The following is a 232,774-nucleotide window of genomic DNA, read 5'->3' as shown; positions in this document are numbered from 1 at the left end:
TGTTAAATTCCAATTTGACGGATGAAATACGTTCGCTGGATCGATTGAGCAATAGCCCTCCCCCCGCCTCTTGGTTCAGCTTCCGCTTAGTCTGTGGTTCAGTCTCAGCCGCAGCGAAAGAAAAGGGGGCCTTTCCTATGGCTGGCGCGGGATACGCTCTGCCTTATTGAATGAAATACCTTTTCGCATGTTTTATCTTAAATTAGCAGCAGCAGCCTAAACAACATCCCATCAGAATTCAGTACATATGTAACAACAATAATAGCAAGAAGAACAATGAATTTGGGAAGGAGGCGCTGTTTTCTTGGCTGGCAAAGATAGAATAGCAAGAATAATAATAAATTTGGGAAGGAGGCGCTGCTTTCTTGGCTGGCAAAGATAGGAATCGCCACCTTCAAAACGCTGGTTTTTAGCTCCAGGTTTGGGATTGCGCGATCGGTGCAATTGACGAGCTGCGGGCTCGAAAGCGACGTCCTCTCTGATTTCTTCTAATAAGAGAGGGGCTCAGGGGCTCACGGTTGACGTTAGGCGATAGCGAGGGGCCGCTCTCTCTTCAGGAGTACCCCTTTCTCCCTTTTGTTATTACAAGACCGCCAAAATGCCAGCCGTAATTACTGGGGATGGGGATAGTGGTGTGGGTAGGCTGAAAGTCTGGCTAGAAATAAATATAACTAATAAATAAAATCAATAGCTCTGCAGAAGAGGGCACTGCAGCAGATGTAGCTTGCATGACAAGCCATGCCTCCTGAAATTCCATTTTTCTTCACAGCTCTTAAGGGTGCAAAAGCTTTGTCTCTTTTTGCATCAGGCCACCCAACATTTGAACACATGCCAATTATGTCAGCTAAAAGCTTGCTTTGTTCTTACAAGCCGAGAGTCTTAGGAGCTGACTTTCTGCGCATAATGCAATGACTGTACAACATATTTAGGAGTTCTTAATTCACAAATTATAATGAGAATGCAGTACTGGATCCAGCTACACTATCATTATCACAGTTTTGCAAGACATAATATTAGGGAAGCTATGTAAATGCTTAGCATTATCACCTCTTGAGTTAGTAGACTCCCTAGTATGTGAAATACCATTTTCTTTTGATGTCTCCTGATCTCACTGAGGCATCTTAGCTTGGTCATAGTGTTGAGCTGGGGCAATATTTTTACCTATCCGATAGTAATTGCTACTTCACATGCCTTTGCCTTGCAAGTACAAAAAACACAGAGCATGTTCATACAATGAATACCATATTAAAGAGAACTGGCTTGTTTGGTTTCTAACCATTAGCCAATATTGGGGTCATGTAATGTTACTACCAAGGATAGAGATATAGATCCTGAGCTTGAGTGAATTCAGATTGCATTCAACAGCTTTTAAGCAATTCATAGTACTAGAAAGTAACTTCTACTGATTTAAAGGGTTGCATCTGATAAGTCCTACTCAAAGTCTTACCCTATTATTATAGCCAAAGATGTCGTACCAATTTCACAACTCATCATTATTTTCTATTATATGTTTGACATTAAATGTGTTGAGCCAAGTATCTGAACAGGCTGTCACAGACCCAGATCCCATGTGAATCACAAGTAGTTTACCATCATCAAATTTAAACCAGGTTGATAGTTTCATGTAACAAAAGTCTATTTCTTTGTGAAAGCTGTTGCCAAACAGAAAATCAGGTTCTTTACTGTGTGCATTTAGGTATGTAGCATGTTCATGCAATCTCTTGGGAATTTAAATTAATGATCAAACCTTGATTTTCATACTGTGTACTTAAAAATTTATTTTTATTTCACAAATCTATGCTGTTGCTTAAGCAACGATTTCTTTAATTATGGCAAATCTGTGTTTTGCTATATGTTATGAAGTGTGCAAAGCTCCAATTATTACCGTAAGTCCTTATAATAGGAGAGAGAAAAGCTAGTCTCCATCCATGAATACATTGATACACTAGGGGGCAGCAAGTTTACCAGTTTACATACTTTCTGCACAAATTTTTAATTTCAGGGTTTTTTTAAAACGGTACACATCTGTTTCTCATTTGCAGCACATTTTCTGCACAAACATAACTTTGGTAAAAAGAATCCCCACATTTTCTCCTAAGTAATACACTTTGTACTAGAGGGAAGTGTGCGTCTCAACAACAGCGCAGATTGTGGGTGTGGGAGGATCACAAAGTTGTTTGGGGAGCCTGCCAAGCTTCCAATCTCGACATGTTATAAAAAGTTATGTTGCTTCGGGATCTCACCAACAAGGTGGTAATTGATTCAATGTACCTTTGTAGCCTCCAAATTTAAGGTGTTCATATATGTTCTCAAACACACCCTTCATCCAGGTTCTTTTTGCAGCTCCAACATGCCCCTACGGAATGGTATTCTGGATTACTCAGTGTTGTAGCCAATATTAGTACTACTCAGAGTAAACTAGGGATGGGGGACCTTTTTGGACCAGTGAACCAGATCCTTATCTGACCATAACCTGTGGGCCAGCTTTGACAGGTGGGTTGGACAACTCACTTGTCAATCACTTGGCATCATTATGTCAAGCGCCTGACAGCCAGTTGGCAACTGGGAACCGCAGAACAAGGGACTTTGCTAATCCTGTAGTGCCTAGCAGGTTGCATTGAAGTGGAGGGGGAAACCTGTTTTAGCAGAAATTTTAATGCAAACTGCTTGGTGCTCTCAGAAAAAGGTACACTCCCTTCATCCAACGTCTGAAGTACACCATGCTCCAGCAAGGAACAATCGGTCACTCACTTTACACTCCTGATTGTTACTTTGTAGCCACATTGATACCTGCCCCAGACCTGACATCTTATACATCAGGTGTGGGGCAGGTAGGCCTGGTTTAAGAAAAGCAGCCTAGCAGGCCAAATGGGGAGGTTTGCTGGGCCAGGTTTGGTTCACAGGTCAAAGCTTCCTTACTCCTGGAGTAAACCCATTGAAAAGAATGGACATGACTAACGGGTCCATTAATTTAATGGACTCTGCTCTGAGTATAACTTGGTTGGATACAACCCTCAGGCCTCAATATGGGTCCCCACTCTTTGGTTTATCACACGCCTTCCTGTGTTGTAGCTAATTTAGACCATTAATCCTTCTGGTATCAATTTATCTTGGTCTAGAAGAGATTCCACATTCTTCTGGCAATATAAAAACAACAATAATTAATACATTGCTCAGGCCAAGCTGTGGAATGAATTTGCTGGCCCATAAGGGAATTGCTTTGCTGTTGTAGTCTTTAGGCTGCCTAAGTTATAAATATGCAGCGCTTCCTTGCTAAGCACATGGGCAGAAATCTGGACACTTGATACTTAACCAAACATAGTTTCCATAGCAAGTGAACAGGCATGCTGTGTCATGACTTCTGCTTCAGCCACTCATAGGAAGATTTTATGCTCTGGACTCTGCTCATCACATAAAAGCCCTTCCACCGAGAATCTAAGCCTATGTGCCATTACTTGTAATAAATCTTATTATCTTCCTAAGGAAACATGTTTAGGATCAGGGTGAGGCACAGTCTTGTTCAGATTTGGAGAGGGATGGTGGAAGATAGAATAAGGTTGTCAACTGTCTTCCATCATGGTTACTTAACAGGTGCATGACATGTCAAAATTCATTATTAAGGTTTCCCAGGCAAAGCTTCACTTGCATCATTTTTACTACGGGGGGGGGGGGGGCGGCAGGGGAGAGAAATAAATAAAAACCTCTCAACTCTGCTGGTTGTATTTGCACACTTATAGACAGAAAGGTTAGCAACCCTTTTGCTGGCATATCTCATCTGCCTTTAACAGTGCATGATTGGCAGAAAATTCAGTAGATGATTCTTTGGCATAGTGATGCAGTGCAGGAAGGAAAGATTCGCCAGATGAATCTCTGCCAATTATGCAGCTCTTACAAATCAACCCAGCCACGCCAGGAAACACTCTGGTGACCTTAAGTGAGATAGAAAGAAAGCTTTGCAATTATATAAACAGGAGGCATGGCTGTGTGAGGAACAAGAGTGTTTAAAACTGGCAAATATTAGGGCAGATGGGTTAGAATAACTTTTGAGCCATTTTCAATCATATTATTCACAAAAGCTACAGTGAGACTTCAGGGTAATGTAACTGATGACCTCCAGAAAATTTACTTTTAGACTAAGGCATGTAACATTGGACTAAGGCTTCTACCTGTGCCTGCAAATGCAGATTATGTAGAAGGGGAAATTGTGCAGCTTGGTGCCACAGTGGTAGAAAAAGCAGAATCAACCCAAATTGTCTCTCATCTACAGCAGTTAAAGAGGCATATCAGCAGTGTCCCATATTTAACTTAGAAAGGGTCCAGAAATGACTCTGTTGGCACCTATCGTTCTTTTCTTCGCAGCATGCTGCAGAATCCAGTTTACTGACAAAATCTGTTAGCTGCTGTAATAAGGGAAACAGTTATTGAGCCCTAAGAGAGTGAAGTGTCAGCAAAGCGTCTTCCCCGCCTGGAGAATGCTGAGCCCCTCTTCTGTGCACCCAGCATAAGAATGTGGAAGGAGCAAGAGCTGTCAGTTATTCATTTAGCCCTGGGAACTGGAATGAATTACTGTCACACCTGCTTTGTCTTGTGGAATCAAAGCCCTGACTTCATCCCACAAAATGCAGCATGCTTCTATACTTGCCAGTGTTTTCAAGCAAACAAACAAAAATAATAGTAGATAATAATATAAATAATAAAAATAACCTCTCTGATTCCACCACAACTGCACTCAAAAGTCACCAGTGGGCTGTTGCAGTATTTGTTTTTATTCAGAACATGCTTTTATCTACAAGTTGTATTAAAAAGAAATGAATCTGTTTAGTTCTTGTTGTTCCAGCCAAATGAGTCAGATTAAGTGAAAGCCCTGCATGATAAGCTTCACATGCCATAATTCCTGTCCCTCCACAATGCTTAAAGATGCAGGATCCTCTTATTGGAAAAAAACACAAAACCTTATTCCTATAGAAGTGAGGAAGTTCAGGAAGAACACATAGCCAGGAGATCTGCTGTTTGGATTAATTTGTCCAGATACAGAGAAAGACATAATTATAAAGAAGAGAGAATTCTAGAAGGTGCAGCTTTTCTAAACTCTCACAACAAGTTAGGCCGGTCAAAATGTACTGCTCTGCTCCTTGTATTCAACATTCAACACACTCCGTATGCCAGCCTTTTCCAGAACTCCCATCTGCCGCAGCCAGCATGTGATGAGAGTTGTAGTACAAAACACCTGAAAGGCACCAGGTCAGCAAACATTGCTGTATATACCCTGTTGCAATTCATTTCACCTCATAAATATCAGTAGAGAGATGACATAATGTATGAGGAGTAGGGTTTGGGGAGGCTAAGGAAGAGAGAAAGGGATAAGCTTCCAGCTGAGTTTTGGAAAGGTGGAATGAAAGAGAAACAGGAATGTCATGCAAATCATGCAATCAGATGCAGAAATGGGCTGGGTGTCTATACATTTCCTAATTGCACAGAAGGGAAAATTTCAGCATGCTCAGACTTTCCTCCCTGCTACTTGACAAGTTGGTTTTTCCCCCAAAAGCTCTCCATGTACTTCATTATTTAAAAATACAGGTTTTTGTCATCCTTTGCATTGGGACACACAGTTAAATTCTGATTCCAAAGCTCTAAGAAATATTTAACTGCCATACAGAAATAAGTCAGCAGGTGTCTCTAAACCTGCTTCAAATTCTAAGGGTTGTGCAGCTGATTGATTTTCACAGACACGCAATGGCTTTCATCCCTTCTTTTCCCGAGCACATTATATGCACAATAATCTTTTTTCCTCATTGCCGTCACTGGAATTCCAGTTTGAATACATTTGTGCACACAACTGAAAGACTAACAGATTTATTGAGGCGTTTCACTGTCGCATTGCATTCATAGCACTTTGGGAAGTAGCTGCAGATCGGAAACCTTCCCTGCAGACGTGCAGCTACTAATGTTCCTCTGCAATGTATGGAAGGCCACAGGCCCTCTCAGGTGTTCAGATCAGCAAAAAGGCCTCCTTGGTAGTTCGATCGCTCTTGGAAGGTTGTGGGGGGACAGCCCAGGAAAGGGCATATTCCCTGAGGTAGCCCATTCCCTGGGATAGCTTCTAAGTTTCCTCTCCACAGAGCTGCATCTGGCAACATCTTTTTTTACCAAATGCCGAAGACATCCTGGCCTTTGACAGTTTAGATAGATAGATGTAGATTCCACAGATTTTGTGTTGCCATAACCTGCCCTGGAGCCTCATGGTGAAGGGCGGGTAAGACAGTCCATAAATAACTAAATAAATAAATAGACTGCCACAAACGGGACAGCGGATAAAAGCTGCTCTTTCATTTGCAGCAATGCCCTGCCATGAACCTCAATTAAAACAAAAAACCTCCCCATCCCACCATGAGGGATGTGCATGCCTCCTTTCCAACAATTTGGGTTTTCTCTTAAGGGGCAACTAGTGATCAGCTACTTGTGGTGACTTACAAATCTAGGAGGGCAAAGTCTTGTGTGCTGTTTTGGCCTAACCGGCTCTCCCCATGTACACCAAGCAAGTACCTTGGAAACCTCTGCAACATCAAAGCAGATTCTGACGTGGTTGGACACCTGCAGAAGGGAACATTTATATGAGCTTGTTCCTGCTGCAGTTGTTTATTTTCTGCCTCCTCCTACCCAATTCATTTTTGCACTTATCAATACAGCAGCCAGACCAAGGCAAGAATAGCATAACAGTAAGGGAGAAGTTGCTCCTGTTCCCTCTGGGAAAGGGAGCCTCTGGAAGGGGGTGGGGCGCATCCTTAAGTAAGCTCAAGATGAACACAGGCGGGGCATAAACAAATTGGAATTCAAAGCATATCCTCTCAGTGGATTTTTTAAATAGGATTACATGTGTAATTAATTAAGGAGGCAGGCCACTTAAAGCTCAATAGCATCTTGCAGACCCCTTGCGTGGAAGGGGCTTAGTGTTTTGGGACTGGGTTGATTTGCGTTTTGTGTACCTGCAATGAGAGAAAATGCACAGCATTCTCTTTTGAGATATTCTGCTCTTCCTTTTTGATGTTGGAATTTTGGGGATATTCCAAGATTCAGAGCAACATATAACGTATTATATAGTTAGAAATGACCCATCGATTTAAGTAGCTGCCTCTAAAAAAAGACATTTTGCCTCCATAATGTGAATTTAAAAGATTAGTCCAGCTTGGTGAGATCATTTCCCAGAAAGCTAGAAGGCTATTAATAATAATCCTGGTATTCCACCCCTACCTCGTTCAAAATCAATTGGTAGAGCCAGAGTCTGGATAGTTCCACCCGCCCTGGAAGCTTTTGCATATCCTAATTTCAGAAGGTTTGCTTTGCCATATTGCCCCTTAAGCAACTCTTTAAAAATACTGCAGAATTGATGAGTTGCTGACTCATACATATAACCACAAGGGAAATGCTTTTAGAGGCATGAAAATAAAAACATTTTGTCTAGCAGTTGTTGTCTTTGTTAGGGTAGGGATTTTTTTCCTCCACGTACTTCCACAGTGGAAATTAAAGCAGCTAAAATGTACCAAAAGTGATAAAGATAAAAGCAGTAAAACTTGCAGAGTCTTCTCACATGATCAGTTTAAACACACCCTGCTTCTGTTTGAGCCTTTATGCTAGGATAGCGGTAAGGAACCTGTGGCCCTCCAGATGTTGCCGAACTACGACTCCCATTGGTCAATGGGCAACATCTGGAGGGCCATAGGTTTCCCACTTCTGCGCTAGAAGCTGGTAGCTGCTGTCCCCTGGTTCAAATGCAAACTTTCCAGTTGCCAATCCAAATTTTGCCTCCTTTTCTTTGCCTTGCCAAAACCATTCTATACTCAGTAGTATGGAGGAATTTTTAGGGAACAGTGACGGCAATGTCAGTGATGGGGAAGACTGGAGCTGGGGGCTTGCTAGTGGGCACTCTGAGAAGTTGGGAGAGGAGCATGACTCAGCTAGCCACAATGCAGCTGCCAGCTAAGATTCTGTATAATTCTCACTTTTCTATGCCAACAGCACTATCTACCTTCCATGTGGAATAGATGGGTGGGGTGCAATCTTGCTGCAGGAGCTTATTCCAAAGTAAGGATACATAAAAACTGAGCCTTATCTATTAGAACTATATAAAACCACCACAAGAGCCCATATGTTGCTGGTTTTTTCTCTGAGACACAAAAAAGTCTTGGGCCATCTCTGATTTTAACGTCTCAGCTCCAAATGCTCCTTAGACCACAAGCAAGATTGCTGAGGATATATCTGGGCGAAGCATACACGCTGTAAATGAAAGTGCAACATTTAATTCCTTAATTGTACCTTCATTGCAATGTCATGCTGTTTTGATGTATGAACACTAAAAGCTTTTGTTTAAATGTACATTTAAAACGAATGAGTTTAATAATGTTCATGGATAGTAAGGGTTTTCCCCTGTTGCAAGTTAATGAGAGATGAAAACAGTAAGAAGGGTTTTAATTAACCAGATGGTTTTTTTTTATAAACACAATAAAAATGCTAGACTAAAAATGGCTTAACGGTAATCTCTCTTGTTTATATATACAATTTATTTACCATTTTGCATATCTATTTGCTTTTCATTGCAGTTTTTTCAAACTCCTCTTCTGATTTTTAACTTTCTTTTAAAAGAAGTAGGTCAGCTAGGAACTTAGGTTCAGAGGCTTCCAATATTAGGAGGTTAAGAATAAGAGTGTAAAAGCCGCCTGGTTCAGGCCAGTGGCCCATCTAGTCCAGGATTCTGTTCTCACAGTGGCCAGCCAGAGGCCTGTGGGAAACCTGCAAGCAGAACCTGAGTACAACAGCACTCTTCCTTCCTCTGACAGTAGAGATAGAGCGACTGATCTTATGCAATACCAGAAACTGCTCTTGAAATTCCCCTCAGAAAAACTCATGGATTCAGATAACTAGATGCACAGTTCTGTGGATCCTGGTCTTCTTTATGAAACCTTAATGTGTGTATTATACTACAACAAGGAGTTTAGATGATGCTGACATATAAAGGACATTTTTGCAACTTCAGTTACATCTCTCCAGCTTTTGTTCTGAAAAGTATAGCACTTTCCCCCTCAGAATGGTCAGTTATTGTATTCCTATTGGCCTCCATCACTAGTCTATGCCTCTCTACCCAGAAATCTCATTAAGTTCAATGGGACTTACTCACTTATTTTTGTTTGTTACATTTACACCAACATGTTCCATTTTAAAATGCCCAATGTGGGAATGAACAATAAAATTCACAATAGAAACTAACCAATCCACATAACGTAACAAGCAACATGATAAAACCATATAGAAATAGGGTAAGAGCAGATAAAGAATGGAAACAAAATGGCAGCCAGCAGAGAAGAACAAATCACCTCATTAGTCCTGTTTAAATGAAAAGGGACTTGCCTGTGCAGATAAACAAGTCCCCCTTCATCTGCCCATGTTATTAGAGAAGATGATCCTTTAGGTAATATTCCATCATTTTCAGTGAGACTTACTCCCAAGTAAGTATTCCGAGGATGGCAACCTTCATTGATTTTGCACAGCCTTTTATACAGAACTAGCGAATCTCCCTTAATGTGAGCTTGTTTCATTCACAGTCTTAAAACTCCCATCATATTACAGCAGGCTTGCCGTTAGGTGGAATTAATATGGTAAGTGGGCTTTTAAAGTGTAGGAATAGGACTTGAAGAGATTATGATGGCTTGCTGTGTACTACTGGTGAGAAACATGTTAATAAAGGAAGAGGAAGAGCGGGGGAGTGAAAGGAAAGGAAATGAGGTGCGAAAAGAAACGCACCATTTGTGTGCATTGGAAATGTATGCAAAGTAGCCTTTTACATTATGACTTGTATGTGTAAGTTATTCCTCTCAAGGTCGGTCAAAGATATGCATATATAGTCCTTGCATTGGATTAGTTTATAGCAAACTGCAGAGAGCAAAGCCTCACTCTATGCAGAGCAAGCATTGGTCACAAAGGCAGCTCTGCTTCTGTTACAGGGTCAGGGGGAGCTTCTTGGTATTCCCTTTTCATCACTGCTGTCTTTCTGCACAGACCTTCTGCCCTTTCTGCAGTCTTTATGCTCTTCAGCACAGTGAGGTTTAAGTATACCTGAAAGAGGAAGTGAGATGTATTCATTCAGAAGTCCTCTCTGTTCACACTGGATATTGGAATCAGGCCTTTTCCATCCCACCATAGACATGAATGGAGTTGAAATGGAAATATCCAACCATGCCTGCCCCCACTTTGACCATTTCCATTAACAGTTAATGGAGGAGGTTTATATTCTGTGTTATTTATATCAGATAAGTAAAATGGTAGTGCACTGTTGCTTTTTAAATAGCTGCAGTCTTCTGTACTGATATTTTTAGGGCATTATCCACCATGATTCCAACGTCTCTTCTTCTTTTTGAGTGACAGCAGTTATTTCACAATCTGACAGTGTGACACAGCAGCTGAAATTGTCTCTTCCAAGGGGCACTTGATAATACTTTTGTTTAGACACAAATGAATTTCAGAAATCATTCAACCGCACTGTCTATGGTTATTGGGATGTGTGTAAAGGGGATGCTCAGTGCACCATTCACACCATAGTGACGTGGACTATGAACGATATGGCATAAGAAGATTTATTTGAATCCATGCTTTCTTCATGCTGTTTGAGCTTGGGAGTTGTGAATAATCAACACACCGTGCTTTGTAGTGAACTGTTGAAAAAAGCTAGGGATGTGTGAAAATCTTTTAAGGGAAAAAGTGTACTTCACAGCAACAGGAGTCCCATGATAGAAAAGTGTAAAATTCAGCATACTGTTGTCATTCTAGGTTTTTTTGGGTTGTGTGTGTGTGTGTGTGTTTTTGAGCAAGGGAGACAGTACTTGCATTTCTACAGGAATCTTTTTGGCCTTTTCCTCGCGTATCTCCAACGTACAGAAGTTGCACAAACTAACACTGCAAACCTATGCATGCCTCCTCAGAAGTAAGTCCTGATTAGGACTGTTGTTTAAATGTTACTTTTTCTGTGGTGGCAAATTACACAATAGGCACAAGGTTATGGCCCTTCTAAGTTAATCACCCATTCATGCAGTCCTCACTTACAGAGATCTGGGCAGAGGATATTGTTACACGACACCCCAATTTCTGAGCAGTGCAAGATTCCAGGGGTATCAGGTACACTTAGCAGGGTCTGTGTTTCTTTTTGGACAATGAGGCACAGCAGAGACTATGACATCTTTATGATATATGGTTTATTTACACATACATACAACCTGAGCCTAGAGTACAGAGCATTCACATGCACCCCCACCCCATTTGCAAAACTGACACTTTTCTCTGTTGGTTACATCATTCCCCACTGCAAACCTGGAACTTCCCTCCTCCTCTCTGGCATCCTCCATTGCTAACTACCCAGAGTGTAGGGTGCAGGATGGGGCACATAGTCTTAGTCTTGCTGATGGCTTCTCTCTCTGTCTTTTGTTAGGACAATGACTTGGCCAGTCCAGTGATTTCCTCTTGATGGTTCTTTTTGATGGCCTGGAACAGAGTCAGCAGAGAGGCAGGCAGACAAAGAGCAAAATGGAAGGATTTTAGGATGCCTCTCTGTGTGAGCAATCCTCTCAGTAAGTTCCACTCAGCAGGGGTACCTCTTAACCTGGCAAATGATGGACAAGGGCTACCAATAAGGAACACACTGCAACCAAGTATAATCACAGCTGCCTTATTAGATCATTTAAATGGTTAACTGCTTATTGAAACATAACTGTTCTTCACTTTTGCAGAATGGTAATGGCAAACCAAATACAAACAATGCATTTTTTTTTACAGTGAAGCTTCTGAGTAGACATGTATACACATTTTGCAGTTAATTTTTAAGGTGCCATAAGATTCTCACTCCCACTGCCCAAATACACACAAACACACACACACACACACACACAGATAGAGATCTTTTAAAGGCAACACCAGTTGAAATGTCTTTGAATGCAGTTTTGTCTGGAGGAGCAGCCTCCCTCACTATTCCTGCAATAGGGCTACCTTCTTTCCTCCTGTGCATTTAACACTAGGACAACAGGCAGAAATTCAACAGGTAATCAGGAATAATAACGGGGAGAGGGAAGGAAATATTACTGCCTTAGAAGCTTCCCTGTACAGTGTGTGTCTTTAGGACGCAATCCCGCCCCCCCCTTTCCTAATTATTTTGAAATAATACTGCATTGCCTTCTTATGACCTTTGACCCCGGAAGGCGAGACCGGTGCGCTCAGCCTTCATCTCCAATCCGTAACTCCGTCCCCTCCCGCCCTCTTATTAATATTAATCAAGGAATGCAGCAGCCGTTTTGTGCACATACGTCATTACTAGAATACGGCTGGCCGACGCATGCGTACAACGCGCGGTGAGCTCATCGCCTCAGCTACACACTTTGCATCCCTTCGCCCCACGCCTTTCAGTATCGGATTCACGTCACCATAGAGATGTCCCCCCCCCCCGCTTGGTTCTATCTAGCCTTTGACGGACCTCTATGACTGTCGGCGGGAGCGTCGGCCAGGGAAGAGACTCGGGCAGCACATGCGTGATGGTCCCTAGAAGAGCCAGGAACAAGAGGCGCATGCTCACCGCATGCCCCTGTGCTTTGGTCTACGGCGCATGTGCAGCACCGCCCCCCCACTTCAGTCTTTCCTAGCGAGCGGCGAGTGCGCCTGCGCGCCGAGGTTCCATTCTTACCAAGCCCAAGCTGCAGCTTTATCGGCAACACAGGGGCGGAGAAGAGCATCAGCCATGCATTGCAGCAGCAGGAGCAGCAGCGGGGATTAGAGGCTTCTGCTGCTCCCATTCGTCTGAATGCCTCTTTTAGGACGTGCAGGAGTCCAAATATCTTTGCGCCCGCCTCCAGTGTCGGCGCCACAGCCTCCGCCGCCAGGTATTCCCACCCGCCCGCCCTTGCACTGTCATGTTGCCCGGGATCTGCCTGGGCAGGGGGCTTGGAGGGGGAGGGGAGCGAGGGCGAGGGCGGTGTGCGGGTGGGGAGCGCGAAGGGAGAGCATTGTCTGGAGCTGCAGAGCTGGCTGGATGGCGAGCGGGGATGATGAGCGAGCGGGATCCTCTGTAGGTGAAAGACTATGCCAGGGTGGGCGGGACAAAATTGCTTGGGCTTCGCATCTTGGCTCCTTTTTTTTATTTTTCAGAGGTCGCGCTTTCAGTCTTCTCCGCATGTAGGATAGGGGAAAGATCTCCAGCGCCGGCACAATGGACGAGCATGATAGTTGTGGAGGGGGGGGGGGACTCTTGTAAGAAAGTGACCTGCCAGAGGGATATCTCCCTCTGCCCTATTCCCATCTCTTTGAGATTTATATTCGAACAAAGCAAATTCGTAAGGATTAGTGCAGGGCGGGTACATCTATATAGGCTGGGAAGGGTGGATTGGGTGACCTATGGAGGAGCCTCTGAATTTCTCCATGTGTTTGTAATCTACATTGAGAGAAAGAAAGACCAGAGAAATGCAGCTTTTGTTTTATCCATACCTCTTCCTATTGTGCTTAAATGTGAGATTAAGGCAAGCCTGTGCTGCCATAGAAAAGGATGCATTTCTGTTTCCACCTTAGTCCTGGATATCTTTCCCTAACTGGCTCTTTGGAGATTTTTGTTTGTCGTTGTTTCAGTTTCTCTCTCCGAAATGCGTAGGTATCTTTGTCCTATTGTTGCAGCCTTTTTCTGTGTGTGCTAGGTATGTGGATTAATAAATGTGGTGTTAGCATTGATCGATGATTCCCAGTTTTATAAACATATGAAATGAAATGAAACTTCCTGATGGGCACAGCACAGGGGTCAATTCTCAGAGCGTTCATCTCAAAACTTGATCAATTCAGTTATATGGTTATCAGTAGTGCCTAAATGAAGATGTTGCAATAAAACAATTTGCAAAAAAAAGTTTAGTTTGGTGAGAAGAACATGGGGATGATTGTGTCTCTTATTGGGTCTCTGGTGTTTCTATCACAGAAACTACTTCCACTGTTTTGGAGCCTTTACAGATGATCTGCTTCACTTGCTATGCAATTGGGAGAACTATACCTCTCTCAGGAAGGTAGATGTTTGATCTCTCAGCTGGTGTGACTGTGTATATATGTAGCTTTTTATAGTTGTCAGTTTTGGCTTCCTTTTTTTTGTCTATCATCCTTGAGCCATAATGTTTCCAAAATAAGATCTCTTGACTGTTTCCACTCCCCCCCCCATCAACTATAGTAGTGAACACTGTGTCACAACTGTACAGTACAATATACAATAGCATCTGTTACATAGACCTTTTTTACATCTTTATGGATGAGAAAGATGGCTTCCCCTGCCATGCCATGCCAGTTTTGAAATGATTTTTGTTTCAACTCTGTAAGAGAATAAGTGCTTCTTCAAAGTACCACTCGGAACGATAAACACAAGAGATGCTACTGTCTTCCAATGTCATACTATTTAAATTAATCTAAGAACATTGTATTCCTTTTTCTTCAGTGCGTATAGCACCTTATTCTTTAAAAAGAACAAACCTGTGGTGGTGATGATGGAGTTCCTCTTGAGGCTTACAGCTACCTAGTTCCACAGCAGTTCTGGGTCAGCAAGGCTAGCCCGCTTCCCAGATAAAAGAGAGCCTCCCTTTCCCCTGCAGTTCATATGGATTGGATAGCTCATTATTGCTTTTGAACTTGTTCTTGCAGAAGTATCCTATAACCTGTTGACCATGCTTCTAGTTACAGGTAGGTAGCCGTGTTGGTCTGCCGTAGTCGAAACAAAACAAAACAAATAAAATAAAATAAAATAAATTCCTTCCAGTAGCACCTTAGAGACCAACTAAGTTAGTTATTGGTATGAGCTTTTGAAGTGTGCATGCACACAAAAGTTCATACCAATAACTAACTTAGTTGGTCTCTAAGGTGCTACTGGAAGGAATTTATTTTATTTTATTTTATTTTATATTTTATTTTATTTTATGTTTTGTTTTGTTTTGTTTTGTTTTGTTTTGTTTTGTTTTGTTGTTTTGTTGACCATGCTGGCAGAGGCTGATGGGAGTTGGTGTCCAACAACATCTGGAGGGCTACAGGTTCCCACTCCCTGCCCTAGTGGTACAATTCCAGGCACTTGTTTCCCTCTTCCCCCTCCCAGCCAGGCTTATCTGTGGGCCAGCCCTTGAAGAGAGAAAGGGGTGGGGGAATAACAGATGGGGTGCAAAGAGAGCTGTGGGAGTGTGAGGAGATAACTGATATGCAGAAGAAGGAGGAAACAGAAGGTTATGAATTAGGATGCAGAGAGAAGAGAGTGAGTGCATGCTAGACATGGTGCACAGAGGAGGAATCTGAGCAGCATGGGTTGTAGATAGCCCTGCAACGGAGGTGGAGAGAGAGAAGAGGTGAATAGAGAATGAATGGGTTGTAGTGTGTCACAAATAGTGTGTGTATGTAGCTGAAGCAATGATGCAGATTTCTTGCTATATTAGCAATGTAAAAGTGGCCCTCGGAGTGACTTGAGCCATGCTCCTCTGCCACAAAGCCTATAATGTGGCTGGGCACACATTGACTGATCATCTGTGTGTGGGAGAGGGTGGAGAGGTTGAAGACGCAGTGGTGGTCAGCCACCCTACAAGAAACACCCTCTACTCCTTTCATCCATGTTAACTGGGATGGGTGAATGAGGTTGTTATATATGGGCAGGAGGAATCTGGGAGACCCAAAGAGCCCTGCATTTCCCCTCCCCAAATATTTCAGGTGTTGGGGGCCAACCCGAGGGACCACTGTATTTCTGGCAGACCTCTCCTAATCATGTTTCCTCAGAACCAATGTACTTTGATTCAAGTAGGCTTTAGTGTCTGATATGTTTAAGATTGCTGTCTTAGGGGTTTGTTGTGGCAGAAGTGCTTTCCCCCTCTTATCTTTCTTTTCCTGCAGGAATTGAAGGTGGTAGGGTAGAGACTATTCTTCTCATAAGCACATGAAACATATGGAGTTAGACCCAGGATTCATCTAGCCCAGTGGTTCTCAATTGGTGGTCTGCGAACCCCAGGGGGTCCACTTAAACCACCCAGGGGATCCATGGCACCATTCACCTAACAAATACTATCACAGAGATACCAAAATTTTCAAAAGTAGGGGGTCTGCAGTAGTTAGCCAATTGGGAACCACCGATCTAGCCCATTATGGTCTGTCCTGGAGGTTGGGAATCTGTGACCTCCAGATGTTAGTGAACTCCAACTCCCATCAGTCCTCATCAGCATGGCCAATAGTCAAGAATAGATGGGAGTTATAGTCCACCACCATCTGGATCTTTTGCCCACAAGGCATGTTTATGTCACCGAACTGTGACCTGTCATCTTATTGTGGAACATGCATCGTGACCATGATCACGAGAATTTCCACTCAAAGCCCCCTTGATTGTTCAAATTTGGTTATATAGTGCTATATGAGCCATAATTGCTGCAGAGTGGGTCAAAGCCGTGTTGAGTAAGCTGTGGAGCCGGAACTAGTGCATTTGATGATTTGACACTTCTGAATGAATGTGTATCTTTGTGTTTCATGGAGAAGTCTGAAGGATGGAGGAAAGGCATGAGGTATGTTTACTCGAAACACATGGTGGGTTCAGGTGGCTCCAGCATTCCATGGCTCCTTGTTCCACACGATCCATTTTAGTTGGTGAATACTTAATTATGTATCTTTGAGTGATATATTTGCTTGGTTGTGTTCAAGTCAAGTTCTGGAATCTTTCATGAACCCTTTCTTGGCTCAAAATCTGTCTCAAATATTGCCTTTTTTGTTACAGTAAACTTGATTAATTGTATTGTGATGTTAGTGTAAAAAAAGACATCTAGCAAAGGTAGCTAACAAAAATAAACATTCTAAAACAAGTCCCATTCTAGCACATGTGGTAGAGATACTCTGGAAGAGTGTTCATAGTGGGGAGACAACTGGAAACACCCACCCTTGAGTTGCGGTTCAGCAGGGATTGGGAACCTATGGCCCTCCCCTCATCCCTATTCTATTAGCCATACTGACTGTAGCTGATGGGAGTTGGTTGTCCAGTGAGATCTGGAGCGCCATAAATTCTCCATCCATACTGTCAAGCATGTAAGCAAAGGTAATATGTTTTTATTCGCTATAAGTAATATTGGAACATAATCAATTTTTAAAAAATGTTACTTGTGATAGTCAACCCTTCCAGTTACTACAGTCATACCTTGGATACCAAACGCCTTGTGAGTTGAACGTTTTGGCTCCCGAACGCCGCAAACCCGGAAGTGAGTGTTCCGCCAATCAGAAGCTGCACCTTGGTTTCTGAACCTTTATGGAAGTCAAATGGACTTCTGGAATGGATTCTGTTGGACTTCCGAGGTACCACTATATTAGGCTTTTCAGTGTTTCTGTACCTTTGGTTGTCATACTGGTATTTCTCCTCAGATTGACAATATTACATTGAATTCATATGAATTTAATCTATTTTATATAGTATATCCAGTGTCCCACTAGCATTTATCAGGACTGATATGTAATGGAGACATAGTTCGTAATGCAGTAGGATCATCATGCGTGAAAGAAGTCAGTGGAGGGAGGGATGGGGAATATAAGGAATGAGCTGTCCTTCCTGGGAAGGACATATATAGGATGACGATGATCTCTAGAAGAGTAGCTAGCTTTCTGGTACAATCCTAGACCTGTATACTCAGAAGTAAGTCCTGTTGCATTCAGTGGGACTTACCGGTAAATGAGCATTGCAGACTGTGTCTGTTGCAGCACAAAGAACAAAAGAATCTTATGGTGACCTTTGAGGCAGGGATGAGGGGGACTGGACACCTACAAATGTTGGACTCCAGCTCCCATCAACTTCTGCCAGAATGGCAAAAAGTCTGTGATGAAGGGAACTGTAGTCCAGCCACAGATTCCCAATTCTTGCTTTAAAGGCTAACAAATTATTGTGGGATGAAGTTTCTAAGAGAGGAAGCCTACTATTTATATTCATTGATTTATTACATTTTAAGCAGTTCAGGGCAGTGTACACAGTCTATGTTTTCCCCTCCCTGCCACTTTATCTTCACAACAGCTATCCTACGATAAGGATAAGTGTGTGCAATCCTATACGTGTCTGCTCAGAAATAAGCTCTGCTGAGTTAAGGGGGAAATGCTTCTAGGTTCATAGTCTTAAGTGAGTGATTGGGCCACGGTGATCGCCAATTCAGGTCTGTCACGCCGTCCACTACATCATGACAGCTCCTACTTCATCCAATGCATGAGTTCATAGAAGATGACACCCAAGCGTGCTATGGGTTGGGTTATCTTATACCAAGTGAGATTTAAAAATGAAAAGTCAGTTCAGCCTCTGATGGTTCTGTGCAAAACACACACATAGACAAGATAAGCATAGTTGACCGTTTCATGGCGATTGTGATTTTGCTGATAACAGCACAGCTACAAAGATTGTATTAACACTTGTATGTAGTGGTTTAACCAGCTTACTGGCACGGGTTCTAATAGATGTACTAATTCATTCTAGATGTACTTCAAAAACTTTTGCTAAAATGGATAGCGAGCAATAATTTATCAATTCTCATTCTAAGGTAGGAAACTATTCCCATTTTACAAGTGGAGAAGCTGAGGCTGCAATGCTGTGCCTGCTTCCCTGGAGTGCAGTGGTGCTTGCTTTTGAATAAACACATATGCCAGAGCTGGGCCACATGGGACCCTACCTATGTTGTGGACTCCCAACCCTCATCAGCACCAACTAGCATGGCTTCCAGGTCGATCTGCACAGGAAGTGACAGTTGAACTCCTAGCATGGCCAATGATCAGGGATGACAGGGGTAGTAGTACAACAGCAACTGGATGGTACTATGTTGGCTACTCCTGGTATATAATATTAATATGCAAGACGTGCAGAACATCTTGTCCAAGGCCATGCAGTAAGTCCATGGGTGGTGTCATTTTGCCTACTACCTGAGGTGTGATTGGACCCTGGCCTGGTGCAGTCGGCCCCTCCCTAGCTATATATCTCATTGAGGGTGAAAGGCAACATAGCGAACCTTCAAATTTCTATTTGAAATGAAATGTGGGAACACTGTGCACCAACTCAAGGCCCTAGGGGTAGCACCCTGGTGTGTATAGTCTCCCTCTTCTAAATCTTTTACCCTGTCCATTGTTTTGTGCAACTTTTCAACAACAAAGGAAACTAACTTGGTTCATTACAGCAGAAATTGAACAGGCACTAAAATGCCTGGGTCTTTCTCACCGGCAAATGTGCATAGGAATTTTGCTGCAGTCCTGTGTACACTTTCCTGGAAGGTAAGGCCCATTGAACTCAGTGAGCTCTACTTGTGCGTAGATTGCTATGAGCTTGACTGTACATAAATATAGCGCATTTCAGGTGAATGGTTTTAGAGCTGGGGCACAAAATACAGTACAAGGCCTCTTTATACTCCAGGCTGCCTAAATAGGGCTTGAGACATAGATGAAATGGTTGAACATTAAAGCATATAGCTCAAATGCAGTGGACCAAAATAGACCTTTTTTTGCAAAGTGACCAGTAATACACTTTGAAAATGTGAGACAGTGAAGCAAAATCAGAACAGTGATGAGTAAGTACTCCAGAGCAAATGGAAAGGATTGTATGGAACAATCCTGGCCTAACTGTAGTGGCTGCCAGTTTATTTCTGGCCCAAGTGCTGATGCTGACCTGTAAATCCTTACATGGGTCAGGACCTCATTGCCTTAAGGACTGCCTCTCCCCATATGAACTGACCCTGACCTTGTGCTTGTCATCCAAGGCCCTTCTCTATGCCCCCCTTCCCCAAGCAGTTTGGAGGGTGACAACACAAGAACGGGCCTTTTCTGTGGTGGCTCCCTGTCTGTGGAACACTCTCCCTAGAGAGGCTCACCTGGTGCCATCATTACATGTCTTTAGGCACCAAGCGAAAACATTTCTCTTTACCCAGGCCTTTGGCCATTGAATAATCAATGGCCTGTTTAATGCGTGTGCAGCAGTGGGGCTGCTGTTATGATTATTTTATTATTATGTGTATTATTATGCTGTGCATTTGGGTTTTTTTGACATTTGCTTCATAAATTATGTTCTTAACAGGTCCATGCAGCGGGGGTGGGGGGCAGAAGCTGGGTGCGCTTGCCCCAGGCCTTGGAGGGCAAAGCTGGCCAAGGGGTTACCGCAAGGGGCTACCGCCAGGGGCTTGCTGGACTTACACTGGCATGCCACGAACAAGCCTGTGGGCCTCAGACAAACACAGCCCTGAGATCTTTGGATAGAGGGTGGTATATAAATTGAATGAATAAATAACAACAACAACAACAATTGTATGAAACAACATGCTTGTTATTGGGGTTGATAGCAGATTTTACTGTTGTAGAAATATCAAAAAGATCAACATTTTAAATGGTTATCTAGATGGACAGAATAATCACCTGTTCAAAGGAAAGCTATATTTCAGCCCCCTGTCCGTGCATTTAATGGTGAAGAATAGTAGCCTGGAGTCTTTCTCTCCTGTTCAGTGTTCCAGTCAGGTTCTTATGTGTTCATCTGTCACACTGGTATCTAAGGGTCTGCTTCGTTGCCAAGCACTTTTACGGTGTTGGGGGTATTTGTCTGTCTAGGAGACTAATATATGGACAGCCTGCAAAGTCATCTTTTAAACCTCTTAAATCTGCTGTTTACAAGGGAGTGATTGCCCAGTGGGGAGATTACACAGAAAGTTGCTAACTAATTCTCAGTTTTTAAAGTGGCAGGACCTTTGAGGCCTGCTTATAAGTCTTTGTCAAATTTGTGATAACCACAGCGCGGCCAGAGCTTATTTTTGTTTGTGACATTACTTAACGTGTATGGTAGTACTGGTAGTACTTTTTTCTTTTTCTTTTTGCTACCCAGGGTAGTAGTGACGCCTCATATTTTAGTAGAAAAAGCACTGGGTACAACTGTTGAACAATTAAATTAGCCGAGCCCAGCATACATTTTAGCAGTTTGTGTTATAATTGATCAATCTCTTTTTAAATTGTCATGAGGCATCACTGTGGTTATTTGCTCAAGTGCGCACAAATAATACAGGATGGCTGCTTAAGTCTTGGGAAGCCAGGAAGCTTGCCTGGAAAATGCTTGAGCAGTTTAAGTCCTGGAGAAGTCAGTTTTGATAGCCCTGCCTAAAGGGTTCCCTGAACTCTTGAAATATCGTATATACTCGAGTATAAACAACCGACCCGAATATAAGCCGAGGCACCTAATTTTAGAAAAAAAACCTGGGAAAACATATTGACTCGAGTATAAGCCGGTTCACCACACCACAAACCTGGTGGTGGCGGCAGCGGAGGAGGAAGAACAAGCAGCCGGAAAGGGCTCCTTTTGGGCTGCTTGTTCCTCCGCTACCGCCGCCGCTGATGGCGGCAAAGGCGGCGGAGGAGGAAGGAGCAGCCTGAATAGACTCCTTTCTCGCCGCTCGTCCCTCTGCCGCTGCCTCTGCCGCTAGCAACAGCAGGCACAGGAGCCCGGTTGGGAGAGGCACAGTGCAGTGCCTCTCCCAGCCGTGGCTCCTTTGCCTGCCCTTGTGAGAGGCGGGCGGCGGCGGAGGGACGAGCGGCGAGAAAGGGCTCCTTTCTCGCTGCTCGTCCCTCTGCTGCCGCCGCCTCACTCGAGGCTTATATTCGAGTATATATGGTAGTCTGCAGACATGTTTATAGGGATGTGTATATCAAGCAAGTGTTGCAATTGTAGTACAGTCTTCCTTGGATGACAAACGCCTTGCGACTTGAAAGTTTTGGCTCCCGAATGCTGCAAACCCGGAAGTGAGTGTTCCGGTTTGCGAATGTTCTTTGGAACCTGAACGTCTGGTGTGGTTTCCACGACCTCCGATTGGCCGCAGGAGCTTCCTGCAGCCACTCGGAAGCCGCGCCTTGGTTTCTGAACATTTGGAAGTTGAACGGACTTCCAGAATGGATTCTGTTCAACTTCTGAGGTACCGCTCTATTGGATTAGCTGATGTAGACTCCAAATTGGGAATAAGGGCAGCCCTTCGAGAAGCATGTATGCATGATGCAGTTTCCATCAGGTCTCCTCTTTATTCAGTGGAACTTTGCTGCTTTAAAAAACAAATTCTTAGCAAAGAGATGATGCAAGCGGAACTACACAGAGTATAACAAAGCAAAATGTAAAGTGGGGAAATATGCTAACAATAGGCCTGCTATGAGATCAGAAGACACTCTCTGAATGGCAGCATTATTGTTAGTTGATTTCTCTGGCCCCTTTTCCTCCTTCTTTGAATATAAATTGATATGCAAGTAAGTCATGCTTTGGAGTAAGCCTGCTGATTTGAGTAGGCCTACTCTGAGCCATGGCTTGCTTGGATATTGCTCATATACTCCACAAAATGTGAGCTTCCAGCAGCCCTCGGAGGATTGTTTTGAAAAACTGCCAGGTGCCATTGCTATCTCAAGCCTCTCTGGGAATTTCCAGGCTGCAACCTTGGTTTTCTCTGTGTGTTTTGAGAAGATGGTTGCTCTGGATTTTTCAGGCATTGCTTAGTTTCTAAAAAACAACAACCCAGAGGTACAGGAGCTCAGGATTGCCTTCTATTTTCTACATATGTGGGGATAGGCTATGGTTGCTGAATAATGAGGGGGAACTCTGCTTTCCTTGCTCTCAGCTACTTTATTATTTTAGTACCACTTCAAATAATTCAAGACAACGTTGTGGCTTAAATTAAAAACTAATTTTCTCACATACAGCCTTTTTTGGGGGGTGGGGGTGGCAATGTGAACTATGAAAATTTGTCTCTGCTGAGCTCCACCCAATGTCGTTTGCAGCATGGTAATACTTAGTTCCACTTGTTCACGCTAATCTATGGTGCAGATAATTAGGTGTCGGATATATGTTACAGATTTAAGCGCTACTGCAGCTGTGACACTAGCAACTAGGAAGTAATTACCATGCATGGAGCTATTTCAAGTCACTCACTCCTTGTGCATAAGGTATGCTCCTCCAATAGGTCTCATTTTGTAAAAATTCAATTATGTTGCGAAAAGCCATGCACCTTCCTTATGCAGATTTGCTTAGCTGAATAAATCCACACAGGTTGTAAAATTCTGCATTCATAATGCATAGTTGTAGGCTTGAAAACCATGGGGTGGGAATGGGCCTGTGGGAGCCTCAAGCTCATGCGTTCTCCCTTCTTCCCTCCTCTGGTGTGACCATGAGGAAGAGACAGGAAGAGTTAACTTCTCTTTTGGATTAACTGCAAATTCTTATATCCAAACTGACAAATTGTGGCTAACCCTAACTATGCTTTCGTTGAAATAAGGCAAACTAGAAACAATGGATTATGAAGCTAGGCTATTTCAACAAACCATTGTTGAGACTAACCACAGGATTAGGGATTGAACATCATGATGATAATAATTTTTTATTTATATCCTGCCCATCTGGCTGGGTTTCCCCAGCCACTCTGGGCGGCTCCTAACAGCATTAAAAGTGCAAGAAACCATCAAACATTAAAAACTTCCCTAAACAGGGCTGCCTTCAGATGTCTTCTAAAGAAAAGTCAGATAGTTGTTTATTTCTTTGACATCTGATGGAAGGGTGTTCCACAGGGCAGGTGCCACTACCAAGAAGGCCCTCTGCCTGGTTCCCTGTAACCTCACTTCTCTCAGTGAGGGAACTGCCAGAAGGCCCTTGGAGGTGGACCTCAGTGTCCGGGCTGAACGATGGGGATGGAGACACTCCTTCAGGTATACTGGGGCTGAGGCCATTTAGGGCTTTAAAGGTCAGCACCAACACTTTGAATTGTGCTCTGAAACGTACTGGAAGCCAGTGTAGGTCTTTCAGGTGTCATATGGTATCGGCAGCCACTCCCAGACACCAGTCTAGCTGATGCAGTTAGTAAAAAATGAAAGCGATCTCCTTGTAGCTGTGCTGGGAGAGGAGAGGGAAAGCTCATACAGGATCATTTCAGTAATGATAAACCATGGCTCATTATCATGTCTAAACACAGCCATTGATCTTGGTTGTACATCATGAATTAGCAATATATGCAAAAGCTGGAATGAGCCCAAGCGAAAACTCATATTCATGCGCTTCCTCCTCCAGTGCAACTGGGAAAAGGTAACATATAGACATTATGGCTGTCAGTGTCTACTAACTCGTCATGTTGGCTATATATGACCTCCATTATTGGAAATAGTATGCCTCTGAATACCAGTTTCCAGAGGGCATGAGCAGGAAGGTTATGTTGCCCTCAGGTCCTCCTTGTGGGCTCCCCATAGGCATCTGGTTTACCACAGTGGAACAGGGTGCTGTAGTAGATCGGCCTTTGGTCTGATCTGCCAGGGTTGTTACATTCGAAAGAAGCCAACTTCAAACCATAGTTTATGAAGCTGGTTGGTTTTATTTTAGGCCACAATCTCTGGTTCGTACAACAGTGACAAGCTTGAGATTATTTGAAAATGGAAATTATTGCTGGTGAAATCTTCCAGGCTGAGCAGAGGCAGGGATGAGAGAGTGCACAAGACTAAGCCTTCATTTGTGGTAGTTTTAACTTGTGCACAAAGTGCTAAAGCATAGTTTAGTGTTACATAGTTTAGTGCCACTGTGTCAGACTGTAAATAGGGGCAAAGATGTTGTGTTGAGTTTATGGGAGGAGAAAATACCTATGGGAAACATCAACGAAATGGCTTTGTTGAGCAGAAAAGCAGAGTCGTCCAGATGTGTTATTTGGAAGGCCACAGATCTGTCTTGGGAACCTTTCTAAAAAACAAAGCTTATGGACAAAGCTTTCTTTGAAACTTCTGACTTTTAAAGAAAAATAAAGAAGTAATCATAGAAGGCAAAGTATTAATACATTTGAAGACCCACCTGAGGTTCTACTTTATTCATTTTGTTTGGGCTTATTTCATAATCTGCCAAAATAACAGCAGTACTCCACTATAATTAAAATGGAGAATGTTGCAGAGGAACAATTGTGACATTTGATATCTATTTAAAATGTAAATGCTTTGTAGCAAGAGGCAGTTTTTAAAATCTCTGCGTAGCATTAAGGTGCAAATAATTTATTTTCCAAGAAGATTTGTCCTCTCCCAGGGATATAGTGTTTCCTATCGCTGTCTGGGGTGAGCACACGCATACTGGGGTGGGTGGGTGCGTGCGTGCTGGGAGTGAGTGGGATGTGCCTAAAGCAAAATTGGTAACCCCATAAATTTTGGGCAGTGGCAGCAAAAATAGAATAAAAAAAGGTAGGCATGGTGCTGGGGTTGGCAGAGAGGTTCAAACCTCTCAACCCACCACCCTAATAGGACTGCAAATGGCCTCATTCCTGCAAATTGGGATGGAGAGGGGGCAAGCAGCCCACCTTCCTAGCTGATCTGCATGGGACTATGTCCCTTGTGCATTTGAGAATGTGCAAGCATCCATGAATGTGAAGTGGTCACACCTGAAGGAGCGTCTCCACCTCCATCTTTCTACCCGGACACTGAGGTCCAGCACCGAGGGCCTTCTGGCGGTTCCCTCACTGTGAGAAGCTAAGTTACAGGGAACCAGGCAGAGGGCCTTCTCGGTAGTGGCGCCTCCCACCAGATGTCAAAGAGACCAACAACTACCAGACTTCTCGGTAGTGGCGCCTCCCACCAGATGTCAAAGAGAACAACAACTACCAGACTTTTAGAAGACATCTGAAGGCAGCCCTGTTTAGGGAAGCTTTTAATGTTTGATGTATTATAGTATTTTAATATTTTTTTGGAAGCCGCCCAGAGTGGCTGGGAAAGCCCAGCCAGTTGGGCGGGGTATAAATAATAAATCAATATTATTATTACCTGCTTTTGGCCACCGGAGGGTTGGCCAAGAGTGAGTGTGGCACTTATGCCGGAAAAAGTTGGCCATCCCCGTTACAGATTATTTTTTTGTACAGTGTATTGAACTTCCTGTTACCAAGTTCAGACAAAACTTGGATTCTGCCAGCTAAGTTTGCAAAGTTCTTTGTGGTCTTCATGACAGTTCCATGATGTAACCAGTTGTTGTTCCTGCTGCGACAGCAGGAAGCAGGATTTCAGTGCTAGCCAGCTGGCCCATCAAGTGCTGTCAGTTGGCTTCCATCAGATGTTGTTAAATTTTCCATGAAGTCAAGAATGCCTTGTCCGCATGCTTGGTTGCAGTCTGTGCTAGGGATGGAGAGTCCGCAAATTGGTTTGCTATAGATTCTGTCACAAGCATCCTTGCCCTGTCTGGTGGGTGTGACAATGAACATAACAGGGATGAACCCATTTTCCCAACTTGGAGCTTGGGGCTTGTCCCTACGATTGCACTTAGCTTTGGAAGAGTTCACAACCAAAATCCGTGAAATCCTGGTTAGCTGCCTGATTTTTATTTTTTTAATGGACTGTGGCAATAATATATGCCACAAATGCTTAGAACAGTGGGTCCTTGGACCACAACTCCCATCATCCCTGACCACTGGTCCTGCTAGCTAGGGATGATGGGAGTTGTAGTCCAACAACAACCAAGGACCCAAGTTTGAGAAACACTGGCTTAAGAGTCGACCATGAGCTGTCATAACTTTCTCTGTTTTGTTATTAAAACTACATATGGCTATTATCTGACTGGTCAGATGCCAACATTAGTGGGAAGGCAAAGTTGATAGACAGGCTCTTTGTCAGATATTGGAACCTGACTCCTGTGTCCTCAACTCTGCCCCCTGGAGCACACAGTCTGTTGCTTAAATAAAATGGCTGGGAAGAAAAATCTGGAGGTGTCTGCAGTTTATGGGTGGGATCTGTACCATTTTACATTGCACACAGTCAACATGCCTCTCTTCTGCAGGTCAGGAAGTAGTGAGTGGAGCTGAGGAGAGAACAATAGGGACCAATGGAAAATGGAGAAATATTGTTTTAATTGACTTTTCGGGGGGGGGGGGAAGGCTAAGTTATTTGTCTGGTTCTAATTCATATTGCTTCATATGAATTGCTAAACTTGAGATCGCAAGTCACATATTTTTTGGGTTTTGTTCTTGTTACAAAATTCTCTGTCTCTGATTTGCAATTGCTTATTACAGGGCTGGTGAACCCAGGTTCCTTGAGATGGTCTTGGGCTGGCATGGCCAGAAAAACAGGGGGCCTGGGCCTGGGAGTTGGAGTGCGGCAACAACTGTAGGGCCACAGGTTCTCCAGCCTTGTCCTAAAATGTTCCTTCCAGAAGGGGCAGCTGTGTTGGTTGGCCTGTTGTTGGAAAACAGCAAGTTGGGCCTCTTAAGGCTGGTGTGGTGGTTCCCAGTTGGCCATCCACAGACCCCAGGGTGTACCATTCGCACAATGAAAACTACCATAGAGATACCAACAATTTCAAAAGTTGGGGAGGGGTCCATAGCTTAGCTTTTAAAAAACAGGGGGTTCACAGTACTTGGCTAATTAGGAACTACTGGGCTAGTATATTCATTGTTGCGTAAGCTTTTGCCAGCGCACTTCATCAAATACATGAAGTGGGCAGATGTATAAGAAAACGGGTTGTGGGGTGTGTGTTTTAAACCGAGTGAGGTTTGAAAAACAGTGAGTGCCACTGATTTCAATGGGGTAGTTGTTTACTATATGTATATATTTCATGGTTTTATTATAACCCACTCTGGAAAAGCTTTTCCAGGGAATGGCAGGGTAGAAAAGACTTTTTAAAAAAGAAAAAAAAGTCCAGGAATGCAAGAGGAGCAGGTGTGCTCACAGTATCATGTGGAAGACTCTGTGCATCTGATAAAATGGGGTTTTATTTATTTATATATTATCCCACCGCACCCTCACAAAAGCGTGCCACAATAAATCTATTAAGTCTTGAAGGTACTGCAAGGGTACTGTTTTTAAGGGATTACTGCATGTCAAGAAGTATTCACCCAGCTCTGTAACCAGCCAAATTCATGCATGGGTGGAGCGGGTTTTCCACCAATTTGCCTGCGCCGCAGTAAAAACAACAAAGACTCCTGCGGTACCTTGTGGTGCCACAATAATCTGGTTGTTGTTTGTTGTTGCTGCTGCTGAGAGAGAGAGAGAGAGACACTTTCCTCACAAACTGTGACACGGTATGTCCAATAATAGCCCATCTGGCTTAGGGCTCATATCGTGGTTTTTAAGTGTAAGTTATTTCAGAGAAAAGTGTTAGGTAGGAAGGTCTGTGCTTCCAATCCTTGTTTCCAATTTTTGGCAGGCAAATGTTTTTGGGGATTGAAGCTCTTGGCAAACCTGGCTTGATCCTATTCTCTATGAAGTTTGACATTCTAAATAGAAGAGCCTGCCAATCAAACTTGATGCTTGTTTTACGCAAGGTCACAGCTGGGGTCGCCATGGGGAAAGGACTTTTGCATGTGCATGCTGAGTTCTTTTTCTTGCTTTCTTTTTTGAGTGGTTTGATGCTTTCCCTGCCATTCTCTGTGCTTTGGTCCAGGAAACCTATGCACTAAGCAGCTAATTATACCTTTATCAGTGCTACCCTTGGGGCTATTAAGTGTGCACTACAGTCCTTGAACTTCTGGTCTTTCTTGTTTGCTTCTTGGATTGTTTTTTTTTGGGGGGGGGACATTATGGAGGATTTGTAGAAAAAACAAAAAACACACCACCTCCAAAACCATTATGTACAATAGTTACGTTCATCAGTCTGCTTATTGTTGCTATGAAAATATTATTAAACTGATTAGGTGCATTAATGGGTGGTGCATGTGTTTCTTTGAGGGACATAGTGCCCAGCTCAGCTCTTTCCCAAATATTGGTGACTCCCCACTTATGTGGGGGTTATGTTCTGGGCCTCCAGGTGCATAAGTGAAGCATGTGTGAGTGGGGAGCCTGTTGCAGTACATACAGCTTTCTGCCCAACAGCTGTATGTTGAGCAGGCTAGCTTGATAGCAGTGAAATCTCCTGTGCGCCATTTTTTGAACACTTGGAGTCTTTGTTTCTGAATTTTTGGCTCACTGATGCCCTCTTCGGGCTCTGGGGAGGGTCTCCTTGTGAGCCACAAGGACTTTCCAGCTCTCTTCCTCCATTCCTGCTTAGAATTAGTTATTGATTTCTCGGTGCTGCGCGTATACGCCACCACGTATGAGTCAATCGTGAGCAAGTGGGGGACGGGTGCCAGTGGTAGAAAAGCCCATGGAAACTGAGCATCTTTGATGGTGACCTGTTTAGTAATAGGGCCCATCTGCACTATACATTTAAAGCAGTATCATAGCACTTTAAACTGTCATGGCTTCTGTGGGAATGTTGATATATTGATGATTAATATCTTTCCTAACTTGCACTAGCAAGTTTCTTCACATAGCAGAGTGCATTCCCCCTTTATGTAGCAGAAAACTGGTTGCAGACTTGTGTGAGCCTCTTAAGACAATAAACAGTTCAACCTGGCTTGCCCAGATTGAGATATGTTCTGTTATTCCTGGTAAGACCCCTTTGACCCCCTCCTTTAAAGAATAAAGACACAACAGTCTTATTCATAAGTAACAAAAAGTAGTTTTACTCATGATCAGGCAGAGCACAGTGTGATCCCTGAAGGCAGGCTTTAGGCTTAAAGTTACAAAAATGTACAAACAGGTTTAGCCCATATGGGAGATAACCTAGGGGTGAATCAGTACAGACCAGGTGAATCAGGAAGTTCGCAGGAGGAAAGAGAAGATCAAAGAGAGGGAGGTGGCTGCATGACTTGGCCTTTTACCAGGTCTGGAAAGGTCACGCCCACCTACCAGTCACATGCAAGGAAGGATGCTCCAGACCAGGTGTAACAGGAAGTTCAACTGGCTGGACCAAACACTTCCTTGCATGTCCACTCTAGCAAAACAAGGAATGTTGTATTTGACTGCTCCCAGTGGATTACATCCCACAGCTTCCCCCAAAGAATCATGGGAACTGTAGTATTTTTAAAGAATGAAAGAAAATGGACACAGTCCTGGGGTGGGGGGAGAGGTTTCAGCCTCCCAGCCCAGCACTCTGATGGGGATCCAGATTGCTCCCTCTCCAGTCATGAGATTTATTAATTGATGATCAGGGAACAGAGAGAGATCTTTGAGTATCATGTGAGAATGTGGGTGGTCATGTCCACTTTTGACTGTACCCATTGCTGGCCTGCAGCCCCTAGAGAGTTGGCGAAGGTTTTTTGCTATTGGGCCAAAAAATGGTTAGCCATCCCTGCTCAATGTAAAAAAGGAAGAAGCATCAGAAACACATACCCCCCGGCAACACAACTAGCATGCTATGTTAGATTTTTCTTAACCTGGAAAATAGCATGGCACCTTGCCATAAAATTTAAGGCCTACCTTTCCCACCCCCCTCTTTCTTTCTCGGAGCTACTGTCTCTTGTTGACAAAATTTCAGACTTAATGAAAGAGTCCTCAGATACAAAAGCTATTGTGTAAACAGAATAGGCGAAAGAAAATAACTGAAGCTGGAAGGCCAATGAGCTCAATACAAGGGTTGTACTCCAGTCCTGTCCTAAACAATGAGAGATTCTAGTTGAATCTCCTTTGGCTAGAGTCACTGAAACGGTCCCAAGCAGCCTTACTTGGAGAGCTCTTCAAAGAGCTCTTATTAATCAAGGATGCTTTAGGCCTAGATGTCCACAGTAAGGCTTTAAAGGACAAATGCAGAACAGTACCCGATATTGTCCCCCAGCTCCTGCCCCTGCTTCTTGGGGGAATCTTTGCAGAAGTGTTGCATAACCCATTGGCAGAGTGTCATGGCCGACTCTTGAAAATCTGACAAAATCTGATTGGCAAGGGGTAGCCAACATGGTGTATTCCCGGCTCCCATTAGCCCCAGCAAGCATAGCCAATGGGAAGGAATTACGTAGTCTGGCAACATCTGCAGGGCACAATGTTGACAACCCCTGGGATATAGCATTTATCTGCATCAGTTCATCTCCCCCCCCCCCCACCTGCAAGCATTCTCTGCTTCAAGAGGTTCCTCTGTTATAGGTTGTGCCACAGCCACTTAAAACCTACTCCTATAATCTACTTTGGTATTCTTAAGGTTCTTTGAATTCTCAGGAAGACAAACACTGCTGTGTTCAGCTAACAAATCACTGGATTCATGCAGCCTCCAGCTAATTCAGTACAAAGTCATAAAGGGATAGGAAGGATGGGAAAACCAGCCCAGTTGTTCTCCGGAAGCAGTGGATATAGATATTGGGGTGGTTTTCTCACATCGGCCCAACCATCCTGAACATACGTTCTTGTGAGAAATGAAGGGATAGCTCCCGGGGCAGTTTCTTCCTTGACACGAAGCCCTTGTTTGTGGTCTGGTGACCTGGATCAAAGGGATCCAGGTAGTTGGATGATGTAATACACAGGACAGCCTCATAATGTAAGGTGCAGGCCAAAATGAATGGTTAAGATATTTGAGGTCCAGCCGTTGACAGTAGGCTTCGAGATGCTCTTTTTGTTAATTTATAGTTGCGCAATTGTCTGTTGTCTTTTTAAAACAACAACAGTTTTTTATTGGTTTTATATAATTACAAAAGCACTGTCATTTGGCAGTAAACCGTCTTCAAAAGCAACTAAAATAATTATAGGTACTTTAAACTCAGTGAATAATAATAGTCAGGCATGCCATGTAAAGTCCATAAAGTACAGTCCAGAGTACAATACATAATGCGCTGACAAGCCAATATGATACTAACAAAATGACCCTCTTTCTGTTAAATGTAATAGGGTGGTCTTCTCAGTATACCTAACATAACACAAAATCAACAAAGGGATCCTCTATAAAAGTCTATATCATCCACATCCGTTGATTTGCCCGCATCTGGCATCGAGCATGCTCTTTCACATTACTTTATGTCACCAAATCATATCATGTACTAATAAATTTGTCTTCTGTGTTTTGACCTCCTATGACTCACATTTTTTAATGTCTGTTCTTCCATTATTGCTGTTTCCCAAACCATCTGTACCAGTAGGTAAGATTAGCATTTGAAGGATTCTTCCAGAAATGTGCCATAGCTGAACTTGCAGCGTGCAATAAATGACTACTTAAGTTAATATTGTGCAGATTCCTGTCTCTCTCTCAATAGTGTGTCTGTGTGTCTGTGTATATTTATGGTTGTCAGAGGATTTTGTCTATGGCAGGGGTGGGGAACCTGTGTCTTCTCCATATGATATTCGACTCCAGCTCCCATCATCCTTAACAATTGGACCTGCTGGCTAGGGCTGATGGGACTTGGAGTTTAACAGCAGCTGGAGTTTAACAAGTTATCCATCCCTGACCCATAGTGTTAATATCTAGGTAAGGGTGGCTGCGTTGAAGTTTTATCTAAGCCTGCTGTACAACCTTAATACAGTGAGTGAGACTGGCTGGGGCTGATGGGAGTTGTAGTCCAGATTTTCTGGAGGGCACCATGTTAGGGATGGGTGGCCTAATGGATGTGTTATGAGCCTCATTTTTTCTAATAAGAAAGCCCCTTACCCTTCAAGTTACATTTCCCGAACTCTTATAACCCACAAGTAACATCTGCATCATCCCTGTGTGGAGTACTGATACACTCACCCACCACCATTTTGATGTTTTTGCCCACTTGTCTAGTGCTCTGGGACTTCGTTTTGTGTCTTTGGATTCAGCAAGGGACGTTTGTGCAGAGTCGGTATTATTTAAAGAAACAGTCTTTTTTGTGAGCTAATTCTTTATGGAGAAGGGTATACATTATCTTTAAGTCCAGCCTCCCCGAACCTGGTGCGTTCCAGATACTTTGGACTGCAGCTCCCATCAGCTCTAGCCAGCATGGCCAATGGTCAGGGATGACAAGAGGTATAGTCCCAACACATTTGGAACTCACCAGGGCAGGGAAGGCTGTTTTGAATAGACAACCTACAGGCCCTGACTGCAGGAGGAGTTTTGTCATTTCACTGACGGTCGGGGCTCTTTATATTAAAAAAGGGAAAAGAGAACTGCAGCAATTATGACCTAGAAATACAGTCTGTGAGGAAAGACACTTTGCTGACACTCTGCTCTTCAGATAAAAGTCAATTAGGATGTATTATTGTACTGTATTGTTTTTGTACTGGGTGATGCCTGCAGGTTTGCCCTGATTGTTTACTTGGCAAGAGATGTGCTTTACAGCTGTCTGATTAACACGTGCCCCCCCCCCCCGCCGGCCGCCCATCTCTTTTGAACTGAGCTTGACCTGTTTTCCTTCAAGTATGCCCTACTTCCTATACATCCAGGAGCTTCAGATGTTATCATTAGGCAGCTTATTTTTCTTTACATTAAAAGGCACCTGCAAATAATAGTTTTTAGGATGTGGAGACTCTCTCCCCCCCCCCATTTTTTTAAAAAACCAATGCAAGTGGTACTTTTCTAGCCGCATAAGCAGGGCCACATGGGAGACTGAGGTGGAAGGGCTGTGGGGGTTGTGGGGGTGAAGCGAGGAGTGTGTGTCTGCCAGAATTAATGGAGAGAGAGAGAGAGAGAGAGCTGTATTGGAATATGTGTGAGCAAAGATTCATTTCATTATGGAGGGGGAAGGGAACATAGAGCCTGCAGCTGCTGGTAAAGTGATACAGAAGAGTTGGCAGCATTGTCACAAGGGGGGGGGGGAGCCTGCAGTATGTGCTTTCTCTGCCTCTCTTTAAAAGTCCTGTTTGAAAACACAGAAGTTTTTGAAGACACTGACACTTGGAGGAGGGACTGCATTTCTGTGTTAGGGGCAGAGAAGGAATGAAGTGTTCTGCTTTGCTTCAACCAACCTGTTCACTTGCTTGCATGGAATTCCTTTTCCCTATACCTGCCGGGCTGATGCTTTAATACAAGGCCGCATTAGAAACAGATGCATAATAATTATAATAATAATAAAAGTCATGCTTATAATTTATAATAATATATTAATTACCTGCCATTCACCCTAAGGTCCCAGGGCAGTTCACAGAATAAAATACAGGATAAAAACAAGTAAATAATTAAAACCAAACAGCAAAACAATAATCACCCCTTCGCACAGACACATTTTAAAGGCCTGGTTGAAGAGGAACATTTTTGCCTGGCACCTAAAATATATACAGTGGTACCTCGGGTTAAATACTTAATACGTTCCGGAGGTCCTTTCTTAACCTGAAACTGTTCTTAACCTGAAGCACCACTTTAGCTAATAGGGTCTCTCACTGCTGCTGCGCTGCCGGAGCACGATTTCTGTTCTCTTCCTGAAGCAAAGTTCTTAACTTGAGGTACTATTTCTGGGTTAGCAGAGTCTGTAACCTGAAGCGTATGTAACCTGAGGTACCACTGTATAATGAACCTCCATCTGGCATCAGTGGAGACCTTGCAGATACCAGATTTCTCAGGACACTTTGGCAATATGCATGACCACTATCTTTGGTAGCAGTTTTAAGGCTGCAGTTGTATACACCAAAGAGAGGGAACCTCTGGCCCCTGTCATTGCTGGACTCCATCTCCCATCATCCCTGACAGTTGGCCATGCTGGCTGGAGCTGAAGGGACTAAAGAGTCCAACAGCATCTGAAGGAACACAGGTTCCCCATTCCTAGTATACATACTAACCTGGGAATAAGTCCCATTGAAATCTGCGGGGTACACTTCTGAGTAACACTGTACAAGGCTGCATTCAAACATAGAGGTTATGTTGTGGTAATTCTTACATGAATAATTTTATTGGGATGCGGAGGCCAGGATATGGGTAGCGTTCTGGAGGACTGCATGTTGAAACTTCTGACAGTGCGTTATATTTCTCAAAGCAGCAACTAAAAAACATGAAGCTGGCTTCAGGGAGTCATCCAGACTTGCTTTCTCATCCAGACTTGCCCTGTGCTATCGCCAATATGCAAACCTTGCTGTCACTTGCTCTGTGTATCTGATGTGCGCACAGACAGAACAGGAGGCGACTGCTTCTGTGGTTCTTTCTCAAGCGTTTTTTCTCTTTCTTTTGGTCGTGTCTGATTTCAGCAGACAGCACCCATGGCAAAGTATCCGTCTCTTCATACAGTTGACAGCCAGAAATCCATATTATAATTTGTTGACTGCATTTTTGTTGTTGAACAAAATGTGGGTTTCTTTTTTGTTTGTCTACCTGGTTTTTTTTCCTTAGCAGTTGATGCCCCATAAAACAGGATTATCTCCTTTTTCTTTTCTTTTTTAATAAATATTTATTAACAATTTTTGAATACGATACAAAAAAACAACAACAATATAACATGTATCTTAACATAATTTCTTAACTTCTTTGGACTTCCTCACATCTCCCGCTCCTGCGTTCCTCACAAAAAAAAAAATTTGCCAGCAATTTATCACCTTGTTTCCAATCTTATTATCTAATTTTCCCATGTTGTTTCTCTAATTTTAGGTATCCTTTGTTCAAATCCTAAAAATTTAAATGTAATCTAATAATTATCCAAAAATTTATCTTTTCTTAAATCTCACTTATCTTCATAACACCATCTAACTTAGTGGTGCCAAATTATTTATGATCTAGCATCCTTCTTAACATTCATACAATTTACAATATTTTTGTAAATAAATCTTGAATTTCTTCCAGTCTTCTTCAACCTTCTCTTCAGGATTATCTCCTTTTTCTTCTTTGGGGCAGACTTCAGTGCTGTGTAAGACATGAGAATAGTTGCAAGGAATGGTTGCAAGGGAACAGATAGATAAATTACTACTTAAAAAAAAAAAAAAAAACCCACACACAACATGACAGCTTTAAGTATCTCAGCTGGGACTTTCTGCTGTTTGGCTGTTTGCTTTCTTCCTAGTTTGCCTCTAACCTTTCCCTCTTTTAAAATTTTCTTTCAGGATGGACTGCTGAACAGAGAAGCATCACAGACCTGGTCATACAGCACAGCTGGTCCGCTCCCAGCTTTATTTATCTATTACTAGTTATTTTGAATTGAACTTTTAATAACCTGCCAGCTGCTCTTCAGACACACATGGTGCATTGTTGCCATTCCCAGAATCACGTCTTTGAAATCCAGGCCCTTGGTAACCTTCATCGAACAAAGAGGCGACCTAGAGGAGACATCAGCAGGACTTTTCAAACCTGCTGCCCTCTAGCTTCTCCACTGGCTGTGCTGTTTTCCTAGCACAACATGGAGCCCACCATGGAGGGTTGCTTGGTCCAGGTTCTGCAGAAGGATGTTGGGAAGAGACTTCAGGTTGGCCAAGAACTGATAGACTATTTCTCAGATAAACAGAAATCTGCCGATCTGGAACATGATCAGACCATGCTGGATAAAATGGTTGATGGCCTTGCTACCTCGTGGGTAAATTCCAGCAATTATAAGGTAAGACTGATGTGCAGAGATGGGATTGCTAAGGTCAAATGTTGCTTCAACTCTGGCTGGTTCGTTCGCGCAAGCTTCTATCAACAGTTATGGAACAGAGACATCACTCTTCGCTTTATAGCTTGCAAATCCTCTTGATCCCGTGCATTTCTTGGTGATCTGTAGCCGATGTAACAGCAAGTTTGTAGTTTTGTGGCGTTTCATTTCTGAAAATGTATACAACCCACACTGCAGAACTCAAAATAAATTAAAAAGAAAAAATACCCCCCCACACACCTTTTACTGATGGAAATAAAAACAGGATCTTTATTACTGGGTTGGATCAGGGGCCTTGCTTGTAATGGTGAATATCTGCTGGATTTTCAAGCTCCTTTAGAGATACCCTGTTGCAACAATACTTGTACGAAAGTCAACTTGGAAAGGGCCTATGCATGAGGGCATAATTTAATAATGCAAGAAATACAGGAACATCAGCCCTGTGTCACATTCTCTCACCCCACCCCCTTCCATAATGTGCAGAATAACTTGCTGCGGTCCCTTTCCTGGTGTTATTACATGGTGGGGTTTTTAGACACTGCTTTAATTGTGCTACACTTTATGGAAGGGCCAGCTATTTTTAGTGGCAGCTTGGTATAATCATCCTAACCCAGCCTTCGCCAGCTTGGTGTCCCCCAGGTGTTTTGGATTACAACTCCCATCAGTTATATTGACTAGGGATGATGGGAGTTGTAGTCCAAAACATCTGGAGGGCACCAGGTTGGCAAAGGGTATTCTACCCTAATCAGCATTCTTCAAGGCCTTCTGCAGGTCTTTCCCATCCCTACAGCAGTTTATTTTAACTGGAAATATTGGGGCTTAGACCCAAGGCTTTCTGCCTTCAGAGCTTTCTGCCTTTTACCACTGAGCTATTACCCTATTTAATGTTGACTAAATACTTGAAATTCACAGCTGAATCTTCTTGAGTGCCAGTTTGTTTTATCTGAGATATTGTCTGAAATAGTTTCATTAGCAGGAGCCGTGGCCTGACTTCTGCACATCAGCAGTACAGTTCCAGGTCAAATGGGGTTCTAGATTGCATTTGTCTACATTTCACATACCCTACTTTCCCCCCATCAGAAGATGATGGTTATCTGGCCAAATGTTTAAGCCAGCCTTGCCCACGTTGGTGCCCTCTAAATGTTGTTGGATTCTAACTCCCATCAGCTTCTGCCAGTATGGTCAGTGGTCAAGGAATGATGGAAGTTGTAGTCTAGTGTTATCTGGAGAGAAAGTGGACATGGGGAAAGCTGCTGTGAATGGCTTTCAACATGGAGCTAACCAGTTAACATCATAAGCCCAAGAGTAGTTCAGAAAGAATATAACAGGTGGGAAAAAGTGTAACTTTGGGGCTGGTTGTTGTTCATTGTTACCTCAGTGGAGAGATAACAGGATGTGGATCTTTAAGTATTGGTCACTGCCATATGGGCCCTATATATAACTTCTTGGTTATCTAACTCCTGGTGGCAAGTGCTACAGTTGTTAGCAAATAGTTCACATGTGGGTAGTTTCAGTGAAGCCTTAAATAGTCATTATGAAGGGAGCATGATTTAGAGATGGTATCATAGTTAAAAGATATTCTGATAACAAAGAACATTGTAAGTAGCCCCTTTCTTCTATCATAAATTGGAAACGGGGGCTCTCCTCTCTTGAGTTGAGAAAATCTTTTGAGGATGTTCAACCCTGAAGGCTGAAGAGAGGTAGCCATAGACATCTCTCCATGTTTATCCTAATTTGTGACAGTGACAGAGGGTGTAAGGAATATCTGAAGCGGAGGAGGGTTAATACTGACTAATATTTGGATTCTGTGTTTAAATGATGCAAAATTAAAATAGTGGTGTTGTAGGAAACGAAATTGTTCCATTTGTGCAAGGACTTCCATTTGCACAGCAGTACTTCCCCCTGTTCTCCACCAAGGCAGATTTACAAGGAGTGTGGCAGGAGAGGAGAGGGAAGGGAAGTTCTGTTGCACAACCAGAAGTCTTTACTCAAATTGGATGGTTTCATTGGATACAACCTATACATTTTAGCTGCCCCAAATTACCTTGTGAAGCGGTCCTTAGAAGTGTATCACTATAAACTACAGTCGTATCTTGGATCCCAAACTCCTTGCGAGTCAAACGTTTTGGATCCCAAACGCCAAACTGAACGTCCGACACGGCTTCCAGTTGGCTTCCTGCAGCTAATCAGAAGCCGCACTTTGGTTTCCGAACGTTTTGGAAGTCGAACCGAGTTCTGGAACAGGTTCCGTTCGACAACCAAGGTACAACTGTGCTCTTAATTCAACACTTCTGATTAAGCTGGCGGGAAAGAGTGCATTAGACAGATACTGTTTGAAAGAGACTGGCAGGAAATGAAAAGCAACAGCTGATGATAAAACAGAGCTAGGAGAATTATTTCAAATTCCTTGGATTAATTGTAGCCTATCACACAGAGGGTGGTTGCGAGGACAAATGCAGAAGAGAAGAGAAAGCACTCTGAAATTTATAGTTCTACTGAATTTATTTCTAGAGCCAAACCTTTGAAAATATCACATACATAATTTGATAACAGCATTTTCTCCAAATCATATCTTTTCCCCTTCCCCCTTCATACATGCTCCTTATTATTTTTGTGCTTTGGTTATATCTGTAGAGACCTGGGATAAAAAGACTTTGGTTATGGCAATCCTAATTACCGTAACTTCTTTCCTCTTTGGCCTTCTCTGAAAGTATTCTGGTTGTTCACAGGCTCTGTCATTTTCTTTAGCTTGCCCCCTCATACCAGTCTTTGCTTGCCCTTTCCCATCACTTTCAACTTAGTAACATGCACCCTTTCTTTTTTTACACTACGTTCTCCCTTAACCACACCACAGTTGGGTCAGGGCTGTTCTGTGCCTGCACCTACCGATGCAGCTGGCGATACTGTGCTATAGTTGTGCATAAGCTATGCGCCGTTCCCCAAGATGGCTCTCACAGCCATGTTTTTCACTCCCTTGTGGCCTCATCTCATCATACTTTGGTAATGTAGGAATGCAGAGAGGATCTGGGACACGGGACAGAGAGGATCAAGTGGATAAATAGTAATAACAAATGCTCTTCCCTCTCTCCCCCCCCCCCCCAATTCTGGATTCTGATGATGAATTTGTTCTCTGCAACACGAGATGCTACTAATGCCCCATGAACGGAGGGGGTTGGCGGAGAACGTAAATACAGACAGAAGCAGATTTACATCTGCATTGTTTGTTATGGGGCATTGCTGGAGGTTTATTTTGCTTTGTATAATTGAGGGGTGGAACAGATGGCTTGAACTTAGTTTAAAGTGGGGTGTCTCTTAAAATTACTCGTCTGTAGCAATCATCATTCAGCTGCTTTAAGAAGCAGACATGCTTTCTGAAGCATGCTTCTTGTTCTGTTGAAGTTCAGTGGAGGAAAGGAAACATGGAATTAGCTTGATGATGATGATGATGATGATGATGATGATGATGATGTGAAATGGACAGTGTTAACGTGTTCTTCCACTAAAGCAAGCTATATGATCTATGAACTTGATGAGACTTAGGAAGGAAGGTGGAATCAATGTTGACAGCTGAATAGGACTTATTTGTTGTGTAAGTTTGAATGGATGCTCTCTTTTATAGCACTCCTTATTCCAAAGTATCACAATCTAATAGGACATGACAAAGGCCCACTACAATATTCCAGTTGCCCTTCAACTGGTCTCCAGTCTCAAAAGTCTTTTGCCAACAGTTGTAATATAAATAAATATAATTTATTTATGGTCTGCTAACAAGGGAAAAACAAGTTACAGAATATAAAACAAATAAGTTTGTTGAATGGCAGGGGGGAAGCATAACTGTTAATGTGAAATAGCTACATTTAGGTATTTTGCCCTGGGAATAAAAAATTGGAGCTCTCTGTCGGAACAATCAGAAGATTGGAGATCAATCAGTGAAAGTCTGTGTAATGGGGTAAATCAGATTTTCTCTAGTCCCTCCTGATACAAAACCAACAGGTGTGATTCCACTAATGTTTAGTAGTTTGTGGGTCAGATATGTTAATATGACCAACCAAACACAGCCACTGTGTTGGGCTGTGTTGCTTTTGTTTATATATGAATATTTTAATGAGTAAAAAAAAGAATGTTTGTCAATAATCAGGTTAGAAAGTCAAGGTTTGCCTTGTTGACTTAAGTTATTTTCACTTTTCCCACTTTTGTGGCATGAGTAAATCTTTGCATGGGGGAGACAGAGGTTAGGTCAGGTGAGAAGTTCCTGGCCAGCCTTAACCTTCTCTGCATTTGTGCTGCTTAGCTGTGTGTACAGACCTCTAAAGTAACACCTCTCTGAAGATGTTAGCACGGCTTTTTTGTTTTTGTGTGTCTGAATTTAGCACAGATGTGCCAGTGTGATTTGCATTTGCGGTGTCTTCTGCAGGGGCTCCTGACCTACATTTTTCCACGGCAAGCTTTTAAAGGTATAATGAGCAATGCTACATCAAATTTTGCGGCAAGAAAACTCAAAACCTTATTTGGGATGCATTTTGATGTTAATGTAGGTAGATTTGCACAAAGGTACTTCATTTCTTTCATTCAGTTCCCTTAACCTGTCAAATATTTGAGAAAGGGGGGGGGGAGAAGGAAGTGAGAGCCATGGAGTAGGGCAGCTAGTGTACAGGAGCGGCCCTTCCTACTGAAGACCTCTCCTCTCCTAGCTGACTTTATTTCCTGAACAGAAGAAGTGCAGGGCCAGCTTTCGCATGAAAATTATGCTTTTGGTAACAGATTCTCAAGTAGGCACCCTACTGGGTATGGAAGTCCTGTCATTTTGATAGCTTTTTTGCCTTGGGTGCAAAAATATCTAATGTTCGCCCACTTAATTTTATTTATTCATAAGAGTATTTCTAAACTGCCAACTCCCTCTCCCTCCCTCTCTCTTTTCTCCCCCCCCCCCATCATCTATCTATCTATCTATCTATCTAACGGCAAAACAGTAAGAGCGTTAAAGCTTTATAAAATCATAAAATGCAGAACAGATGACCATCACGGAACTAAATTGCAGTGGTACCTCGGGTTAAGTACTTAATTCGTTCCAGAGGTCCGTTCTTAACCTGAAACTGTTCTTAACCTGAAGCACCACTTTAGCTAATGGGGCCTCCTGCTGCCGGAGCCTGATTTCTGTTCTTATCCTGAAGCAAAGTTCTTAACCTGAAGCACTATTTCTGGGTTAGCGGAGTGTGTAACCTGAAGCGTATGTAACCTGAGGTACCACTGTAGTTCTCTGAAAATGCCTCACAAACAGGTGAGGCAATATCAAAATTGTAGGTGCTCGTCTGCTTTCAGTGGCAACAGTGTATTGGCACCACTACACCAAAAACATTAGCTTGCGTAGAAACTAGACAAATATTGGATGACTGCAGGACAATCAGGAGGGCTTCTCTAGATGATGGCTGCGGTCTGGCTGGTGTCTAAGTGACATGGCGGTCCTTCAGGTAACCTGGTCCTAAGCTGTTTATGGCTTTATACACCTTGAACATAGCTTAGTAAGGTACTGGGAGCCAAAAGCTGGACCACCCACCGCATTCAGCAGCACCTGCAGTTTTTGAACCAAACTGCTTCTAGTTTTCTGTGGTTTTGATTTGACTTCTGTGTTCCCTAATCCTTTTTCTGATGATGCTGTTGGTTTTGACTTGTCTGTTGCTTTGCTAGGTCTATGCTACCCAATATCTAGATATTTTCTGCAGGTACACGGGCCTTGCCAGAAAAATGAGTATCCCTGGGAGGGGGAAAGGCAAGCAAGTGGGGTTAATGTTGTTCCAATCCCCCTTCATTTGATTTCATTGATCTGAGCTGTAAAGCCGTTGCATTTCTGCGGTTGCTTATGGCAGGGAGTGGGTGTGAGGGAGAGTGAGGGTGGGAATGTTAACATTTGGTAGCTTTCAGATATTCATAATAGAGGAGCAGGGTGGTGGGCAGAATCATGCTTTTAATAATGAGCAGGCCAGACAACAGTATCTTTCAGCTCTTCTCAGTGGCTTGCCAGCATGTTATGAAATTCTAGCCTGTAGGCCACGTATTTCTGAGGGAAGGACAGGAAGGGAAAAAAGAGACCTTGTGTGGAAATATTTAGACCAAAATGTGACCCTTGTTTGCAGTTTTTAATTGGGGAGTGTGAAGAAAGAACACCTTTGAAAAACGTATTTTTAACCTTTGTTTTCTACAAGATGCAATGAGAAGTTCTGCAAGAAAAAGAAGGGTTTTTTTCCCTTTTCTTTTTGAGTTTTACTAATAGAGTTCACTTTCTCCAATGAAAGTGGATTTCAGCTTAGGCGAGCTGTTTTGAGAATATTTATTGCCTTCTGCATTCCTGCTAGTGACTTTGACCTGTATTGTGCTGTTTTGTCCAAAGCTGACATAAGTGCCTGGAAAAAAAATCCTGCCATCAAAACAAAATTGCTGGGGCTTGAGTTTGTTTGTTGTAAGTTTGCCAGATGAAATATGCTTTGTATATAAGTGTAGTGTTACTCCCTCACAATGCTAATCCGGCCTGTGAATTTTTTTAAAGCCAGCTTGGTTATCACCATTGCAATTCTTCTGTGAACTTTAATTCCTGTTTTGCAGAACTCAAGGACAATTGGTATGTGGGCAGCAGCATAAACATAGCCTTGCTGGGATAGACAGCAGGCCTGTCTAGCTTAGTAGATTGGTGTGCTATATACTAGTTTCCCCCTAACCTGGTGCCCTCCAGATGTGGTCTGATTATTTGAGCTACTGACCTTCTGAATTTTATAGCTATTTACAGCATGGAGATATAAATTATCAGAGATAATAAATAGATTATATGTGCATACATGGCTGGGGCTGAGTTAAAAATATGGTTTCCTTGGGGTTTTTTTTTAAAAAAAATAGAGTTTGAATGGATAATTTTACATTTACTTCTGCAAGTGTTGTTACTACTACTCTGAAATCCACTTTTGGATGAAGGTGCAGTTTTAGAAATTCAGATAGTAAAAATTCAATAGCAGATGACCAAATCAGCAATTATTCTTGTCAAACACAATGAGAGGCACCAAACAAGGTGGCTGGATAGGGATTTTAACAATAGGGGAAGGGAGCTATCATCATGTTATTTGTCAGGCTTAGGTGCTGATTTAATGAAAAATTAAGGAAACTTCTTAAATGATGTTGCAGAATCACATCTGCATGTTCTGAGAGTTCTGTCAGCACAGGAGTGGATATCCAGCACTTCTTGAGAGTTACCACATACAAGAGCCACCTAAAGCGGGATACAGTGGTACCTCGGATTACATATGCTTCAGGTTAAATACGCTTCAGGTTACACACTCCGCTAACCCAGAAATAGTACCTCAGATTAAGAACTTTGCTTCAGGATGAGAACAGAAATCGTGCTCTGGCAGCGCGGTGGCAGTGGGAGGCCCTATTAGCTAAAGTGGTGCTTCAGGTTAAGAACAGTTTCAGGTTAAGAACAGACCTCCAGAACGAATTAAGTACTTAACCTGAGGTACCACTGTATAAAGGATAGTTGGCTATGAATGTGGTTCTGGCATCTCGCATGTCTTACCTGTCTTGACACTGCTTGTTTTATATGAAACTGCTGTACTGCAAATTGGACTCCCCATAGCACGCATGGATCGTGTGGGCGAGTGAGTGGAATTAACTCTTGGAGAGAGAGACAGCGGGTGTGAATAGGACAGAGTGGTCAAAGGGTAACTGATCCCTGTTAGATGATCTTGAATATGTGTCCTATAAGAAGCGCATGGAATGTAGAAGGAATGGAACAAGAGAGGATGTGCTGTGCTGCATTTGACTCACAGCCATGCTTTGCTCTTTTTGTTTATATCCCCTTTCAGTGGCAGATAACAAGAGTTGCCTTGTAAATACTGTAGTATGTTCCGGTGGAGGCTGCCCAGCCTATTCTCTCTCTATTAAATCTATTATTTGATGTGTTGAATTTTATTTTTTGGTAATGCTATCTGTAACATTATCATTCACTGCCATCCCTGTTAATCGGAATCATTTACCTTTGAATCCCATTGTCTGCAGAACTAGTTCCAGGGTTGGAAAAGTCTGGTTTTTAAAGGGATAATTATGATAAATCTAATAGAGTTTCTTTCTGCCGTTGTCATAGAAATCAAAAGATAAGGGTTTCTTCTCCTTCTCTCAGTTTTGCTAATTGTTCCTTAATGGAAGACTTTGAATGACTACCTGTGTTGTGCAATACAGAAAAGATCTCATCCACATGTTCTGTTAGATAAGGAAGGATATTATTAAATATATATATTTACTGTATTTTTCGGCTCATAGGGCGCACTGGCCCATAGGACACTCCTAGTTTTTTTTTGGGGGGGGGGAAATAAAGGGGAAAAAATTATTTCCCCCTCAGGCGCGGGGGAAGCCCGAGCTTCCCCCGACCCCAGCCCCCAGAACAGGCAGCTCTCCACAAGCCGCACCCCCCCAGCGCGCCCCCAGGCTTCGGGGTGCAGGCAGCTCTCTGCAATCCGTGGGAGGGCTGCGCGAAGTCGTGCAGCCCTCCCACGGCTTGCGGATAGCTTCCTGAAGCCTGGAGAGCGAGAGGGGTTGGTGCGCACCGACCCCTCTCGCTCTCCAGGCTTCAGCGAAAGCCTGCATTCGCCCCATAGGACGCACACACATTTCCCCTTCATTTTTGGAGGGGAAAAGGTGCGTCCTATAGGGCGAAAAATATGGTGTATATATAGTGGCAGATTACCCTTTTTCAGAGTAATCAGTATTTATAATTATAGCAGCTGTTGGAACACCAAGAATATTGAGGTGATTGAGTGGACGAGACCAATACTGGGTCCAGTGGTCAGTGAGGGTGGTTTTTGCATGTGCTGTAGAGAGAAGTGAGGGGCAGATGGGGCTCCTCAATCTGGGAAGCTAGCCCTTCTAGGAGAAGGTAAACTTTGATCCTAAACTTCCTCTGCCTTGTGGGATATCTTTGGGAGAAGAAAAGGCTAAGGAGTAAACCCTACACAAATCCGGAGTGGAGTCCCTAAGATGGTTGGATGGTGCCTTGTACACCTCCTTCCAGCAACTCCTGCACCCAATCTGGTGCCAAATATACTGCTGTGCTTTCCTTTGGACTACACCCATGAGGCCGAGAAGGGGGTCTTGTCGTTTGGGCAACACAGGACCAGCCTTGCACCCCGGGTACTTCAGTACTGCTAACTCAGTGGTTTGACTTCACCCCCTGGAGACGCACTGCCCCTTGTGTCTCGAGTCAAATGGATGCCAACAACAGCAACCCCATGCCCTTTGGTTGCTGTTGAGAAGAATCGAACCAGTTTAATCCTGAGCAAGCCTTTTTCTTTGTTGCTCATGGGGCACAAACTTTGGGTGCTGCACGTCAAAGGAGGCTTTCTCCCATGGCTGCTTCAGGTGCCACTGGTGCCACAGGAAGGGTTGTCCCATTTTGTGGATAGCTTAGCCTCCTGCACTGCCCAAGTGCCTTTTCAATGGAGTACAGTGGTACCTTGGTTTACAAACTTAATCTGTAAATAGGAAGCAGTCCCAAGACCTGAAGCGTATTTGCTTCATTGAACAACTGACCAATCAACAGTAACCGGCCAACCCACCATTCAGCAATTAAAATCAATTACAAAATCCACAGATTTAACCGCAATAGCAGTAAGACAATGCACAACAACTGCAGATTAGATTAAGGAGAGCAGCAAGTAATAAAACAGGCTAAACAATCTGCTTCTCGAAGTACTGTATCTCCAAGGGGATAGAAATAAAGATGCCAAACATGCTCAAAAACTAATAAAGTGTGTTTCTCTCTCACCTGGACATCTAACCCCCGAATTCCCAAATCTTTACTCCTACCGAAGGAGTACCAACAAACTAGGCTTATACAGTGGTACCTCGGTTTAAGAACAGTCCAGTTTAAGAACGATTTGGTTTACAAACCCCGCAAAACCGGAAATAGTGTCTTGGTTTGAGAACTTTACCTCGGTCTAAGAACGGAATTTGAGTGGTGGAAGGGCACTGACGGTGGGAGGCCTCATTAGGGAAAGTGTGCCCCGGTTTAACAACGGTTTTGGTTTAAGAACGGACTTCCGGAACAGATTAAGTTCATAAACTGAGGTACCACTGTACAATGATTTGGCTTTCTTTGTTTGCATTTGCCCTGCCTACAGTGTTGGTTTAGATTACAGTTGAAAATGGTTTTTCAAATTGTAACTTAAAATGCTATTTCTGCTCATCTGAGCAGATGCTTAGGCAGCAAATATATTCTCAGTTGTTCTGACTTTGACCAAATATAGTTGAATGCAAAGGTCTTTTTAAGCATTAAAGGGAAACCAATTTATAAAAATAAGGTTGGCTGGGTACAATTGGGTACATGTTGTATACTGTAAGCTTGTCTATAGCATACAGTAGATTCTATATAGCTCAATACAGTTATTTTGGAGTGGCTCTGAATCTCCATCCTTTCTGCTTGGCCTTCAGTCCTCCCCCTTTAAACCTGCATGAAAGTGGCATGTTTCCAAGTGTTACAGAAAACCTTCTATTGTTATCAAGTACCATGTTCATATCTTTCAGCTTCCTGCTTTTCAGTACCAGGGGGGAAGGTCCTAGAACAGATAATTCAACAGTCGGTCTGTGAGCATTTAGAAAAGGATGCTGTGATTACTAAGACCAAGCATGTGTTTCTCAAAAATAAGTCATGCCAGACTAATCTGATTTTTTTTAAATGGAATTACAAACTTGGTGAATCAGGAAAATGCTGTGGACATAATGCATCTTGATTTCAGTAAGGCTTTTGACAAAGTCCCCCATGATACTCTCGCAAGGAAGCTGGTAAAATGTGGATTGAAGGAGGTAACTGTTGGGTTTGGTCAGTCAATCAGCTACAAACCCACCTAATTGGTACTCATTAATGGTTTGTCATCATCCTGGAGGAGCTGGATATGTTTAGCCTGGAAAAGAGGAGACTGAGGGGAGATATGATAGCCATCTTCAAATATATTGAGGGCTGTCACATGGAGGAGGGAGCATGCTTGTTTTCTTCTGCTCTGGAGGGTAGGAATTGAACCAATGGCTTCAAGTTGCAAGAAAGGAGATTCCAACTAAACATTTGGAAAAACTTTCTGACGGTAAGAGCTGTTCAGCAGTGGAAGAGACTCCCACGAGAGGTGGTGGACTCTCCTTCCTTGGAGGTTTTTTAGCAGAGGTTGGATGGCCATCTGTCATGGATGCTTTAGCTGAGATTCCTGCATTGCAGGGGGTTGGACTAGATGACTCTTGGGGTCCCTTCCAACTCTTAAGATTGTATGATTCTAAGAGTATAAATTTTCAGTTCATGCACCAAAAATTAATGAGCTTCTGTTGTTGCACTCCTCAGAGCAAAACCTGCCTTTAATCTTGCATATAAAGACTGCTTTTATAAAAATAAATTTCTTCTCACGCCTTTAATATTCAGAGCACACCTATAATGAAGTGTGCACTTGTCACAAACTTTATATGCGTTGCATGAACATTACATTTGAAAAGTGGAATCTGTATGGGTATGACTTGGCTGGTCTGATTGGATAGCCCAGGGATACTTTTCAAAAATATCCTTCAGATAAACGTGGCTCGCTACTAACAGTGGAATATTTCTACAAACAAACAACCATAATAAATGAGCCGTATCTTCCAGATTTGCAGCCCTCCTTTCCGAACCTTGTGATCTCTGGTTGCTGTAGGACTCCAACTCCCATCAGTCCCAGTCAGCATGGCTGAGTTGGCCAATCCATAGAGCCACCTCTTATTCATTAGCCGTGGCTATTGAACCTTGCAAGCTGGCAATGTGGTTGAGTGTCCCCAAATATAAACGTTTGCAGCACTGAAAAGCTACCTCAGACCAACTATCCTTCCTTCATTTGTGACTTAAGGAACATGGGAAGCTGCCTTTATTCCATTGGTTCAACTAGGTTTGTATTGACTGGTTGTAACTCTCCAGTGCATTAGACAAGGATCTTGCCCAAGCCTACCTGGAGATACCAGGGATTGAACCTGGGATTGTTTGCTTCCAAAGCTATGGCCCTTCCCTTTTTGTCCAATGTCAGAGTATCTGTTAGCCCACTATTGTCTACTCTGGCCTGGTGCATGCATCACACGAAACCATAGTTTAAAGCAAACTATGGTTTAATGTGAACGAGCAGCACACTGATGCATGTTGCCCAAAAGTTCGCAAGAGGCTTCTCCTTCCACTCCTGCTGCTGCCGTGCAGACAAAACAAGCCAGAGTCATGGGGAAATAAACCATGAGCCTGTTTGTTCACACTAAACCTATACTTGGTTCAAAACAGCAGCTTAATATGATGTGCCAACCAGGGACTGGAAGCAGCTGTGCAGGGTCTTAGGCAAAGGTTTTTCGCCCAATACTTGCTTTTTTCTGTAGATGCAAGAGATTGGATTTGGAACCTTCTGATTTAAAAGTATGATTTCTGCTACTGATTTCCGCATAAGGGAAAATAAAGGGAGGGAACTCAGTTCTTGAATGCCGGGAGTAATGAAACTCCCGACCTCAATATGCCATAAATCCTTTTTTTCCCTTTTGAAATGTTCTTGCAAAGTAAGCATTTGTTTACTGTATTAAAAAGCACACACCCTACAATTCTAACTATAAGAGACTGTTCACCTAGCTCCCATCACAAACAGACTTTCAAGTTTTTTTTACATCTTTGATGCTAGATCAAAAGAAAAGCAAGGAAAAAATGCTTTAAAAGGACAATGCTACTAAAAAATATATGATTATTGGTTTACAGGATATGTTATGTGTATATAGTGTGCAAATGTGCCTATGTTTTAGGTGGGGAAAGTAGACTTTTGCCATCAGATTACATGACTACTATCTAGGGATAGAATTTATAGAATTGGGGCTCAATCAGTTCTTAAAAGCCCATTGGATTGATGGCTAGATTGATCCTAAACAGTGGTCATATTGTGCTTTAGATTGCATATTAAAATGCTTTATAATACATAGTGCATGGAAGGTGCTTTGTACCTTCTCAGAGGCTCTCCTCTTTTTACTCTGCATGTTCTAACACTAAGCATTAAAATAGATTCAGGGGCCTTGAGCTGTGACTATCAAAGCAAGCCTGCTCCTATTGTGCTCCTGGGCCTATATAGATTAATGCACAACAGGGGTGTAGAAGAGGGACCTGAAACAAAATATTGCATTGCATCAGTCTCCTCCTGCCAGAAGTACTTCTGTTCAGAGTTCCAGCTACTCAGCCACGACATCCCTCAGGAATCTGTAAAAAAAGCTCAAGCAAAGTGGCTCTTCTCTCTCTGCTCTCTCCCATGGGTGTCCACAGGAAAGGAGGTAGTGGGAACAATAATCCTCAAATAAGCCATAATCCTCAAATACTCATTTTTTAAAAAAAGAAAAGACTATGTTTATAGCATTTGTAGAACCTGTGATATGAAACAAAGCATACAGGTACTATCCTCTTCTCTCTCTTTGGGTCTGCTGTCCCCTTTCAGTGTTTTCATTCCCCAACCCAAGAGAAGTTTCTTAAGATGCTCACACCCCACCAACTTTTCCTAGGTTTCTTTTTCAACTGCTAACCAACTTCCTTACTTTAAAGAATTTTGTTTCTAAATGCTGATTACTTCAACCAAGCATGTTTATACATCCCCCACCTCCCTGTTTTCTGTCTTTTCAGCACTCAAATCACCTGAGTTTGCTATTAGAGGGAGTGGTGATGATCGGGACTACTGGTTCTTTGACATACATGGCAACCTGCACTGACTATTCAGCTGCAGCAATGGGTTGCTTGATTACCATGTTCTTTATAAATGTGGTATTATACACACTTTGCACATTTATCCATGCCTGCATATCTTCTGACTAGACCTTTCCCATTAGTCTTAAGCTAAACTCTGAATTGCTGAATGAAATACCCTTTTGATTGTTTGGTGGTGGTGAGAAAAGTCCAATTGGATAACGTTTAAGAAGGGGCCCAGCAAGGGAAGGAATGGAGCCATGCCCATAATATTATATACAGTAAGCCCCCAGCCTACGTTCATTTAACTTGTGCACATTTAGCTTTATGCGCTTGGCAACTGAAAAAAATTAAAAAGGGGCCGGAATGGGGGCAGGCTTCTGGGAAAAAGGATTTTGGCAATCCCGCTTGCCATTGTACCCAATATGTTTCAACTATACACAATTTTGGCTTTAGGTGTGACTGTCTTTTAACTAGTACTCCTGCATTCAGTCTTATGCCTGCTTATGTGCATGTGTTCATGTGCTTAAACTGTGATTAGCCAGATGCTGCTCTTGTTGTTTTTCAGACTTACCCACAGATGCTTACTGTGTCCTGATCAATGAAAGGCACCCATCTCTCTTCCACCTCTTGTCTTCTCATCCCTCAGCTTAATGCAGAAGGTCAAGAAGGTTAAAAATAGACACAGTCAGATTGGAAACTGAAACCCGAGTATAGATTTATTAAAGCAGAGCAATGTGTGCCAAGGGAACAACCCAGCTTCTCATCTTGTCGTCTGTGTTGGGGGCTTTCCTTCTGCATAGTCACTGTATTGTACTAATGAGTGCATGCTTTATTTGTTGTCCACAACCCACACCCCTTTCCCTTGAAGCAAATTGGGCAAGCTTGGTCCATGGCCCAATTTCAAGTGGGTGACATGATGGTAAAGGTGGTAGTAGAAAAAGAGAGAAAAGAAGTTTGGGGTGAAGATAGAGGAGGGTGTGGGGTGGCTGGGTGGGAAAAGAGGGCAGGGTTCCTGCACTTTTAATGGTTTTGTATAGGAAAGGATTTCAGCAGTTGCCCACCTGGTTGACAGTTTCATCTAGGACACAACTATTAAAGGTGTCCTGCCCTCTTTCCCTACTCATCCATATTAATTAAGAGGCCTCTGGCCTTGCCAGCTGATGGTAGGCAGCCCCTGACAGATTACACCTGAGGGAATGTGGCCCTTAGCAGAGAAAAAGATCACCCAGCCCCATCTTATCCTGTACAGTGGTACCTCGGGTTAAGAACCACATTTGTTCTGGAGGTAACCTGAGGTACCACTTTAGCTAATGGGTCCTCCCGCTGCCGTTGTGCCGCCGCCACGCAATTTCTGTTCTCATCCTGAAGCAAAGTTCTTAACCTGAGATACTATTTCTGGGTTAGCAGAGTTTGTAACTTGAAGCATCTGTAACCTGAAGCATCTGTAACCCGAGGTACCACTGTATTCTACCACAGTATTTTGTAACTGATGAACATGTTGTTGTTGTTGTTGATTGCTTGGTATATTGAGCTACTGTTAGGTTGCTGTGCTGAATGTGGTGGCTCGGTTGTCAGTGGTTACTAATAGTGGCACAGCTAATGACAAGTGGCACAACCATAGCACCTCAGTACCCCTTATAAAGCCTGTGGGTGTAAACAGTTGCACAGTTATTCCCCTCCTCTGTATTGTACAGATATTGTGGTATCCCAAGCCATCTACTGGAAGGGCTCTGAGTCATCTCTGCGGGGTCAGGTAAATGAAGGGCGCGGCAAAATGCATTGGTCAGAGACAAGTTGAGGTCTGTTCCTAGAAGGAAGTCTGGACAGGTGAGCTTTGGAGAGAGAGGGAGTGAGCTGGGAAGGAAGACTTGGGGAACTGGTTTTTGAGGAACGAGAGTGGGAACAGAGCAGGGAAGAGGGTCTAGGTAGGAGCTGGACCTGGAGAAAGCCTATGCACTGCTGACAGGAGAGGGGAGTTGTACAGTATAAGGGCAGAAAAGGGCAAACAACTTTAATACTGCTGAGGCCCAAGGCTTTTTAAAAACATATTTTCTTACCAGGATGCAGTGACAGAAATAGCAGAGCCCCACCCTAGCACCCAGAAGGGCTGTGCTTGGAATTCATACGCGACTAATTTCACCTGACAGACGCTATTGTCAGTCGACAGAGAATTGAGAGAGCACTGTACAAAGGCCAAAACGAAGCTGTGGCGCACTTCAACTGAGTGTGCAAAAGACCCTAAGTTGGCTCAGTCGTCTATAGATGCCGAAACAATTCAGCCTGTGAGTTTGTGAATAAATATGTAACATGGCAAAAGTAATTTTAGTTGTTGGTTCCTTGAACATAAAAAACAACAACACCAAGGTTCAGAAATAATGACCGGGAGATCATAAATAGGCAACTAAGTCAAGTTTCAAGATTTGCATTGGTGCTGCGGGCTGTGCCAAGGCTTGGACAAACTGTAGAAGTAATAGTGAGGTTGGGAACGGGTCTCCCTTCTCGTCTCTATCTCGCTTGTGCACTGCTGCTTTTACTTGTTCCACCACAATGCTGCTCAGCAACAGTGCTTCTTGGCTTAAGTATGCTAGCCGCTGGAGGCTAAAAGGAGGATTGAGAACCAGAGCTGCATTCTAAACAAAGGGCAATGCTGATCTGGCTGCAAGTCTAGCTCTCCTACTGCTTATTGTAGCATTAGAAAAGGAATGTTCACTGGATGAGGACCTGTAGACTGCAGTAACTCTTAACAATAAGCATGCTCCAGAACTGCCGTTGGGCCAATACCGCTGGGATACTTTTCTCAGCTTCAAGCACTGCAATGTTTTGCTCTCAAATGCAGTTTGTCACATTTACTGGAATCAAATATGAGTAGAGTGACACACAATATGGTTGTCTCTTGAGAGCTTGAACGGCACAGCAGAAAGGCAGTGGCTCAGTGACATAGGCCTCAAATAAGTAGATATCTCCAAAATAGACATCTACAGTGGTGCCTCGCAAGACGAAATTAATCCGTTCCACAATTCTCTTCGTCTAGCGGTTTTTTCGTCTTGCGAAGCAAGCCCATTGACAGCTTAGCGGATTAGCGCTATTAGCGGTCTAGCGGCTTTTAGCGATCAGCTGAGAGGCGGCTTATCAGCGGAACAGCTGATAAGCGGCTTAGCGCTTAGGGAAAGGGCGGAAAAAAGCGGGGGGGGGGAAACGCGGGAACTCGCAAGATTTTTTCGTCTTGCGAAGCAACCCCATAGAGAAATTCGTTTAGCGAAGCGCCTCCGAAAACAGAAAACCCTTTCGTCTAGCGGGTTTTTCGTCTTGCGAGGCATTCGTCTTGCAGGGCACCACTGTAGTGTGGATTTCTGTCCTCTCCTGTCTTAGATTTAAAAGTCACATTGTTAGGGAATTTAATTGAGCTAATGACATTTCAGCTCCTACAGCTAAAATGTTCTCAAAACAGAGAGGCTTCAGGCTTTATAAAGAGAACTCCACTGACCAGTAAACAGTCAGTTGTATATCCCACTGGTATTGCTTACCCGCCCCCCCCATCCCAAATTACTCTCTGTGCACTTCAGTAAAGAATCAAGGGTGATGGAAGACCCTTGGATTTATTATAGCAGGAGTAGTCAACCTTTTTATACCTACCGCCCACTATTGCATCTTTCTTGATGGTAAAATTTCCTGACCGCCCACCAGTGCTTGATGGAAGAAGGATTCAGCTTGTGCTGTAGAACCCCCTACCGCCCCCCTAGAATCCTGAAACGCCCACTAGTGGGCGGTAAGGACCAGGCTGACAACCCCTGGCTTATAGTGTAGAAGGCACTCTTGTAGCACTTACTGACACTTCCTTCTTTTTTCTTTTTATAAATGATGTTTATTCCAATTTTAAAGGTTACAAAGAGAAACAAAAAAGAAAACAAAACCAATACTGACACTTCCTTCTAACGTTGGTGTTAATGGTTGAGACTCCAATCTTTCTATATATAATTGTGTCCGGCAATGTTTCCGAATTGGTTCACGTGCACGAACAAAAACTTCACAACAACGAACACTTCCACAATATGTGTTGGGGGAATATTGAGGTGAAGTGGGAGGCGATCCTTTTTATCACAGCCCGTTCCCAGATGCTCACGGCTTTGGATGTTCACTAATTGGAAGATAAGCTTAGAGGGCTGGGTAGATAGAAGAGGCCCAAGTATACTTGTTGATTAGACTTAATTGACAGCCTGCATTCCTGAAGTGGCCTTGATTTTAGGAATGTGGGAAACTGCCTTATAACAAGTCAGACCAAACATAGCTCCAAATTCTGACCAGTGACTTGCCTCCTCTATCAGGCAGGAGTCTTTCCTAGCCCTACTGGGACTTTGGGCATATGTGGCATCTGCCTTTCCACTAAAGCTGCAGCCCTCCCATGTCCTGTTTTTCCTCCATGTATACACCCTTGCTGTAATTCTCTTTGCCCCGCCTCCCCCAACCCGCCTGTAAGGCTGCAAAAAGGGGCCACTTAGCCCAGGTCCTTGATGCGAGTTGTAGTCCAAAACATCTGGAGAGAGGGTACTAGGTTCAGGAATTCTGACTTTCATTTCATGAGCTAGTAGCAATATTTAAAAATTGTCTTCAATTTTGAACAGTGTGTGAAATCAATGATATGTTATGCTAACCGCAAGTATTTTAGCCTTTTCATTCTGCACTGTTCGGTGGTAGATTTTTAAAAAGAATCTCAGGAGCCGAAAGATCAAGGCCCTGTCATAATAAGAAGATAAAGACACGACAGATCATTCAGGTGAATGTATGTTCTGTTTTATAGTGAGGAATAGCTAGATCAAGCTGCTTATTAGCCAGAATTCATTCTTCTGCTATTGCACAAATGTGGTTCCTGTTCTGATTATTATTTTTTTTAAGAGTTATCGCTGTAGTGGCAGCTGGTTTGTTACAAGGGCTGAAAATTCAAGACATAGCACATCTGACTTGCTTACATCAAATGATTTCTATCTAATCAAAAAGCCCTATATATGTTTCGCCCCCCTTTGTAAGTATATAGCTTGGATTTCTTTATGTGGCTTAAGGGGTAATTTATCTACAGATGCTTAATTTTAGAGCACCAAATACCGTATATGACGTACGTGTGTGTGTGTGTGAGAGAGAGAGAGAGAGAGAGAGAGAGAGAGAGAGAGTGTGTTATGGTTAACCCAATGTTGGCCATAGTTACACTAATGAACCTGCCTTTTGAACTGATACTTTTTGAGACTGCTGTGGACTCCGTTAGTGGCCTGTCAGTCTATTCTCGATCTTCACAAGTGAGCCAATGGTGCTGTATCACTCCTACCTCAGGTTTTGGAAGTAGCTGGATAATTGCTGTGATAGCCTGACCCCTTAGCTAATTTTAAATGCTGATTAGACAAGGAAATAGCTAAAAAGTCTTAGATGGCTTAACTGTGTCCCCATTGTCTGATCCTAGAAGCTGGGAGTGGGTTTGGGAATTTATCGTAATTGTTTTTATAATTAGACCCTGGTAGGTTCCGCTCCTGCTCTACTGAACTTGTGAAGCAGTTGGAAGCAATGGATACACTGTGAACTTTGTACAGTGGTGCCCCGCAAGACGAATGCCTCGCAAGACGGAAAACCCGCTAGACGAAAGGGTTTTCCGTTTTGGAGGCGCTTCGCAAAACGAATTTCCCTATGGGCTTGCTTCGCAAGATGAAAATGTCTTGCGAGTTCCTGCGGTTTTTTCCCCTCCCCCCCTTTCGAAACCGCTAAGCCGCTAAAAGCCGCTAAGCCGCTAATAGCGCTAATCCGCTAAGCCGTCAATGGGCTTGCTTCGCAAGACGAAAAAACCGCTAGACGAAGAGACTCGTGGAACAGATTCTTTTCATCTTGCGAGGCACCACTGTATTTTCCCCTGAAGGGTTCAGACACCTGCTTTGCATATTACACCAAGCCAAACACCATGGCTTGGTACAAATGTGGAGGCTTCTGGGGAGATTGTGCCAATGTCACTCCTTCCCAGCAAGCCATCGTTTAACCAAGTGTGTCATCTAAACTTGGGCTGTGAATTAGCTCTTTCCCTCAAACTCCCTGCAAATAGAAAGCTGCAGGAGACCATTTATCTCCATGCTGTGTTAGTTTTCCAATTGGAAAGGGTAGGCTTTTGTTTTTCATGTCAGAAGCCTCCCTCACCTGAAATCTGAAGTGCTGCTGTCTACTCAGCCAACTCATTCTGCTGCATGCATAGGCTAGGCTTTATCTAAAGGTCACCGTAGGGTTAAGTGCACCTATTTCCAGAATCTTGATATTTGCAAACATGTGAGATAAACGGTAGTTTGTTACTTCTCCAGCAGCGGCCCTTGATGCAACTTGAAACCTGCATGGCACCTAACAGAGCTTCTTTTGAATGTCTGCTGCCTCCTCCCCTATTCCACCTTAAGGCTGGGACCAAACGCAGACTGCAGGGTTTCACAGGCAGACAGCTTCCCCCAATGCACACTTTGTTTCTCATCTTCTAGCCCGGTGTTGAGGGACATTTATCAGTCTGAGAGCCATATTCCCCCATGGGCAACATTGGGGGGGGGGGCACGTATGCCAGTGGCAAACAGAGCCAAGGGCCAAAAGAGCAAAAGGTGTAGCTCCTAACCTTTCTGCAGCAGGCTGCATTCCAGCCACCTTCAAGCCACAGGTTTCCATCCACACGTATACACACACGATTCAGACAAGCAAGAGATATTATCACAGTTCACTCTTTTGTTACATTTTTGTTGGCTAGTATGGTCCTGCTCTGAGGGACATGGGTGGCGCCGTGGGTTAAACCACTGAGCCTAGGACTTGCTGATCAGAAGGTCGGTGGTTCGAATCCCTGCGATGGGGTGAACTCCTGTTGCTCGGTCCCTGCTCCTGCCAACCTAGCAGTTCAAAAGCACGTCAAAGTTCAAGTAGATAAGTAGGTACCGCTCTGGCGGGAAGGTAAACGGCGTTTCTGTGCGCTGCTCTGGTTCGCCAGAAGCGGCTTAGTCATGCTGGCCACATGACCCGAAAGCTGTACGCCGGCTCCCTTGGCCAGTAAAACAAGATGAGCGGCGCAACCCCAGAGTCGGCCATGACTGGACCTAATGGTCAGGAGTCCCTTTACCTTTTTATGGTACTGCTCTAATACAGTTCTTGAGCACCCCAAAAACTGCTACCTCTGCTTTTTGTGCCAATAGTGACTCACTTTCCTTTCTTAATTCTGCCCCGGGCTTTTCTTACTATATTTTTTTCATATCTCCCCTGAGCTTTTCCAAGTCTCTTCCCGCCCTCCTCTACCCACTTCATCATTACCAAAGCATGTTTTTGAATTTGCTTTTCGAAAAGAGTTCCAACTTTGAATTCCTGAGGGGATTTTTTTAATATATATATAAAGATGCGGCAGTGCTTTGGTTGCCTTTCTGCTTGAGACTAGTGTGGTTGCTCTTCCAGAATTTGACTTGAGATTTATTTATTATTATTTTGCAAAGATCCCTGTTCCCTTTTCAGCTGAGGTTGAAGTGGCTTTTCTACGCTCTTGAAAGAAAAACGGCCTTATTGTTGGTTGAAAATCTTAACTGAACATTCATTAGTTGAGGTACTATGAGCTGTCGATTTACCAAAGGTTGGCGATTGGATGATTGGAGATGTGTGAGGTGTTTCTCTTCATGGTAGCTCAACATATTGGGATGTTAATTTCCTTAGACTCAATTTGTTCATGGCTTCAAAATCTTGAGGACGAGGAGCGATTCCTTCCTTAAGCCCCTAGTAAACTTGAAAATTGAAAGAGGTAAATGCAGGAACAACCTGCATTTGTACAGAAATAGTGAAATAAGGAATGAAGCAGAAATAGATTTTTTAAAAACCCATATGCTGCTGGTGCTTATAAACAAAACAATCAATTATGATTGAAGATTATGTTTTGTTTTCGGTTTGCTTGGCCTCAAATCCTCCATATAGTTTTCCCCTTCTCCAGTCTTGTAAAAATGGGTCAGGTATTCAATTCCCCTTTCAGAAATGGGTAATTCTAGGCTGATGTTTGGCCATGGATGATAAATGTGTTGAAAATGACCATCGCTTCTTGCTAAAGCTGCGGAGTATTTTCCTGCTCTTGATAATGGAAGTGGATGAGCCTTCTTTACCCCTGAAGGAGGCAGAGTAGCCTGTATGGTTGAACCTAAAGATTAGATCAGTGCTTTGCAAGCCTAAAGTTTTCTCGTTTGCCAAACTGCTCTCTGCTGTGCAAAAGATAATTGCAATTAAATGAGGAAATGGTGCATCTTTTTCTGTCATGATTAAGCATTCCTCATGCTCATAACTCGAATTTGGCATTGATTTGCTAATTCTGACTCATAGACTAGTGTCCTCCAAATTGCAAACCTTGAACAGAACAAATGCACCCCATGTATGTAGGGAACACCAATAGTGCACATATTTACAAGAATAATTATAAATATTTGTTGTAGCAAAGGTGCTTTTTCTAACAAAAGATTTTCCAAGTGATCTCTAGCATCATCTAGTGGCAGCATTTGAAAACACAATAAAAACGAAAATGTGTACAGTACTGTTTTTTCTTTCTATAAGCAACTTTCTAACCATATGGCAAAATGTGAATAGTTCTACTATTAAGCTCTGGATGAAACTGACTGGGGTTCCACTATTGTTTACCAAACTTATAGTGCAAAAATAGTACTTGTGCAACATCCAAGCACCCCTGGGGTTTGTATCCCATGAGTTATAAATTCTTATTTTGCCATAAGACAGTAAAGGTTCCAAAAATTGCACCTCAATGGGGTAGAAACCCCAGGGATGCTCACGTGTTGTTTAGGTGTTAGCAGTACTACTCTCACTAGACGTTCATTGAGCAGTAGCGCAACCCCAAGATAAGGACGGTTAGCGAGCGAGCGCTGCGGCGATCTGGGCGGGTGGCCGGGAAACCTCTTGAGGTCATGGCGAGCGGTTGTGCGCGCGGCTGCGGCCAGTGCGTCGGCGCCCGCCTCGCTCGGATGCGGGGATGAGGCTTCCGCGGGGTCCCGGGTTCCGTTTTGCAAAGCAAGCCGCTCTTGAGGCCGGTGTTTGCGATTGCGGACTAATACCCACAGTGCATTGCAGCGCTGTTCATTTGCATAGAGGGCTGCGAAAGCGACACGGGCGGGGCGGGGTAGGGAAGAGTCGCCCTTCGCTTCCGCTCGTGGCGAACTGCCGGCGACGCCTCTTACAAAGGAGGATTTTAGCTGTTTTGCAGTTTTAGTGCAATCACATCGGCTGCTGAGAGTTTTGGGGTTAAAATAAAATAAAATAAAATGCTGCAGTCCACAAACATATTTCTTTGTGAAATCCCAGACGCATATTTACTCGGAGGTAGCAAAGCTAAATGGGCGTTTACTTGTAGATGCATAGGAGGAAAACACGCTGAATGCAGCCGGGACTTACTTTCGAGTAACACTGTGAAGGAATAGTCCGTAGATAAGTTTCCTGCTGCAAACACACAGAAGCCTCTACGGAGGCTGCATGAATTTGGGATCTGATGGTTTTCTCAGTTAAGTCGAAGGTTCATTCCAACCGGAGCAGACTTCTTGCGAGGGCTGCCTTTATAGTGACTTTCTAGCAATGTGATTTAACAATGAACGGTAATGCCGAGAACTCACTTTTATAGGTTGTTTCATATATGCAAGAGTTATTTGTTCTACCCTCTACTAACAGATGGTGTGTTAGAAAGAAGCCAGCACTGTCTCAATAAACTGCCTTCCCCCTGTTGAAACTGTTAGCAGCATGATATGTCTACTTGGATGTAAGTCCCATTGAGTCATGTGGGGCTTACTCCCAGGAAAGTGGGTGTGGGATGGCATTCTAAACAAGTATTTTGGTCTAGTACTTGCATTCTTTTTACTATTATTTACTCTTCTTAGCCACCTGCTAACCTCATCCTCTCTGTGACACACACCAAGTCAGTCACAAAATTAGAAACAAAATAACACATTAGATAGCGCATTAGATAAAAATACAAAACAACAACACAAAGACAAATGCAAGGCTCTACGAACACAGTCGGTAATATAGCTCCTTTAGTTACATAATAACTACTGTCTGTTGTTATAACAAGTAACAAGTGCCTTATGTCAATTTTGCAGATGGTAAGCAGCAGTTAAGAAATGGTGGTTTGCCAAGACCACCTTGTGAATTTATTAATTTAAGGTGAACTTTTCAATTTGGGGAGGGAGAGGCAGACATTGCCCTACACCAGGCTAAAAATGCATGGCTGTTAATTTACTACTTCTAAATGTTCAAAAGTAGTAGTGTGTAGCAATGCAGCAACAGAGAGCCCTATTGCATTGTGCTTAACTTTCATGTTCAGTTTGCATGCTTTATGTTTACCTCTCTCTCTCTCTCTCTCTCTCTCTCACTCAGGTTGTCCTGCTGGGCTTGGACATCTTATCTGCGCTGGTGTCACGGCTCCAAGATAGATTTAAAGCCCAAATTGGAACAGGTAAGGTCATTGGGACTAGCTGAGCCAAAAGATGTAGTATTTGATTGCATGCTATTCTGTAATATTCTGCTGATTGCAGTCACTTTTCTTAAATTGTTGCAACTATGAAGAAATAGCAGTTTGCAACAACTGTGATTGTGAAGTCTGGGACTTGTCTGTCTGCATGTATACACACCAGAGCATTTTCCTTTTGAGCCGCAGCTATATTGACAGGCTGTAAAGTGTTAACTGGAATCTGGATTCCAATTTATATATTTACTTCATAAAATTTATACACCACTTGAATGTATAATAATAATAATATTACTAATAATAAAGCCTCAAAACAGTTTACAAAAAGATTAAAACAACAAAATCAAGATTATTTTTTTGCAATACTTTAAAACATACAAAAAGTTAAGATAATAAAACAGATTAAAATTCACACTAGTATTTCTGAGCGTCTAGGCAGGCTTGCCTAAACAAGAATATTATTGGCAGATGCCAAATGAGCACAGTGAAGGCACCTGCTTGACAGGCAGGGAGTTCTAAAGTGTAGGTGCTGCCACACTGGACAATAGAGTTCTTACCAATGCAGAATGGGTATTATGTGGCACTTATACTAGTGCCAATTCTGCCAATCGAACCTGTCAAGTGGGTGTATATGGGTTCAGGCTATCTCATAGGTAAACTGGTCCAGGTTGTTAAGGGCTTTTTAATAATTGTAATAATAACACCTTGAACCTGGATCAGTAGCAGATTGGCAAGCAGTGCAGATCTCTGAGCACTGTATGTTATATTCTTTGCTCATTCTTTCTATAACATTTGTTGTGTGCCCTGGAGTTTAGAATCATTAGTTTGGTGATGTTCCTTTAGAAACTGCTTAAATTGGAAAGCCAATTTATCATTCTCCTGTTTCTAAGCTTATTTTCAGAACAAAAGGGACAAGAAGCTGGGTTTCTTGTTGTGGGGGCATTAAATGAAAGCTGGCTTCTCAGATTCTAAATTCTGCACCCAGTGTTGCATGTGGAAGTGTGGAAATGCACACGGGTAACACTGACCCATCATCAGTGGAGCAGATTATAGACAGGGGCATAATAAGGCCTTGCGGTCTGTGTAAGACCTGCTTTGAACATGACATGGACCGAGCGGAAAGCACTTACCCATGGCTGCTTCCCATGTGTATCTGGTTATATTTAAAGGCACTTGCTGGCCAATTCACAGGTTTACTTCAGCTGCTAATGTCCGATCATTATATGCAAATAGGCTAGCACATGTGACAAGTGCATGTCAATGTCACTGGGAAGTTGACATGGGTAAAGTCACAGCATGCGCATCTATTGATGAGAATGGTGTGGTAGCCTTGTCATTAGCCTGTTGTCCTTGGCAAGTGTCTGTTCCATTAATGTAAGTAGCTTGCCAGACCCACTATTTAAGACACCTTGAAATATGTGGGAAGGGTTGGCTTCTGTACTTCCAGCTCTGTCTTTCCATACCCCTCCCTTCCCCCCCCCCCAATCATCCTTGCTTTTTGCCCTTAGTACTACCGAGTTTAATTGACAGACTGGGGGATTCGAAAGACTCGGTCCGAGAGCAGGATCAGGCACTGCTGCTAAAAATCATGGAGCAAGCTGCTAGCCCTCAGGTGAGTTCCTGGAAATATTCAACTTCAGTATACAAGTAAGCAACTCCCGAGAAAAGAATCCGTTGGAGGTTTTGGTTTGTGATCATTTAGAAAATGCTGCTTTTCAAATAGGCTGAGTGCTACCTATCCATCATAGGCAGCATCCTGCAGACTGAATTGCAGTGGAATTGCAGTTGTGGTAGCAGCATTTTTGCTCGGCACCCAGGAGCAAAAGCTTTCAATGAACAGTCATGGCCTGCTGCTTCAGAAGTGCAATAGTTAATAATAAAGTTACTAGAGGGATTGGAATCCAGAATCTTCACAAAATCTGTATGCAGTTTAGGGAATACACCCAAACCTGTGAATTATTTTTAAACCACCGACCTGCCTGTTTTGTTGTGAAAAGCCTTGAAATAAATACATTGCTGCAATAGATTCTTTCCCCAATTGCTTTCAGCTATAAAGAATGTTAATCTTATAGACACTCATTTGGAAGCAAATCCCATTGAAACAAATTTAAAACTGATTTTTATTTTTATTTTACACTCAGTTGGGGGCTATAAATTCCAAATGGTTTTCCTGATTTGGGACCAAGAGGTTTCAGAACAGTTTTGTGGAAGCACCACGCAAAACAGGGGTGAATAAGTTCTGTGTAACCGGTGTGCAAGAAATCAGGTACAATGTTTTTGGGAAAACACTTGTTCCTCACAATTCACTCCTCAATGAAATTGTTTATAGAGGGCAGGTATATAATATTCTCTATCACATTCTGTTTGAACAACTGGCCATCTCTCTACTGAGGTAACACTTACTTCTGGAGTCTTTCAGCAGCAGCAGCAGCAGTAGTCACAGTTTGAGTATCCTAATTCAGTGTTTTTCAACCTTTTTTGGGCAAAGGCACACTTGTTTCATGAAAAAAATCACGAGGCACACCACCATTAGAAAATGTTTAATATTTTTTTCTTTAATGGCAAACAAAAACGTTGCGGACCATTCTCTGCTCAGTGAGGATCGATCCGCTGATCCCCGCTGAGCCGGCGGATGACAGCTCCGTCTCCGCACTGTGTGCGGAGAGGGAGATGTCAGAGCCCCGCTGCTCTCTATGGGGAATCGGATGAGAGTGGACCGCCTGAGTGAGTGAGTGAGTGGAATCGGATGAGAGTGGACCGCCTGAGTGAGTGAGCCCCACCCAGGACGGTTGGAAAATAGGGTGGACACAGTCCGGCACCCGCCTAGTGGGCGAAAATTTGACATTTTTTTTTAAAAAAAAAAACTTTCGAATTTTTCAATTTTTCCCATGGCACACCAGGCAACATCTGCGGTGCACTAGTTCAAAAACACTGTCCTAATTTAATTCCTTGGAAGGTTGATGGGGAGGAAAGACATGAATATTTACAGTAGTGTATTTTATAATAACGGTCAATGCACATGTTTTAATGGAGCACACCAGTCTCACTTTAAGGCCCCCTTCACTTGTTACATGTGTGAAGCACAGCTTAGATCTCTGGAGAGGTTCCCCTGCGCATAAGCAATCTCACAGTTTTTGGTGCACAGATATCAGGGGACTTGCCCTGTGGTGAGTGGAGCAGCTGCAGAGCCCCATTCTGTACCCCTTGCAGAGACAACCCCGCTTTGTTTTTGAAACCCTTGAAAGTAGCTGAGAGCTGTTAAACACATAAATACAATTTTTGGAGACAGCATTATCGCTCAGAGTTCAACGGATGCGTCACTCTTAAATGACCTACTAGAGCTGTCATCACTGATGCATCAGTGTTAAATTGGTGGGGAGTACAAAAATCAGTTTTAGGTTTGTTTCAGTAGATGCATCCTGTTTGAAACAAACAAAACACTAGCAATTCTTTTGGCATGGAAAGCTATTCTCTATTTAAACCAACTAAGAGAAAATGGTTACCAGACAACTGAGTGTTCCTGTTTACCTAATCTACCTAAAGGACTGTACTCACTGCATTTGAAATGCTTATTTTATGGGCAACCAAATGAGTTCTAGTCCTAATTGTCTTAACATACATTCAGCTCCCCTTTTGTGGGTAGATGTTCAGGAGAGGACTTTCTGGAGAATCACTGTGTGGTGGTTTTGCGTAGTTAGCTTCCTAAAGCAATATGAGAAGGGGCTAGGTTACCACTCGCCTAATAAAAAGGAGTTCTTGGAAAAACAAAAAATAACAGTTGACTAGTCCCACTCCCATCAGTGCCTGCTCAGATGCATGTGAATAGCAACCCACACAACCCCCTGACACTCTTCCTCAGACTTTACAAGACTCAGAATCACAAAACGAAAAACTGCAGCCTGTCTAGGTTAATCTTTCTCTTATTTTCTTGTTTCTCTGTGGCAGTACGTATGGGACAGGATTTTGGGAGGATTCAAACACAAGAATTTCCGGACTAGAGAAGGAATTTGCCTCTGCCTTATTGCAACACTCAATGCGTAAGTCGGAGCTTGTAGCATATTTTGCTGCCACGGGCTACTTTGGGAGAAAGGGCAAGATGATATTATTATTATTATTATTATTATTATTATTATTATTATTATTAATACCCCGCCCATCTTGTTGGGTTTCTCCAATTCACAATTTAATAATAATAAATAATAACAACAATATCCACATTCAAAATCATTTCAAAATACTTAGCACATATTTTGTTCTCTCCCTCCCCCTTCTCTTTGTGTCTTTAGATCTGGAGCTCAGAGTTTAACACTGAGCAAGATTGTGCCACATATATGTAATTTACTTGGAGATCCAAACAGCCAGGTGAGTCTGCAATGAAACAAATTTGATTAAATATATTCCCCCAGGAGAAAAAATGACTGTGGTGGATGGAGAAGATTTTCTTTTTCTTTTTCTTTTTTCAGATACAGCCTTTAAATTGCGTGCAATAAAATTGTCCAAGAAATGCTTGTGGTTGGCAGGTGTGTGGAATTGCAAGCTTTGAGATTTCTCATTCATTGATCTTGGAGCATGATGTCTACCCCTGTGCTGAAGTTGTTGTGCCAGTCTTGAACATGCTTATATAAATGAATATCTAATTGCCTTCAATGAGGGTTTGGTTTCATTTCTGCATGTGGTGTAATTTTGGCTTACGAATGGTGCATTTTGGGAGAAACTGCAGCTTCCTAATGTTTCTGCAGTGCCATAAAATGGCTGCATATAGTTTTATGGGGCAGTGAGAGAGATCTCAGCAGTGAGAGACAAGGGGACCATGATGTTACTAAGATAAATAATGGAACTCCATGCCAGGGACAGAATTGTGGAGTTTACTCAGTAATCAAGCCTCTAAAATGAACTCACTCAGTATACTATCTGCCTCCATATTCAGATGAGGTAGGTATGATTTTTGTCAACATGTATGGGAAGGATTTGAGTTGTTATGCTATAATAGGGTTGCCATATTTCAAACAGTGAAAATCCAGACAGAAAGGTTATTGAGGCTCCCCCCCCCCCCGGCCAACTCTTGCCCATAGAAGTGGCATAGTTCAGAGGTCTATGAATAGTTTAAAAATTGGCAGTGCTGGCAGTGCTGGTTTTCTGCCTCTGACAGAGGCAGCGGGGCAGATGGGGCACCTGTGGGAGCTTCTGCCGCCTGAGGCAGTGGCCTCACCCTGCCCATGCCCAATGGCTGGACCAGTTCTGCTAATAGTGCTCCCCCAGATGATCTCAGCGATTGGCTTGGGTCATATCTGGTCCTTAAGGTATCCTGGGCCTAAGTTGTTCAGGGTTTTGTACAGTAGTAAAAGAATATTAAACCTGACATGGTAGCATATCAAAAGCTCATTATACTTGAGATAACTTCAGGAATCGGTACCTGAATTTGCTAGGTTTCCTCTTCCCTCCCCATTCCCTTTTCCTTTGCTGTCCGGAACTATCCTATTTTTTTAAAGAAATCTTTATACAGCACTTAGAAGTTAAAAGGGAAAAACACAACTACTACTAACAACAAACACAATAATTAGGCATATATCCACGCTTTCACACCTACTAGCTAGTGGGCAGATGGTCAACAATGTTCCCCACCTTTTCTGGCTCTAACGGAAATGTATCTGAAACATGAGTTTCCTTGTTACCTCTCCTCTCACCGCTTCTGTGCCTGAATCCTAAGTTGTACCCTTAGGCTAATAGCAGTTCCCTAGAAATGATCTTATTACTTTCCTGCTACTGCCATATGAGAGCCATTTAGGTTGTGTATTTCCGGAAATAAACCACTTGGCTGAAATTAAATCAGTGTTGTACCAATTAAATACATAAGCACTTCTTTGAGCAAGGATTACAGCTGGCCTTTGCCAAGGGGGTTGGACTCAGTATCTTATCAGATCATAATCCATCACTTGCTGCCTGTTCTTGTTGTAGAGTTATAGCATCAAAGCTGCAGAGAATGGAATTTGCATCAGTATTGACCTCTGATGGTTGAAACAATTAAAATAGAAGGGGACCTTGATTTTCAATTGGTTCACTTTTGAGTTAAAGTCGCACTATGTTCCATGAAGGGCTTCTAATCAAGAAATTCAGGCGAAAAGTAGCCTTGGGTGTACTGAGCAGTTTCTTTGGATCCTGGCTATAGCATTTTATAAAACCCTTGCTTTGTGTCCGACACTGGCTATATTTAAAAGGCGACAAATTTAAATGGCCGGTCTTCTATTTTTAACTGCAGATAGTCTATTTTTAGCTAGATAGTACTTTAAAAAATGCCGTGGAGTCACTCCATGAAATATAACATGATTTTAATGACTGCTCTGGTCGTAAATTACACAGTGAGGAAATGAGAAGCATTGCAGAATTTCTCTTTAGTTCAGTTCAGCATCATTACACACGTCGCTGTTTCAAACTTGGCTTCCTTGGACTTGAAACATCATTGCTTTTTAGAACAGCTTTCTAGAAGATCTTATTTTTCCCTCTCTCCAGACTGTTTCACTTGCATCTTGTTGTGTTTTCTGTTCAGCCCAGCGGCAAAGGCTTCTTTTTGACCTTGCTTGTAATGGGAAAAAGAGATTTTCTTCAACTCCATAAAATACTCTGTGCTGCTCCTGCTCAGGAAATGAACTCTGCTGTGCTGTTGCAGGCACAGAATGGATGATTAGGAAGGTGAATCAGGGGAAGAGATGTAAATTTTTATTCCTAATTTATAAACAAATCAGACGTAACCTATATGCTCTATCATTTTTCCTTTTTTTTTTTTTACTGGTCCAGTCAAAGGATGGTCATTATATGTCTGATACAGGCTTAAAGCAGTTAGGCAGCAACTCTGAGGGTGCGGTTTTATATGTCATTGAAGTTTCCCCCCATTGATTCATTAGACTCCTTTTTTAGCCATTAGTCCAGCTGTTGGGTAGAATTCAGGAAGTGTTGATTAGACCCACTGACAGCAATAATTGGATTTAGGTGTTGTGATTGATGACAGTGTTATTTATATTAGCTGGCTATGCCTTGATCCAAGAGCACCTAGTATAATACTTCATAGATAATCCTGGTGAAGTTGTGGAAGTGTGGGCCTGACTAGGAGACCACTGGAAGTCTCATGTAAGCTGCTTCTCTCAAAAGAAGAGCTAGATGTAGTTAACAAACAGTAAAAATCCTTTATGTTTGTTTTCAGTTCTCTTTAGTGGAATTTAGTATAAACGTAGTGTGTTGATTAACAAACAGTAACAAACTGAATGGAAAAGGGGAAACATACACACACATATATATATTATACACACAGACACATATCCATATCTATTAAGATGAAAATAATACTGAAATACAGATAAAATATGAAATGTGAAAGGAAGTGTTGTGAGAGTGATGGAAGTCTATTACTATTATTTTGTAAAATAGCGTTTATTGTATTGAAATATACTTTTCCTTATTCTTTTACTGTCTACTTTTCTTTGCATTTTTTCCCTTTGCTTTTTTCTTTTTCTTTATATTATTCTTTATGTATGGCTTGTTATTGATGTCTTTACTTTGCAATAAAAATTCTTTTAAAATATAAAAAGGGGGGGACAGTAAAAATCCTTTACGTTTGTTTTCAATTCTCTTTAGTGGAGTTTAATATAAATGTAGTGTGTTGATTAACAAACAGTAACAAACGGTAGTGGCGCCCGCCCTGTGGAACGCCCTCCCATCAGATGTCAAAGAAATAAACAATTATCTGACATTTAGAAGACCTCTGAAGGCAGTTTTTAATGACTGAAGTTTTAATGTATTTTTAATCTTTTGTTGGAAGCCGCTCAGAGTGGCTGGGGAAACCCAGCCAGATGGGTGGTATAGAAATAAATTATTATTATTAGAGATAGAAATAAATTATTAGTAGTAGTAGTAGTAGTAATAGTAAAAATTGTTTACATATGTTTTCAGTTCTCTTTAGTGTAGTTTAATATAAATGTAGTGTGTTGATTAACAGAAGGGAAATCCCCACACACTTGCATAAGAATACAAGATCCAGCATTCTGATGCCACAGATGCCAAAAAGAACCCCTCAAGCAGGATATGAGCACAATACCACAAAGTCATGTTCCTCAGCAACTGATACTTGGAGGCATGCTGCCTTTGATATTAGAGGTAGTATATAGCCATCATGTCTAGCAACTGGTCTCCATAAACATTTTTGGAGAAAGATGAAAGAGAGTAAAGTCAACCAAGCACCGCATGTACTTGCTAATGATGCAGAGAGGAAACTCTGGCACACCTGGCTTTTAAAAATGTGCATGTATAACGGTCACCTGCCTCAGAGTCTGGAACGATGTAACTCTTTTTCCAGTACAGGACAGATAGGGTCCCTTCCTGGGCTATTTCCAGTGGTCTTCAAAATGGTGTTGCTCCCCAGTTATCACAGGATGCCCCCCTTGACACGAAAAGGACTATAGTCTCTTTATCTTCAGAGCTGCCTTTCTGCTTTGGGGCGACTTGATTTGCTGTTTGTTTGAAGAGTTAGAAGAGTGTCTCACAAAAGACTGAGAGGTTCATGTCCTCTCGCCGTCAGAAGTTGGTGGAATGCTTATGGCCAGTTGTAGGAGTCCAAGTTCCAGAACTCTGCCGATGAGCAGTTGTACTCTTAGGCAGTGGCAGTTGAAAAGGCATAGGTGAGTTATTTGGGCAGAGAGGAGGGTCCACAACCCTGCCTCCAGGTTCACTCCCTGAGTCTCTGGGCTGGCCAGGAGGCAGAGTCTTCTTTCTCCATGGTCTTCCCACACAGTGCTTCTCCTTTACCTGTTGTTGCCATGGAGATAGGGAGATCCCTGAGCCATGCTTGGTCAGGGGGGTAGAAGAGGAGCAATGTAGAAGAGCTGGCATGGGGGTAGGAAGGAAATATAGCTGGTGGGATGGATGTGGATTCGGCCTAGAGGGAGCAAGGAAGAATGGAGGATTGGTTTTCGAAATGCAATTTGCTGTGGAAAAGAAGGCTAGAGAAGGAGAGGTTAGATCTAGTAACACAATTTTTTCTTAACATTTTGTGTGCCTTGATTCATTTTGGATCTGAATCTGATCCTAAGATAGGGCTGTCCCTTTGAATGAGTGTTCATGCCTTTGAAAAAGAGTGTTCAGTGCTGGCCAAAAGCAAGCAGCCGTGTCAGTTTGTTACAACAAAATTAACATAAAATGAGCCTTTTTATTAAAAGCAACTGCTGCTCGCCGTGTGTTATACAAGCTTTCAAGTGGCACCAAACTCTTCCTTGAGCTGAAAATACTCGAGAACATCTTTTAAATGGATGGAGGGTGGGAATACATGCTTCGTCGTCAGGACTTGAACCTGCTGAATATGAGACCTAAGATACACCAGGAAGGGATTTAAACTGGTATGCCACACCACTGCCCTCTTGATATGGAAGAAAACCGGCTTCAGGGAGACCAGCAAGGAAGCCTTTTTAAACCAGTGGTTCAGAATATAACTGACTGGTCTCTGTACCAGTTTGCTAACTAGCCTTTGTAAACTGCTGCTGTTCCCTGTGATAGATTGCTTTTGCTTCTGACTTGCTTGGCCTTAATCCCACTCCCAATTTAAATGAATTGAGCCCTGGTGATTCTTCCTCTGTCTGCAAGAGGTGATGAGTTCGATCTACCTGTATGATTGAGAAGGATGCCAGCCAATCAAAGGATTGAGAAACTCCAGATTTTTTCTCTAGTGTGAGCCTTTAGGAGACTATCTAAATGGGGGTGGGTATGACGCCAGTGGCTCTCCGTTTGCTGTTGAATTGCAAGTCCCATCATCCCTGACCATTAGCTGTGTTGGATGAAGCTAATGACAGAATCTATCAACTTCTGGAGGGCCATAGGCTCTCGAACCCTGATCTTGCCATAATATGACTTTAGAAGCTTGTGCATCAGGCTCTGGGTGAACGTACCAGGTTGTGTTGGCATCTGTGTTGGTGGCCAGGTAAAATACATCAGGATGCTGTCATATGCTTACAGGGGGAAAAATGTGTGTTCCTGTTTATATTACTCAGCTGCCACAGTGGTGGCCTATTTTCTACCAGATTGCTTCCCTTGGGAAGTCCAGAGGGGTTTGTTTTCATAACTGTGTGAAAAGCTTTTGTTCTTAAAAATCTGAGGTCAAAATTAGACAAGGTCGTGGTCTCTGCTCCTCTCTTTTCCTTATGGATTAGTCATATTATTTCCCTGCTTTTCTGGCATCAGCCAGTGACATGGAACAGGTGCAGAGGAATGAAACAGGTAAGTCTGAGTGAACATTATTGGGGGAAAGGGGGGGATTTGACATGAGTCAGGTGTGTCCCTATATGTAATTCTGCCTAGACCTGGACAGCAATATTGACAGTTATATAACAGTATTATTATGTTATGGATTTATCTAATTATATGTGTAAAACTTTCCTCCTATTCTTTTCTTGGATCTTTAGGTTCGTGATGCAGCAATAAATAGCCTAGTAGAAATCTACAGACATGTAGGTGAACGTGTAAGGGCTGATCTCAGCAAAAAAGGATTGCCACAGTCTCGGTGAGTGAAGAGTTTCTGGTTTTGATGTTCTTATTTTTCAGCGCTCTTCAGTTTCTTCTGCTGCTAAACTCTGAGCATCCTTTGCTTCTCATCTGCTGAGTGTTATAACTGGCTGGACCTGATCCCTAGTGTTCAAAAGCCTTGAGCAAATCGGAAAGATTGTAGTTTGAGAATGATGTTGTTTTGTTCAGTTGACTATAATTTGTACATTACTTGTTTTGTCTGGTAGTCTGACAATCAGGATGAATAAAGAAAATCTCAGAATTATGATGTGGACTTGAAAATTGTGAGATTTGAAAAGTTAGCATCTTTGGGAACATTGTCAGCTGTGCTTAACTATAAGGACTGCACACCTGCTGTTTTAATAATTGAGAAAGCTAAGATTGTAGAATGTACTGAGCTTTTTCTGGAATAATGTAATTCACAGCTTGTGTGCCCTTCTGAGGTGTATCCTTTTTTCTTTTTCATTTAACACCTATATCTGACTAATGAAGGAAGAGTTTTTTCTTTCTTTCATTAAAATTAGCGGCACAAATATACTTTGGTTGATATCAGCGAACCTTTGCCAAAGTCTGCATTCTCAGTTGGAAGTTTTGCAATGTTGATTGTTCAGTTGTTTTATCTTCCCTCTTGCAAACCAGGTTGAACATCATTTTTACAAAATTCGATGAGGTCCAGAAATCAGGAACTATGATCCAGGGATCAGGTGGTGAGTAGAAATATTGCTTTTGCTTTCTTATAAGATGAAATCAGTCGTTTAGAAAAATTGTACCCTTTATCCAAACTTCAATAAGTTGTGGTTAAGACCTGTTTGAAATTAGTGGGATGAATGAATAACAAGTAAATGGGTTTGTGTTTTTATTTTGTGATTGATGTATCCTATTTTTTTATTGCCATTAAAAACAAAGCATGCAAGTTGCTTTCAGAACTACTGAAAAGGAAGATGGTGTATTTAAAAAAAGCATCACATTGGTTAGGCTGGGGCCAAAGGGGTTTGGAACAGAAGCCTGAGTGAATTTTCATTCTGAGATTAAAAGCTCTATATGAAAGCAACAAGACACTTTGTGTTAGCATTCATATACTGTATATTCCTATTCTGCAGCTGTAAAGTTATTGATTCAATATTCCTTTTATTTCATGTGTTGTTGTAGCCTTCAGCCAGCCTGGCATAGTAGCAGAGCTTGTTCTTTCAGTATCATATTATGAGGGGATGTGGCCAAATTCTAAAGTGAACACTGGAGAAGCTATGTTGCTAGTAGCCCATTGCTTTCGCCTGAGAGGAAGCTGGACATTGTTCAGAGGTCATCATACGGCTATGTCTGGAGCAGATCTTCCCAGCTTGTGCCTGTTTTCGGTGTAAAATGCAAACAAGCATTATATTGTACATAGTGTTGGTGTCTGATGCAGTCTTTGAATGTCAGTAGATTAGTGTATGATTTAACAATTAGTTTTTTGGGCAGCTGTCCATGTGGGTTGACAGTAACCAGCATCAAAGAGAATTTAATGCAGTCATCCGTGAAGTCCTTAGCTCCAATAATTTTATGTTAAAAACAGAAATATTGAATGCCTTCTAATAAATAGACTGGGTGTTCTGCAGATTTTGGGACCTTAATCTTTCATTTTCTCATATCTGCTGCTGATATTTGCCACAGTTTGTGCTGAGATGCTTTACTTTGCTGTAACATTGAGAATGCAAGTAGCTTTCATCGAACAGGATCTTCTGAACCTCTTTACACCAAGCAGCAAATAGGTTGTTGTGGTTGTTTTGCTTAATGAAGAAATATATTTGCCATTAAACACAATTTTTGGGTTTGAAGGGTCAGCTTCAGACTTTTACGCTTCCATGACTACTATAAGTAAGCTTCAGATCACAGCTGTTTTATACTTGAGGCACCCACAGAGTTTGATGCCTTCCACTTTTCCAGAAGCAGGTTCTTTAATTGTAGAGGGAATATGAAGTAGTCAAGATTCCATTGTTATATTTTGGAATGTATTTATCCTCATTCTCTTACATCCTCATTAGAATAATGGTCCAATTAGCTTGATTTACTTTGGAGGCTTATGAATTCATGGGGGTTCAGAACTCAATGGGGGATTATCTGGTGTCTTTGAAGGTCACCTTGGTGAAGAGGTAGCTAACTTGAGAAACAGTAGCTTTCCTTGGACCATCAGTGCAGGCGAATACAGGTGTTTCCCCCCTTTGCCGTACATCATGATGCCCTGGTTTACAAAGAACATGAAGGGTATATGTATGGTGGCATTACTCCACTCAGATGAAACCGACTGACTTCAGAAGATGTCATTGTAACATGGTGATAGCTCCTTTCTTCCCTTTGGTGCCCATTGAATTGAATCAGATTTATATTGGATCAGTACTTAGTCAATTATGTATGAATCTCCTCGGGGGGAAAAGTAGCCGTTCTCCCCTTTGCAAAGTTATATCAAAATCTGAACAGAAAGGCAGTGATATGCGGGCTTGTTCCTTATCACTGTTTTTTTCCCCAGCAGCAACATCCAACAGAGTATCTAGATCCAAAATCCCAACATAGGTTAAATTTTTTCCAGAAACAGTACTTGAAAGAAAAATTAAAGCAATGGGCATCAAGTAGCTCCTGGTGTGATGTTACTAGCACCAGAGAGTTTAGAATTTGGTAACTGTATAGACTTAGAAATGCTGTTTTCACTGAACAGAAGCTTAATTTTGATCATTGCACCTCTAATATGAAGCTTGCATCTTGGTTTTGTATAAAGTAACTATTTTGCTGAGAGAGAGATGGATGTTATATAAACACATCCCAAGTTCTTGGAACTCACCAATACAGTGGTACCTTGGGTTACATATGCTTCAGGTTACAGACTCCGCTAACCCAGAAATAGTACCTCGGGTTAAGAACTTTGCTTCAGGATGAGAACAGAAATTGTGCCCCGGTGGCGCAGAAGCAGCAGGAGATCCCATTAGCTAAAATGGTGCTTCAGGTTAAGAACAGTTTCAGATTAAGAACGGACCTCCGGAACGAATTAAGTACTTAACCCAAGGTACCACTGTAATGGAGAATTTGCACCCCCCCCCCCGGAATGATGTTGGACTGTAACTCCCATCATTCCCGTCCACTGGCTATTCTGGGTCTGGCTGATGGGAGTTGGGAGTCCAACAACACTCAGAGTGCCACAGCTTTCCCACCCCACAAACAAATGACTCGACCATTCTTTAAATATGAGAGGTTTTTTCCCTCCCTCCTTCATTCAAGTCCATCAGCATTTTCCTTAAATAGATCTTAAGAAATGCCAGCATTAAGTTCCTTATCCACAGGGGCTTTGTTTTTAAGCTTTAATAGTATTATGAATAAAATGCCAGTTGGTGGGGGTAAATTGCAACCTGATGTGGGCTTTACTTTATATAAGAGGAAGGAGGATTTCATCTTGTAGATATGCTGTTGGTTGCTAAGTTACGAGGAGGTCTTTTCAGTCCTTCGTAGCCAGAAAATGGAGAAATGGATTTCTCAGTGGTTCTTAGCACTGTGCATATTTGTGTGAGTGTGTCTCTTGTTTTACTTATAATTAATCAGTCTCTGGAAGCAGAAATTGAAAGTTCTTCCTTCACCTCAGGGTTTCAAAATTCCAGGCATGCCCATTCCTGTGATATAGTGTGTGGATCTTTAATTAAATATAAGATGCAGGAAGGAGTTATAAATTTCTCCATAGAACCAGTCCCTTTCCATGTGAATATAGTTTTAAGGTTGCTGATTCCCAGTCCAGTGAAAATGAAGCACAGAGCAGACACTTTCTATTGGACTTGATGGTGGTGATGATGTTTATGTTCCCAGCTTTAGTTGTTAGTTGTTCTCTGTGTGTTAGCTTTGTGGTTTTGACTCATAATTCAGTTGTGGCAACTTATTTATCATTTTCTCTAGTGCCCCACAAGGCAGCACTCCTATTAGGTGTGTGAGGTAGAAGTTAATAGCAGGACATTTGAAATGTGGTATAATTCATGCTCCTTTAATCAAGAAAGCAGTTGTTCAATGCCAAAGCCAGATCAAATAAGTTGACTTCACTATCCAGAGCTGCAGTTCCAACATAGCGAGAAACAGGGATGATGGAGGTACATTCTTACTTTCAATTTGATGCTGCAGCTTCCCCTTTCCAATTAAAAAGAGGCATTTCGCCAGTTTCTCCCATTATGTCTAAACCAGGAAAGTGAGCTTTGTTTGTTATGCTGATGTGTTGAGTGATGTGCGGAGGCCACATCTGCACTGTAACATTTAAAGTAGCACCATACCATTTTAAACAGTAATGGTTTCCCCCAAAGAATCATGGGAAACATAGTTTAAGGGTCCTGAGCAGGCATAGGCAAACTCTGCTTTCCAGATGTTTTGGACTACAATTCCCATCATCCCTGACCACTGGGCCTTTTAGCTAGGGATGATGGGAGTTGTAGCCCCAATACAGCTGGAGAGCCGAGTTTGCCTATGCCTGATCGTGAGAGTTGTTCGGAGACCACTATTCTCTTCACAGAGCTATAATTCCCAGGGTTCCCTGGGGAAGAGGGTTTGCTCGTTAAACCACTCTGGGAATTGTAGCGTGATGCAGCTTTGGCATTACAGTGCAGATGTGGCCACAGTCCTCTTGGTTCAGATTTAACAAGGAACTCTGGCAAACCAGGAATGGAGCAACAAAGATGGTACGCAACAGGAGGAAGTAGCTTGAGGGGTCTGGTAAGGGAGGAGGACTCTGCCCAAATGGCTGTTCCTGGTTTATGAAGCCGGGAATGATAATGATAATCAGAACCAGGCCTATTAGAAATTTCAGCATAGGTGGCACATCAAAGGCCACACTCAGGAATGGGATGGAATGCCTAAGGTGAAACAAAGAGAGTTTGCTTGCTTGCTTGCCTGTATTGACTCTCTTGCAATGTGGGGCTAAGGGAGTTCTGTGTCTTACAGCCCACTCAACACAAAACACCAGAGACATAAAGCAGGAAGTTAGTACCTGGAAGTTCCACCTTCTCCTTTTGGTACAGTTTGGACCAGGCATAGGCAAACTTGGCCCTCCAGATGTTTTGGGACTACAACTCCCATCATCCCTAGCTAACAGGACCACTGGTCAGGGCTGATGGGAATTGTAGTCTCAAAACATCTGGAGGGCCAAGTTTGCCTATGCCTGGTTTGGACTGTGGTGGCTGCAAAACTGTCCTGATTAAAACTCCATTGCAATGTCACCAAACCTCCATTGCAGCACCCAACTTTCTGGAAACCGAGCCCCTCCCTCCTGCATAACTTCCAATACATCAGCAGCAGGTATAACTGAAAAGGTGACTGTGGTTGTTTTGTATTCATTAAAGCAAGCCGCTTATAAACTCAGAACTAGAAAACAAAATTGGATACTTTTAATTTTCTTGTAACAGGGGCTTTATGTAATGGGCAAAAATGTTTTGGTTAGGCAGAGAGGTGTGTAGGTGTGTCTCTGTTCTGGATCTTGCCATGGAATTTATGGGATACTTATTTGGACTTCTGAAAAAAAGCAAATACTAAAATATGCATAACTTAACGCTTTTATTGAAAGATGCCTATTTTTTTGGGGGGGGGACCCATACTCAGTTGCAGAATTGTGTCTGGTTGTTGTTTTTTAAAACAGGATTACAATTCCTGAATGCATTAGTGGCTTCCCTTTGAGTTAAAATTTATTGAGATTTAACTTAATCAAGCAGTGACGGGAATGGTACCCAGAGGGTTCCTTGTGATCTGCATCCGTTGAAATTGGTTAGGCTTTCCAGTGCTCTGGTGAAAAGCATCATTATAAATAACATTTTTAAAATCCCTCTGGTTGCTTCTGCTTGTTTTCTGAACAGAGATGTGAAAGAGCTGGGGGGCGGGGAGAGAGAATACCTCCTTTCTGTTGAATCCTGTTGTACATGCAGAGAGAGATTGTGCTGAAAGGAGCAAGCACCTCTTTTCCAACTGCAGAGGAGGCTTTTATTTTGGAGGAGTGTAGCAGTTGTTTCTCATTCTGGGTCAAAGAGGGTGGAGAGTTAACTCCCCTTTGAGTTGATGCTTGCACTGTAGGACTCCTTTCAGGTCCAGCCCTTGTCTAGCATCACAGGACTTCTGCAGATCATGACTGCCAGCAAAGGTAGGCATTTTGCTTAACAAACAAGCAGGCAGCATATGTGTGTGTGTGTGTGTGTGTGTGTGTGTGTGTGTGTGTGTGTGTATGCTACAGACTGAGCCTGTTTATGCCATCAGACGTTATTTTCTCCTGACAAATGGATTTTCCCCAGCCATCCCCCCTGCTAGAGGGATTATCACCATGTAAAAAAGTTTAGGGAAATGGCATCTCTTCATTAGATATGGAAGGAATTTTTAATGCTTTTTTTTTTTTAAAAAAAGTCTCTGTATAGGAATACAGATAAACTGATCTGGAATATTGTAATCATATTTCTAGGGGCAGAATGCCTTGTAATATGTTGTGTGTCGCACGGGCATTAGAAGACAGGCAGATTTGGTTAGGGGAAGAAAAGAAGAAATCAGTAGTATAGTAGCTTACGGAAGGCTAACAGCACAATCCTGCTATACATGTTTATTAGGAGGCAAGTCTCACTATATTCAGTGGGACTCGCTTCCTAGTTAAGTGTGTTTAGAATTGCAGCCTTTGTCACAATAATTGTTTAGGCACAATATGTTTGGGAAGCGAAAGTGAATGACAGCTAAGAGCCTGCTTCTGTTTTCCTAACAGCCTAATTTCGCAGCAGCAAGAAATGTATGTTGAAGTGGGATGCATGGTAACGGAGCAGAGATGGGGGTTGGGGGTGAAGCTGAATCACCTGCAATCTTGTGAAGCATTAATTTACAGGGAGACACAGACCGCTGCTTTTCTCTTTGGGGGAACCATTTGCATTAGCCATCTTTGACTTAACTGTGTTTGTGCTGTTCTCTCCACACTCTTTCCAAAGACTGGCAGGTGTTTTTCTGCGAAAACAAGGCTTTCTCTGCTGCCCTTAAAAAAAATCTTTTTGGTAAAGCATGATTCACTTGTGTTTTAACAGATTAAACGGGAGGGAGGAACTGAAGTATTGTGGCTGATAAGGGATGCAAGACACAAAACTTTGCTGCCTATCAGTTCCTTTCTGTTGCCTATTTTATCTTGAAGGGATCTGCTCTTAATGCTTTAAGGAGATGTAAACTGGAGCTTCTAAATTGGTTACAACTCTTATCTGTTAACTGTTACCCTAGGCAGTAAAATTATATGATTACGTTATCTCAGTGCAGGTGATATTTGAACCTGTTAAAGTAATGGTAGTTAGCTTAATGACGCAGGAAGATAATGCATTCAGGTCCATTGCTTGAAATGAGGGGTGGGGGGGAAGGTTATAGATTGTTTCTTTTCAGCAGGATTAATAACACTGAACAGTTTTTCTAGTATGATTAAGAATCTAGCAGTATAATTAGCTATGAAATAGCAAATGTATTGTTTGCACCGATCACTTCCTTTAATTCCTAGTACAGTATAAAGCTGCTCAAGTATTATGTTGGGTAAGATTGCTGTTAGAACAGGGAAGTGATGGAAAGTTTGGAGAATAAAATAATTAGCATTGTAAACCTTTTGCTTTGCCACTGCTTCAATAACGGTCTCTTCCGTCTCCTCTCACCACACGGCTGCTTTCTTAGGCTGCAATCCTGTGCATGCTTATCTAGTAGTGGACTCTCCTGAACTCAGTGGGACTGACAATCTCTAGGATTGCACAGTTTGCATTTAAGGACAAACCCGACCCTACCTTCTGAAACATCCTGATATCGTAAATTTTGGATTTGCAACCGCAATTCTTGAACACAATGCCCCTGCAGAACTGTGTTTGGTGTTGTAAGGTCTATTGGAGGTGGTTCTTTCATGCTTTCCTGGTTACCAAATGATTGGTCGTATGGCACTAGAAAGACTGATTTCTGCGCCCCCCCCCCCAAGTCCTTATATCAAGGGATGAAGCAGCACTCCATTTCTGAACTGTCGTCATTTTGATGGCAATGCCTTGCGGACACTTTTCTGCCATATGGAAAGTTTATAATGATCTTTATTTATTAGATTTGTATCCCTCTTCCTCCCCAAAGTTCTCCCGGGGCAGTTAACGGCATAAAAACTGATGAAACTATATCCAATAATCAAAGTGAAAGTTATAAAAGCAACAGTGCCTAAACATACACATCCCATTCAAAAGAGCTGGACAAATAAACATTTGTCCACCTAAACACGTCCAGAGAAGGAGCATCATGTCCCACAGGAGTGGGACATCATGAGCCTGGATAGCTCAGTTGGTAATAGCATGGTGCTGATAACACCAAGGTTGCAGGTTCGATCCCTGTATGGACCAGCTGCGTATTCCTGCATTGCAGGGGGTTGGACTAGATGATCCTCAGGGTCCCTTCCAACTCTTCAGTTCTATGATTCTATGATTCTAGGAGGGGCAGAGTTCTGCAGGGAAAAAGCCCTCTCTTGCACTTGCATCCTCCTAGCCGTCCTCAGTTGTGGGACCATGAGAAGAGCCTCTTCCCCCTCATCATAAACTGCAAGTTGGGACTTCGGGTGGAAAGTGTTCCATCATCCAGTCCTTGAGTCTCAGATCATTTAGGGCTTTATATACTGGTACCAGTAACTTAAATGGAGCCCGAGAGCTCACCAGCACTCAGAATACGAGTGATGTACACATTTCACTATAGGATGGCTTCACTTGTTGCAGTTTTCCTATACAGAGCTCATCTTGATGAAGCAAAATGATAACATGGGAAGCCCCTCTTGGTCTGTCAGGCAATACGTAAGAGAGGCACAAAACATCCTGGGAGCGTGTTTGTGAATGAGTTAGCCAAACATGAATCCCAAGTATCTTCCTTTTATGCTTCCACAGATTCCACAGTCTCTGATATAACCCTGTTTATTGCCATAAAACGCATGTGTACACCACAGTATATTTTTGTTCACCTCTCAGTGTTGTCTGCTTCATCATCTAACCGTCCACATATCATTTAACATACATCTCAAGCAGAAATGCTTGAGCAGACATGCCTTAGTTTCTACCTAAAAGGCCCATAAATAGTTGGTTTGCTTCATACAGGAGCTATCAAAATAGAGGTCTTATTTTCCCTATACCAAAGATGCCTACATCAGCCGTCAATAAAATAAAGTAAAATAAAATAATAAATAATAAAATAGAGTACTATACAGGGAATTGGGCGGGTGTTCCCCAAATCCCAGCCTAGACTTTGAACCACTAAGCTTGCAATCCTGTGAACACTTGCTTAGCAGTCAGCCTCAGAAGAGGGATTTACTTCTGAGTAAGAAAAGGAACTGGCTCAAAGCTAGATGTCATGTGCTCATCCTAATGCATCCAGAATAACTCTTTTATAACTATCTACTGCTATGCTGTCTTGTTTGAGCTTTCTTAAATATGCATGATTATTGTTACATGTTCATTGGCTATGTTGTGAATTGGTGCAAATTCCCATTCTTAATGAATGGAGGCCTCTCTTTTTTATAGCGCTAATAGATATAAACAAGTACTGTCTAATGGATGTCTTGTTTGCCTACTGAAATAATTAATCATACCCCTCTGTATCACCAGAGGAATCCTATTGCTGTGTTGTTCTAAGCAAAGTGAATCTCTTCCTTGTTTTCTTCTCTAGCACTAGACAGTAATGAATAATGCTGCCTCACTTTATTTGCATGCACAGTCTCTAGTGAGTTCACTATATAATGCAGGACATTAGGGAGGAACACTGCCAGTAATTCAATTCCACTCCCCTCGCTACTGACCTAGTCTAAGCTATGTGACAGCCACGATCCCATTGTTCTGTGTAACATGTAGTCAGCAAGATCTTACAAAATGTACTCAGTAATGTTCAACAAATGTAGTCCTGCTAAGAAATGAGATTTCTCTATCCTATATTACCTTTTCTCGTAGTTATGTATTACTACTACTACTACTACTACTATTAATATTATTATTTATTAAATTTGTATACCCCTCGTCATCCGTAGATCTCGGGGTGGTTCACAACAGCCTGGATAGCTCAGTTGGTTAGACCATGGTGCTGATAACACCAAGGTTGCAGGTTTGATCCCTGTATGGACCAGCTGCATATTCCTGCATTGCAGGGGGTTGGACTAGATGATCCTCAGGGTCCCTTCCAACTCTACAGTGCTATGCTATAAAATTACAATATAAAAACCGTAAAATGCATAATAAAAATAAGAACAACAACATGTAGGGTCAAGGAACAAGTTCTTTGGGACCAGATCCAATATTTCCTCTGACTCTCATTAACTGATTTCATGAGGATTAATTAATAACGGAAGTACAAATATTTTAGAGCTCAAACCTCCATGTTGAGGACGATTCATGGTGATGAGTGTCAGTGACAATGATCCACAAGAATGGATACTGTACCAGACAGAAATCACTCATTTTCTTAATGGCTTGGAGTGGCTCTGAAAGAAATGTGCAGCAATGATTATCATCAGTCCTATATTCTCCTAATTAGTCTATCATCCTTTATCTTACTTTCAGCAACTGTAGTTTTAAAAGCAATAGCTAATTATTGAAACAGTATGGATCATTTAATGAGCATGGTGTCATAGAGCTACTTTGGTGCTGCAAATGCACTGAATATAAACTAATATATGTTTAAACTGACACCTATGTAAAATAAAAAAATTCCTTCCAGTAGCACCTTAAAGACCAACTGAGTTAGTTCTAGGTATGAGCTTTCGTGTGCATGCACACTTCTTCAGATACACTGAAACAGAAGTCACCGGACCTTTCTATATAGTGAGAAGGTGGGGAGGGGTATTACTCAGAAGGGTGGTGGGAATGGGTGATTGGCAGATAGCTGCGATGAGCCTGTTGACGACTCTTAACGACTGCAATAGGTCTAACAGGAAAAAGCAAGGGGTGAGAAGGTGAAAAATGGCTTTGTCATGTATAATGAGATAAGAATCCAATGTCTTTGTTCAAACCAGGTCTCTCCATAGTTTTAAGTTTGGTGATAAGTTGCAATTCAGCAGCTTCTCTTTCCAGTCTATTTCTGAAATTCCTTTGTAATAGAACAGCTACTTTGAGATCTTGTATAGAATGTCCTGGGAGATTGAAGTGTTCTCCTACTGGTTTTTCTGTCTTGTGGTTCCTGATGTCGGATTTATGTCCGTTTATTCTTTGGCGTAAGGTCTGGCCTGTTTGTCCAATATAGAGAGCTGAAGGACACTGTTGGCATTTTATGGCATACACAATGTTAGACGATGAGCAATTAAATAGTCCCGAGATGGTATGTGTGATGTTGTTGGGGCCAGTAATGGGGCCAGGAAAATACAATCTTTAAATAATCTTCCCAACAATACTATACTAGCTACTATGGATGTGGAATCTCTGTATACCAACATCCCACATAACGATGGTTTACAAGCTATAAGGAATACCATTTCAGATAAAACCACAGCGGACTTTGCTACCAAACTCTGCCAATTTGTCCTTACCCACAACAACTTCAAATTCGGTGATGACCTGTTCCTTCAGATCAGCGGCACAGCAATGGGCACCCGCATGGCCCCACAGTATGCCAACATCTTCATGGCGGATTTAGAACAACGTTTCCTAAACTCCTACCCACTCAAACCTCTCTTGTACCTGCGATACATTGATGATATTTTTATCATCTGGACACATGGTCAACAGACCCTGGACACCTTCCACCAGAAATTCAATGATTTTCACCCCACCATCAACCTAACAATGAATCAATCTATGCAAGAAATACATTTTTTGGACACTACTATAAAAATACAGGATGGGCGCATAGACACCACCTTATACCGTAAACCAACTGACCGACAAACATATCTACATGCCTCTAGCTACCATCCCAAACATACCAAACAGTCCATTGTATATAGCCAGGCACTACGTTACAGCCGCATCTGCTCCAATTCTACAGACAGAGACTCTCACCTAAGAGATCTACAGCAAACCTTTTTAGAACTAAAATACCCAGCAGATGAAGTTAGACAACAGATCAACAGAGCCAGACTGATACCCAGAGAGAACTTGCTGCAAGACAGACCCAAAAAAGAAAATAACAGAACACCTCTAGTCATCACATACAGCTCCCAAGTTAAAACAGTACAACGCATCATCAGAGATCTACAACCTCTCCTGGACAATGACAGTTCTCTTTCTCAAGCTCTGGGAGGAAGACCTTTCATTGCCTCCAGACAGCCCCCCAATCTTAAACAACTCCTAACCCACAATAATGCTATAACCAGACTTAACACGGACACTGGCACCAGAGCCTGCAATAAACCCAGATGCCAACTTTGCTGCCACATACACCCGGACAACACCATTACTGGCCCCAACAACATCACACATACCATCTCGGGACTATTTAATTGCTCATCGTCTAACATTGTGTATGCCATAAAATGCCAACAGTGTCCTTCAGCTCTCTATATTGGACAAACAGGCCAGACCTTACGCCAAAGAATAAACGGACATAAATCCGACATCAGGAACCACAAGACAGAAAAACCAGTAGGAGAACACTTCAATCTCCCAGGACATTCTATACAAGATCTCAAAGTAGCTGTTCTATTACAAAGGAATTTCAGAAATAGACTGGAAAGAGAAGCTGCTGAATTGCAACTTATCACCAAACTTAAAACTATGGAGAGACCTGGTTTGAACAAAGACATTGGATTCTTATCTCATTATACATGACAAAGCCATTTTTCACCTTCTCACCCCTTGCTTTTTCCTGTTAGACCTATTGCAGTCGTTAAGAGTCGTCAACAGGCTCATCGCAGCTATCTGCCAATCACCCATTCCCACCACCCTTCTGAGTAATACCCCTCCCCACCTTCTCACTATATAGAAAGGTCCGGTGACTTCTGTTTCAGTGTATCTGAAGAAGTGTGCATGCACACGAAAGCTCATACCTAGAACTAACTCAGTTGGTCTTTAAGGTGCTACTGGAAGGAATTTTTTTATTTTATTTTGTTTTGACCATGGCAGACCAACACGGCTACCTATCTGTAACTGACACCTATGTAGTCATTTTTTATTCCATCCATTGTTGTTTCTGTAAAGTGCAGTGCTATATTGATGATGATGATGATGATACTTTTATTATTTATACCCTGCCCACTCTGGGCAGCTTACAGAATATCTGACATAATAAAAACATAAAGCGTTAAAAACCTCCCAATGCAGGGCTGACTTCAGATGTCTTCTAAAAGTTGTGTAATTCTTTATTTCCTTGACATCTGAAGGGAGGACGCCACTACCGATAAGGCCCTCTGCTTGGTTCCCTGTAACTTTGCTTCTCGCAGTGAGGGAACCAGCAGAAGACCCTCAGAGGAGGTCCTCATTGTCTGGGCTGAGTGATGGGAGTGGAGACCCTCCTTCAGGTGTGCTAGGCCAAGGCTGTTTAGGACTTTAAAGGTCAGTACCAACACTTTGAATTGAATTGGAAACATACGTCCTGGCAGCCACTCCCAGTCACCAGTCTAGCTACCGCATTCTGGACTAGTTGTAGTTTCCAAGTCACCTTGAAAGGTAGCCCCACGTAGAACGCACTGCAGTAGTCCAAGTGGGAGATAACCAGGGCATGCACGACCCTGACAAGACAGTCTGCAGGTAGGGTGTCATCCGACGTACCAGATGGAGCTGGTAGACAGTTGCCCTGGACATACAATTGACCTGTGCCTCCATGGACAGCTGTGAGTCCAAAATGACTCCCAGGCTGCATACCTGGTCGTTCAGGGGTACAATTACCTTATTCAGGACTAGGGAGTCCCCCACACCCACCCACCCCCTGTCCCCCCAAACAGTACTTCTATCTTGTCAGGATTCAACCTCAATCTTTTAGCCACCATCCATCCTCCAACTGCCTCCAGACACTTTCACAGGACCTTCACTACTCTAACAGGTTCTGATTTGAAGGAGAGGTAGAGCTTACTCTTACTCTTATTTTACTTATAAACCATAATTGCACTCATTTGAAGCAGAATTGGATCCACTGCCTTTATAGTGCAAGTCATGGAAAAAGACAAAGCAAGATGTACAAGGATTTCTTTGGAACTCGACTCAGTTTCGTTGATTCATGCTCAACCTTGAACTTAGTGAGAGCTCCTCCGCTGTCCTTCTGTCTCATGCAAGTGAACATTAGTTGTGCAACTTTGTATCATTTGGCCACAGATTATTTTGACAAAGTGTTGCCTTTTCGTTCTCTGGTTTGTAAAGAAGTGATCAAAAAGATTAGACATATTTCTCTCTCTCTATCTGGTTGAATCGAATAACAGCATGGGAGTTTTCTTAGAGCTAAAAATACCAAGTGCAATAAATTCTCATTAGCACTGCTGGGCGAAAATAGCACAGAATTCACAGGTCTTGTGGAGCAGGTGTAGATAGACCAAGATTTTATTTTACTGCATAGCCACAGGGTAAAATTTATAAGCAGAGTTAACGAGCCCTGCTATGGAGGTGCTGAAGTAGATGACTGATAAAGCCCTTCCTATGCACTCCGTAGACCCCAAAAGTAGATACTTCACATACTTTTAAGACTGTGATCCTCAACACTCTCTTTTAAGATGACGAGTCCTATTAAATTGAGTGGAACACTATTATGGGTAAGCAGATGCCTTCACTGCTGCTTTAGTCATTAACTCGGGACGATTGCAGATATTGATCAGCCTAAGTAACACTTTTATTTTACAGCTTTCAACATCATAGATCTTAAGCTCACATGCAAATCTGCAGAATAATACAAATGCGAAATGTCTGAAATGGGGGGGGGGGATAATTCAGTGAGCTCATGCTGCAGCATAGCCTCCCTGAAACCAGTGGCTTTAGGTAAATATAATTGTTATTGAATTACCCATTTCTTACTATTTAAATAAAATATTTTCTCCTTGAAAGTCAGCCCTTACCTATTTTTTTCCTGGTTCTTGGAGCATCTGTCTACTGGCTGGAAGTTCATGATTACTGTTTGATTCTGTGGTAATAAGCCTAACTTATCATCAGCTCAGGTTGCACTGAAGTTGCATATGTGTCAAAGCATTTGGCTGGAAGAGTTTGTAGAGGTCTGGCTATTGTGATGCTGCTTCTGGTTCTCATTTCTGTTTTTTGTAATTATGGCTTTTACATTTAATTTTAGCGGCATTTATGTGCTTGTTTTTAAATTATGTTGTGCATTGCCCTGAGCACAGCGTGCGCACAAGTTGGGAGTATTTTACATAAATAAATTTGACAGAATAAAGTCAGCTTCCTTGTGAGTCACATTTTTTTATTTCCCATCACTTAATATATATATTTTTTGAGAAACAAAAAACAGCACACAAATATATGCAGTCTGATGTGGTATGCTGAATCTTCTGACTGTGTCATAGAGAGGCTGATGCAGTTCTGGGTATGATTAAACCTTCTGCCGTTTCATTGCTGTGATGAGAGTCTACTTTATTGTTATTATTTACTTAAAACAAGCTACTAACAAAGAATCTGACAGTGCCTACAACTTTTGCTCCTATAAAGCTACATCTAAAATCAAAGTGCTCTTAACCATCTGTGTTTAAGTCTAGCAATTAGTTTTATGGCTGAAATATGCACAGGAGACAGATTTGTTTGAGAGCTTCCTAACTTTAGTACAGCTAGATGCATTCAACCAAGAGTGGAATAATTGTGGTCATATATAATGGTGCTATGCTATATATGTATTTAAAAGCACAAATGCTGCAAATGCTGACCCTGCGCACTAAAAAGCACTTGGTCACGAAGCAGTTTCTTTGGTGGGTTGTACTAAACTATTTGCATTTCTTCAAGATGGTTCATGTTTAGTGGTAATCAGTTATTCTACGTCTAGCTAAGTCTTGGTTGAGGACTTGATGCCATTTGGGAAGTATGGCTGTTACCATTGAAGAGGCAGTTTCCAGTGGTGATCACACTGCTTAAAACAGCAGTAAAGCTCACTGTGCATGTATAACATATTAAAATAATTAGATATGCCCATGTTCTTCTTCCTAGAAAGCATAACCCTTCTAGTTCCTTCCTGTGCAATTTAGTTTCATAAATTGCATGCAGGACCAGGGGGTGAACATTAATATTTCAAAAGAGAACTGCAATTGCTGCACTATCAGAAGTTGTAAATGCCATTTATTATGTGCATCCTAGGGAAATGCTGATGTCCATTTGGTCCTTTTAAAAGGGGAATACAGCAGTATCTTATATTCGTCCTTCTCCCCTTCCGCCTTTGCCCTTACAACTGAAAAAAATTATGAAGCCTCTCCCCCGCCCTTTCATGTATTCAGGGAGAATTGGTCCAAGTTGGAATGCATTTCTCATAGACCAGGGATGTCCAACAGGTCGATTGTGATCTGCTGGTAGATCACTGCAATGTTTCGGTAGATCGCAGTCAATTTCCTCTGTGTCTGTAAATCTGACTCCTGTCCTGCTCCCTCGTCCCGCCCTGTATTGTTGTTTGAACTCAGGAAGGGAAGACGGAGCTCCCTCTGTGTGCCTGTTTTCATCCATAGCGATGTTTTTGCGAGTGTCTTAAACCCAACTTTCTTTGCCTCCCCCCCCAAACGGATCTCCCCTCCCCAAAGAAGCCTGCACATTAATCCCCCCCAAAATGGGGCTTTCCTCCTCCCAAAAAGCTCAACAACTTTGAGCTGAACCCCTAAAAAACCAGGGGTAGATCACTGCCAGATTTTAATTTTGAAAGTAGATCGCAGTCTGTTGGGAGTTGGCCATAGACACTTAGTGGGAAGAAGAATAAAGCATGGCCTTTTAAATTGCCGAACTCTCTGGAACCCCACAGTCTCTCTGTCTCCTCATCCGAGAAGGGGGTATTAATGACCAGGTAGTAGTTTTTGTAAACCCCAGGGTCTAGGGTGGGATTCTTCAAAAGTGGATGTATTACCGCCTGTTTAAGGGCAGTGGGCACAACTCTTATCACACAAGAAGTGTTCACCACACCCTAGTGCAACACAATCGAGCTCCCTGCCTGCTGCAGAGAGGGGTTACGCCCTTGCAAGCGTCCTCCCCACATCATAAGGCTGCAATAAACTGAAACTGATCCCAGAACATATCAGAAGGCCCTGCGCTGGACTCCTCAACCAGGGTTTCAGCAGCTACAACATCCAAGGCACTGCAGGGCCCAGCGACTTTGTTTTCATAGGTCCATGTAAATAACTCACAACATGCAAACTGGGTGTTGTAAAGGTCCACCCACTACTTCTAGTCTGACTAGCCTCTGGACCATCCGAAAGAATTCTGCTGGACAGCTCTTGGGGAGGTTACAAAGTAGTTATTCTTCACCTTCACTGCCTCTTGTTAGGTTACATGATTCTGCCTGCCAAGTGTCTGGCCAGGTTCAGAGTGAGCTTTCCACCGCTTGCACTCTGATCATCTCCCCGCCTGCTTCATAGGCCACAGCTCTATAGTAAACCAAGGGAGGGTGTGGGTTCTGCAGCAGTGGGGCAGACCCTTGGGAGTGCTCATGCTGATCCCCCCCCCCACATCTCACCATCCCAAGGTGAGACCAGGAAAAAAGGTAGAAACCTTCTGCATTTGAGATAGTGGAGTCTCTGCTTGCTAGGCCATTTAGGCGCAGCTGTCTACTCCCTTTCCTGCACTGAAAGCAGCTTGCTGAGTTTGGCTGAGGTCATTGAGGCTTGTTTCCATACAATGTACTTACCCACAAAAGTAATTGTAGAAGTGGACTTGTTTCTGAGGGGTTAGAAGACACTTGAACTGATTGCATCAGTGCTGTAATCCAGAATCATGTAGCTGGTTTAAAATAACACCTTGGGTGTTAATTATTGAAAAACTTTCCTCTGTCTACCTGCTTTTAGGATTAAGTTAGCATCATGGGATATTGATGTCCATTTCACTGTAAATGTATGGAATTTTTCTCCTGGGTAATTTTTTAAAATATTGTGTAGTGCTTTTTTGACACATTTTTCAAGGTTTATCTTTGATAGGTAGAAGATGATAATATGAAATATTTTCTTCCTATCAGGAATATTTTTTTCTACATTGTGAAGTTTTAGTGGGAGTGGACAATTTTCCTCAGTGCATTAGAGCTTTTATGTCATGCACTCTTTATTCAGTAATCCAGGAAATACGGTGCTAAGGAGCCAATGGTTTGTTTTCAGCTTGAAACAGTCGTACTCAAAACCCTGATCAGCCACAGTGGGTCATATTAGTTTACTTTAGACAAGCCTCATTTCATTCTAACCTATCCAATGGGGTTGATATAATACTAAATGAAAAACAAATTCACAAGGCATTTTGTATGCTGTGACAGGCATGATCAATAATAAACCTAGCTCTTTGTGGAAGTGCCATTCTCTTAAAAGCCTCTTGTGGAAAGCTGCTGCTATCATTTCCAAGATTTCAGCACTGAATCTGAGCCTGTTAAGTGTGCCACAGCAGTTATGAAAATAAATGTGCCTGTGAGAACAGGCTAATATTTTTCTGATATTGTTGGCATGTTTTCACTGTGTCGCTTGGAAAACAGCTTAGGGAATCCAGTTGTTCAAATAAAAGAACTCTCTCTCTCTCACCAGAAAATGCATGCGCAGATTTACATGTGCTCTTCACCAGCCTTCCCAAAATTGGTAGCTTCCAGATGTTTTGGACTACAATTCCCACCACCCTTGACTATTGACCATGTCGTCTGGTACTGATTAAAGCTGTATTGCAAAACATCTGGTGGATACCAGGTTGTGAAAGGCTGCTCTACATGTTGCTCTAGGGAACAAATCACATTTCTAGCAACAACGTATGTTGAGTCTTTGAAGGTGGCTGCTTAGATATATTTGTTAGAGATATCTACTCATTACTCTGGGAAATTTGTGGACTTTTTATCCAAAATTGTTGGGCTAAGAGTCACCAGCACAATTGTTAAATAAACAGATTGTTACAAAATTGCTTCTCCTGAGAGCTCTTGCTTTCCAGTGGAAATGGGGAACGCAGCACAGAGCCATGGTTTTATCTGAAGAGCAACATATTTAGGTTATGAAAACCTAACCTCTTGCTTGTTAGTTTGTTCTTTTGTTTTGAAGCAAACATTATTTAGAAGCCTCCTGACGTGCACTTGTGTGTCCCGTCCCCCCATTAATCAGCATAGATTCTTGGAATTCCTGGCATAGCATTTCTTTCTCTAATTTTGCCCTTGACATAACCCTAACTAATAATGACAAATGTATTTGTCATGGACAAATGATGAGAGCTGTTGAGACACTCCCATTAACCTTCCCAAGGGATGATACTGGGGTACTGCTACTTCTTGGTAGTCAAGCCAGCCATAGTAGGGCTGCCTGCTGCAGCTGCCTCTACAGTCCTAGCCTGTTTCACCCCATTGGAAGGTTTGAAATTCACAAGGATTGACTGTGGGATGCTCTGTCCTCCTCTCAAGTCTCAGCCTGGGCTGTTTAACTCCGCGTGTGAAAGCAGAATGCCTAATGAACACAAGGGGCAAGGATTGATTATGTCCTGGACTTGAAAGCTGCAGTGGTCTGCAAGACAGCGTTGCATCTCGGCTTCCTATGGAAAGCATGAAGGAATGTTGAGGAAGATTATTTGCAAAAGGATTTGTACCCGTAAGCAAATTTATCACGATTTCCTCCTTTTATTTAGAGAAAATGTGAGAGGGTTTTGTAAGCATTTTATTCTTCCCTAACAATTGAGAGCAGACAAAGGCCTCTTTACACACAAGGCATGTGTCTGTATATTGCTAGTCATCATTCATACACAAGCCAAAGAATCAGCAGTGATAGATAATCTCTCATCACAGAAAACCATACACTGCCTTGGTTTATGGCCACAGAAGCCAGTGAAGTAAAGCTTGGACTTAGTGTTATGAACTGTAGAGCTTGAGTGCGGGATCTAACACTTGCTATAAATTATCACTGCATCATCCAACTGCTTTAACTGAGGTTGGATATGAGTTTTACTTTACTGTGTTCATCTGACTGCTTGCATCGTGTTTTCACAAAAAAAATTCTGATTTTTGTCTTATTCTTTGTTTCTCTTTCTGCCTTGTGCACATGCTGCTTCAGAACTTGGTGTCTGAATGTGTCAGTTTATTGAAACTGAAGGGGAAGCTAGGAAATGTTAGTTTATTTTGGTTAGTGGGCAGAATGAAATGGGTTTTCAGTCTAAGTTATGGGTAAATGTATTTTTGTAACTTTTCCTAAGGGTGCTGGATTTTTATACATTATGTATAAGGAGATATCTTTTTTATACTGCAATCTTTTGAAAAGCGGTTTCTCTTTATGATATGTATAAAAATGAAATGTGCTTCTCTAAAGAGAAACGTGGGCATCAAGCTTTTTCCTGTCCATTTAATGCTAAGGTATAATAAACCACACCCTTGATGAGTGTATTGTGTGCGCGCTTTTGTGTGTGTGTGTGTGTGTGTGAGAGAGAGAGAGAGAGAGAGAGAGAGAAAGAGAGAGAGAGAGAGAGAGAGAGAGAGAGAGAGAGAACGAGAACAGCAATGCAGTCTTTTTGCTTTCAAGCACAGGTCTTTGCTATTGAAGTATCTGTTTTCTTTTTATAATAAACACAAACATTTCTGCAGTTACTTAATGTATAGAGCAAGGTCTGTTTCTAAGAGGTGAAAGGATGACACTTTCACATTGTTGACGATGTTGGAGGCAATGAAAGCCTGAGGGAGTGCCTTCCTTCATAGGCCTCTATGTCTCTCACATTTCACTTCAGGTTTATTCCAGTACAAAATAAAAGAGCACATTCTTATGTCGTCTACTGAATGAGGATGGACTTAAGCAGATGTATTTGAATGGAACCATTGGCAATGGATGATAAATGTCAGAACATTTTTATGGGCTCATCAAAATAGTTTCACCGCACGTTTCCAGTATCTGGGCTCCAAAGACTTGTGAAACTATTTCTAGAAATTGGGGTTAACTAGGCCTTCATTGTCAAGCTATGGGATGAAAACCTTAGGGGGGGGGGAATAGGAGGTGGGGCAGTCACTTCCAGACACCATCTGCCATCTCCAGCCTCCTGGAATGTTTTGAAGATGGGGATTTTGGATTTTTAAAAAATGAGAAAAACCTTCCTCGCTACTACAAGCACTAAAGCTTCTAACAGCAGCAACAATGAGCAGTCACCAAATGTTTGACAGAAGAAGTTAATGCTAGTTTTCTGCAATTCATTTTGGAGAGCCTTCTATATCTGAAAGGAGATCTCAGAAGGTTAATCCTGTATCTGGGGAAAACCAATGTTTAATTTCTGGTTCTGCTGAACAACTTGCATGGACTCATCCCCTGAATGTAATTAAATTGGATATAGGGGCTAGAATAGTGGAAAAAACAAGGATCACTGTAAGTGATTTGGATAAAATTGTGTGAGGAGCTGTTGCTGCTTTCAGACAGGACAAGAATGGGAATACAAATAATGTTGTTATGTGACAGTTTAAATAAACAAATGGAGTTTTCTCTGCCTTTGCTTAGCTGTCTTTGTGAGAACTCACAACCACAGGATATAGTGTTGGTCAGTAGCAGTCAATTTAAAGAACATGGAGAGGATAATATGAATAGTGTATATGGTCCAGGCCTGCATTTTCATGATTACAATATTTCTCAGCTGCAAGTCATGTCCAAGGAATAAATATTTCTTTGTGCCCTTGAACACTTTGAGCAGTTAATCACAGCCTTAGAGAGAAAGCTGTGCATGATTACTAACCAATCTTTCCTCCTGGTTGTCAGAAGAAATTTTAGTGAAGGAATTATGTTTAATCTCCACATTGGAAGAGATTAGGGTGATAGAATGGAAGGAATTTAGGAGATCGGGAATTCCCCTGAAACAAACTCTTCTTCCTGTAGTTTCTGTCATACGCTTCACTTCTTTTTAAGAAGGTTTTGGAAATTTGGATATAATCTTGGAACTTGAAAGGCCAGTCTTCTGGCGATCGGGTCTGTCTTCTGAATTCTTGCAAAGTCAAAGTGAGTTTGCTCCAAAATGTGAGGTAGAAGCTATTCACAAATTCCTGAATTTCATCTTGTGGCTTTTTTTTTTTCAGATAAAAACTTTGATGATGATGACTCTGTGGATGGGAACAGGCCTTCCTCAGCCAGCTCCTCAACATCTTCAAAGGCTCCATCAAGCTCTCGAAAAAGTGGGATGAGTTCTGCTCGCAGAGTTGGAACAACAGCTCTGGTCTCAAAGGCTCCAGGTAGGTGGAGGCCTTGATAAATCATAGGGCTGACCTAAAACCCATGGCCCTAAAAATAAAATGTGTGTTGTTTTATTTTCTGTTTTGAGTGCCCATCTGAATTTGCTTGATGGACTATAACATTTTTAGGAGGCTGGCTGTCTTTCATAGTTTTGAGAACTATACAAAATGACTTTTCTTGAATATGATGGGATAGCATCAGGTCAGCATGGTGCTACACAACTAAATTGTTCATAGTATTTCTACAGATTTTCTCCCTATTAGCAGTGCAAAATCAGAATTGTCTTCAAATCTTCATTCATTTGCAATTTGTAGCGGTTCCTATAAAGACAGCACATTTTCATATCTTGTTTTCCTGAACTGCATGGAAACCAAAATAAGAGAATGAAATAACTAGGAATCTGTTTCCAAATGGCACCTACAATAAGCTTTCAAGAGTTTCTGTGCTGAACAATAGCCTCAGCTAATTAATGTTTTAACGATTTTCCTTCTTCGGCCCATCTGTCCATCTTCATCGTATGTTCCTGTCAAGAATACCATACTTTCATTAATTATGAATGGGTCTGAATCCTTTAAGAGAAAAGGCATCCCTCTAGTTTAGGTAATATTCTGTTATATTACCAGACTATCTGTGTTATGAGATACACTTATTCTTACTACTTCTAGGTTTCTTTGCTTTTCTTATCCTTAGCAGAATAAGAAATATTTACATGCAGCTCCTTGCACGTCTTGATGGTTTCATCAGCTTGTTTTGCCTGTTATTTTCTAATTTTGTTTTAATATTGTTTAACAAGAAACATTAAAGCACTCTTTCCTTTTGGCATCTGCCAGCGACTAAAGAAGGAGCTGGTGCCGTCGATGAGGAGGATTTCATTAAAGCTTTTGAAGATGTCCCAACAGTTCAGGTAATAATAATGTGGCTTAACACACACACACACACACACACACACACACACACACACACGCTCCTTCAGCCATAGTCAAGGCTGATGGACCCAATCTTTCTTATCCATCAGTTATGTCTTCAGCAGCCCAGGTCTCAGTATTGTTACTTAGATTATGCTGCCACTGCTCCCAAATACTTTTCAGCCAGCTATGGGAAGAGCAGTGGGTGGAGCTTACTTCAGCCCATGGCCAATGCAAATCCTCTTTAATATTTTCTTTGCAGACAAGATGGAGGGGGGGGGGTGCTAACTGACTGTATGTTGAGCAGGGGGCAGCCAACATGGTGCCCTCCAAATGTTGCTCTGAGGCCCATCAGCTGAATCCTGCATGGCCTGTGGCCAAGGATGTTGGGGGTTGTAGTTAAAGTTGGCGTGGATGACCGACTGCAGTTGTTGTAAAGGTTCATCAACCGTAGGAGTTGAATATAAGCTCAGCTTTTATGGAAATAAGCCTTGTATCTTAAAAAGTGTCATGTATACTTTCCAGATTTATTCTGCCCGAGACCTTGAAGAATCCATAAACAAAATCAGAGAAATCCTGTCTGATGACAAACATGATTGGGAACAGAGAGTAGCTGCAGTGAGTATTTGTTTGAATTCTGTATGTATTGCAACTTATCTGGCTTGTATTTTACCACTCTTTTGTGTCTTATGGGAGAGTGGACACCTGAAAGTTGTCACTCTGTGGTATGGTGGAAAATAGCAGTAGTCCTTTTATACATGCATATTTATGGAAATCAAAACTTATCTGTATGTCTTGGCTCTCAGTGGATGAAGAACTCGGAGTATGGTTTCTGGCGAAATCTTTAATGCTCAGTCAGGTCAGGTGCAGCAGGTGCTACACATGACTAAGCAAGCTACAGTGTTGATACAACAAGAAACATGCCCTCTTGAGTCCCTTATATAGGAATGGAGTCAGTACAACTTCAGCATGGCAAACCGACAAGCAAATGGGAATTACTTCCAGAGGGCTGGATCTAAGGTGCCTGTTCACACCTACCTGTACACTCCAACGACTCTGGTGGTGCTGTAGGGGATTCTGAGACTGGAGGTGAACCTGGCACAGAGGTTGGGAGTGAAGCAGGTTCAGTGTGTCTGGGTAACAAGGGGACAGAACAGAGCACTAAGAGCCTATGTTCTGCTGGAGCCCTCTCTGGTCTCTGACACCTCATCTGCAGCTCCCTCCCCTTCTCAAGCCTCTGATACAGCCTGTCCCAACCCCTAGGTCAGCTACAGACAGCTCCTCGGATTCCCGCTCCCCACCCCTGGTCCAACCACAATGTCTCTCCAGGACTCATGTATTCTGAACCATTATACCTCAGAAATTCTAGTTTTCTTTCTGGGGAGTGGAGTGTGGGGAGAAATTTAGCTTTCAGTTCTCAGGCTTGTAGAAAGAAATTTGAATAGGCCACATTCCTTGGTGGTTCACATGTCACTTTAAAACCCAGCCAGGTGGGTGGGGTATAAATAATGAAATATGATTATAAAACATGGTTAATATTAATCTGCAGTTTGTTCTTGTTACCCAACAGCTAAAAAAGATCCGGTCTTTATTGCTGGCTGGAGCTGCTGAGTATGATACCTTCTTTCAACTCCTGCGCCTGCTCGATGGAGCGTTTAAATTATCGGCTAAAGACTTGCGGTCCCAGGTGGTGCGAGAGGCTTGTATCACATTGGGGTAAGGAATGCAGTCTACATATTCTTAGCTGTCTTGTTAACTGTTGTAACAGGAATTGCAGTGGTTTGTCCACAGTCCTGTCATTTCTGTTTTGGCAGGATTAGGGGTGCTCTGAGTTAGATCCAGACCAGGGATATTTGGAACCTCCATATATTATTTGATTCCCAGCTCCCATCATCTCTGACCATTGACTGTGCTAGCTGGCTGCAAATATGGAGGTCATTCCTATTAATGTCATTTCTAGAAAGGACTGGCAGTTCTTGGTTTAAGTGCCTAGAAGCTTATTTTATATTGTTCTTTACGTTTTACCCCTAAGCCAAGTGCTACGCCATATTATGAATGTACCAGAAGCAGAACTTCTATTTTTTTAAAAAACGGAAAGCTATAATATTGCTTCTAGGTTCAACCAGAGTTCAAGGGGAAAGTTCAAATTGTTGCTTTGGCCTGCTCATCCTGTTGGTGGTAATTCTACATTGGAGTCTGCTGGACTCTAGGGCACATTTAACAGCGCCACTGAAATTTACGAATGTCAAGACAAGATGGAAAGCTTATGAGAAGAATGGGCCTGAAACCAACAGTACTGGAAAAGAAAGCAATTTAGCTATGCCTTCTGGGCTGTTTCCCGGTAGTGCGACAGTGACCTGCGCTAACTCTATCGCTTGTTAAAACACATACAAAAAATAAACCACATTATCTGTTAGAGAAAAAAATGTGAAGTGTTTTGTTAACCCAGTATCTGGTTATGGTGTTTGTAATGTATTGATGCAATTGAAAGCTGCTGAGAGCTTCTGCTTCTAAGTAGCATATGATCATATTGAACTCCATTTTTTTGTTTTACTGTTATGACATAATTCTCGTTTTGTTGTTGTTTTGTTTTGTTTCAGGCATTTGTCATCAGTCTTGGGTAACAAGTTTGACCATGGGGCAGAAGCCATCATGCCAACAATCTTTAATCTCATTCCCAACAGTGCCAAAGTAATGGCCACCTCTGGTGTGGTAGCTGTTAGATTAATTATCCGGGTGAGTATCTCTCAAAGTAAATGTGAATCGTGACACCAGGGAATATTTTTTATTTATTGGAGTTGTGGGGGGGGGGGCGTATAAACATTTGAAAAACATTCCAGTCAGCATGCTGTCCAGAAGAATTCTAAATGGGACAACATTTGGCAGACAAGAAGACTGTGTGTGTTTGCAGAAAAAGCGCACAAATGTGCTAATTTCCACAACGTTCCTTCACGGAACATAGCCAGACTGGAAACCAACAAAGCCTAAGAAATGAAGTGATTCAACGCTACCCTCTGGGCTACCATCTAATAGTACGACAGTGAGCTATGCTAAATTCATAACTTGCACAATTCTGATGAAGAATAAGGAATATCATTTGTTGGAGACAAGGAGGGATAGTAATCGTTTGTTGGTGATCAGAACTTGCCCTGAGAAAGCAAGCATGCAAACAAACATATTTGAATTCCTACTCTGTGTCTGAGCCTTGTTGATGATCCCCTGCAATTTTTAAATTCAGTTTTGGTTTTCAGTACCTGAAGGAGAAACAAATAAATCCATATCCAGTTCTAAGAAAATATCAGCATTAAAAGACACATAGTTGTATCATCACAGATTCTGTGGAGGCAAAACTAGAAAACTTTTTTAGTATTTTAAACTTTTGTATGTTTTAACATAGAGTTGTAAATCTTTATTTTTGTAAACAACTTTAAGTCTCTTCCCCCCCCAATCAAGTGGTGTATAAATTTTATGAAATAAATAAAGCAAGCAAGCACGCGCAGGGATGTAACTCAGTCCAGTGTATTTTTTTAACAAAAGCATGTGCCAAGAAAAAACTGATAATAAATAAATGAATACATTTTAATGTTCATGATTTATACATTTAAATCCCACCTTTCTTCCAAGCATCTTGAGCTAGCTTGCATGATTCTCACCACAATAGCCCTGGCTGAGAGGTACATAGACTGGCCCATGGTCCCACAGTGAGCTTTACTGCTCAGGAAGGCCTTGAACTTTGCTCTCCCCAGTTGCAGTCTGACAATATAATCACTATACCACACTGCATATAATTGTTTGTTTTTAAAATATTTATTATTCTTGTCATGGAGAGGAGCAGAGGGACATGTTTGGCACTGAATCCATCCTCTGTGTGTCTGATTGTGTCAACCACAATCTTTTCATTTTAGCACCTACACTTTAGGAACAGGTTTTTTTTGCTTTCAACCTCTCTTAAGATTTCCCTGTTGTTGCTTTTCGTTCCGTAGCATACACACATCCCTCGACTAATCCCCATCATCACCAGTAACTGTACCTCCAAATCTGTCGCAGTTAGAAGGTGAGTTGTGTTTCCCTCCCCCTTTTCTTGATCTGGTGGCTTATCAAAATGAAATTTAGTGTTAGAATTGTAGATTTGGAATGTCCTAGAGACTGCCCACAGGACAGGGAGAAATCTTTTTCACTGTTTAGCAGAGGCAGTTTTAGGGTAGCATGTTCGGTTCAGCCACACTTGAGTGTCGGCCCATAGCAGGTGCTGCAACAGTGAGCACAGGAGGTGGGGAGCATCAAATTTTAGCATCACACAGGGTGCTGCTGAAATTTGAGAACCCAAAGTCTGCCACTGCTGTTGTTTTATTGCTTAATATTCGGTGTTTTATTATTTTTTTATATGTGTTGGAAACTGCCCAGAGTGTCTTGGGCATTATTATTATTATTATTATTATTATTATTATTATTATTTATTAAACCAAGGCCAAATACATGAATTTTAGTTATCAATAAAAAGCTGAAGACCCCTCTCCAAACAGAGTGGATAAAAAGTCTCTCTCCCCCCCACATTTAGTCCAAGGTCCAAATTCAAATCCAGAAACACGCCAAAATTCTGCAGATCAAATTAACAGTGGAGATGCCCCTACTTCTCTTCCTAGAGCCCTCAATATATTGCCACAAGAAGGGAAATCAGCTAGATCTCTGTAACTGCCAATTTCAGAAATCTTTAAGCCTTCTAGACACTAATTGTTTCATTCTTACATTATGTGTAGCATCTATCACACAGTTGTTGACAATTGTTAAAAGCATCCGCAGTAAGTTAAAATAAAGTGACCTGAAATGTTCAAAAGTTGGTATTAGCTTCCAACTGGCTTGGATAGAAGACTTCAGTCTTAAAGGTGCAGGGTGGGGATGGAATCCTATCACTTCAACGAGGTAACACAATTAGTATAAAAAAACCCAACCCCCACTATTCCCCCCCCCCATCCTAAACACCCATTCTGAACAAGATTTCTGCCTGCATTTGAAATGCTAGTTGATCCCAACAAGGGACATGATCCTCACTTCAGCACTGTATGAAATGTTGCGTGTGGTTTTTGTTCTGTGAGCCCAAGACTTTTGTCGAAACATACAAAAATGTGCTTTCAAGGCAAAAGGAGAACCTTCCACATTCTATGACCAGCCGGAGGGACCCACTTAAAAATAAAATCCAACCTCATAGTGATAGGCACACAGAATATTACAGTGACTGCATCACAACTACAGAACTCACATTGCCCAGAAATTTGCAAAAGCCTAAGTATTTTCCAGAAGCATACATTCTTTGGTAGATGTGGCTTTTAGTGACCTTGGGTTAGGCAGTTATGAACTTTAATGTGGTATGTGTATTTATAAAGATAACCTAATTAATGGTAATTTCCCATATTTGTTCATACTTTAGGCGCTGTTTTGAATTTTTATATTTACTTTTACAAGAATGGCAAACACACTCCCTAGAAAGGTAAGATGTGTGTATTGTAATAGAGGAAGCATGCTTCCCTCTAACCTCACTCCCCCCCCTTTTTTTTTTCTTTGGTAGGAGGGAATTCTCTGATAGACTTGGTGACATTTGGGAGGAGTAGGCAATCTCCATTGGGCTCCTTACTCCTGTAGATATCATGTGGCAGCAGCTATTCCAGCAGAGGGATTGATGGGAAGCAGGGCCACTCCTTCAGCTTTGTGGGAAGACCAGTTCCATTTAGTGGAACTCTCCCTGAACTGTTCCGTTCCAGCTGGTCCTTAAAAGAACTGCATCACTTTAAGGATTGGTTCTTGGGTTTATTTGCTTTCCCCTTCCCTCTTTATTCCCTTTCCTCTCTGCTTGTATTGCATTTTTTGCATTGTAAATCTGCAGACTAGGTGTGTGTTTATTTATCTTACGTAAGCTGTTCTTGAAGCATTTTTGGCTGAGGAGCACAGTAAAATATTCTAAATTAACAAATAAACAAAAGAGGAGAGAGAAACAAGGGAGCAGAGGAAATCAAATTTAACCAGTGTGTGTTCTGGCACCAGGCCTATAGGACCACTGTTAGGTAAAACTGCTGAGTAGTGTGATATTTAAAGATTTCCAAGCCAGCTTGGTTACAAAGAAGATTTTTCTTTGACCACGTTCAGAAGTTGAAAATAGTTCATGAGTGTTTTATGCTTAGAAGCAAAAGGTAGAGCGCCCAGGGCAGAGAGGAATTTGGTTGCCAGAGAACTGTGTTACTTATGTAATAGCTTATCCTTTTCAAAACATTTGCAGCTAACTTGAGTATTTAGATGAGAGCTGAATCTTAAGAATCTGCAGGGGTACAGAGCATAAGGAGATTGTCACAGTAGCTAAAAAGATGTTGCAGTTTTCAGCCAAGTCATTGAGACAGCATCCACACTTCTTAGCCTTAAAATAGTCCCTAAGGAGATGAGACAGCTTGCATATATTGTATTGTGCTGACAGAATATGTATCTGTCTCTGGGAACTTTAGGCGAATCTTAGTCTTCTGCTGCCTAATACCTTGTGGCAGGAGAGCTCCACTTTTCAGGGCAGGAGGGGCAGAATCCTAATGCCTTTCTTAGTTCTCCACATGCTGGGTTGAGAGTTAATTTAGCTAAATTTGATATTGCCCACCTGGAATGAAAAGGAGAACACATTGCCTGGGAGATACCACACTTACAACTGAATATGGTACGTCTCAATTCACCCTTTCTCAGTGAGGAAGGAGAATGAAATAAATGGAAAAGAATAAGTCAATTAGGCCTATATTTCCCATCACTATAGCTATATTCTCCTCACTGCAAAGGATATTTCACTGGCTCCTTGTCGTATCCTACATCACCCAAATCTGTCTCTAGGGATTTTGTGATGGTTTAATCTCAACCAAACTGACCACTTATCTTTTCCTCACAGAAGTTGCACATTAGACTTGACCTCATTCCCATGTAACATTAAGCCAAACTATGACTTAACACAAATGAGCAAATGTTTAGGCTCCTGGAAAGGAGATCACCATCTGTATGTTGTTCCTCCGGTTGTTCTGCCCCTGTGCTTTCACTTAGCTAAGTCATGGTTTGGTTTCACGCACACTGCCCAAATCCAGGCTCGTGATGTAGTTGTCTAAGGCAAACCATGATCCACAGGACAAACCTAAATCACAATCCCATTTTGGATTACGTGCTAAACTGTGGCTTAGCTCAGCACAGAACCAGAACAGATGTAGGAGCGAAGCAACTGTGGGAGCTTGCACAGTTACTCATGTTGTGTGCAGACGGGACCACCAAATTGTTTTGATAGCTTTGTTCCCTGAACGTTTTGTGCTGTCACATTATCTTAACCATTGGTGTCACCAGCACGATACAACATAGATTATGGTGCCAAAGATGTTTGTTCCACTCCCCCCATCAAGTAAACCCTATTGATTCCCAAATGGCTTCAGCGGCATATGCACATTTTAGCATCTCTATACTTTTATGCTTCTGTGTTTTCCAAGTAACTAAGGATTGACCTCTGAAGAATGTTTCTTGGCAGTTTGAATACAAGAGAGGCAAATGCAATAAAGCTGACTGGCACAAATAAGCAACCACATCCTCAAAAAGGATATTGTGTAGAAATCTGGGCTTAGCAAAGCATGCTGTTTTTGTTCTGGCAAGATGGACAAACTTTTTATAGCCCCAAAGTGCAGTGGCGCTGGAGTATTCTCCCCCCCCCCCCGCGACCTGGTAAATGATGTTGTTTTCTAATCTCAGGCACATATCAGTATTGGCTGAAACACTAAAGAAGGGAATCCACGATGCTGACTCTGAAGCACGGATAAAAGCCAGAAAGTAAGTGGGTGTCTTTTTCCCTCCATTGCAGATTCCGTCAAGGAACATTGTTGTGTGCTGTGCAGCTGAATTCAAGGCTATTAAAGTCTGCAGCAGTTTCATGAAATTTGATGTCACTTAGTGAGGGGCAGAATCATGCCTTCAGGAACTCACATGCAAAAGGGAGAGAAAGGGACTACTGTATGCATGCTAGAGGACTGTATTGTTAATAATAGCTTTGCCTTGTTTTGGTGTAAGTTGTTTGGAAGATTCATCTATTTTCACAAGAGAGTTGTGTCAGTTTCAAAGATCTGTTTGCTCAGTGGCTCTTTAAAGGTCAGACATTTGCATTCTAAACTTGCTGGTGTTTTCAGAATAGCAGTTTGTAATGACTTTCTCTCTTGCCACCCAATATTTTTGGGGACTTCACTAGAATTCAGTTTTTCCTTATCAGTGCTGGATCCCTCAGCCTTCATGGATTATTGCTTGCCTTAGCTGAAACTGCAAGAAAAGTCCAATTGCAATGGTTAAACCCAGTGTAGTGACAAAGTGGAGGGCTATGTTAGTGTATGTTGTACTCCCCATTGAGATATATTCTTATTTTGCAGTAGGAACTGCAATTATCCCTGAATCTTTATTCTCATTTCCTGCTAATTTCTTTTCCTGCCGGGAACATTAGAACTAGTGTGAAAAGCTAGTGAAAGTTTAAATGTGAACAAGATGCACGATGCTCATAAGTTGTTGCTGTCGTCCTCCCCTAGTTCTGCAGCTGCCAGGTTTTTCATGTTGTCCAAATCTGGGCTCATGGTTTGTTTTGCTGCAAACAAACCACAAGCGGAAGCCAAGGCTTGTTCTTGGCTTACCACTCACAATTTGGTTTTTTGGAGCAAACCGTGAGGCCTGGTTCAGATGTCGCGACAAGCCAGACTCTGCCTCGTTTCCCAACAGCAGCGGGGGAAGACCGGAGGAAGAACTTGTGAGCAGCATGCATCTTGTTCACAATAAAGCACAGTTTGCTTTTAACGGTGGTGTAACGTGTGATGTATGAACCGGACCAATGTGTGGAGGCATAAATAATTTATGTGGAAATAGATGGATGTAAATATGCTGGTTTTGATTTCATAAGTTGATTCCCCACCAACACTGCCATTTTAAATTTTGGCTGGAATTTCAACAGAGCAGTTTCTCTGGGGCTAAAGTTCTGTTGCGCTAATGTCGTGTTCGGTGATTGATTTGAAATTTTATCCTCAGGTGTTACTGGGGCTTCCATAGCCATTTTAGCCGAGAAGCAGAGCATCTGTTCAATTCGTTGGAGTCCTCATACCAGAAAGCCCTGCAGTCTGACTTGAAGAACTCTGACAGCATAGTGTCCTTGCCTCAGTCTGACCGCTCCTCTTCTAGCTCCCAGGAGAGTCTCAAGTAAGCCCTCACAGTCTTAATACTAACAAAATATGACCTTTCCCCATTTTCTTTTTAAACATTCAGTTTCATTTGCTGAATTGGTACCGCTTCTGGATTCTGAGAATCGTTGCTGGCTTCATGTATAGGAACTTGATCTAATTGTTCTGATTTCACATGCAATCCAAAATTTAGCTTGTTTATTCATTTTAGAGTTTTCTACCCTGTTTTTTTCTTCATTAATAAAATAATGAAGCGGCTTGCAGTAAAACATTAAACATTCACATGATGAACACTTTTAGAAGACATCTGAAGGCAGTCCTGTTTAGGGAAGCTTTTAATGTTTGATGCATTACTGTATTTTAATATTTTGTTGGAAGCTGCCCAGAGTGGCTGGGGAAGCCCAGCCAGATGGGCAGGGTATTATTATTATTATTATTATTATTATTAATAATAATAACATTTATTCCAAACAAAACCATAATCCAACAGTGTGCATCTGCCTCTTATCAGAGCAGACAGGAATAAATCCCGGAGTTCATCAGTCTACCCCAAACAGCTCCCTAAAATGCCACGTTTTAATGAATCATTGAAACGTCGAGTCCATTTTAGCTTCCTTAGGGAGAGCATTCTGGTGTTTGAAAGGCCCTGCCCCCCCCCCCCCCGAGCTTCATTCTTCAAGGGAAGCTGGAGTGGGATTGGACCATGTGGGAGGGAACATGTGAGAGAAGGTGGTTCTTGGAAATGCTCCACTCCCAGGTGCGCAGGGCTTTAAAGATGAGGGCCAACACCTGGGATCGGATGAAAACAAAATCCCAAGGTGACACTGGCCTGGATCTTCCTATGACCTTTCTCAGCAGTTTCTTGTAGAAGTTAAAAATCATGGGAGATGGAACCTTCTATAAATAGGGAAGGTGGGCGGAATGCTTTTTAACGTTGATGTTCTTCATCTGTTGGAATCTGTGGACAGTGCAAGGATGCATTGTTGTAATCAATTGTAAATGAATGTGGGGAGGGGAGGGAGCCTCCTAAGCCTCCAAGATAACAATTTTTGGAAGTGTTGCCATTGTGGATTCAAAGAAAACCTGTTTCTAAATCCATTCTTTCTCCTCCTTTTTAGTCGTCCGCTGTCTGCCAAAAGAAGTCCAACTGGAAGCACTACATCGCGAGGTGAAAATTGAGGGGACTGGGTCTAAAGTGGGAGTGGGAATGGGGCAGTATGGGAAAGGTGAAGATCACCTTCCCTGTCAAGTGTCAAGCAATTCTGTTCAGTGACCCTTGTCAGGCACTGCTAGACAGAATAGGTAGTATTAGCTTAATTCAGTATGGGAGCAGCTGCTCAGAAATGTTGCTACCTTTCATGAAGCAGTCTCAAAGTGGGAAAACATTTTTGGATAAATGGCACAGAACTCTGAGAGCAGATTAGTCTCAAGATTTGTTCTGCAGGAGTAAATTCTCACTTAATAACTTTGAAGCAACACTTGGCAAAATATATGAATTATGTTCATCCGTGAAGGCATTTTGAGCCAGACATTGTTTTGATAAAGATCATTCTTTATTAAGCTCCTTAAAATCAGTTGGGATGTCTTCGTTAGATTGGCCTCAGCGCTACTTGTGACAGACAGCAACAAATCTCTAATATATGAGAATTTGTGACAGGCATGATACATTTTGCCTTAATTTCTAAGTCATCCTTTACGAACCTAGTGCTCTCCAGATATTTTGGTTACAACCAATCTCAGCCTAGCTTAGTCAGGGATGATGAGAGTCAAAGACCAAAACATCTGGGGGCCACTAGGTTGGCAAAGGCTGATGTAGACAAATCTTTGGATTCCATATTCCGCAAGTATTAAGGGATGCCAGCAACCAGGCTCCTAGGGACACTGTGAATGCAGAGAGTAATTCTCCATTGGTTTCTGATGCAAATCACAGTACTTCATGTCTGCCATCCCGTACACAAAACGGGTTTCTTTTGAGAATGGAAGAGCTTGAAGTCTTCATTCTAACTTTTCCTAGCTTCATAAACAAATGTCCTGTTCAGGTGCTCAGAACTGCAGATAAATGAATGAAAAACTTTTAGACAGAATTATTACAATTGTCAGAGTTTTCCATGGTTTCTTCAGTTTATTTTAAATGTGTTGTAGATTGGGCAGTACAGGACGTGCACTACAGTATGCAGAGTAAATATAATAACATCATTAGTTATAGGAAGCAGTTAAGTTTATTTATACCACTCGTCATAAGAAAACTGCAATCATTTGCAAGCAAAACATTTTTTAAAAAAAAATGCAACAGCTAACACTCCCCACATTTTTCTAAAAATGTTTTAATCATGTATTGTCATTGCAACAAAAGCAAATGAGGCCACCTTTTTATTTATGTGCCTGTTTCTGTTTGCCAAGAGAAATTCAGTCATCTTGTTGTTTGCAATTTTAGGAAGATTTTCAACTACATCCTTAAAAATAGGGCCTGCCAACAAATAGGGAGATGAATCCTCAACTATATCTTCCCCACAAATACTCCCTCAAACTGAATTGAGTATTCCTGTAGTAGCCATCCAGAACGGCAAAGGGTATCTGCAGAAGCCTTATTCTTTTAGTAATAATAAGCTGTAGTAGCAATCTAATAGATAGGTAGCATTAACTTACTCCGTCAAATTTTCTTCTCACAGAAGCTACATCAGAGCAGCAGTATGATTTAGTTCAGAATAAAGATTTGAGTGGAGGTAGGAAAACCTATATTTTAAACAACAGAGTCTGGATGGTTCATGTAACTGAGAAACCAAGGTCCACCAATCTAGACCAGCCTTCCCCAACTTGTGGCCCTCTGGATGTTGTTCCACTACAGCCCTCATCACCCCTGATCACTGACTGGGGCTTATGCGGTTTGTAGTCCAAAACAATGGTCACCATTTCAGGGAAGGCTGTATTAGAGCCTTAGATTTTTGATGAGTTTCTGGTTAACGCACATATGGTCTGTGTTAGAAGGACCTCAGTAGCTGAGATTACATACAGAATAGTTAACAACACCAGCAAAAGAGTACCTGATTGGTCCTTGAAAGGGCCATAACCATGTTGCTGTTTCTCTGACTGAATGTGAGGCAGATCTTTATTTTGCCAACTAGGAAGGGAGAGGAGGAAGCTGGATAAAGAGCACAAATATGTTTTCTTTAATTTGGTATGACACATTAATTTAAAAGATGTAAAAAGTTTGATTTTAACACAGTTTATTTGTTAAATAAGAAGACTTCTTGTAATAGCAACCACAATAATTACAGTGTTGTTGTGCCTCTCTCAGACCGTAGTTTTTTGTTTTTTTTAAGAGGGTGAATTTTGGAAGAGCATTGAACAGATTGCTTGTTTTGTGCTTGTGTGTTGTATTTTATGGCTGGAGTTTAGCACTGGCTTATTGTTGAATTGCTGTATGTTATTGTATGTTTTCATTTCATGTATTCTATTGCTCTGTGTCAGCAAGAGAACAACAAAAAACTTTATTTAGCAGAGACAGAACAAAACAATTTTCAGCTGAATTTAAAACCAAGCTGAAAAAGAGAAAGCATGAGGCTTATTTAAAACCACATTAGAATAGTGAAGGCACAGAGTTTTATTTCGAAGTGAAGGTTCATATAGTACTTTTCCATTTTATGGGGGAAAAAATCCTTAGGATAAAACTTACTGGAGCACTTTTGTGCCTGAAATTATTCTTTGGGTGTAGGGAAAAGTCTTTAGTCTTAGCACCCCCATTTCTCCTGGCAGGAATGAAAAGACTTGTGCTAAACTGATCTTCCTGAGTGTCCTTATCTTTAACGGTGCGCATCTCTCTTCCCACCCCGCTCCTCAAAAGCTTCTACAGTGAGTGCAAAATCTGTGTCTGCATCAGGGTCCCTCCAACGTTCTCGCAGTGACATTGACGTGAATGCAGCAGCCAGTGCCAAATCTAAAGTCACTTCTGGATCAGATGCCCCCTTCAGCTCAGCAGCAGCCTTGCCCCCGGGTTCATACGCATCTCTAGGTAAGCTTATTTGCTTTCCCATAAAGGAGATGAGTGATTTATGTAAGGATTTAGTAGAATAAATGTTTCTTAGGGAGTTCCAGCCTTACAGAGAAATAGTTTGGAAAACGGTATATACTGTCCCATGGGGAATAAACTCGTGGATTGTTTACAGAAGCATTAGCTAAACGAAATAGGTTTGGCATCTACAGCACCTGAGCAGTTTATGGAGTGGCGGCGTTTTATTTGACATGATGGCTGTCACTTTCTTCGTCAAGGCTTCTGTGAATTCTGTGAGCAGCCAGACAACTCAGACTGCGCAGCATGAGGAACAAATGTTATTCTCTGGAAAGAATGCAGTAGCTGCAATCTAGGGAAAGTGGCCCTATTGGGTTGCATTCCACTAAGTCATACTCAGAATAATCCCATTTTCATCAGAGTATAGGACTAACTTCAAATCCATTGATTTCAGTAGGTGTGCGATGGGTATGATGTTGCAGAATACAACCTTTTCTAATCTCTAATATACATTTGTTAAGAGTCAGTGCAGATCAGGGGAAATCACTTCCTTTTTTCCTGTAAAGATTAGGTTATTACAGCTTAGTGTGGCGAAAACCTTGTTTAAAGGGGGATCAATATAAGTGAGTATGTGGCAAGTCGTGCCAAGATAAAGCAGCCACTAAGTTCCACCAGTGTGAAAATTTGGAGCAGCTGCTAAATTTTGCCTAACATTCTGGGGGAGCAAAATTAAAACAAACAAATATGACCTGTGAATGTTAAAGGCTGCAGGAAGCATATTTCCGGCATGAAACAGACTAGTTTTTCTCCAGAGAATACCCTGCATGACTCTATGCTTTGAGTGATCTTAGTCTAACTAGGTATTATTATTACTTTCCCCACTTTTCCTCCAAGGAGCTCAGGGTGGTGTACATATATGCTCTCACAGCAGCCCTGTGAGATAGGGTAGGTTGAGACTGGTGACTCGTCCAAGGCCACACAGTAAGCTTTGTGTCTGAGTGGGGAGCAGGGATTCAAACACTGGTCTCCCGGGTTCCTTGTCCAGCACTCTACCCACAACACCACACCGGCTTCTATGTATCCTCCTGTGTTCTTGATTGGTTTGCATGTTGCATTCTTCAAGCGGAAATCTTGTCAGCATGAGTCAATAGTGCCACCACAGAATCTCTGTCAACTTTTGTGGGTATATTTGTTTATTCAGTTACTGCTTTTCCTGCACCTAATCTTACAATAACCCCAATCATTATTTTTTTAAAATTTCTTCAGTTTAAATTGCAGACTACTTTCATTGACCTTAGCAGGCTGTTCCTTTCAATTGGTTAATAATAATAATAATAATAATAATAATAATAATGATGATGATGTTTATACCCCGCCCATCTGGCTGGGCTTCCCCAGCCACTCTGGGCGGCTTCCAAAAAAATATTAAAATACTGTAATACATCAAACATTAAAAGCTTCCCTAAACAGGGCTGCCTTCAGATGTCTTCTAAAAGTCTGGTAGTTGTTATTCTCTTTGACATCTGGTGGGAGGGCGTTCAACAGCGTGGGTGCCACTACCGAGAAGGCCCTCTGCCTGGTTCCCTGTAACTTGGCTTCTTGCAGTGAGGGAACCGCCAGAAGGCCCTTGGTGCTGGACCTCAGTGTCTGGGTAGAATGATGGGGGTGGAGACACTCCTTCAGATATACTGGACCGAGGCTGTTTCAGGCTTTAAAGGTCAGACCAACACTTTGAATTGTGCTCGGAAACGTACTGGGAGCCAATGTAGGTCTTTCAAGACTGGTGTTATATGGTCTCGGCGGCCGCTCCCAGTCACCAGTCTAGCTGCTGTGTTCTGGATTAGTTGTAGTTTCCAGGTCACCTTCAAAGGTAGCCCCACATAGAGCGCATTGCAGTAGTCCAAGCGGGTGATAACCAGAGCATGCACCACTCTGGCGAGGCAGTCCACAGGCAGATAGGGTCTCAGCCTGCGTACCAGATGGAGCTGGTAAACAGCTGCCCTGGACACAGATTTGACCTGTGCCTCCATGGACAGCTAGCTGTGAGTCATTTTGGACTCCCAGGCTGCGCACCTGGTCCTTCAGGGGCACAGTTACCCCATTCAGGACCAGGGAATCCTCCACACCTGCCCGCCTCCTGTCCCCCCAAAACAGTACTTCTGTCTTGTCAGGATTCAACCTCAGTCTGTTAGCCCCCTGTTTAGTCTGCACTGCAGTCAAAGGGGGCAGCATTCTTCTGATAGTACTTAAATATGTGACTAATTTTATTTGGCAGCATCCAAGTAGTTACGACACCTAGAGTGCACATCACCTTACCATGGTCAGTTTCTGCAGAAGGGCTCTCTAATGACCAAGTATGCAATGCCTGTATTTCCACAAGCACCTTTTTATTTAAGAAGAACTTGTGGGCCCAGTATTAGAGAAACACAGAAGCAAAGTCAAGTGGTTCACAAACAAACTAGTGCTGTATTACTTCTGCTGGTTTAGAGAATTACATTCTGTCAGTGTCCCCTCCTCAGCAATATGCTAATTGTATTTCTTCAGTATTAAAAAAAGAGTAGAGCGCACACACTAGTGAAAAGACATCAAGCTTCTCTTTCTTTCCTTCTATACTTAGTGCATGGGCAGGTAGTTTCGGAGACAGTTCCTTAAGACCCATTTACACAACCAGCAGCCTTTGCAAGATCACTCATATGCACACTTGTGTTAATGAACCATAATGGATGAGATCCAATGCATGTCTTCCCCCACAGCCCCCCTCCTTCCTCCCCAAATCTGCTACGGAAGGAGGAGAAAATAAAACAGAAGTCCTATTGTGCAATCAGGTTTCTGTTGTGCAAATGGGAGCGTTGGGAATAATACTGGATGTCACCAATTAAATGTGCTGAAAGCATTATGGGGTTATTTGTCAGCAGGTGGAGCTATTGTCATAATGATCTCTGCTGTAAGAAGCAGTCTGGTTAAACAAATGACCGAATTTTTGTTTGTTTGTGTGTTCATGGTACTTTTATACTCTGGTAGTATAGGCCTCTCTAACAGGTTTACATGAAGTTTTAAAACAATCTTATCAACCGTGCAACACACTTAAAAGCTAGGTGGCAGAAAAGGAAGCAAACTAAAAGCCTGAGGAAATTGAAAGGGTGGGGTGGGGGGAAACGAAGGAAAGACAACCCAAGTGAGGACTAGGAAATGTCATAAGAATCTGGGGGGTGGTAGCAGCCTTGTGCGGTTACCCATGTATGTATTACGATAATTCCGGCTTCAGGTGCACAGATGTTGCATTTCTGTTTAACTAACATTATTCATTTAATTCAACTGAAACTTATACCTTGTTTTTGTAGCTAACTACACACTGCCCACTTCTGCTGAATATTACTAACTTTCCCTGTTATCCCTCTCATTTTTTTTTTCTAAATTTGCTTAAAGATGGTACTACCAGTAAACCTGAGGGTAAGCAGTCTCTGTGTAACTGAGGTCTGTCTCTGGCTCTTACACCAGTTCTCTGTTATCACCCAAGTGGTCCCTGATTTTCATCTGTGTTCACTGGTGCCTTTGCATGACCTCTTGCATGGTGTTCTCCTCTTACTCATGCTGCTGCTGCTGCTGAGTACCCTTCACCTTGTCTCTCAGCTCACCCTTGTCATTAGGCATAATACTTAGTGGAACATTTTGTTTCTGAGTAGTTCTGTGAACCTAGCCTAACGTGTTGAACACTTCATGAATATCACCGCACAACTGAGGGTTTACCTGGTTTTTGTAACTGGAAATGTTGGGCTCTTTCGTTTCCGTAGAAAAAGCTTGCTTAAAAAAAGAAAGAAAAGGGCATAAAAAGGTTATTCTGGTTCTTTGCCCAGTGGCCATCCTAGGCCTCTGCTTTATTTATTAATTGTGTAGAACTAGTAACATTTTAATGGCTAATAGTTTGTTTCATTGTACAGTTCCTGGCAACCTTGAAATTTATTAGCTATGACTGCTTTACCTGTTACTTGATTTTCTTAATGCTTTTACATATTTTAGATGTTTTTAATTGTTTCTAAATTTCTTAAGTATGTTTTTGTTTTATTTTTAACAGTACAAATATTATGGGATTGTTTTAAATAGTGCTGTTTTCTGTTTACCTTTTCATGGTGTTGGAAATAGTTTCATTATTGCAAAAGGTGTGCTTTCTGAAATAGCACTGGAATAGAAAGGTAAAAGAAACAGAATGTTTGTAGTAGAGAAAAAGGGGATCCCCTTGGGAAATACAACTTTTTATTCTTTAAAAAAAATCTATCGTATTTCTAATGGCAACTGCAGAAATGGCTGACTTTGCTGAATAGCCAAAACCAGACTGAGCATTTGCACTGAATTTGGTTATTTTTAGACTAACCTGTAGCTTAAAGAGAAGATAGTAGATGCAATTACCTTGTGAGGTAGGACAGGCTAAGACTTTTAGAAGATGTTTGAGGGCAGCCATGTATTGGGAAGTTTTTTATATTTGATATTTTACTACGTTTTTACATATGCTGTAAGCTGCCCTGAGCAGCTGGGGAAACCCAGCCAGATGGAGGTGGGGTATAAATAATAAAATTATTATTATTATTATTATTATTATTATTATTATTATTATTATTAGCAGTAATCATGGAGTAGCCAACCTGGTGCCCTCCAGACGTTGGACTACAATTTCTGTTATTCCTGACAATTGGCTCTAGTGGCTAAGGGGGAGTAGGAGTCCAACAAAATCAAATGGTCCAGTGGTGCTGGTGGGTTGGGCTCTGATGGGATGCAGCCTATGAAGGAATGGTACGTCTGTTGGTGTCATCTTCTGTTAATTCACACTTTCAGGGCAGCTGAAGCAGTTATGCTAATAATAGTTGAAGCAGCTTTTTCTTGCTAGTGAAGGGGAGGGGGAATAATGATAAAGTTGTAAAGTTTAGTATGGTACATTGCTGTTGCTTTCCTTGTATTATCATAGGAACTTTGGAAGCTTCCTTAATACTGAGCCCAGACTATTGGTTCACCTAACTTAGTATTGTCTGCAGCTTTCCCTGGCTTCAGACATGGGGCGTTCCTGTAGATGTTGGGGACTGGGAGCTTCTCTGTGCAAAGTAGATGCTCTGCCACTGTGGTAGATCCCTCCAGGATTTGTCAGAAAAATGTGGATCATCGTGCTTTGTGCTTACTGATTCTACTGGCCATAACTGGGCTGCAAGGATGTTTGCTAGAGCATTCTTGAGAAGTTGTTCTGCTAGAACATTCTGGAGACACACAGGGACTTCTTTATCCTATCTGTAAAGCAGGAATAATATTGCCTAGTCTTATTCAATAATAATTTTGAAGATCAACCATTAACACCCAGAACCTCTTTATCTCCAGTTCTCTCTCCTAATTTAGGAATGAACTTTGTTGTTTTCCTTTTTCTTGTGACATTTTGACACAAATTGTTTTGGGTGTTCTGTATGTACCCTGTTAAATGCAAAGGGTTGTATCCAACATTATATGTGTGTAAGCAGAACAGGCTTCCACTTGCACAACAGAACTTTACTATCCTCTCCTCCCCACTGGAGTCCTCTATGCACCATCAAAATCTTCTCCAGAGGATTGTAAAAGCCTCTAGGGCAGATTTTGGGGGCTGTAGGAAGAGGAGAGAGGTGAAGTCCCATTGGGTTTGCACCTAAATATTCATTCCTGGTTTTGATATTGTGGTTTTAACCATATTTAACCACTAGTAAAATGGGATGCCTTTTCATTTTAGTACAAGTATTATGATTATTATAGATTTGTTCATCCCAATTTGAATGTGTTGGTAAGAGGATAAGATATTTAAAGCACAATCACTTGGATTAATTAACTGCTGCTTCTTTCCCCGCTTTTCCCTAGGTCGGATCCGCACAAGGAGGCAAAGCTCTGGAAGTACCACCAGTATCACCTCATCACCTGCTGACACGCGAGGCCGCAGCCGGGCTAAAGTAGTTTCACAGTCCCAGCGTAAGAAGCCATTTAGCTTTGTCTTGTTGAGGAGGCTTTATATTTCCCCAGCTTGTTTTCATTGCCTGTCCTCGTGGAAAGCACATATTCCATTCACTCCATTCAGTTTCGTTCGGTATATATCATTTGTGTGGAACAGCCTTATCCAAGGCTAGGACTCCAGTTCATTATAAAATGGTACACTGATATAGAAATATCAGGATATTTGAGGGCTCTAGGTAATGGTTACCATTCCTGTGTACATTCCCATCCTCTTTCATTATGATCACGTACGTTTATCTCCTAATATGCTGCTTGAATTGTTCACTTGTGTTTCACACATTCATGAACTCCTTTGTGCTAAGCATGGAAGAATACTCCTTCATTAGAAGCTGCTTCTAATCTGTGGTGTCTGCCTGTCTTACTTGTAAAGGGCTTTCCTACTCTTTTTACCCCAGAGGAGGTCCACTAAATCAGGCCCTATCCATCTCTCTGGGATGTCTTGTGCAATTCATCCTGTAATTCATCCAGCATCATGGGAGCATGTCTTTTGGAGAGTAGGAAGGTGGGACTTTGGCTGGATTGCTTGAGTGCTGACACTGTGCAGAAAAGTCTGCATCTGTGATGACTGCTGAAGAAAATAAAATGGATTCCTGTATGTCATAAATAATAGCTGGCTCTCTGATCCTTTGTTACTGTACTGTATGATCTGCGATTACTGATCAGTTAAGGGGAAGAGCATATGATACTTGCTAATTTGCATCTTGTTAGTCACTCCGATTCCTGATCACCTGGGGCATCTCTCAATTAAGCTGATATGCTGGGTGTGTGAAAATAATTCTAAAGAAGGGATAACGTAGAATGTGTAAAATAATGATTAGGTGCTTAATGTAGTGTATTTGCATAAAGAGAAAAATGATATTACCAGTAGCATATTCACAAGATTTTTATGTTGCATGGTATGAGCATTCCCACTGACCCTGACAGAATGCCAGTTTTCCTGATGTTGTGTTTTTTACATTGATTGTTAGAGCCCTAATCTTTGAATCTTGCAGTTCTTACATTGGGTGCTTGGCAGGCCAGTCTTACTATCCTGCTTGTGAAAGTTGCAGTCCCATTATAAGGGATTGCTAGTGAGCAAGATAGCTATTAGGGCTGCTCATGGTTTCTTGATCATTTTTGTTTTCTTACTGGTATCTTTCTTTGTGTTCTAAATCCTTAACAAAATCAATACATTATTAAGAGGACACAGCATTTTTTTGGGGGGGTGCTGCTGCTGAAGAAGCTGGCTTTGGGATGATTGATGTGCATGTTGGATCATTACTCATGGACCCACTAGTTATCCCAGTGCAGACATGCTAGTAATTTGTCTGTGACCAGCAACAGCTTTGCATGTCCTGCTACACTGCATCTAATTGCTGTGCAAGGCCAGCTCATGATACCACTGATGAAGGCTCTGTGCGGCACTACATTTCTTTTTTGCTTGACCCCCAAGTGGTCATTTGCCAGCTCATAAGTTCAGGTAATAGGTGTCTCTGTGGCCATGCTGCCAAGAAAGGCCCTGCTGTGTAATATACTGCATGGTGCAAGCAGTGATGTGTCTGTCAAAAAGCAACTGATGTTGTGTGCAACTAGCAATGCTTCTTGAACTTTGTATTGTCTCGCTTTCTCTAATTCACTCTCTGCCTGTCCTTTGGTCTGCTCTCATAATCCAGGATCCAGATCAGCTAACCCTGCTGGTGGTAAGGAACCCCTTCTTTGTTTTTTCACTCCTGTTTCCATGTCTGTGCTGTCTTTCACACTACTGTTTTTAACTATTTTAATATTCAGGATACTTGCCCCTCTTTAATCCCCCCAGTACCCATAAAATGAGAATTTAGACTTGGACTGCTTTTGGTATACACATTAGGTACTTAGAATACCTTTGAATATATAAAGACATGTCATATTTCAGCTGCTATGATTATTAAAAACTAGGTGTTCTTTTTTTATCCATCAGCATAATTTAGGCTGTAATCCTAATCCCACTACCTGGGAGTAAACCCTGCTTAATTCAGTAGGACTTTCTTCTGACACAGCTCTGATTGGGCAGCTTAGTCTTGCTGATGCGTGTGAGATTAAGTTCAGTGTAAATTGGAAGGAAGATTTGGCATTTTTGTCTTGTACAGTACAGTAGACCAGTGTTTCCCAACCTTGGGCCTCCAGCTGTTTTTGGACTACAATTCCCATCATCCCTGACCACTGGTCTTGCTAGCTAAGGTTGATGGGAGTTGTAGTCCAAAAACAGCTGGAGGCCCAAGGTTGGGAAACACTGCAGTAGACTATAGAGTGAAGATAAGGTGCAGAGACCCGTATAATCAAGAGCCCAAATCTTCTGAATGTACATACAAATCAGGAATGTGGTTTTCTATATGGTCTCTAGGTAGGTTGGCATGAATTAGCAGAACAATCTTATTCATGTTTACTCAGAAGTTTGCTCCGCTATGTTCAATGGGGCTTGCTCCCTTTTAAGTGTGCTTTAGGGCTTCTGCTAAAAAGACCGCAGGGCTTTTGGTCACCTCTTCAAATGTTCAAATGGAAAACAGAATGCTTTGCGAACAACCATGAATGACTCTTTGCTGGATAGAGGAGGTTTGGAAGTTCTTAAAATAATAAAAATGAAATGTTTGCTGCTTGTTCAGACAATAGAAGCAGCAGCACTGGTTTAAATTGTAGTTCCTAGGTTGGGAAAAACATTCTTAATTGTAGGTTCAATTAAACAAGTATGCAAGATGCCACAAGATGTATAGAACCTACTTACTAGTAGCAAGGCATTTAAAGATAAATTCACAATCAAAGGATCTTGCATCTAGTATGGTGAGTTCAGTTGGATTTTTATTTTTTTAACAGGAGCTCACTTCCCAGCATTGCAAAGTGCTTTTGAAACTGATGGGACTTTTAAAAGTAGGTTGTGTGGTAACACAAGGCAGTCTGAAAGAGTTTTTAGAAGTTTTTTTTTTGTTTTTTTTTAAATTCCACTGGGCTGCTACAAGTCCCTTGTGTGAGCTGAGCAGTTCTTTGGATCCCTTTCTGCCTTCATAAAACCATATTTCCTGGTTGGACATCAAGGGAAATTGTGGTTTAAGAAATCAGGAGGTATCCTCTAGTCTGCAGCCTGAGTGTATGAGAGTAGAAAAGAATGGGGGAGGTGGAAACAGGGGGCCCTTGAGCTTTCTTTCATGCACAAACTGTGGTTTGTAGGAGTGCCTCATTATGTGTGAACTGGGTATTTGTTTAAGGAAGGTACTTCCTCTCAATCCATCATAATTTTTGAAATGCGTAATTCAGAAGTGATCAGACATGTTTATTAACAAATGGGCGGCTTCTGGGTTTACTTTGCTGCTTTAATTTTGTTTTTGATATATTTTTAAATTAAAAGGAACAGGGCAGATTTAGTCATTTTGAGATAAGCTGAATATTTTTGTTTTATATCTGTGGTTCCTGTCTAGCTGGCAGTCGATCCAGTTCCCCTGGCAAGCTCTTGGGAAGCGCATACGGTGGACTGAGCAGTGGAACAACCAGAGGACACCCAGCGCCATCCCCTGCTGAAAAACGCAGCAAGGTCCCTCGAAGCCAGGGCTGCAGCCGAGAGACCAGTCCAAACAGGATAGGTCTAGGTAAGATTTGTATTGGATTCGGTGCAGAACAAAGAGACTGAAGAAGCACGGCATGGTACTTGGTATTACCAAAATAACATGGTGGCTATGGTGGCCTTCTTTAAATGTGCACCCTAAGAACTTTATTAGTGATTTGCATTTTTTCAGAGTCATGCTAACATGTCCACAAAGTTCTGTGGCTCCAGAATGAGGAAAGAGGAATCTGTTGAGAGAGCACTTTGAAATGGCAAGGCCATCTTTTCCACTGAATCAGTAAAACTTCCACCTAATTCCACACTAGTAGAACTTTAGGTGAAGCCACCTTAGGTGGAGGTTGCCCAGGTTTAATCACAACATTAATCAGAAAATAATACTTGTTTTTTTTAAAACAACAACAACAACAACAACAACAACCAGTGGTTTACCTTCTGTTGCCACTCTCATGATTTAATTCCATCCTATCATTTCAAATGTACTGTCAAGAGCATTAAGACAGAATTTAGCTACTTCATAGTTCATGTTGATGTTGGTGAATGCTAACATTTTATTTCTCACCTTCCCTTAGGAAAAAAATATGTATAAATATATATCATGTTGTTCTCTCTGCTTGAAAATCGAACCTATTAGTGCACTGTTTACCATTCAAGTAACTTTTCAACTTATTCTGTAGCTTCCCCTCCCCACAAATGAACATATGTAGGACCATTGTGCACGTTCCATGGCTCAGTAAAAGCAGCTGTCCAGTTATCAGAGACATCTGATGTTCAAGCCAGGCTACCTGCTTTCAATGTAAAAAATATGGTAGCCTTGGCAGGTTTTATTTTGAAGGTAGGAGTTCTAGTTTACATTACAATTCATCAGCATAGAATCCAGTCCTGCTGGCCAGAACTGCAATTGAGGCCTCCAGATAAACTAGCAGAGTAGAACTGGAAACAGCAACTTTAAAGTCAATATCAGAATTCCAGGAGTAAACAGGCAAGAGTGGAATTGGGAAAGCAGGTGGGACTGGAGGGGGAGACACATACATGGTCAGAGCTCAAGATACAGGATAGAATGACAGCACAGAAGGCATACAAGATTTGAGCAGAGATTTCAACCAGATTTATGAGATCGCAAGTGGGGTGCGTGAGAGAGGAAATCAAAGCCTTAGTAGTAATGCGGGATGTGAGGTTACCTCTCTAGAAGAGATCTGGGGACAGGCTTTCTGGTTGTATGCACAGAGAAGGAAGGCAAAAGACAGACAAGGGAAACAAGATAAAGAAGGACATAGCTATTATTAAGAAAATGGCAGAGGACATCAATACCAAGCTGATAACCAGGGCAGTCATCACAACGAGCAAACTGTAATTTTGTTGAGAGTCAGTTGATCCAGGAAAACATTTTATGCAAGCAAACTAGATTCCTATGAACCCAAATTAAGACATCTGTTCAGAGCAGTGTCACTTTTGTTGTGGTGGGGAAAAATTACATGCAATTGTTATTTTTGCTTATATATTACATTTTCATTTAAATACATGAAAAAAATAGATTTATCTATAGGCTAGCAATGAAGCAGAACTTTAAAAATTTAAACTTAAAATTTGGTCAGGTAGTGGCCTTATTTAAACGTCATCTGTGAAGAATTCAGTATATAGGCAGTTTGGATGATACCAGAAAGGTGAAAATTTCATGGCTGTGAATACTCTCTAATAAGCCACGTCCTCTCTAAAGCCGTATGGATATTTACAGTGGCATTTAATCAGGTCACCCAGCATAGTGCAATCTACATAGAGTGCACCTCCCTGTGCATTTTTCTCCAGCTGTTCGTTTTTGTCATGAATAGTTCACACTTGGTGGAACGCTTTCTGCTACTCAGGCACTCTTTGTTATCTACTTATGAACAGAATGGAATTTTTTATAGATTTGCAGGTTTGTTTCTGCTTTCTCTTGCTGCATCATGAGAACCACGTGTTACAAGCAGATCCCTATCCCTGATCACGGGCGCATCTAGGATGAAACTAACGAAGCTTAAGCTTCAGGGCTCCTAATCCCAGAGGGACCCCAGAAGCAGCTATAGTCCACATTGCTTTAAAAAAGTTAATCATGCATGTATATAACATTTCCCTCCCATAACTCGAAAACTATAAGGCGTAGGAAATTTTTTGTTCACATCAGTGATTTTGACATGTGAGATATTTTGGCACATAAATTTTAATCAAAATCTGAGGCATAGAAGTTAATTTTTTTTAAAAAAAATGTGGTGATCTGTCATGGAACAATCCTTAAATTGAAGAAGATCATAGTGGTTACCTAGACCTCAATGCTGGTTCCAAAGGACCCCGCATAACAGTTCAAACCTCAGGGCAGCAAAAATGTAGGTCTGCCACTGTCCCTGTTTGGAATCTGGTTCAGTCAGACCGCACTTCAGTTCACAATTTTATGATTCAGCCTCAGTATTCAGATCATTGTTTCACTGAGCCGGTGGACTGATCCAGAGTTTGCAATAACAGGATGGGTTTGTGGAAGCAAATGATGCACCAGTTGTTTGGTTTTCATCTTCATTCCATATTTTTTATTCTCAAACTGAAGGGCTCTGTAGTGTCATACATGACACCTTTCAGTCTTGGTGGTCTCCAGGTGCTTATTTGTATTCTTCTCCAACAAATAACTGGATTTTGGTTGTGCTGTTGAATAGAAACCCAAAGGAATAGATTCCACTTCATGTTTGAGTAGGCATGCCGGATTTTGATGAGAAAAGAAGGGCAGAGAGGAGAGAGAATCCTGCAAGGGTGCCTGTAGCAATGCTAACCGATCAGGGACATCGTCATAATAGCATATTTTGAGAAGGTTCTAGATAAGTGAATGTCCTGCTTACCTTCCTTTGACATTATTTGTCTATTACTATGACAAGTCTTTGTAAAAGACCTTTTTTTTCTTTTTGTAAAAGTGGCCTTTCTTTAGTGGTTCATGGCTAAATCCTTGTTGATCTGGTTATCCCTCTAAAAGCATATCTCTTTCCCACAATGTTTCTTTCAGCCTCAGCAGTTTGGCATGGTCTCTGTGTGTGCAAAAGTCTAACCCTCTCTTTTTCCAACTAAGATCTTCTGTCCCTTTACCACTTACACCAACCGGGATTGCCTGCCAGGCAGGCCTCTCAGGTGTGCTGATTTGCAACACAATAAAGCGCCAGTTGGCATGCATTGCGGTTGGTCTGTGGCCAGTCAGAGTTGGCTGCCGCCGCCCATGATTTTCCTTTTTTACTAATGTCAATGATGACCATAAATGTGACTTTCCTGTCTGAGCTTTGTGTCCTCATTAAACTTGTGTTCACCTTCTCTGAAACCCTCCCTGCTGCATGCTAGCACGGAGCAGCCGTATCCCCCGACCCAGCGTGAGTCAGGGGTGCAGCCGCGATACCAGCCGTGAGAGCAGCCGAGATACAAGCCCTGCTCGGGGCTTCCCTCCACTTGGTGAGTACCTGCAGGCGCTGGAGCTTCTAAGGGCCCTTCCTTCTCCTCCCCCTTTTTTGTGGCTTAGTCAAGACATCACTAGGTGGAATGAGCTTGTTTTACTCTCTCTTTTTTTTTAATTGCAAAACAAAAAACAAAAAAACCCTTCCCAACACTCCCTGTTTCCGACCCTCACTTTTTTCTCTTCCCTTCTGCATGCTTAAATCCTGCTTTCCTTTAGTAGGAAGATCCTCCCGTCTAAAAATAATAATCATTTTATTATAGTTTCCAAGTTCTTTTAACAGCATTTGAGCAACAATGGTTTTGACAAATCCAGCACTTCTGAAAGCAGCCAGCCTTCATCACTTCAGGGGAGAGTGGTGATGCCTCAAAGCATGAGCTGGTGGCATTTAGATCCAATGTAATATTGGCTTTCACGGGGTGGGGGGACTTAGAAAGTGTGTTCACATTTTCTTTCCCCCTCTTCCAATATGCACTCCATCCTGTGGCTTGCATGCATGCAATAACAAGATTGCTGTCGCACGGTAACTCCATCCCCAGCTGTAATTGCGATTAAAATGCCCTGTATTTATAGGGCATAATGGATTCATCACAATTTCACAGAAGTTCCATGGTTTTGCTTTTAAAATTATGGTCCAACAACCCTAGTCCAAAGAAAAACCTGTGCTTCCAAATTAGTAGTGCAATGTCTTGGTTCTTCGTAATGAATGCTTTTTATTGTATTATTGGTTAATTAGTTGTGCGAGATATTCTGAAGGAAACTGAGCATCCTGAAGCCTTGAAAGGCATCAGTTGATTTTGTAGAAGTATTCAGTCTGAATATAAAATACCATTCCAGTATATTCTACAATGTATGGTACTTGTGACTTGCTTAAAGCAGACAGGTAGTTTGTGGTCATGTACCAAGAACTGGGTGGTGTTCAGCTAAGTTTTATTCAGAGTAGACCAGTGTGTCGTAGAGCAGGCATACGCAACCTTCAGTCCTCCAGATGTTTTGGACTACAATTCCCATCATCCCTGACCACTGGTCCTGTTAGCTATGGATCATGGGAGTTGTAGGCCAAAACTTCTGGAGGGCAGAAGGTTGCCTATGCCTGTCGTAGAGGTTGGAGTGCTGGACTAGGAACTTGGGAGACCAGGGTTCAAATCTCCACTCGGCCTCCATGAAGCTCACTGGGTGACCTTGAGCCAGTCACTGCCTCTCAGCCTGATCTACCTTTCAGGGTTGTTGTGGGGATTAAGTGAGGAGGGGGAGAACCATGTACAGGCCACCTTGAGCTCCATGGAGAAAAAGGGTGGGATAGAAATGAACATGACTAAGTTAGGGCCATTGGTTTCAATGGGTCTACTCTGAGTAAGACATAATTGAGTACCACTCTCTGTGTTTCGCATTTTAGCACTATATACCCAACGCTCATTGAGATTTCATAGTGGAGGAAAGCAAATGCTATGGAATGTAACCCTGCTGTGTGTGACACCTGTAGAGACTGGTTTCTAACATTCCTGATGGGAAAAGGAGTCTTTAAACCATGAGCTTTCAGATCCACATCCAGAGCACAACTGTAGGCCTCAGACATTGGTGACGATATCTTTTAGAGGTGTCCAAATGTGAGCAGTTTAGAACGATTCAGTCTGCCATCTTGATTCAAAATGGCATCCAATTGAATTCAAATTTAGTGGAAGGGAAAATGTTCTCCTCAATCTCATCAGCCATCATGCAAAAATTGGTTACTGTCCTGCTTCAGATCTAGTAGTCCTAAAAAAAGAAAGGTCTGGTCACAAACCAGAATGTAAGGATAACACAAGAAGCAAGATCCAGAAGCAGTCCAAGGACAAAACACAGGAAGTCCAGTCAAGGCATGTCAAGGATGTTGTTCCAGCGCTTCCTTCTAGAAACTAGAAGCTTTAATGCATGAAGCTTCATAGCCTTCAGGCACTCCAGCTCACTAGGTCTACACTTACAGGCTCCAGAGCTCCCCTGGACTCAGTAGCAGCTCAGCTTCTGTTCAGGGGCCCTCTGTGTCTTGTGAAGGGTGTTGGGATGCCTTGAACTCTGAAGGCCCCAGATCCAGGCTGCTCCTCTGTAGTATTTGCTTTGGGAGGACCAGGTCCTCCTCTGAAGAGAATTCTTGCAGAAGGAGCCTGGCAGTTTTTATATCTTCATATGTGTCCAAATCAGTTTTCAAAGGTTCAGTCAATCCATGTTAATTCAAAATGGCATCTGGTGGTTTCCAAACATAGACCAAAACCTGCTTCAGGAACCATCATGCCAATTAAAAGGTCTGAAGGCTTAGCGAACTAATGGATGGACAGACGTCACACAGCTTTCAAAAATATATAGTAGATAGAATGACAATATAACAAAAAACAAAAATTTCTTCTACTTGATAAGTGACTATTGCTGCCATAGGTGAATCAGAAAACCTTTCTACTCACTGTTGATAATTAAAATTTCTCTAGTTCGGTGATCTATTACAGCTAAAACAAGGTTAGGGATTTGTGTGTTCAGGAACCATCCTCTCTTCTTTAACTAAGATTTATTAATATTAATCTGAATTCTGGAATGTTTCAGATAACTTTCTAAAGGATGATTAAGGAATGGCTTTAAAAAGGTCTGAGCAAAAACACAAACCCCGGTCTTCTTAGCCTCGTATTGCCAATGTTTGAGAGTGTTTACCCATTGGGCTAGGAGAAGGGGAGCATTTGTTGCTGCATAGCCTGGCAATGATCAATGCAACATGTGGAGCGCGGCATGGAAATACAGGGGAATCTCTATGCATTGCTTAAGCATTTGGAAGACTCTTCTCTTTCCACTGTTGTTCTGTGACTCAGTTCTTGGGCTGCAAAGTTTGCAAACAGGCACAGAAAATATGAATTTAAAGGAGCAGTTGGGTTCTCTCTCTGTGTGTGTATGATATTGGAACCAAATATTTATGTTGTTTTCTCCAGTCATATACTATAACTAAAAACTAAAACCCAAAGAGGTCTTAGTGGCGCATGTGCATGTATCAAATGTACCATTTTAGAAACTTTTCAACTGTTAATGCAAAGCTGTATGCTTTTCTTACTGTCCAAGTATACAACCGGTTGTACATATTCCTAGCTTTCAACATATGCAAATTTATATTTTTTCTTCTAGTAAGGCAAAATAAGAAAAATACTGCTGTTAGTGATAATCTAAATCAAAATTCAATTTTAAGAGTTTAATAGCATTTTATATAAAATGCAACTATAGACTTTGAAATAGATTTGCTAAATAATGTTAGTACTACCCTGGCTCATCTCCCGGTTTGCACATCACATTATATTAATAGTTTATTTGGGCAACACAGGAAGCCAGACTCTGACTTGTTCCGTATGCAGCATGGCGGCAGCAGAAGGTGGGGAAGAGAACTGTGGGAACTTTTTAGCAACAATTTTTCATTTTTCACGTCACTTTTAATTTGTATACCACTCATCTATATTACTATACACAAGGAAGTTTAACAAGCTGAAGAACAACAAAATATACAAGATCACAGATCTTATAACAATCTATTCCAATAAAATAAGTCATAATCATTTTTTTTATAACTGCTAGTTCACACAAAGCCACAGTTTGTTTTATACTACGTATAATATAATGTGACATGCAAAATGGGCCCACAAACATCCAAGATGGGATCAAATGGAGAGTATATGAAATGAAGAAAAAAAATTAGCAGGGTTTATCTTTGCCATCTTACATCAACCACCAAATTCTCGGCTCTATTCTTGCTTAGACTCTTTTAGTTGTTAAAGTGAAGGGTGCTCTTTCAGATCCAAAACTGAGTTCAGAACTAGTGAAAGCATGAGCATGCATGCAGTACAACTGCAGATTCAGCAGCTGAATAAATAAGCGGTGAAAGTATTTAAATGACACTTTCCCCACCCAAATCTGCTTCTTTCCACGGTATAATGTGTGACCTCTTTGATTTTTGTATTAATCAATACATCATTATGATACAAATGCTTTGTTGTCTTAGATCCAAAGGTAAGTATACTGTGACCAGACTGCTTAACTCTATTGGCACTTGTGAATGATTTAAATGACTATTTGTCAGTGCTGGTGCCTTTTACTTTTTGGGTGCTTGGATGTTCTCCAGCTACAAAACTGACCTCAGGACTCTATATTTAGTGTAAAGCCTGTAACTAACATTAATGATTCAAATCTCCTCTCAAATCCAGATTTGTTCTTTTCCGTACTGTAGCTGCATGTTGTCCAGACCATATGGTACCCTAATTAGACTCTCGACAGAGCACTTGCTTTAAATTCAGAAGTTCCCACGTTCAATGCTAATGGATTCTGGGTTAGCAGAACTGGGGAAATCGCTCTGCCTGGGGAATGGGAGAGATGCTACCCGTAAGAGGAGCCCGAATATGTCTATGGTAGCATCATATGTTCAGTTTTAATAGGTTACCTGCTTTGTGGTACTGGGGATATAATTTCTGCAGCAAATATATGTCATGAAAGTTATTTCCTTATGTTGTCTTTCCGCTCCTCTCCGGCGCTGTCGGTTTGTCCCTGAACTACAAATTGTCTTTTTATTGACCATGGGTTTGCATCTATGAATGAAACTACTGAGGTTTAACACTTGCAAGCACAGTTTCTAAGGATTCATTGCGATTCCGCCATAGGATTTAGACGGACCACACCTAAATCCTATTGCTTCCAAGTTGATCATTTCATGTTTTCATCAGTGATTCTCCTGAAACCGGCAGGTGATTCATGTTTCTCAGTCTCTGCTGAACTGCACGTAACTCGAAAGTCTCAAAAGGGGTCCCTTCTGTTTTTCATGCATCATGCCCCATAGCTGGAGGGGGAGGGTTGGGGTGAGCAGGGGAGCTTTGGGTGTTGGTCCTGCTTGTGGGGCTGGCACTCGATTTATATGTCCATTCATATGCGATGCCATTTCCTTTTCACTATGTAACGCCAGTGTTGGTATTAATCATGTGCATCCTCTTTGGACTGTGGCACTTTTCTGTCTTGAGTACATGTGTGTTAATCCTGTGGGTGTTGCCATTCCTTCTACTTGCAGCCTCTCGACGTCATTCCAGGTCCACTAGCGCTCTCTCCACTGCTGATTCTGTTGGGCAGTCAGGTGAACAAGTGCTAACTGCATGAGTCTGCTTCTTAATAGTGTCTCTTTTTATTGCCATTTTAACATTTGCAGTCACAAACGTCGCTCTTCATTTAGCATGTGCTTCTTCTTCTTTTTTTACCACCACCGCCGCCGCCATAGGCTTTCTTTTTTTTCCTTTTAAACATGCTTTTGTCACTTTTAAGTTTTGAATGCGTTTTTTTAAAAAGGTGGCTTGGTTTTTTTGGTTTTGCATACTGTTATTCCTGTAAAGGAAACAATGTTAAAATGGCGATTCAGGGCTCTGTTGATGTATCTTCTATGCATTTGTTCAGACAGATTGCATAGTATTTTGGGGCATGCTTCACAGCAGCCACAGGAAGCGCATAACATCACTTGGAGCTACAATTTTCTAATGCTCAATAAATAAATGGCAGAGCTGACCAGCAGCAAGGATGTGGCTCAAAATTCAGTTGTACAGTGTATCTCTCTGGTGTGCAAATAGCAAAAGTCAGTTTAATATTCTTTGGTAAATACAATTTTTTAAATGATGTTCTATCCAAGCTTTATAAAACTCTTATTTACTGAAAGGCAGAAATCAAGCAATTAGAAGCTTGGGTTTTTAAGCTGGACTGGGTCTTTACGGATTTGCATTAGTTTCTTAAGCCAAGTAGTATAGATTTCTATAGATCAAGTAGTATAGATTTCTATAGATCATGATTTATTTGAATTTGTGCTATACATTTGAAAGGTGGCAGATTTGGTAGAATTTGTCTCAAAATGGGTGTCATTGAAAAATTATTTGGGATTTGCCTTGTGCTCTTCTGAAACTTTACTGGAGAACTTCATTCATATCTCTGAAATGGGCTTTAGTACACTGAAAACATACTCTTCTGGAGTGAGGGACTGACAAGCCCAGAATTTGTCCCAATAGAAACATGTATTGCATCGTCACCCATCTCATGGGTTCTGCCCATTTGCTAAAAGTAGGGCATATAGCTGCATGCCACCTTGTAACTTAATGTGAGTTAAATTTAGTTGTTTCTGCTGGGTATTTTAAAGGCTTATGACATGATTTATTTTACCATTCTGATTATCCACATCTTTTAAAAAACTATTTTCCCTTTTCTAATGCAGTCTTAGTTTTGCTTGATAACATGTGACAGATAGAATTCAGTTCTGGTTTTTATGAAAATTGTGAGCATTTCAACTGGCATTGCTGGAGCTAGATTTTCACTCTTTACCAACTTACACAAGTAATATTTTCACTTGAAAGTTAATTCCCCAGTGGCATGCCTTTTTCCTGGAGGGTGGCCATAACCACACTGGGATGCAAAGATTTCTTTTACTTCATGATTTGTCAAAGAATTGTTCAGTATTGGAGCTCTTGCCAGGGTGGTTGGGATCTTGATGTATTAAATCAAGTTGGTGATTACTTTCTGGGCAAGAGTACTAGATTTATGTATGTTTTCTGGAGCAAATTCGGTTGCACATACCTCTTTGATCACTTTCTTGTTCATTCGCATGTCACGAAATTAGCCTAGTAAGCTGCATGTGGCACATTCTGGGGCCAGTTTACCATGTATGAAAGTGCAACCAGTTCCTTGATTTTGGGAAGCAGGTAGCAATAGAAATAATGATTTGCCATGTCTGTGGGGAAACGTCCCGTCCCAAAATTCCTGTGTACCTTTCAATGGGGCAACGCTATGGCAGTTCTATATTTCAACTGTGGATATTCCACAAATAGTAGAAATGTTACCCTAATCCATGACCCAGCTGAATTTCAGCACTTATAACCCCATGCAGATTAGTGGTTCATTTCTTTCATTGAAATAAATGAAAGTGGTTAGCTTTGGCTGGATCATACACTTCATTTTATCTCTGGTATTACTGAAATTTTGGAAGATGCAAATCCAGGGGGTGAAATTCTGGCTTTCAGTGAGACCTGAGCAATGCCACCTGACATAAGTGCAGTTATCCTGCTATTTGTAGATTCTCTGAAACCTCCTACTCAAATAGTTCCACTGAACAGTGGAGGGCTTTAACAAAGTAGGTAGGTTATAGGATTGTGGCTGTTATATTGCACCAGATACTTACTGATACTTACAAAATTATGGTTGACTAGTACAAAACTTCATAACAGTGCATTTGGCTTGTCACTTCATATACATTGTCACATTTCCACCAGGTCTTCTACTTGAAGATCTACTTGAAACAAAACTGACGTTTGAAGCAAGTATTTGTGCTGCTTCTGCAACTAGGTGCATTAAAAAAGGGAATAGTAATAACATGCAGTTTTTATTTCCCTGTAAACATCATCAGTCAATTGCTTTCAGAAAAAGCTTTCCATTAAAAACGTTTAATTTTCGCATGTAGTCTACTTTTATTTTTAGAAAATGTGCTTGTTGTAAATTTAAAATGCCTTATCTTGGTAACGCATTTTGAAAAATGAAAAACTTTTGGTATAATTGCCCCAATGCTTAGAAAATTATTGGTTTTGGCCTCTTAACATCGATTCTTCCTTTATGCCATAGTTGATCTGATCTTGCTTCCCTTCCTGCAGACCTAAACAAATATCAAATGCAAAAGTTGAATGCAACTTTTATCTGAGAGAAGATTGCAGAGTTCACAGAGCTCACAAATGATTTTTCCTGTTGAACTTACTCTGTTTATGCCTAGGTTCCTGCATCAGTTGTTATTGAATCTGCACACCCCCATTAAACCTTGCAAGAAATTCCTATTCATTGGAGATGAAGCTACTTAAGCAAATACTGTTTCTAATTAGTGTGCCCTAAAATATTTGCATGCAAACCACCTTTTTATCACTTATTGCACAGTTGCAAATTATATGGTTCAGTAGTGCAGATTATTATCATTGTCCTTATCTAGCAAGGGAAATATGCAAGGACGCAGCCTTCTGCTGTTGCAGGTAGTTCATATCCATACACTCATCCACTTCGTGATGCTTATTGGGCCCCACTGAACTGACTAGGGATATACACCACCATTCAGCTAATTGCCTACAGCTAGAGTAGGATTGGCATGCCATGTTTCTACATTACTGTTGCTTTTAAAAAGCTCAAACACTGTGATTTTTATTTGATTGATAACCTACGCTAGCTGTTGAAAAAAAAATCCTTTTGAAATTCATTCTATCATCATTATTATTATAGTCTTTCTTCTATAAGGCTGTGAAACCCAGATTCAGATGTAATGCTAAGCCAAAGCATGGCTTACCTCTGTGTAGCCCATCAACAGTAAGGCCACAGTAAGGCATGTTTGCTAGTACGTGCTAAGCCATGTCCTGGGCCACTGTCAGAGTAATTGTTAGCTATTCTAGAGTATTTTTAAAAGTACACATTGCAGGACCTGCAAAAAAAGAAAGAAAATTAATAGAATACTAGTGACAATTTTTCTCTTAAAACACACACACTCGAAAATTTTGTTGTGGTACTCATGCATCATCCTTTGAACAATGAGTGATATCCACAGGTTGTTTCATTAAAAAGACACCATAAAAGAGATCAACTCCCTCCCCTCTGTTTCTCGATAGGAAAGTATTCTGGTGACTTGTCCAATGCTACATCTGGGATCCTAGCTAGCTATGTAACAGGACTCTACATTTTGACAAGTCTGTTGTGGTGCTAAAGAGGTCTGATCATAACAAAACAAAACAGTGCCTGGTAATAATTAAAGCCATGGTGAGAGTTCCTTCTCTGTGTCGGTTCATTCCTGGCCAGCAGCCTTATTAATATTCCAAGGGACTGTGAACTCCCCTAATGATGCCTTTCAATATTGTCTTTTGTGCAGACCGGTTTGGGCTCGGACAGCCAGGCAGGTTGCCTGCCTCTATGAATGCAATGCGAGTCCTCAGCACAAGCACAGATCTGGAGGCTGCTGTGGCGGATGCACTGGTAAGAAGGAAAACACAATGCTACCAACACCAGAAACTGACTTAAAGCTGCCTATTGTACGTACATTCTCCTGTTTCTTGTTTATAACTGTTCCTTTTTAATGTGCGTGACACTGCCTAAATGTCTGTCTTGGGGTTTGGCATATGTGGAATAAAGTTAGTTAATGCACAGCCGTTCTGCACAAGAGGCAGGGCTGTTGTGACTGCTGGCATTGGATCTGAGAAGACTGACACTAGTAGTCTCAGATAGAAGTGAAGAGTTGCAAGCATTAACTGTTTGATCCTAACTCCCCTTATGTGGAAGTAAACCTCATTTATTTGGATGAGTCATATTCCGTCTAAATGCACTTAGGAGCACAGCCAGAGTCTCTGAATTGCTGTCTGCTCTGTTCAGCAGTTATATACCATGGTAGATGAGATGCTTCAGCTGTAAGACATTAAGGACTTGGGTCTCTAGTTCTAGATATTTCAGGTTTGATTCCCAGCACAGTAGGTGTCCCTGATGTGGTTGGTATCTGGGGTCACTCTCAAATCCTCCAATGATGCTCACCAAGGCCCCTGCCCCTCCCTATTTTATTTTATTCTTTTTACTTTGGGGGGAGTGTTGGTCGGGAAGTTTCCTGAATTGGGGGGGTGTTGCCTGCTTTTTTTGCTCTGTGTTTTACGTGTTTGGGTGTGTGTGTGTGTTTAACTCTTTTTTGGGGATTGATAGATAGATGGATAGATAGATAGATAGATAGATAGGTAGGTAGGTAGATAGATGGATGGATGGATGGGTGGGTCTGAGTACTGCTGTTACTTCTGTGAAATGGGTATTTTGCAGTTCCTACAATAGTTCCTTTGATTTTCAAATGTGCCTCCAGGCCTGAGAAGGTTGGGAATCTCTCCAGACGTGTTAACAAATTTTGCTTGGCTCCTGAAGGTTGGTTGGTGCATTTGGACGGCTAAAAATGAATCTCTTTTCCTAGGGAACTCGTGAGAATTGTAGCTCTGTGAGGGGAATAGGGGTCTCCTGACAACTCTCAGCACCCTTAACAAACTACAACTCTCAGGATTCTCTGGGGGAAGCTGTGACAATTTAAAGTGGTATCATAGTGTTTAAAATGTGTCGCGTGAATGTGGCCTTAGAAGTACTCTGCTGGAAGCTCCTCGTTTCCAGAAAATCATCCATTAAGTGCATCTAAGTACAATGTGTTCTGCTATGAGTGACACTGTGGGCTTGATTCTAGCTCCTAGACTATGGGTCCACCTATCTCAGTATTTTTTTACTCAATGAAAATGTTCATCCATGACTGACTTTGTTTTCTCACCCACGACTGAAGAGCTTCCATTAGAATGGATAGCTAGCGAGGCCTCCAGTACTTCAGTACAAGCTGTCTCTTGTGTTTGTTAAAGTTGACAGGGAACTACTGGCCCTGAGGTGCAGCTTGTGAATTATACGCTCTCTCTCCCATGCCTCAGTAAAATCATAAATCCATAAAGAAAGGGCTGTAGTGAAGTTGGGGCCTGTATTTTTTTCCAAAATAAATTTTCAGATTACCCTGTCAGCTGAAGCATACACGCGTCAGTTATTTTCATCTGTCTAAAGACTGATAGGGAGAAGGGTCCTGCAGTCTCTGCCCTCAACAAGTATATCATAAAATCAATTCTCCACATGGAACACAGAGACAATTTGTTTCTACTTCAAGGTAGTGGTATTTTGCATCGTCAACTAGCAATGCAAGCCCGATCCAGAAAACCCCAGAACTGGTAAGATAGGGCCTTCTCATACTGAAGATATGCAGAGCAGCAGACCAGTCATCTGACTTATTGAAACCCTGTTTGACAGATACCCAGGTCCAGCTGATGTTGCAGTAGAACAAGAAACCCTCCAAAGTCTATTTCTGTTGAATTTTGCTGTTTTTCTTATCGTTGTTACTATTGTGAAAAGGCAGCTGTTTTACTTTTGGTAGCCAGTCTCCTGCCTTTCTCTGTTTCTCACTGAAAAAAAAATCCCCTAATCTCTAGTAGTCTTTCTCACAAAAGCAGCATTCTCTGCTCCCTGCCCCTCCACCTTGGTATTTGAGAAGTCTAGATGCTTCTCTAAAAAGGCTTTATCCCACCAAACAAGATTTCAAACAAAGCCCCGCAGGTCAAATTCTGTGTCCTGGCACACACTAAATTCTGTACCTGTAAAAGGAGACAACTGAACCTGGTCAAAAGAAACATCTTTGTTTCTGCCTAGCAAACATGAAATCAGTGTACAGAACCAGTCCTGTTGATTTGAAGGTCAATGAAAAACATTGGGATAAAGAGATTTTACATTCAGGGGAAGAAATAAGTCCCAGCTGGCTATGAGAGAGGGAGGGAGCTCTGGGAGACCATTGTGCAGGCATAGGCAAACTTGACCCTCCAGATGTTTTGGGACTACAACTCCCATCAACCCTAGCTAACAGGACCAGTGGTCAGGGATGATGGGAGTTGTAGTCCCAAAACATCTGGAGGGCCAAGTTTGCCTATGCCTGCCATAGTGTATTTGAACAACTTTGGAGAAAAAATAGCTCTTAGTTATTTGGTTTTCGGTGAGGCTAGAGAGCCTGTTATCTCTTCCCTGTCTTGGATTCTATGTCTGTGGCTGGTAAGAGATAACATGTCCTCAAATGCCACCTTAAGGAGAACAGAAGCGTTGGGGTGATAATCAGGACTGCAATTCTTTTTTATTGGAGTTGTATAAAAGTGTCAGAATGGCATAGGATAATGTTGGCTTTAAGTGAAGGCAGAATGCTAAGTGCACATTACCTATGCCTGAATTGAAGAGGACTTAGGTTGCATTGTTACAGATATATAGAAGGGTCTGGAAACTTCTGTTTCAGTGTATCTGAAGAAGTGTGCATGCACACGAAAGCTCATACCAAGAACTGACTTAGTTGGTCTTTAAGGTGCTACTGGAAGGAATTTGTTTTGTTTTGTTTAGGTTGCATTGGGAAGTGAGATCAGAAGATCAATCTGTTTGGTGCCATGCTCTGTACCAATTTTAATTTTGTGTTGCTTGAAGTAAATCTGACTGAATTTATATTTTTATTTGCTAAGACACATTTGCTTGTACATTTTTGTTGCAAGTGCAATCCCTGCATAAGCTTCTGACATAATTCTCTTATGCTTTCTCCCGCCCTTCAATCTTTTCCTGCATACAGCTCTTAGGAGACTCCAGAAGCAAGGTACTAGTGCCTGACTTTTTGACTTTTTGTTGTTGTTAAGTTCTTTTCCTTTATTTCTTTTTCTTTTTTTGCTTCTCCTGTTACAGAATTCATATGGTGCTGATATTCTGATATGTTAGAGCATATTCTGATATGTTAGAGCCCAGCTCTGGAGTCCTATCAAGCTGCGGAATTGGGACCTCAGAAACACGTTCTGTATCATTCACTTAGTGTCTGTGTGTGTATCAAAGAAAACAAGAAAAGCCAAGGGAAAAAATCTCTTTAATGAATTATGCAAACAAAACATTACTATTGTGTACATGTGTATATGCATATATGCTAAATTATGTAGAGGGTGGGTAAGATAAGGAAATTGGGTGTAATACATAGCTCTGAAAATAATAGTTATTTGATGTTGCCTAGCACAATTAGGTATTTCTAGCAAGGGTGGGAGCATATTCCATGTTGTTGTTGTTGTTGTTGTTGTTATTTTGCTGTATGCCGCCTTTTCACATTTCAAAACATGCTCAAGGCAGCTTACAACATGAAAATAATACAGAACCACGGCATAGCAAAAGTAGTCATAAACAATAAATAAAGTATTTTAAAATATGCAGCCAAACTGAACAGTTTCCACATAAATCGCAACAGGATCTAAAATAAAGATACAAAAAACCAACAGCAACAACCCCCCTCACCAAACAACACCCCAGCCCAAGAGTGTTCAGTTCACCTGGAGTCACTCAGAGCTCTGCGCTCCCAGGCCAGGTGGGGAAAGGCCTGCAAGGCAGGGAACAGGTCTTCCAGGAACACACAGGCAAGATGGTCTCTCATTTGGCATATAGCTGCCATTCTTCATAATGCATTGCCATCCACACACATTATGTGACAATAAGGACTACATCCAAAGTAAGTATGAATTTTCAAAGTAGCCTATTGCACTCTAGTGATAGCCTCCAGGTTTCCATAAATATACACAATTCCAAAAACAAGAACCTCTCCTAATGCTAATTTTGGGACACCTGGATCTTATGCTGATGCCAGCAGGCAGGGGATTCCCTGTGCTCGTCTTCCACATTTTCTTGGGATTTGAATTTCATTGGGACTAGAGGGAGTGTGCACATCTTTCCCCAATGTATTCTTTGAGTAGCTTTTACGGAGTGTGATATAATCATTTCAGAAATTCATTTATCATTGCTAAATATCTTACTTGCAAACCTGGGCTTTCAAGACATTGGTTTTCACTAAACGAAATTTGTATTAGCATAATTATGACTCTTGTTTATTAAAGAAGAACCAACAAACACTTAAAACCATAAATATGGCATACTATCATAAAATCTGAATTTATATAGGTGAATTTGGAGGCAATCCTTGTTATTTATTTACAAAGTGATATCAGCAACAGAATATTTCTCTTTTTCCAGTTTGAATCACTGGCTTGTTAGCTACATGTTTTATCTCTGCAGTTCTTTTCTATATTAGTATTTATGATATCTCATTATCGGTAGTTTCTTCTTTCATGGGGCCTTTTCTGTTATCACTGCTTGTATTTTGTCCTTTTTAGGGCAGTCTATGCCACTCTTCACTAAGGCTCCTGATGCAGTTTAATTGTGGTTTAAATGTTTTTATGCCATAATCACCAGCAGGGTCAAACAGGCTTCTTTGGTGTTAAATTCCTAGTTTTTGCTTCAGTGTGATCATGTGGAGCCCACTAAGTTCAGGGTTAATTTCCCCCCACCAGAAAAAGCCGGTGAGACGAAGGTATGAGCCATATGGGATGTATTCTGATGATGATGCAAACAGTGACGCATCAAGTGCTTGCTCAGAGCGCTCCTACGGTTCCCGAAATGGAGGTATCCCACACTATCTGCGGCAGACGGAAGATGTGGCCGAGGTCTTAAATCACTGTGCAAGTTCCAACTGGTCTGAGAGGAAAGAGGGGCTAATAGGTCTACAAAACTTATTGAAGAGCCAGAGGACACTGAGGTAATTGTTTTAGTAAGTTTAAGAGAGGTATGATTGATTGATTGATTGATTGATTGTCTATACCACCCTTTATTTTTAGCTCAGGATTAAGGGATGCCCTTGAGTGAGTGAGTGTGTGTGTTGTGGAGGTTTCTAAGCAGAGGTTGGATGGCCATCTGTCATGGATGCTTAAGCTGAGATTCATGCATTTCAGGGGGTTGAGCTAGATGACCCTTGGGATCCCTTAGAATCATAGAATTGTAGAGTTCAGTGATAATAAAAGGTTATACAGCAGAAAAAAACATAAGAGGAAAGCCCGATCAGCCATATGCCAAACAGCAAACAAATAGAGGGCAGGTGATCACCCTAAACTAAAAGCCCGCAGGAATGGCATTTGCAGTCTCCCTAAAGAAGGGAAGAAGCTAAATTCTCCTTCTGAGGGAGTGCTGTAACCAAGGAAGCATTGTCCCATGTAACCACCTGGCGTATTTCTAATACTGGCAGGATGCAAAGCAGGGCCTCCCCAGAAGATCTCAGTGGATGGATAGGGTCATGTTGGATAAGCAGTCTTTGGAATATTCCAGCCCCCAAACACTTGTGGTTTTAAAGTTGGCAACCATCATCTTAAAATTGGGGCTGTGAAGTAAAGCAGTGTAGATTAAATCATTTTTGATTAATATGGTCTTAATTGTGGGCCCCGTCATCAGGCCGGCAGTAGGAGGGAGACTCATTACACTCAACTATCATATAAAATTGGCATATCCTGAATTAATAGCACCACATATTATATTGTTTGTGAATATGACCAGTCTTAAGAACTGTATTTCATAGTACCACACATTTTATGGTTGGACAATAAGTGTAAAATACTTCCTTTCCCGCATTTTACAGATACTTTATGTCAGATCTAAAACATTCTCATTTGGGTTTTGTGTTTCAGCCGAGTTGAGTTGAAAAGACTGTGTGAGATCTTCACACGCATGTTTGCTGACCCGCACAGCAAGGTAAAATCTTAAGTAGATCTTGTAAGATAAACCTGTAATATTTTGTGAATGTACACATATTTTTAAGCATTTTGTTGGTATAAAACAAGCTTATTATTGAAACCTTGGTTGTCTCAAACTCTTGACAGCGTCATTATGCTCTGAAACAGATTTGACTTTGTGTGTAATATTTTAAGGCTTCTTAGTGAAGGAAGTGGGGGTATAAAGAAATTATCTCACTACAGAATATTTGTGCCTTTCTTCCTGAAGCTTGAGCATTGCAGAAGTAGGGCTCATTTAGGGCAGAACATCTCCTTAATGTGCAGTAAGAACGGTTGTTTCAAAATATGTTACTTGCATCAATTTGTAAACACTTAACTCTAGCCTATAATAAAACAAATGTCTCAAACTTTATGTGAATGCATATATTATCTGGGTATTGGGGGAAACTGCCCTAGAGCAGTTGGCTTTGGTTCTCCCTATCTATGTACTAATGAATGGTTTGTTTTGTTGCATGGCCTGTTTTGCGGTGGAATTCACTACAGAGAGTAAGTGTCTTCTCTTTCCTCCTCACCCCCACCCCTCCATGTCACCTCTTTTATATGTTTAATATGGCACATCCTGAAGGTTTACAGTGCTAACATTGTTTCTAAAAGTATTCCGTATCTAAAGTAGATCCCCCCCTTTTTCTTCTTCTTTTGGACATGTTTGCGGTGTTATTATAACTATTATTCCCCCCGCCCCTTATCTCTGTATTTCTTATAGGTTTTCAGCATGTTTCTTGAAACCCTGGTAGACTTCATCATTATTCACAAGGATGATTTGCAGGATTGGCTTTTTGTCCTGCTGACACAGTTGCTCAAGAAGATGGGAGCTGACTTGCTGGGCTCAGTACAGGCAAAAGTGCAGAAAGCTCTGGATGTAACAAGGTAGTGTGTCTGCAAATAACAATGGATGACCTGTGAACCTACCAGCAAGGTGACTTCACCAGACATTTAGACATAATGGTCCGCTTTGGATATAACATGAAATCGTAGCTTAACATCACAGGAAGAAGCCTGCTTGGACCCTATGCACAAGCACACCCTACTTCCTGCTCCTCTGATGCAACCACAACAAGGAGATCAGCAGAACATTTCTAGATTTAAACTAACCACAGTTTGTTGCTGCATCTAGACCATTCTGTGATTAGTTTAAGCCATGGTTTATCGAAACAAGTTAAGATCAATTTGTGGTTTTTGGCTTGTTCTAGTAAACCAGGAATGGGGAATCTGGGCCTCCAGATGATTTTGGATATCAAGCACTTGAAATTTAATAAATGAATAAAAATGATTAAACAATTGATGACCGTTTAAACTGGGTGTATGGGGAAGTATTATTATTATTATTATTATTATTGTTGTTGTTGTTGTTGTTGTATGACTTTTCTGTGTTTTTATATAGTAACCCTCCCCCCTGTGATCCTCTGATGAGGGGAAGTATAGAAATAAATGCTCAACATCCCCAGCTGTTGATCAGTCATCAGGGATGATCAGAATTGTAGTTCAACAGTATCTGGAGGGCCAAAGATTCCACATTCTTGAAATAAGCCACAGTTTAAACTAACTGAAGTTCCTAGTTTGGATGTAGTAAGAGACTACAGTTAATTTCAACCGGGAAGTGGGTGCTTCCAATAAAATTCTCATGGCTACATTGGGCGAGGAGAGAGTGCTTACGCTTGAATCTCGGGTAGTCTTGTTTCTCTAACACTAAACTGGTCTAGCAGTATATCTAAACCACGCCATTGTAACACCTGGTATATTTCAGGAGAGAAGCTATTTACTTTGCTTTACTACTTGAGGGAACCTTGTCGTTCATTTAAAACCAGCATAAACATTGGAGCCTAGAGGTCACACCCACACCATACATTCAAGGCACTCTTCTACAACTTCAATAGTCATGGCTTCCCCCCCAAAATCCTAGGAACTGCAGCTTGTTAAGGACTCTTAGGAAGCCCCTCGCAGAACTACAATTCCCTGCACCCTTAACAAACTATAGTTCCCAAGATTCCCTGGGCTAAGCCATGACTGTTAAAGTTGTACAAGAGTGCTTTAAATTATGACAATGGATTCTTGACAGTTTTTCAGCAGCCAATAGTTAAGGTCTATGCTTGGACTGCATAAGTTGGAAGATGTCATTCATCAACCACTACGCTATAGAGCTTCCCTCCCTTTTCAGAGGGCTTCCATGGAACCCCAGGTCAAAGAAACAAGGGCTGCATGTAGCAATGCCCAAAGAACCATCTTTGCATTTTTGCAATTTTTTTTGCATGTTTGCATTTGAGACTCGTCTTTTTTTTTAAAAAAAAAAAATTATTCTGTTTTTTTGTGCTCCACACCCAGACTGTGAGTAGTAAATGCTGCATCATTTCTCCATCTGAGACAAGATCTTACAAGAAAAGGAAAACTGAATGAAACAGAAAGTGGGGAGGGGGGAGAGACTTATCTTTTTAGAACCTTTGTTATTGACTGAACATTAGCCATGTCTGCACACCTCAGTAAACCATAGGTGAATGCAATATGTATGAACAAGAACAAGACACCACATGCCTGGAAGTCACCCTCCCCCTGTTCCTCATCCCACACAGCCTGGAGGATGACTTCAGAAGCTCTCATTTGCACTCTCAATTAATCGGTTTCCCATGACATCCAAACCTGAAAGTGGCTAGTCTTAACTATGGTTAGTTTAAATAAGCCAGCTTCAGCAATTATATTTGCAAGCTGTTTGAGATTAACCATAGTTAATCCACAGGTTGCTGATCTAAATACTACAAACCGTGGTTTAGCATCATGTGCAAATGTGGCCTCTTGTGTGCATAAATGTTGTGACTAGTAATGGAATTTGTTGTCATGCATTGTTTTCTTTTCTTTCCACTCTAGGGATTCTTTTCCGTTTGATCAACAGTTTAATATTTTGATGAGATTTATTGTAGATCAAACCCAAACACCAAACCTTAAGGCAAGTAAAAGCTTTTGCATTAACATTGGGAATTGCTTGCATCTGAGAACGTAGTACTTGACCACAGACCACAGTGGGGAAGGTAGTCTTTTGTCCAGTGTTTATATTTTAGTGGCGTTCAGAAAATCTAGAGATGACTTTTATATAGCAATCAGTGACCCACAGATTCTTGAATAGGAGCAGGGAAAGATCTTGGGGTTTGGGGAATTTGCAGTGTTCTATCTTACTTACAGAAGTATCCCACTCACTTTAGGTAAAAGTGGCCATCCTGAAGTATATTGAGTCCTTGGCCAGACAGATGGACCCCACAGATTTTGCAAACTCCAGTGAGGCAAAACTTGCTGTTTCTAGGATCATTACTTGGACAACAGAACCAAAGAGCTCAGATGTGAGAAAGGTGAGTTAAAGCAACGACAAGGGTTAAGTGTCAGAATTTTCTAAGTTAATATAAACCATTATAAACATTGTGAAATTGAATAGGTCAAGTAATTTGATTTTTGAATGGCTGTATCTATATCTGTCACCTTAGATAAAGTTTATGGCTACTTGACCATCCATTTTTGACTTCCATAGCATTATATGAATAACCAGAAGAACTTTGAGCTCTTTTTTTAATACATCTGACGGATCAAATGGTATTTTACTTTGAAAAGAGAGAGCCAGTTATTCACCATCCACAATATTTACATTCCTATTAGATAATACAAGATTCCACTCCCTAGATAGAACAAAAACAGGATCTAGAAGCATATTTTCTATGAACCCTAAAATTCAGAGAACTTGCTTGCTTGCTTGTTTTGGAACATTTCTGCACCACCCACCCCCTTTATCACTTGGTGTAGGATGATTTAAAAAACATTAAAACAAATTAAATACACCCAGCAATAATAACAGATCAAACAGCATAAAAAGTAGTAGCAACAATAGGAGACAATCTTCACAGAGTAGGTGAAATAATTGAAAGGCCTGGGAGAATAGGAAAGTCTTTGTCTGGTGCCTGAAAGATAACAAGGTAGGTGCCAGGTGAGCTTTCCTAGGAAGGAAGTTCCACAGATGGGGTGCTGCAACCAAAAAAAGGCCCTTCTTTGCTCACTACCTAATTCCCCTTTTAACAGTGGGAGTACCCAAAGGGCAGCATGAACAGATGTTACACACACACACTTTCAGCTCATACATAATATTTATTTCATATAATTACAAAAGAGGCACTTTGGAATTGTCTACAATAAGCAGAATACCTTTCTGTAAATAAGTGCTTTGCATTACTACAGTATTATGATGCTCTGGCCCCCCCCCCCACCCCCATACTTTCCTTGCATTCATTAAAGCTAGATTATTTGGATTAATTAATAAGAAGATTTCCACAGCAGGGCAGTGTCTGGAACCTTCTGTTTCTTTTTGTGTGTGTGTGTGTGTGAGAGAGAGAGAGAGAGAGAGAGAGGGAGTGTCTTTGTTGTGCTGCCCATTCTTAATGGGCTAATTTACATGTCTCTGTGTGGTAAAGAAAGAAAAATATAGTTTTGAAGCAACTTGCTGGTGAATTAGCATTTTAGCAAGGTCTAGGAAGTTTCCAGCTCTGCCATTAGGTGTCACCATTGCTACACACAAGTTGAGAGGAATCTCACCTTGTTAAAGTTTAGATAAGAAGAAAAAGATACAACCTGTGGATGTTAGGGAGGATAAGGCAGCAGGTGATAAAAACACAGAGAGAAACTGAAGAGAAAGGTCCACTCAGAAAAACCTAAATGTCAGTGAAAAATTACTTTATCCAAACACAGATTTCATACAAAAGACAAAATAGGCATTTGCATGCAAATACAAAAAGCATTAACTGCATAATTTTCACATGGGAAGGAAGCAAATTATGGCTATTTAATTCAATTATAAATGATCTGAAGTCAGTTTTTGCTGTTAACACCAAATTAAAATCAGAAGCAGTGAAGAATTCTAAAGGCGTCTCTTCAAACTGAATGACTAAGCAAAAAAATGTCTGATTAGATTCAGCACAAGTAAGAGCAAAGAGATAGGGGGTATGTAAGGAGGGCTCTTTAAATATACTTATTCATAGAAAAGCATTCTGGAGAAGTATAAAACTTGCACTTTTCGAAAGACAAGGGGGAAAAGGAGCCTTTAAAAACCTCTTTCACACTGGTATTTTAAAATGTCTTTGATGCCATTAGAACCTATAAAGATCTCTCTGTTCCTAAGCCTTGTTTCCAAAACAGTGGCCATCAGTTTTTGTTTGTTTTGAATGAGAAGCTCAAGAGCAATTTTGGCCAGTACATGCGTTTTGAGTTCTGCAAATAATAGTTTTTTAAAAAATAGGGATGAGTGTTGCTTGGCAGTAGATTCTGGGCAGACAAAAGAAAATACTTCCTCACATGGTGCGTAGTTAATTTATCTAATTGCCTGTCACAAAATGTGCAGGTCTCCAGTAGCTTAGATGTTTTTTTGTTTTTTTTTAAAGGATTACGCAATTTCATGGAGAATGGGTTTTAAATATAGTGGCCAATGTGGTGTTTTCCCCAGATGTGATCTACTCCCTTCAGAACCATCTAGCATGGCCAGTGGTCAAGCATGATGGAAGTTGTAGTTCACAACATCTGGAGGGCAGCACATTGGCTACCCCGATCTAAGAAAAGCTATTTACCATTATATCTGAGTGAAACTTCCATGTTCAGAGGAACTAGACCTTGAATACTAGTCACCTGCCCTGCTTTTGTAGGCTTCCTGGAGGCATCTGACTGTCCACAGTTGGGAACAAGGTCCTGACAATATGGATCCTTGGTCTGAATGAGCAGGGCTGTTCCATAAAAGTTCCAACGGGGTTTTGTTGGACAGTGTATGTCTCTTGGACAAGTCATTCATCTGCCATTGTAGCTTTCAAAACATGGCAGCTAAATGGCAGTCATGGCTGGTACAATGGGAGCTCCACCAATGCATCCATGGAACCCTGACCATGGCCCTGTGAAAACAGGATGCTGGGCCATGGACCTGATCCATCAGGTTCTCCTTACATTCTTATCCAGGTAAGCTGTGGTGATGCCAGTGTCAGGGGGACAGCTCCGTGGCTCTCCATCACACTTCTCAACACTACTGCTAGGTGAATGTGCTCTGGAAATTCACGTACCAGGCTTAGGCAATCCAATCTGCTAGCACTATTGCAGCAAAAGGCTATCTAATCAACGCTCAGGCAAATATGTGGTGTTGCTGGAACACCATGGAGTGATGTGCTGCTTCTTTGCTGCCCCGGACTGCAATCCTATACACATTTACCTGTGAGTAAGCCCCACTGAAAGCATTGGGACTTCATAGACATGTATAGGATTGCGTCGTTTGACATACTTGCAGTTTGTATTAACATAGTTCTTGCTTAATACTCTGAGGTTCCTAAAGCTTCTTAAAGCTTACTTTGGTTTTAGGAGGGAAAAGATTTGTGAGCAATCGATTTGAGAGGTGCAGTATAAAGTCCATGTGCTTTTTCTCTCTCTCTCAAAAAAAAGAGAAAATGAAAAATAATGTTTAGCAGCAGTTATTAAGGTGGGAGTAACTAAAGTCTGATAGTACCTTTAAGACTGCTGAGTGCTGCATGAGTAACAGAGCAGAATTCAGATAGAATCCAATGCCACTAAAATAATAGATGAGATCCCAGCCAAAATAAGATATAAAAGATCTTAGTGATCAAATAGCAATTTAAATTTTACAGCATTGGCCTCAAGTTTGAGAAGCACCACCTGCTTTGAAAATGCAGCCCTGGCAAGAAACTAAAATATGCAACTGCTTTTCTGTATGGGTCACTGAAGATATTGTGCTTGCTTCTACTAAATCCTGTCCCCTTTCCTATTTGTTGACCTCAGACCATGCATAGTTGGGTAGGTGAGGATATACCAGCTAGACCATCAGCCTCATCAGGTCCTGGTGAAGGAAACTTGGAAGAGAAGTGTAAACAGGTAGATTAAAAAGTAGTGTACACTAATCATAAGGTATACTCTCTGTTTGCAGTCCAGAGTTCTAATCTAGTCGACATCATCTGTGGAGAGAAATGGGGGCCTGAAATAAATATGCAGTGCTGACTGTGTGTGTGTTTGTGTGCGTGTGCGTGTGTGCAAATAACTTGGCTTGATGTATGTTTTCTTTCACTCAAGAGTTTGAATTAGATGAAGTGTACTCATTACTGTCTAAAAGAAGCTCTGCAGTTAGTTGCACTGCATGATGAGTTCACATCTCAAGGTTGGGTGGAAAGGGACTGAAGGCTCCTGGCGCAAAGTTGGGGTGTGCCTGCTTTTACATCTGCATGCAGCAGGCACACCCTTTGAGTATTAGCCCAACACAGCTCTGCCCTATTACAGGAGACAAAGGCAAAATGACATTTGTCTACGTAGAAAGACAACTTTGGTTATGCCCTTCAGTGGCATTTGAGGAATGGCAATCTCAAGTGCAATAAGCTCCTTTACTAGAGAGAATTTTGGATTCAGATAAATGGCATTGTAATTATTCCTGGGGGGAACAGACCTGCAGTAGAAACTGGTAGGAGCCTGCTTCAGAACTGCCAAGACAATTGAAAGGAGCAGTCATTGTCCTGTGGCTTTAGGAACGGAAGGGTTAGTCAATTCAGAAATGAGTCAAGAGGGGCTTTGAATCTGCTCTTTTCTAGGACTCCACAACCCTGAGATCTTGCTTGCCTAGGTGCACTACTGATTGCATGTAGGCATCCTCTGACAAACTAAAATTCCAGCGCTTGGATCTGCATGATCTGTCCCGAGTGCTTATGTACTTTGGCATGATTTCCTGCTTTTCCCTATTATTTTATTGCATCTTTGATTTGTCATAATATTTTCAGTTCAGAGAATGTTCTTTTGATGAATGTTCTTCAGTTCTGTAGAACAAGATGGACAGGAGTGATTTCCACCCTCTTTCTGGGTACAGTACAGTCAGATTCTCTATGCAGCTGGAAGATGCTCTGGCCAGTGGAAGGAAACTATTAGGCCTTTGTAGACAACAGGCACACATTTTCTCTTCTTCAGGTGTAACAGTTTGCTTATGGTGGATGGAAAGGGTCACCATTTAAGGACTGAATCTTAACACACCTTTGAACAGCCGGTTTAGACCCTGACAAGTGACCCTTAGGGCTGACTTCATGGCACATGTAAACAAGAAACGAGATGGCAGTTGGATAGTGAATACGGGATGTGGATTCTCCCCTCCCTCCCCAAGCAAACTCCAGCACCTTTTGGCTACCGTATTGCCCAAGTTTACTGACTACATCAGCTTTCAGTCCAACTGAAAATGTTCTCATGACCAGAGTAGTCAGAATTTGTAGTTAATGTGTTGAAGCAGCCGCAGCATTTGAGGCTACTGTCCTAAACACACACACACACACACACGAGTAAAATCCATTGAGCTCAGTAGGATTTACTTCTAAGTAAACATTCTTAGATTGCACTGTGTTTATATCCACATATGATGAGTCTGTTACATGGGGTTTATTCTTCAATTGAGATATTTCATATAGACTTCATGTACAAAAACTGACTGCTCAGTAGTTCCACTGGAGGGTGGAGTGTAAGATGCTGGTCTGGAGTTTAGCTTGTTAAATGTCCTAAAAGGCTTTGTAGGGATTAGTAAATTTTGAAGTTGTGTAACATGAGATATGTACCTCTACTAGGAAAAATACTGCATTGCTTGGGATGTATTCAGTGGTGTCCCTCTACTTATGCAAGACTCTTAGAACCGACAGAGGTCTCCATCACCATAATGTGGAGGGAAGTGATGTCCACCTATTTCCCCATTCTCGCTGTGCTTCCCCCAACCTCCAGAGAGTTGGGGGGACCCTTTGGAACAACATGGGAAATGGCGGAGACGGCTCCACCAGGGAAGAAGAATTGGCAAAAGTCGCCTCCCTCCCTGTTCTACTGATGGAAGCTGCCATTGGATCCAAGAGCCTTCTATCCAAAAGCAACATACAAGTCTATGTGATACACATTCTTTCGATGTGCTCTTTTATTTAAAGCACTGCAGCTCCCCTTTATTGTTTGACACCATGTTGGATTAGGTAGCCCTGTTGTCTGATGCAGTAAGGCGGTTCTGAAGCCCCAAGGCTAGATAGCTGAAACAAGATATTTCATTGGACTTGGGAAGTACTTTGTGCATACACCTTTGATGCAATTCTTGCAAAACTTCAATGGATTGATCTCATTGTTATGGATGTGCTTCGTTGTTATGGATACTGTTAATGAATGTTAATTCCATCTAATTGAAGCTTGTCACAAAACACTATATGTATTAATGGATCTTACTCGCATCCCACGTTATTACTGGTAAGACCCTCCTCAATAGAACATAAGCAGTTTTTAAAGATTGCCCTGATGTTGATTGGTGGGTTTTTTTTATTCCTTCCTAGGCAGCACAAATAGTCCTGATTTCTCTGTTTGAACTGAACACTCCTGAGTTTACCATGTTACTTGGTGCCTTGCCCAAAACATTCCAGGACGGTGCTACCAGGCTGCTACACAACCACCTCAAGAACTCCAGTAACACTAGTGTGGTGAGGCTGTGACATATTTTCCTTAAAAATCAACTGAGGCATTGATTTATGTTAAGCTGTTGATTAGGTCTGGCCAATGTATCGATATATAGCCCAGGACCAGTATGAGTAGCATATCATGATGTTGGTTACACTTGCTGGTGAAACCGCCGTGCTCCTGAATCCCTCTGCTAGCAGCACCTGTTGGACGGAGCCAATGCAACTTGCTTGGCTGGTGATACATCATGATGTTGAAAACCTAACATTGCCTAGCCCTACTGGAGAGCCAGTGTGGTGTAGTGGTTAAGAGCGGTAGTCTCATAATCTGGGAAACCGGGTTCGTGTCTCCGCTCCTCCACATGCAGCTGCTGGGTGACCTTGGGCCAGTCACACTTCTCTGAAGTCTCTCAGCCCCACTCACCTCACAGAGTGTTTGTTGTGGGGGAGGAAGGGAAAGGAGAATGTTAGCCGCTTTGAGATTCCTTAAAGGGAGTGAAAGGCGGGATATCAAATCCAAACTCTTCTTCTCTTCTTCTACTGTTGATCTGTTCAGAGCTAAAGCTCTACGCTAAAATCACACAGTTTTTGTTTTACAGGATACAGTCAAACCTCAGTTGTCAAACGTAATCTGTTCTGGAAGACCGTCTGACTTCCAAAACGTTCAACAACTGAGGCACAGATTCTGACTGGTTGCAAGAGCTTCTTGCACTCAAGCAGAAGCCGCATCGGATGTTCAGGTTCCAATAAATGTTCGACAACTGGTGAATTTACTTCTGGGTTTTCGGCATTCGGGAGCCGAAACGTACAATAACGGAGGCGTTCGGGAACCAAGGTTACACTGTAGTATAAAAAATACCTTTTGACAAAGTAGGTATACAATTGTACATAATTGTACATAAAGCACTTCTGCTTTTTCAGTTTCTTCAAATATGGGCTCACTAGTTGTGAGCTTTTATAAGAAGCTTGGCATTGTCTAGATCAGTGGCATTTGGTATTCTTCAGACATGGACTACAACTCCCATCCGGCATGACAAATTATCAGTGTTGATGGGGAAGTCTAGTCCACGATACCTGAAGGCTATCACATTGGCTTTCCGTGGCCTTGGGTTTTGAAGAATGGCTTCTAAAAAGCAGAGGTGACAACAAAGCTTGTTGGTGCTCAGGCAGGGCTATGAACTTTAGGGGATCGTAATAGTAACCTCCTCAGTAAAGATTGTGGAGCCAAATTATATTATTTGGCTCAGGTTAAAGTCCAAGTTGGAGAAGAAGCTTGTCCTCACCTTCCACCTCTTCCATTGACAGGTGAGGTGGGCAGTCTCCTCCTCCTCCAGCATTCTAATGCATTGCATAGAAGCATGCCAGGACAAAAGACCACATTGGCCTTTGGATTTTCCCCAAAGGATACTGATGTTGAAATAGTCCTGTTGGAAAACTGCAGTTCCCAAGGGCATTTGGCCAGTCACTGGAGAGAGGAGGAGAGACCCTCCTCTTTCCCTCTTCCATAACTAGACCAGAGTTTGTCACTACTCCTTTCAGGTGGGGGAATGGGCAGAGTGGTGGATTGTGGTAGGCAATTTCTGAAGCTGGATTGTCCCGAAAAAATAAGCCAATCTACTTCTGATTTTTTTTTGGGGAGGGAGTAGCTTGGCTTATTTTATTTAGAACATATGCATGTGTATATGCAGTGCTTTTTTTCTTTAAAAAATATGTTTAGGGGTACTCTCATTTTGACTCGAAAAAATCACCATTTTATAGTTCAGATCAGGAAAAATAAATACAGTAAATGGACAAAAGTACAAAGATTCACAAAATGTTTAGAGGTATGTGTCCCCCCAGAAAGAAGCACTGTGCATATGTATGTGTGTGTGTTCCAACACAAGCCCAGGAGTCATTTATTCCAACAACTTAATTAGAAAAATTAATCCTATTTAAGTGACACATTATATGAATGAGGACAAAATGGTTCCGTATTTATTCATCTTCTTGTTGTGCCACATGTTATTTGCCCCTTATCCTCTTTTTTTGCTTGTACACTTAGGGTTCTCCTAGCAATACTGTTGGCCGAACTCCTTCACGTCACCCTAGCAGCAGAACCAGCCCCTTAACTTCACCTACCAACTGTTCTCATGGAGGACTCTCCCCAAGGTAATACTGCAGCTTCATTTTAAAAAAGATTGATAGGTGTCTGAGCGGCTTTTCTGTGTGAAACATGCCTGAAAGGTGACTCCTCAAGAAGCGGCAATGGAGGAAAATATGTAACACATTTGCTCCGCTCTGAAAGTGGGTCAGGAAACGAAGCTTGTGTCTGTACCTTAATAAAACCCTAAACTTGTCCTTATATGACAGCTTTTGCACAGAGTACAAAACGCTTGTTTATAATAAGATGTCTGAAAGCTAATATAGATGTGGCAGACTGAACTATAGGCTCATACAAATGCACATGCTCAAGTATACATCACAGCCTTCTGTAAAGGGGATTGTATTGTATATTTTTTTCCTACTTCGCTGTACAATTGAATTTTAATAATGCATTATCAGGTTCGTATCAGAGGATGTTACACTGCTTGTAGCTGTAGGTGTGACTGGGTGTGTTCCTTGTGCATTGTAACAGAGAACATTATGAAAGCTGTGTAACATGGTAGAATTTTGTTAGCGGAAACTATACGCACATGTCCTGATCTAATGGCATAGCCTTCAAAATGTATTTTATTTTACTTTTTATTGCATTATTCCTCCAAGGAGCTCAAGTTGCTGCAGTTCCTACCTACCCAATCTATTGGTGAGAATCTGAGGTGAGATAACCACGTAGCCAAAGTTGCCCCCAGTTCCAGTCACCACACAGAGGCAGCTTAAGGTTCACAATAGATTACTGCAGCATATATAGGCTTTTGCAGATACATATATGTACACAAGCAGAAAGTATTTCTGTTGCTACAGCAATTCAAGATGTAACAAAGACTCTGACTCACTTCTCAAGACTGACCCTGACGCTACAGCACAATTCCCCCGACTGATGAGCTGACATGCCTTAATCATTTATATAATCAGCAATGGACTATTGCTGTAGCAGCTGGCTTGGCTTTCCCCGTTGCTGTTGGCTTATCTCAACCATGTAATAATTTGCGCTCATGAAGTAAATTCACACCTTCCTCCAAGGTCCTCCCAACATTTATATTCACCATAACCCTGTGAGGTAAAGTAACCTATCCCACTATCATTCAATGAGCTTCACAGGTGAGTAGGATTTAAACCCTTCTCTCCCAGGTCTTAATCCAGCACCCTAATCATTTCACCACACTCACTGAAGGGGATAGCTGTAACTTTGTTTCCTGGGTTTGGGGGTTTGGTTTTTTCTATTTTAGAACAGGGGAGCTGGTAACACACAGCTGGCAAATAATTACCAAGCATCTGTGCCACAACGAGGACTTCAGAAGTAGAAGGGTAGACTACATAGATCAGAAGTAGCTGACATGGTGTCCTCTAGATGTTGTTGGACTTCAGCTCCCATCATCCCTGCCAATTGGCCATTTGGATGGGAGTTGGGAGTCCAAGCAACAGCCAGAGGGCACTACTTTGGCTACCTCTTGCACTAAGTTGTTCCTGTGCTAGAGTGATACAGGGGACAGTGATACAGTCCCTGCAAAGCTTTATAAATAAAATACTAATAAAATGCAACCTTTGTTTTAAACAACACAGTAGCATGGGTATCAAGGAGGAAGGGAGGAACTGTATCACTGTTGTATGCATTAGCCATTAGGTTCCTGTGACACCTGTACTGTCACATTCCACATAGTAGTCATCATAATTGCAATCTGGGGGGGGGTTCCTATTCCTCTCCCCCCCCCCCCCCGCCAGCAACCACAAGGGGAAATGTGATTTTCCTGCAATAAAGGTGCTACCTTCAGGACATGTTAGGCTGAATAGCTTGAGGAGCCTAGCCTCAGTTTGAGGAACCTGCATGGCATATTTCAAGGACTTGAGCAAAAAGGCCAGGGACAGATTAGATCAGGGAAAGCAAAGGGCATGGTTGAATATACTTGATGTTTAGATTAGGGGATGTGCTATAGCTTATTGGTTTAGTGCAGGCTTCGTATGCATAAGGTCCCAGATTCATTTCCTGGTATCTGTAAGATTCCTGACCTAAAAACACTCATCTGAGGCCCTGGAGAGCCAGCTTCTTAATGTTCATATAATACTCCTTTTCCAGTGAAATAAAATTTAGGGACAATTTAGACTAAAAACACACGAATGTCATAAAGGGCCCTGAGGTAATTGACACCAAATTTGTACTAGAGACCAAATGATTTGCTCCCATAGTGTTCATCACAATACACTCATAGTCAGAGTAAAGTGTTGCAGCTCGGTATTTAGAAACATTTTCAAAAAAGTTTAATTGTCCAAGATGCACATTTTAAGCAATATAGATGCACTGAAGAAGACTTCTATTGCTAGATATCAGTAAAATGGACAGTGTTGATATTTGCATCATGATGTCACTTGGCTATGCAGTTCTTGTTCTCCTAACCACACACATTTCTAAGTGTGACTCTGCTATTAGGTAAAGAGCCTAGAAGGCAATGCTTTAGCTCAAACATCTTATTGAGGGTTCCATTCTGTACACATACCAGTAGATGCACATCTTTGAGCTGGATTCAAAAAACATATTAGATCAATACCTTTATTAAGGCAACCAAAATATCACCAAACAATGTGCAAACTTTCAGGTTCTCCAGAACTCTTAATCTGGCTAGATAGTAAGCAGAGCAAGGGTGTTGCAGAGAAGATCATGGCTGATGGCTGGTATTCAGCCAATTATTTGCTTTTTATTTCTGGCCATTTCTGTAGCTTTCCTGTTCATTTTTTAGCTTTCATGTTCAGCTCTCTGAAATGCTTGCTGCATTTTTGAATTTATTTACTGTTTATTTATTTCTAATTGTGTTCTATTTTTTATTTTTGTTGTTGATGCTGCTGTCCTTGAGTTTTAAAACAGACAAAAAAGTAAAATCCTGCACCTAGGTTAGAAAGTTGACATAGGAACACAGCCTTGAACTATGAATGAATGAATGAATGAATGAATGGTTTGTAGTAGTGAGATCAACGTCTTGTATTATTCTTCAGGTGCTTTGGGGCTGATAATGCCTGAGAACACGCTAACAAATAATTCCTCTTCTGTTTGAAATGTTATTTTCTTGATAGGATGTGGTATTTTTGAATTATAAACCTGTCCACTTGCATGGCTATAAAGTGACAGGATTGGTGGACTCTCTCTCGGACTCTCTCTCTCTCTCTCTCTCTCTCTCTCTCTCTCTCTCTCTCTCTGTGTGTGTGTGTGTTTCAAAAGTTGGGATTGAATGACTTTGGATGATTCCCTCACAGGTAGGTGAGATTGGCATCTGTGGAATTTATTGCCCTTTTCCTTCTCTGTGAACCAGTATCTGCAAGCATAACTGCTCTTCTTATCTCTTTTTCTTGGGTGACTTTGCTTATTCTGCTGCTCAGAAAGAAACTGCTGTGACATGCAATAGAATTATTTCTGACTTCCCATTTCCAGTCTTGTAGCATTTTTCATACACCAATGTGATCTTTACCTTTATAACGTATTTAAAACTCAATAGAAACAAAGTGACGGATTGAATATTCCAGCAACTCCAGAAGGAAATGTCCTGAGATGTTAGGTTCTAGCAGTGATTGCGGGCTCCATATCTAGCCTTCTTTGACCTGACAGATCTCTGTGATCATTAATAAATGTCTAGGAGACCAAGCTGGAACATTGTGATAATGTTAACCTAACACCACTCCTAACTATGCTTGACTTAGAATGAACCATGGCTTTTAATGTATTTTTAATCTCCTATTGGAAGCCGCCCAGATTGGCTGGGGAAACCCAGCCAGATGGGTGGGGTATAAGTAATAAATAATAATAATAATAATAATAATAATAATAATAATAATAATAATAATACATTATTATTATAGAAAAATATGCACTGTAGTTTTGAAACTACAATTTGAAAACAGAAAGGAGAGGGAAATTGAAAAGGAAAAATGAGGAGAGAAGGAGGGTGATTGAACCCACGAGGTCCTTGCAATCTCCCAACTATAGTTAGGAGAACAGGAATTTTCCATCTGTACTGAATCTCCCTCTCTCCTGCCTTTTAACTTTTAAATCACACAAGATGGAAATGCATATTGACTTTGCAGTGCAATCTTATGCATGTTTACTCAAAAATCCCATTGAGTTCAATGGTGTTGGGCTGCAGCCTTAGTCTTCTCAAAACCTTAATGAATCATCATAACATGCATGAGAAAACTCAGCCCAAAAAACTACGTTTAGTCAGCAAAAGTTGATTGGGTGGAGATGGAAAGCAGAATATAGACCACTCTGATAGGAGGCAGAAGGATAAGAACATCTTTTTGCTTCTATGTTTTGAAGAGCAATAGCTTTGAAGAATGAATGAAGAAGCCACAGAAGCAATTACCATTCAAACCAGAGTCACAAGTCATCAGTGAAAGCTCCTGCTGTTTATCAGGGCCTTGGACAACCTTTTTTTTTTTTTTTTTTTTTTTTTTACAAGGCCCATTCTCCTTCAGCCTGACAGTAGACCTGCTAATTTGGAAGGGGTCTTTTTAAAATGTGCTGAAATGGAGTGGATTAGGAGGAACTGTGGGTTTTGTTCGAAGAAGAACTTGCCAGTGATGACAAGAATTTACTGTTCATATGAGTATTCAGTCAGAGGACCAGAGACATAGCTATAATGCTAAGAAGAAACACTGTCCTGGAAGTTTTATTGGGAAAATGGATTATAAGATTCCTCCCGCTGCCAGGTCATCCGTGAATGTGTACATCAGACCTGGTGATCATCAAGCACTTGGCTAGTTGTGAAGCCCTTCTGGAGCCTTCATTCTGTTACCCAGGTGAATTTGTTCTAGATGCATATTCAGAACAGCAATCACCTCAGTATTTTAATATTAGGTGAACAATTGAAAACCACTTCCAGAGAAAGCCAATGGCCAAATTTTCACCGATTTCAATTGCAGGATAGCATCCTGGGTCTATATTGTGAAATACGCAAACAGAAACAACACATTGACTGTCCTGAAATCCTTAAATAACAACGTTGGTTGATACTAAAGATATTACTGAATAACAACATATTTACACGGAGTGTTTCTGTCCGGTTTGTTTCTATTAAGTTCCTCTCTTGCTGAGAAAGCATGAAAAGACTCAGCCACTCAGATTATAGTTTTGTTTTCTCCTTTTTTCTTTTTCTTTTTCTTCCTCCCTTTCTCTCTTTTCTTCCTGTGATCACTGCAGTCGTTTCTGGGGTTGGAGTGCAGATGGGCTGTCGAAGCACCCCCCTCCCCTTTTTCAGCCTAACTCCATCCCCGTTGCTCCTCCTCACAAGACTTTCAGGCGCTCTTACTCTCCCAGGTAACAAGCTACCTGTTAATCCATCTTGTCTGAGGTGTCACAATGTTATTTACCTTTTGTCTCAGGTAGGGTGCTTTCCAAACAGATAGGTCTTGGAGAGGCAGAGACAGCCAGCAGCTCTTTGCTTTCTACTTTTTATCTGTGGAGAAATCTCCGCTTCTCAGTTCCAGAAGCTTTACCTGTTCAGCCACCAAACCGAACTGTCAGAAACCATTCCTATCTCTTCCTTCATTCCTTCTGCTGGAAGCACTGCAGGAAAGGCAACGTCAGGCAAGCAAGTTTCCCAGGGTAACACACCTTAGCCCACTTCCCCGTTGTGCAGTAAAGCCTGGGGTAGAGTCTTGCGATAAACCACCCAGAACACCAGAAGCACGGGGAACGTAACTGAAACATAGATGAGTTGCTGCTGGAGAATTACATTGCCTTGACTACCAAAGGGGAAAATGGGTTCCTGGCATCATTGGGCGGTGTTGGGAAATACCATGTTGTCTCTCTGCATTTAGCGTTGTGCTTCCTAGTCTTTCAGCTGCACCGGGAATCAGTATTCACTTGGGTACATAGGGGCTGGATCACATGTTACACGGCATGTTTGCTGTGTGTATCCTGATGTGGGTGGGGGCAAATGTCTGTGCATCTTAGGCATGCTGGTCATGACATGAACCAGCTTGGCCATGGCTTCCTGGCATGTATTCTGCAATCTGTGGAAAAGTATATATCACCCTTTCGCAATTCAATTTGCCATACAAAAGGCAAGCACTGTTTTGCTGCATTAAATGTGAATTGGCCCTAGCTGCTGTAGAGTCTGTGCATAGTCACTAGCCTCTGTTAAATTGGAACCCAGTAAATAAAGCTGGGATTCCGCCAACTGGGATTGCGGCGACTCCCTCACTGCTGGAGCAGGCTGGGGAAATGGCACAAACTATTCCCCATCTTCAGCATGGGTATAGTAGCTTCTGGCTGGATCAGGGCAAGTAAGATTAGCATTCTGTTCAGCCCCCTTTTTAACTTGACAGTGTCTCCTCTCAAATTACACCGCTTTCTGAGGATACACACTGAACTGAATGCTTGCCTCAATTGGGGAACAGCCATAGCTCAGTGGTAGAGCATGTGCTCTCTGTGCAGAAGGCGCAAGGTTCAATCCATGGCATCTCCAGTTAGGGCTGGGAAAGTCCCTTGTCTGAAATCCTGGGATGCTGCTGCCAGTCAGTGTAGACAGTACTGAGCTAGATGGAGCCAATGGTCTGGCTTGGTATAAGGCAGCTTCCAAGGTTTCTATAAGCATCCAGCTCTCCTTGCAGAATAAATGAACAATGAGAACACTGGAACAGATAGATTGCGTTCCCAATTAGTTTACTGGGCAAAGACTGCAGTAGTACTGTACTACAGATCATTCTATTTGCCATTATGATACATTCACAGGCAACAGCTAGGAATATGAATAGCAATGGATATGAAAATGGGAATGAGGATTTTCACACAGGTCTAGATTCTGTCAGCCTGTAGAGAAAGAGAGGGGGATTGTTGATACTTAGAAGAACTCTCCTTCACCTTAGGGGCCAATCCTGGTTAACTTTAGGGGAAATGTTAAAAGCTCCAGAAACTGGTGAGCTCTGAATCCTAAAGACTGTGTTTGTTGGAGGCTGTGGCAGTTGGGAAATAATATTGTGACATCTGTAAAAGCCACGCATTTCTCCTCATCTCTTTGTTCACTTTGTAATTCTTCCAGTTTTCTGCATGAATCATTGTTTTCTATCTTGTATGATTGATGGGATATATTTGTTCTTTGTAAATGGATGTTGTTCCATCTTGCACTTCTTTTTCTCTCTCCTCGTGTTATCTGTGTATCATACAATTCCTGTACTGCCTAAATGTATTTTATTGCACATGTGGTTACTCTTAAAAAAATATATTCTAGAAATTGCTTTTCTTCCTTCCTTCTTTCTTCCTTTGGCTATTTTGTAACAATTCATTCTTAGGTTATAAAAATAGGTTCTTCCCTTGTGGATTTTGGATGCCACTGATATTTTAAGGCTGCAGATAAAATTCCATTCCATGATACAAGTTGTATGACATAACCCACACATTTGTGTAACTGTGCTCCACAGATGTTATTGTTTTAGAATAGAAACTCTGTCTGAACTAACTCTATGAGCTGCTTTAGCTACTAAGTGTTAGTAGGGGTGGTTTGTTGTTTTTTAATAGCCAACATCAACCTTGTTTAAAAAAGCCCTACTTCTAAAATAATGTCACCCCACCCACTTTTATTCTCAACAGACTAATAAACCAACTGATGCAAATAGTTTTTCCAGTAGATGCAGGCTATTATTGTGTGCATGTGCAACAGTATAGAATGCGATAAACAAAAATCCTGCCTTGCCCTGAGAGGCTTATAATCTAAATTTAGACCCAAGGAGGAAACAACAGGGAGAGAGGCACATAAGTAGAAAGAGGAGAGCCAAGAGTTGCGAAGGATACGTGTGAGTGGGTGTCAGTTGCTTATTCTTAAGTTTTCTATGTACTCTATGACTATGGGGGGGGGGGTTATACCTGAAATGTCACAGAAGGCGTGGATTTTTAGCTACAGCTGGAAGGGGAAGGGAGGTAGCCTACTTATTCACACAGAGCATAGTTAAACTATGGAACTGGCTCCCACAAGTGGCAGTGACAGCCGCCAACTTGGATGGCTTTGAAAGAGGACTAGGCAAATGCATGGAGAATGAAGCTATCAGTGGCTACTAGCCACACTGGCTGTGTTGCGCCTCCACTGTCGGAAGCCTTATGCTTCTGAACGCCAGTTGGTGGGGTATCACAGGTGTGCAGAGTGCTGTTGCTCTCGTAGACAGCTTGCAGGCTTCCCATAGGCATTTGGCTGGCCACTGTGAGAACAGGATGCTGGCCTGATCCAGCAGGCTTGTCTGTTGTTGTTGTTGTTGCTGCAGCTCTGCCAGTGAGTACTGGGGAGGACCGCTCCCCCTTAAAGCCCATTTTCCATCTTGGGCCTGGGGGCAGGCCCCATACTCACCGCCACAGCTTATAAGGCTCCAAGGAGGCCTGGGGGGTGGGGTGGGATGGATGTTTAGTCAGGTTTGGGAAGTTGTTTAATTTTGGTATGTTTGTAACTTTTACTGTTTTTGGTTTTTATTGTTTTTTGTATAGGTTTTAATTTGATTTTAAGGGGAGGGATCAGGACTGCCTGGGAGCCAACAAAATGGCTGGGGCAGGTTCCACAGGGGGGGATGCACTGGGACAACCGATCTCAGTGATCATGGGCAGGAGGAGGAGTTACGCTAAGACCAGACCATGTCATTACCGAGGAGGCAGGTTTAGTCGTTTGAGGACTATCCCTGCCGCTGGGTCTGGTCTTGACCGGACGGATACTGGAATCAGCAAGGGATACCCACATGACCTGAAGGTGCTGCTGTGCAATGCCAGGTCAATGATTCATAAGACCACTGCCATCCATGACTTGATTGTGGGCCATATATGAGAATGGATGAAAAAATCATTCAAATTAGAGACCTAAAGATGCTACAGTTGGAGGAGCTAAGTGTTAAGAAATCATTGCGCCAGTAACAAGTAGAAAATTTCTAGAAGTTTCCAGAGTTTTTTCCTTGAATGTATGGGAGTGGCACTCTGAGCTTAATTAGCATCAGCTAGAAGTGCAAATAAGACCACTCGGTTTGGTTTTTGCATATGCCTGTTCCTGTAATTTATGAGGTGCTGGAGATAAGACAAGACTTTTGTTTGAAAGTGTACTGTTAATTGCTGTTTATGTTAACAGTTGAAAATATATATTGCTATCGTAATGCTTGTACCCGGTCTGGGAATAAAATCTTCCCTGTTTAGGGAAGTTTTTAATGTTTGAAGTTTTATTCTGTTTTTAATGTTCTGTTGGATGTTGCCCAGAGTGGCTGGGGAAACCCAGCCAGATGAGCGGGGTTGTTGTTGTTGTTGTTATTGTTGTTGTTGTTGTTATTATTATTATTATTATTATTATTATTATTATTATTATTATTATTATTATCTCTTTACTGAGACTTCACAGAGTTTGTGCGTCATCTTTGAAACAACAACTTTGTTATTGTTCACGACTTCCGTGAGAGAAAAAGAAGATAAACTCTGCTAAACAGTTTAAAAGAGGTTTTACCTAACCACCAGTGTCTGCACAGTGAAAGTGTGTGGACGGTAACCTCTAATATTAAGGTGGTAGTTGGGGTCTTGGGTGTAGAGCAGCCTTGGGTATAGTGAGCTTGTGAAAGCCCAATGAAATCTAAGCACTGAATGCCCAAGCCCTTAGAGATGTGGGACTGGATGAAGGAAGTAGAGATCTGGAAAGTGAGTCTGTTTGAATGCCATACAATTTGATGAAGCTGCCGAAAGCCAGAACATAGAGAGATTAGGAAAAGTCCCACGAAAAGGGGAAGGGATGCTGCTGAAAAGTTGTGATGGGTAGGAAGAGAAGCAATCAGCTGTATGAAAGGCAACATAAATCAAGGAAGGTAAGGTCAAAGGCTGTGTACACACCATGCATTTAAAGCATACTCCTACCCTCAAAGAATCCTGGGAACTATAGTTTATCCCTCACATACCTTCTATTCCCTGCACTCTTAACAAGTATAGCAATCAGGATTTTGAGTGTGTGCTTTAAATGTGTGGTGTATACGCAGCAAGAATCCAGAGACCTTCAATTTTGCTGGTTAGAGAGAGATGGTGTAGAGACTGCATGAGCAAATAGCACGTTTCAAGACTTTGGAGGTAAAAGATGGAAGGAAGATTGGTTACAGAATGAGCAATTCTTTCAGAACACGGGAAATGGTGGCATATTTGAATATGATAGAGAAATAACTGATGTAGAGAGGGAACTTGATTTTGTGGTAGATTGGGTAGAATAACGATGCAAGTGCTATTATAGGTAAATCCTAGATTCAACCATTCCACAAAATCATCCTAGCAAGACTTTCACTGTCTGTGGGTGGTGTAGACAATGCCAGGACGAGAAGCCCTTTATTTTTGCCATTTTCAGAATGTAAGGAAATTGATTCTTTTGCAAAAAATGTAACTTTTATGTATCTTCTTATCAGTGAGTTACAATCACATTTTCAAGTGGTTGAAAATTATGTTGTTGAAACTGATGGTGTAGTTGAAACTGACAGTGCAGTTGAAAGGGCTTTCATATTTGTTTGTTTTTCCACCACCACTGGCAGATCTTCCTTCCAAGTTTTTCTTTGTTCAGAGATTAGGTGTTGCCTTATGCCTGCTTTGCCAAAACACACCATGGACATTCAGTTCTGGTAGTGCTACTTGGGCTGGTGTTGCAGAGTTAGTGCATTGACAGAGGTCCAAGGATTGTATCTGTTCCCAGTATTCATGAAGCCCAGAGAACTCAGGAGACATAAATCTTGTCTTTGGTCCGCAGTTCTTTGAATCCCTTCCAGGAAGAGAAACTTCTAGACAATTGTCAATTGCTGAAACCAGAACGTTGTTCTGGTGAGGTGCCAGGCAAAATATGTTTCCATTTTGCGAAACATCCATTCAGCAGAGGTAATATGTGATGGGAGAATCTATTTGCCAGTTCTTTATTTCAGGCACATTTCTTTGGACTACACTATATGTGAAGGGGGCAGACACTTTTGTTCATTCACAGTGCTGCCCCCATCTTTATATAAAGCATCTTCTATTGAACCCTGACTGGAAACACAGGTAAAGTGGGGGAGGGGGAGCTAGGGTTCAGATCCTTTGCCCATGTGCATTTCTTGTTGTAAAAAATGAATGCATGTACACTCTGCTTTATATGTGAACAGCGCACACCCATGAATGTTTTCCCCATCATGTCTAGTTTGGCTCTATATCTTTCCTAAGTTGAGGCATACCAGTGCAGAGAGAAAATTGCCATCTTTCACCCCTGTTTGGAAACGATGGGATTCAGTTCTCATTCCTTTCATTTTAGCAATGAATAGTCTCCAGCCCAAGAGTCATTGTACATAGCTGGTTCACACACAACACGAAGAGGACAGCATAGTGGTCACTGTGCCTGGTCCAACTACTGTGAGCTAATCCATGGTTTGGCTTAGTGTGTCATCTGAACCTGGACTGGTTGTTTCGCGCACTCCAGACAAACCATGAACTAAAAGCCCAAGAACATGATCTGGTTACAGATAATGGCTTGTATGAAGTGAGACAAGCCATGAGACAAGGTTTAAATGGCACGCTAAACAAAATGATGACTTAGTTCACACCAACAGGATTGCAGGAAGGTCATTTCCCTTGCCTTGCTTTGCAATGTAAGATTGCAACCACCAGTGTGCCCTACTTTCAAATGAGATTCATAGTTACAGGGTTTTTATATGGAATGGTGGTCTGCTGGTGTCCCTGGTAATATTCAGTCACATATACTCTGGTATTTGGGGCCAAATTTCCCAGTGAGCATTAGAGAAAAGCAGGGCTTTGCTGATAGCTCCCCACATTTCTTGCATAAATCCATTCCAAGCATTATATTGACGCAAACTGCATTGGCATCAGTGATCACACTGGGCTACCTGTGACAGATCTGGATGATCCAAAGATGATCAAGTATCCAGTTGGGTCAAAGGGAAGCTGTTTCATATCTGATACTCCAGTTATGGTAGTAATAGACTTAAGCCAGCTTAAAATTTAGGTTAAACTAGCTTTCCTCTGGATATAATAAATTTATGTTAATTTAGATAATTTGACAATGGTTTCTTGGAAAGCACAATTAAAAGCCCAAAAACTAGGTTTGTGTATTTCATACATTGTCCATGGTGCCATAAACTTTTCAGTTTCCATTATCACCGATGTGCATTTTTATTACTAACCATTTACCATACTTCATTTATTTGGAACTAGGATTGACTACATATGCTAGAATGCTCGAACTTCATATGGAAATAATTGATTTTGATGTGCCTTTTGGTTGATGGTAGTATGAGATAATGCTGTTTAAATTTTGGCTGAAATTATTACTTTTAATTATTTCTAATATACAGTGAAATTGCTTCACTGAAAGGGCTGGTTGAGTATTCATGTTCGCCATATAAATGTAGTATCACAGTCAATACTTAGTTTATGTTTGCCAGGTTTATACCATCCACAGCCAACCTCTGAATCCCTGTTTTGGGGTCCTGAGTTCATGCCTTGTGAAAGTTAGCATAAGTTTTGAAGCTGAATTTCAAATCATGTGTCCCCAAGTGGGCTATATTATAGATCAAAATCAAGAAAACCATTCTTCGTTTTTAACATTCCGTATGTGTTTGATCTTCAGCATGTTGGATTACGACACAGAGAACTTAAATTCTGATGAAATTTACAGTTCCCTTCGTGGAGTCACAGAAGCAATTGAAAAGTTTAGTTTCCGCAGCCAAGAAGATCTAAATGAACCAATCAAGCGTGATGGAAAGAAGGACAGTGACATTGTAAGTAGGCTTCTGGGGAGATGAAAGGATGATGTTGATGAAAATGGTTAGCAAAATGTCGTGATTTTGAATAGTTTTCCTACAGGGAAAATATTTTCATGCCGTTTAACTTTGATAATCCAATGCCCTTTCTTAGCATTGAACTTCAGGAGTCAAATTTTGCAGCTTTTGCTCTCTTTGCGATCTTAGTAACTGCATCTAATGTAAGTCTTGCTAGTCTTAATTGCCCTTGCACTTAATTGCACTGACAGAAGTTCTCCCTGTTCCCACAGGTTTCTCGAGATGGCTGCTTAGCCTCACCAGCCACTGATGTGCGTGGAGGCAGTGATGTTGTGGAAGGGGGAAGGATGGCTCTTGATAACAAAACTTCCCTACTCAACACCCAGCCCCCGCGTGCATTTTCGGGACCCCGAGCCCGGGAGTATAACCCTTACCCACACTCGGATACTATCAGCGCCTATGACAAGAGTGCCCTTAAAGAGGCGGTGTTTGATGACGATATTGATCAGCTTCGGGACGGTTTGTTTTCATTTTCTAAATTCCTGGACGATCCCCATTCTTGCTTTAAAATATGAATATTCCTATTTAATTGGTGATGAAATGTACTGGAACTTGCTTCTTGAGTTCAGTTTCCATCACCTCTTAGCTCATCTCTGCTAGAATATGCAAAGACAGTGAATAATATGAAATATGAAACTATTAATTGGGAAATCCTAGTCTTTAAAACTATAATATGAATATGTTCATTGGGTAAACTTAGTGTTTGCTTTAACATTTACAGTCTTTCCCCCTCATCACTTTGACAGGATAAGGCTGATGGGGTGGGAATGACAGGAATGTCATTGCTATTAGAGCCATTTCACATTTTCTGACAGCCCCTGGTAGTAGACCAGTATTCCATCTCTGTGTTTTAGCTTCAGCACATGAACTTGAGGGGGAGACAATGCATCCTTAAATAGTCTGGATCATGAGCCTGGAGACTGTACCTGGAGGCTGGAGCCTACAGCAGTCTGTGTGTGTGTTTGAGTCAGGGCCATAGCTCAGTAATAGAGCACAAGCTTTGCATGCAGAACATTGTGGAGCCAACCCCTCACATCTTCATGTAGGGCTGGGAGAGACTCCTGCCTGAAACCATGAACAGCCTCTTATGGCCATTGTAGGCAGTGCAAAGATGGATGGACCAATGGTCCGACTTGATGAACCCCCACAACAGCTCAAAGTGGAAGGAGAGGGGAGATTATTCTATCAGGCTAGCAGAATGGTTTGCACTGACAGAAGAACATTTGCAACCGCAACACTGAATTGCTCCCTAAGTATGTTAATGTTATAGATCAACGTGTATTGTAGCCAAAGGATGAGAGATAAATCATATTTATAGACGCTGTGAAGAAACAATGTGAATCTGTCTCATCCTCAACCATTTGCAGCAGTAGGTTCTGATTTGTCCTCATTGTGCTTTTCCTTTTCCCTTCTCAGTGCCCATTGATCATTCTGATTTGGTAGCTGATCTTTTAAAAGAGTTATCCAACCACAATGAGCGGGTAGAAGAACGGAAAGGGGCCCTTTTTGAGCTACTGAAGATTACAAGGGAAGACAACCTAGGAGTTTGGGAGGAGCATTTCAAGACCATTTTGCTGTTATTGCTGGAAACACTTGGAGACAAAGATGTAAGCTATCAACATAGGATCCAATATCTTTTAGGGATCTTTCAGGTGACACACATTTTCTACAGGAAATGGTGCCAAAGGGTGATGTTTTCCCTTTATATGTGGCTATTGTTTAGATGGAGTGGCAATACTGTGGTGGTTTGCTATCATTCATGTTTCCCAGGAATTCAAAGAAACTGGAACTAGCTGCTTTGGACGGGCTTCTCCAGAATACCTCAGACTGCTTTAAAAAAATGGTCCAAATCTGGTTTCCACCCCCCACCCCCTTAAAAAAAATTATCCATGTGTTCTGAGCAGCACTGGACAGTTGAGTCTTGCTGCTGTTTAAATTTCCTGTAATGCCTTCAAAGTAGCCTCATTCTGGGGCAAGATGTGAAATCAAAATGGCAGCCCCCAGCATTGCTGTGCACCTTTCTGGTTGCCACCCCTGCTGCCAAGTAAGCCTTTTGGAGGAGACGATCCCACCAGAGGGCATTTCAGTATGAACATGGCTGGTTATGAATGCTAGCACTAAGGAATAGCCATGCCTTTTAAAAGCACTGTGTGATCATTGTTGCCCTTTGGGTGAACACAGTTGCTACTGCCATAACTTCAGTTGTTTAAAAGATTTCTATCCTGCCCTTCAGCAAAGCCACCAGGTCAGTTTGCAAGAATGAGATGATGAAACAAATAGAATAATAGAAACTTCATTATCCTTCATTCTATTTTCTTGTTTTATGAGAGGAAGTGGACATTCCAGCCTCTGAAATTTTCAGTTTGGTCATCACATCTTACCAATCGCCTTTGGGTTTCTGAGCACTGTACCAAAGCAATCAATGGAATCATTTCTTAGTTGTTGAGCAAAATGTAGTGGTGTCACCCAGCTTGCCTTGACAGCATTATAATACAGCAACTAGGTAAACCAAAGGTAGCCAGACTTTAGTTTGTTGCACTTGAGGATATGGTCTGAACTTACAAGGGCCCTTGGCTTACATTTCACAGGCAAATAACTGGCAGCATTCAATATTATGCCGGCTGGTTTCCATCTCCCCCACCCCCTGGCCTACCACCACAAAATAAAAACTGAAACACTAGCACTTCACCACTGAACGTTTACTCAGTTGATATGAAGTATCTGAAGTAGTGCCCATGGTTTTACCTGTTTGAAATGCCATCAAACTATTATTCTGAAAGCAGCAGTCTGTTGCATGCCAGTTATTGTCTGCTATTAGTGTCTACCAGTTATTGTTGTCATAGATGCGTCAGAAGATTTATTCAGGGTATGAGTCATGTTCTAGCCTGTGAATTGAGCAGGTGAATACTCAAAGCATCAGGATGTACTGAAAAAGTTCAGCCAGGAGCAAGTTAAGCTCAGTGCTCCTCTGTTGAAACCGTAGGCACTGTTTGGAATGGCCGTCATCCAAAAGCATAACTCAACAGTTATATAACTTGAGCAGTTGTTCCTAGTATTCTTGTTTGTAACATCAGTAAATGGCAAGGCTGGGGTGGAAGTACACCGAATGACAAGAACTGTGATAGAAATGCTGGATAGATTTATTGCAATATAAAATAGAACAGTACTTGGGTTTGCTATGCTTAACAATAGTTGTAGCTCTTCTGAATGCAGTGAGACAAGAGGAGTACAAACTTATCTTAACTGAATTTCAGTAGGCAATGTGTTGGATTTTATTTTTGGTATTAACATGCATTTAAGAAACATACAGGATCAGAACTTTGCATATCTCTTCTTGAGATTCTTAACAATGGGTAGCTGAGATAAAGTGACCCACAGAATATAGAATCTAGAAAATCCCAGCCTTCATTTTAAAACAGAATCTGCCTCTTATACTTGAGTCAATACATTTAAGAGCATGGTGACAGCTCAGAAACTAAAAGGTACATGAAAAGTCAAGTTATTCCCCACCCACCCAGTGTTATGGATTATAATTCTTTTGTGTTTTGTTCAAATGTTTTAAATTTTGGGAGGTTAACAGACACAGAAGCAGAATATAATAATTCTGCATATAAATTGCTCACTGTTAGGTAGCATTTACCTAGTTCTGATATATAACTGAATTTTGCAAATGAGTTGAGACCCATGATGTGTGGTTTTGAGGGATCCTCATTGCTAAGCAAGTGCCTCATAACCCTAATGCTCCCCTTTTCTTGGTCTAAAAGATTTCTCCCCAAAATAGAAACTGTGTCAGTCCTAGCAATACACACTTTATGCTAGTCATTTTGAAAAACTAAATGATCTCTTCTCCAACATGTGCTTCTTCTTTTGATTTAGCATTCAATAAGAGCCTTGGCACTGAGGGTGTTGCGAGAAATCTTGAGAAACCAGCCTGCAAGGTTTAAGAACTATGCTGAACTAACTATCATGAAGACTCTGGAAGCACATAAAGATTCTCACAAAGAGGTGAGGTGGCTGTTTTGTTGCTGCTGGAGAAGCTCTGTTGTCTAGGGCTTGTTGGCAAGAGACTCATCTCAGCCTTCTTAATGGTCAAAGCTTAACTTCAAAGGCTGACAGATATTTCTGTGCCTGTTCTACATAAAACGAATTGTAGTAGACAGGAACCTAAATGCCAAGGAAAAGTATTAAAATAGAATGGGTGGTGGTTAATGCTAATACTACTCAGGGTAGACTCATTGAAATTAATGGAGATTAATAGCAGGGGGTCAACTCTGAGTACAACTGTGTACTGTAGGGTTACTTTAAAGTAACATCTGAGGCATTTTATAGAGAAATGGGGGTGGGGTGGGAATAGGATTCTTGGCCGCAAAATGGGAGTAATAGGCAAACAAGGCTACAGGAGACAGCCATGTAACCCGTGCAGGATTATAGCTTGAAGCACAAGGTGGCATTATCCGGTTAAGCAAGCAACATGGGAACAAAATGTTTAAAGACTGTCTTAAAAAGGAGGACCAGAAAATATTTAATCCGTTTAATAAATCAGCATGTCTGATAAACCAGAGTCTCCACATGACACTAATTTTTTTGTAACAGCATTTAACAGCAGTTGTAAACTGATTTCCAGATAAAGCAGCTGGACAAAACATTTTGTTCTGAAGGAGTGCCTTTATTGGCAGGCATCTCCCAAGCACACATTCTTTTTGATTCACCTTGACTCTGTGCCCTTGTTGGGTTTGTTTTTTTTTCCTTCTTCTTCCCCGAATCACCTCCACAAGTGAGTGGAAAAGCTTGTCATCTCCCAAAGCTTTCTCCGCCGGTTTTTTCCCTTTTTGTCTAAAACACTTTTGTACAATTGTGTCACAGAGTATCAAAATTATGTATAGTGCTTAAATTGCTTCAAACTCTTATGCTCTCATTGCCACTTGTGTGCATTTGTGAATATATAAAGCACCAACTTTTGAGCTATCAATAAGTATAGACATGCATCCCGCTCCAGAAATCAATGTATGTGTTCAGGCATATCTTGTGGGTGGTTGTATTCATTACAGTTGTGTAAAGTGCAAAGAAAGGTAGATATAGACTCAGTACTGAAGAGCTCAGTATGTATGTTTAGCTTAAGTGTGAGAGCCAGTGTGGTGTAGTGGTTAAGAGCGGTAGTCTCCTAATCTGGGGAACCGGGTTCGCGTCTCCGCTCCTCCACATGCAGCTGCTGGGTGACCTTGGGCCAGTCACACTTTGAAGTCTCTCAGCCCCACTCACCTCACAGAGTGTTTGTTGTGGGGGAGGAAGGGAAAGGAGAATGTTAGCCACTTTGAGACTCCTGAAGGTGAGTGAAAGGCGGGATATCAAATCCAAACTCCTCCTCCTCCTCCTCCTCCTCCTCCTCCTCCTCCTCCTCCTCCTCCTCCTCCTCCTCTCTTCTTCTTCTTCTTCTTCTTCTTCTTCTTCTTCTTCTTCTTCTTCTTCAATTGTACCTTTTGTGGGTGAGAATCAGTCCTCCAATTCCTTTTTCCTATGGAATTATGGATTTTCACTTCACCTTCATGTTGAACTGGTGGAATTTGCTAAAATAGTTGCCCTTTTTAAAAGTAAAAAGCAAGTCAAATATTTCAGTTCTGTCACTTGTAAAAATTACGGGTGCCATTGTTTCTGATGAATGTACCTGTCATCCTTACAGGAATGGGTATTTATAGATATCTGAATTACCAAAATATTTAATTATTTTTAATGTGTATTTTTGTGAAATCTTAAACATATACCAAACAGTCTGCACTTTCTTAAGCAAAGAAATGCATGTACAGTCATTAAACTTTCATATTACTTTGTCCTATTTGTGTGGCAAACAATCTTAGTTGTTATACAGTGAAATGTACATGTACAGAATAAATGTATATACAGCCTTAGAATTATATTAACCATGTTACAGTGTGACAGTGCAGGAAAACATACTAAAAGGTCTGGTATCTTAACTTGAGGAAAATATAATATTGAACAAATTAGTGTATATCTGAAACCATAATTGGTTCTTTTTATCATACATTATTTTATCATACAGCCTAATAAATTTGCTCCAGATGTGGAGAGGATGGATGAAACAAATCATTTTGTCGCATAAAGATACCTAAACTTAATTTGCTTTTCCTCAAACAGTCACATAACAAATACTTTCAATTCATTACACAGAGCATATCTGGGGCTGTCTTCAAGCCCCAAAATACAGAGTATACAAACCTAAGATAAGTCAGTGGCTTCAGAAAGCTGTGAGGTCCACCTTTCTTCTTAATGCTACCTTCAGCTATACATTATCCTGCAGTGTTTGTTTCTTCTGGCACATTTCATAAGCATTAAAATAAAAAATTGGGAAGGTCCTGCCATGCCTACCATTGTTGGTATTTGTCTGTCTCAAGAGACAAGGCAAAAGTGTCATCAGGAGTAAACTCAAACCATTCTGTAACTCAACTCAAACTATCTGTAACTCAAACCATTCAAGAGTTACAACACCTGCTGTGGCTGTAGAGACCGATACAAGAGAGACATGTTTTATTGCAGTTGGGGCAATACAGAAAACTGCATTTTGTGACTATCACCAATCTATTACGTGTGTAGATTCAAAACGCATTCTCTAACATCAGTACAATAACCTAGTTCTAGAGGACTGCTGGGTCATGCTAAGTTTTAGAAATGGAAATGTATGGGTTTTCTGTGCAGTACTAATCTGTAAAATGTAAATCTCTCCCCCACCCCCCCTTTCCCCAAATTCTAGGTTGTGAGAGCTGCTGAGGAAGCCGCTTCCACCCTGGCCAGCTCCATCCACCCTGAGCAGTGCATCAAAGTGCTGTGCCCCATCATTCAGACAGCTGACTATCCAATCAATCTGGCCGCTATTAAAATGCAAACAAAAGTCATTGAGAGGATCTCAAAGGAGTCTTTGCATCAACTTCTTCAAGACATCATCCCTGGCCTGTTGCAGGTATGCTACCCTGAATGAACACATTTAGTCCGCACAAACCAAATATTATTTAACATTTCTTTGTCAGGTAGTAAGAGCCACTCATTATATATTATATATGTATAATTTTTATAAGCGATTTTCCAATGCACATGCATTGTCTCTTTCTTCAGGCTGTGTTTTCTGCAGATCAGTTACATTTGTGTTATATGTAGGGTTGGGAAGAAAAGGGGGGTGGGAGAGAGGGGGTGGTAAGGCTAATGTTCTTTTACTTAGTGTATGTGTGACGTTTTTGTGTCAGCATCACTTGGGTAGGTATCTCTTGGAGGAAGGTTGCCCCTGGGGTGGTGGACTCGATGTCTTTCAGGGAGATGCCTCTCATATTTAGGTTAAGGTCACCTTCCAGAACTGCTTTCCCTTCGGAGGAGGAGAGGAATTTGTTTGGTGTTTTCTGGATGAACTCCCGTTGTTTTGAGTTTGGAGTATATATGGAGCCAATTGTCAGTTTAGTTTTGCCTTCTAGCATCCCTTTTGTCTTTTAGCACTGTTGTGGCTTTAAAATTCAGGTCTCTGCTAAGTCTCTACTAAGTATTATGCCTTTCCTGAGCCAGCTGCAACTCTAGAGTAGAGTCAGTGGGGCGGTGAGGGGGTGTGGATCTAAGGCAGGTGTGTTGCCTCCAGATGTTGCTGAATTACAACTCCTATCGGCTCCAGCAAGTACAGTAAATGGATAGGTGCAATGGGATTCGTAGTTCCCCACACCTGTTCTAAATGTCCCAACTTGCCCCCAAACCCTCACTCGGCTATATAGCACCTCCCTGGTTTAGTTTTGTGACCATCTGACAGTGTATGTTCTTAAACTATGTTTTCTTCCATTAGTCTTTTTAGGGATGTTGTGGCCCATCAGCCCCAGTCAGCGTGGCAGATGGTATGGGATGATGGGAATTGTAGTCCACAGTACCTGGAAGGCATCGCATTGGCAACTCCTATACAGTCTGGGTCCTGTATATCTTAGGAGAGCACCTGTTGAACTCTCTCCCTCTCCTTTACGATCTACTGGATGAGCCCTGCTTAATGTTTCTGAAAACTGGAAGAAACTTATTTTATTGGCTGTGTTATGAATCACTTATCCATGCAGTGTACCATAAAGATAATTTAAACACTAAGAATACACAAGGTTGCTATGGTTAAAAAAAAGTTCGTTTGCAGTAGTTGCCTTTCACGCATCTCACAGGATAGCTTGATGTCTAAATATATGCTCCCGCCTGATCATTTCCTGGCGCTTTCTCAGGTTATTTGAAGATAGGCTCTTTCATCTGCTCTCTCCCACCCTCCCACAGCCAGTAGCCTGAGATGGCAGTTGGTTGAGGGAGGGGCCAGTAAGCTGGAACCGCCATTGGGAGCTATAGGTCAGGCAGCTCTCATGACTTTGTTTCTCCTTACCTCAGGGCAACCTGGATGGTTTTTTTTTTGAAGAAATAAGAAATAAAAAGTAAAAATCAGTTGGAGGACTTTTTCTGGTTTTGCCCATGATTTGGAGTTATTTAGCTAGAGAAACTTATAGGGTCTGGCCTGCAATGTTTTTGGTTTTTTTGTTTGGCCATTTTAAGGTTCTCTTGTGATTTGGTTCCTGAACAATTCAGATTAGTACCATATTTATGGTTTGGGTTTGGGTTTTTTATGAGTATAATAAGAATATATCAGCCAAAGTGAATTGTATTCTCTTGACCCAAGCCTCCAATAGCATGGCGAAGTTGGCAGCTACGTTTTATGGGTTCTCTTTCCTCTGAAAGTTACTAGACACGTTTTTCTCTTGTACAAAGTCAGAGGCGCAGCCATGTGTTTGAGGTGGACAAGAACCACGTTATAAGCAGGGAACTCTGGCAGAGTTCCAGCTGACTCATTCAGTATCCTCGGTTGTTGTATGGCGCACATGATGTCAAGGCGTATTCAGAAACAGAGGTTCTTCCTCCCTCTGCGCAGCTGACTCTCTGCTTGAAAGATTATTGCGGCAATGTTCTTCCACACCTTTGTGCCCTCAGATGGCACATAACCATCATGAAAGCAGAGTGCTGCTTTAAAATGCTCTACTGGCTCTCCCCCTCCCCACCCCGGTTGAATCAATATTTTGATATGTATCACAGACACAACTGCCCTCATTCCTGGTATCAGACAGTTGTGAAAACGGGACGGTGTGTTCTCCCCTCTCACCTATCAGTACACTGAAACTGGCAAGTTTTGCCTTCTTGTAAATGTTGGTCACACTTTCTGAGCTCCCAAGTTCTCATGAGTGATTTACTACACCACACAGTTTGCAAAACAAAAGCGCTGGTGCCTTGGGGAGGTTACAGTTCATTTCCCGTTGTGTCCTAAGAGGCAAATTGAACTGTTACATGCAAATATGTGCTGTGAAGGTGATTTTTAAAAAAATCAAAACCACAGGAGGGACAACTTTGAAAACTGGCCAGTGAATGAGAAGTTTAAGTATCTCCTGCTCCCCACCACTCCTTTCACACTGCAACTTCTGAGGCTGCTTTTAATTTTTTTAAAAAACAGGCACCCTTTGGGGCTTTGTTATACACATTTATGTGTAATATACAGTTTAGCCCTGAAGTGTTCATTCATTCAGTTGGCCTTATCTGTTTCCCCGTAACTCCTGAGATGAAGCCTTCAGTCCAGCTGAAGGGGTGCCTCCATATGTTGTTGGATTCCAGTTCTCATCAGAGCCATGATAACCTCCCAGCAGCCTGAAACAGCCTTTTCATTGGACTGAATCTCCTTTTTTTTTAGTTCATGAAAGTTTCAAAGATGCAGTTAAGTTAGGTGGTGCATTTGAACTTCCCCATCTGGATTTGTTCCCCAGGTTGTCTACTTGTTTTTGTCTGGAGGGTCGTGTTGGTTAGGGTGAGAGCTGCCCCCACTTGGAATTCTTCCTCTAGAGTGTGTTGTGTCTTTTGCTCTGAGAGAAAAATCAATGAACTTTTGGTGTTGCTCATTAAGATATGACCAGAGATTTAAAGCCATACAGTTGGTGTCACTTCCAGTGAGATCTGGCCATATAATAATGCCTGGCTATTGCATATAACCATGTTCAGTTCTGAACTTCAAGAGTTGTAGCAAAGCCAAAAGACCCTTTTGGCAGCAGAATGAAGCAGAAAGAAAACTCTCTTGAGTGTTTCAGAAGCTTCTTCTCTCTGCAAGACCTGTGTTAGAAGGCGAGGTGAAACCCAGTGCCTGGGAGAGTCATTGGATTGTGTCGCATCTTTTACAATGTGACTCAAGTTGTTTCTCCTCAGTCTTTTTAAAAATACTGTTTCATCATATTCACACAGTTCATGGAATAAAAACTGTTTTAAAAATAGCTCAAAGAAGGCACAGAGCTGTATAAGTCAAGCAAATTATTACCTTGTCAAGATGAAGTCAAATGTATAATTATAAAAAAGTCAATTTATAATGAACTTCACCCTTGTTTAGCATGATGTGGCCTGCCCTTTTCTTCAATTGAGGCCAGTTCGTCATTTTCTGGCTACAACGCTACATTGACTCAGATGGAGAGAGAATCTTAAAAGGCCAATATTAACCAAATGGTTGATGGCTACAGATGACCACCTTCTTGCGTAGTTTCAGTTGCCAGGCAATAGGATTCTAAGTGCCTACCAAGTGGGTCATCTGAATCTGTCCTAAATCAGGGAGCAAAAAGTTGATTTGCAGCCTGGAAACAGGGCCCAGGAATTTAACCCTAATTGGACACCTGCTCTGGAAATGAGAAATAACACCGGTATTTTTATACTTCTGCCTCATTTGATGAGGATTCTTGCCTTAGTCTTGCTTCATAAATACCATTCCCCTTTAGTGTCTGGCAACAGGAGAAGGGGTGGGAATATGGTCTGAAGATAGTTGTAGCCTTCTCCCAGCAGAGGTCACTCTGAGCCAAGGGCACAGGAAGACCAAAAGCTCTGTCCTTCTGCCAGGGCCTTTCCAGAAGCTGATTTTAGTGCAATAATTTCACAGCTGTGACTCAGTTGCTGTGTGCGATCCAGGCATCATTCTGCAATGTTTTGCTTCTGTTGAGACCACAATTTTTAAATCCCCCACAGCTGTTTCCTCTATTGGTATTGACCTGCCTTCGAAAAAACTAAATAAAAAATCACGAATCTTTAAAAAGCAATGGCTTTTTGAAGTGGCTGAGCTCTTGCAAAGGCTTGATGCTATTTGTTGTAGAGGAGTGTGAGTGATGCAGTGAAAAAGCACATCGCTTCAATAGGAGTAAAAGTTTTTTAAAAGCTAAAATGTAGTGTTCCCCAAACGGTGTGCATATTATGAGGGAGGCGGTGTGTTCTCTGGCACTAGTGATGTTACAGGCACTGTCTTATAGGAAACAAAGCACTCGCAAAACTGCATTTCATACAGCACCCACCTGAAGCATGCAAATACCTCTCTTGTTTCTTGGGGGGACTTATTTTGATTGTAATCCAGCCAGCACTCGTCACCAGGGATCACTATTAGAAGGAATGCTATGAAGTATAAAGAAAACGTAGAAAAATAAGGAAGCTGGGGGGGGGGGAGTTAAAGGGGGAAACCTAAGGAAGCAATCTGTCTGTCTTGCGCGCGCACACGCGCACACCCACCCACCCACCCCAAATAAAGACAAGTGAGGATTGAGCAGGCTCAGGGGCCACAGAATACGAATGTCTGGATGGAGCATGGGATGAAAAACAGTGGGGAGCAGGAATTGAATTGAGTGTCCTGAAAAAGGACATGGGTGACTGGGTAGAGTAATGCACTGCAAGATTTTGTTGCAGGTTTCACTGAGTGGCCTTATTTTTTAATTTTTCAGTGCACTGTTCTATATCACTGCATTTTTTCTTTTACAAAAAAACATTTTTAGCGTATTATAACTTATAATAAATTTATTGGTCAGAATTCGTTCTTGGGTTTTTGGTGTTCTTTTAAGGTTAACCTTCTTATCTGTACAAAGTTGATGTTCCTTTTACAAATGCAAATATAGGAACGCCTTCCCTGTCCCAGGCAAGTATGACTCAGCCTTCTGGGAATTCGTTACCGAAAAGGCTGCTTCCTGAAGTTGAATAACCTGCATTTCGGTGGGTTAAGGAAGGGTTAACTGGTACTAGAGAGAAGCAGACCGCTGCCCAGTCCTTGGCTAATAAACCCACAGTATGAGCCCAACCTTCCATGCAGGGGGATTCTTGGGTGCTGGGGCTACCAGTTCTTTCCTGTGAGCCAGGCTGGTAATCTGCTGTCTGTGGAGAGCTTATGTAGTTCCTGAAGCCATATGTCACTTTTCCTATTTATTCTGTCAGGTTTTTGGGCACGCCAGTTTTCAAGGGAAGGGAGGAGAGAAGGGGAACCCCCTTCCAGGTTGGAGAAATCTTGTAACAATACTTGTTTGATCTGTTTTATATTTGCTTTATGATTTTCTTTCGCAGGCTATCTTGAAAATTATCTTTTTTAAAATCATCATCATCATGTTGGGACTAGGTTTCTCTGTGTCCCTGCATATTTTAATTGTTCTCATTTGAAAGTGTACTACAAACCCACTCCACTAGCTCCTAACCCTGAAGGAAGAGAGAACTTGTGAAGAAACCTTTCGATTCTCATGACTCCCTCCGTTGTTTCCATATAGGGCTATGACAACACAGAAAGCAGTGTTCGCAAAGCCAGTGTATTTTGCCTCGTGGCAATCTATTCTGTTATTGGTGAAGAACTGAAGCCTCACCTTGCACAGCTCACTGGGAGTAAGGTACGTGCGGCCTCTTGATTTTGAAACACATGCAGTTCCTGTAACTTTAAGCACAGTCAGTAGGCAAAATCAGGAGCAGTTGTTCCCAAGCATTTTGCTGGCTTCACAAACATTCAGGAACAGCATACTCATATATGTAGTTGGTTACTGGCCTTTCAAGAGTGTATTTTGGCTAGTTCAAGATGGAGGAGCATCTGCCATATATGTTAGCCCGGAAAAGAGTCCCCTATAATATAAAATGGCCTTGCTCAGCCACAGCAGCGTTTGGGAGGAATCAATAGTTGTGGCACACACAAAATGGCAAAGTGACAGAATGGGCCTGGCAAGCTGATATGTTCCTCCACTGTATTCTTTTTGTGCAGGGACCAGCCATTTTCTTCTATTTTTTATTAGTTGCCTCATAAAATAAATTTGCTAAAAAACGAAAGTAAAATCATTGACAATAAAGCCATATGACAGTAAAAAAAAATCCTCAGTCACCTTTCAATGAACTGCTATTCATTGAAAGAGAACAATTTGAAAATGATTCATAGATGGTACTTAACTCTGAGTAGGTTGGCTAAGATTTTTAAGACAGAATCAGATAAGTGTTGGAAGTGTAAAGAAGTGAAGAGAACATTCTTCCACTTGTGGTGGACATGTAAAAAGGTAAAGGGGTATTGGGAAATGATTTATAATGAATTGGAAAAAATATTTAAAATTACTTTACCAAAAAAAAAACCAGAGTCCTTTTTGTTGGGGGGTAACCCAAACTGAAATTCCCTGGTGTCAGAAAAGGTTATTTATGTATGCAACAACTGCAGCCCATGTTTTGTTAGCCCCAAATGGAAAGTGAGCCAGGTCCCAACTAAAGAGGATTAGCAACTTAAATTGACAGAATATACACAATTTGCAGATTTAACATATAGAATAAGAGCAAGAAGAACATACGTTTAAAGAAGATTGGAAAACATTTATTGAATATATGGAAAATAACTGTATACAGCTGAAAACGCTGCCAGCATTAAGATAAATTCAACAGAGTAAACAATTTTTGATGGATGTAAAAGTGGAAAATTGATTTGAACGGTTATAGTAAAATATGCAGGGATGTATGATATGTAAATTGAACCATGGAAAGAGAAGGGGGGGAGTCACTGGATATTTTAAAGTTTGTAAAATGTTTATCTGAAATTGTAAAACAGAAAATTTGATGAAAATTACAACCATTGAGTGCCTACGCTAAAGTCAGGGATCCATGAGTCACATTGAACTCAGTGCGACTTACTTCCAGGCTGACACACATAGGACTGCACTGTGAAAGACCCATTCTGAACTGGAAGCAAATTAATGAAGAGGCGTGGGTGTTACTGTGTCTCCTTTCTTTCAGATGAAGCTCCTCAACTTGTACATAAAGAGGGCCCAGACCACCAACAGCAACAGCAGCTCATCTTCAGATGTTTCCACGCACAGTTAATGGAGATCTTTGGACATGCCTGTAGACATAGAAGCCATCAGCTGTGCCTCTCAGAGACCCTCCCCTCATCAGCACGCTCCACCTGCTGATGGAGGCCATGCAGATATTTATTGCAATCAGTATTTTTAGTCCTTTTAAAAGCTTTCTATGGTAGGATATTATTGTTACTGAATGTAAAGGAAGCAAGGCCTGGGTTGCAGTCTTCTTCATTTGGAAAAAAAAAAAAGGCGATAGAACACACCATGGTTAAACACACTGCAGTTATCCACTGACGTTTTGGGGGTCATACTTACAGTAGACTCATTGAAATCAATGGGCTTAAGTTCATCATGTGAATTGATTTCAGTGGATCTACCTTGAGTATGACTTCTTGGATTCAGACCTTGGGTTTTTTATTAGGTTGTGCTTGTATTGGTCAAACATTTGACTAGTTCCTCCTGTTCCTCTAATTTCAGGAATGTGTCCTTGTTTCAGAGATGAGGTTAAAATTTAGAATGGCCTCACTTGGGTTTTTCGGGAGAAAGCCCTACATTCTTTTTTAAAAAAGGAAAGGAAACTAGGCCCCTCAACTCACTTTTTAAAATTATTACAGGGGGGAAACACCAACACAAACCAATTGTATAGTACCATCATCTGAGTGACACCGGTCATGGAAATTCCCTGAGAGATCTCAGCAAACTTGCAATGGTGCCGTTTATATAGGGCAGATGCACTTACCCTACTATAACCCATTTAAGACCCGCCTCTGTGTAGATGTTTCAATTATCTGATTATTATTTTTAGCACATGCTGAGAAACATTTTTTCAAAGTGAGAAAAAAAAAGAAAGCAAAGCTATATGCTGTGATATAGTCTTGACTTCTTACTCCAGAGGAGGTTCTACTTACTTGACAAAACTCATTCCTACTCTGTTTTTCATGGTGTTTTTTTAAATTTTATTTTATTTTAAAAAACGGAACTCTGTTCTGTTACAGTATTCGCTGGGGATTGAATTCCTCCTGTAATAATTTTATCTAGCTTTATGAAATCTATTAGTATGCACTGAGCGTGAATGCACTGTAATTTCTCTGAACTGGTTAAGTATCAACACTCACTGTCAAAGGAACTGACAACCTATCTCTTAGAAAAGATATGTGAAATGTGCTACTACTGCTGCTGCTTCAATCCTCAGTATGAAATTTGTACTTTCTAAACCTCGATTGGCTTTTGTAGGAGCTGCAACTCAGATAACCAGGCCTTTCTTTCTTAATAAAATACTGCTTTCGTTTGTCAACCAATGCTCCTTAGTGTGACACTTTTTCTGTTGCCACCTCCCCACCCAACCTTTGAGTACTCCAGGAGTTTGTCACCCCACCCCCAGATTCACACAATCTGATTTTATTTATAATCTTGTTTTGTGTCTACTGTACATAGCAAATTGTTTCCTTTCTCTCTTAGTATTTCAGATATGACTCTGTTTCATTAGGGTAGTACTCAAAGGGCTAGGTAGTAACCAATCTGCACCAATCTGCTTTCTTAAAGCTATACAGTTGAGGGTGGGGTGGGTGTTTTCTTCCAGGCACAAGAACCCTTTGGCTACCAATCCATACATGCTGGTGAAGACAAATCTGCATGATGTTGGCGCTTAGCTGCCAGATTACGGAGGGCTCCTACCTTTTCTCAGCACGGTCCAAATGTCTGCAGCTGCCTTTTTACTTGCTGCCTCCTTACGCAGGGCTTTAACTTTTCAGACCTTTTGAAAGAAAGAGGTTTCTTTTTCTTTGTATTCTTTCCCATCTTCTCATCCCCCCCCCCCTCATCCCGCACCCATTTCCCTCCTCTTCCCAGACCTTCATATCTGAGAATCCGCACAGAACAACCCTGCCTGCTGTTGGGTTGGGTTCGATGGAGATGTACATGCTGCCACTGGGGCGCCAGCGTCCCAGGGCATGAGCAAACAAATCAATGCAACCCCTTTCACACCATCTGAAGTACTGTAGGTCTCTTATATAGTCCTGCATCGATTGAGGCATGTGGCTTCCTTTTAAAAGGTACACTATGTGTGCTTGCCTGGATTACAGTACAACACAAGACCTTTTCTATCGCTTCCTAGTAGCTTCTCAATAACCTGTATAAGTAATGTAACTTGCAACGTTGTCATATAAATCTTCTTTCTACCACCCTCCCAGACCCTTTATTTATCAAGTGTAATAGTTCATATTAAAGGACAACAGAGAAATGTTTGTAGAATGCAGCAGGATTTTGCTAACAGTAATAATGTTTTAAATGGGAAGGATGGGCTTATAAAGCCACTCAAAACAGTCAGCCATCAGAAAAGAGTTTGTTGGCACAGTGTTCACGCGCATGTATTTAATTTCTATTTTTGGGTTGGTTATTTTCTTTTATTTCTCTTTTTTTTTGGGCGCTTTTGTCATGTTACATCCATATCTGTATTTATATCTTATTTGTTTCACTTTTGAGTGTATCATGGCAAATGTACAGATGTTTTTATGTTAACATTTACATGATAGAATTTGCTAAAAAATAAAATGAAACCTTTTGAGTTTGCCCTAGAATAAATGACAGTTAAATTTAAGTCCTTATGGGAGCCTCTTTGCACTACAATTTGGTCATGAAAGCAGGTGACCTCGAAGATGAACTGTCAGCACTGAAGCACGATTTTTTAAACCCCAAATCACATTCATTTCCACACATGTGACACTGTCCAAGGGTACACCCATTATAGTAGCATTGTATCCCTGTTCAGATGTTCATAGTTGGGAGGGAACAGGATCATGACTGTGGCACCAAGTTCTGCCCTCTCAGTGCTCTGAGATGCTTATCGAAGTTCTGAAACTCTGATATTGGTCCTTGCTTGCTAGAATAGAAGAGAAGGGTGTACAGGTGCATAGAAATTAACTCTACTGTACAAAGGGAAAATCATTGTATTGCTCACTTTTGCCTCTGGCTCTGCCCATCTTCAGAATGTGACCCACAGAAGATTGCTCAGATGGGAATTCTGCCTTGAGCCAAAGAAATTCTTTTCCTGACCTTGCCCTACATGCATAGTCCTCCCCACAAACCATGTGATCTACATAATGTAAAAATGTGGTCATGCATCTGCCTCTCTTGGGAGACAATGAAGGGGTATGGCTTGGGGGGTGGCACCAAACAGTTGGAAAGTTACAGCACCTGCTGTGGCTTATAGAGACTGGTACCTGAGAGACATGTTTTGTTGAAGCTGGGACAGGTGAAGGTGTCCAGTTGTGCTGCTGCAGATGCACCATGGCGTTTCTTTTCTCTGTGCAGTCATTCATCATCTGGTCACTGCTGTGGGTAAGCAACCTGACAGATTGTCTCCAGGCACTGCCATCATCTGCAAGGGATTAATGTTGCCAGCCTTCATGTCACATTTGCAGACATCTTTGTAATGCAGAGTTAGTCTGCCAATGGGCCTGGTGCCTGAAGCCAGCTCCCTGTAGATCACATCCTTGGGGATCCCGCCATCCTCCAAGCATACCCTCCAACATGAGTTGCAACCTTAACCCTACTTACCTGGGAGTAAGCCCCACTGAATTCAGGACTTGCTTCAGAGCAGTCATGGAAAGCCTTGTGCAGTAAGTGTACTACACAGGCATAGGGCAGGGTCACTCCACACACACACACACACACACACACACACACACACCCGTGCAATTTTGCTTGTCACTTTTGAATGCCTGCACAGGACTCTTGCCTTTTCACATTCAAAGGGTTTTACTGCTTGATAGATAATCATTAATGCAGGTTCTAGGGCTTTAGCCCAGATAGACATGAGCACAAGACTGGATTTTTATCGTAAGCATATTGAATTCACTGACTTAGCATAGCCAGAAGAACTGTTTCATGCACTGAGATATTCATTGAGTGTCAATATATGCTTGAAACAAAACTGATATTTCATTTCCTAATTGAGTGATGCAGTATTGACACTAAACATGCAGAGCTGTGTGGTGTGCTTCCTCCTCCATCCCAGCAATATCTTATACTTTTTTATTTGTGCTTAAGCTGTTAGGACTTGCTTGATGTCCTGGACGAGAACAACTAAAGCAACATTTGATGGTTGAAAACAAAGACTCTTCAGCACTTAACAACTGCAGACTTGTCCACATCTTAATCTATTCCTGCAAAAATTATCACAAGTCTGTGGCACTTGTAAGGGTAACAAGTTTGTTTGCTAGAGCCCACTTGATTTGTTTGAAGCATCTTGGAAAACTGGTAGGTATATATAGAATAGAGATGAATGAAAACAACAGTTGGAGGCAATAAAATACAAGAGACAGTAATAAGTGTGCAACAATGCAATATTTTGTGCTCATTGTGGAATGAACATATAAATGTCAAAAAACAACAAGGGGGGGGGGAGATGGAATCTAGTGAAATGGGGCTGAGTGGAGCCATCGTCACTCTAACTCCTAACCCACAGAGCCAATCCACAGAAATATAATGGCTGATAGTATCAAAACCTTCTGAGCTGTCCAGAATAATCAACAGGGTTTCCTCTCCTGCTAGGTCTCCCCCATAAGGTTGTTTCATTGCCAAGGCCAGGGCAGTAAAGAGAATGAAATGGGTCTAGGTAAGTAGTTTCGTACAACAGAGCCTAGGGTTTCATGGGGACCACCTGTTTAAGTACTATGCCCCAAAGTTGATCAAGTGGTTGATAGATATTACTATGCTTAAAAGAGTCCAAGGAAGGTTTATAAAGGCATGCACGCATGCAGGGCCGGATTTAGGTTTGATGAGGCCCTAAACTATTGAAGTAATGGAGCCCTTTATATATCTAGCTGTTCTTTGGCAACAACAAATTGTCACTGTTTTTTTGTGTTGAATATATGCTATAAGGTCATTTATGGACCTAACAGGTATCTAAAGCCATTTTCACATATCAAAATATTTATTTGGGAAATGTACATCCAGGGTTTTTTTCCTTTAATTTTTTTTGGGGGCCCCCAAGAGAGTGGGGCCCTAAGCTATAGCTTGCTTGGCTTATACGTAAATCCGGCACTGCCAGCATGCTTATCTCTTTCAAGGGGGCCAGGGCTGCCTCTTTGCACAACAAAGTATTAATGGCCGCTTACACCAGTCCAGCAAATCCCTATCTGCTTGATGTAATTAGTCAAGGGCTGAGCAACCTAGAAGCAGGCCATACCTCTCAAAGCATGCCTGCATTGTCAGACTGCAGTTCTTCCCACAGAACAGGGACAGTTGTTGCTCTGGCACATCCAGAAACATGTATCATTATTGTGGTCTTAGGCTAGCTTCTTTATATATATATGCTCTCTTGTTTCTGTGGGGATGGGATATGTCCGCTTTTTTAATGCTATGCCTTAGGGGGCTTCTCAGCCTGATTTGCCTGTAGATGTGCCAACAACAAATGACACAGTGGCAAAAGTGTCTTGATGGGATCTGCCCGTACTGGGTCAAATTGGTTTTTAGCCCTGAAGCACTGCAGAAAGCTCTGAAGTTGCCGGCATTGCAAATTGCATGTTAGGGAAAACATGATAGAAATGCAAATTTTGAATGCACGTGCTTACTATATAGCCTTTACGATCCCCTTTATATTCAGTTCAGCCAAGTGGCTGTTCTAGACAGAACACAAAGAGGTATTAACTGCAATCCTGTTGTCACATTTCTATGAAAGTAAACAGTGATTTTGATAAAACATACGAGAGGCACCAGTAGTACTTTTTAGTTAAGCATGCCCACATACTATAAAATATACAGACAGACACACACACACAGAGAGAGAGAGAGAGTGCAGAAACAATCTGGAACACTGGGTTCTAAAAGATAAATGACACAAGTTTCTGTAGGCAGCAGGATAGTTACTCTCACTCAACTCATGTATTTTTTAAAATAACTGCTTAGGATTTTGTTGTCATAAGCTTATCCTCAGTGCTGTTCTACTAGATTTTGCCAAATGGAAAGGTCATGGAGATATTTCCCTTGTAGCTTTTGAGGTGTCAACTACAGAAGTATCCAATTAATCTGCTTGTGATTTATAGATGGGAGGCAACACACCTTGTGCTATGGAAAAAACACAGCAACAATTAATGTTGAGATGGAATCTCAGCAATCAACAGGAAACTGACAAGCAACTGCAATCCAGCATAGTCATAATCACGCCAACAACACAATTTTTTTAATTTAAGGAATAGATAAAGAAAAGCAAGAGGTAAATAAATAACGGGCAAACTAGAAATCATTCATGTCGTTAGTCCTTGCATTTAAAAAAATAAATATCAGGCATGGGGGCTTTTACCTTTTTGTTTCTGTCAAGGCTTTGATCAGATTGAGGCGCTCTGCATTGCCACCAATAAGAGCTTCCAAAAAAACTAGTATTTGAGAGTGTGCTCCATATTCCCAGAATCCCCCCCACAAAACATCCTGTACAATATGCAAGGAACCTGAAGTCTGTCCAAAGTAGTAAACTCTATCCAATTTGCTAACATCTCTATCAACCAACAAGTTTCCACACAAATGCAACTTTCATGTGGTCTTTTCATGATGTTGTGCCATAAGTTCTTATCAGAAAAAGAAAGATAAGAGCAATGGAAGCTGTTAACCAACAGTGCAGCTAGGTAAATTTAGACCTTGAACTCAAGGGTCTTACAGAGGTCCCAAAGGTCTTGTGCATTCAGTTATGGACCATTAATATTTATCTTCTACATACCAATATGCATACACCACCACTATTCTAAGTTTTACAGTTGCTCCTATGTTCCTGATATGTTAAAAACCAAAATACAAAAGGTTTGACAACCCTGAGCATACATTGCTTTACATTTTAAAACGCGTGTAAACTCTAGCACTATCATGACAACAGGAATAAAATGTAGTTTGCTTCTGCTACACCAATGCTAAAGGCATTTACTTGAGAGTAAGCACTATTCTGTTGTGTAAAAGTAAAGTAAAAATAAATAAAATTGGTGTCTGTAACCATTCTGTTTAACAAAAAGGAAGGAAGGCTGCAGTAGCTAACACCAGCTTTGGCAACCCTGGCATGTGTGTGCCATGGTACAGATAGTTGGTGCCACAGTCACTTACGGACATACTGTTAAAACCGTGTTCATGGAAGACAATCTTACTCGGCTACGAGTGATCGCCAAAGAAAGAAGATGATGAAGAGCTGGTGCCAACCCTGGACCTGTTTGCTCCTGCTTCCATCATCTGTAACTCTCTGGGTGGCCAGCTGGGGACCTGCTATGCTGCAGGGAACTGGGTCTCTTCCTTGAAGTCTAGTCCTAGCTGCACCACTGCTCTTAAGTGGGGTAATAGATGAGCTTCAAGATCCATTGAAGAGTTCCACACTGAGGATAACATTGGCAGGTAAGCGACAGTGTACAGGAGGACTGGGTGAGGTGCTTCTGATCAGCTGTAACCTTGGGAATCTGCATCCATTAGGGCTTATTAGGTTACATAAGCATATATTCTAATGTACAACATCTCAGTGTTTGAATAACAGAGGTAGCAAAAGGATCAGACTCAAAAACAAGGATTTGACAGACAACCCGACAGATCTAAAGAAAAGTAACAGTTTGCAGAAATCTTTGGCAGGCATCCAAGTAGATAGAAGCCAGAGATCTCTGTGAACTCAATAGACAAACCACCAAGCCTCAAGAAAGCTGTGGAAAGGGAGTGCAAGCAAGAGTCCTCCTTTACTAATCAACTGATTATGATGAAGACATGCGTGTCCCTTACAAAATCCACTGCCTGCCTGTAGAACAACATCCAGTGGTGCTGCCAAGGCAGAGGTAGGTGTGTTGAGTTTTGGTCAGCACCAACTCTCTGTTTGTAATCCCCAGAGTAACAGAAAGAGAGTTTGCAACCCTTTGCTGCTGTGTGTGCAGAAAGCAGCTCTTCCTTCTTCATCAGGGAATCTAACACACAGAAGAGGCAGTTTCTGCAACACTAAGGGACTGAAGAGGATCCCCTAAGGAACATCTCCTTCCCTAAAAGCAGTGCTTTTTTCTGGGGGGGGGGACGACGCAAGGGGACACATATGCCTAAACATTTTGTGAATCGTTGTACTTTTGTCCATTTACTGTATTTATTTTTCCCGATTTGAACTATAAAATGGTGATTTTCTTGAGTCAAAATGAGAGTACCCCTAAACATTTTTTTTAGGGAAAGAAAAGTATCACTACCCAAAATTTCATGGTAAAGCCGTCTCACCTTTTTCTTGGCAGCTGCAACATCAAACCTTGGGGAGAGACAGCAAGAATGTCTCTCTTTGCCTGAGGAAGCTCTTTGCCCTGGAATTTTGCTCACATCCCAGGAGAGCCACCCCACATTTTCAGAAGCTATACACCGCAGAAGTGTAGGCTCCATCCATCAACTTGAAATTATAGCTGAAAGTAACTAGACATTAAAAAATCAGACTGTAAATTGTTGTTGCAGGAATTTATGTATGGGTTGCGGGGGGGGGGGTTGCCCCTCCAGCAGATATGCACATGCAGCCCACTACAAAAAATCAGCACAATCACTTTTGTGACTTTTGTGATTAGTCCCCACAAAACACTTCATAACAGTTTCTTCCTATCTATGTAACAATTCACTGATAAATGTATCTATGTACTGGCTCACTGGGAAAACTTCAGAAATTCATATAGACTCAGCTCAGCTACTCAGCAGCCCCTCTACCTGAGTGATAATTCCTGGCATCCTGATACCTGAGTGCCAGACAGGTAGCCATTCCAGAAATAACAAACCCAGATGAAGACAAAAGGGTGTGATTAACCTGGCTGCCGAACAAGGAAATGTAAATATCTATTTTTTTTTTACACTTGATGGGTATTTGCTAGAGGGCAAGGAGAACCATGGGGCAGGGTCCAGGATGCTCAGATTACTGCCACCAGATCTCCCCTTTCATGATGTAACCATGATGTATTAGTGATGTAGTTTGGGGGGGTGTAACATGGGGATTAGCAGCTAATAAAAGTTTGGGGGCTCTTTTGTTCGGGGCTTCCATCTAGTTCCACCTTGTGGCAGGTGGGAGTCCTGACGCAACAGTCTTCAATAAAGACCAAGCCTACTGGCTGCTATTTTGCTCTGGTATTCCTGGCTGGTGTCCTTGTTTTTTGTCCAAGGGAGCCCTCAGATTTCTCTGTTAACATTGTTAAACCACTGGATAGATCTGGTAGAAAGATCGACAGATTGCCTGAAGCATCCCAAGAATGGGAATTCAGCTGTATCTTCAAGATTCACAGCATTATTGTTACTAGCAAAGTGGGAAATTAAACACTGGGAATGTGAAAAGTCTATTAAGACTTGCAAACGGAAAACATTAAAAGCAGACCAAACCAGAATGACTTAAGGATGGTCAAAAGGATTAAGAGTTGGGAAACAGGCTGTTTACAAATATATCTGGAGGCGAAAGAGCACTAAAGAGAAAGTAGTAATGAGTAATTAGCAAGGAAAGGGTTGACTTGCAAGTTGCTGAGATAATGAACTCCCTTTTCAATCCAGTTTTAACAAGAAAAATTGAAGGGGGAAAGGATTTGGATCAATTAAACAATAACAAAAAAAATGTAAAAAGAAATTAGACTATCCAGAGGTGCTCATCAGGTTACTCTAAAAGGAACCAGGGCTTAAACATGTTTACTCAGAAGTAAGCCCGAGTTCAGTGAGATTTACTCCCAGCTAGGGCTGAAATCCTACCAGCAGTACAATTAGGTAATTTATTTAGACTCTGGCCTTAATAGTCTTATAGGAACCCCACTCTTTAGATTTGGGGGCCATCCTGCTCATTCTGATGAGTGAGAGAGACCCTGGTCTTCTGCCTTGAATATACCATTGAATTCTATGCACACTTCCCTGGCCTGGAAGAAAATCATTTAATTTATTAAGACTTCTGAATCAAAATGCATAGGTTTGGCTGTTAGTATACATGGGATACTGATGGGACTTAATCCCAATTAACCACACATGGGATTGGACTGCCCGCAACAACTAACTTTTTAATGGATTGTGTCTGTTTGCTGACAATTAATGTGGCGGCCATGATTTGCAATGATTATGGACCTATTGATTGGGTGTGTTGTAGAGTGGTTACTGCTGCATCACCAGAAAAAAAAGCAATGCGTCACATCAAAATTTGTGTATTTGGGTAGATGTAAATTTAGTAATACTTCCATCGTTTTACAAGAAATACACCTCGTCATAGTGCAAAAGTAATGTCTGCTCAGTCTGCTGTCCTGATGCTGTTGATGGGCAACTTCAAAGCCCCTCCACTCTCCCTTCTTTTATCTCTAAACCATTTAAACATTTATGGTTCCCAAGATTCTTTAGGGAAGCTATGTGCTTTAAATAGAGAACTGTCACCCAAGTTTGCAGCAAGTGTGAATATTGAAACAAAAGTGTTACAGTTGTGGGGGTTTTTTGTAGGGATCACAGAATCGTAGCATTGGAAGGGACCACAAGGATCATCTAGTCCAACCCCTTGCAATGCAGGAATATTTTTGCCCCACATGGGACTTATACCCATGACCCTATGATTACGAGTCTCATGCTCTAGCAACTAAGCTATCCCAGATCCAAGCAGCTGTCTTTGGGAATCAAAAGTGGAGTGATAGATTGCTTTCAATATGCTTTGCATAAACCTTTGCATATAAAACAAATATGAAAGGTACCAAAAAGCTCTAGTGATCACTCATCCAAAGGCATTATCCTCAGAATTCTCACCATGTGGGGAAAGGTGAAGCATAATAATATAAATAAGGCTTATTTCCTCCTAATTATGAGTATAAAATCTTTATTAATCAAGCTCTGTACTGTATTTATGTCCACACTAGTAGTATTATGTGGTCGCCCTCTGTACGGTAGCAACAGTACGATACGCATTAACAAATCATGAAATTATTAAGCCTTTCAGTGATTAAGCCTTGTGTTTTATTCTGTATGCACTTTGGTTCTTTGGATCTTATTAAACCCCCACTTTCACCAGTCCCAGCCAGCATGTTCAGGGATGGTGGGAGTCAAACAACAACTGGAAAGTTGCAGATTCCCCATCCCTAGTCTTTTAGCATATTTTAAAACATTTGTGTCTTTCAGCATATATGAACTCTGTGTTCACATAAGCAACAATTATGTGCTTAGCATGATTTCTTGTTAAGATGGGATTTCCAGAGAAACGCTACAAGTGACTTTTCAATGGGAAGTTGTTCACACCAGTCTTTTTAACTTTTAAATCATCTGAAGCCAAGGCTTCAAAGGGTTAAGCCATCACTGACATGCCCCAGGGGCTAATACTCTTGATGATTTTGTTGCTATTCTAAAAATAGGAGACTAGCTTTCTAATCTCCTTGCCACTTATTTCCACTCCCTGCCAGTTTTTTCCTGCTTTTTCTTGCAGAGGGGCATCTGCAACCCAGAACTGTCTATGACCCTTAAGCTTCTAGAATGATTACCAGGGCTTTAAGGCTTGCCCAACAATGCAGAAACTTTAACCTATCAATCGGTTTTATAACCAAGTTTACAAAATTGGTTTTTGGTTTCCTCCGTTTTAAGGACAGATGTCAGTGTTAGAAATGGAAATCAGATCAATAAACCTTGGCATTCCCATGCAAATCCAGAGGGCACCACTTTAAGTGAGGCAGGAAACCCCTTCACTTAACAAGCATTCCCACCTGGCAGCTAAAATAAAATCAGAGCAATGCTGCCTTCTTGGAAGAGGCTTGCATAATATCTGTTTAGACAAAGAATAATGTAAGGGGAACAGGGAGTGCTGCTATTAAACCAGGGGTAGAGAATCTGTGGCCAGCCAGATGTTGTTGGACTATAGCAGGGGTAGGCAACCTAAGGCCCGTGGGCAGATGTGGCCCAATCACCTTCTCAATCCGGCCCGCAGACGGTCCAGGAATCAGCGTGTTTTTACATTAGTAGAAACAAGGAGACAGGTTGCTTAGTTGCTAGACCACTTCCAAGTAATTTCATCTGATGGCATCTCCTATCTAACTCAGGTGATTGTCAGTTGGAAACAACAGCTGATCTTAGTTTATCATTGTGGGACTAGCCTAGTATAAACTGACTTTGGGAATTAATGAGGAGCAGGAGGAAGTGAGTCAATTTGACATGAACTTTTCTGCTTTACTAACCATACCCAGTCTATTAGTAGATTACAAAGAGCAACCAAAGCTATCTCAGCTTCTGCTATCTTGTCTAAATTCAATCTAAGAGACAAGAGTTTTAGGTTGTATCATTTACCTGGCTGCAGTTTAAGAGCAATGAAGTCAAGGCAGTGCAGAAATGGGACACCAGAAGGACATGTCCCCTCTCAGAAATTAACGAATTAAGTAACGGAACGAATTAAGTACGTAACCAGAGGTACAACTGTATCCTTGTGCTGGCTTCTGCTAGCATACCAGGTTCACTGTAACTAGCCCAGAGTCATTCTGAGTCAAACGTAGTTGCATACTACCTAAGCCTCTTCCACTTAGAAAGTTGCACGTACATGTCTAGATACTATAGCTCCTTCTGTGAAACAACCAATGGTTTTAATATCAGCATTTCTTTCCCAAATGCTAATTCCTTCCAAAATAGTTGCCCAGTGAAATGAACTTGTAGTTTCAGAGCACTTGACTGACCAGACAGATATGGTTTGAAGATGCAGCAAGAACCTTTTCTGCCAAGAGAGATCCCTTGGGCTGCCGGATAATCAATATATTATTAGCATGGTCATTGCTTTCTTTTTTATGCATATATGAATGCCTGCTAAAGATAGCCAAGGCAAATGCAAAGCTGCAAGGAGACAGTTCCCTGTCCTGCTCTCACCTGATGAATGGGAATGTTGCCAGGCCCTACTAGGGAAGCAGGCGCTGGGTGGTGTTTTTGGAACGTCAGTGTTTTCTCAGAGGTGCTTGATAACCTCTCTGAGCTGCAGATGGCTTTTATCAGATTCTGTTCAGTTCCAGCTGGGGACATAGTCCAAGGCAAACCACTGGAACTTCTATTATTTGAAGTTATGCAATGTAGCAGTGTCCAGGTAGCACAACTGCCTCTTCCTTTCTGGAGGCTAGCTGGAGTGTAAATTCTTAAATCTTGTCATGTTTGTCTTATAACTGATATGCACTGCAAAAGCTGTGTAGTAGTGGGTGGTGGTAAGAGAATAATTCTGTGGCAATTTTTCTTGTTAAGACATTGTAAAGCTATTGGGATCTTAAAAAAAAAGAAAGACTAATAATCCTGTATGTAGCTGATTTGCGGAATTACTACAGTTGCCAGAATTCTTTGGGGGAAACTATGACAAGATAAGTGGTGTAAGGCTGCTTTAAATGTATTCATGACATTCAACTAGTGACAGCAGGAACATTCACAGGAAGGGAAGGGAAACAGAGAGGAACAATCTGTCTGGGTCAGGAAATCTGTTTCCTTCACCTCACAGTACAAGGGCCAAGGTGCAGCTGGGGTGCCATGGCAGATATGAAAACCCCAGAATAGTTTAGTGTTTTGCCTTGAGAAAATGATGTCCTTCAGTGGCATGATTATCTTTTGTTGTCGTTGTAAGTCACCTTCAGTTGCCTTGGGCAGGATAAAGAGATTTAATATGCCCTGCTCCATGGCTGCTGATGTGAGGATGTAAAGTCAATGAGTGATACTCTGCTTAGCTGATTTGTGATGTTAAATTGTACTGAAGACTACTTTCAGACATGTTGGCAGAACTACCAAAATTAGGACCTAACTGAATATAACCCCCCAAAGTGATTATATGAATTGGCTTCTGGTTAAGTTGGATACCAGAGCTAACTGGTGTCTGAAGAAGTTTTCATGCACATGAAAGCTTATACAGTGGTACGTCGGGATGCGAACGGGATCTGTTCACATCCTGAACAGAACGTAAGACGCGACAGCACGTCTGCGGGTCACGTTTTGCTGCTTCCACGCATGTGCGTGACGTTCATTTTGACCGTCTGCGCATGCACGAGCGACGAAAACCGGATGTAATGCACTCCGTTACCTCCGGGTCGCCGCAGAGCGCAACCCGAAAATACTTATCTTGAAGCGTATTTATCCCGACGTATGGCTGTACCCAGAACATACTTAATTGGTCTCTAAGGTGCTACTGGACAATTTTTAGCTAACTGTGTTATAGCTGAGTGCCACAGTTTGCAAACAGTTATGATTTTACTCTGCCCCTTCAGCTGAGCAAGCACACTGAAATTGGTATGACGTCGTAATTCATAAGTCACACATATTCTGGTCTGGCTGGTGAAATATTTTAAAACTGTGTGTGTGTGTGTGTGTGTGTGGTGTGTCTGTCTGTCTATCTATCTATCTATCTGAAATTCTTACTGACCTAAAGATCTTATAATCCAAGGGTATAAAAATGCATTGTAATGTTTGCATTGCAATGGACCCCGCTTCATAATTTCCACCTACAGATTTTCTTGCATGTCAACCTTCAAAGGACCAGGGTGCTTGAAATCACTAAATGTGTTAGAAAACTGAATATGGCTTTAGTTGTGACTCCCCAAGGCACAAGCTAAAATGATTCTCTTGGGTTGGGTTGTTGATCCCATAACAAATATAGTACTACCCTATCACAATATTTTTGTAGATAAATCTTAAATTTCTTCCAATCTTCTTCAATCCTTTCTTCTCCCAGGTCTCGACTGGCAGAATTCGAGACCTGGGAGAAGAAAGGATTGAAGAAGATTGGAAGAAATTTAAGATTTATCTACAAAAATATTGTGATTTAGAGGAATGCTAATAAGGATGCTTGGTTATAAATAATTGGCCATCACTAAATTGGATCGGAAATTGACGATAAATGAGATTAAGAGAAACAAAAATTTGTTGGAGAATTGTTACACTATATTGAATTGAGTGGTTATAAATTTGCAAATAAGATGATAATTTGCTTGAAAAAAATTATTAACGATGTAAGTGGGAGCGGGAGACGTGAGGAAGTCCAAAGAAGTTATGAAATTTTGTTAAAACAAAGCAATGCTGTTTATTATCTTTGTATTTCTTTTATAAAAAACCCTAATAAATATTTTATATAAAAAAATAAAAAAATATATAGTACTACCCTATCTCCTGCATAAAGAGTTCAAACAGATAAGTTCAACACATTATGAGCACATAGCCCAACATGTGTTTTAACCTTCATTCCATGTCATGCACCAATCTGCAATTTTCCATTTCTGCCCAACACTAATTGTAGATATTCTAATAGCTATCTTCAGAGGAACAAACTGCTTAAGCCAAAAAGAGTAGTCTCTCTTTCCTTAAATATCCCCACCCCGCTCTCTGTGAGTTGTGCGAACTCCTCTAACTAGTACTGAGGCCTTGAAAATGTAAACATTGTACAGTGGTACCTCGGGTTACAGACACTTCAGGTTACAGACTCCGCTAACCCAGAAATAGTACCTTGGGTTAAGAACTTTACTTCAGGATGAGAACAGAAATCATACCACGATGGTGTGGCGGCAGCAGGAGGCTCCATTAGCTAAAGTGGTACCTCAGGTTAAGAACAGTTTCAGGTTAAGAACGGACCTCCAGTACGAATTAAGTTCTTAACCCAAGGTACCACTGTCTTTACATTTGAAATCAAGGTAACATTTGCTTGCAGGCAGCAAATGAAAATTAGATATCACGGCCTCTAACAATTTAAAACAAATAACAATAAACTGAAATTGCATATGCTTTTGACAAGATACCGTATTTTTCGCTCTATAACACGCACCTGACCATAACACGCACATCGTTTTTAGAGGAGGAAAACAAGGGAAAAAACATTCTGAATGAAACAGTGGATGTATCATTTTTGTGCTTCATGCTGTGGCCACAGACATGTGATCTGATGGTGAATTTGGGGTGACCCAATGCAAAAATCCTGAGAATCCCTGTGCATCCATGCTTTTTGACCACGTTTTTGCACCATTGCAGCCCCAGGCAACAGTGGGTGCGTGATTTTTGGGGGCAGGCTGTAGCCATGGACATGCTATGTGCTCTGATGGTGAATTTGGGCTGACCCAATGCAAAGATCCTGAGGATCCATGTGGATCCATGTTTTGTAACCACGTTTTTGCACCATTGCAGCCCCAGGCAACAGTGGGTGCGTGATTTTTGGGGGGGGCAGGCTGTAGCCATGGACATGCTATGTGATCTGATGGTGAGTTTGGGGTGACCTAATGCAAAGATCCTGAGGATCCATGTAGATCCATGCTTTTTAACCACGTTTTTGCACCATTGCAGCCCTAGGCAACAGTGGGTGCGTGATTTTGGGGGGGCAGGCTGTAGCCATGGACATGCTATGTGCTCTGATGGTGAATTTGGGGTGACCTAATGCAAAGATCCTGAGGATCCATGTAGATCCATGCTTTTTAACCACGTTTTTGCACCATTGCAGCCCCAGGCAACAGTGGGTGCGTGATTTTGGGGGGGCAGGCTGTAGCCATGGACATGCTATGTGTTTTTTTTTGGGGGGGGGTCAAATAATTAGTTTTCCAATATAAAAAAGGTCTTGTTTAGGTGCCCTTCTGATAATGTCTGGTTGCCAGAGTGATTTATTTTTCTGTGCTGCCATTTTAGAATTCTGACTGCTTGTTTTAGTTGAAGGTTTTATTCTTGGATGGATGTGTTGTTGCTACTTTTATTCTTGGATGGATGTGTTTTGTGAGCTACTTTGGAGATCCCACTAGAACCAAAAAGATGTATCTATATCTGTATAGGTGTACCCTAATATGGCCTCGCAGCTGAGCATAGTATCAAGCTCCATTTCTACTTTACAAACTGGATCCACACCTCTAAGTTTGCCCCAAAGACAGGCCCTAAATGCCATAAGCATTCCCTTTTCGAGTTTGGACTCCCCTCCACTTTGTAGGGTGGGGCCTACTGCCAAACGGGGAAGTGCGGGACCAAGGCAACTGCATCCCCTTCCCCTCAAATGCTTATGGGTCCCAACTGAGCAGTGCAGCGTGTAAAGCTCAATGTGGGGGTGAGGGAGGGAGTGTGGGGTTTGCAGCCAAATCGCAGGTGCGTGTTTTGCTAGAGGCATGACCAGAAGTCAAGGATGCATTGCAGTTACCAGGTCCGAATGTGGCCTGCGAAATTTTAACAGCCATTGGGGGGGGGTCTCTGAGGGCCACATTCGCCCCATGCCTGAGGTCCCCCCCCCCAACTGTGGTATGCAAACTACTTTGGCGGGAAATGCTATAAAAAAATCACAGTTTAGGCAATATCTTTAGCCAGTGCTTTTTTTCTTAAAAAATGTTTAGGGGGTACTATCATTTTCCTACTCATACTGAAATAGCACCCCTCAATGAGGCCAAACTTAGATTCACAAAATGTTTAGGGGTAGGCGTACCCCTGCGTACCGACAGAAAAAGCACTGCCTTTAGCAGTGGGGTGGCAAATTTTCCAGTTCAGCATCCGGGTAGACTTCGTGAGGCAAGATGGCTGGGGTGGGGGGCGGCGAAGATAAATAATAGTTATATACATTAAACCTCGGAAGAAGGCCGTCTGCGCGGCTCCTCCATTTCCGTGAGGTCATCTTCCCCAACTCCACTTCCGTAGCTCCGCCTCGGCTTCTCCACCTGCGCCGCGGACAGCAGCCGACTGGGGATTGGCGCCCAGTCGCGCGGCCCGGAGTGGCGGGGAGCGGGCCGCCGGCGGGAGGCGGGGAGAGCGCGCGGCGGAGAGGAGAGGCCGGCGGCTGACCTCAGCGCCTGGGAGCGGCCAAGCAGCGGATCACGCGGCTGCTCAATAAAAGCGCGCGGAGAGGCGCCGGCTGCCGAGTGCGCGCAGTTTGGTCTTGGGCTGGCTTCAGGTTTCGGGGTTCGTAGCCCGCCTCGACGTGTAGGGGATTTGGGATTTAGGGCTACCGGGCGAGCCAAGCTTAGCAGCAGCGGGAGCAGCAGCCGTCGAAGAAGATGCTGTTTTGGCACACGCAGCCGGAGCATTACAACCAGCACTCGACAGGCAGCTACCTGCGGTAAGTGAGCCCTTCGAGCCCGGGGAGCGAGCGGCCGTCAGGCGGGAAAAGGGCGCAAGGTTCTCAAGCGGGGCGGCGGGGGGACGTCGACCGACTGACTTAGACGGACTGTCTTGCGGCTAAAATGCGGGCAGACGGGAGCAGGGCAATGGCTTTGCGGTTGGGGCTATTGGTTTACGCTGCAGAGCAGAAGGAAGGTCTCTGGAGTGAGGGGTCTCCTTGCTGGGCTTCACATTAGGGACGTAAAGCGCAAGCTCCCGCTCTTATTTATGCGTGTTTGCTCAGAAGCAAGACCCTTTGCACTCAGCGGGGCTTCCTCCTAGGAAAAGCGTGCATATGGTTGCAGCCTTTGAGGGTCCATGTCTGCCCTGTTAGGGATGCGGGAAGGACGGGGAGCGGGACCCAGGCGGCGTAGCGATGTAGAAAGAGAGCTAGAAGCATACTGAGCAGGAATGAGGGGAGCCAAATTGGGTTGGTTTGTTTAATGTCGGGGGCGAACGACTTGAAGAGGTTGGGCTCTTTTACACAACACCATCAGTTGACAGCGCGTTGCGGAATATTATAGGCAATCTAAATTATTGTTACCAGATTTTTTTTCAATGAATCGGGGACACTTTTTTTTTTTAAGGTGAGTAGCAACAGGAAGTCAGTACAGTGGTACCTCGGGTTAAGTACTTAATTCGTTCCAGAGGTCCGTTCTTAACCTGAAACTGTTCTTAACCTGAAGCACCACTTTAGCTAATGGGACCTCCTGCGGCTGCTGCACCGCTGGAACATGATTTCTCTTCTCATCCTGAAGCACTATTACTGGGTTAGCGGAGTCTGTAACCTGAAGCGTATGTAACCCGAGGTACCACTGTAGTGGGGATGGTGTGGCAAAAGACCCTGGGCCGAAGCACACATGCAAAGCCCTTCTTTCACACCCTGTGAAACATAAATGTGCATTTTTTTAAAAAAACTGGGCAATGGCGCGCTGCCTGCCTGTGACTCCTGAGCCTTCCCTGATCTCCTTCCCCCTTTGTTTTGACAGTTCAGGGGAGGCTCGGGAATAATGGGGGCAGCCGGTCGTTGCCCAGGAGGGGCCAGCCTGGTAGTGCAGTTGGCTCTGGCTGGCTTCAGGAGCTGCTCGCTGCCATGGCGCAGGAAAAATGGCAGGCGCCATGGCAGCGGGCAGATCCTGAAGCCAGCCAGAGCCAACTGCACTACCAGGCTGGCTCCGGGCTGCTGAGGCTGCCGCTGCCACGTTTCCCAGGGACAGATTTGCAAATCTGGGGACTGTCCCCGGGAAACGGGGACGTCTGGTAACCCTAATCTAAATAGGTGTTTGTTTCTGAGGAGAGGGAGAGAGAGGAAAAGACACGTGTGTGGTGTGCGTGTGCAGTTTCTGAAGTTTCAGAATCCAGAGGATTCTGGTATAAATAATGGATCTTTATGTAGCTGCGTCACCGGCAAGGATAGGCGCCATCTCGGAAAGATGTGGATTTGTGAAAGTGGACTCCATTTAGACCTCATCTGTGTGTGTGAATCTTGTGGTCAGGGATGGGTTGCTGAGCAGTGGCAGCTGAGATGGACTAGTCTGTTTCAGGGAGCTGGATGGGCGCCATTCTCTGGAGCAGGAGGAGAGAGTGAGGCAGCTGTGGGTTATCATGCTCACCTGTGATAGCTAGGGAGAGCTGCCCTCTCTGTGGGTTCTCTTAATGGTTTGAACTTGTTTGTACATTTCCCACTTTTTTGGGGGGTGGGGGGAAGTATGATGTGGGTTTGAACAAGTGGAAATTCCAGAAAACTTAAAGGAGCCTGGTGACTGCAGCTTCTAGCCCTGGTCATTTAATGCCGATTACCTCTTAATGCCTTTCCAGTAATTTGTCACTGAAAAGCTGCACAGCTGTGAGTGAGGTGGAAGCTCTGGTGCCCAAGTAGTTATTTAGTTTGGATTAATTAACACAGAGTCCTGTGTTGTGTTTGTGCACTTATAGATTGCTCAGACTTTTCTCTCCCAGGGCATCTTATGAGAGGGTAAGGATCACACTTGGTGTTCATGACTGTGAATCTGTTAACTGTGGTATAACGAAAAGCTTTGTAACTATTTCTAGAAGAGTAGCCACTGCAACATCGTTTGCCACAAAAGCAACAAATATTCTTATGGTATCTTAAAGACTAACAATTTTATTGTGCCATAAGCTTTCCTGGACTGCTGTCCATTTCATCAGATGCATGAAGTGTAATCGTGGAATGGCAAGTATATACATATGCACCTCTTCAACTCTAGAGATGTGCATACAGTACTCTACAGTCATGCATATAATTGTACTGAATTTGCCAGTTAAGTACTATCTAACACTTCATGTGTTTTGATGAAGTGGACTCTAGTCCATGACAATGTATGGCATAATAAAATGGTTCATCTTTAAGGTATCACAAGAGATTGATTGCTGGAACAGACTAGCACTTCCAGCCATCCTTAAACGATGGGGTAACCAAGCCTTACAGCACCTTAAACAGTAGCAAATTTAGTACGGCATGGGCTTTTTTTTAGTAGAGTCCAGTGGCGTAGCGTGGGTTGTCAGCACCCGGGGCAAGGCAAGTAATTTGCACCCCCTAACCCGTGGATTTGCGCCCCCTAACCCATGGATTTGCGCCCCCTAACCCTAACCCCCAGATGTTGTGCCCTGTGTGGCCGGCCCCCCCTGCACCCCCCACGCTACGCCACTGGTAGAGTCCATAGATCTATCCTTTAAATTAATCCCTCTATGAACAGGTCTGGGAAGATTTAGCAAAGTGGTCTTTGAGAACTGAGCAAGTGTCTTGCAAGCACTGGCAAATGTCTTGCAGATAGAGGCACTAGCTTTCCAAACCAGCTTTCTCTCATTCTTATCTCCTCCCCTCGTTTGAATGATGACGACTAGATCCTTTTCATTCACTTTACTGGGCTTGTTTAATCCAGTTTTTTCCTGCCTTATTTCCACATTGGTCACATTTTATTTATTTAGCAAAAGGGGCAGTGGGTAATGTAAAAGATAGCAAATGGAAAACCTACATTCCAGCCCTTCCCAACAGAAAGCTATACTTGTACAGTTGTGTTTTTATTTTAATAGTGTGATTTTTATCTGCTTTTGAACTGTGTCTAGAATGCTGTTTCAAAATCAATAGTCAAGCAGTGCCTTTGGTAGGACCAACAAAAATGTCAGAAAACTGTGAAGAAGCTTTTAACATGACAAATGCATCAGACTGGATGGTGAACACAAATTGGGGTGTGAGGGGGAGAGAAAGCTGGTTTGATACTGAAGCCATAAAGTTTGCATTTAGCTGGTTTTAAAAATGGAGTGTAGGAGCAAATGGCAAACTTAAATTGCAATCGCTTAGGTTTCATGCCATCACTTAGGTTTCATGCCTAACAGTTTTCCATGTTATAACTTGTTTGGCAGTCTAGACACCAATAAGCAGGCAAAAGCCAAGCCATATAGAGCAACACATGATGCACTAATGGTTTGAATGTGCTGTTGGTACAGGCTCTTGTGTTCTTCCTACACCCTTCGCTGGCACAGTGTGGTGCTGGTTCCATGGTATGAACATGTGTGTATGTGTTGACTTGAGTCTTGTCCTGGTCTCAGTACTGTTCAAGGCTAATGTTGCTGTTGCTGTTTTGTGGGATCTCTCACTCAGGACCATTCTTGTACCCAAACCCTGAAGAAGACACCTGTCTGCTGCTAGCTGCACCTTTCCCCCATCCTTTTGCCCTTTGATAGGAAATTCTACCCTTGGTGAAACAGTTCTGTTTCAACTTTTTAAAAGGCACAAAAGTCTCTCGGGGCAACTCTTACCTATTTCAGATTTGTGACAGAACATTAACCTTGCTTTATGCTCTGTTTTTTGAGGATATTTTTACTTCATCTCTCTCACCACCTCCACCACCCCTCCCACTGAAATTCAAGCAGGTTCAGTGGCAGTTAATGCAAGGTAAACTCTGCAATCAATTTCTACATGTGGTTGAACTGAAACTGTTAATGTTGGCTTGATTTATATTCATGTACCATAACAACAATATTGACAGCTGTTACCAACTTTCCTTTTTGCAACTTTTTTGCCATTTTCTTTTTGTGCATCAGAAGCTACTATTGATAATAACTTTTCTGTAAGGTGTATATAGGTGCACGGAGGACTACGCTTGTGTTCTTTACAACCAAGAGGGTGTTTCTTTGTACAGTCATACCTTGGGTTACAGACGCTTCAGGTTGTGTATTTTCGGGTTGCGCACCACGCCGAACCCGGAAGTACCGGAACAGGTTACTTCCGGGTTTTGGCACATGCGCAGAAGTGCTAAATTGCTCTTTGCGCATTCGCAGAAGCGCCGAATCACAGTGTGCGCATGCGCAGACACGGCACTGCAGGTTGGGAATGCTGCGGGTTGCAAACGTGCCTCCCGCATGGATCACATTCACAACCCGAGCATCCACTGTATTGGGCGAAAAAAAACAACTTTTATTTTACTATCTCCTTAGTTAAAAAAAATGTGGGAAAGGGGGGGAAAGTGTGGAAGATTATTTATTAGGGAAAGTGTAGAAACAATAAGTTAGCTTCTCATACAATCTGCAGTAAAATTTCATACACAAATTGTACATTGACAATAAAGGTATTATTATTATTATTATTATTATTATTATTATTATTAAAAGTAACAAATCTTGATTATGTAAGAGTTTGCTTGAATACATTGTGTATCATTTTACCAGTGGTATGGAGCAGAGATTATTATTGGTGTGAATGAAAGTACTTTGTCTCTTCAATCCTTATTCTGGACCCAGCACCTGTATATTAAGCCAGTGTTTCTCAAATTATTTGATGTGGTGGACTGGCATTGCCCACCTCCAGGTGCCAGGGACCAGTACCATATTTGGTCCCTGAAGCTGGGGTGGAGTCACTGTGGACTGGCAGCTCATCGCCCGTGGAACAGGACCAATTTGTGGATCAACACTTTGAGTAGCACTGTACTAAATATCTGCCCATGCAGTCAGCTACAGAAGCAGTTTATCTATTTTTCTCACTCAGAGTAGCGAGCAACATATCCAGTGCATCCTGTAACAGACAAAATATTTGAGGTTTTTTGCTCCTGTTTTGAATTTGTAAAATGGAAGGTTAGGTTGCTTTTTCTATTGGATCGGTTCTATTTGTCTATTTCCCCCCTCTTACCTAAGTGTTTTACAATTTCAATATACTAAAACAAACAAATAGTGCAAAATATAAAACAAGGGAGATTCTCCTAGGTCAGCTGATGAGAGAGTGAACCACTGCATGAGTACTTTATAGAGTTTCACAACTAGGTGTGGACGTGCCTAAATTTAGGCAGCTGGTAGAACTGAACTGCAAAGATTTTGGTGGAGTAATTCTGGAAGGGGTAGGTCAGTATTCTTTAAGGATTTCTTTTCCTCCTTTTGTTAACCTTGCTTTGTCCTTCTTGTAATGTTAAGATGGTGAGCCTTTTGAATTGCATAACTATGCCAAACCTATTCTGTGGCATGGGGTGAGGCGATAAATGTAAGTGGCTCTAAAACAAATAAATTGGCATGCTGTAAATAGTCCTTGCTATAAGAGATGCAAAACCATTGTTGTGGACCAACCTTCTCTGCTTAACCCTGAGCTGTGTGGTAAGGTAGGTATACCTCTGGGGTGCGTCTTTAAAGCATTCTAATTATTTTTCATTGTCCCTACCCAGGAGATATTAGTTATATAATACCTGTGCTCCATCTCCATTAGCTTCCCTAATAGGGAAAGTGCTCATGACTTCCCAGAGTTAATGAAGATGGCTCTTGTATTTTCAATGAGAGCTCTGTTGCTGCTCTGTCCCACTACGCTGCTGTTAAGCCAGAGCCCCTAACATAAGGGCAACCAATCTGGTGCCAGATGTTGGACTCTGAGCAGCATGGCCAGACAGGGTTGAAGCGAGTTGGAGTCCAGAAACATCTGAAGGACAGCAGGTTAGAGCTATCCTAGCACATGACACTTCCCTAACTGAAGCAAAGGTCTTATTCACACTCAGCATTAGAAACTGAGATATGAAAGCTCAGAGCTAAATGGCACCTTAAACTCAGCTTATGGGCGCAACAGCAGAATGTCTAGGCACGCTTTTTTAATAACAAGAGTACAAAGCTGAAAATGAATGAACTACAGCTAAAATAAGTTCATTTTTCACGTGATCTAGTCCTTTCCCTGCCCACCCCTTAATATTCTTAAGAGGGTCTCTTCTCCAGTCTTTAGAGGGTAGCTGGAATTGGGGAGGCAGAAAAAGGTCCTCCTTTCCTTTCACTTTGCAGTTTTAATCTGAAATCTTAGGCTCAGTACTGTGCCCAGAGCTTAGAAACTGCTCGTGCTAATGAAATTGCCTGTCGGAAAATGCTCCTAGAACAGTGGGAGTTCTGTTGAACTTGGAAGGGCTTGCTTCTGAGTAAGTATGCACTGGCTCACTACCTTGCTTAATAAAGGAGTGGTTGGTTAACACTAATGTATTCATAGCACTCACTACTGCTCAGGTTTTGATGATAATAATAATATCTGTCATTAAATGCTCAGCGCTTCCCCTGATGTTCAAAGCATTTCCCATACCCTCTCAGTACCTTATTTGTAGTAAACCTGTGAGTTGAAGCAATATTGCCTGCATACAGCAGATCCGATTCTGAGAGATAGTAGTTTACCTAAGGCCATTCACTGAGTTAATGATTAAAGTGAGGTTTGAACTGAGGTTGCCACTATGCTGGACCAACTTTTTACAACTAGATGTGTAAAGTACATATAATGGTTCCCCTCCTGCCAAAAATCACATTCTCTAAACTGGCAGGGAAGGGCATTAGTGAGAAGACCACAGTAGAGGTGAGGAAGTAAGAAGTGCCACTGCCTTGGCCTGCTCCACAAACAACATTTTTCATGCAGATTATAGCTTCCACGCATGCCTACGTTTTTTGCAAAATGAAAGAAACTACATGTGACTGAGCATCACATGTTGTTTGGGTGCAAGGTTACGAAAAGCATCTTAAATGCAGTGAAGTAAGTAATTTAGTCACATGCTTAACACTATGGTTGATGTGTCCTTTTTTCTCCATCAGATAAAATGTCAATTTCTCTCAGTTAAGGACTTTTTGTCACAAAATATTGCCAAATTAGCATGTTTTGTTCAATGGGCTCAGAAGCCAGATTCTCCATCCTTGCCTTGATACATATAGGTATACTTGGCATTAAATTTCATGAAAATTGGTCCCCTAACTGAAATGCCAAGAGGTTTCATGATGACTATTGGACCAAAATGTGTACTTAAAATGATGGGCATCTTTGCTGCACATATATATACAGTGGACGCTCGGGTTGCGAACGTGATCCGTGCAGGAGGCACATTCGCAACCTGCAGCATTCGCAACCCACAGCGCCATGTCTGTGCACACGCGGGTTGCAATTCAGCACTTCTGTGCATGCGCAGAGTGCAATTTAGCACTCTGCGCATGCATGGCTGCCGAAACCTGGAAGTAACCCATTCTGGTACTTCCGGGTTTCGGCACGTCCGTAACCCAAAAAACACACAACCTGAAGTGTCTGTATCCCGAGGTATGACTGTGTGTGTGTGTGTGTGTGTGTGTGTGTGTGTATAATTAGATTTTCTGTTTTACAATTTTAAATACTCATTTAAACAGCCTTATAGTATCAGTGACTTCCCTTCTTCTCATTACATGGTTCATTTTGCATACCATAAATCCCTGCATATTTTACATAAACTAAACCATTCAGTATTCCATTATTACAACCATCAAAACTTATTTACACTGTTAAATTTATCTTAATGCTGCCAGCATTTTCAAGTGTACACCCCCCCCATTCAATAAAAATTTTCCAAATTACTTTTAACGTGTAAAGAAGATTGTGCTGTATATTTTGGATAACCAAAACATAATGATCAGACCAAGGGAGCAAAACTAGTTTGATTTGATTAGAGAAGCTGGGAAGTATGTTATTACTCTTTCAGCTCAGATATTGGTATTCTAATGTAATCAGTTACAAAATGGCATTGGTTTTGACTTGAACCAAGTACTGATACAAAATTATTGGAAGTAGATTTTTTCTATCTCGTTAAAACTAGGCACCTTATGCTGTATGTACAGTGCACTAATGTACTACTTGATGATGCACTTGTAAAAGAGGCAAATTCATGACACTCTTGCATAGGTTCTCAGTCTTGTGACTAGTTCAGCAGCCTTAGAATGTGGCCTAACATGTTCAGAAACTTATAAACGCAAGTCTGCAGTCTAAACATAGCATAAACGTGAATATCCACCAGAAGAGAAAATGTCACCCAGGGAAGTGTTGTGCACCCATCTCCATTTATCTAATGCTTAGGGTATGGAATTCATATGTGCTTTGTATAAGTTTTTGCACATTGTTCTCTGAGTGGGAATAGCCTTAAGGTAACACTAGGCAACTACCTTGGCTAGCATTTTTTGTTGGAGTAGTGGATGGAAAGGGTTTTCTATTGCTACTTTGAGGCTTTTGCCGCTTAGGATGGGGCTTCAATTGTCTGTATAGCTCTTTGCCTATTGTACTAACCCTTCTAGGTTGGCAGAAGCTGTTCACGCCATTGGCAGATTCGAACTGCCAACCTTCTGATCAGCAATCCCAAGAAGCTCAGTGGTGGCGCTGAATCCATGCAATGGGGTGAGCTCCCTCTGCTCTGCCCAAGCTTCTGCCAACCTAGCAGTTCAAAAGCATACCAGTACAAGTAGATAAATAGATACCGCTGTGGTGGGAAGATAAACAGCATTTCTGTGTGCTCTGGCACTCGTCATGGTCCTCCATGTGCCAGTAGCAGTTTAGTCATGCTGTCCACGTGACTCAGAAAGCTGTCTGTGGACAAATGCCGGCTCCCTCGACCTGAAAAGCAAGATGAGCACCACACCCCATAGTTGCCTTTGACTGGACTTAACCATCCAGGCATCCTTTACCTTACTAACCCTTCTAATTCCACTCTCTCTTTAGTTCTTCCCCTTTGAAAACCCATTTCTTGCATCACAAAGCAAAATCTTAAGAGATCTGTCTTTCTAATGTAGAATAAATGTAGTTATTTTCAGCTGTCTTCTAAGCACTTCTTTAATTGGGCTGATCATTAGATCTTGAAAATATATTCTGACCAGCAGCTCATGTCTTCAGCTGCCAACTATATAAGCAAAATGTTCTTGTTGACAAAATAAATATTTTGATGTCCATTTAATGTGATAAGTATACAGTGCAGCAATCTGATAGGAATCCAGATTGCCATCTTCAAACAATGTCCATTGCTTAGTCTTGATTAAACTCATTGCCCAACACTGAAGAAATGCCTACTTTGCATGTTAAACCTGACATATTGGTGTTGCGGGGGGGGGGGGGCTCTCACACACCTATTTATGTGCAATTTCTGGTGAGGGAGATGTTGATTGAACTGTTGTGAGTTGGAAACAGATGCTGGTTTGAGGTTCTAAATTATTTCTTTGAAGGGGTACTTTTTGGGACATTAAACTGAGAGGAGGCATTTCATAGTGCTACATGGGAGCTGTTAGGTACAAGGAAGGTTTGAAGGAACTGAATTTCTTGGCTTGTTTACTTGTCCTTGGATTCAGCTGTTTGGTTTTGAGAAAGAGTACCTCATTATTTAGCTCAAGACCAGGCATAGGCCCTCCAGATGTTTTGGGACTACAACTCCCATCATCCCTAGCTAACAGGACCCGTGGTCAGGGATGATGGGAATTGTAGTCTCAAAACATCTGGAGGGCCGAGTTTGTCTATGCCTGCTCAAGACCATTTCTCAGCAAAATCTTAATCCTTCTCTTTGTAAAAATCCAACTCAGATGTGTTGGCATCTTCCTTTCGCAATGTGCGCTCTCTCTCTCTCTCTCTCTCTCTCTCTCTCTCTGTGTGTGTGTGTGTGTGTGTGTTTGTGTGTGTGTTAGCCCTCAGTGCTTTCCAACATATTTGCTACATTGCATGTTGTGGGAATAATGGCAGGAATGTGTATTTATGGGTGAACATTGGTGGTGTAAGTAAGTGAAGCCAGAATGGTTTTGTTGGAGTAGACTTTTCTACCCTTACTATACCCTTTAACTATATTTGCACATATTGCAAATGTTTCATTAATGAATTTGTCGTATTGGCTTTCTGGTAAACTGATCATAGCAAAAACAATGTTTGCTTGTGGGATATGGGTCCTACGGATCCTGCCTTCAACCTTTGTTATTGCGTCAGTACTTCTGTATGATCAGAGTTGTAATGCAGTGTTGCTAACTGGGTATGCATTGTGTTGTTTCAGTGATGTACTCGCGCTCCCAATCTTTAAACAGGAAGAGCCTCAACTCTCCCCTGAGAATGACGCAAAACTCCCTCCATTTCAGTATGTGCTCTGTGCGGCCACATCCCCTGCTGTGAAGCTTCATGAGGAGACACTGACGTATCTAAACCAAGGTAAGACTAACACAATTAAATAGAAAATTGCACTCCAGAATTTGCCAGACTAAATACAGCAATTCTTCAGTTCTTTTTGGCCTGACAGTTGCCAAAACCACATGTGTGACACTCTGGTCAGTGCATGCAGCAAGCTCAGAGAACATTACATGAAAGAGAATGGAACAGAAGTGTAGAGGTCAGATCTTTAAACACCAGACTAATATTTCTGTGAAGCTGAGAGTTGACATATAGCCAACAAAGGATATATGGTTCTGATGAGCAGTTCTTCTTTGTTGTCCTTTGAAATGTGGTACTTGACTTCTGGTAACACCTTAGTGGTCTGCTCCAATAAGATTGAAGACCAGCTCAATGCTGAGAGGTGAAAATATTGGCTTAGAAGGGCAACAGGGACCAACCTCTTCCAGGATCTGCTGAGGCACTCAGCATTATTCTCCCTTTCTCTACCCTGCAAATGAGTTGGGCACTGTCATTACACAGATACTTATTTCTTGTTGGTCAGGGTTTTGCTTTGGGTGGTGTTTTTTTTTAATGTTTGAAGGAATAATGAAGTTGTGTATGTTGTGAGTTGGTTCTCTTCATTCCTACCCCTCTCACACCCATGGCACATGTGTTACTGTGTTGACATGGGAGCCACTTTCCCATGATCAGCCACCTTGGCAAGTCTCTGCAGAGAGGAATTTTATGGGTTCAACGAGTGATGTGGATCCTTCCCACACCACTTTGTGTCCCTCTGTCATTTTGTCCAACTCTCAATGTTTCCTCTTGACAGATGTTACTAGATTAGCATTAGATGTAACCACAAGGAAGCAGCTCGGAGGCTGCTCCAGTAATGTATGAATTAGTCCTACCTAAAGCATTTCAATTTTCTTTTCTTTTAATAAGGTGACTTATGCCTGTCTGAATTGCAGATATTTTAGAAAATGTGGTTGCAAAAATGGGAATAATGTGCCAAATAGATATACCTAAGTTGTGAGCCAGTGTTGCTCTGGGTTTTGTGCATGCAGCAAGCTTACAGTACTTGGTACCGAAATAATTCTCTTTAAATCATTTTTTTAAAGTGCATGACCTTAGTTATTTTATCCTACACCTCCAGCTCTATATCAGCAGGAAAAGTAATATCTTATCTCAGAGCACACAACGTGGTCAGATAATATACAGCTTTCCAAGCTTCATATAATTTCAGAAATGGACCTGCAACATAGTGGGGGGGGGGCGGAATTGTGCCTTCTTGTATAATCAGTTCCTGCATCCTTATTGTGCAGTTTTCTCTGTAATGTGTTTTTTTTAAAAAAGTTTTGTTTTTGAACACAGTTCACTGTATGCTTCCAAAAGTAGTTCTAATTACTACTGATGAAGTGATTTAAAGTCCTGTTCTGGAATGGGATATGTTCCATGATGATATGTGATTATGTGTAGGAGACATGGTGATGAGAAAGACAGTGGCTACTAAGTGCTATGGGGATTGCTCATGTAAATGTTCTTCATTAGGAATGTTACACAATTGGTATCTTAAATAATGTATTACTTTAAAAGAGCTGCTGCTATGGTGTTTGTATTTTTAATTTTGCTAAAGGCTCCCTTTTACATTCTTAGTTTCTTGATCTAGGAAGACTTTAAATTTGAGAACCCATAAGTTTTGTTTGGCCAGTGATTCCATTTCCTCACAACACAACATAGCAAGCATGGTTACCTTTTAGCTATAGGTTGTTTTTTTTGGGGGGGGGAGGATCCCGGCATCGACCGGTAGATAGCGATTGAACTGGACTAAACTATATAAACTAGACAGCCCTGGACTAAACTATAAAAATAATGGATCTAGAGCAACATACCAAAAAAACCCCATCCCTTTCTTACATCTATGGAAACAGAGCTTACCTATGATGGTGACTTTTGGGGGATCCCTTGTAAAACTCATGAGGATTCATAAAGATCTGTGGTTGCCTTGTTTTTACCATAGCAGTAGTGAAGATGCTGAGTCTGAGGATTCTGTGGAGGCAGATGTAATTGGTGGTGATTGAAGGGATAAAAATCATGCCAGTTCAAGAGGACCCATTTAATTATACTGGATCTTTTTTAAAAAAACAAAATCCAGCAAATCCCCATATTAACACAGCAATGGAAACCCAGCCCCACTGAAGCCCGTGGGCCCTAGTGTACCCTTTACAGATATAGTTGCATCCCTCTATTTCCCTCTAGAAAGGGACAAGATGCTTCAGATGCAATCAGCATACAATATTCTCAGCAGACATGAATCTGTGCAGGCTGTGCTTGAAAGAATGCAATACAACTTCCCTTTCCCCGCAAGTCCTTCATGCGTATATCAGATGACCTGGCAGAGGGTCTAGACAACCACAAATAATGATGGGATTCCTAATCATAGGGTAATAGTTTGGATCCTAGGAAGGATAAACGGGTGGGTGCCATCGTAAGTGCAATACCTCAGCTATGCAATGTGTTTGAACACAAAGGAGTGATGGTGATGGGACTAGAATGGTTGCTCTTTTCTATGTGAAAATAACTGGTTTCAAGCATTTCAGAGAGAAAAAGCAGCAAAGAGTGCAAAATAGTGTGAGAGTAGAACAGTTTGGTTCTCCTGAGCCGAAATAGATTTCGAAAAAGCCCCTTTGAATAGTAGAATTCACTAATTCACCCTTCCTTACTGAAAAGAGCCAGAGAAGCAACAAATGTTGGCCAACTTTGGCAACCAAGGAAAAAATTATGATTGCTAGGAACCCTGGCCACCTCCTCATGTCACTGCAGTGTGAACTCCCTGCTCCCCCTTACCAGCACATAGCTTGGATCTGGAATTGATGTTTGTGTTGGTTTGGCCTCTGCATATTCAAGATGTGCTGGTTGCCACCTGACAACATAGCAGCTCTTGAACTACCTCCAACTCTTGAGGTTGAGAGGAGGGGTAAGGGGCTGCTGTGCAACTATTAGGACAATCCCAGCCCATCTCTGCAAGTTCTAAGATTGCGAGGAAGGCTGGGGCTCAGCACACTTGCCAGAGGGCAGAAGCATGCTTGCCATGAGCAAAAAATGTAAAATACAGACACTTTAATCAGAAGGACAGATCTTTCAAATATTTGATTTGTTACCTTTCTGTCACCCCCCCCCCCAAAACTGTTGGCAGGCAGGCATCTCTTTTGTCCTAAATGGAGTGCTGTTACATTTATATGGCTTAAATTGCAGGAGGAAAATAGTCTTATTAAATACAAAGAGCCCATAAACCACCTTCTAAAGACAGGTGGAGTTGCTGTGCATCATACAACCCAGGAACATTGTGAACTTGGCTTGTTTTTACTACCTTTCTTTTATTGTGGAGCAGCACTGTATACATTATACTCAGCTTTCTTAGAAGTATTATGTAAATGCCTGTTGCTTCAGGGGTGTCCTCCTCTGATCTTGTCCTAGTCCTAAAAGACTTAGTATAAATACCGTATTTTTCGCCCCATAGGACGCACCTAGTTTTTTTTTGGGGGGGGGGGAATAAAGAAAAAAATTATTCCCCCCCCCCCAGGCACGGGGCTGGTGCGAGCTTCCCCCGACCCCAGCCCTGAGAACAGCCTGCTATCCGCAAGCCTAGGGAGCCCGGTGCACCCCAGGCTTTGGAATGCAGGCAGCTCTGCGCAACCCTTGGGAGACCGGCACAAAGTCGCACCGGTCTCCTGAGGGTTGCGCAGAGCTTCCTGAAGCCTGGAGAGCGAGAGGGGTCAGTGCGCACCGACCCTTCTCGCTCTCCAGGCTTCAGCGAAAGCCTGCATTCACCCCATAGGACGCACACACATTTCCCCTTCATTTTTGGAGGGGGAAAAGTGCGTCCTATAGGGCGAAAAATACGGTATTTAAAATCAAACAATATATGTTAAGTAGAGATGGGTAACACTATAAATGAATGTTCATGTTAATTTTGTGCTTTTCTGAATGTACCCTGTAGTGGCTTTTGCTCTGACATGAATGGGGAATCCCTCCAGCTGTTTCTTCCATCTCTGATAATTAGTCATACTGGCTGGAACTAATGGAATCTGGAGTCCAGCAACATCCAGAGGGCCACAGGATCCCATCCTTGTGTATAGGTAGAAGATCGTACTCCGTAGTGGCTAGTTAAAAATGTAGTGCCTCACCATCTTTATTATGTCTAGATCTCTTGAGAAGGGAGTTAATTATACTAGCTTTCTTGGACTACCAAATAGTCATGGGAACACATAAATGTTTAGTTTGCTGACTTCCAAACTTTGGCCCAGTCTGCACTATACATTTAAAGCAGTTTAATGCTACAATTTTCAGAGCTTTTTGCATAGCTGCTCTGAGAACAATAGCTTTGTGAGGGGAATAGGGGTCTTATAACAACTCTCAGCACCCCTAACAAACTCCTGCTAACCTAGCAGTTTGGAAGCATATATATATATATATATATATATATATATATATATATATATATATAATATGGCATGCATAGATACAGATAGAGGTGGCTGAAAGCAGAATGGTGGTTGTTCCCCTCAGTGCAGGTTCACCCTCTGAGTAGTAAGCCACTAATGGTAGCCTGATTAAACTCTTAACTTTGTGGTTATCTCAGTGACTACATCCTGTAGGCATTGGCATGCTGTAAAATGTAATACTCATTTTATCGTTTTACTATCACTTACTCTAGTGTTTCCCAACCTTGGGTCTCCAGCTGCTGGTGGACTACAATTCCCATCATCCCTGATCATTGGTCTTGCTAGCAAGGGATGATGGGAGTTGTAGTCCAAAAACAGCTGGAGACCCAAGGTTGGGAAACACTGACTTACTCCATTCCTGTTGTATGTCTTTTGTAGGTACAAGGCTCTTTATGTCATATTTTTTTAGCCTCTAATAATGTAGTGAATAAAAGCATTGCTTGCAAGAATGCAGTGCCTCAAGCTGCCAAAGTATTAAGAATAAAACATCATTAACTGTCATATTGGCCCCAAGCCCATATACAGAAACACTGTATAGCTGAATTGAAAGAGGAATGTAACATTTCATTGCTGGGTTGATTCAGTTAATGCGCATTGGTCACATCAAGGGAGTCTTTTCATAGATAAGAGACCAGTTTAGCTTCTAAATCCAACATGCCTTCCCTTGATTATCACTTCATCAGATCTATTTAACCTGTTCTTCAACACTCCTTAGTTGCAGCAGAAACGTAAACTGAGACTGGTGGTTGAGTCTAAAAAAACACCTTTTAAGCTACAAATGTACATAAGATGTTCTTTTAACAAAGCTGTAATGGGACTACCTTGTCTAATGGGGATAGGTGACAGCAAATTGTATTCTGTGCCTCAATGAAGTCTTCCTTTGTTGCCACAGTTCTTTCTGTGTTAAAATTTCAATTGGGTAACCACCTATAATTTGTCAAAGGATTGCCGACTGGATGGTCATGTCTTTTCCACTGATTCACAAGTACCTCATAGGACAGGGGTTGCCAGCCTTTTTGGATCAGCAGTCACATTTTGAACTTTGGTAAAGTGTTGTGGGCACCAAACACAAAATGGCTGCTGTGGAGGCATAACACAAAATTAGAGAGTACTATCATTGCTGTTTCCCCACAGAGAGTACAGTAATTGTTGTTTCCCCACCTCAATCTCAATTAAAGGAAGTCAGCTATGTACTGGTGGTCCTGATTGTGGAGATCACACATGATATATATATATATATATATATATATATATATATATATATATATATATATCTAACACACACACACACACACAGTCTCACACATATTGACCACAGGTCACAGACACACACAGATATCTCTGTCTCTGACCCACACCCTTCTCCCTCTCACAGACCATACATACATACATACATACATACATACTCACATACATAATCTCCCACTTCTCCCCCTCTGCAAACACACACATCACATGGCCATCTTTCCTTCTCTCTCTTAAATGTATCTTTACCTCTCTCACAAATAGGCATCTGCAGGAATATTTTCCGGGGGGGGGGGAGGGAAGGGGTAAAGTAAAACACTGAAAGGGTGGGGCAGGCTAATTTCTCCCTATTTTTTAAAGAAGAATGGTATTTGTACGTTTTGCCTCACATCTCAGGTTCTAAAAAATGCTAGAAACTTCTTTTAAAAAATGAAAGCTGAGAATCTGTGGTTTATGGCTCATCTCAGGGACACCAAAAAAGGCCTTTGTGGGTGCAGGGTTGGAGACCCTTGACTTAGGCTGGTACTGGTTAGGAGGAACTTTACACCCAACACACACACACTCACTGTTACTAACCATATCCACAAATGAAATCCTTCTATTCAATATTTTTAAATTTAAATTTTAAATTTAGAACATTTTTATCCTGCCTTTCCATCCTGGCATTTGAGATGGCATATATGAGTTTCCCAGGAGTTTCCCTTGGCCATTGAAACACTGATTGCAACCAGAGCTGCTTAACTTTAGAAGGTGTTATGTGCCTTCAGACCAGGCCATGACCAGCACTAATAATACTGCAGATCCAAGAAGATATGTCATACAGTATTTGAAAAACCAAATGGTGCTGTTCTTCTCTGTTGGTGAAAACATAGCAGCATTTAATGGTGCTCCAGATTCTGTCACCTCCTTCTGCCTAATAGTAGGGCCAATCATGAGACTAAGTTACAGCTTCCTGCTGCTTGCAAATTACTACATTCCTCCCGCCTCTCTTTTTTGCACAAAGTTCCATTTTATTCCTGAGCTGTTTGTCCAGCCACAGCTAATGTCATAATTTCCATGGTTGCAATCCTTCGTAGAACGTTAAGGCTATCAGAATAAATATTGTCCCTGGAGTGAGTTCCAGAAAAGTAGCATTCTTCTTTTCTCTGCAGGAGGGAGATATACCGGCCATTTCATTTTACTTTGGAGAGTCAACTCCGCCACTGGTCAAACCAGAACTTAAAACTGATCACCATTTTAGATTGTCTTGTTACACATTGATCTGCATTCTTGTGCAAGGTTGGGAGGTGGCTGCAGGAGGAACTTGAAAAACCAGCTCCTGTGGCTCTGCTCCCTGATTTTATTGCATTTATCATTTTGCTCTTGTTCCTGATATTTGTTTACTAAACAATGGTTTTTTGCATTCAGAACTAAATTATATCACCTATCAGGGGTGGGTGGGTGTAAAGAACCCCTGGACGGTTAAGTCCAGCCAAAGGTGACTGTGGGGTTGCGGCGCTCATCTCGCTTTCAGGCGGAGGGAGCCGGCGTTTGTCCACAGACAGCTTTCCAGCTCATGGGGCCAGCATGACTAAACTGCTTGTGGTGCAATGGAACACCGTGACAGAAACCAGAGCGCACAGAAACGCAATTTACCTTCCTGACGCAGCGGTACCTATTTATCTACATGCACTGGCGTGCTTTCGAAGGTCGGCGGTTCGAATCCCTGCGACGGGGTGAGCTTCCATTGCTCTGTCCCAGCTCCTGCCAACCTAGCAGTTCCATGTGTTGTGGCTTCTGTCACGGTGTTCCGTTGCTTACACATGACCCGGAAAGCTGCCTGTGGACAAATGCTGGCTCCCTTGGCCTGAAAGCGAGATGAGCACCACTCCCCATCGTCGCCTTTGACTGGACTTACTCGTCCAGGGGTCCTTTACCTTTACCTTTATATATATATATATAGAGAGAGAGAGAGAGAGAGAGAGAGAGAGAGGTATGCTAGTTGTTGTTGGCTGTTTTAACATATAAATAGTCTAAAAAGAGTAGCTTTGTGTTGAAAGTTGATGACTAGACCATTTGCCTCATGTTGATAAGTCTACTAAGCAGACACAGCTATGTTTCTAATAACATTTAGCAAGTCCAAAGCAGAACAGATCTGTACATCTGGAAATAATGCCTCAGATGTTCTTATTGAAAACTTGTATGTTAAAAGACTGTGCTTATTGGGAGTGATTTTAAGAAGCCAGCCTGTCAGTCTTTGAATTGGGATCCTATGGGAGTTAGTAAATAAACTTGGCTGCTGAGAGAACAGGAGGTACACCCAATTCTACCATCACGGTTCTGTAAAGAACATATATTTCTAAGGCTTTGTGCATCCATTGTATTAGGTCTATCATTTAGGATGCTGCCTCGGTTCTTGGTGGGCATCATCTGTTCTGAGCAATCAGCAGTTAATTTCCTGGTTGCTAAGGATGCTGACAGTGCAGTTGACAATGTATTGTGTTATGAGTTGTGGGAGCCACAGTTTGTGGGGGGCAGTTACCCCTAAATTTCTGAGTCTAATAAGTGTTAGAATTTACTCAGTGCTTGGGAGTGTTGAAATTGGCTGCGAGACACTGGATTCAGTAAAATGTTAAAATGCAGGCCACACCAGCTTCCCATGTTCAGGAAATCACTTGGGAGATCAGCCCTTAACCAACAACAAAGGGAAGGCAATGGGCCATTTGGAAGGCTAGAGAGAGGGGACTCTGTCAGATGGCCCTTGGGAGTAGCCCCTCCTTCTAGCTCTGTTAGTTAGCAGGACAAAGGCCAGAGTTTGAAGGAGAGCATTTTTTTAGGGTTGCAGTCTGTTAAACGCAGCAAGCTGGAAGCTGAGAAAGAGGGCCATGGCTGGCATCTGTTTGAATCCAAAGCCACTGTGGCTATAGCAGAAGCAAAACCCTTTTGGGGTGATAATGCTGTGAATGCTTTCATCGTAGGCTCAGGTTGTCTATATGTATAAATAAACCATATATCCTAAAATCACCACAGTCTGGTGTGTCTCATTTCCAAAGGAAACACGAACCCTGGGTAAGCCCCTGAAACCCCTGGAAATCTCTCACTACTCAGAGATTGGGGCACCATGTAACAGTGTGTTTACTCAGAAGTCCCTCTGCGTTCATAGATGCTATGTTAGTTTGTTTAGGATTGTAGACTGAGAGCAGCAGCAGAAGCTGCCTGTCTATACAGCTGTTCACAAACAACTAGAGGGAAAGATCCAGAGCTTAGATATTCAATCAAGACTGTGACAGCACACTTTTCCACAGTGCATCCCGATGCTAAAAGGAGATGCCAGCCAACAAACAAACAAACAAACAAACAAACAAACAAACACAAAACCAGTTATGGAACACTTCATGTGGGCTTGTAAACCACCAGTGGTCTATGGTTCAGAACCTACTGCTTGAAGATGCCTTTCTGCCAGAGGCAGACATGCTAATTAAACCATAAATATGCTTTATGTCCCCCATACATGACAAGTTTATAGAAAGTGCCAAGGAATTTGAAGACTCTGTGTTCTTTAAATTTCCAAATGGATAATCTGGCCAAGGGCTCAGTCTTTCTCTCTTAAGAGGTTACAATAATGCCTGACCATTTCCTGGGAGAAACTTGCTATATTGCAAAAAGAAAAAAAATCACCCTTCCCAACCAAGCATGATTGATGCCAGTGCAACTGTCTATTTCTCTTCTTGCTGCAACATGCTTAACCTGCAACATGCTTAAACACCTTGGAAATGTTTCCTTGAACTCCTAGGTCAGTCTTATGAAATCCGTCTACTTGAGAATAGGAAATTGGGAGAGTTTCAAGATTTAAACACAAAATATGTAAAGGTAAGGAGATTTTCTTCCTGCTGCTACACACAGGCACACTCTAATAAGATGGTCACACCATTGGAAGAGAATTGACTAGGGAGAGGGCAGGACTTCAGGGTGGAATGGGGTGGGCTTTCTGATCTGAATTCCTTTCGATTCAAGCAGGACTTGGCAGTTTGGTTTCTAGAGCCCAGTATATACCAGTGGATTTCCTGTCTTCTTTGAATAATTTTTACATCTGTTATCCATAAAAGACCAAATAGTGCATTTACCCCACCAACCCCCAACATGTTTTTAAGAGTTCTGGGGTCTAGTCTAGGGTGTTATTTAATTTTTTTAGTATACAGCATTTTTCTGGCCTGGCCTTTTAGGCCTCAGTGCTGACTTTGGGGTCCAACATTCCTCAGAGCTTCACATTGCAGAGGAACATTGGCAGCAATGGACAAATTGTATCTTGGGGGATCATGTCTATTATCATGGGTTTTTTTGTTGGCAAAATGCCCCAATGAGTATTTAAGGGCACATGGCATTCCTGAGTACATAGCTTGAAAACCACTGATATAGACCTCTTCCCCCGACCTCCCATTCACATGTCTTGGATACAGAATAGACCCTTAATGCTTGCTCACATGCTACATGTTGTACTCCCACAGTTACATATCTTGCTTTTCTTTAATTCTTATTCCAGCCATGGAAGGGAGGGGAATTGTTGTTGGGAAGCATAACAAGAAGGAAGGTTTATCCTTTCTCTCCTTAGATGCAACTCGCCAAATATCCTCCCCAACAGCTACAGGGCTTAGTAAAAAGCAAGAGAGAGAGAAAGGGCCCATGGACACCACGGAAGATTGGGGGTAGTCACACCTGCATGTTGCAATCCCAGTAAAAAATATCCCTCTCCACAGATAAAGTAAAGCAAGAGATGTAACTGTAAAGTGAAACATATAGTTTGACCCTTATTTGGGAGATGTATTATCTTGTGTTTGATTTAAAGAGAAATGGAAAAGGTATTTAATAACTTTCTGCATGTAAATACATGACTTGTCAAGGGTGTTTAGCTATCAGTCCTTTCACCACTGCTGCTGCCACCACTCATGATCCTTATCTACAAGGTGTGGCCTTTGACAGCCGCATCCAGCGCTTACTCCTTTCCTGCTTGTATGTGGCAATAGATGTAGTGAGTAGGGGGGTCAATACAGCACAGCCTTAAACCAGTCATTTTATGAAGAATTTACTAACTTGACATTTCTCCTTGACTTAAAAACCTAGTCTTTGGGCTCAAGAATATAGCATGTGAACAAGCATTTAGCAAAACATTGTGGAGTCCCACCTTGCGCAAAGTAAGCTGCAATAAGCATCACAAATCCCACTGTAGAATCCACATAAGGAATCTCTTATCCTGATCCACCTTTCACGTCATAGGCACCGCTCACAAAATGCAACTGGATCCCGAGATACGTGGGAGGAGGAAAGATCATCAATGCAAATAGGTCATTGAATGAATAGTTTTGAGTCTCACACCCATTCCTTCATGGGTTCTTCATTTGGATACAGATGTTCTAGTATCTAATTCCCCCCCCCTTCAACAAATGTTCCAATGAAATGGCTTTGCTTTAAAGAAAGGGGCCATTTGCAAAATCTGATATTTGTACTGCATATTGCAAAAGCAAGTTGTTTTGTTGTTGGTTTTTTGTTTAGATTTGTGTTCCCACCCCTCAACATCCAGCATACGCATCTGTAATTTTATTACATCTCTTTGAAATAATCTAATCCTTTTGTTTTTAGGCGTTCAAGTTGTATGTTCAAAATATTTCAAATCTCCTTCCTGGATAGTGTCACCAAAACAAGACTTCTGTAAATGGGATGTGAGGTCTAACCAAATGGCATTGGTACCCCACAGAATAAATGCTGTATGCCTTCAGCCATATTTACAGCTTGATCCTGGTGACTGGCCACTGGTGTATTTTCAACAGAAGGATAAAAACATTCCCCAGGTGTCAGTTACAGCATGAAATTAATTTGGCCAAGCTGGCTGATATAGTAGCAGCAAAGTTGTTATCTACAGGATTGTCTTTAGGCACAAAATCTTTCAGTTTCTCATTATTCTTCCTAGTCTGTTTGGTGTATATGGTGATGGGTGACCTTTGTAGAGAGCTACATCACCTTGCTTGTCTGCATTAAAAAAAGTGGAGCTTGTCTGCATTAAAAAAAGATGTACCTGAATCACTTCATTAACTTCAACCCTTTTCTTCTCTCTCAACAGAGCATCATTCGTGTGGTTTTCCATGATCGCCGTCTGCAGTACACGGAGCACCAGCAGCTCGAAGGCTGGAGGTGGAGTCGGCCAGGAGATCGCATCCTTGACATAGGTGAGAACTTTTCATTATGTTGTCCTTTGAGGTGTTTCCTGAAGTAATCTACAATATATTTCTTCAAGGCACTTTCACATGGTAAAACTGCAAGCTTTAAATCAAGTCATGCTCCTCCTCATGGAATCAGAGCATCCTATATTTTTTTACAGTATATTTTCTACTGCTCCCCAGCATGTAGGTATGTATTTCATTGTTTGCATTATAAATATATTTATACCCCACTTTTTTTGTTGAAAACTAATTTACACTTAAAACCAAAACAGAATGCTGCATAATCAATAAAATTACAACAACTCAGCAACATAAAACCCTGTGGTTAAAAAGCCATCTTAAATGACATCATGCCTAAGCATCCATTATGGTTCTTAATATGAGAATACTATTTAGAAATGGCATTACAATTGCAGTCACAGCAAGATGAGGAGGGGTTTGATTCTCATGCAAAATGGAGTTTGTTATGTTTCTTTCTGATTTTTCGAATGCATCTGGTGATTATATTGCAATGTTGTTTCTGCTCTTCAATTTTAATTTTTTTAAAATTTTAGGGGTTTTCTTCTACAGATATCCCACTGTCAGTCGGCATCCTAGATCCCAGAGCCAGCCCCACACAGCTGAATACAGTAGAATTTTTGTGGGATCCCTCTAAGAGAGCATCAGCATTCATTCAGGTAAGGAAATAACATTCTATTTTTTATTCCTTTTTTAAAAAAGCAACAACCACATTCTCCTTTTAAAATCTTCTGGGACACATATTTCATTGAGTATATGTAGAGAATTCCAAACCAGAATGGATGGAAGATTTCCACTCTAGCTTTGGTTTCTTGTTCTCATATAATGCAGACAATTTTTTTTTTTTACTGATAGCTACATAGATTCAAATAAAACAATTTCACATAATTGAATTTTCTTTTAAGCCTACAGTGCTCGTAGATTTTGAAGAGATAATAGGAATACAAGTAGAAAGAATAATACAAATATGCCATAACAAAACATATCCAACATATTAAGGGGAGAAAGATCAAACCTTTTCAAGTAATAAGTGAAAACAAAACCTTTCCACCTCAGCTGGCTAGGCCAAAGCAAACTAGCAATATTTTGATGGTTGTTCATGCAGGGTGTAGAAATCCTTTTACTTAACCTCATTGCCCACTAGTAGTTCTGGATATTACTTATTAGGAATGTGTTCAGTCCAATAAGCCATCACTTTTCATCTGGCTGGCACTGTTGCTTGTAATGGTGAAAGGTAGTTGTCTAGACTGATATCATCAATCTGCATGCAGCCGGTGCAAAAACCATTTTTGAAAATAAGCACCATCAACTGAACAAAGAAGTAAATAAAATCAGCTGGCAGTGCCAAATTACTAATATATTTTGCAAAAACTGTAAGAGATTGTTGGAATGAGAACATTGGTGCAAATGTAATCCTCAACGTTGCCTTTTCTTTTATTATTATTTTTTTAAGAAAGTTGTTAAGGGGAAATTTGTGTTTAATAGAAAGAAGCTGGTGAGAGGGAGCGTGCACTGTAGCCTTTGCTGATTTCTTGATTATGGCAGCCTACACATTAAACCTTTGAAACACCTTCTTTCTGTCAAAGAATTCTGGGGCCCTAAATTACCCCTCACCGACCCACCATTTCCATTTTCCTACAGTGTCCAGAATTCTTTGCAGGTAGGGGGAGAGAATCTGCTTCAAATGTGGCTTAAAGGTATGGTGTGTACACAGACTATAGATAATGGACAGGCTAGAAGTCTGCACTGGTCCTACTTGGGGCTTGTCAGCTCTTCTTTATAATAAAACCAAATGTTCTGTTCTGAGAACTTGAAGCCAAACCATTCCTTTTTCACTAGGTGCATTGTATTAGTACAGAATTTACTCCGAGGAAACATGGGGGAGAGAAAGGCGTACCCTTCCGGATACAAATGGACACCTTCAAACAGAATGAGAATGGCGAATACACAGACCACTTGCATTCTGCAAGCTGCCAGATCAAAGTCTTTAAGGTACAAAGGTTGTGGGATTTTCAGAACAGTTTTCACTTGGTTATGAAATTCACTTGGTGACCATGAGCAAATCGCTCTTCAGCCTTGCAGGCTTGTTATGAGGTTAAAACACTCAGTTTTCTAAAGGGAGCACAATACAATACAGTACAGATAAATAATACAAAGACTAGGCTGTTGGTTGTAATGATCAAATACTACTCAATGTGGATAGGATGTGTTCATTCATTAAACAACACAAATCTCAGTGTCACTTTTGTTTGGATATCAAGGGAAATAGCTGCACTATCTGTTGGCTTAAAACTATTTATTCTGTGTGCTTTATAGCCTAAAGGAGCAGATAGGAAACAGAAAACAGACAGAGAAAAAATGGAGAAGAAAACTACTCAAGAAAGGGAGAAATATCAGCCATCCTATGATACAACCATTCTGACAGAGGTATGGTAGGTCTGTTGCTACAATGCCAAATGGTACTCAGGTGTGAGACAGTGCTTCCCTCTCAAGGTTTAGAAGTTTGCAATGTAAGGAGCAGTATTTATCTTTTCAGAAAAATAAATAAATATGTGATTGATTGTTTCAAAATTAGAAACACTCAACCAGTGTTACTCAACCTGGCCTGTGTATGTATCCAGTACAACCTTAAACATCTAATGAGCCTTCCCTTATGTCATAGTCCAATAAAAGATCTGAAAGTAGGTTTGTTGCTTTCAGGTCTCGTATTTTCAAATCTTGACACAACAGGCTAGCAGTATTCATGAGATTACCAAAGATGTGAGGATCCATATTTGTTTAGGTTCAACTCACCAGGTTTTCAGGAGTGAACACAAGAATCAGAACGAGTGCAGAGTGTTAAGAGACTTTCACTTCATGGGTTGGAACCAACATCTGTGTCTGAAAAGAGATACATACTTCCAGTAGTAGGGGCTCCCTTTGGTAGGATATTTTTGAGAGTGGACTGTTTTTAGATTAAGTTTAGGAGGCTAGTTCATAACCTTTGACTGAGCACACAAGCTACAACATGGAGATAAGACTGTGTGAGCTAGCAAGCACAAGCAAGATTGCAGCAATTCCCCCAGTTCTAAGTGCTGCCGTGATCATGGGTGCCAGAGCAGCCCCATGTAGCTGCTTGTGCAATTTTTTTATTTGTAAGATTTATGTCCTGCCCTGCCCTTAATTGTAAGTGATCTTGGGATGGGTCACATTCAGATAGAAACAAAAAAATAAATAAAATCTCAAATATGAATCACTTTATCTGTTTACGAAAACAATACAGGGTGGCTCAGTTTCTTGCTGCCCATATCCACAAAAACCTGGAGGGAAAAAAAATGGGTATTTTAGCTGGTGCCAGTTCCTATGGAGCTGTCTCTGTATGGTTGCAGACTTGGGTGAGCCTGAGGCTCATCCTGGCATTGCTCCTGCATGTTTTAACTGGCCATTTATCTAAACTGCCCTGGTGGGTGTTTTGCTTCTGTAACTTGCTGCAGGAGATGTTTTTGCAGTATTCTCTGTGAACTTTCAGCCTCTTACATTCAGCAATGGACTTAAACTGTTGTGTGCCATTCTGCGAGGTAGGGAAAGATAGATGTATCTTTTCTCTTTCATCAATCTACCTTACCTGTCTAATCATTTTCATTAAAATAATGCACCATGTAGTCTGATCATGTTGTAAATAAAAATATGCCCTTTTCCCTTATGGGGTATCCAAGAGCCCATATAGAGTCCTTACATAGGTTCCCTATTGGTAGGAGAAAATAACAGAGGCCAACCAGAGAATATTGAGAAGCAAAGCAGCTAGTAAGCTTGATCTTTATTGATCTGTTGCAACAGGGTACTCCCCTCACACGCAGGAGAGGAGGAGGACCCAGAACAATGCTGTGCAAGGGTTTATAAAGACTTTTGAAATTCCCATTCTGTAGATCAAGACCACCCCCAGAAACATTATGCACCACCTACATCACAGAAATTTAAATGTTGTTTTTCTCTTGTCCTTGTTTATCTTCTGTCTGGCAGGTTACTTGATTGGATTTCCTGGGGAGCCTGGCCATTCTTTTGTAGTGGTAAAATACTTATTTCCTGGGCCAGGTCACAGGCTCACACCTTGTATCTTAAATGTGTCCTTAAGACAGGATTTGTGAGGAAAGAGACAATGGGGGGACTTTTCCATTTTGACCATGCAGAGAAACATTTGCTCAGTTTAGGAATCAAAATGGTTCCAGGTTGGCTTTCCTGTGCTGATCTATGTACATGTGGTTATGAACGTTGCCATATATCTAAAACCCTAAAATTCCTATCACAATCACATAATTGATGCTCAGAAGTACTTGGGAAGCAACCGCACACTTTGGCATCCTGGCCAGGAGCATAAAAGTCTGATTCTGTGCATGGCAGCAGCTGCACACAACCAAAGCCAAGGCTGTACAAAACAGTCTAGTCTTGTGCATGATGTACTAACTAGCTATGGCCAGTCAATGTAGCAATTTCGAACAGTATGCTCAACAATGACATAAGCTTCCTCTGAGTCTCCTAGGAAGGTTAGGTGCCATTTTGCTTGCTAGACTTCAGTGCATTTTGACATCTTAAAAGTTCACGCCATTGCAACACCAGATTAAATAGTAACTTTAGCCCACCCCTTCTTATTTGTTTTAAAGAGGAGCAGAAACAAATTTGCTTCTTCTCATTCACAAAACCTTTTTTATTTGTATACGTTTTAGTCAGCTGCAATATAATGTGACCCACAGTTCATGAGGCCTTTACATAGAAAGTGACCTATTTCTAAGGAGCTGCCAGATTAAGCTGACCTGCTGTTGACAGGAATGGCCTTTAGCACCTTGAAGCAGGAAATCATATGGCCCTTGTTACTAAAGAGTTAAATATTTGCTAATGTTTGTTTGCATTTGCTGAGGAGAGAAATCCTAGGGAATGTCGTGGATTGCCTTACTATCATTGTAAACAGAAGACATATTGTGTAGAAGGTTCCTGGGCTCTTAACAGGTTATTTAGACAGACTTAATTCTGATTGTACGCCAGCAAAGAAAAAAACACTAGGGGAAACATTTGTTTGTTTGGTTTGATAGCCTTGTGCCATCTTTCCTGTAAGACCCATATTGTGTGCTGTTTCCTTTGACATCATTCAACAGTGAATCACGACAGATCATATTTGGTGCTATACTTGTACAAAATGCTAGTTCTTTCTGCTGAAGTGCATTGGTTCCATTCATTTATCACTCCACTCTCCATGATGTAACTTTCCCAAGTTACTAACTGTTTTGTACCACCACTTCTGGGCTAAAACCAAGTACTATGATTATTTGTACTTGAATGGGTAGAACCTTTTGGAACTCTTTGGAATATGTGCAAAGCTAGCATATTGGAAAGAAAGTTGTTAGGCTTTTGCCACCAACCCAAAGTATCCCTGGCCTTGGTACCACCTTTCCCTGCCCCATCCCTGTCCTGGTCGGTATATTGTTGCCAGGAAGAAAGCACTCCCACGTTGCCCCCCTCCTTGCTCCAATACAGAGCTGCTGACTTCTAGTAACCCTCTGCTAGAAAAATAACAAAATAGAAAAAGAAAAAATGTTTAAATCAAGAGTGTTTTTTTTGGGGGGGGTGATGATAGACTGTCACTCATAAAGATGTACAATTAGTTGTCACTAGTGAAGGTGCAATAAAAAGTAGTTTAGAAAGGGAATAGGACTTAAGTTTCTGACTCCCCTTTGAAACATGCTCTTAATGTTCCTAATTTGGTTTTGTTTAAACAGTGTTCCCCGTGGCCAGATGTGCCTTATCAAGCGAACAACGCTCCGTCTCCAAGTTACAACAGCTCTCCAAACAGTTTCAGCCTTGGAGATGGGTATGTGATAAATATTTTATCTTTTCAGCTGACATTGGAGCCCCAGTTTCATGTTTTTGTTTCATAAAAAGAAAAGAAAAACACGCCCGTGTGTAAAAGATAAGGAAGTTTTAACTTCGCATTTAGTGTTATGTTGGAGCCTGCAATTCAACCCAAACTTAAATATTATTTGCCGAGATTGCGAGACATACTCCTATTCTGCTGTGCTCTTTTACTGCTCCCACTCGCTTGAAAGGTACTTGCATATTTAAATTATTTAAAGCATTTTCATGCCACTCTTCAGCCAAAGCAGGTTCCCAGCATGACTCATGTCAATAAATGTCAATGATGAGAAAGTTCTTGCCCTCAGGTTTGCAACCTAAGAGACACAAAACAAAAGGAAAAGGGGATTGGGAGGGAGGAGAGAAAAAACAAGCTCAGGCCTTAGTTTTAATTACAGAGTTGTTGCAATAACCAGCTACAATGGAAAGATCTTGAAATGAGCAACGTCCTGTCCCACCTCTCCCACTCCTATAGCCTGATGGAATAGAAGAGATTCCTTTTTAAACTTATACCTAATGTTGGCAGGTGTAGGGGAGGTGGGTTTCTTTAAAAAATAATAATTTAAAAAATACTTATTTAGATCCTGTTATTTTTCCAAGAAGTTCAGGGTGGCATACATGGTTCTCTGCTTCTCCTTCCCCATTTTATCCTTTCGTTAACCCTGGGAGGTAGGTTAGGTTGAAAAACTGTGACTGGCTCAAGGACTCCCAATTATCTCAGTAATTGGATGAAGGTTTGAACTTGCATCTCCCTGATCTTAGTTTGACCATTGCACCTCTCTGGTCTCCTAAATTAGCCAATAATAAAGAATTCATTAAGTCTTCAAATAAAACTCCCCTCCCCTCCTAATTTCCTTGAACATATTGGATATCCTTTCTATAGCAGCTATTTTCCAAATCTGTAGAATCCAAGGGATTTGAGTTGCATCACTTTTTTTTCTTTAAAGGGGGGCAGTCTTTCCAAGTAGAACATAATAGCCTCCTTTTAAAAAACAAGGCAAAACCGAAACACATTTTGACTTTTCTTAGTGGAAACAACAAACAGAAGATCTCTGCATGGTCTGTTATTTTGAACACCTGATTAGGCGACTTGTACTTGGAAAGTGTTTCATTCATATACAGTGGTACCTCCGGTTACGAACTTAATTTGTTCCGGAGGTCTGTTCTTAACCTGAAACCATTCTTAACCTGAGGTACCACTTTAGCTAATGGGGCCTCCCACGCTGCCGCAGTGCGATTTCTGTTCTCATCCTGAGGTAAAATTCTTAACCCGAGGTACTACTTCCGGGTTAGGGTTAGGGTGTTTGTAACCCGAGGTACCACTGTAATCTACCTGGGAATTCATATTCTTAGTTCTTGTCTTGTATAGCCCTATGAAATTTTTAGGTGAGGTGAAACCAATAACCTTAGAGAACTAGGCTTGAACTTTTGACAAACTAACTAAATTGGATAGAAGATTGAGGAGTGGGGGGAGTGAGGGAGAGAAGTGGGGGCAGGGGGGGACAACAACCAGCACTATTGAGGAGAGACGTTAAAAAAAATCCTTTTTTCTTTCCCAATTCTGTACAATTTTTAGCAACAGTTCTCCAACTCACCAGGCGGAGCTCCTGCCTCCCAGCAATGACGTAAGTATTTGAGATCATGTTAATGTGGTGCTTTTCTTTTTTTAGGACACTGGTGAACAGTTCATTTCAAGACCCTCTTATTCTTTTTGCAATGTAGCATCTCCTTCCCTCTGCTTCTATTCAAGATGCTCAGCAGTGGCTTCAGCGAAATAGGTTTAGTCCATTCTGTAGACTCTTTTCAAGTTTCTCAGGTATGTGTGTTAATATGGCCCATGTGCCTTTTATCCTTCCTAATGTTCCTTCAAGGGGGTAACTCTGTTCTTTAAGTAATATAGACCATTGGCCTTTCTGTATGGATAGTCCTAATGGGAAATAAATGCACGCTGATTTCACACTGCACCATTCCTCAAGATTATGCTCTTTTGGTGGGAATTCTGCATATTTCCAACACTCAGAAGCAACATTCTGTATCTGGGGCAGGAGAGAGGTGATGCTGCTCTCCTTCCCCTGCTCCCCCCAGTAAATAGTGCATCCATTTTTTCATGGACAGCATCATTCTGTAAAACACAAATTCTGGTGGGCTTTCCTTGGTTTCTTCAGTTTGGGGTTTAAAAGTGCAGAAGTGACCTTCGCATACCCTCACCCTTGCCTGAGGACCATGCACTTGGACAGCCATTTTAGTTGGTTCAGGAGATGTCAGTTATACAATGTGAAAGATTCCTTGCTTCTGTGTTTAGTTATACTATGAGCTCAATTTGCACATGCTGCTGGAAGCAGGTTTTTGTGTCTGAGACCAGAAGTAACATGATTTTGCCCGTGGCCATGACTACTTCCTTCTGGATCTCTCCTCCCCCCATACATGCAATAGATTTGCACAAAAATATCTTTGTCAAGTGACTGCTTTCAGTATTGGTTTTTTCTAATCAGAACTTGTATTCCTCCGGCACCTGTCTTAACAAGCCTGTGAAATTGATTCTGTATAGAAGCTTCCTATTGGGGGGAAATGACTTTTGCTTGAAATGTTCAGGTGCCGACTTACTGAAGATGTCCAAAGATGACCTTATTCAGATTTGTGGCCCAGCTGATGGCATTCGACTTTATAACGCCATTAAAGGAAGGTTTGTCACATTTTCTGTTACAGCACCAGTTACTGCATTTTCAAATTTGTGGGGGGTTTTGTGTGCAGTGGGGAGATCCTTAAAAGCATATGTGTCCCTGGAAACATACATAGTAAATAATAAAAATTGACTGCATCTTGGGATGGTATACTGATCAGCTGAGAGAGAGTGAGGGGTCACTCAATAAACTTTGTGGCTAAACAAAGATTTGAACTCTAGTCTTCCCAGTCAGTCTTGACACTCTAGCCCAGGTGAAGGCAGGCTTCAGGCTTGTGGGGTCCACTTGGTATTTTACTAAACCTCAGGATCTCCCAGCTAGAATCTGATCCAGAAGACATACACTTAACATTTCTGAGCTCGGGAATTTGTTCTGAATACCAGAAATGAACTGAGTTCACTATCATTCCATAGCTGCCTCCACCCCAAGAATACTTTTGTATATTCCCAGCTTTTTTCATTCCAGCAATATCATTTGGTGGTGGTAGCAGAGTGTTCTGTTGTTGAGCAATTGGGAGAAAGAAATCCATGCTGATTTACCAGTAGATTCCAGTCTACCTTCTGCACACCCCTGTTCTAGGCTTTGCAATTGGGTCTCTACACAGTTATCCAATTTCATGTGCAGAGCAGTGCCGTGCCCAGTTGGAAGTGGAAGTGCCAATACTGAAAAGAATATTGTTTTGCCTGTAGGAACGTAAGGCCCAAGATGACCATATATGTATGTCAGGAACCTGAGCAAAATCGGTCTCACCTTCATCAAAAACGAGAGAATGGAGATGCTAATCTGTGTAGTAAGTGTCTTGTTCGTTTTGGCAAAGCTTGCCAGCCTTTCGTAATAAACTCTACATCCTTCGAAAAACTCTGGCTACCCAATAAAATCTATCTCATGGGTAGGGAAACTAAGGCCTGGGGGCCGGATCTGGCCCAATTGCCTTCTAAATCCTGCCTGCAGACGGTCCAGGAATCAGCGTGTTTTTACATGAATAGAATGTGTGCTTTTATTTAAAATGCATCTCTGGGTTATTTGTGGGGCATAGGAATTTGTTCATTCCCCCCCCCTCAAAATACAGTCCAGCCCCCCCCCTCAAGGTCTGAGGGACATTGGACCGGCCCCCTGCTGAAAAAGTTTGCTGACCCCTATCTAATTGCTATTAGTATGATAAATTTCGAAAGTTCCTCTTTTCCAGAATGAACCCAAAGTCAAATAACCTCTCCCCACACCACACACCACAAACAGCTTATGGACTGATCCTGGGCAGCCAACACACTCACTAATACATAGGTATGAACAGACACAGGGTTGCATTTAATGGGAGGAATTCAACACCACACTCTCCTGATCATTCCACCAGTGCAAACGTTTTGTCTTTCCAGATGGAATAACCACCCCCCTTGCCCTGTGGACTGTTCTGGGGGTTAGCCTGACATCCCCTCAAGCTTATTTTAGTGTGTGAGAGAGTGGCTGTCTTCTCTTCTTAGGGTCACTGGATTATATATAAAAAAATCAGGAGTAAATTTTGGCAGATGCATCTTACAATACAGGATTCTACCCACTGAAATCCTGTCAGCTACAGAATGGTTAAAAGTCACACAGTTTGCCTCTCTCTGAAAACATTGTCTCTCTTTTTTTATAATCTATGATTGTCTTCCAAACAGGGAAACAGTGATGATGGCCGTTATGAGTGGTTTCCAGCAAATATTGAAGCAGAAAATTTCCCCATGCAAATCAGGGTAATTTGCATCAGGAAATTTCTTGCTGCGCCAGGGAGTGGTCTAATTTAGCAAGTTTGTTTAAGAAACTAAGCTATAAAAAAAGGTACCCCATGTTTTTTTTTGGGGGGGGGGTTGGCCCAATACACCTTTAATATTTTACATGAAGTATTTAGAGGGGAGGATTTTAAAGCACACTTTTAATATGCTTTAAATGTTACATTACATAGGTTTTTTTTTATTGGAGTACTTGTAAAAATTTACAAGACAATCAACGTTGTTTGAATTTAAGAAAAAGCAGAATGACATTCTTGCTAAGGATAATCGCCTTAAAAACCTTAATTAAAACTTTGAAACTGCCAAATTTGCCTAATATTATTATATCACAACTGGCGTTCATGAACTTATGAAGTGGTAATTTTTCCACCCCACAGCACTGGACGGTGGTGGTGCCACTACTATTAATAGCACTCACCTTGAGGTTAGAATATGTTCTGTTTGTGGAGCCTGACCCACCAGTTGAAAATGAATGATTTGTTGGGTCAGAATGTTAGTTTAAACCAGCCCCCTCCCCAAAACACTAAACCTGCATGGCAAGGATAGGAGACTGCTACACATGTTCTGAATGTTTTAATGATTATCATTTCTAAAAGCAACACTTAGGCTTGTGGTTACATTCCTGGGGCTAATCTAGCTGAGCACATGTTTGCTAAAAAGAAAAATAGAAAAATTGTAGTGGTATTAAAATCAGTGAGCGTACTGGAAAGGGAAACAGTTTTCTGTGCCTTACTTCATAGTTTTCCCCAAGCTGGCTGAAGGCAAAGGCACCCAAACATGGGAAAGTGAGGTGGGGAAAAGTTTAGCTCCCCCATGTGCTTATTTTGGTGATGAAAAGGACACCTACTCCCTCTTTCATAAGAGCACATCTTTAATCACATGCATGTTTTGAATTTTTCATATCTGAACTGCAAAATTAAAAATGCATAGATGTGCAAAAGTAGTGACTGGGTGGCGACTTCTTTCTGTCATCATTGTGAACTTAAAAGGTTGCTTCTAAATGCTTTTCTTCTCTTAAGTCTTAATATTCTAGTGTGTGCTAAGACAAAAGCAAATGAGGGCTGTTTTGCCAGAGTTAAATATTTTTCCTTAAATATATGCAAATCCATTGGTGCATGTCTAAATATTTCTCTTTCCCCAAAACTGTTGCAGTATACCATGCTATCTTCTTAGAAGAGCTGACAACAGTGGAATTGATGGAGAAGATTGCCAACTTGTACAGTATTTCCCCACAGCAGATAAACCGAATCTATCGGCAAGGACCTACAGGGATCCATGTATTGGTGAGCAATGAGGTAAGAGTTTTAACTGGAATGCATCCCATCTAGTTCTAGCTATTGATGTGTTTAAGACCTGTTCTCTGACCTTAGTGTGACTGACCTTCATAATGCTGTGGATTGTGTGTTTTGCTCCGGAGGCTCTGATTTCTAAAATGCTAGAGCATGTCATATGCAGCGTTAGCAGTGAGGATCACGATATGAAGAACCTGATTATAAAGCTCATTTTGCTTTTCTGTTTATACAATACTTTATGGTAAGGATGGATATGAAGGGAAGTAGTCCTCTTATCAAGCATTGTTGACAAAGCTGGTAATGAAATGGTGGGAAAGGCATATTCATTGCTTTTCCCTGGACACTCTTCCACTTCATTTCAGCTCATATAGTGCACAGCCTTGGCCTCAATGGTGTTTGAAATTGACTCTTAGAGGTTGTGCTCTTCTCAAGTGAATAGGCACAATTTCAAGTGGCCAATAGGTAAGATTTCAGCACCATGAACAGTTCCTTCTGCCTTTACAGCTTCTATAACATTTTGCTTCTGCTAGTCTCCATCTTCAGGTTTGTTCCCTTGCCTAAAAACCACAGATACTGAAAGGCAATTCGAAATATAGAAGTATCTGGGGAACATAAAAAATTACGTTTTAAGCATGCAGTACAACCACATTCCCGATAAAATGATGGTACTGAAACATGCAATCACTTTCACCCCTAGAAAGTAGAAAGAATTACAGAGAACCCAATATTTTCCCCTTCACATTGACATTGCTTTGTCAGTGGGTCTTCGTTTAATAGTTGTGTTCAAAAGTGGGTGAGCTTCAGCAAGTTTGAGCAAAGTATCTGGTTTGTGTGCTAACCCCCTTATGCATGGCCAGGTGAAGGACTTCTGCCAAATTTAGTTTCATTTTTAAAGAATCTCTGCTATGAAGCTGGCTTATTAAACTTGCTATAATCTCATTCGAAAAATCTGCAGCATTGCTTAACTTTGACTTGGGGGGGGGGGAGAAGGGCACACGGAATCTTGGATAACAAAATGTTAAAGCTGAAATATATGTACAGCATGGAAAATACTTTGCAAAAACAATAACACCTTTTGAGCCCTCATCCAAGTTTCTTGGAAGCAACAAGATGTCATTCAAATGGGATCAAGAATCCCACTTACATGCTTCCAACCATTCCCACGAATGTCTCATTCTGTTCTATGCTGCATATTTTCCACGGCAAATATTCCCAGCTTTTTCTAATTAAGCTGTGGGCTGCATGCTGTAGAATCACTTAAGAAGCTTCGTTGCATATGACCCCTGGAGAACACAGTTAAAGCAGAGAGCAAGGCTTCTAGTGCAACTGTGGATGAAGCCTGCAATTTTTATTCTGAAAGTCTCCCTACCGTTTCACTCTGATGAATCTGAAACCTTCAGTGTTTGAATAGTCATGAAGTGTTTTAAGGCAGCCTCTGGGAAGAAGAATTGCCTCAACCAGCTAGGGTGCAAGGAGACCCTTCATTATATGCTTGAGTTACTGATTAACAACAACAATTGCCTTATTTTTGTGTTCTGGTGGCAGGGCAGCAAGAGTGATGCAAACAGCAGTCACCAATTGGATGTTCTTCATGCATCATTAGATATGGTGTATGGGTGCAGCACTGGACTTAATTTTGGTGGATATTTTTCTGTGTGAAGGTGACTGGGGAGTAAGAGCACTGTTGTGTGCAGGAAAGCATAGCCTAAGAAGACGGAAGTCAATGGCTATCACCTATGATAACACCTAGCACAACTTAAGTCACACACACAGAAGACCCATTGAAATCAATGGGCATGACTAATGGAGTTGGTTAGGTGAATCTTGACCTCCATTTTTGGGGGTGGTGTGCTTTATAGCTCCTCCAGTCTCTACCATTTGCTTATCTACCATATTTGCATGTGTGCTTCTGCAAAAATTCCTCTAGGAAGCACCTCATGGTTGCACATCCTTTTTGAATAGCCCTACTGGCCTCTGTACATTGACAGTTCCTTCCTTTCTGAAGAAAATATGTGTGTGCGTCAATAAATTCCAAATTTCTTCCATTTGTCTTTTTTATACAGATGGTACAAAACTTTCAAGATGAATCTTGTTTTGTCATCACGACGTTAAAAGGTATATACGCATATTTCCTGCCACAATAGTAGGATTTGCCTTCACCAAAATAAGGGGGTTGGAAGTCACTTAAGGGGATCCAAAAATTCTCAGACGTAAAATGACAAATGCATAAACAGCCAAATAGGATAGTCAGATACTATGAAAACAGAAAAAGGGGTGGGTGTCACCCTTTCCTTCAGGGACCTCAAATTTGAGTGGTGAAAGTTCCCAAAAGCAAACAAGCGAAGGTGTGCACTGTTCTGCCAGTGCATTTGTACCACACAACCCCCCCTGCTGCCTTGTCTCTCTCGCTCCCCCTCCTGGTAAGGTACACCTACCTACCTGCCAGGAAGTTAGCATAGTCTATTTAGTTGTTCAACATTTGATAATTCTTTGCCATATATGAAGCTCCTCATGTAAACTATCATTTCCATGGATTGGGGTGTCCTTTGCTTCTGCCCATGTATTTATATATTTCTCTTAGCTATTGTTCTGTCACCTTTCCTTCCACACTATACCAAACTTATTTTCTTTCGTAATGTGACTAAAACTACTTGGATTTTCTAACAATCCACATCCCATAATGTAGTGCTAAGATGACATTATAGTACATACATTATTTCTTGAAATGGATGTCCACAGCCTCTTGTTTGTCACACAATTTGCATCTGTAGAAGGTGCAGACTAGTAGGGTCTTCAGTCGTGTGTGTGTGTGTGTGTGTGTGTGTGTGTGTGTGTGTGTGTGTGTATTTCAAAGTTTGAAGTTAAAGCACTGATTAAAGGTTTCTCCCCTCTTTTCTCTCTCTCTCCTGCAGCTGAAAGTAATGATGGCTACCATATCATTCTGAAATAACCCTCTTCTATGTATGTTGGGACTTACAACATTATGATGCCTCACTGCAACCCAGACTGAAAAGATGGAAAACTCATTTGTATAAAAGTGTTCTTATTAACTGAATGCCCTAACAGAAAAATTAAAGTGTGTAAATTTCAGAGTGTTGGGGACTAGACGTGGTCTTCGGAGTTCATCTGATTACTGTTTTGAATTGCTTTTCCTTTTTAGAACTACCTGTATGCATATTTGTTCATTGTTCAAAACCATGTGCCTTATTAAAACAAAAATGACTTAATATGAAAAGCACTTCTCCCAAACCTCCAGGGACTAGCATTATAAAGGCTGATCATCCTGGTTACAAATGTAGCTAAATGTATATACGGTACTACTTTTCCTTCTCTTCCTAGGTAATATAGATAACTAGACAGCTATGGATTCATTCTTCTTAAAGCAAATTTGCAATCATCTTCTAAATTCCTAATGAGGGTAGTTACTTTCCTGCATGCTTTTTTTGTTGTTGCATCTGACAACAGACCAAGCATAAGCGCTATTTCCACCCCACCCCCCTCTTACTTGCTCATTTTAATTAGGTGGCTTTGTTTTAGGACTTCAAATTGAAAAAAGGACAATCCAGAGCAAATTTTGCCCTCAGCTGAATTGTGCTCCTCATTTGTGGCTATGTTATCCCCCCCCCCCCCAGTAAAACTCAGCAGCTACCACTGAGATCTACTGGAGAAATGAAAAGGGCTGACTGGAGAAATGGGCAGGTTTTGCTGCACATCCAGTTTGCAGTTGCCCCATGGAACTCAGTGAGAGATTTAACTTTGGAAGAAAGCACACTAGCTGTGTGTGTGTGTGTGTGTGTGTGTGTGTGTAGAGAGAGAGAGAGAGAGAGAGAAGTTATATATGAGGGGAGAGGTTAGCAAATACTTATCCTCCAGGGCATAGAGCAAGCACTGACCCTCATCCAGTAATGTGTTCACAAACTGGTCTCCTTTTTGCTATAAAAGTAAACTGGTTCCATTCACTTGTATGACAGAAGGTTATAGGTTTGGTCAAAGATCTCTCACGTGCCTTGGACTTTGCTTATGGCTGTGAGCAATATTTCTTCCTCCTCTTCTGAACACTCTGGTTTCAGGCTCCTTGCTTGCATTCAAAAGCTCTCAAGGCAATGTTGTCACTAAAGGAAAGAGGAAAGATGGAAACTTTGCATTCCTCTCCTCATGTCTACCCTTCCCTGGCAGTTGTATGTGCATATCATATGCCTGCTTCAGCAATAATTGTATGCTTCTTAGGTTAATAAGGTCTGTGCTGTTTCCACTTGCATCTATGGATTTGAATATTCTCTATTTGTTTTTAAGAAACAGTTGCACCCCATTCAGTTTTTTTCTTCTTTTTCTCTTTACACCCCACCCTGCTACCACTTCTTCCTTTTGAGTACGGATTATAGAAGCTTGTATATAGATAGGTATAAATAGAGACACTCATGGTCCTAACTTTAAATATTTAAAAGCAAGAGTCCCATAATTTTGGGGGCTGTTTTAACATGGCTCTGAAGTTGTCAGTAAAACTAAGGAATCTTGCAAATTTTCATAATACTTAAGAAGTTACATGGAAGTACCAATATAGTAATCATAAAGAAGTATAGGAAGCAAAATATTCAGAAGGAAATGTCCCATAGTCTAACTGGGGAGATGTTTGCTCTGTTGATTTCTCAGTTGTGCTCCAATCCAGAAACTGGGTATAAATGTTTTCTCTTACCCAAATTACCCCCTAAGTGATTCTAATGTATTAATGTATTTTCAGACATTAATATCACAGGACATACTGTCATAAAGGCAGACAGCTACTTCTGTGGCAAAATAAGTCTAATTACTTTGCTGATATGAGTGCCTTCTTGTGATGCTCTTTTCTAAAATGTGTGTTTTTGTTGTTGTTCCCCTATCGTCTAATTTGGCAACTGAGGCTGCAATCCTGTACCCGCTTATCTGGAAGTAAAGTCTCATTGAACTCAATGGGCCTAAGCTGCTGAGTAGACAGGAGTGTGCAGATTGTGCTGTGAGCGATCTTATGAAAATCTTTGTGTATAAGTAACACTTTCCTCTACTAATATTGTAAAGAATGTTAAGCTGGACGGACACACGCACAGTGTTATGCGGTCAGTCTATCATTGAGCTGGACACTTGCACCCTGATCCATTGAGTGCAGTGGGTGTGCAGAAGCAGGCTTCTGTGCAGTGATTCCCTGCTGCATCAGGAACCATGCATACAGAAGAGTAATGCACATGTAACTCCCTTGTTTGGTTAAGGGCACTGCCTGCAGTGCTGGTCACTGAAGTAGGGTGGTGCATTCAATGGCCAACAGATGGCCAATGCCCAGATGGGTTGGAAAAACTTTATATGGCTGCCTCCTCTAACATTTGACAGGTATCTGTTGGGTTGAGTGCACATGGCTCATTCCTCATGTGCAACAGTGCATGGGGCTCCTTCGATAAAGGAGAACTTGCCTTTATCTGACTCGTAGAGTGAAGGGAAACATAAAAAAATATTTTTACACTCCCTGAATGGCTCTAATGGGCACAGCTATCATAGAATAATGTAAATCATGGTTCAAAATTACATTTAGCACATTTATAATTTGTTGTGTTTCACAGAAGTATAAACACTGTACTTTTGGTAAAGGAAATCCTGACTTCTTTAACATAATAATAGTTAATAATAATCACAGCTTTTTATAGCAGATGGTTAGATAACTATAGAAATAGACTGGACAAAGCTTGATATCTTTTAAGTTAACAAGTGCTGAGCTGTTGCTGAGCTGTCTGTGTTAATAACAACACATTTTCCCTGGCTTATTTGTACCTCTAAAACACTGAACTAGAATTCTTTATAGTCCTCCAGAGGAAGATGACATTTATTAGGTGGAGTTAGCATTAATGTGCCGATTGCCTCTACACGCACATAGGAAAACATTGTTTGCCAATATTCCATTTCACTATTGCTGTAGTCTGGGATAAGGTGTGTGAACCTCATTTTGGGACTGGAGTTTTCAGCATGCACAAGGAAGTTGACTAACTTTAATACTTTTTAATAGGCTTGTCTCAGGAAAAGCTTTAAATTAGTACCTCCCCACCCCCCTTGTCAAATGTATATTTGTGTGTTTTGCACTCAACTTTGTTATCTTCTGGAGGGGGGAAAGCTCTTAAATCTCTCTTTTAAAAATTAAATTTCTTTTGTCTGATTGCGGGTAGGTATTTCTGTCTTTCAAAGGGTTATGGGAGTTCAGTTTTCTTCACCTGTAATGCAGCAACCATTTAAATGGGTGGGATTTAAATGAAGGGGGGAGGAAGGGAGGTCAAGAGTTGTGAGTATACTGCCAGATTCTCTCTTGGTTTTTATATATAGATTTTTTTTAAAAAAACAAAAACGAAACCTGCATATTTTGCACTGGCCATTCTACTGTTGTACAGAAGAAAAGACACATCTGTATTTAGACTCTGTGCTCCAGTAAAAATGCAAATAAACTTTGTAAGAAATACCTTGCACTTTTTAAGTAGTTGGAACGTGTATTTTCACCATATAGCATTCAAGTACTTCCTGTTTGGGTTTACTCTTGTGACTTCAGAACCAACATCAACATCAGGGCCTGCTCCAGTTGGACTGTCCACTCAACACATACATGCATCTCCAGGACCACATTTATATTTCATATACTATTATTTGTTTTAGTAGTTTGAAATTGTAGACCCCCTTGG

The 232,774-nt window shown here is 41.7% G+C and overlaps 2 protein-coding genes and 4 long non-coding RNA genes across 13 annotated transcripts; 3 read left to right on the top strand and 3 right to left on the bottom strand.

Annotated features, from left to right (window-relative positions):
- Positions 1-11,220: 11,220 nt before the first annotated feature.
- On the bottom strand, positions 11,221-12,636 carry LOC309337068. The gene is made up of 2 exons (XR_014154101.1): positions 12,506-12,636; positions 11,221-11,641 (listed from the first exon to the last, which is right to left on the bottom strand). It is a non-coding gene; the product is annotated as an uncharacterized lncRNA (long non-coding RNA).
- Positions 12,637-12,734: 98 nt separating this feature from the next.
- Positions 12,735-174,688, top strand: CLASP1 (cytoplasmic linker associated protein 1). Of its 7 annotated transcripts, XM_081852507.1 has the most exons (43): positions 12,735-12,908; positions 35,746-36,233; positions 60,397-60,475; positions 61,996-62,099; positions 64,433-64,524; positions 64,774-64,849; positions 70,927-71,024; positions 71,666-71,733; positions 93,104-93,256; positions 94,088-94,161; positions 94,688-94,780; positions 95,733-95,878; positions 96,763-96,898; positions 98,146-98,216; positions 99,588-99,647; positions 101,909-101,986; positions 103,217-103,384; positions 104,484-104,533; positions 106,035-106,088; positions 107,207-107,374; positions 113,234-113,341; positions 115,036-115,062; positions 116,809-116,976; positions 120,297-120,404; positions 125,462-125,524; positions 129,314-129,417; positions 132,590-132,613; positions 134,337-134,581; positions 135,501-135,564; positions 136,309-136,472; positions 138,462-138,540; positions 138,794-138,937; positions 142,398-142,490; positions 144,941-145,084; positions 147,102-147,208; positions 152,379-152,495; positions 159,775-159,925; positions 160,198-160,444; positions 161,402-161,592; positions 163,862-163,990; positions 166,749-166,955; positions 172,579-172,695; positions 174,065-174,688. In XM_081852507.1, exons 2-43 carry the CDS (start codon positions 36,039-36,041, stop codon positions 174,149-174,151), a joined length of 4,851 nt encoding a protein of 1,616 aa, XP_081708633.1. In that variant the 5' UTR covers positions 12,735-12,908; positions 35,746-36,038; the 3' UTR covers positions 174,152-174,688. The 7 variants fall into 7 exon arrangements, with proteins under 7 accessions (XP_081708633.1, XP_081708634.1, XP_081708636.1 ...); XM_081852508.1 differs by lacking the exons at positions 120,297-120,404; positions 125,462-125,524 and having other exon boundaries at positions 12,737-12,908; XM_081852510.1 differs by lacking the exons at positions 106,035-106,088; positions 120,297-120,404; positions 125,462-125,524 and having other exon boundaries at positions 12,737-12,908.
- LOC309337144 lies at positions 66,797-68,937 on the bottom strand. Its single transcript, XR_014154122.1, has 2 exons — positions 68,798-68,937; positions 66,797-67,411 (listed from the first exon to the last, which is right to left on the bottom strand). It is a non-coding gene; the product is annotated as an uncharacterized lncRNA (long non-coding RNA).
- On the top strand, positions 115,071-116,308 carry LOC309337205. Its single transcript, XR_014154141.1, has 2 exons — positions 115,071-115,500; positions 115,650-116,308. It is a non-coding gene; the product is annotated as an uncharacterized lncRNA (long non-coding RNA).
- A 397-nt stretch (positions 174,689-175,085) lies between the features above and the next one.
- On the bottom strand, positions 175,086-191,760 carry LOC309337128. The gene is made up of 2 exons (XR_014154119.1): positions 191,616-191,760; positions 175,086-177,505 (listed from the first exon to the last, which is right to left on the bottom strand). It is a non-coding gene; the product is annotated as an uncharacterized lncRNA (long non-coding RNA).
- A 118-nt stretch (positions 191,761-191,878) lies between these two features.
- TFCP2L1 (transcription factor CP2 like 1) lies at positions 191,879-232,557 on the top strand. 2 transcript variants are annotated; one of them, XR_014154063.1, is made up of 16 exons: positions 191,879-192,103; positions 202,419-202,570; positions 212,033-212,109; positions 214,352-214,457; positions 215,022-215,128; positions 216,309-216,461; positions 216,786-216,896; positions 220,217-220,308; positions 221,926-221,974; positions 222,072-222,165; positions 222,942-223,032; positions 223,720-223,820; positions 225,949-226,091; positions 228,152-228,203; positions 229,001-229,883; positions 229,914-232,557. XR_014154063.1 is itself a non-coding variant. In XM_081853003.1 (15 exons), exons 1-15 carry the CDS (start codon positions 192,042-192,044, stop codon positions 229,036-229,038), a joined length of 1,428 nt encoding a protein of 475 aa, XP_081709129.1. In that variant the 5' UTR covers positions 191,879-192,041; the 3' UTR covers positions 229,039-232,557. The 2 variants fall into 2 exon arrangements, 1 of the variants encoding a protein (XP_081709129.1); XM_081853003.1 differs by having other exon boundaries at positions 229,001-232,557.
- The last annotated feature ends 217 nt before the right edge of the window (positions 232,558-232,774 follow it).

This window comes from Podarcis erhardii, assembly GCF_964252035.2.
Source record: "Podarcis erhardii genome assembly, chromosome: 1".
Lineage (NCBI taxonomy): Eukaryota > Metazoa > Chordata > Lepidosauria > Squamata > Lacertidae > Podarcis > Podarcis erhardii.
Note: the sequence above shows the minus strand (reverse complement) of the source record. Positions and strands in the feature narration are given on the sequence as shown.

Excerpts from the sequence above, each read along its gene's own strand:
- CLASP1 (XM_081852507.1), top strand. The coding sequence starts at position 36,039 with ATGGAGCCCACCATGGAGGGTTGCTTGGTCCAGGTTCTGCAGAAGGAT. Across the intron at positions 62,100-64,432 it reads AGCAAGCTGCTAGCCCTCAG|TACGTATGGGACAGGATTTT; the intron begins GTGAGTTCCTGG and ends TCTCTGTGGCAG. Across the intron at positions 163,991-166,748 it reads ATAAAGATTCTCACAAAGAG|GTTGTGAGAGCTGCTGAGGA; the intron begins GTGAGGTGGCTG and ends CCCAAATTCTAG.
- TFCP2L1 (XM_081853003.1), top strand. The coding sequence starts at position 192,042 with ATGCTGTTTTGGCACACGCAGCCGGAGCATTACAACCAGCACTCGACA. Across the intron at positions 216,897-220,216 it reads ATACAACCATTCTGACAGAG|TGTTCCCCGTGGCCAGATGT; the intron begins GTATGGTAGGTC and ends TTGTTTAAACAG. Across the intron at positions 228,204-229,000 it reads TGTCATCACGACGTTAAAAG|CTGAAAGTAATGATGGCTAC; the intron begins GTATATACGCAT and ends TCTCTCCTGCAG.